At 51.3% G+C, this 286,968-nt stretch overlaps 1 protein-coding gene, 2 long non-coding RNA genes, 2 other non-coding genes and 1 pseudogene across 10 annotated transcripts; 4 read left to right on the plus strand and 2 right to left on the minus strand.

Moving 5' to 3' along the window:
- Positions 1-5,264: 5,264 nt before the first annotated feature.
- LOC138915049 (uncharacterized) lies at positions 5,265-35,058 on the minus strand. Its single transcript, XR_289143.4, has 4 exons — positions 34,925-35,058; positions 33,336-33,445; positions 13,520-13,617; positions 5,265-5,589 (listed from the first exon to the last, which is right to left on the minus strand). It is a non-coding gene; the product is annotated as an uncharacterized lncRNA (long non-coding RNA).
- A 141-nt stretch (positions 35,059-35,199) lies between these two features.
- LOC102149352 (uncharacterized) lies at positions 35,200-45,758 on the plus strand. 3 transcript variants are annotated; one of them, XR_002802262.2, is made up of 4 exons: positions 35,200-35,410; positions 35,794-35,915; positions 36,296-36,606; positions 38,565-41,059. It is a non-coding gene; the product is annotated as an uncharacterized lncRNA (long non-coding RNA). The 3 variants fall into 3 exon arrangements; XR_002802263.2 differs by lacking the exon at positions 38,565-41,059 and adding an exon at positions 44,381-45,758 and having other exon boundaries at positions 35,210-35,410; XR_002802261.2 differs by lacking the exon at positions 38,565-41,059 and adding an exon at positions 36,751-36,979 and having other exon boundaries at positions 35,210-35,410.
- A 553-nt stretch (positions 45,759-46,311) lies between these two features.
- Positions 46,312-234,146, minus strand: LRFN2 (leucine rich repeat and fibronectin type III domain containing 2). Of its 4 annotated transcripts, none has more exons than XM_070244523.1 (4): positions 233,450-234,108; positions 103,884-104,108; positions 84,938-86,362; positions 46,312-49,907 (listed from the first exon to the last, which is right to left on the minus strand). In XM_070244523.1, the coding sequence occupies exons 3-4, from the start codon at positions 86,335-86,337 to the stop codon at positions 48,926-48,928; spliced, it is 2,382 nt and encodes a 793-aa protein (XP_070100624.1). In that variant the 5' UTR covers positions 86,338-86,362; positions 103,884-104,108; positions 233,450-234,108; the 3' UTR covers positions 46,312-48,925. The 4 variants fall into 4 exon arrangements, with proteins under 4 accessions (XP_070100624.1, XP_070100625.1, XP_014590083.2 ...); XM_070244524.1 differs by having other exon boundaries at positions 84,952-86,362; positions 233,450-233,942; XM_014734597.3 differs by lacking the exon at positions 103,884-104,108 and having other exon boundaries at positions 233,450-234,146.
- Positions 49,725-49,869, plus strand: MIR8910 (microRNA mir-8910). Its single transcript, NR_127896.1, has one exon. It is a non-coding gene; the product is annotated as a microRNA mir-8910 (primary transcript).
- Positions 55,284-55,408, plus strand: MIR8913 (microRNA mir-8913). Its single transcript, NR_127899.1, has one exon. It is a non-coding gene; the product is annotated as a microRNA mir-8913 (primary transcript).
- Positions 63,044-63,143, plus strand: LOC111769385 (U6 spliceosomal RNA; annotated as a pseudogene).
- Positions 234,147-286,968: the final 52,822 nt, after the last annotated feature.

Here is a 286,968-nt window from a genome sequence, read left to right on the forward strand (position 1 = left end):
TCAGCTGTGAGCCTGAGACCAGGAGACAGTTGCTGCCACTGCTAGGACCACCAATACTGCCACAGCTTCCCCACACCCAAAAGGCTGGTGACAAAACCACAGAGATGCCAGTCCCTGCAAATCCTCACATTGGCCGAAGCTGCCTCACCCTCCATCACCACTGCTGAGGGAACAGCCTCTGCCTTCCTGCCACCTTCCAGATCGCACAGGGCTGCATCTTGTGGCAAAATTTAAATTGCAGCCAGAATCCCAGCAGCACGGCATTCTGGGAAATGTCATTTTATCCTTCTAGCCCCTATAATACAGAGGGAACATAGAAGGGGGCAGATACAGAGGCCAAGAGCTGACAAGGTCTAGCACCCCCAGAACTCATTTGGACTTCAGCCTGGTTTTAGCCCCACCCAAGACTGTGGTCAGTGCCCAGACTCCTGCCCCCAACCTCAGCCTCTGCTGTGTGGACTCTTGTGACCATCCACCCTCAACCCGAGTGAAGAACTGGCCCCAGCCCATCCATCACCACCCTACACCCAGCGCCTTAAGCTGAAGTCCTCTTACTCCAGCCTAGGTCCCTGGGCCTCACAGGGGCTCCTTTGACATGGCACCAAATCCAAAGGCAGGTTGTCACTGGAGAGCATGGGGCTGGGGGTCAGAAAGCTCAGAAAGCCTGAGCTCTGGCCAAGTACACACCATGTGCCCTCTCTGAGCCTCATTCACAGCATAAATTCATCCCTTAGGTCCTGCCTGGCTGTGAGTCTCTGAGATTTCCAAATATCTTTTTTATACGCAGAGTAGACATGGTTACTCATACACATGCAAGGTCCCCAGGGGCTGGGCACAGCTTTGCTGGGTCAACTCAGTCACTAGACAACTCCATTCAGGAAGGGTGGGAGAAGAGAGGGGCTGGAGGAGGAGGTGTGGCTGAGGCAGAAGTTGGACAGGCCAGGAACTGCCCCCACCTGACAACCCATCCCCCACCTAACAACCCATCCCCCCACTGACAACCCATCCCCCACCTGACAACCCATCCCCCACTGACAACCCATCCCCCACCTGACAACCCATCCCCCCACCTGACAACCCATCCCCCCACCTGACAACCCATCCCCCCGCCTGACAACTCATCCTCCCACCTGACAAACCCTACCCCCACCAAGGCCTTGTGGCTTGGGGGCTTTTGGGCCCAGACTGGGCTGAGAAAAAGAGAGCAGGCTTGGGGAGGGCAGACGAAGCTGAGAGTGGGGGAAGATTTAGCAGGGAAGAGTGGGAGCGAAGACCTGGACTATGAGAGGAAAGTCCGAGCTGGGCAGGACTGGGGGCTCAGGCCCTGGCTTTCCTGCTGTTGCCTCCTTGGTGGTCCCCTCAACTCGGCCCTCCCAGAGCAGTGGATGCTGCAGCCATGCCAATGACCTTGAGGCTGCACATCCAGCTTAATCCGCATCGGTGTCAGAGTGAAGGCCTCGCTGCTGTCACTCGGGGATATTTATAACCTGCCTGCCAGGCCCCAGTCAGGCGCTCTGGAAACTAGGCCACAGGAGCCAGGGAGGAGGCAGGCCCTGCCCCCTGCCCCCGCCTTGGAAGCCTCCCGGGGAGTGGGGCTCGAGTTAGGGGACAGGGGAGAGGGAGCCCCTTGGCCCCAGCCAGAAAACTCACCCCAGCCCCTGGGTGAGCAGGATTTCCAGAAAGGGCTTCCCAGGCCCATAACAAGCTTGTCGCTGGGCTGCATCTTCCACCCACTGGTGAGGAGCAGCCCCTGGGCACACGCCCCAGCTGTGTGCATCTTAGCCACGTCTCTGCTCCCTCTCGGCCATCAAACTGCACCAGAGTGCCCAGGGCCTGGGGGGCACGTCCACACGCCCGGGTTCAAGGCCTTCACCCACACCTTCTCTCCACCCACTGCACGTGGCGGTGTGGTCTGGTCACCTAGGACTCACACACTGCCTGGGGTCTGGTGGGGGCTCCACTGCTCTGTGTTGACCTTGCATGACCTTTCTGTGTCTCTGTCTTCTCATCTGTACAATGGGGTGAACAATGAGGACGCCATGAAAAAGGGCTCAGAATGGTGCCCAGCACATGAGAAGCACTTAGTGTGTGCCAGGTGGTATAGAAAGGTTTACGGGTTAGGAGTAGAGGCCCCAAAGCCAGGCTTCTTGGGTTCAAATCCTGATTCTGCCACTCACTGGCTGAGTGACCTTGGGTCCATTACCTAACCTCTCTGGGCCTCACATTCTTCCTCCCTAAAATGGGAAGTAATAATAGCACTTGCTCATGGGGCTGTTGTGAGGATTAAATAAATTCATATGTAAAGCTCTAAGAATGGTCCCCAGCACATAGTAGGTATTCAATTTGTATTAGCTCTGTTGCTGCTGCTGATTATTATTCTGGTAAGATTTTCTTCCGGCCAGCCCCCCCTCTCTCCTTCCTGCCTCCACTCTGAACTGGCACAGTTGCTCTCCCTGTGCACTCTCTCTTGCCTCTTCTTCCTCACAAATCAAATGCTGTGCTGCTTTCAAGCGTCACCTCCTCCAGGCAGCCTTCCCTGACCGCTTTGATGGACTTGTCACTGCCTCCCTTCTCTAGTCCCCCAGGCCTGACCCCCAACACGATTCCTCTGAGGAAATCTAGTCTCTCAATGCCTAGCCACCTCTCCTACCCCCCAGGTGTGCAGAGCCCAACCTCGTGCCGGCTGAACAGCAGCCAGGCCAAAGTTTCCCCTGGTCAGACCTGTGCTTGCTGAGGTGTCTGCATTCCTGGGTCGGGGACAGTGTGACCTGGCCCCCAACAGACACACACACATACACTGCAAGGCGGAACCTAGTTGTTTCCCCAGAAATAATTCCACGTGCCCACCAAGGACAACCAAATGCATTCTTCCCAAGCCCAGTCATTTTCTGGATTTTTCTGTCCAATAGAGGCCCAGGCCAGCGTGCCTCCCCACTGCCCGAGAGTTGGGGCGCACCCAGGAGGCCAGGTGGGGCTGGGGGCAGGTGTCCTAGGGGTTCTCTCCCAGGAAAGGGCAAGGTGGATGACATCCCGTCGGGGCACCAAGGCCCAATGCCCCAGGGACAAGGGCGCATCGTGGGGGAGGGGAGGCGACGGTCTTGCTGAAGTACCCACCGCAGCTGTCTCTGGAGGCAGAACGGAGCACCGGAGTGTCATTCTTTTCTCTCCCTTGACAGCCTGACAGACAGCGGGTCAGCCTTTCTGCCCCTGGCGCTGTTAACACGCACTGTCCCCAGGCCACACTCAGCCCCAGGCTCCTCAGAGGGCTCTGCTGACAGCGCCTTCCCTCCCCTCCCATTCCCTCCTCTCCCTTCTCCTCCCAGGCCCTGCCCTCCGCCCCCCTCAGGCCTGGCTGGGCTCCCGGAGCTACCTGTCTCCCCAGCACCTGTCACAGTGGAGGGCTGTCCTCCAGCCCCCTCCACTGTCTCCCCCAGGATCACCGCTTCTTCTGGGGTACACCCTGGACACAGGAAACATCATTCATCCCACAGGAGCCACCTTTGGCGGGGTCCCCCTTTTGCCTGTGATCTGGGGCAAGCGGTGGGGAAGGGGGGCGGTTCATGTGGGTAGGGAGGGGGGGCTCCCTTTGCACTCACTGTCCTCTCTGGGTGACGGAGGGTTGTCACCAGCCTAGAACTCAGCCCTTCGAGCCTCCAAGTCCACTCACCCCAAAACAGATGAGGATAGAAAGAGGCCCCCTGGGGTCCCCTCCGTGGAACCCCGAGCCCATCTGCTGGCCCTCAGCCTTGTCTCCAGCTCTGGTCTAAGACGGCCAGGAATGGGTCCTCACACCCAAATTCACGACTGAGAGCCGAAAATTAACCCTGCACCATTTTCCTTGTCAGTTATCCCTGAGGATAACGCTTTGTCTAATGCAGGGAGCCCAGGCCCAGGACGGGGTGAGAGAAGCCTTATAAATCCAGCCGAGAGTGGGTCTGTGCCCTCCAGCCACAAGCGTTAACTCCAGCACTTCCTCACTGAACAGCAGGGGGTCAGTGCAGTGACAGTAGCGGGTGTGTATGCAGCACAGACGGCTAAAGGTGCCCATAGCACCCTCTGCACTACAGCACAGCAGCAGAAGGCTGCTGAATCCCTTCCACGTGGGAGGAACCGGCCCCCTCGGAGCAGCCGGGTGTCTGTTGTCTCTCCCCTGGAAGAAGGTACCGGGAGCCCCTGGCGCCCCACCCCGATCTCCTGCACCAGCTGGGCACCCACCCCCAGCTGCTGTAGTGTTGGCTGTCAATGGCTCACACCTGTACCTTCTCCAGCAGAATGTCCTTAGCCCACAGGAGCCCCCTCCCTGGCAGATGCCCAGGAGGTTAAGCCCTCTGTCACACGCCCCCTCCCCTAGGAATGGCCCCTGGCTAGTGATGCTGGTGCAGGGATGCAAAGCCAACCCCCTTGTCTTAAGGTGGGACAAGCTCCGCAGAGCCAGTCACGCTCCAGAGCTCCCCGTGGGATCAGGCCGAGGCTGGACCTCACCTGCGGTGGCAGCGTGGCCTAGATTCTTCTCCTGCCCTCTCCTGCCCCCTCACTCCCTCACAGCTTTTCCTGAGAGCACTCCTCCAACAAGCCACTCACACAGAGGAGTCCCTAGCTCAGACTCTCTTCTAGGGAACCAGAAGGGGAGGATCGGGCTTCTGACCCCCAATCTGCATGCTCTCCCGGCAGTTCCTGGGGCATCCTGGGCGTGTCTGTCGTGGTGAGAGCCTGCCTTTCTGCCAGGATCTCATCTCCCTCTCCTTCTCCCGGAGGAGAAGTAGGCTCCTAACACCTTTCCTGTGAACGTGAGCCCTGCCACCTCTCACATCCCACTGAGGGCTCCCTCCCCCCACCCCGCCCCCAGGCTGTGGCAGCCAACACCTTGACTCACTTCCCATCCACCATCCTCCATGGGCCTCCAGATCACCACCAGTGCCCTGACTTGTTAAGCAGTGCAGATGGCAATTAACTGCATGATGTGAAACTATCCGGACCCTGATTATTTCAGGGACGAGGGCAGGGACTGTTAATAAATGATGAAGGAGAGCTTTCCAGAGGCTCCTCGCTGGCCCCTGCGCCAGCTTGTGGAAGGAGGCTGGGGAGGGAAGGGACCCTTCCCCACGCAGAGTTCGGAGGTGCGGGGCGGTGAGCCCAGAGGCAAGGCCCGGGAGGTGCCACACATTCACCAGGGGGGGGTCAAGCCACTCTTCCGAGCACGGGAACGCACAACGCTTAGGGCCACCATCCCCTTCCTGCAGACAAGCAGAAAGCAAACAACATGGTCCCCTGGATGTCCTCGGATGAATAATTCATTCTAGAATGCAAGCTCATGAATGAGTTCCAGGAGAATGCCCATCACCATCACCCCCTTCTGCTCTCCCACGGCTGCCTCCCTTCCCCACTCCCTTCCAGGCAGCAGGCAGATCTTCCATTTTTCCCAGATTATTAAGCTTCCTCTATGCTTCGCCCTGAAGTGGCCCCCGTGGGGAGCAGCAGTCAGACGCCAGGAAGGACGGGCAGCTCGCTCGGATAGAGATCTGAGTTGCTCAGGGTCTGCCCTTTGCTTGAACAGTGTGTCTTTTTTCCAGCAACATACCACAACAAAGCCTGGGAGAGAAAGAAAACATTTTTATTCATGGATCCTTTCATGTGCTAGAGCGAATGCAAATGCACACACACACACACACACACACTTGAACCGACAGGAGCTCGTGTACTTTGAAAGCCTAGACACGAACCTTGACGTTTCCAGGGGGAGAGAGATGTGCGTCACAGAAGGCTTTGCACCAGAGCTTCTCTAAACAGTAAGCAACCAAGTGCACGGAACAGAATTTGATTTACAAAAATTTGAGTGATCTATAAATTCTCAGAGGCCCATGCGTTGTACGGGTGTGGATGTGAGTTTGTAAATATGTGGACCTTGTCAGTGACTCTCCTCGTCTAGGTGAGGAGAGGGGTGGGCATTTCTGATGGAAGTCCTCCTCCGGGCTGGCTACACACCTATGAGGCCTGGTCACAGGGCCAGCCCCGAGCCAGGACTGCAAACACCATTCCTTCTCTGCCTCCAGCTGGCTAAGAGGAAAGCAACACTCCATCCCCAGACAGCCACAGACCCAGGGCTCCTTATTCTCAAAGAGGCCCCCCATCTCTCCTTACACCCCGAGCCCCCAGTGGTTCAGGCCCATAGATGTTTTGAGGGGAATATCTAGAAAGGAGCTTATTCATCCCCTCAACCAACTCCCTCATTTGATAGATGAAAACGAGGCAGTGGCCGGTCCCCAGGCCCGTGCCCAGATGACCTCGAGCCTTTGCTGTTATCCAGCCATCCCATAGTGCACAGGGAGGCCAAAACCAGTGAAGAGGCTTCTGGGAAGCCAGCCTTGCTGTCCAGCCTCCTCCGGCCCCTGCCTGCCTCCCTCTCACTTCTTCACCCTGCCTCCTTCCCTGCTCCAGGGGACAGACATGTCTTTTGAGCTTTAGCTGGTCTATGACACTCTCTTGGATGAGACTTGAGCTCACTCCCTTGGTGACACATTATCTTCGTATTAAGACCTTACCCTCCAGAGCCAACTCCTGGGTCAGCTACTTAGCTGGGGCCCCACCGGACTATCCTGCTCCTCCTCAGAGGGACTGGACAGAACAAGGGACTTGAAGACAGAACAAGGAGTAAGACTCAGGGCTCTCCTAATTGCCAGTCCAGAACTCGTCCCAGCAGACAAATGCACACCTCTTAAAATCTAAGCTCCTTTGTTGTAGTGACAATAAGGCTGATCATAATAGCAAACACCTATTGAAAAGAACAGCTGACACATATAGCACCTACTATGTACCAGGCAGTGTTCTGAGTCCTTTGCATATGTTAACTCGTTTGGTTAACCCAAGGCTCTCTAAAGGAGGTACTGTCATTACCCCCCAAGAGACCCAGAGAGGTTAAGTACCTTACTCAAGGTCACACAGCTAGTAAGTGGCACAGTTGGGAATTAGGCCCAGGAAATGTGACCGCAGAGGCCAAGGTCTGACTCCTTGAATCCTCAGGACCAGCCCCTGCTGATATCTCTGACCTAAGCTCCTACCACTCCCCGTCCACACCCAGCCCTGCTCCTGATCTCCAGCTCCCAACACACCATGCTCACTCCCTCAGAGGCCTTTTGTCTTTGCTGTTCCCTCTGCCTGGAATGCTTGGCCTCCGGACCTTCCTGCCTCCTCGGGGAGGCCTTGCCTGTGACCCTCTGGAAAGTCGCTCGCCCTTCATTCTCCATGCATCGATCTGTATTTCCTTCAGCATCTCACTGCCTGAAATGATTGTACTGCACGGTTTACTGTTTCTGCTACTAAAATGTAAACTCCACGGGCACAGCAAGCTTGCGCCTCTGCTTTGTCATGGCGTGCCCTCGCCTGGACCATGTCAGCCTGGCACAGAGTGAGCCCTCGAGGCAGACTCACTGACCAGTGAGCACCGTGTTCACAAACTAATACAGGCATGCACACTGTCCGTGTAACTGCAGTGTGCACGCTCATGCATTCACACCCAGCACAGAGGCCGTGTCTGTGATACAGGACTCTGCAGTGCAACACACACAGAAGTGGTGAGACCAGCTTAACGTAAACGGACTTTCTAACAGCTGATGCTAAGAAACAGAACGCTTCTGAGGACAGATCCTTAATTACCCGGCCTGAAAGAAGGCAGAACAGAAAATAGAATCTCTGTGTAGGAGCCAGAGCAACTCCACCACCTGGTCCAGGCCTTTTGTGTCTGTTGCCTGGAGAAGTGGAAGACTTGATTAAAACATGTGAGAAACCGGCCCCTGCAGGGTCCTCAGAAGGGGAGGGGGCTGGGGTGGCCCAGCGGCTCTAGTTACTGAATTGAGCTTGCTAAATATAGCCAGGCCAGGCATGGGGCACTGAGGAGGCGGGTCTGGGATCAGATAGGGTAGAGGGGCTCCCTAGCCCCTGCCTTCCACCCCCAGCTCAGCACCGATCAGGGGCAAGGGGATGCCATCTTGGGCCTGACAAGGACCTGGAGGAAGACGGGCAGCAGGGACCTACGCTTATGCATGTTCTGAGCCATGGCTTACCGAGCTGGGCATGCTGTTCTGGGCACAGGTGTTTGGGAAATGCAGGATCACGCCCCATGCGTGGCCTGTGGTAGCCGAGTATAGCCAACGCTAGCAGATGTGACCCTTGTTCTGTAGCACACGGGCCTTATCAATTCAATGCTGCTCTGAGCCCTCGTGGCGGCGGGGGGGGTGCGGCGGGGCGGTGTGGGGATGTGTGTGGGTGGAGTGAGTGAGGAGTGGGGATTCACATAGTAGGAGGAGCAGAATACCTAACCCCCGACCAGGTTAAAGACCAAGAAATTAAATACAATGTCTTCCTAGAGGGGAGGCCTGAGCTGTAGCCGGGAGCATCTTCTAGAAGTGCCACTAGTGGAGTGGGGCAGGATGAGGCCTCTCTGGCCTGGCAGATCCTCAAAGCCTGTGCTTCTGCGTGAAAGACCCCCAGAGCTACGAATGGTGGGTAGGGCTGGGCAGAACGCTCCGCAGCAGAGGGCATGCGCAGCCCAGACTGCCATACAGCAAGCCCAGGTGCGCGCCTCTGAGCTCCTCCCTGCTGAGGGGCCACCACGCTCCACGCGCTCGTCCTCCTGGTCAGTCTAGCCTCTGGAGCCCCCGGTGTCCCTACCCCTGGGTGATATTCCCTTGGGCTCTCGGGAAGCCATGAGGCCTTGGCTGGAAGTGGGAAGCTGGGCCGAGGGACGGTCTGGAAGGGGCCCACTCTTGTGGCCTGAGATTCTCCTTATCAGAGTGTCATCCCTAATCATCCTGTCCCCGCCCCACCTGCCCAGGGATCTCTTCTGTGAAATGGGACAACAGCGCCCTCCTCAGAGTGGCTGTGAGGATGAAATGAGAAACGACAGTAAAGCGCTCAGCACAGTGGATCAACCAAAACAACAAAGAAGGTACGAGAACATTCCATCTGTCCTTTCTCTCTTCTCCTGACTCTATTCAGACAACATCAGCTGGCATTTCCTATGGCAAGTAGTATGGCCAAAATTTGTTGTTATTGCCTCCTACCTGCTTGAATCACTCAAGGCTGCCTTCTCCACAGCAGCCTCCAGTGGAACCCCTGCCACACCCCCAGCCACCCCCACACGCTGGCACCAGCTGCCCTCATGGGCCAGGATTCAGCAGACCAATGGCTATTGGAACAGGGGTACCCTCCCCGTATCCCCAGTGGCTCCCCCAGGATGGGGGGCTGGTCAGGAGCCTCTCCGCTTAGGCTCCTAAGGAGACCTAGGGAGCCCCCCTTAGGTGTCCCCCAGGCAGGGAGTGGGCAGTGGCAGAAGCCTCCTGAAGCCCCTCTCGAGCCCCCTCACCCTTCCTGGGCCTCACCCTCGTGTGTCTCCCCTCTCCTCCTGGAAGGAGTCCACCCCCCATCCCACGGAGGACAATGGCCTGAGTGCCATGCAAGAGTGGGGACTGTGAGGCCCAGTGCTGCCGGCGGAGCCACCCCCAGCCCGCTCTGGGATGCCCAGCGGGCCGTGTGCCTCTCCCAGGCCTGTCTCTCCTCAGGGTGTGCGGGCACTTTCCTCACGGGCTGCTTTCTCGGTGCCGTTTCCTACCTCCCCTCCTGTGGCCGTGACTGGTGAAGGGCTGCGGTGGACGGAAGTCCAGACCTGGGTCAGAAGATCTCATTTGTAAGAAGTTCTTCCGTCTCAGCTCTGGGTGACCTGGACAAAATGCCCAAACCTCTCTGGGCTGCAGTTTCCTCTCCATAACGATGACCAAAATAGCAATGCCTTATTCCCCCCGTGTTTCTGTGCGACAGCGCCAGTCTGTGTGATGGCCTAGTTGGGGACAGGGAGATGGCTGTGCGTGTCACTGAGACTGCGTCCGTGGTCTCTTCCTGCCAGGTGTCCTCCAGGTGTCCCCTGATAGTCTTTTTCTCTCACAGGAATCAAAGCCCGTGATTGACAGTCCAGCAGGAACCCAGCAGAAGACTCACCACCCACACCGAGAAAAATGTGGGAAAGCCACTTCTTCCAATCCTGGGGAGCCACCACCGACCCTTCCCAGCTCCTTCCACCTGCACCCTCTGAGCTCTGGTTTCCTGGAAAAGGACCTGCTCATAGGACCTGGGGCCCTCCATCACCCCAGAGTGTCCCATCCCCAACTTGAGCGACAAGGGAGCATGAGAAGGGCAGAGAGCAGCCCCGGCTCCTCCTCTCTCAGGTGGCGTTCTCAGGATTGCTCAGATGCGGGGCTGGGATGTGAGCTGGAATCCTGGCATGAGGAGAAATGGGCCTCCTCCCATCACCCTTGCTCCACTTCTTCCCTTCCCTACCCCACAGCCAGCTGCGCCCCTCCACGCATATCTTCACACGTGGGCAGGTCCCTGCTCCCCAGCCAAGTGTCCCAGTGCGCCCGAGGCCTGCCTTGAAGCTGATCCCAGAACATCTGCTTCACCCTCTGCTGAGGGGCTGGGCCAGCACACAGGCCCCAACAGAGCCTGCATCAGGCTGGGTGAACAGATTCCTTAAGAGAGTTTTTCTGTCTTCTTCCTTAGTGCTTGAAGTTGTGCTTGGGGTGAGGAAGTTAAGACAAGAGTCTGTTTAACTTTCCACTCCAGCAGGTGGACTGGGTTTGGGAGAGCAGAAAGATGAGAAGTAAGGGAGGAAGGCCTGGTCCGTGCTGCCTGGGGGCTTCCCACCTCCCCCTCGAGCACTGACCGTCTCCTATGGCTTCACTGGCCCTAGAGCAGAGTGATAGCCACGTGAAGGGTGGGATCACCTTCCTGGTGACATTACATTTTGTGGCGGGGGTTCTGTTAGCAGGAAGGGAGGGGCTCTCCATACGTCCAGGACTTGGGCAAGGCGGGGGCAGGTGGGGCAGTGTTGTTCCCTGGTGTGGCTGCTTGGTGAGTGTGCTAAGAACAACTGTGTGAAAGGACGCCTCCCAGGTAGCAGATGAATGTGGACAGTGCTGCCCTCATTTGGGGAGGGGCAGGGAATGTGAGTCCCAGGGAATCAGGATCCACGCTGTGACGTGCATCTCTGGAGTGATATTAGGAGCTCTTTGGGGCCATCTAACAGATACTGGGACCATGGCCCTGTGCCCGCCTGCCTTTCTTTCCTCCCCTCGGTGCTGAAAGGACAGCAGGCACTGCGGGAAGTTCTCCAGTCCAAGCTTCACCCAGAGCCCATTTTCCTATTCAGATGGTGACCACTGCCCATCCTGGATGCCAAATCTGCCTGTGCTCAGGGATCCAGGACAAGATGGATCTGGTCGGCTGGGGCTGCCTGGAGGTGGGTGGGCAGAGGGACCCCCTCTTCCAGTCCCTGGATGACTTCTCCAGGGCAAGTGATGAATGGGCAAGTTCAACATGCCCATTGCTACTCAGGATAGCATCAGTATTCCTTGTCAGAAATATTGACCAGAGAATTCTAATATCAGATAGGGGTGACCAGACTGGATGGCCTCCACCAAACTGACTATGCCAGCCCAATGCTCCTAGGACCCAGTCTATGCAATATTATCATGAATAATACATGTGCTGATCACAATGGTACCTATAATTACTATAATGGAGACCATTCACACTTCCATTGCTCGAGTTCTATGTGCTATGTGTTTAATTACCCAGTACTTCTCAGTTTATAAATACACAGCCCCCTGAGCTACATTTTTCTCCATTGCCATTTTACAAATTAAACAACTGAGGCCACAAAACAAAGCCCCACACCCCTCGCTCACGAAGAGATGGGCAGCCCCCCAATTTGGGTGCTGAAGGAGCCTCCTGCTCTCCCGGCCCAGCGCCCTTGGCCCACTCTGTGGCTCCCCCACCAGCCCCCAACTGCAAAGCTGCAGTGTGTTCCTCAGTGCCTCTTCCTCAGAAACAGCAGTCCGTCTTAACTAATTCCTCCTCAGACTCAAGCAAACCTCTTCCCCTCTGAAGGCCTGAGTCGCTCTCTCTGATAAGTGAGAAGACACGCAGGTCGGGGAGTCTCGAAGGGCCATGAATCCCCCCAGCTGTGAGAGCCACCTCGGACAGGGCGGGCCTCTGGCCAATCCACCCTTGCCTGGCAGTATGCTCCTCAGAGACAAAGGGACCAGGTGAGATGTGTGAAGAACACACATGCCTTTGTCGGTCAGAGACAGTTCCTCAGGGAGCCCTGGGAAGACCTCAGGGGCATGGGCCTATGTCCTCCCAGTTCCCATGACAGGGGACAGAGCATGTTGCATTCAGCAAGTCACTAAACGTCAGTTGTTTTGATTGTGACATCTCCCTCACACTGCTGCTGGCTTCTCTGCCTGCCACAGTTCATGGCTCATGTGTTAGGATTCAGGACTTCAGGAATTAAGGAATTTTCTGGGTTTCATATCAGTTCCAATGCAGGCAAACGTGTTTATTGAAGGCTTACTCAGCCCTGTCACTTACAAGGACTGTGACCTTCAACACAGGGGTTTGTTTAATTTCTCTGTGCCTCGGCTTGCTCATCCAGAAAATGGGCGTCCTACCCCACGTCATGGGCTTAGTGGGGATTAATTGGCATAGCACATATGAAGTACTTAGCAGGAGCTGTGTCAGGAAACACCACTTCTCCCTTCCCAATCATAAAGCCCTTTCTGCAGTGCCAAGAACCTTCCTCTTCATGGAGCCTCAGAACAGTCAAGTGCAGGGGCCCCACCTCCTGGACTCCTGTCTTTCCTCACAGGTGCCATGGCTTAGCCCATCCAGTGCCCTTGGAACATTCTGGAAGGCCAGATCTTGGGGCTCCTCCTTTGCTCCCCTCCCCCTGAGCTCCGGCTTTATTCCACTCCCCTTTCCCAGGGAGTCACGGCTGACCCACAGACCATGACAGCTTTTACAAGGTCAAGGGTTCTCTGTCTCCCTCCTCTGCACTTTGTCAAGGGGCTGGGCTCAGCTCCTCATTTGAGGAGGCCAGGGCCTCGGTGTAAAGTTGGGCAGGGTCCAGCCACAGGATATTTATAGGGGGGCTCTGGAGCCAGGCTTCTTGAATTGTCCCAGATGTGACAGCTGCTCTGTCCTCATGAGCTTGTGCAGCCCCACACCCACCAATTCAGATTAAAAAGTGATAGGTACAAACGACAGGTACCAGGAGCCCTGAGGTGCCCAATGGTGGGTTATGGCCCCGGAAGCGGAAAGAAAGAACACCTCAGGCCAGAATACAGGCTTCCCTTCTCAGAGGCCCAGCCCCCGCCTTTGCACATGCACAGCCACATTTTCTGCAACTCCCTGATGGCTGAGACACAAGTGGAGAAAAGCAAGAGGAAAAATCAGGGGATACTCCCCATGCTCTGAATTGGAGGAGTCCCCTGTTTCACTGCTCCAACCAGGCCCTGAGGATTTCTCCTGCATCTTCCTCTGTCTACACCAGGTGCTCACTTCCAGGCTTCAGGCTGTGCTGAGTTCCACTCAGGGGAGACCCAAGGAAACTATATGCTCGATTCACCACCAGTTTGGTGGCACTTGGACTCCTGGTTCCCTCACTCCCCATCCACTTGCTGCTACTTACTGTTCAGAGACTTCCAAGAGCTGCCCCACGCACTGTGTCCAGGTTTTATTGTCAGTGGGGAGGGAGGCTGCCGTGTGTTTACTGCATCTTACCTGGAACTGGAACACAATAAGTTTAAAGCCCTAACAACATACAAAACCTTTGGTCCTTCTGCTCCCTTCAGGAGGAAGGAGACAAGCCCTGACTGATTGTCACATTGTCTTGTTTCCCTGTGAAGACACAATCACACATATTCATGTATTCATTTATGTAACAAATATTTCTTGAGCATTCCTTCTGTGCTAGGCCCTTCTAGACACTGAGAATTCAGCAACGAAAAATCAGACAAAGCCACTGTCAGACAAGGCAGTCAGAACATAAACAAAAATTAAATACATAATATGTAGGCAACAAGTACCATTGTGAAAAAGAAAAGAAGGTAAAAGAATGGGAGTGCTTTTTTATGAAGAGTGGGCAAGCAGAGCCTCTTTGAATACATAATGAGATCTGAGAATAAAGTAGAAGAAAGTGGGCTCTCTACATATCTGAGGCAGAAGCATTCCAGGAAGAAGAAATTGCTGAGGCCCTTTGAGGGCTGATGGAGCAGGACTGGCAGGTCTGGGGCACAGCCCTGAGGCCCGTGTGATCAGGGAGCGCAGGGCAAAGAGGAGTGCAGTGCAATATGAAGTCAGAGCTTGGCAGGGGAGGGGCAGATCGCGTGTGACCTTGTAGGCGGTTGTTAGGACTTTGTAGAATCCGTGGGAATCCACATGGAGTTTGACACAGAGGAGTGACATTATCAGACTAATAATTTAACAGAATCAATCTTTTATTTCCAGAATAAGGTGAGGTAGGGGAATAAGGGCCAAGGAGAAAGCAGAGAAGTCATCTAGAAGGCTATTGAAATAATTGAGGGGAGAGAAAACTGTGTGTTGGTCGAGGGCAATTCAGATGGAGGAAGTCAGAAATGGCTGAGTCTTGAATATGTGCTGAAGGTAGAGTGGACAAGAGTTGTTGACAGAGGCGGTTTGGACAGAGAGAGAAGGTAATGGTCAACTTAGAGTTGCTATGGAGACCATCTGTCAATCACCCTGCTAACCCAGGAATCTCCTACCCACCATCCCTGACATCATGATATTCACCCACTTAATGAATACTACCTGGGAGGGAGGATCCCCTACTCACACAACAGCCTGATCCAGGCCTTTAAAGTTCTTTCTTATACTCATGCAAAACCCATGTTCCTGTGTCTTTCTCTCGCTGCTCCTAACGCAACACAGGGCAGGTCTCCACCATCTCCCACAGACAATCCTCCAGATTCCTGGCAGAGATGTGCCTGGCCTCTCCCTCAGTTCATATCCCCCATCAATGCTGTTTTCAGTCCTTCTGGACATGAACAAATCCCAGGAGGAAGCAGCTATGGGTCTTCTACTGGGTAGAACGACCAACGAGTGATTGTCCTCTGAGCTCCTTCTAGAACACTGTACACAGATTTTGGTAAATGATTCACATTCAGACTACCAATCTAAATTTGGCAAATGTACTCATCCTCATCCTTTTTCCCAGGGAGGGGGAATTAGAGAGTTAGTTTAGATCTTGCTTCCTTACCACCAGGAAAACCAAAGCAATGCGAAGAGAGCTTCCTTAGACACCAGCTCCACATCCCCACCCATCCGCATCCAGGTCCACACCCTGCTTTCTTGCCCATTATAGTAAGTGAACTATCTCTGCTCCTATCTAAAGCCAGTTCTCCACTTTTCTGCTATATCCCACTCCTCACATGTTCAAGAACACTGGTGTCCCTGAAAATTGGAGGGAACAATAGAGTAGAACTAATATTTTTTAAATGGAATTCAAGAACACTTTATAGAAATAAAAGAAAACCTAAATTTATGTAAGGGACAATGATGTGCCTGGGAAAATTGAGATGATCAACTCAGAGACATAGCTTATATAATTATTAGACTTTAAAGACAAAGAAACAATACTCAAGGCCTCCGGGCACAATATCTACAAGAGTTTGAAAATTATATTGGCATCAGGATATTCAAGAGCAACCTGCAAAGCAAGGCAAAAATGGAGCATTATTTACAAGTAACCAAAGGGGAAGAAATAAATTATGAACCAAGGACTTTATATGCAGCCAAGTCATCATTTAATTATCAAGGCTATAGAAAAACAAATCATATATGCAAAGAGTGAGAGAATTCTGTACCCATGAGCCCTTGTTGGGTAACTAACAGAGGATGAATTCTATCCAATCAAGAGGTGACTGGAGAAACTTTGGCAAATGAATGATAGTGAGCATGTAGTATATTTAAGTGTAGACCTAAAATTTAAACAAGGATCAGGAACAAGGGTGGAAAATAATTTGTAAATGTCATACGTTCTGACAAAGTAGAAAGAATGCAAATTAAAATTTGAGCTGAGAAGGAAGTCAGAAAGAAGAAAGCAGAAAAGGGTCATTGTTGCAGAGGGAACAGAAAGGAATCAAATGATATCATTTAGAATTGACAATCCAGGTAGTAAAAGATTAAATAAGAAAAAAGGCAAATAAGGATATCTTAAAAGATATCAGTGCAAAGGTAAATACCAAAGCAAAACTGTACATTTCTATAAATATCAAAGCAATTTTTTTAAAAAAAAGTGAAGGAGGCATATAGAGAAAGAAACAGTAAATATAATATAATACATAGACTAATTATAATATGAAATGACATAAGGAGTTGGCACCCAATATATTAGTCATATCAATAAATGTGGATGAGATTAACTTGCCTATAAAAGAGACAGATTTTCAAAATATCTTATAAAGCAAAACTCCGTTCTCTTCCAAATACAGGGGAAACAATTAAAACAAAGTGATTCAAAAGCTAAAAAATAAAACTGGATGGGAAAAGTTATATAGTAAAATGAAAGACCTCTAAAGCCTGGGTAGCAAGCCTAATATTAGACAATGCAGAGTTTAGGCCAAAAATCATCAAACAAAACAAAAACGTAATTCAAAAGCCACAATCAACAATGAAATACATCAGTTATTAATATCTATGTGCCAGATAAATAGAAACCACCTCTATATAAAATAGAAATTACAGCAATGCCAGGAGAAATAGAAACAATAGTGATAAAAGAATTTTACACACCACTCTCAAAACAAGAATAAACAAAAAGTAAGTATGGATAGAGAAGACCTAACCAACATCAATGATAACTTTCATAAATATATATTAAATGCTGAAGCCTTTAATAAGGAACATACATTCTGATCAAGCTGACATGAGACATTCATTGAAGTTTATCATATATCACAAAGGAAACGTAAGTTCCATAGTAGGACTATTACAAATAGAATTCTCTGATCACAATGTTTGTAGAAATTAAAAGCAAAATTTAAAAATGCCCTTCCAGAGATGGAAGAAGAAGGACTAACTTCACTCTCTCACCTAAAAGAATAAAAACATCTGAATGAAATATAGGAAATATGGTTTTCAAGATACCAGACATCAAGTCATGAAGGACAGTGATCATGAAGAGTTGGGAAACGAATGCGAGGAGTTCTACGGTTTCAGCAGTTTAGTGCCTGCAGAGTTTCCAGAGGCCAGTGCAGGGAGGGGGACCCAGGCAGAGCCCAGGGGACTGAGAGTCTGAGGGGATCAAGGCAGCTGGAGTCCCTAGGGCAGAGCACTGGAGACAAGAAAGCTGCAGAGGGTCCCCTCAGTATTCAGCAGAATGCTAGTCAGCACACTCGTGAGGAAACTCCCTGTCTTAGTCCATTTGGGCTGCTCTAACAAAATGCCACAGGTTGGGTAGCTTATAAACACTAACAATTTGTTTCTCACAGTCCTGAAGCTGGAAGTCTGAGATCCAGGTGTCAGCACGGTCAGGTGAGGGCCCTCTTCTGGGTCATAGACTTCTCATTGTCCCCTCACATAATGGAAGGGGCTAGGAGCTCTGCAGAGCCTCTTTTACAAGGCACTGATCCCATTCGTGAGAGTTCTACCCTCATGACTTAAGCACCTCCCAAAGGTCCCATCTACTACTACCACCACCTTTAGAAGTTATGATTTCAACATATGAATTTGTTAGGAGGAGGGGCACAAACACTCAGACCAGAGCACTATCCAAAGCCGCAGAAAGAACCTCTTGAAAGGATAAAAGGCAACACTGCCAGATACCCTCACAGGGCCAAGAATAGTGTCTGCTCCCACTAGCTGAACTGGAAAAACTTCATAATTCATGTAGAATTGTGTAGAGTATTCAGAAGGATCTTGCCTCAGAAGTGGGGAATAAATAGTCCAAGACTAAATGCCGCTATGTCTCTAGCTGACAAATCTTTAAAGCAAGACCCAAAAGGATTTAACTGTTTCCAAGTAACTTACTGCATCCCAGAACAAAACTCAGGGATATTTATAGGAATACAATAATATCCAACACCCAGTAAGTTAAAATGCATAATATCTGGCATCCAATAAAAAGTTACCTGGTATGCAAAGAAGCAGGAAAGTTTAACCCATAATGAGGAGAAAAATCAAGTAACTAAAACCAACCAGAACTGGACACAAAGGTTAGAATTTGCAGACAAAGACAGTAAAATAGTTATTATAACTGTAATCTATATGTTCAAAAAGTTAGTATAGAGACATAGAAGATGCAAAAAAGACCCCAAGTGAACACCTAGAGAGGAAAACTACAATGTTGACATGAATAAAATTACTCAAAATTAGTGATAAAGAGAAAACCTTACAAGCAACCAGACAAAAAAGTCACCTTACATGAAAAGGAACAAAGACAAGGATGTTAGCAGATTTCTAGTCAGAAACAATGCAAGAGAGAAGACTAAAGCAACATCTTTAAAGTACTGAAAGAAACTGTCAACCAAGAATTCAGTAGGCAGCGAAAGTATCTTTCAAAAACTAATGGAAGTAAGGCGGAGCAAAATGGCGGGGTGAGCTGACCCGGGATTCTCTCCCCTCCAAAATACAACAAAAGATTGGAAGAACTGAATTTCAGAGAATAAACATAATGGAGCTCGTTAGAGACCTACAGTACCAAGAAGGCGGAGATCATAAACCTAGCTTTACACCTTCGGAGGCGCTGGAACGGTAGGAGAGAACATCGCTCCCTCCCCTAGAGTCTGCGATCGCTGCGGCGCGGGTCGGGAAGGAGCGGGGGAGGGGCCGCGCGGGATCATCCAGGACTCCTGCCGCTGATTCAGTGGAGACCCGCTGACGGGGGTGGGGGGGGAGCTTCCGTCGGCGGGGACCCCATAAATCAAGGGCCTTGGGAGACCAGAGAACAGAACTGATCTGAACCCAGACCGGCGCGTGTGAGTAACAGCCCCTCCCCCACAGCAAAGCCGGTGGGCGCAGCCATCTTGCCCCAAGGCGGAGAGCTAACACGCCGCTCTCGACCCCCATCTAGTGGCGACAGGCTGTAACTGCAACTGAATTCTACCACCATGAGAAAAAACCGCTCCTCTACCATGCAGCAATTTATAAAAGCCCCAGACCAGAAGGAAAACAATAAAAACACAGAATTAAGTCCTGAGGACTTGGAATTAGGTAAACTAAGTGATAATGAATTCAGAGCAGCTATAATCAAAAAACTCAATGAGGTAGAGAGAAAGATAGAGAAACAAGCCGAGTTCTGGAGTTACTTCACGAAAGAGATTGAAATCATAAAGAAGAATCAAACAGAATTACTTGAGATGAAAAACACAATGGACCAGATAAAACAGAATACGGATTCCCTGAATGCCCATGTAGACAACATAGAGGAGAAAATTAGCATAATCGAAGATAGACAGGCTGAATGGCGCCAGACGGAGGAAGAAAGAGAACTAAGAATTTAAAAAAATGAGGAAAATCTCCGAGAGATAATGGATTCAATGAGTAAGAACATAAGGATCATAGGAATTCCCGAGAATATGGAAAAGGGAAATGGAGCAGAAAGTATGCTTAACGAAATTATTGAAGAGAACTTCCCAAATCTAGGGATCAACGGAGAAATGTGTGTAGAGGAGGGTTTTAGATCTCCTAGATTTGTCAATGTAAAAAGACCTACTGCAAGGCACGTAGTAGTAAAGTTGGCAAATAGGAATGATAAGGAGAGAATACTCAGGGAAGTAAGAAAACAAAGAGAATAACCTATAAAGGAGCCCCTATCAGACTGTCAGCGGATTTCTCTACAGAAACCCTACAAGCTAGGAGAGAATGGAGTGATATATTCAAAGCTTTAAAGGATAAAAATATTCAGCCAAGAATACTCTATCCAGCAAGAATTTCCTTCAGATATGAGGGAGAAATTAAAACTTTTCCAGACAAACAAAAGTTAAGGGAATTTGTAACTAAAAGCCCTCCATTACAAGAAATCCTCAAGAAGGCTCTCATACTTGAAAAAAGAGAAAATGGAGAAAGAGGACACAATCCACAGACTAGGGAGACCGATGGATAGAACCAGAACAGGATAGCAAATATTCAACTATAGCATTAGGGTAAAGGTAAGGAAACTACCAAAACAAGGACAATCTTAGCACTCTAACTACAAATTAATAAGACGAGTTGGAATAAAAAATGAAAATAATTATTTAGGAGGGGAAGAGCAAAGGGTCTAAATCAGTATTGGTCAAGTAGGTAAGAGACCACCAGAGAATAGACTATATTATACACGAGCTTCTAAATACAAACTTCAAGGTAGACACTAAAATAAAGTACAGAACAGAGTCACAAATCATAGATAAGGAAAAATCTAAGAAACCCAGCATAAGAAATTGCAGTATTAAATGGGTAGTCTAAAGCACACAGGAAAAGAAACACAGGAAAACAAGATAATGAGCGACAGATTGACAGCATTAAGTCCACATGCATCAATAATCACTCTCAATGTGAACGGATTGAACTCTCCAATAAAAAGACACAGAGTGGCAAAATGGATTAAAGAACACGATCCAACAATTTGTTGCCTCCAGGAAACACACCTCAGCCCCAAGGACAAACACAGACTCAGGGTGAAGGGGTGGAGGACAATACTTCAAGCAAATAGCAAGGAAAAAAAGGCAGGTGTTGCAATTCTTATATCAGACCAAGTGGATTTCAAAATAAGACAGATATAGAGAGACACAGAGGGACAATATATAATGATCAAAGGGACACTTCATCAAGAAGAAATAACGCTTATAAATATCTATGCACCCAACACAGGAGCACCAAGATTCATAAAGCAACTATTAACAGACCTAAAGGAAGATGTTACAAACAACACAATAATAGTAGGGGACCTCAACACCCCACTCACATCAATGGACAGATCATCCAGACAGAAAATCAACAAGGAAATAGTGGAGCTAAATGAAAAACTAAAACAATTGGACTTAACAGACATATATAGATCACTTCACCCTGAAAGAGCTGAATACACATTCTTCTCAAGTGCACGTGGAACATTCTCTAGGATAGACCATATGTTGGGAAACAAGGCAAGCCTCTACAAAGTTAAAAAAATTGAAATAATAACAAGCATCTTCTCAGATCATAGTGCTATAAGGCTAGAAATTAATTACAAGAAAAAAGCTGAGAAAGGCACAAAGATGTGGAGACTAAACAACACACTACTGAACAAGCAATGGATCATTGAGGAAATTAAAGAAGAAATAAAAAAATAAATGGAAACAAATGAAAATGATAGCATGCCATACCAACTCATATGGGATACAGCAAAAGCTGTATTAAGAGGAAAATTCATCTCAATACAGGCACATCTTAACAAACAAGAAAAATCCCAAATAAGCAACCTTAAAGCACAGCTAACTGAGCTAGAGAAAAAAGAACAAATGAAGCCCAAAGTCAGCAGAAGGAGAGACATAATAAAAATCAGAGCAGAAATAAATACTATTGAAACAAAAAAAGCAGCAGAAAGGATCAATGAGACAAAGAGCTGGTTTTTTGAGAAGATAAATAAAATTGACAAACCACTAGCCAGACTTACAAAGAAAAAAAGGGAGAAAGCTCAAATAAACAAAATCAGAAATGAGTGAGGAGAAATAACAACAGACTCTGCAGAAATACAACAGATTATAAAAAAATACTACAAAAAACTGTATGCCAACAGAATGGATAACCTAGAGGAAATGCATAAATTCTTGGACTCCTACAATCTCCCAAAGCTCACTCAAGAAGAGGCAGACAATTTGAACAGACCAATCACAAGGAAAGAGATTGAAACAGCAATCAAAAACATCCCAAAGAATAAAACCCCAGGACCAGATGGCTTTCCTGGGGAATTCTACCAAAATTTCAGAGAGGATTTAATACCTATCCTTTTCAAGCTATTCCAAAAGATTAGGGAAGATGGAACACTTCCTAACACATTCTATGAGGCCAACATCACGCTGATACCAAAACCTGACAAGGACACCACGAAAAAAGAGAACTACAGGCCAATATCACTGCTGAACATAGATGCAAAAATTCTAAACAAAATTTTGGCAACCAGAATTCAGCAATTCATCAAAAGAATCATACATCAGGATCAGGTGGGATTCATACCAGGGACACAGGGATGGTTCAACATCCGCAAATCAATCAATGGGATACACCACATCAACAAACTGAGGAATAAAAACCACATGATCATCTCAATAGGTACAGAGAAGGCATTTGACAAGATCGAACAGCCATTTATGATAAAAACTCTGAACAAAATGGGCACAGAAACTACCTCAACATAATAAAGGCCATATACGACAAACCCATAGCCAACATCATACTCAATGGGCAAAACTGAACCCCATCCCTTTGAAAACAGGAACGAGACAAGGATGCCCTCTATCACCACTCTTATTTAAGATAGTACTGGAGGTCCTGGCCAGAGCAATCAGGCAAGAAAAAGGAATAAAAGGAATCCAAATAGGGAGGGAAGAAGTGAAACTCTCGCTGTTTGCAGATGACATGATCTTATATATAGAAAACCCCGAAGAATCCATTGGAAAACTGTTAGAAGTAATCAACAAGTACAGCAAAGTTGCAGGGTATAAAATCAATTTGCATAAATCAGTAGCATTTCTATACTCCAGTAATGAACCAACAGAAAAAGAACTCAAGAATACAATACCATTCACAATCGCAACAAAAAGAATAAAATACCTTGGGGTAAATTTAACTAAGGAAGTGAAGGACCTATATAATGAAAATTACAAGGCCTTTCTGAGAGAATTGGATGACGACATAAGGAGATGGAAAGACATTCCATGTACATGGATTGGAAGAATAAACATAGTTAAAATGTCCGTTCTACCTAAAGCAATCTACAGATTCAACGCCATCCCAATCAGAATCCCAATGACATTCTTTACAGAATTAGAACAAAGAATCCTAAAATTCATATGGGGCAACAAAAGACCCCAAATTTCTAAAGCAATCCTGAGAAAAAAGAATAAAGCAGGAGGCATCACAATCCCTGACTTCAAAACATACTACAAAGCTACAGTAATCAAAACAGCATGGTACTGGTACCAAAACAGGTCCACAGATCAATGGAACAGAATTGAAAGCCCAGAAATAAAACCACACATCTATGGACAGCTTATCTTTGACAAAGGAGCTGAGGGCATACAATGGAGAAAAGAAAGTCTTTACAACAAATGGTGCTGGGAAAACTGGAAAGCCACATGTAAAAGAATGAAAATTGACCACTCTTTTTCACCATTCACCAAAATAAACTCAAAATGGATTAAAGACCTAAAGGTGAGACCTGAAACCATAAGGCTTCTGGAAGAAAACGTAGGCAGTACACTCTTTGACATCAGTATTAAAAGGATCTTTTTGGACACCATGCCTTCTCAGAGAAGGGAAACAATAGAAAGAATAAACAAATGGGACTTCATCAGATTAAAGAGCTTCTTCAAGGCAAATGAAAACAGGATTGAAACAAAACAACAACCCACTAACTGGGAAAAAATATTTGCAAGTCATATATCTGACAAAGGCTTAATATCCATAATATATAAAGAACTCTCGCAACTCAACAACAAAACATCAAACAACCCAATCAAAAAATAGGCAGGAGACATGAACAGACATTTCTCCAAAGAAGATATACTGATGGCCAATAGGCACATGAAAAGATGCTCATCATCGCTGATCATCAGGGAAATGCAAATCAAAACTACACTAAGATATCACCTTACACCCGTTAGAATGACAAAAATATCTAAAACTAATAGCAACAAATGTTGGAGAGGTTGCGGAGAAAAAGGAACCCTCATACACTGCTGGTGGGAGTGGAAACTGGTGCAGCCACTATGGAAAACAGTATGGAGATTCCTCAAAAAATTAACAATAGAACTACCATACGATCCAGCCATCCCACTACTGGGTATTTATCCAAAGAGCTTGAAGTCAGCAATCCCAAAAGTCCTATGCACCTCAATGTTTATTGCAGCACTGTTTACAATAGCCAAGACGTGGAAGCAACCTAAGTGTCCAGCAACAGACGAATGGATAAAGAAGATGTGGTACATATATACAATGCAATACTACTCAGCTGCAAAACAGAACAAAATCATTCCATTTGCAATAACATGGATGGACCTTGAGAGAATTATGTTAAGTGAAATAAGCCAGCGAGAGAAAGATAATCTGTGTATGACTCCACTCATATGAGGAATTTAAAATTATGGACTAAGAACAGTTTAGTGGATACCAGGGGAAAGGTGGGGTGGGGGGTGGGCACAAAGGGTGAAGTGGTGCACCTACAACATGACTGACAAACATTAATGTACAACTGAAATTTCACAAGATTGTAACCTATCAATAACTCAATAAAAAAAAACTAATGGAAGTAAAGAATTCTTTAGACATGCAAAAGCTGAAAGAATTCATGCCATGCAGAATCACACTACAAGATTTGTCAAAAGTCTTCAGATGGGAGAAAATGATGCCAGATGGAAATACAGAACTATACCAAGCAATCTAGAACACTGAAATCGGTAGCTATATGGATAAGTATATAAGATTTTTTTCTTACTATTTAAATCTCTTTAAAAGATAATTACATTTTGAGAAAAACATTGTAGTGTGGAGTTTATAATACATGTAAAAGTGAAATATATGACAGAAATAGCATAAAACTGTGAGGAGATAAATGGAAATACATTATTGTAAGGTTCTTATGCTATATTAAGAAGTAGTATAAAATCATTTAATGGTAGCTTGTGATAAGTTAATGACAAGTTAACTGTACATCCAAAAGCAACCACTAAAATAGCCAAACAAAAAGTTATAGATTATCAGCTAATAAAGGAGAGTAAATGGAGTTAAAAAAATCAATTAATTAAAAAGCAAATAAAGAGGACAATAAAAATCATGAACATATAGGACAAATAGAAAACAGACTGCAAGATGATATACTTAAACCTAACTGTATCAATAGTCACATTACATATAAATGGTCTAAACACCCCAATAAAAAGGCAGAGATTGTTAAGATGGATTAAAAAAAGCAACCCCCTCAACTCCTGCCTACACAAAACTCACTTTAAATATAAGGACACAGATAGGTTAAGGTAAAGGAATCAGGAAAGATATACTGTGCTAAGACTAACCAAAAGAAAGCTGGAGTAGCTAAATTAACATGAAACAAAGACTTCAGAACGAGGACTATTTATTACCAGGGACAAAAAATGTAATTTCATAATGATAAATTTTATAATGATAAATGATAATCAATCGAGAGGCTATAACAACCTCAATGTCTATCTACTTGATAACAGAGTTTCAAAATATATGAAGTAAAAACTGATAGACAAATCCATGATTAGAGTTGAAAGTCTTAATACTCCTCTTTCTATAACTGATGCAACAAATAGACAGAAAATCAGTAAAGATATAGGAGATTTGAACGCCATCGACCAGCTTGAACTAATTGACATTTATAGAATCTGCCGTCTAACAATAGCAGAATATGCACTTTTACCAAGTGCACATGAAACACTTACCAAAATATTCTGGGCCATAAAGCAAGTCTCAATACATTTAAAAGGATTCACATCATGCAAAGTATGTTTTCAAAACACAGTGGAATTGAAGTAGAAATTAGAAACAGAAAAATCATTGAAAATGTCCACATGTCTGGAAAGTAAACAACGTACTTCTAACTAGGCCATTGATCAAAGAAGAAATCAAAAAGAAAATTGGAAAGTATTGTGAACTGAACAAAAATGAAAGCAAAAGATTACCAAAATTTGTGAGATGCTGCTAAAAGCATTATCTAAAGGAAGATTTACAGCACTAGACACTCAAAATATTTAAAAATATTTTCAAATCAATAAACTCCTAGCTAATCAGGAAAAAAAATAGATAAAACAAATTATCAATATCAAAAATAACACAGGGGACATCATTACAGAATCTGTGGACATTAAAAGGATAATAGGGGAACATTTTGAAAAATTTTATGCCATTAAATTTAACTTAGATAAAATGGGCAAATTCACTGAAAGACATAAACTCTCAAAACTTATGCAAATAGAAATAGATAACCTGAATAGTCCTATGTCCATTTAAAAATTTTAACTGATAATTAGAAGCCTTCAAACAAAGAAAACTTTAGACTCAGGCGGCTTCACTGGTGAATTCTATCAAACATTTAGGGAGGAAATAATACTAATTCAACACCAACTTCTCCAGAAAATTAAAGAGGGAATATTCCCCAACTCATTTTATGAGACCAGCATTACTGTTTTTTTTTTTTTTTTTTTTGGCTTATAAAAATCAGAAGTTTATTCCTCACAGTTCTGAAGGCCGGAAGGTCCAAGATCAGCGCTTTGGAAGGTTCAGTGTCCACAGACAGCTATCTTTTTACTGTGTCCTCACATGGTGGAAGTGGAGAGGAGTCTCTCTTGGACTTCTTTTTTTTTTTTTTAAGATTGGCACCTGAGCTAACATCTGTTGCCAATTTTCTTTTTCTTGTTTTTTCTTCTCCCCAAAGCCTCCCAGCACATAGTTGTATATTCTAGTTTTGGGTCCTTCTGGCTCTGCTATTGGGTCACTGCCTCAGCATGGCTTGATGAGTGGCACTAGGTCAGTGCCCAGGATCTGATCTGGTGAAACCCTGGGCTGCCCAAGCGGAGTGCTCAAACTCAACCACTTGGCCATGGGGCCAACCCCCTGGACAACTTCTTTTTTTTTTTTTTTTCCATTGAGTTCATAATAGTTTACGTCAATGTGAGATTTCATTTGTACATTATTTCTTGACTGTCACCACATAAGTGCTCCCCTTCATGCCCTGTGCCCACCCCCCTACCCCCTTCCCCTGGTAACCACTGAACTGTTTTCTTTGTCTATGTACTTCTTTATATTAAACATATGAGTGAAATCGTCTGATGTTTGTATTTCTCAGTCTGGCTTATTTCCCTTAGCATAATTCCCTCCAGGTCTTTCCATGTTGTTGCAAATGGGATGAATTTGTCTTTTTTTCTGGCTGAGTAGTATTCCATCGTGTATATATATATATATATATATATATATACCACATCTTCTTTATCCAATCTTCAGTCAATAGGCACTTGGATTGTTTCCATGTCTTGGCTATTGTGAATAGTGCTGCAATGAAGATAGGGGTGCATATGTTACTTTGGATTGTTGATTTCAAATTGTTTGGGTAGATACCCAGTAGTGGGATAGCTGGGTCATATGGTAGTTCTACTTTTAGTTTTTGAGGAATTTCCATACCGTTTTCCATAGTGGCTGCACCAGTTTGCATTCCCACCAGCAGTGTATGAGGGTTCCCTTCTCTCCACACCCTCTCCAACATTTGTTATTTTTAGTCTTAGTGATTATAGCCATTTTAACAAGTGTAAGGTGGTATCTTAGTGTAGTTTTGATTTGCATTTCCCTGTTGAACATCTTTTTATGTGTTCATTGGCCATCTGTATATCTTCTTTGGAAAAATGTCTGTTCATGTCCTCTGCCCATTTTTTGATTGGGCTGTTTGGTTTTTTTATTGTTCAGTTGTGCGAGTTACTTATATATTATGGAGATTAACCCCTTGTCAGATATATGATTTGCAAATATTTCTTCCCAATTGGTGGGTCGTCTCTTTGTTTCAATTTTAGTTTCCTTTGCCTTGCAGGAGCTCTTTAGTCTGATGAACTCCCACTTGTTTATTTTTTCTTTTGTTTCCCTTGTCTGAGAGGACATGGTATTTGAAAAGATGCTTTTTAATTTGATGTCAAGGAGTGTACTATCGATATTATGTTCCAGGAGTTTTATAGTTTCAGGACATATTTTCAAGTCTTTGATCCATTTTGAGTTTGTTTTTGTGTATGGCATGAGATAATGGTCCACCTTCATTCTTTGGCATGTGGCTGTCCAGTTTCCCCAACACCATTTATTGAGGAGACTATCTTTTCTCCATTGTATGTTCTTGGCACCTTTGTCGAAGACTTGCTGTCCATAGATGTGTGGTTTTATTTCTGGGCTTTCAGTTCTGTTCCATTGATTTGTGTGCCTCTTTTTGTACCAGTACCATGCTGTACTAATCACTATGGCTTTGTAGTAAATTTGGAAGTCAGGGATTGTGATACCTCCAGCTTTTTTCTTTTTTCTCAGGATTGCCTTAGCAATTCTGGGTTTTTCGTTGCCCCATATGAATTTTAGGATCCTTTGTTCTATTTCTGTGAAGAATGTCATTGGGATTTTGATTGGGATTGCATTGAATCTGTAGATTGCTTTGGGTAGTATGGACGTTTTAATATGGGCATTTTAACTATGTTTATTCTTCCAATCCATGAGCCAGGAATCTCTTTCCATCTCTTTATGTCATTACCAATTTCTTTCAGTAAAGTCTTATAGTTTTCATTGTATAAGTCCTTCACCTACTTGGTTAAATTTATTCCTAGGTACTTTATTCTTTTAGTAGAGACCAGCATTACTTTGATAACAAAACCAGGCAAGGACATTACAAGGAGAGAAAACTAAAAGCCAATATCTATCATGAATATAGATGCAAAAATTCTTAATAAAAATTTTAGCAAATCAAACACAACAGAACATTAAAGGAATATGTCCTGACCAAGTGGAATTTATCCCAAGAATTCAAGGTTGGTTTAACATTTAAAATAATCAATCAATGTAATTTGCCATATTAAGAAGCCAAAAAATACAAACCATGTGATCATCTCCATGAATTCAGAAAAATTATTTGAAAAAATCCAACATCCATTCCTCATTAAAAAAAACTCTTAGCAAAATAGGAATGGAAGGAAACTTTCTCAAACTGATAAAGAGCATTTTTGGAAAACCTACAACTATTATCATGCTTAATGGTGAAAGACTAAATACTTTCTCTGGAACAGGAGGAACAAGATAAGGAGGTTTGCTCTTACCATTTCTATTCATATTTATTGAAGATTCTAGTCAGAGCAATAAAGCAAGGAAAATAAATAACAAGCATCCAGATTGTAAACAAAGAAATAAAACTATCTTTATTGGCAGAAGACATAACTGTCTATGTAGAAAATTCTATGAAATCCACAAAAAATTTACTAGAACAAATACGTGAATTTAACAAGTTTTCATGATAAAAGACATTAGACAAAAATTAATTTTATTTCTATATACTAGCAATGAACAATAGGAAATAGAAATTAAATAAATACCATTTACAATATCATCAAAACATGTGAAAGATTTAGGAATAAATTTGACAAAGGATGTTCAAGACCTGTGCACTGAAGCCTATAAATCATTGCTCAGAGAAATTAAAATAGACAAAAATAAACGAAGAGATATACCATATTCATAATTTAGAAGACTCAAATACTGTTAAGATGTGAATTCTCAAATTTACCGTTAGATTCAATACAATACAAACCATAATGTCAGCAAGGTTTTTTGTAAAAATCAACATCAGACCTTAAAATTTATATAGGAATCAAATTACCTAGAATAGCCAAAACCACTGTGAAAAAGAACAAAGTTGGAAGATTAATGCTACCAGATTTCAAGACTTATTATAAAGTTACGGTAATCAAGACAGTGTGGTATTAGCATAAACATGGGTAAAAAAATCAATGCAACAGAACAGAGTCCAGAAACAGGCCCACATATAGATGGACAATCTACTTTTAACAAAGCTACAACGACAATTCAGTGGAGAAAGGATACCCTTTTTAACAAACAGTCCTGGAACAACTGGATATCCATATATAAAACAATAATAATTTTCCATCCATCCCTTGAACGATACACAAAAATTAGCTTAAAATAGATTGGACACCTAAATGTAAAATCTAAAAGTACAAAACTTCTTTAAAAACAGAGGAGGAAGCATTTGCAACCTTCAGTTAGGCAAAGATTTTTCAGATATGATACCAAAATCATGACCCATAAAAGAACAGATTGATAAATTGGACTTCATCAAAATTAAAAACTTCTGCTTTTCTTCCTACTCTTAACGGAATAAAAAGATAAGCTACAGCCTGGGATAAAATGTGTGAATTGTATTTCTAACAAAGGGCTTACATCCATAATACAAAAATACTCTCAAAACCTGCTAAGAATTAACCATACAAATCTATAAGCAAATGGGCAAAAGATTTGAACAGATACTTCACCAAAGACACGTGGATGGCAAACAAGCACATGAAAAGATACTAAATATCAGCAGTCATAGGGAAATACAAGTTAAAATCACAGTGAGATACTCCTATACATTTCTAAAAACCGATGATGTCAAGTGTTGGAGAGGATGTGGATGAACTGAGACTCGTGCTCTTGGGCATGGAGACGCCACAATCACTTGGGAAATAGTTTGGCAGTTTCTTAAAACATATACATCCCACATGATCCAGTCATTCTACTCCTAGGTATTCATCCAAGAGAATGAAAGTATAGGTCCACACTAATGTTCATAGCAGCTTTATTGTCTTAGCTGAAAACTGGAAACAACACAACTGTTCAGCATCAGCTGCCAGATATTGATAAAACACGTTGTTGTACATATATACGATGGAATTCTAATCCACAAAAGGAAAAAATTAACACCAAAACATACAGGAATCTCAAAACAATTATGCTGAATGAAAGAAGCCAGACAATAAAAAATACATAGATGATTGCATGTATATAAAATTCTCTGAAATGCAAACTGACCTTCAGTGAGGAAGCAGGTCACTGCTTGCTTGAGGGGAAGACAGAGTGAGAGAGAGAGATTACAAAGGGACACAAAGAAGCTTGGGTTTAACTGATGTATTCGCTAACTTGATTGTGGTGATGGTGATGGTTTCCCTCGTGTTCATACATGTCAGAATTTATCAAATTGTATACTTTAAACATGTCCAGCTTCTTGTATGTCAGTGATATCTCAATAAAGCTGTTAAGGAAAGACTTTCACATGAAAAAATATTTTTAAAGATGGCTTAGCAATTGGAATTTTAAAACAATCTTTTATTAAACAATTCTTGGGTGATAATAAAAATGTGAGCAGGAATTAGAGAATTGTGGGGAGAAAAAGATACTCAAAGCACTAAATATCTTACCTATAAGAATATTTAAAGTGATGCTCAGAGGAAAATTTATGTCCATAAACACCAAATCTCTAAAAAAGGAAGAGTCAAAATAATTAAATTTTTCACCTCAAAAAAACAATAAAAAAGTACAAGAAAGAAAACAATAAATCTAAGTATATAAATAATTGAGATAGAGAACAGGAAAGTAGTAAATCAAGAAATAAATCACCCTAGGGCTTTTTTGGGAAATTAACAATATAGACAAAACAGTAGCTAATCTAATTCAGAAAAAATAAGAAAACATAAATATATATAATAAGAATTGACAAAGAAGAAATAACCATTGATATGTAGGAAAGTTTTAAAAAATATGCCTACTTTCCATACATACACGCAAATAAATTGGGTGAAAGGAGTATGGGATTGAGTAAAAGTTTACTGATTGTATATTTTATATGGTTTGAAATTTAGAATCATGTTAATATTTTACATATTCAAAGAATAAATTTGAATCAACACAAGGAAAATATATTTACATCACTAAGTATCTTCCAACAAATTACTCATTAATTACAAGAGACATAATAACTTTATAATGGAGAAATCTGGCTTACAACATCTTAGTGAAGTGATTGACGTTAGCATCATTGATAACGATAACAGGACAAACCAACATCATGGCCCCCTGATGTATTTCACCGACAAGGACAAAAATCATTTCAGTAGCGTTTCTGCCAAGAACGCATTAGCTGAATCTAATCCACAGGGACATCAGGCCAACTCAAATTGTGGGCATTCTAAAAAATAACTGTCCTGTTGTCTTTAAAAATGCCAGTATTATGCAACACAAAAGAAGAGGGAGGAACCGGTTCAAGATTAAAAAGACAGGACAACTAAATGCAAAGGGTGATGCTGGATTGAATCCTGGGCTGGAAAACATAATTGTCCAGAGGACACTCTTAAAACAATACAAGAAATTGGAATATAAACTGTTGATTAGATAATAGTATTATATAGATGTTAGCCTTCCTGAATGATAACTATCTCATGCTTATATAAAAGAATTTCCTTATTCCTAGGCAATAATTAATTATGAAGGAGTAAACACAGTGTAAGGCAACTTACTATCAAATGAGAAAGAGACAGAGAATGATACAGCAAATGTGGCAAAATGTTAACCACGAGTAGATGTGAGTAAGCATATGCAGGAATTTATATTCCAGTCTTGCAAATTTTCTATAAGTTGGCAACTAAGACAAAACACATGTTTAAAAAGTTGTATTTGCACCACCCCCATAACAGTCCTTATACCCAATATATATCCTAATTTCTTTATTCCATAGCACTTCTTAAGTTCTAATATCAAATACTTTTATTATTTTTACTATGAATTTCCCTCCATAAAAATATAAGCTCTCAGAGACAGGAATCTTTTCTATTTTGTACAATGAAGTAATCCTGAAATTCTAGAACTGGACCTGGCAGTTAGGATACGTAAAATAAGCTTAATGACTGAATAAATGTTATAATTGGATAAAAAGAGGTTCCAGAGTCAGACGACCCGGGTCCAAATCCTCGCTCTTAGTGTTCCCAGACAAAACATGGGCAAGTTTCCAAACTTCCCTGGAACTTAGCTCTTAAGTACTTACTCCAAAGGGAGAGAGGGAGGGTGACATCAGGAAAAGTGGCAGAGTAAGGAAATCCCAAAGTCTGTTTCTCCACAAAAGCAATGAATGAATTGGAAAAAACTGTGAGAATCAACTTTTTGAGAACTCTGAAATCTAATCGAAATCTTACAGCAAGTGGGAGAACAATTAGTCGAGAAAAAATAGATGAGTCTCGATGAAAGAGTATCATGACATTTGAACTTACCCTGGTACCATCTCCCACTCCCCAGCGTGGCAGTGGCCGGATAACAACTGGCATTCCTAGTATACGCCTGGTGCCAGAGGGAGCAGAACAGACCTTATTCTCAGACAATTGTGGGGTTTTCTTTGAACTATCTGGTGGCTCGTTGAAGAACCGTCTCAAAGAGCTTGCCTTATTACACCTAACTTAGAACATTCCCAAGGTTGAGGCAGCTACCCAGGGAGAATTTTTTGAAAACATTTCAAGGCAAATGTATTGTCTGCTGCTTCCTGAGGCAAGGAATAATAGTTGGGGGAAATAACAGACTAACTTAAAAGTCTGGGAGGAAAGGCTGGGGAAAGATTTTTGGAGGACTAAGGATTTTGAAAAGTTGCCATCTATTTCTGGGACTCTAGAAGGCCATGCACACACCCAGGGCTGGCACATGCTTAGAAAAGACCTGAGAAGGCCCTTAGCTCTTACCTCTGGCAGATCTTCAGGCTCTGCACAAGCAGGAAGTGAAGGCTAAGGCAGAGTTGTAAACCATCTGGCTGAGTGCTGAATTCATGTCCCAATACACACACAAAGGCCATCTGCAAAGACCAGGAGATTTTTATTCTTTTAGTTCCAAGTGTTTAATGAATTGCTGTCATTCTAATCACTAACTGACCATTAATCTAACAGAACACCCTTTAATGACCTCACAGAGGATGCAAAGTTTACGAAACTAGTTCAGAAAAGTTATGAAACAAACAAGGGAAATGCAAATCAAAGCCACAAGAGATACCACTACATACCTACTAGCGTGGCTATAAAATTTTGTAAAAAGTGAAAATAACAACTGTTGATGAGGATGTGGAGAAACTGGGACCCTCATATATTGCTGGTAGGAATGTAAAATGGTGCATGAAATGAAACGGTGGAAAGCATTTGACAGTGCCTCAAAAAGTTAAACACAGAGTGACCATATAACCCAGCAATTCCACTCCTAGGTCTGCATCCAAGAGAACTGAAAACGTATGTTCAAACAAAAACACGTGTACACAAATATTTATGGCAGAATTATTCATAATAACCAAAAGGTGGAAACAATCTAAATGTTCATCAACATGAATGGATAAACAAAAAACGGTATACACGTGCAATGGAATATTATTTAGCCTTAAAAAGAATGAAGCACTGATACATGCTACCACATGAACTAACCCGGAAAACATAGTAAGTAAAAGCAGCCAGACTCAAAAGGTCATATATTGTGTGACTCCATTTACATGAAATGTCCAGAATAGACAAATCCATCAAAACAGAAAGCTGATTAGTGGTTGCCAGAGACAAAGGGGAGAGAAGATTTTGGAGTGACTTCTTTTGGGGGTGATAAACTGTTCTGGAATTAGATACTGGTAATGGTTGCACAACACTGTGAATATACTAAACGCCACTGAATAGTATGCTTTAAAACGGTTAAAATGAACTTTATGTTATGTGAATCCCATATCAAGTTTTAAAAAAAGGAATATAGGATGCTTTTAAGTACAATGATGCATTTTGAACTTTCAGGACCAAGTCTTTCAAAGCAAGTGCCCAATAAAATCTTAAGGCACGGGCCTCCTCCAACCAGCCTCTAAGACATTCTCCTCTTGTCATTGGTCAGAGGCATTCGCGTCTGCTCTGCAACCCTCTCCCCTTGGCTAGATCCTCGATGCCGAGGCTCTGAGTAGGAACCCGGGTTCCCTAGGCCCCCGCAGCAGGGCCAAGAGGAACCAGGGAATAATAGGAAACCTTCCTTTCGGGGCCTGGGTCCCCACAAGCTGGCTGAGCCTGGTCAAGTATTTCTCTCTAGTGAGAAACCTTTGACTGGTGGGAAAACGTCAGCATTTGGCCGTTAAGAGGGTCGGAATTGCAGCGCCGCCCCTAATTCTTAAGAGGTCTCAGACCAAGTGCCTTCTGGATGGCGCTTTCCTCTGAGGTAAAATGTAAGCGAGGACTCCAGGATCACAGGTATCCTGTGAGTCGATGGCCTGGTAAACATACAAGTTAGGGGCACTACTCTCAGAGGCCAGGCCGTGGCTGACCTGCCTTCCGCATGGCCAGGCTCACATCCCATCCACCACCTTCCCCAACAGGCAGTGCTCCACCCATCAAAGGCCACCCAACCTCTCGGACTCCAAGCAGCCCCTCCCCCCACTCCTGCGGGGACAGACTGGTGCAGGGCCCATCAGAAGCTGTGGAACTTTCTGGAAAGCCCAGGGCCCCTCCCCTCCCCACAAAGCCAGGGCGGGCAGAGGGAGGAACTGGCCTCTGATTGGAGGAGGTCTGCCGGGAGGGCGGGGTGATGGGCGGGGCCAACGGAAGGAGGTGAAGCCGTTGGCGAGCGGTTAATTTTCGCTGGTGCTTGGCTCATTTTCTCGTGTTCTCGGAGACGAAGGTTCTTAGGTGGCCTCTTAGTGGACAGAGGGGTTATGGAGAGCCCCCGCCCCAAGATCAGACCTGCCATGAAGATGCAGGAAAACCCCTGGGCCCAGGCTGCGGAGAGCGGGCCGCCCTCTCCCTTATCTCAGGTCGGGGGTGCGGGCCGCACCCGGCCTCCTCCCCGCGGGGGGCGCGCGTCCCGCCGGCCAGGGGCGGTCCTGGGCCGCTCGAGGCCCCCGCTGAGCCCTCCCCGCGTCCGGGCCTCACCCCTCGGCTGCCCTCTCCACGGCCGCCTCCAGCGGAACCGCGCCGCCCGCCGGCCACCCCACGTGCTGCCCTCCCGGGCCGGGCTCAGCGGGACATACGCTGGCCCAGTGGCTCCCCAGGGCGGGGGGCTGGCCAGGGGCCTCCTCCGGGGACCCCGTTCCACTGCCCTTAGAGCCCCCCTAGGCAGGGGGTGGGCGGCGGCAGAAGCCCCCTCGCCCTTCCTGCGCCTCACCTTCGCGTGTCTCCCCTCTTCTCCTGGAAAAAGGATTCCACCCCAGTCCCATGGAGGAGAGTGATCTGAGTGCCGCGCGGGAGCGGGGACCCGAGGCCCAGCGCTGCCGGCGGAGCCGCCCCCGGACACGCCCCTCCCCGGTGGGCCTCCCTGCGGTGAGCGGCGGTTTTCCCCCTCGGGTTCCTCGTCGGTGCCGTTTCCATCTGCCTCTCACTGTGATGGGTGAAGGGCTGGGGCGGACGGAAGCCCAGACCTGAGTCAGAACTCTCCCTTCTGAGTCGCGCGCGGCTCTGCCACCCAACCTCTGGGTGGTCGTGGGACATACACTGACCCTTTGTGAGCATGTTCTGTCACCTGAAAGGTGACACGATAGTAATGCCTGATACAGAATATTTGTGAGGCCGGGGCTGTGATGGAAATGTCCTCTGAAGGCAGACGGGCCTCAAATACTGTGATTTTAACTTGGTCTGCTGCTTCCGCCCACCCCTGCCTTTCTAAGTGTCAGGTTTCTTCCGATTTCCTTTTACTGCCACAGGCGTGGTCCCTGCCCATGACCATCAGTCACGCCGTAACGAAGAGCACGGGGGCAGCCCGTTTGTCCACACCGCCATCTTCTAGGAACCAGGAAGCCATCCTTCAGGAGTCCCCACCCCAGCGTGGCCTCCCCAGACTGCTTCCTTCCCAGCCTTTGGCGAGGCATTAGCCCTCTGGAAAGGATCTGCGGGCAGGACCTGGGACTTCTGTTCTCTGCACCGTCCGCGCCCCTTCTCTCCCTCAAGATGTCCAGTACTCTCCCTGCAGGGAGGAGAGTTGAGCTTCAGGCGCAGGACAGCCCAGGCCTCACAGGTCAGGTTCCCTCAAAGGTTGAGGTTCACGTGGCTCCTCGGTGGGAGGGCTGGGCTGTGAGCTGGGCTCCCACTGTAGGCTCCCGGATCGCAGAGAGCGTGGGTCCCTTCCCTTCATCTCTCTTCTCTTCCCTTTGTGTCCTAGGGCTCAGTTCTGACCCAAAGGCTTTTCCGTTTACCATCAACATGGAAACTTGGCTCTTTGCATGGGTATATTTTCCCTCTTTTGTGGATTATCTTGTTCCTCAAAACTGTGCTTTCATGAAGGAGGCCTGCGGGGCTCCAGGGGCCTGGTCAGTCACCCAGGCCCCAATAAAGCCTCCAGGCCTCAGGTCAAGTGGAAAAGCTTAATAAAGGCTGCATGTCCTTCTTGACTGCTGGCACTTGTGATTGGTGCTCTGATTCAGGAGTAAAAACTTGGATGGCACCTTCTTTTTCCTCTGCCCACCCAAACCAGATGGTAGTGTTTGTGCCACGGGGAAATGGGCAATGAGGGGAGGGTGGGTGACTGTTACAAGAGGTGCCCTTGGCCCTCCCACCTCCCCCTTTGAATACTGCTCATCACTGTCTCAGGTGGGGACCTGACACCAGGTGGTTTATTGACATCTGGCAGAATTTTCCCTCAGCATTTACATTGTAATAGAGCAAGAACTAAAGGAACAAATTTATCCACAGGAATGGCAGGTCATTAGGAAGGATGTGGGAGGCAGGAATGGTGATTCATATTGAGATTCTGGAATTTTATTAGTTACTATTTTTATCACTTTGTTCTTCTAGTTCTTGAATGAGGATAGAGGGAGAATTGTTAAGGAACAAATTGCTGGTGGGAGGGCATCGTTGTCTTCCTTAGAGTGTGAATCAGAAGTACGAATTCCCGTCATTGGCCTGCGGTGTGCACCTGGGCGGTGGTGGGCAACTTTTCTGGTTTTCACAATTAGTAGTGAAAGTTCTGGCAGAACACAAAACATCCGCTTACTGGGGCCTCCGGGGTTGAGGTTGCCAGTGCCTCTGCCCCGTCCTCTTCTAGTTTTCCATGTGTGCCATGGAGCAGAGCTGATTTGGAAAGAGAACAGGCTCCTAAGACTCCCCAGCTGGGGCCCTGGCTCTGGTTTTCTACCCCAGTCGTGGCCACAGCATATCCTGGGAGTTGTCTTCTGTAGCGGCTCTGGGTTCTTCTAAGGAGCAAGAATGGTGGAGTCTGTACTCACCCGGAGCCACAAGCACGGAGCACCAAGCTCATTGGAGCCAGGGCATGAATTCTTCATGTGTCCTCTTCCATGGAGGACTTAGGAATGAAAAGAATGGAATCATTTGTAATGAGAATAATACCACTTGGCAGGGATATTGATGAGCAGAGGAGGGCTTATTTGGAGACCTCTGATCTTTCCCGCCCTGAGACTCTGGGCCTAACAAGCATAATCATTAATGTCCTGTAATTTATAGCAGCATTGTCATTGATCCATGTCATTAATCATCATAAATTGGTGACTTCTTAACTCCTATGGGTTATTTGTAGCTGTCTAGAGCTCTGTAATTTACAAACAATAATCCTTGGAGGTAGATGATACCATGGCCATTTTACAGATGAAGATACCTAAACAGGGAAAAGACTCAAGTCCCCTGAAGGAAGGGTGTGCAGGGCGTTGGGCCTGCTGTCTTACTCCTCCCCTCCCTCTAATCGCCACACTTTAGAAAGCAAAACCAGAAAAGCAAACAGGGACCTGGGAATGATTTAGTGCTCAGTTTGTCAGCACAACGTTCAAGGACCTTAGGAGCAGTCTCTTATTTCTCACCATGAGGCACTGCGAGAGGCACAGTGAGGTCATTATTTGCTCAGTGTATTTCTCCATGTCTTCCACGTTTTAATGTTTCATTCACTGATTTAACCCTCATTGCTCACATATTATGATTTCTCCCAGGAAATTCACTGAAATTCTAATGTCCTTTGCTGTTTCTTAGGTGACTTTGGGGCAACTCCAGTACCCAGCCCTCCTACCAACTAGTTACGTGACCTGCAGCAAGTTATTTAACCTCTCTGTGTCTCGCTTTTCTCAGTGGTAAACGGATGGTCTAACTCTGAGGTCACAGGGATGAGTGAGAATTATGAGGAATGACATATGAAGTATATGAGATGCTTACCACACTGTTTGGTAAATAACACCAGTTCCCTCCTCCCTGGTTGGTCCGTCCTTTGTATTCTGTGAAGAGCTTTCCTATGCATGGTGCCTCACAGCCAAAAGGGGAGTCCTGAGTCCCTCCTTCCCTAGCTGGTTTGAGGCCAATTCAGACTCCATAAAACTGTCTGAAAGGCTTCCACCCTGCTGTTCAAGAGCCCTCCTCCTGAAGAGACTGCATATGGCAGGTGAATGCACCCTGGAACAATGTGGAAGGCCTGGAGAGCTCATCACCTTCAACTAGTTCCCACTCATTTAGTCTGCAGCCATCCCCTCATGGAGACTTGGAAGAGACAAGTGGGTTTGATGGCGGGACTGTGCCCTGAAGCCTCCAATATTCATGGAGAAACCAGCCCTCTCTTCCTTCACTGGACCTTGAAATGCAGGGTAGACACAGCCATGATTTTCCAACATGCCTCTCTTCCTACATGGAGTCAGGGGTCTTCGCCTTCCCATAGGGAAGAACTAAAGCCTCAAAGCTTATAGGACAAACACTCGAATCCTGAAGATGACCTCAGCTCCTGGGTGGGCCCTGCTTACTCCTGGCTTCACGAGGTAGAGGGCCCACAAGGACACTCCAGGTGGAGCCATACCCCTGGTCTCTGCTCCCTTCCCCTCTTCTAGATGTGGATGGTGGGTGGGCTGAACCCACATAGCCGTGTCCTCCCAACTGCTCTTCTGATTCTGCCTTCACCCCTTCCCTGCTGGTCCTTGCCTAGACTCCTGTCACTGCCCTTGTTTTTTGCTTAGCCCACAGTGCACAATGGTCTCTGACCCCTGTCCCAGCAGGCCTGGCACTGGAGGGCTGAGAGAGCCTCGTACCCAGAGAATTCCTGGCACAACTGCCCTTCTCAGCCGCATCTCTCAACTCTCCAGGGTCTTAGACCCTTTTTCACCTCTCCCAGGCTGGACTCTCCTCCTCTTTGTGTGGATATTTTCTTTCCTACCTCTGGCTGCCTCCTCAGCCTCGCTTCTTGCCTTCTTTCCTGATGTGGCAGCCAGCCAGCACTGTAATGGCTGAGTCCTGGGGGTGTGGTGGGAAGGGAACTCCAGTTCTGGGGTCAGAAGATCTAAGGTTTAAGACACACTTCTGCTCCATAAGCTCTATAAGAACTTAGAAAAAACAAATAACTTTCATTCTCAGCTTGGAAAATCTGTAAAATGGGGAAAGCAGTAATGCATAAATTGCAGTTTTTAGGTAAGGAATGGAAGGAATGATCATCTATGTGAAAGAATTTATTTGGAACAGCGAGATGCTGTACAATCTCCCTAAGTCTGCTGCTGACTTTGTATATCTCAAATGTCTGCAGCTAAGGTTCTTCCCTACCATTGTGTAGACAAGGCTGGATGTAGGAAAGGAACCCAAGCTGGAATGAGATATTCTTGCCTGAGCCCCCTCCATCTTGTTTCCTACCCCAAACCAAGGATGGAGGGAGCTCAGGCAAGAGTATCTTGTTTTCTCGTTCCTGGTACAGACCCCCATTTTCCATAAACGTCAGGAGGATAAAAAGCCTTTGTGCTCAAGAGAAAAGTCCCAGCCTCTTCTCCCCTAAGGTCAAGCCTGAATTAACCTCAAGCTATTTGTAGGATTCCTCAGAGGGTGGAATCTCATCAGAACTCTTCAAAGTGTGAAGGTCAAGGAAGAACTGGGCCACTTTCCTTGATCGCTGTTGTGGTCCTCCCCACCTCCTCCCAGACCTCTGGGGTGACCCACAGTCGTCTCCATTTACCTTTCATGTGAAAGCCAAGCTCTTCATGTCATGGGTCACCCTATCCCCAGCAACATGTCCTGTCACACCCCAGCTGTGGGGGTGAAGCCACTGTGAAATGTCAGCTCTGCTCAGGAGCCTGTCCAGCCATGCCCGCTGCAGTCAACCCCCTCTCACCGCCAGATGGGGTGAAATGTTTCTGTGATATTCTCTCTTCATTCGAGCTTGGACTAACGTGGCAATTCAGAAGTTAAGACCAAACTGGGAGCCAATTTTAATCTTCCCAAATCAAGCAGGTGGATGGTGTTTGGACTTGAGGGGACCTGGATATTAAGGAGAGGTAGAGAGGGCTGCTCAATGGGCTGCCCAGGGCCGTCCCACCACCCCTTGGGAAGTTCTCACCTCCCAATTCAAGTGGAGACCCTCTGGCTCACTGTTAGCCCTCTGAACAGAGCCAGCTTCTTGCTGGGTGATTCACCTGGCACCTGGCAGAGTCTTCCTGTGAGTATTTACATCCTAGAAGGGAAAAAGTCTGTTAACCCAAAGAAATAAAGGAAAACCTGTAAGAGGTTTTTGGTGGCAGCATTTCTGTCATTTCAGAGTCCTGGTGGTTAGACTTTGGCCATTATGCCAGACCTGGAACAAGGGTGAAGGGTGAGCAGGGATTGGGGAACCAATGAGTAAGGAAACCCAGAGATGAGGTCTGGAATTTTCCAGGTCCTTCTAGCTGCTACTGGGACTGTGGATCTCAGAACATAAAGGAGCACCAGGGGCTGCAGAGGCTAACGTGTGCTTTCTCCCCCTTTCCTGCCTCCTTCCTTCTCTCGATGTCCTGGAGACCAGGGCTAATTCAGCAAGGGAGCAACACCGCCCCTCCCCCACCCCGAGTTGTTCCCAGCCTGGGCCTTGGCTCTGCACCTAGTTTCCTACTGCTATTTTGGCCACAGCAGTCTCAGAGAGCTGCTTGCTATCTGGGCTCTGGGTTTCTTGTGAAGGCAGGAATGATGACTCTGCAAGGGCCCACCAGGGTACAGGGCCATAACCATCAGGCCTTGGTCTGGTTGGAGTACAGGGAGCCACTCCCCACTTGGGGTGAATTCTGAACTTCATCATGCACGATCTTGCTTGTAATAAGATTAATAACAGTTTTCATGGCTATTGAACAGGGGATCCTAACACCCGTCGAGGGAGCCTAGAGTGGATGATCTCTGATGGCTTTGCCGGCCCTGAGATTCTATGAGACTGAGATACCTAATATTATCACTTAATATGCTACAATTTATCATAATGTTTTCAATGATGCATATCATTAATCATAATGACTATTATCACTCTGCCTTTTCCAATCTGATGTGCCATCTATATAACTACATGGGCCTCCTCAGGTGTACTTACCAAAGTCAATACTTACCATCAACACTTTACTGGAAAAGGCACTGAGGCCAGGAAACAGGCTCTGAATCCAGCTCCTCCTCCTGGACGGCACCTCACCCCCAGGAGCAACACCGCCTGCCTTGGGTTGCTCAGGACCTCCCAGTTCTCTACCACTGCCCCTCCCCCAGGCCTGCTTTGTTCTCTCCATCCCACCTGCCACCCCACCTCAAAAGCTCCTGGGACAGCTAGAGTTGCCTGCTTCCATCCCTGCTAGTCCAGGTGCAGGATTCCAGTTCTGAGTGGACCCTGTTTAACCCAAAGCCAGTCACTTGGCCACTCCAGGTCCCTTTGGAACCTAAAATCTAGTGAATTCTTCCAGCCAGAGGTGCCACCTTGGCCTTGCAGCCCTGGCCAATCCATCCGTTCATCTCCTCCTGGACTATCCATTATCTTGAAATGAGTGAAAACAGACTGATCTTTGTAAAACCAGAGATCTAGAACCAGCTTATGTCCTTGCCCCTCAGGGGGATGTGTAAGGCCCTCAAGGGCATGCACAGTGTCCTTCACTTTTATTTTGATTTCCCTCAGTGCAGGGCACAGTGTGGGGCACACAGTAGGTCAGCAAATGCATGCTGAATGCACGTAGCACTGATTTCTCCACCTCTTTTGCTTTTTCTGCTGGACTTGGTCTTCTAAAATTCGAAGTTCCCATACCAGAATTCAGGCCTTTGACATGAAACCCAAAAAACTCTGTGTTTCTAATCGTCTCTGCAGCTTTGTAGGTAACTTCAGGACAATTAACTTATTGTTTACCCAACTCTGCCACTCACTAGCTGTGTGACCTTGGGCAAGTTATTTAACCTCTCTCTACCTTAGCTTCCCCATTGGGGATGATAATAGTAATACCTACTTCACTGTGTTGTTTTGATGACAAATTGAGATAATCTGTGTAAAGCTTTTAGAACAGTGCACAGCACGTAGGGAACTCTCAATGAATGTCAGCTACTATTATCAATTTAATTCTGCAGTTCAATATCCACTTGGAGAATGCCAACCTTGTGTCAACCTAATGAAGGGACAAGAACTTTCCCATGTTTAGTCTGAGTAGGTAAGGCAACCAGCCCATCTTTGGTAGACAGGCAGAATTGTATCTTTGAGAGATCCCAAGGAATGGGTAGAAAGAGTGTGACAGGGAACCCAGGAGGGGACCATTCCAGATGACTGGGTGTAACTGAGGACTTAAATCCCTTCTTCTTAGCAATAGTCCTTCTCAAATGGTAAACAAGATACTTGCTTGTTCCCAAGACATCCTGCGTTGGTGATGGAGGTGACAGTGTGGGCCTCTGAGGTGTTTCTTCATGAGAGAGTAGGAACAGTGTCAGGAAGCTGACAGAGGTATTCACAGTTTGGGGAATGGAGGACATCTTGGATATAGCATAGGGGAGTCAAGGGAAAGAAAACTCACTCTTGCAAAGTATATAAATGCTAGAGTCGCTGCCAGGTGTGCCAGGGAGTATCACTGAGCACATGTTACAGAGGAGGTAGCAAAAGAAAAGGGGGCGTGCTCATCATCACCAACCAGATGGGCAGCTGGATGGAGGGGCCCAGGGTTGTGGGCTGGTCAGTGGGCTGACTGGATATGGACCACATGGGTTTGGGAATCCCATGGAGATGGGTGAAATTCCAGATTCACCCCCTCATCCATAGGGACCCAAGCGGGTAACTGCAGGATGCATTGACATCTCAGAAAGGGACTAGATAATGAGATCTTCCTTGCCGCAGCTCCAGAGAGACTCCAACACAAGATGGTGGAGGAGAATCCTGGCTCTGATTGGCCAGGAGCACATTCAGCTATTTGGCCAAAGGGACAAGAAGATCAGTTATGCCAAGAAGAACAGAAAAATAACCAGGCAAGAGCCTGCAGTCTGGGCCCGTTTCCCCAGAGTCAGTGAGCAGAAGAAATATGCCAAGCATCCCAAATGAGGACATGGGCCAACATTGCTGCACCAGTCAGAGGAGGCTGAACGGCAGTGATGGGCTCCCAGGGTAGCTTGAGGGGGAGAGGCGGGCTCCCCTCTTTGGTCGGTTGGGAAGCATTTCAGTTTCCCTCTGTGAGAGGCTGCAGGGAGGGGAAACTCACAGCGTTGTTGTGAACATCGGCTGGCTGCCAGGGGGGACACTTAAACGAGATCATGGAAGCTGAGAAAGTAAGATCTTTAGTTTACAGGCTGAAAGCACAAATAGACGTTTTTAAACTGTGAGCAGGGCAATGTTCCTTTTAGATGTTGGGAGAGCAACCTGGATGGATCTGGTTCTGTTGTGCAAAGGCAGGAACCCCAGGTATTTACCTGTGAGAAGCCTTATGGTCGCAACAAATTCTTCCTGCTGGCAACTGCATCACATAGAACGTTGCTGGGTTTGGGAATCTGGGTGTGATGTTTAAAACGGTGTGTTCAGGTTTTGACTGCTCCCTGACAACAGTCTTTTTTTAAAATAAGCGTATCTATTTTACCAGCAGCAGTTTGCAGAAACTCCAACGGCTGCAAGTACAAAGGAAGCCCCATGTGGCTTGCTGAAGCTCTGAGACCTTCCCCGTAGACACTTTGAGAACAGAGGACAGCAGACAGAGGCACTCAGGCTGTACTTATGGAAAATCAATACCCACAGACTCTGGGAGAAAAGTTACTGCTCAGTTTGGAAGGCAGACATCTGAGACAGTGACTTTTCTCTTACCTGGCTGGAAATTACATCCCTTAAAAAAAAGTGTATCTAAGTTCTTTTGGACTTTCAACACTGTAATGATGGCAAAATGAAAAACATCTCCTTCGAAGGGAACCTGAGGGATGTGTCGTTATCAAGAACTTGGGAGAAGGAGGTTGAACTCTTTGCTAGTTAATAATTCAGCTGGGCTCAGAGTGCATCAGCTACCTCTACTCTGCACAAGATGAGAGAGCTGAAGCCTTCTCTCCTGTGAGGAAAGAGGATCTGGGTGGGCAGAGCCTCTCCTCCTGTTTTCCAACAGGAAGCGGGGGAAGATGAGTTCACTCATTGGAGTGAGCTGGTATGAGACTTTATGTCTTAAAAAGGAAGAAGTCACAGGCTTTCAGGGCACAGGGGACCGGACGAGGCTGGAGGTGGAGGTTGTTATACAAGAGACCTCCTAGAAGGCCCCAGGCCTTGAGAAGGGGTGATCACAAGGGCAGGCTGGGCCAGACTGTCTGAAGCCTGGGGGAATCTTCCTGGCCAGGGGAGGAAATGTGTTACAAGCCAAGAAGAGCCAGAAAGGCCAGCGTGAGGTCAGAAGAACCCACTTAAACAAGGGACCCTTGCCGGCAGTCAACATTGAGAATTTTACCAGACCTTGAGGGCAAACCAAGGGCTTCCAGATCAGGCTATAAATTTGAGTACCTCAGTCAGTGTAAAATGTAATCTATAGCAGGTTGAAGAGAGGAAGAAAGGATAGGAAAAGCAGTGTGACGTTATGGAAAGGGCTAAGGCTTTGCAGACAGACTTATTGTGGGACCATGGGCAAGCTACTTAACCCCTCTGAGCCTAGTCCCTTCATCTGTAAAATCGGCATAAGAATATCCACCTTGAGAGGCTGCAGTGAGGAGTCAGTGGGGAATGCACGAGAAGCACCAATACAGTACCTGGGAACTGTAGGTGCTCAATAATTGTCAGTGCTTCCCCTGCCAAAAGCGACGCTTGCATGATCATTGTACGTCTGGAGCTGCACCATCCAATACAGTGGCCAGTACTGGCCACATATGGCTCTTAGCATTCTAAAGATGTGCCAAGATGTGAAAAATGATTGCCATGAGTGTAGAACACACACCAGATTTCCAAAACTTTGTACAAAACAATTTAAATGTCCTATTAATAACTTTATAATGATTGCCTGTTGGAATAATATTTTGGATATATTAGGTTAGATTTAAAATGACAGCAGGGCTCACACTTTATTCCTATTGAACAGTGCTGATCTAAACATCAGATGAAGATAGGGTTGGGAAGCGTGTTCCAGAAGCTCATTTGTTTCTACACTTTGGGTTTGTGCTTTGGTTTGTTGTCCTGGTTCCCCAGTAAAAGACCCTTTTGAAAAAGTGCCATTCAAGGCTCAACCAAAATGGGTGGAAGGTACATGTGCTCCCCTAGTGGCTAAGTGTGGTGGTGGCCACAGTCCAATAAAAGGAGGCGGGCTGGTGGGACATCAGGGTAACTAGGAAGGAACAATTCCTTCTTAGCTTGGAGCTTCATTCTAGATCCTCTACTGATCTTTACTCCAGGAGGACGGCCCCATTCTCTCTTTCAGAAGGCTGCCATCTTTACATGAACTTGGCAGGAAACAGGCTCCTACCAGGCAGTAGCTGACACACGTACACTGGAAAATGCAACTTCAGAGCCCCCTTCAGAAAACCATGGCGTTTCCAGAGAAATGAACAGCAGACATTCACAGACATGAGAATGTTCTTTTTTTCTCTCCCAAGAAGTGTGGTTGGTTGTTTTTAAAACTGTACATTTTACTGTACATCTTTTTTTTTTTTTTTTGCAAAGGAGAAGATTGGCATTTATATTCTGACCACAGGGATGTTGTTTTCCAAAACTCCAAGTCAGAAACATGACAAACACAAGCGCGAGTACATACCATGTCATGACAGAGCTCAGGGCCACTGACAAAAACAGACAGTTGGTTCCTCCCCTTCCGACATCCACCACTTTCCCTCTGGGTGTCTGAACCCAAAGGCGAAAAGAAAGGTGGTATTGGGGCTCACTTCCTCAATGGCTACATTTAGAAAGGCTGAGTGAGAAAGGTGCAGAGAGACACAGAGAGGAGGGAAACGGAGGCGGAAAAGAGGAGGGTGGGAAAGACGCTTCCAAGTCACCCAGTTCTGTGGGCGCCGCCATGGCTGGGGGAGGCATGTGCTCTGGCACTGGGATTAGCCTGGAAAATTAACTTGTGGCCTCAGGAAGAGACTGGCCTGGTCAGTTAATGACCTTGCCAAGACCAGAAAGGGACTGGGCAAGGCCGAGAGTCACAGGAAGTAAAAGAAGAATAAAGACAGGAGGGTGGAGGGAAGGCGAGGACAGGGAGAAGCAAGGGAGGAGGGGCGGAAGGACGAAGGCATGGGATTGGGAGGCTCCTGGGCTGGAGCCAAAAGGCAATCCTGCATAGACAGTTCCCACCCTCTCCTTGTGTGCTCTGGGTGGGGGTGGGGGCCACCAGCACAGCTCCAGGTCTGAGCCCATCAGAACTTTTCGGCCCGAAGTGGACTCACCTGTGTGCTTTGTATGCTGTGTGGTTGGCAAGTGGAAGGAGGGAGAAGAAGGAGAGAGAGAGGTTAGAGATCTATGGCAGAGGCTCGGGAGAGGGAAGAATGAGTTGGGGAGACCGAGGGAGAGGTAGTGCGTTGGCAGTTAGGAGAGACCCGCAACAGACAGAGACCAGGAGAGACAGATGCAGGGGGAAGTCGTTCAGACACTTCTAAAGCAGTTTCTTCCTCCCGCACCCCCTCTGCCCCATCTCGACACTGTCTGGGAGTGTGGGCGTTAATCCCTACGTCAAAAGGAGCCCATGTGCCCCTCCCATAGCCATCTTGTCATGTCCATGGATGGATGCTCTTCATGAATGGCATCCATGGAAGGCATGCCCCATGTCCCACCCTGAGCCACCTTCTTCAGGAACAAACAAGGGACAGACTTTGGACCCAGAAATGCCCTAGCCAGGGTGAAGACAGGGTAACAGATCCCCACCACCACGCTCAGGAGGAGGCGGCCTTCACACCTACCCTGACTTGGTCACTAACTCACCGTGTGACCATGGGCAAGTCCCTTATACTCTGGGGGGAGGGGGAGAGAGGGTTAAGGATGAGATGATGGCAGACAGCTCTTCAAGCTTCAAAACTACGATTCTAATGAGATTCAGCTTTCCCCTCCAAAGCCTCTAGAATTCTCCCTCCGTGTCCAGTAGGAAGGACAGGGACTGCTCTACAGCTTGTGCTCCTGAGCTGAGCTGAAACCATAACATTTAGAGTCATGAAGAGTTCATTAGTCTTTAGGACTGGGAGGAAATCAGACACCTGGTACAATCCCAGGATTTTGCAAATTAGGTGACTGAGGCCCAAAGATAGGAAGGGTCTCGCTCAGCGTGTTCAGCTGGTTACTGGGTGGTGGCTCTGGAATCCAAACCCAGATCTTTGCACTCCAAGTCCAGTGCTCCTTTGGCCACCCTACTCTGCTTTCCTTAAGAGAAGCTCTCTTGACCCACCACATGCTCACGGGGACTTTCTGTGCCAGCTTCCTCAAAAAAGAGGCAAAAATCCCAAAGCAATTCCAAAAGCTAAGATCCCTTATGCCCTTACGCCTCCTAAAGCCCTTCTCCATCGCGCACACACAAGGAGCCCTGGAAGCTACCCTTCTGGTTGAAGCTGATGTGATGGGTGTATACGGGGCGTCATGTTTGAGAAGCAGGGGAGCAGGGTCTGACGTGGGGCTCACTCATCTCTCCCAAGCGTGGGGACGGTTGGGAACAGTGAGGAGTCTGGCCAGGGGACTCCACAGCCTCCCCCAAAACACGTGTGGAGGCAGAATAACTCCCTTCTCTTGTCAACGGACCTCAGTCGCCCACTTCTAGGGCGGCTGGGAACCTGCTTCCATATGTAGAGCAAACCCTCCATTATCTGTGTGAAGGAAGAGGGGGAGTCTGGGAAGTGGAAAAAATAAATTAAGAAATAGAAACAACACAGGAACCATAAGCAATCCACAGCCGCTTGCTTATCTGCGACATTTGTGATGAGAAAGGCCAAGTGCCGCCTCTCCCAACACTCGGGGCTCAGCCCGACGTTTTAGCGATGGAGTCTGCTTTCCCTGAGCACACCCCACTGGGTGGTGGGGGACAGGCCTGGGAAGGTGGCATGGATGGTGGGGGTGGGGGAGGCCGTTGACAGGGAGAGGAAACGGCCCTGGATGTAAACATCGCCATGGAAACTCCACAAGGACTCCCAGTACAGATTCTTCCCCCTTCTTCTGCTCTGCCAGTGGGGAGGGAGGATGCCCACCCCCAGGCCTACACCGTGCTCTCCATTACCCACTCGGAGCTGCCAAATGTCCCCCGTGCCCCCACCAGGTCACTCTCCTCAAAGGGCAAAAGCATGCCGTTGACAGAGAGGCTGCGTTTTGTCCAGATGTTCGAGACCCTCCGAGGGGGGCTGTAGCCACCTGCGGTGACCGCTCCCGCTGCCGCAGCCGCAGCTGCGAAGTCCCCCATGTCAAAGGAGTGGCTGCGTTTGGCCTTGCCCTCCAGGGGCAAGGGGAGCAGGCTCCTGGCCCGGGCTGTGGGTGGCCCCAGCAGTGGCTCTCGGTCCGACTGGTGGCCCCTGGCAGATGTCCCAGACCCTCTCCCCCCTGGAGTCCTGGAGTCCAGCAGCTCCTCCTTTCTCTGACTCTTGAGGTCCAGGGAGGCAAAGGCCCCCATCAGGCGGTCAAGGTTGGGCTTGGGGCGGGAGGCAGGGGGAGGGAGCCTCCAGGGGCCATGTCCTAGCCCCGCGGCCTCCCCGCTGCCCAGGGAGCTGGAGGAAGAGGAGTCGCTGCCTCGGGCCAGGCTGGCACTGAACTGGACCAGCTCGTTGCGCACCACCACCTTGGGCGGTGCCTGCACTGGGGCCCCGCTGGGTGCGCTGCTCAGAGCGGGCAGCTGGGCCCCATTGGTCTGCGAGTGCATGTTGCTGACAGCAGTGGTGGCCACCATCTTGCCGGGGGCCTCCTGGTTGCAGACCTTGTAGCGCACCATCAGGATGACGATGAAGACCAGCAGCGTGGCCACGATGATGCCGCCGATGACCAGGATCATGGTGCCGCCCAGGAGCTGGCTGTGCATCGACTGGCACTGTGGATAGTCGGCCTTGGTGAAGAACTGGGCACAGCCCACGATGTTGGTGGCCGTGAGCGTCGTGGCAGTGTCGTCCCACATGGCCAGCACACACAGGTCGTAGCCAGTCCCTGACACCAGGTTGTTGACCACGAAGGCCTTGTTGGAAGCTGGGATCATCCTGGGGTGGGTGGGGGTAGATGTAGAGAAGGAGGGATGGTGAGGGAGGGACGGGTGATGGGGGACAGGGACAGAAATAGAGAGAGAGTGACAGACAGCAGAGATGGAGAGGTGGAAGGGGAGAGAGACAGACAGACACAGGGACACAGAGAGAATGAGGCAGAGCAGAGAGAGTGACAGGTGAAGAGACAGGAAAAGGGAGAGATGGAGAGGAGGTGGGGGAGAGGGAGGTGACAGGTACAGGGCAGAGGAAACAGTGAAGGAGTCAGAGAGATGTGAGGCCAGGGACCCAGGCAAGAGAAGAGAGACAGGTGGTGTGGAAAGAGAGGTGAGAGAGACAGAGTCAGGGGTAGACGCGTTGTCAGAGAGAGACACAGAGAGAAAGAGACGGCCGCGATTGGGCGCAGGAAGCCACCCAGAAGATGTGGAAATAAATAGTGAATGAGGACGTGGATGAAGAGGATGAGAAAGGGGACGGTTGGAAGCAGAGACAGGGGAAAGCGGTTTGGAGATGGAGGCACAGAGAAGAGAGGGGAGGGACAGGAGAGCAGACAGGTTAAAGCCTGAAGACGCAGGGATTAAAAAGGAGGACTCCCGCACCCTCCTTCTGCCATGTCTGCCCCAAATATTCCCTCAGTCCCTGGGAAGCGGGGGTGACAGTCAGGTCAGCCCTGGCCCCGCTCCAGCACCCCCCAAGCTCGGCGCACCCCTTGTTGTGTCCTCAGAGACTCGTCCACATTGACCCAGCCCCCTGTCTGGGCCTGTGCTGGACTGCCACACACAAGGGCCTGTCCTTCCTGTCCTCAGGAGCCACTGCCATCCTCTGGCTTTCTCGTGCCTGGGGGCGGAGGATGTCTGCTGGGGCACACTTGGGAGTGGCGGGGGTCTAAGCAGAGGAGAACTGGAGGTGGGGGGGGTGATGCTCAGAGGTGGGGGGACAGCACAGTGTTGAAAACTGGAGGGCAATTCTGTTTCCCAGAGGGAAGGGCCGATTCCTCCGTCACGGCCACAGCAGGCCAGGGCACCCAGGGACCTGCGGAAAGAGTTCCTCTGGTCGGGGAGGCCTGCCGGTCCCTACACCTTAGGGGGTCTGGGCCTCTCCTGCCTGGACCTCCAGGAGGCCTAATGCAAACCCTGATCACTAAGGCCCTAGGCTGGTATCATGCCTTCTGGTGTCTCCAGAGACCGTGCCTGAGTCACCCTATAAACTCTCCTGCAGAACATTTGCCTGGGCCCGAAGGGGCTGCACCCGCTCTTCAGCCTTTCCCATCAACCCCAACTCCCAAAGAGCCCTCCATCCTCCTGTCCCCTCCCACACAAGGGCTCCATCAGCGCCCGTCAACCCCTCAAGCCCAGAGCCAGGCAGGTAATTGAGATCTCAAATATGAAATACCGGAGCCTGAAAGCGGGCGTCCAGGAGCTGCACACGGAGGATGGGCGCTGACAGGAGGTATTGATGTCCCGTCAGGGGGCAGCCCCGGAGGCTGCTGCCTCCCTGCACCCCCTCTGCCTGCTCTGCCAATGGGGAAGCCACAACGGAGGAAACTCCAACCCCTGACCAAGCCCAGCCCACAGCCCCAGTGCTTGGGGCCAAAGAGGTGGGTGGAGGTGGGGGCATGGATCCAGCAAGGCCCTGCAGGCCAGCCTCTTGGGTCTCACCTGGGCATCATGGCAGTCCTGTAAGGGGAGGGAGTAGCGCTTTCATATCACACAGCAGGAATGGCTGAGACTCAGAGAGGCTGAGTGATCTGCCTGAAGTCACACAGCTGGGACTGTTAGGATGGGGCAGCCAAGACTTAACACCAGTTCCTAGGTCCACAGTCTGGGTTTGCTTCTTACTACAAACATGGGATGCTTTTCCTCACCTCAATGAGAACGCCGCCTGGCCGGTGGCAGGTCAGCCCCCCGGCCCCAATCCCTGGAGCCAGCTCAGAGCCCACTGAGGCTCACACTCCTCCACCAGCAGGATCTCTGGTCTGTGGCGAAGCCTGGGGAGCTCCACGTGGCCATGCTCCCAGGGCCCACTTGCTGTCCCCCAGGGCTGATGATGTGCGTTGGAGGGGCAGGAGTGGTGCACACACGGAACAGTGACAACACTAGGGCAAACAACAGGTGCCAACTGTGTGCTCTAAGTGCCCTATGTCTGTCAACTCACTTAGTCCTGCAGCAACTCTCTGCTGTAGCCACTGTCAGGACCCTCCCTCTGCAGACGGGGAGACAGAAGTGCAGAGGGTCTAAGTAAGCAGACCCAGCACGCGGAGCCGGGAGTCCCACCCAGGCAGGCTGGCTCCTGTCCACTCAGAACTGCCCCCACCCACCGCGGGGCCGTGAGCAGTGTGAGGGCATCTCCAGTAAGGAGGAGATGAGCCGGCTGTCCACTGAACACCTGTCATGTGACAAGGGTTCCACGTTCAGGATTGCATTTGACCTTCCCAACAAGCCCAGGACACAGAAGATGGACCTTGAGCCCAGAGATTATCTCAGTGATGAGCCATCTTATCCTAGGAAGCAGACCCTACTCTTAGAACCACCACTAATACAGACACTACTCAGGAAGAAGAAAAGTCGCTAAGATGGAGGGCTTACTCTGTACCAGGCACTGTTCTGAGATCTTTAAGGGGATTAATACTCATAACACTTGTGGGGAGGTTGTTACTATTACTGTCATCTCCATTTTGTAGATAAGAACCTGAGGCACAGAGAGGTTAAGCTGCCTGCCCGTGAGTGCCCAGCTAGTAAGTGGCAGAGCTGGGATCTGAACCAGGCAGTCTGGCTCCACGCCTAACTGCTGTGCCACGCTGCCTCTCAGCCACTGCCCTATTTTTCTACCCCTCGGGGTGACTCTGGGGGAACTCTGCCTGGCCTCTCTCCCTCCTCCTTGCTTCCCAGGTCAGAGAAAATCACGATGCGATGAAGCCCCAGTTGGGCTGTGCTGCTAGCGGAGGAGCAGTGGGGCGAGGCTGAGCCTTGGCAGGCTTCGGGCACCAGGGAGGAGGGTCAGGCTCAGAAAAGCTTCATCCTGTAACTGGCCCATCAGAAACAAGGCCGGAGGAAAGGGCCTGATTCTCAGAGCAGGAAAGCAGCACCTGGTTCCTCGGTTGTGGGGTTGTGTGTGTGTGTGTGTGTGTGTGTGTGCGCGCGCATGCGCGCGCGCGTGTGTGTGTGTGTGTGTGTGTGTGTGTGTGTGTGGAAGGGACTTACAGGAGAGCTGGAGCCAGCTGGCTCCAGACAGCCTCAGCAGTCACCTTTGCCTTTGCCAATAACAATAAGAATCAGCGTTTACCCAGAACTAACCTTGTGCAGGGAAGTTTACATGCCTCATCTCATTTAACCTCCTGGCAACTTCCGGAGGAAGTTATCATTCCCATCTAGGGAAGGAGGAAGCTAAGCGTTTTCACTTCCCCTTGCGGTGGGTGGGTGGAGCTGAGACCAGATCTGGATGCGCTGGGATTCAGAGCCCAGGCTCTGAACCATAAGCAAGACTGCTCTCCGCTCCAGGCAGCTGAAAGGACGAACTACACGAGAAAATCCTGTGAAACGGGCACTATTCAAAGTCTAGTGACAGAACTACACTCATCTCCAGCCCGTGTGGCCCTGTCCACCCCCTCATGGTCCCCAGGAACCAACCACTGATCCTCCAGGCTGGATCTTGGGAGCCTGGGTCCCTACTGCCTTCCTACCCACATCTCATTGGCACTCTGGCTGGTAGCTCCCACCTTCTGGACTTCTCCCTGCCTCCCATCTCCACACTCACGCTGTGGCTCAGGCCTCGCCATCTCTGGCCTCCACACAGGCCTCCCTGCCTCTGACTGTGCTCCCTTAAAGTCTGTGCTCAGCACCACCATCTCCAGAGTGTTCCACCTAAAACACAACCCTGGCCAGGCCCCTGGCCCACTGAAACGCTCCTCAGAGATGGGCCAGGACCCACACGGGACAGTCAAGCTCCTGAGCTGGGCTCCCAAGCCAGGCTTCCCATCACATTCTTGTCCTTCCACCCATCTCAGAGGGATAATTAAAGACTTTACTTACAAAGGGACTCGTTCCAAAGGGTGGATAGAGGATGGGGAACCAGAGGGGAACGTGGAATGTGCAATCGCCCGGGCTGCTAGCAGGCAAGCTGTCACCCACTCTGCTCCAGGCCTGAGTATACAGGGGAGGTCACCCGCCCAGGAAGGAGCGGGCATCAAGCAGGCCGGAGCTACTCAGAGTGTGGCCCACAGCTGGGTGCTGGTCCCTGAGCTGCTCCTGGTCCGTTATCAGACAGTACAGAAATTGAGAGGAAGCATTAAGAAAGTCTTACAGCAATCTGGCATTGGTTGTGACATCCAAGTGCATGGTTGTTTTTTCTAACTTATTTCTAGCATTTTCCTACAAAAGTATTGGTCTGCAACAGATTGGCAGAAAACAGTGCTAGACCTTCTCTATGAAAAGCTTGAGAAGCACTGATCGAGGGCAGGGTTCTCAGCCTCGGCACTAGCGATACCTCGGGCTGGATAATTCTTTGTTGGGGGGCTGTCCTCTGCACTGGAGGATGTTTAGCAGCATCCCTGGCCTCTACCCATGGGATCCCAGTAGCATCTCCAGTTGTAACAACCAAAGATGTCTCCAGACATTGCGAGATGTCCTCCGGGGGCAAAATCACCCCCTGCTGAGATGCATTGGTCTAGAAAATTTGATTGAGGGACAGAGACAGCCAGGGGCAACCTTATAGCTTGGGAACCAGCTGAGAAAGTACGCTGACCTCACTCTCTTCTCTCTGCCCAATCTCCTGCTACCTCCGTGGCTGAACCCAACCAAAAGCCAGAGTTCATGGCTGCACACTGGGCAGTCTGCCAGGGCCCACAGCAGGGTGGAGGAGGGGAGAATGGATCTGGAGAGACAAAATACCATACCTGGCACAACCATGGGATCACAGCCCTCTTCGGGAAAGACACATCCTAAAATCCTGATGGATTTCTTTCCATCACATAAACTAGCGACATCTCTGTTAGCAGAAACCACGAATTGCTATTTTAAGTTTCTACAACGTGTTAAATTTAATTAAGCTCCAACGCTCTGAAACAGAATTTAAAACTGCAACCCCAAGACCTTACCCAGGAAAAATAAAACAAGCATAAGCGGCTGCTTCTCAGTTGTTTTTCTTTCTTTTTTTTCCCTTTTAATATTCATTTGGCATTTGTTCATTCACTTTCACACCAGCAAACATATCTACAGCTGACACCAGCAGTTTAAGAAGAAATCACAGGAGCATGCTGGTTGTTCTACTATTTTCTCTCAGATCTGTCTTCCCTTTCACCTGCCCCGCTCTGCACGCTGAGGAACTACATTTCCCAGACTCCCTTGCCTGTTCCCAGGCTCCTTTGCCCTTGGGCTTCCAGGTAGAGTTGGCCGATGGAGGCACTGGAGGAAGGCTAGAGGTTGGGAGGAGGGGAGAAGCCAGGTATTTCTTCCTCATTTTCTGCTTCAAGTGGTGTCTCTTGTCAGCTCCTGAGCCTCCTCTGTGATCCCAGCTCCCTGGGTTCTAGCTCCTGCCGGATGGATTTGGATTTTCAGCTCTGGTCATAGCTTCTCCTCCATGTTCCTCCATCCTTGGAAGCGGGCAGCCTCCCGCTGTAACTAATCTGATGCTTCACAGCCCCTGGTTGACCCCTCTGCAATTCCATCACCCATAGAACCCAACCCCTGTAGTGGACACCCTCTTAGATCTAGAGTATTCTTTTTGTTTTTTCCTAATTGAATCCTGAGTGACACAAGGAGATAACCTTTACTGGACGAGAATATTCTACCTGTTGACATCATCTTTTCCTTGCACTTTGGGAAGAGCCTATCATTACTTCACATCAGCAGAACAATCTTGGCCTTACCTACTGGAACTCCAGCTTTAGGGAGCTCTTGGCCACCTTCTCTCAATCACCCATCGTTCCCCAAATAAGCCACCTTGACCCCTGTGTGTATAGCAGCCCCTCTTCCTAGAACCACCTGGCAACCTTGTCCTTTAAGGCCTGACTCCAATGTCAGTCCTGACGCCACCTGGAACGGCTCCTGCTCTCTCTCCCTCAGCCCTCCCTGCTTTCCTCTGTTTGTGCGGGTGTCTCCCTCAAGGACGCAGGCTGTGTCTTATTCATCTTTGCATCTCCACTGGCCTAGAGTCAGGGCTGAGTAAATATTTACCCCACTTTTCAGCGGTGAATGAAAGAGTGCTTTGTTAAATGTTAAGGCCTATACAAATGTGAGCGATTCTTATTTAAATACGACACTGCCTAATGGTGACTCTCAGACTCCGGCTGGTCCCGAGAACGTGTTTCTGGAGAGGCGTTTTACTACATCCTTGAGGCTCACCACATGGACTCCTGACCACTTTTCATGGGTGCACACGTAGACATGTGTTTGGGGTGTGTGAATGCGGGTGTGCAGGTGAATGTATGTGTGTGAAACAATGTGTGTGGGGCATGTCTGTGTGTCTAAGTATCATTTGAGAGTTGAATGTGGGTATTTGTGAGCATGTGTGTGTGAGAGAGGATAGGGGTTCACATACATATAGTACGTAAAGGTTCTGGTCCCAGGTGACATTAGTCGCTGTTCTGCCACCCAGCTCCCAACCCCCAGAGGCTCCCACATGGCCCTTGACACTTCTGAGGTGACTCCTGTATGACCTCTCTCAGAGACTTGCAGGCCTGGCCTGCTCTTTCCTAATTGCTGCCATTAACGGCATCCGGGGAATCCGGGAAAGGACGGGGAGGGTTTCTAGGAGTCTCCACCGGGCCCTGGGCAAAACCTGTGAGCTGACCACCAAAGGCCACTCTGCCCCTTTCCCAGGCTCTCTCCAGCCCACAGTCCCCCGTCTCCCTTGCAGTTAGGGGTGTCCAAGTGGTAAGTTCTGGCAATGAAATGTGGCCATCACCATCTGTGCCACCTCAGGTCCAGGCCTTGAAAGAGCAGGAGAGCCTGCCCTCACTCTCCGTCCCTTCTGCTGACCGGCCCTGGGTGTGGGGACCCGCCTGGACCTGCAGACAACAACAGGGGCCAAGGGGTGGTGGGAAGCGGGAGCCTGAGCCCCCCCCGAAGAAGGCGCCCTGTAACCCAGAGGCAGCCCTGGGCTCTCAGGAGAGTGAGAAATCAAATTCTAGAATGGTTGGAGCCCTGATGCGTCTGGCACCTTTGCAATGGCAGCCAACGCTCCTGACTGATGGGCCCTGCAGATGGGACGAGGGAGCCCGAGGAGCTCGCGCTGTGAGGTGTGTGGCAGAGGGAGCGGGAGCGAGTGTGTGCAGGGGTGACCCAAGGGTGTGTGCGTATTTGTGTAAGAGGGAGAAATTGGCGCTGGCGTCTACACAAGCAGTATACTTCTTGCTTTTCTGGAGTCATCAGCAGACTTAGCCTCACTCATCTGCAGCCTCCAGCCCCATCGGCCCCCAGCCCTATTTGGGGCCCCGCATCAACGATGCTCCAGGGCTGCCTGCCAAGCCCGACACCCACGTGGGGATGCCCGGCAGGCCTGCCCCGTGCCACCTCCCTGCTCTCTGGCCGCCCAATCTCCAAGGGCAGGAAACGGCCGCATCAGCCCAGGCAGGCCACCCTGGCTCCACCCTCCCCAGCAGCACCACGGGGCCTGTTTGCCAACACTGCAAGGGAGCAGGAGATGCAGCCGGTCCTGTCTCGTATGCGGTTGTGTACTTGCCACGTGCCGGGTGCCAGTCTGCACACTGACTCCAGGAGGTAGGAATGATCACCCCCACATCACAGATGGAGAAACTGAGGCTTAGGCTCATCGGCCACCTGCTCCAGTTCACACAGTTGGAAAGTGGCTGAGCCAGTGTGGTGAGCCAGGTCTGCCAGGCCACTGAGTGTGGCCTTCCCTGTACTGTGCCACCTTACCCTGAATTGAGCAGAATCAGATTTTAGTAGGAAGCAAGGCTCAGAGTCAAGCTAACTGTTTAACAGCAATTAAAACAACAACAACACATGTTACTATAATGACAGCTAACGTTTGTTGAACGCTTCCTATATGTCCAACACTGTTCGGAGTACTCTACAGGTATTAACGATTTAATCCTCAGAGCAACTCTAGGAGGGAGATGCTATTATCCCCATTTTATAGGTTAAGAAATTGAGGCTCAGAGAGGTTAAGTGACTTGCCTAAGATCTCACAGAGAACGTTTGTGCCTAGCCAAGATTCAAACCTGGTACTCTCACATTACCTTAATTAATGCTCATGATAACCCTGGGAATTACCTTTCATAATTGTGCTCCCCATTTTAGAAATAGTGATTAACTGAATTGCCCTGAGGTCACATAGCTAATTAGAGTCAGAAATGGGATTCCAATGAGTGATGAGGGTGTCTTGCTACTTCACAATGCTCATGGGATCACCGAAGGAAGTGAGGGAGCCACCTGCATGTCCGCGGGGAGTTTCTTGGCAGAGGCAGCTGCTAGTGCAAAGGCCCTGAGGCAGGAACAGTGAGGAGGCTGGGGTGGCTGGACAGAGAGAGAGAAAGGGAGAGTGGTAGAAAATGAGGTCACCAAGGTAGTAGCCAGGAGCCAGGTTCTGGAGGGCTTGCAAATACATTTGGTCTTGTGTTCCAACTCTGAGGATTTTCTGGGTGCCAGTGTTGAGAAGGATTCTGATGCTGTGTTCAAACTCTGTGGGACAGAGTGCTATGGCTCTGGGAGAACGTCTATCTCTTATTTGTTGTTTCTGGTCTAGGAATTAGGGAGCAGTGGGAGGGAATCCCCAGGATTACCAGTACACGTTGCAGAATGCCCTCTTCTGGGGCCTGGTGCTGAAGGCTGGCCTTCCCTGATCGCACCACCCTGAGTGGTGGGTCAGAAGCCCCTTATCAGCTTCTGAGGAGGGCCGGGGCTGGGGGGCAGGCTGTCTCTCCTGCCTCTGCCCCTCCTGAGAACGTGGGGCCCCCGGGACCCTCAGGCTCTCTGTCTTCTTGGCAGTGACTTCTCCCTGGCAGCAAGTAAAGGAGCCACAGTCCTCTCAGTGTGGTTGAGATGCTGTGGCAGGGCACCCCACCCACATGCCCACAGCCCTCCAGACAGCAGGCAGGCTTGGGGACCAAAACCCCTGTTGAATCAGTGTCTGGGTGTCCTCTACAGCTTCTCCCCCAAGTCTCTTCTCTGTAAGCAGCCAGAGGAACGCGTTAAAGTGCAGGTCAGATCCAGTCCTTCCTCTGCTCACCCGCAGTGCGACCAGTCTCATGTAGTCAAGGTCTTCATGGGGCCCAGAGACCCCCCATAGTCTGCCCCTCACCTCTCCAATCTCTCCTCCTACTCCCCCGGCTCACTCTGCACAGCCACCTGGCCTCCTGCTATTCCTCAAAGCCGCCAAAGGTGCTCCTGCCTCAGGGCCTTTGCACTGCTGTTGCCCTGGTCTGGAAGCTCCTCCTCCAGATGTCCACATGCTCACTGCCTTACTACCTTCAAGTCTCTGCTCCAATGTTCCCTTCTTGGGGAGACCATCCCCAACCCTGCCCTATTTAACATTGTGGGCTCCCCCATCTCTACTCTGGCCCCCCCAAGCCCCTTATTCGGCTTCATTTTCCCCTGTTGCACTTTACTTGCCTGACAGATGATGTCATTTGCCTATTTGCTATGCTTACTGTCAATCATCTATCTTTCTCTCTTTCCACTAGAATGTCAGCTCCCTGAGATGAGGGGTTTGATCTGTCTTTTTCAGTGATATTTTCCCAACTTCTAAAATAGCACTTGGCACAAAGTAGGCCCTCAAAACATTTGTTGGGTGGTAAATAAAATGAATGTTCTATATTTACACTGCCCCATACAGTAGCTGCACATGGGTATTTAAATGTAACTTCAAATGAAATAAAATTAAAGTGTCAGTTCACTGGGTACAGGTCAAGCATTCGGTAGTCACTTGTGGCCAGCCGCCACCCCACTGGACTGCACAGAGATCCACAGGATGGTGTCTTCCAGAGCGTGCTCAGCAGCCTTGTCCTGCACTCCAGCGGAGGAGGGAAGACAGTCGTTTCCTGTGTGAGCCCTGACACACCAGACAGGTGGGCTGGTCCAGGGAACCCTGTCCAGCTCAGGGACAGCTCCCGCCCAGGGACGACTTGGTGATGGAGGTTTCCGTGGGGGCCTCTGCTCTCGGTCTCCCCAGGCATTCTCTCCGTGACTGGATGGTGTCATCCCTTCTTTTTGGTTCCTCCAGCTTCCCTGGGCTCCTAGGGCCTCTGGGTCCAGTGGGCTCTCTCTGGGGTTCCCCAGGGCCTGGTTCAAGGTCACCTCCCCCTGGGCGTGCTATGACTCTCAGCCGCACGTTCAGCTGCGGTCCAGTACCTTCCCAGGAGCTGTCTCACTTTCCCCACGGTCCTCAGACAGGGCCGGCCCTGGGCCACACTGAGGCTCTGGCCCTCTCTGGTCCTTGTTCCGTAATCTCGTTCCCGCTTTTCTGTTTCTCATCTATCGGTTACCCATGACGCTTCTGATGCGTGTGTCTCTATTAAGATAAACCTCTGCTCCAGCCAATCACAATGCCACACGCCCCTCTCAGGATACCCGCGTGGGAAGGAGTTGCTGCAGAGGCTGCAGGGTGCGGTGGCGATGGGCACAGACTCTGGGGTCATGTGCTAGTTCTGCCACCGACGAGCTGTAATAACTCACCTTGGGCAATTCCTTAAACTTCCTGGGCCTTAGCTTCTTAGAAATAGCCTATTTCTGTAAACTGGGGCATTCATAATCGCTGCCTGATAGGGTTGTTACGAGGTTTAACGAGCCATGATTCATAAGGCCCTAGATCAGCGTCTGGCACGTAGTAAGCTCCACTCGAGGGTTTGTTATATAAAGGAGCGGGTGATGCTGAACCAGAAGAAAGCCATCTCGGATGGTGGGAATCCAGGCCTCGGGATTTGCGGCTGGTAAACCTCCCGCAAGTGAGACACTGGCAGGCTTGGGCAGGGCAACATCACGAATTCAATACTCACAGCAGGACGTGGTTTGGCCCCACGTGACTCTGAAAGTCTTTTTCAGAAGACACGTGGTGAGAGTGTTAGTTAAGCCCTGGCTGAGCCATTGCAGAGATCACTGGAAATTAGGCCAAAGTGAGCTGAGTCACAGCGGGCTGCCTCTGCACTCATCTCCTCCGGAGTAAGGGCTTACCTGGCGACAGGTGAGGACACACCTGGGGAGGCCCTGCCTTTGCTCCCTGACTCGGGAAGTGGGACAGATCTGCCTGGCAAGGGTCTGAGAAAGTTGCCAGCCCCTGTGTTGGCCCGAGAGGACAAAGGCTCCAAGGGAGGGACCTTCCCCCTGCTCCGTGGCGCTCCTGCATGGAGGGGAGAAAGCCAGGAGGGCAGAGTGCGAGCACAGGACCACCAGGGTTCAAAGGCCAGTGCCTTCACTTACTGGCTGTGTGACCTTGGGCAAGCCACTTAACCTCTCTGTAAAGGGAGGCAGATGATAGGGACCCCCTCACAGGATTGCTATGAGGACTAAGTGAGTCAAGGCCTGTAATTTGAACCATGCCTGCTCCACAGTAAGCACTTAGTTCATGCTAGTGATTGTGACTGAGGGAGTGATGAGGCCCCAGTGAGGACAGAGAGACGGCTCCAGCAGGTGTGAGGTTAGACATGGGCTAGTGAGGCAGGTCCACAGCCCAGCTCAGGGGCCGGCAGTCTGTCTCCGTCACTGGGCTCAGCCTGCCCTCGGCCCAGGTGCTGACTCCGCAAGGCACTGGCCGGCTCTTTCTAGTTCTCCCTCTGCCATCTCCATTCCCAGCCCACGGGAACTCCTGCTTAGAGGGGCCCTGAAAGTAACTCGGTTCACCAGTCGCTCTATACCTGGCCCCTCTGGCTGTCAGCACCCCATCACACACTCCCAGGATGTGCCAGGCAGCCCGCCCCAGCTTTGCACAATTCCATGCGGCTCAGCATCTGCTCATGTTGGTCCGTGGTCCGACAGCCAGCTGCTTCCTCCCACCGGCCCAGCTCAACCCCACCGGGCCTCCCAGAACAACGTGTTTCTTTCTCTACATGTGTCGGTGCTTCCCAAAGAGTGAAGCAGCTGTCATCCCACCTCGAGTTTTCACTCCAGAATTAGCATTTCCATGCTTCTGACCATTTCCCTGGGACACAGTTTCCAGCTTCTATCCTGGCTGCCCCCCCCCGATCACATACAAATTCATCTTGGCCCTTCTTTTTGGGGCTCTGAGCACAGAGAGCAGGGCCAGATCCCACATTCCCCCAACCAGACATCACATTTCTCGTAAGGCCCCCCACCCAAGAGTGGGCTGGACTTTTCTGGAAGCTGCATCCCATCAGCGGCTCACACCGAGCAGGCGCCAATGGAAAAGCCCTGTGATGTTCCCAGGGTTGCTACTAAACCACATTGCTCCCATTCTGTTCCCCTAAAGTGGCGTTTCTGCCATTGCCGCCTGAGCCAACCCAGGTGAGCCCCCCAGCCCACAGCAGGCCTCTCTCTGTCCCTGTCTCTGTCGCTGTCTCCGTCTCTCTGTTTGTCTTTATCTCTCCCTCTGCCGCTCTTCATCCCCCTCTCTATGGACACAGGACTTTTCTCTGTATTTGGCTGTCCTTAGCTCTCAGCCTGCAAGGACTAGGTGGGCACGTCTCAGAGAAAAGAGTGTGAGCTTCGGAATCAAAGAACTGTCTTTGAATGCCAGTTCTGCCCCTGACCAACCATGGGACTCTGGGTCATGTTCTCCTCTCTCTGATCCTCAGTTTGCTCACGTGGGAGATGGGACAGCAGTACCAACCTCCTGTGGTGAGTGTGAGAAATTCGTGGAATGGGATAAACATGGCGCCCCTTCGCTCCTCCTTCCCAGGGCCATCTGGGTCCCCGAGGACGATGATGATGAGGATGAGAGATGCCATTTATCTCCTTCAGGAGCTGAGAAACGCTTGCTTAATAACAATTCATCACTTACAGAAAAAACGCAGAAGGTGTCAGACCAATTATACCTTATTGTAAACACAGGAGCGTGCAAAATGAAGATTCCCCGCCAGCTGCGTCCAAAACGCACTAGAACAACTGGAGATGTCAAGTCGACGCCACCCAATGAGGAACCTGACCAGATAATGCTCCCCGGTTGGCGGATTCATGGGGGCAGCACCCAGGGGCAAAGTCACCTGCAGCACCAACCTCCTTAAAAAAGTGCTCTCTTTGATGGCACATGTACTAAAATTGGAATGAAAATGAGCATTGCCCCCTGCACAAGGATGACACACAAATCTGTGATGCATGACCATATTTTTATGAAAGTCTGATACGTGTTACAACATGGATGAACCTTGAGGACATTACGCTAAGTGAAATAAGCCAGACGCAAAAGGACAGATACTGTATGTTTCTGCTTCTCTGAGGTTCCTGGAGGAGTCAAACTCAGACAGAAAGTAGAAGGGTGGGCGCCATGGGCTGGGGGGGCGGGGATGGAGAGTTAGTGTCTCAGGGGTACAGAGTTCCATGTTGTGGAGAAGGATGGTGGTGATGGTTGCACAGTGACGTGACTCAATGCCCCTGAACTGTACCCTTAAAAATGCTTAAAATAGGAAAGTTTATGTTATGTGTATTTTAGCACAATAAAAAAAAAAATGTTATCATAAAGCCAATTCTGCCAAGTGGGCAGGAGGAGGAGAGGCGGTTGGAAATTATCTGTCACTTTTCTGTCACTGCAGCATGGCTGGTGCACACTCAGTGGCAGTCACCACCGGCAGGGGCCTCTTGGTTACTGTCCACGGGCTTGGTCAGCCTGTCAGAACCGGGGTAGTAGGCAGCTTTTGGGGAGGGCTCCTGGGTGGGCAGGGTGGTCCCTGGCTGTCTGCTTGCTCTTCTACAGCTATCCTGATGGTTGCAGAACGGGGCAGTTTCAGAGCAGGACGTGGCACAAGTCAAATGCATGCAGCGAAGGTGCTGAAGATGAAGGGCGGCGGCCCATAGCATCCGCCGTGGTGTCAGCTGGGCCTGGGTTCACGCCCCGCTCTGCCACCAACTATCTGTGTGACTCAAAGCAGACTGTCTAACCCTCTCTGGCTTAGTTAAATAGGAATGCTAGTACCCTAATTTGTAGGAATAGGGTCAGGATTCACTGAGATAAAGTGTTATAAATGCCTGGCGTGAGGCCTGGCAGTAATGAATGAACAGTTAGCGCAGGTTTTGTTTCAATGACAATGGTGAAGTCAACAAGGACCCTTGACAGAAGAAATCAAGATGAAATGAAGTCCCCAGGCATTTCGTGGATGGGTTTGGGAGCCTGCCATTTCCCCCAACTATAATTCCCTCCCTCTGCCAGATCAGAAGCTCCCTGAAGGAGGGAAGTGTTCCAACCCCCAGGCTGAGTGTGTACCACGGAGAAGAAAGGCTACTGACTGTGCAACGTAGGCAAGTCACGTCCCATCTCTCAGCCTCACTCAGTTTTCCTGCCTGCAAAATGGGTCAATAACATTGATCACGCGGTATCTTTGTGAAATTTAAATATGATGCTATTTGTTCAGTGCAGTGATTAGAATGTGTTTGTGCGATAGAAAGCTGCCAGGATGAGGTGTGATTTGGTGTCTGAAGATGGGGTTCAAATCCCGGCCCACCATCCGCTAGCTGAGTCATCTTGAACAAGGAGCTATTACCCCTCTGGACCTCAGCTTCCCCCTCTGTCAAATGGGCATGATGAGACTGCTGGCTGCCCCAGAGGACCGTTGAGAAAAACACAAAGATTCGAATCGAGACAGCATGTTGATGATGCATTCGCAGAGGTGAGGGGGGGTTTTCTAAAGGGGACACTCAGGACCTGAGTGACCAAGAAAACGACGGGCACTTCCTGGGGGGCCACTCCAAGCTGCGCGACGGGGGCTGGGCTCCATGTGGCCCGTCGGGCATCTGGCTGGCTGAGCTGCAGCATCATTCTGAGCACCGCCTCCCCCTGGGATGAGAGATGCCCTTTCCAGTAGGGGAGTCAGGAGATGCCGGCTCAGCACTTCTCCGGCTGCGTTTCTGCTGATCCTGCCCCAGTGCCTTCTGCCTCTAACAAGCAGGCTGGCCACAAAGAGATTAGTTAGGGGCGGGGAGAGAAACCACCTCTGGCGTTAGACGTGGTGGGCTGTGGGGAGGCCACCCTGTCCAGCCAAGTGGGAGGGAGGAGAAAGGAGCAGAGCTGTCCACACCCACCAAATAGCCTCAGGTCCAGGCTGGATGGAAAAGGCGCTAACCCTGGCTCTGTCGCAGACTTGCTGTGTGGCCTTGGGCAAGTCACTTCCCTTCCCTATGCTTCAATGTCCAATTCTGACATTCTAGAATTCTACAAGAATACCATCAGAAGCGGGGTGACAGGAACAAGGGGGAGGCAGGAGAAGGGCAGGCAGGACACAGTCATCAAAGGGCTGTGGGAGTTCAGGCACCCAGGCCCCCACTCTGAGAGCACACACAGTGAGGTGGGCTCTGGGCTCAAATCCAGACTCACAACTTACTGGCTGCAGAATCTCTGCCCCATTACTTAACTGCCTGGACCTTCAGTCTTCTTGTTTATAGAAGCAGTTTGCAAACCTAATTTGCAGAGTCATACAAGGTTTAGAAATAACATACGCAAAGCGCAGATGTACAATATATACTCAGTGGAGGATATACGTATACAGTAAACACCCACTTCCTTTGTCATCTGTCCATCATCTCCCCATCGCCTTTTTTACAGAGAACACTGACACTATCCAACCTGCCCATCTCCCAGCAGGACCTCTCGCAGCCGCCCAAGGTGAGCTATCTGGGGCACCGGCCGCTTGTCTTGGGGCTCGGGGTCTCTGTGCCAAGTGAGAAGACGAACCTCACTATGGGGTTTACTCATTAGCCACGAGCTCTCAGGTGAGGCCGGCCTGGTGGTGCACCGTCCTGGTTTTCAACGGGAGTAACTAAAAGTAGCAGCTTTATTACCTTCCCCTCCCCAGCCCATCCCCAAGCCTGGGGACATCAGCTCCTGTGGGACCATGAGCACAGAATAGAGCCTCTAATGCACTTCAGTGTCCCTGGAGGATGGCCTGGGAGCTGTGATCTTAGCATGGCAGTAAGCATGTGAGGAAATCACAGATTGACTCGTGTGTGTACTTTGCCGGGAGTCTCTCTAGCACTTTAGTGGGGCCCGGGAACTGGCCTGCTCCCCTCCCTCTCCTGGGCCGGCCAGGAGAGGTGACGCTGGGCTGCGGATGAAGCAAGGTGGATGGGTGGCTGCCCCTGCCCCCATCCCATACACGCAGCGGGTGGACGGTGAAGCTGGGCAGGGTAGCTGTGTTCATTGACTGACGGAGGGGTGTGTGTGTGTGTCTATTGGCCGGTGTAGAAGCCTCCTTGGTGTGTGAGCAGAGGGGGCTGTTGGCTTGAGGCTGTGAGCCTATGTGAGCGTTGAATTGAGGTGAGCATTTGAGTCAGTTGGAGCAGTTGAGAAATTGTCTCTGCAGGGGCGTGCAAGGCTCCCCGTGATCCGGCCCCACCACCTCCTGCCCACCTCTGCGACTCTGCCTCTCACTCTCTCTCCTGCAGCCACCCTGGCCCCTTGTGGCTCCTTGGATGTGCTCTGGCCTTGCAGCCTCGCCCCAGCTGTTCCCTCTGCCTGGAATGCCCTTCCTGCAGACCTCTGCTTGGCTCACCTCCTTCAAGTCTCTGCCAGGTCTCGCCTTCTCAGTGCGACCTGCCAGGCCCCCTGTTTGCTATTGCCCACCACCCCCAGCCCCTTTCCCCTGCTCTGCTGTATCTCTGGTGCAGAGCAGGACTGCCTCCCGCACCATATAATTTACCCATTTATCGAGCTTGTTGCCAGTCTCCCCCACGAGGACAAGGATCTCTGCTTGTTTTGTTCACTGATGCATCCCAAGCACCCAGAATGGGAGCATTTATTTTACGGCATATTTGCCTCCGGTTTCTCGTTTGTAACATGGAGACGATAATAGAAGCTCTCCCCTTCATGGAGTTGTTGGGCAGATTAAATGAATGAGCACCGACAAGCGCTGAGACCGGTGTCCGGCACAGAGTTCAATAAACATTAGCTATTATTATTACGCTCTAGCTCCACTCGAGGAGGGACGATCAGACGAGCAATCCACGTGAAGGAACTGGTGGTCAGGCAGGTGATGACGCTCAACGCTTCTCCCTGTGCTCCCAGCCCACCACTGGAAAATTCCCAGGAAGGAAAATTCCCCGACCTTCCCCAGTCTTGGAAACCCATATTTTTGGACCCCCTTTTAGTTAAGAAGTTAGTTATCAGTATCTTTATTACCTTTTTTTTGTAAATCAAGGGAGGAAGCAAGCAAGCCCCCAGCCTGCCCTGCCCGGGGCTGCACAGCTCCCGGGTCCCCCAGGTAGGTAACAGAAGGTGACCAGCAAACCCATCCTCTGATGGGTGTGACTGCAATTCGGACCACGCAGGACCCCAGCTCTGGCCTGGGAGTCAGGCACCCAGATTCTTCTCCCAGCTCTGCCACCCCTAACATGGCCCAGAGCAAGTCCCGCCCCTTGTCTGGGTCTCTGCTCCTCCCTGGCATGGGGAGGGGCTGGGATCAGACCATCGTTAAGGTCTTTCCAGCCTCCTCCATTCATGCAAGGAATTTTCATGGAGCACCTGTTACGTGCCAGCGCTGCCCGAGGCACTGGGGACACAGCAGTGACCACAAGACTCAAGTCCCTGCCTCGCGGAGTTGACATTCTGGGCGGGGAGAGGGCAGACAGTAAATGACAAACATGATCGGTAAATTATTTAGTATGTTAGAAAGTGGAGCGCACTATGGGAAAAAGGAAAAGCAGAGCAGGTGAAAAGAAGGTGAAAGTTTGGGGCAGGGAGGGCAGGCTCAGCTTAAGAAGGTGACCTCTGAGCTGAAGGACAGCTTACATTCTGGGCACCTAAGGATCTCAGTGATTCTGGCACTGCTGTATTCCAGAGAGAGCACTGTGTGGGGTCCCCCTGGGCCCCCATCTCTTCTTTTTCTCCATGTCTGAGCTGACTGATCCCCAGCTTGCCCAGGGGTGACGGGGCCGGAAGACAGATCAGCAAGGTTCCCGGGAGCGGCGCATGATTTACCACTGTCTTTACTCACAGTCTGATATTTCACAGCTCCCGTGGCTCTGATGGAATAAATATGACCTTTTATTCTTCACTTTGCTTAAGACTCAAGGTCAACAGCCCAGCTGTGATCTATGGGCTGCTCCCTCCACTGGACACCCACGAGCCGGAGAGCCATGGCTGTCAGAGATTCACGGCGCCATCCTCCAGCCCTGCACGCCCGCCTGCCCCTCAGCGCTGGGCCTGGGCTTTGCCTGGCGTGGGAGGCAGTGGACACAGTGGCTCTGGGGGATGATGGCTCATTGAGGGCAGAGACAAAGCCACACATCTCTTCCCTCTCTCCTGAGCACAACCCATCACTAGGCTTGAACCCGGGACCCGGGTTTCATTTCAGTCCTGGCAGGAGGCAGCCACAGGGAGGCAGAGCCGCCACGGTTCAAATGGCACGTTATAAATCACAACGCCCCAGGGTCTGGCCATCAGTTTTCTCAGCAGGGAGAAGGGGCAAAGGGCAGACACAGCCCACCCACGTCCGATGGAGCCCTCCAGGCCCTTTGGCAGCCGAGGCCTCCTTCTGCTTGCTGTGGCTGCGTGTCAAACCTCACCAGCGCTGCCTGGAAGTTCCCCCACTTGTCTAACTGAGATCCTCCCCTGTAGCACCCAGCTGTTTCCTCCTTCTGTGTGGTGGGCGGGACGCGTTGGTTTTCTCAGGATGGTTCTGAGCGTTGATGGGCTGACAGTGCTGGGTGTGTTAACAGATTGGGGTCCTGGGAAAGGGGCGGTCTAGAAGGAAAACGGGGTCACTGGCCTTGATTTTGAGCATACCACCTATGACCCCAAGACACCCATCTCACTCCTCCATCCTAACTCATCTCACCTGGGAGGAAGAGGAGCCTCAGCAGCTCTCTGGACCATGGTGGGCCTGGGTTTGAATTCTGGCTCTGCCACTTTCCGGCTGGGAGACCTTGCGCAGCTCACCTACCCTCCCTGATCCCGGAGTCCTGCCGGGCACCGTGGGCCTCATTGTCCCAGCGGCCGCCCAGGGCGGTTATGCGCATGCTCCGCGCACTCGCACTGTAGCTGCGCATTATCAGAGCATCCAGTGTGGACCTGGAGGTTGCCGGCGTGGGTTCGAATCCCGGGCAGGATAGGTGGGCAGGGTCTTAAACTCTTTGTGCCTCAGTTTTCCCATCTGTAAAATCAAGATAAGCACAGCGCCTTCTTCTTCGGGATGCTGAAAGAGCTAAACGAGCTAATAATGAAAGCCACTTAGAACGGTGCCTGGCACGTCATAATTTCTCGGAAAGATTGGCTCTTAACGTCATCACTACTGGAGAAGAAGCCACCTGCACCCACTCGGCAGTTTTGACCTAATTTCCATCAATCGGTTTTGTGATTTATAAGCCACAGACTTCCAGCCAAAGATAGGAGGTGACTTGAAACAGAAAAACACATGTAAAATGAGACAAGGAAATGTTTAAAAATGGCTTATGGCAGATCAAAAATCAGTAAGAAGGTTTGAAGTAGAGGCCCCGGACCCCACGATGGTTTGTTGTGACTTCCAACCATAAAGCCAGTTATAACACCCACGAAGCTGCCACACTGCCCGGGGCCACTTTATCTGGGGAATAGCTTAGGGAGGAGGGGCACGATGGCCTCAGAACAATGCGAGGGGAGCGGCTTCCTCAGGGGCCCCTGTCTGTGGGGACTTGGACCATAGGGTGCCAGAGCGGGCTGAGGCTGCCTTCAGACGAGGGGCACCCCTGTCCAGGAGGGGCTGCCTCAGTTCACTTGGCTCCGGCCAGGCCACATCCAGCATACTGTCCACTGGACCCCCACACATGCCGAGGGACAGCACAACCTGGCATCTGAGACAAGGGACCAAGAGACACCGCAGAGGACACACCCCAGGTTCCCTCCTGCTCCAGAGACAAACATGGCAGCATTTTACCTGCAGGGCCTCCCGTGTCGCTTCACTCTTTGAGCTCCTACTTGATCTTCTGGGTCACCTCCTCCAGGAAGCCTTCCCTGACTGCTCCCCACCCCCCGCCCCCGGGGCCTGCTCTTGCATATGCTCAGACGGTACTTATCACAGCTGCAGTAACTGAATCAGAGATTACTCAAGTACTTAGTCCTTTAGTGTCTGTCTCCCTGGGAAACACGAACTTCAGGAGGCAGGAGTGTCCTGTTCATGGCCATCTTCCCCGCCAGTGGCCCAGACCTGCCACTACAAACATCAAATAAATACCTCTTGAATGACTAAAGGTAAAAGGCAAGAATGGAGGAAGGCAAGGAGGGGGATGTTGAACCTGAATGAAATAGCATTAGGTGAGCCATGAGAATATCTGCCCAAATTAAATGGACGTATTACGGAAGATGAATTTGTTTTCCTCCTGATGAGGATGAAGGCAGAATCTAAGGGGACATGGCAAAGGGTGACACATTTGGAGCTGGAATAGGGAGAATCTTTTTAGCTAAACAACAGTGGTGTGGGCTTTTGAAAAAAAAAGGAGGGGGGAGTTTCCTGTGTCTGGAAGTTGTCCCCATTGGGGCCGGTCAACATCCTGCATGGTAGGATGGGGAGACGGGTGGGAGGGGTGGTGTGCATCATCAGGCTTCACGAAGAAAGGGGAGGACTGGCCTGGATGACCTGGAACTATCCCCTTCTCACTCTGGACCTTTTCCAATGGCTACGAGTAGCAAGAACTAGGCCCATTTTAAAGACAGAAGAACAGAGTCCAAGAGAGTTGTGATGAATAAATAGCTGGACCGGTCCCAAGACCTCGGCTTTCCCTCCTGCTCCCTGAACTCTCTCAAGCCCTCGGCAGTACATCCACACGGGGGTACTGGGCTTTGGGTTCCCTCACGACCCCTTCCTGATCCCCCTCTCATCCTACCGCTGAGACCTCCCCCGTGCCCTCCATCGTGTCTGTATCCTCTGCTGACCAGTCCCAGAGGAAACCACTTCAGCATCTCCCAGGTTTCTGCCCTGATAGATGCAAAGAAATGCATCTCTAATGGTGGACTTTCAGGCCCTCTTATCTTCTGTGAAGGAAGTAGTTTTGGACAGGGTCTTGTTCCTAGGCCCACGGTATACAGGAGGAGGGAGAGTGGGGTTTGGGTCTGAACCTGGGCACTCTTCTTAGCCTGGGGCAGGCTGCCCTCCCAACACCCCCACCCCCCCCCCCCCTACGTTTGCTGCAGGACACAAGCTTCCTTCCAGCTCCCTGCCAGAGGGTCAGGACTGCTGAGCACCCGCCTAGCCAACCCAGCACTTTTCCGAGCCTCCCTGTTCCACTCAGAGCTTCTCTGAGCGACAATCAAAGCGTGGGGGAGGAGAGCAAGCAGCCTTGGGCGGCAGCCCCTGGCGCTGGCTCACACACGGTGGCATTTTGACGGGTGTAAAAATATCTCCCCGGAGCTTGGGGCCGGCTGCCGCTGCCGGAGCAGCTTCCAAGATCCCGTCTCCGCGCCCAGGGCCCGGCGGCTCCCCACCTGTCCACATGTGCCTGGGGGACAGAACACAGGGCTCCAAGGCCCCGACCGCCAGCCACGCCCACAGCCACCACCGCCGCCTCCATCGCCGTGGCCAAGGGCCGGCAAAACTCACTTAAGAGCCACTAAGAAGGCGATTTATTATCAGAAATACTGCAGCACATGCCTAATGAGCTAATTAAACAAGAAGAGAAATAATTACTCCCCATCAGAGTAAAAGGACACGGGCTCGGAGGGCAGGGGACGCTGGCTGAGGGGCTGGGACGCTGCTAGGGGGACGCTCTGCTCTGGAGAGGGAGATCTGAGATGCCTCCCACACAGGCCGCGGCTCAGCGAGGGGCCGGGCCAGGCGGCAGCAGGCCCAGGAGGGAATTCTGCCAGAAACATCCTGACCAAATGCTGCTTTGCTCCTGACCTGAGTACTTCCTGCTCACTCGGTGCCCACACCCTGCTCCCCTCCGGCCCCCAGAGCAAGCCCCAGGGGAAGAGATGGAACGATCCTTTACCGTTTTCTCAGTGTGGATGTTTAGGAGCAGGAGGGTCTCAAGACACAGCCAAGCTGCCTGCAAGCGGCCTGTAACATGCCTGCCCACTGCAGTCTATTCTCCACCCAGCAGCCAGAATCTTCCTTCTTAATCACATCATGCCACTCTCCTGTATTCAACCTCCCAGTGGCTCCATCTCATTCCAGATAAAATCCAAGGCCTGGCCATGGCCTACAAGGACCTACATGACCCAGCCCTGCCCACTCCTCTAACCTCCTTTACTGTCACTCTTCCTCCAGATGCACTGTTTCTCCAAGAAGACAAGCTTGTTCCTACCCCAGGCCTTTGCACATGCTGTTTCCCCCTGCCTGGCTCTTTCCCTCACTCCATTCAGGTCTCTGTTCCAATGTCACTCCTTAGAGGGGCCATCCCTGACCATATATAAAACAGTAGTCCCCTACCCCCAGTCTCTGTCTCCTTACAGGCATGACTTTTCTTCCAGTGTACATTTCAAATGTGTTGTCCCTCTCCCCCATAAGAATGTAAGCTCCTTGAAAACAAGGACTTTGCCTATCTTTTTCTAACCCTGGGGTCTTGGTCAGCATCTACCCCAAAGCAGACACTCAATAAACTTTTGTTGACTGAATAAATGAAATCTAGCTACCAAAAGTCAGTGTGTGGTTTGTGCCTAGACCATCCAGCTCTAAATGCAGAGTTTTCTCCACCACAGGGCATTCTTCCCCTTAGAACCTGACCCTCGCCCCCCAGTGCCAATAGGAGAAAGCCAGAAGTCAGGACAGCCCTGGCCACAAGCTCCCGCTGCACCACCTCCAAGCTCGGGGACCTTGTGAGTCACGTCACCCTCGATGGCTCAGAGTTTCCATCTGTCAAGTGGCAAAATCACACCTCACAGGGTGAATGTGCCAACAAGGAGAATACACAGAACATTTTAGAACAATAACTAGATTGTGGTAAGGACTCAGTAAATAGAGCTATTTTGTGTGGCATTCAAGGCCACCCACAGGCTGCCCTCTTCCATCCTCTCTGAACAAACCTCCTATTATTTCCCTAGAGCAGAGTTTTTCAAAGGGTGGTCCCCAGACCACCGGGAGAATGTATTTGAATTGCAGATTCCCAGACCCCACTCCAGACAGACTGAGTCAGCAGCTCGGGGGCTGGGGTCCTGCCTCGTGTGCTAACAAGGCCACCAGGTGACTGAGGTGTGCTCAAGTTTCAGAACCACCACGCTAGAGCTGGCCTTTCCACCGGGTGAGCCAGGGTGGCAGCTTGGGTTGTTGGTCCCGTGTCTTCACTGCCTGTAACACAGTGACCCCTCGACAGCCTTGCCGTGGCCTGATGGTGAGGGTGCAGGCCCTGCCCCTGGACCTTGGGCTTGGCCATGTAACTTGCTTTGGCCAATGGATGCAGTAGATGTGAAGCCAGCAGAGGCTTGACACCTGCTGCTTCAGTTGGGCCAGCCCTCCTGCATTTCTGCCATCACCACGAGGAGAACACACTCTGGACAGCCACTGCCCCGACCAGGGCTCCAGAACGGGATGTGTACAGAAGGGCTAAACCAGAACTGGAGCCTGGAGTCCAGCTCAGCCCAGCCCAGCCCAGCTGAACTCAACCAACCTGCAGACCCACAGGTGAAAGAATGGCATATTAGTGCCTGTAGGCCACCTAGACTTTGGGCTTGTTTGTCACGCAGCGTTACTGTGGCGGCAGCTGACTGAGAGACCAGCACCCTCCCAGGTCCCTCCTCGACCAGCCCTCACCTTTCCTGCCTCTGCCTCCTTCCTCCTGGGTACCCCCTAAAACAGCACCCTCCCCTCTTCCTTCCAATCCCATCTACTCAGGACACAGCTTACACTCCACCTGCTCCCAGAAGCACCTCCCCTTCCCCCACCGCCCCGAACACACCCCTCCTGACACAGGCACGAGGAATCACCTCCGTTAGCTCAAGAGAAAGCTCAGGCAGGTAAAGTTCACCCAGCAATCCATCCACATTTTAACCTTTTCGGTGGCTAATTCCTAAACTGAAAGGCCCTTTAACTTAGTACCATTGCTAACTAACTACCCAGTTAGAAGGTGAAGTGTTTAGTAGTTCCCCGTGATGTCTAATTTCCAAACCCTTGTCTTCTTTACGATGACCTGGAAGTTAGTTCCCACATCGGGATCAGAACCCTTGCCGCAGCGTCAGCCCCACGGCCACAGAGCCGGTTGCAGCCCATTCTCGGGGCCCATCCCAGCTGGAAACAGCTCGCCTCTGTAAATAGCTAATGAGCTCGTTTGGCCGTATTGTGTGTCTCCGTGGCCCTGCTCTCGCCCTGGGCTGATACATCACAGTCTGTGGTTCCGTGTGATTCTGCCGCTCACCACCCCCCCACCTCTGAGACTCTGAAGATGATGGGCATTAATTTGACTTCACATCCTGAACCCTCCTGTCACCCACAGGGTGCCCACTCCCGTCACGTACACACACTGCAGACCATAGGCCTAATTGACAGGAGCGAAGACATCCCTCTTGACTTCTCTCTGTGTCTTAGTGTCTCCAGAGATGAGAAAGCAGCCCGGATCATCTTCCTTCCCGGGCTGGCCTCAGCTACACGCTGGCAACTGTGTTTGGGATTATGTGGGCAGGTGCCGAGAAACGTTAATGACACCGATGCTTTGGCCACAGCTCTTGGCAGTGGCGCACCTCCCCAGCACCCATCCTCCTCTCCACCTTCCCAGCAGAGCCCTGGTTTGATCCGGGGAGGTAACGTGCCTGAACAACAGGCTACAGTTCTCAGCCTCCAATGCAGGCTGGAGGAAATGCGTGAGATAGAAGCAGAGGTCATTGGGTGGGACCTCTGGGGGGCTCTTTAAAGGGGCTGACGCGTCTGGGAGGTTGGCCCCTGTTTTAGTGTGAGTTCCCTGGAAACAGACCCTGAGACAAGGATTCGAGCACCAGTTTAACTGGGAGGTGGGCCCAGGATGCTGTGGTAAGGAGGTGAGGAAGAAAGTCCCTATAGGGTGTTTCGCAAAGCAAGTTACCACTGTGGGCCACTGGGGCTCGGTCTGCCTGGGAAGCACTGGGAGACGGCCTGGAGCGTGCCCCAGTGGCCCCCTTCCTGCTGCCCCCAAGAGGGAGGAAGCTGGGGTATTAATCCTCCAACTCCCTCTGCCATAGGCTGCGGCTGCTCCTGGGGAGGTCAAACGCCCTGCACTTTAGCCAGCCCTGCCTGTGGGCTGCGCCTGCCAGGCACAGTCCCCAGGCGGAAGTGTCAGCGAGCGCTGAGCCACATGTTAAGGATCGTGCAATTGACCTGCAGAAGGAGCTACAGTCCCGGGAGCCCATGGAGCTGCCACACCAGCTCCCTCTGGAATTCTGTGATACGACAGAAACAAACCCCCGAATTTGTGAAGCCACTGTGGTCCGAGCTCTGCTCCCAGAGGCACTTCGCACTTGATGAAGATGCTCGTTTCACAACCACCTGCTGAGGGGAGCAGACGGCTATGATTACCCCATTCTGCAGATGAGCAGCCTGAGGCTCCGAGAAGAGAGAGGGGAGGTAACGAGAGCCCGTGTCTGAGGCCCCCATTCTGTCCTCCTTGTCTCAATCCCTCAGGCTCAGCCAGGGAGCAAGAAAATGACTCCAGCAATGATGATGCACAAGGTGATGTTTCCCAAGTGTTTCTCATACTGTCTCTCTTTGGAGATAACCCCGCTCGAAGGGATTTTTATTTCAATGTCACAGATAAAGCGAAGTCTCCGAGAGGTGAGACGATCAGCAGGATTGGAACCCAGGTCTCCTGGGTTCTCCTGTCACCAAAAGCTCAGAAGCCAAAGCCCTCACTGTGGGGTTTACAATGGCTCTGCCCACCAGTGCTGCCCGCTCCCCTGACCTCACTGGCAGGCGGCATGATGCTGACTGCACGTCAGAGTCCCTGGGGGGCTGTGCAAACACCGAAGCTTGGGTGCCACCCCAAGCTGACTTGGGATCTCTTGGAGGGAGGCTGCAACTCCCCAAGGGATTCCAGTGTGCAGCCAGGGCTGGGGACACTGGCTGGTGGGAAACCTCCTGCTTGCGGTCAGAAGGCCTGGGCCTCACACCTCCCCCACCCCGGCCCTTCTGGGTTGTTATGAGGCTGAGCAGAGCTGGGTGCTGTGATGCTGTGAACACCCTTGGAAAGTCCGGTCATTCTGATGGCGGCCACCACCAGCACTGACCCCATAGTCTCAGACACTCCTCCTGCCTGACCCCTTTCTTTGATTTCACACCATTCCTGGGGTGAAATAAACCATATCCCCACTCCCATCCCCAAACTAACCAAACATATATAAAACTAAAAGGGGACTGGTTCTCTGGTTCTCCCTTACTAGAGGGAAAAGTTGCATTTCAGAAGCGAGGCAGACCAGATGCACACTCTAATCCCTTTCCCCTTGCCAATTATTTCTATCTTCGAAGATGTCTCCAGCCAGAGTTTTTTGAGACTAAAGAGGGAATGACAAGTGGAGAAATCCTCTGAACAGATGCCCTGAAGGTTTTTGAATCTGAGTGGTGTCATCTTCTTGTGCAGAGCAAGAGGGACAGGATGAGAAGGTACTGATTTCAGATACCCTTGGAAGATGTCCCTGAAAAATGTCTCCCTCTGCACAAGATTGCTGTGGGTTTTGAAATTCCACCATTAGAGATTCATTCCTTTACGTCTTTCAGAATTCCCAATTGAATTTCAAAAATTTCTGAAAGGAGTTACACCTTTTACCTTGATCCCTTAAAACCCTATCAGATCATTTTCCAAGTTTGCAACTCTCTTAGAGTAAGGTTTTGAAGACTAGAGCCACAAGAGGCTGCCTGGAGATCAGGGACAAGAAGGGCCCAAGAAGGGAAAGCAGGCAGGCTCATAATAACAATAAGGCCTTACATGTGTCCAATATTTCATGGTTGACTATGAAAGATGCACTTTCAAATACTTGATCTCATTTAGGCTCCGCCACAATCCTACGAAATATGCAGAAAGAAATCTCTGTTCCATTTTATGGATGAGAAAATGGAGACTGACAGCAGTGCTGTGATTTGCTTGTGGTCCCAGGACTAGTAAACAGTGGAGCTGGGGTGCAAACTGAGGTTCTGGAAGTGCTGGCCGCCTCCCTATCTTCTCTATATTAATGGCAGTGCAGTGTGCTAGCTTTTAAAAAGACTACATTTCCCAGCTTCCCTTGCAGACAGATGTGACCAATGAGATGTAAGTGGAAATTATTGGCTGGGGCCTCTGAGAACCCCTCCCCTTTGCCCTCTTGCCCTTCTGTATTTCATCTTTCCTGCTGTGAAGAAGGGAGATGTGATAGTTAGAGCTCCAGCAGTCATTTTGCACCATGAGGTGACCTTAAGAACAGAAACTGTATGCTGACGATGGCAGAGCAGAAGGCTAGAAGAAGCTAGAAGAAGGTAGCTACACTGCCCAGAAAAGCAGACCTAAACTCTCTTCCACTGGACTTCATTACGAGAGAGACATAGAAACCCCTATGAGTTTAAGTCATGTTAGGTAGAGCTTTCTGTTCATCCTAATTGGTACTCTGGACTTCTGACTCCAGACTCACTTTCTCTGTGATGTCCCTGGTGACTTTGTCACTTCACAATGGCTCACCCGGTGAGGCCTAGAACCCAGAAATGCTCATCTTGCCCACCTTCTCTGCTAGCTGGCCCCAGGTGGCTATTCCTGAGTGGGACCCAAGGTTCTCACTGGCACTCCAGTTCCCCTTTGCCTCAACATTGCTAGACCTCAGAAATGGGGGGAGGAGACTAAAGCTGGAAGAGAAAATCCCAGCAGGCTCGCAGTGGGTACCTGTCCTTCCCAGAAAGAGGCCTCACAGTCGGTGCCCCTCAGCCCAGGTCTGCAGCCGTCACTCCCTCCTGGGCATGATAAGGTGTGCCCCCAGCACAGTACCTGGCACGGACACGGGAGAACACGTCTCCGGCCTTTATCATTTGGAACTTTGGGAAATCTATTCCATTAGTTTGAGACTGAGTTCTACCAGCTCTAAAATGGGTGTGACATTCATCCTGTCCATGCCCCCTTGTGGGTGCCACGTTTCGACAGTGAAACAGTGTGAAAGAACTTTAGGAAAATGTAAAGTCCAAGGCAGGCTGATTTTGATTTGGCTCTGATCGGGGAGAAGCCTGGGGAGCTTTCCCCGCATCCACCCAACTTCCTCCTTCACAGCTCTTCCTTCCCCTGTCTGTGGGGGCTCCGTCCCTTTCTGTAGAAGCAGGGCTGTCTGGGGAAGCAGCTGACTGAGTCAGAGGACCTTCCCCCTGCAGAGGCGGCAGGTCCTGTGCGTGGCCTGCCCCCCGCTTTAGGGAACACCTGTCCCTACCAGCTTCTCCCCATCTCCACAAAATCCCGGGTTCATTAGATTTCCCTCCACCGCGTGGTGGGGATGGCTGTATTTTCATGGGGAGGGAGCAGAGCTCCTCTTAAGGGCTGATTGACAGGGTCCTGATGGGGTGGGAATTGGCAGAATCTGCCCCCTTATCCTGTCCCCAGATGGGAGACAGAGCAACAGTAAAAGATGCCTCCTCCCCAACAGCCCTGCAAAACTCAGTAAGGCGGTCCAGTCTCCTGAGGGTGGGGGTATGCCTGACAATCAGAGAAGAATATGGCATGGAAAGGGGACCTAGAGACAGAGCAGAGGGATGGCTGCTGCCTTCCCCCACCTTCGGGGGCCCTCTCCTCACGTCCCTCACTTGCCCTGCATGGAGATGATGCCACAGAATAAGCAAACTGAAGGCAGGGCGGCCCCTGGCTGATTCCACACTGAGCTCTAGGAGTGCGCTTGCTGCTCCCTATCCCTCCTGGGGATCGCTCCAACATCACGCCTGGTGACAGATGTTCTGGATGACTCTTGGAGACAAGTGTTTGTGAATGTCACTTGGGCTGATAATGACATGCAGGGCACTTAACTTTCCATGTCACACCAGAATGAGGCCAAGCCGGGGTGGGCTACCGCTTTCTCCGGTGGGGAGGGGAGGCCCCCTTCCTTCTGAATCCCCTCTCGCCACCCTTCCTCTTTCCCTGGTTGACCCCCACCCCCCTCACTCTGACACTGTCCCCATTAATGCCAGCCACTTCCTGAAAGCACAGGCCCTGGGCTGAGAGAGAGACGGGAGTCGCCCTCCCCAGTCTCAGGGGAAACAGACCAGGCCCCACTGTGGACCGTCTGTGTCCTGCGTGTCCCTGGGTCGGCCCATGGGGCTCAGCCCTGTGTACTCAGGGAAGGCAGATGCCTTGGGAGGCCAGCAAGGACCACCAGATAATTAGGGAGCTAGTTATCTGACAAAAGAGCAAGACGCGATTTCACAGGCAATTCGACTCCTGAGTTAGCCATGATTTGGGATCACTCAGGCCTCTGCCCCCCATCCCGGCATGCAGGACAGAACCTGATGTTTTCAGACACTGCTCACAGCTCCCCAGAGCTCCTGTGGGCCCTTGGCGGGGGTCAGTGGTGACCTTTCAATGGCTGTGTCCAGCTCTGGTTGGACAATCTCAGTCTCTGCTGAAGTCCCTGTGTGTGACCTCAGGCCCTGGGGCTTAACCCGTACAAGACAGGGCACCCTACCCCGAGGAGGTAAGATGCCACAGCGGCCCCGACTGGTGATAGCAAGTGGGTTTAGCAATGGCAACCTTGTCTTGATCATGGGATTATAAAAGTCTTAAACAGTGTATGAAACTATCAGGGCAGGGATCATTTCGGTCAAATGTTCCCACACCTGCCCGAGGTTGGGCTGCCCATTCGCTGTCCCCGGCACGGATCAGCCAGGTTCTGCAAGAGCCCTTCTGGGACAGGCAGCTGCTTCCTGCTGCTGGGCAGCTCTGATGCTCATCTCCATTCCGTTCAGTTCATCGCATGTTGACTCAGTAGCTCCCGTGGGCTAGGACTTACGAGGAGATGGGAGCACAGAGATGAGTACGCGTGAACAGCACATGCTAGCGAGGGAGAAAGACACAAAACCGAACCATCTCACAGCCAGATGGAGAGCAAGGAGGGAAGTGTGTCAAGCTGTGCTGTTGGAACTTTTTCTTGTAAAGGGCTGGTGCCTACTTTCATGTGTGAGTCTGTGTGTATTTTTTTTTCCTCTCGTCTACTCATAAGTTCTTTGAATAAGTTAAGGGAGCTATGACTTCTTTTCTAAGTTCTCAGCTCCAAAGTCCCCTTTGTCCATTTCACATGAGCTTCCAGAATCCCATTCTCACCAGCTGATCTCTGGATGCATGGCAGTTGGCAAAAATGACTCTTAAGACTGTGCCATCTTGTATTGAACATATTACAGCTCAGCTCTGACCAGCTTGAAGCACTCAATGATTAGACTCATAACCTCCCATGATCTGAGCACTTTACTTCTGTTAACACAACCAAAAACTAAGGGAGTCTTTCAGCAGCTCCATCACTTTGTGGCCATGATGTCCTTGAGATCAACTAAAACTCTCTGCCTATGCCCCACAAAATTCCAGGCAAGTCAGATTTTCATCACTTTGCACTCATGCCATTGAATCCTTGAACCGAAAGGAGTGTATATTTTCTGTGTCGTTGCCCAGGTCAATAAGAAAACATATCGAGCAGTACAGAAATGGGGGCAGAAGCTGAGGCACGAGGCAGAGGCTGTCTTGCACGTTCACGTCCATTCATTAATCAGTCTGGTTATTTGACCAGCGACAAGCCCACCTCACCAGTTCACATTTCTCCATTTTGTCCCAAACACAGTGTGAGATTTTGTCAAATGTCCTATACCATTGTGACAGACTGTTGATGGTGGTGCGTCACAGCCGATGGGAACTCCCAGGCTGTTTCGAAGCGTACTATCCCCCCAGAGATCCTGGTCCACTTGCCCGTGGAGACGCTTGGGGCCCGGGCCTAGTAGAGAATGGCTGTCATGGAGGACTGTCGCGGAGGACACTCGCCCTCCTGAAGGATGAGCAGGCAGCTTCGAAGGTTGAGAGCTGCTGGCCCACTGTCTCCTGAAGAAGCTCAGTAATTTGGCAGGACCTTGTGAAGCTATATCGGGTCCTGGCGATCAGCATTCTTTTCCAAGGGCTTACAGCCATCTGTTGAGAAATCCTGTCTAGAATTTGGCAGTGACTGCAGCCCAGCCTAGCATCCTGTGCTTTCCCGAGTCTATTCTTCGAAAAGCAGAATATCGGCCCTTTTCCGCACTCAGGCACGTCTCCGTCTGTCCACCCTGTCTCATGACCACTCCTCGGGCTTGGGACTCTCATCTAGTGTTCCTTCAGTCCTGGACGTGACCCTCGGGGACTGGGGACCAGAACTCAGGCACCGCAGTGTGCCATGTCTCTGCTGGCCTTCGGTTCCCTCTCGTAGTGTTGGTCTCATCCTCCCCAGGTTGCCTGGGTTCAAATTCTGTCTCTGCTACGGCCCCCTGTGTAGCACGCTGGGCAAGTTTCTCACAGGGAAAGTGGAATAGCCACAGTTCTCTGCTCCTGGGGTTTGGGGAGCTAAGTGAGTTAGTACTCACTTAGGCACTCACAAAGAGCATAGAGCCCTTAGAACAGCGCCCGGCGCAAGCAAGCTCTTATGGCAGATTTGTGGGTACTGTTATTGCTGCTCTCGTCCCCCTTGCTGGGGAGGGCGGAGGCAAATTGGAAACTGTGCGCCTTTGCCTGCCAGCTCTTGTTCCGTCTCTTTGCAACCTCTTTCCCAACCAGAGACTTTTGTCATTTTTTCTTCTTGATACGGACAAGGATTAAAAAGCCCTTTTTGGCTGCCTTTACTCTGTCTGTACTCTCTTTAATATTCATCTTTGGATATAGGCCTTTCTTCCCTTCTTTGGTGCACCTCCTTGTTAAAGTCTGAGCACGTCAGAGAGCCACTGAGCAGCCGCTGGTGTCTTTTCTCTCCAATGGGGACAATTCATTTTCTAAAAGCCTGCAGTTGCTTTCTCTGACTCTCCCCTTGCTCTCAGGACCCTGGGCAGCACGGCTGCGGTGGCTGAGTCTGGGCGCTGAAGCCGGAAGGCCTGGATTCAAATCAGCCCTGCGTGACTGTGGCAGTCGGTGAATTCTCTCGGCCTTTTTTATTTTTCGGCGTGTCCAGGAGAATTAAAGGTACTGCCTGTAAGGCTACGTGTCACACTCACAGTAAGCTGGCAACAACGTTGGCTAGCGACTGCTGTTACTGTTAGCTGCCTGCAGACTCCCCCGACCCTTTTCTCTAAGATTTTGGAAACCTGTCTTCCTACAGACTGAATGTGTACCCAACCTTCGTCTTCCGTCTCCTCCCCAGGATGGCGGACAAGACAATGTTCCTACTCTGACCGTTACTGTTACTACAGCTCTTACTAACAATAATAATAACTTGTACTCCTTGGTCACTATGTGAACGCACTGTTGGGGGCTTTCCATGCTGTGCCTCTTCCGGTCCTCATGACACCTCAAGAGGAGGTCAGCATTGTTACCTGCCTTCATTTTATCCAACGTTTCATGCTTTCATTTGATTTGTATTTATAAACCGAGTGTCTCCAGGTTGTCAATCACCAGTTGAAGAAGTTTCAGTGCCCATCCTGAGTGACTTCAGGAGCGCAGCCCCAATCACTCTTGCATCCCTCCCAGGGTTTCTGAGACCCCAGGGCGGGCGTCATTTTGACAACCTCAGTGCGCCGCCGGCCGCCTTGATGCCAACGTCTCCCCCCGCCTCACATGCTGCCTTTTCCTTCCCGCAGTGCCTGTGCCAGCCTCACAGCCCGGAGCTTTTCGCCTTCACACTTTTATCAAAGTCAAGACCATATAATAAATTCGCAAGCGAAGAAATATACTTATTTTCAAAAGGTCAACCTCACAAGCCATCAAAGAAATGCAAATTAAAGCAGGTTCCATTTTTCACCTATAAAATCGGCAAAGGTAAAAGTGATTAGATATTCAATAATTGGCAAAAGTGTGGTCAAAAGGGCACTGTCACCCTCCATGGGCGAGAGGGTAAATAAATATTTATATGCAAGGTATGAAGATTATAATTTACTCCTTACGCCAGTAATTCAACCCCTAGGACAATATGCTAAGGAAATCATTGAAGTTGCACAAATATATTTACATCCAAAAATATCCACAGCTGCCTTATATTAATATTGAAAGATGGGAAACAACGTAAATGTCCAACAATAGAAAATTGGTTAAATAAATTATGGTACAGCCAAAAATGAAAGATGTTTTACTATCACGGGAACTAAGCAAGCTATAACATTGAGTGGAAAGAAATAAGAAACAAAAGCATACACTAGATTGATCATGAATATTGTTTTGAATTGAAATAAAACCAAGAGGCCACATGTGTCTGGTTCACTTTGGGATTACTGGTAATTTTTATTTCCCTCTTTATCATTTCTCTATTTTCCAAATTTTCTATTACTTTTATAATTAGAAAAATGGGTATACGTATTAAATTTAAGTTTATATATCTATATCTATATCTCTCTATATAAGTATATATGCACATATTTAAGCTCAGTCCAAATGCTGCTTTCTCTACATCCTGAAAAATGAAGCCACTCTCCAGATAAGCCAAGTGTATGATGGGTAGGGAAGCTCCCTGGCTCCTCCGGCTGCGGGAGCATCACCCTCAGGCTCATGGACTCCGCTGGTGAATGAACGCCTTCCTCTCATGTTCTTCTCCCCGCCCCTTCCCATCCAGAGACTCATCTACTCCGGCCGGAGCTGGAAGAAACCTCAGCGATGGATCTCGGTTCTTGACCTCTCCTGCACCACGGGCCCTTTGGCTGTCTGGTAAAGCCTGTGCAATCTCTTCTCAGAATAATCATTTTAAATGCATAAAATAAAACACAGGGTTTCAAAAGAAACCACGCATTCCTTGAGTGGTAAGGTTCTAGGCCGCGTCCCTTCGTGTTTACCACAAAGTGAGGCTGGCTGAGAAGGGAAGGCATCTGCCGTCAGACGTCCCAGCCCTCTGGCCTCTATCTACCACTTGGAGCACCTCCCTCCCTCAGAGGAACATATGCAATTCCACTGCTGCCATTCAGTCCTAACCTCCCTTTCTACCAGCCCTGGGAAACGGCCCCTTGGTCCAGGAGCAAATTTACCAGGTCAACATCATCAGCAGCATTTCCAGATGAGGAGACAGGCCCAGAGAGGTCAGGACAGGTGGGCAGGATGACGCCACCTCTAATATCCAGGGGGCTCACATGACCTGCTCTGGCTCATCGGCTCATCCAGGACTTCTGTGGGGCCCACTGGGGAAGGGACAAAGGGACACTCTCCCTGCTCTAGGGCTGCTCAGAAGAAAGAGGCTGTCTTGTAAAACCAAACCACAAGAAAATGGAAGTGAGGGAAGGTAAGAAACTGAGAATACAGGATGTTTGTGGGGCCTTTGATCCACCTGAGCCTGAAGCAGTTTCCTGACTTTTCAAGTACATGAGCCAACACATTACCTGTCCCTTTTTCTTTCTTCTTTTGTAAGCCAGTTTGAATTGGCTGCAACCGAGTGTCCAGACTAAGACAGAAATGAATTACCCCCATTTTACAGATGAGGAGAATGAGGCAGGCCAGGAGAATTAAACAACTAACAAGTGGCAGAGCCATGGTCTGAATTCTACTCTTGCTGACCTCAAAGCCTTACCCACAACTGCACAGGAGGCCAGGTGGAGGCCAGATTCACTGCTCCTTGGAGGATCAGATCTTGCAGCCCAGAGGTGGGCCAAGAACAAGAGTTCTTGCATGTCCTCCAGCTGGGGCTCAAAACAGAAAGTTCGCAGGCTCATAGCTACATGCCCGCTTACCACAGCCGTGCCCCTGGGGGGCATGGTCCTCGAACCCACACGTCTTCCGGCTGCCCATGTGGGTTCCTCTCTTCTGAAACTTGTAATTGATGTTCTTCCTGTCTCCTCCTACCTGCACAAATGGCTCAGTTTGCCCCAGGCTCCCCCCAGGCACCTCTGGGGCATGGGGTGGGAACAGCTCCAAGCCCTCCCCATCACCTCCGCCTTCCCCTGCCAGCCAACTCCTGCCTTTGCCGCAGCCCCGGCTCACCTGTAAATCAGTACCTCATCGTCGGAGCAGTTGTACTGCAGCTGGTACATCTTCACCCGTGGCGCTGACTTGCTGACCGACCACTTGACCAGGGCGGAGGTGGTGGTCACATCGGACACCAACACAGCCCGTTCTGGGGGGCTTTTGGGAGGCTCCCCGCCCCCACTGCCTCCACCTCCCCGGCCGGTCTTGCTGGAGCCAGTGATGTCCGAGAGGCGGGACTTGGGGGGTGCGGTACGGCTGGTGCTGTTGCTGAGGTGCGGCAGCTGGACAATGGACAGCTCCACCATAGCTGTGGCCTCCCCAGCGGCGTTGGCGGCGATGCAGGTGAAGGCACCGCTGTCCTGAGATGTGGTGATGAGGATGTCCAGCGTGCCGTTGTCATACACGGCAGTCCTGGAGGAGTTCCCCACCAGGCGGTCATCGGGGGCCACCCAGTGGATGAGGGGGCTGGGGTCCCCGATGGCCTTGCACTTGAGTGTGGCCGCCTGGCCCTCCAGAACCAGCAGCTTGTGCGTGTGCTGGGTGATGAGAGGTGGCTCACACACAAACTCCTCCTCACGTACATGCCAGAAGTAGCGGCCCTTGAGGCCTCCCGGGGAGCCACAGGTCTCCAGGTCATCGTCCCGCTCCAGCCTCCGCAGCCAGAGAAGCTCACAGTTGCAGTGCAGTGGGTTCCCCCCAAAACTAAAGGACAAGGGTGGGGCAAAGGGTGTGGCAGTCAGAGCAGAGGCCTGGGAGCGGGCAAAGATGGGGTCTGGGGGCAGCTTCTGCAGCCGGTTGGAGGTGAGGTCCAGGCGGGCCAGTTTCTGCAGGTCGGCAAAGGTGCCCTCGGCGATGTGGTCCAGCAGGTTGTGGTCCAGGCTCAGCTGGTGGAGGTTGACCATGCGCTGCACGGAGCCCCAGGGCAGGCCCTGGAGGTTGTTGTAGGAGAGGTCCAGGTCCTCCAGTGTCAGTAGAAAGTCCTCGAAGGCCTCGTCGGCGATGCCGCCCAGCTGGTTGTTATTCACGATGAGGTGCTGCAGGTTGACCAGGCCCCGCAGGGTGTCCTCCCCGAGGCTGGGCAGCCGGTTGCTGTCGAGGTGCAGGGAGCGGAGGCTCTCGAGGTCCAGGAAGGAGAAGGGCTGGATGTGGCTGATGGTGTTCCTGGACAGCGTCAGGTCCACCAGCCCCGTCATGTTGGCGAAGTCCTGGCGGCCGATGTGGATGATGAAGTTGCCCCCCAGACGCAGCTCCACCGTCCTCCGGTCAATGTCAGGGGGCACGAAGAGCAGCCCCTTGGAGGGGCACAGGGTCCCCAGTGACTCAGACAGGTTCTGGCAGACACAGTACTTGGGGCAGGCGTCGACCACAGCAAACGCCATGCCAAACGCCAGCAGGCCACCAAGCAGGGTCTCCATGGTCTGGTCACTCAGGCCGTGGTGCCTGGAAGGGAGGGACACAAGGTCAGGGTCAGGAGGTGACTTCCTAATGCCCTCACCCAGAGCTTCCTCCCTCACACTGCCCCCCGCTTTGGGGAGCAGCAGAGTTGCATGTGCTGGTGCAGTGCGTAATCTATTCCACCAACCCCGCTAACACAGTTTTACTTTTCTTTTTTCTTTAGCTCTTATCACCTTCTAACAGACTATTTAATTTACTTATTGAGTGTGTTATGGAATATTTCCTGTCTCCCCCACTAGACTGTCAGCTCCAGAAGGATAGGTCCTTTTGTCTGTTTTGTTCATTGCTCCGTCCCACGCGTCTAGCACAGTGGCTGGAACATAGTAGGTGCCCGATAAGTGTTTGTTGGGTGGATGAATGGATAGATGGGTGGATGGATAACACCATACCGGTGGTTCATCCAATCATCATTGGATTTGCAAAGTGAGTATTTTGAAGTAGTTTTGGCTTCTTAATTGGTTGAGGCTGCAGGAAATGAAATTGGACCCACATTCCTTAAGAACAAGGATGTGGACATGGAGAGAGCTGGCCCTGAGAGACACCAAGGTGAGTGGGGAATTCTTCACCGTGGAGAATCCACACAGTGGGATGGATCTTTGGGAGTTCAGAGGAGTGAAGGAGGGGAAGTAAAGAAGGGCAGGAAGCAAAGGCAGGAACTTCTGAGAGTGTGCGGGGTCCTCTCCCTGGACCTTCAGACACACCGTCTCACCTCACGAACACCCTTCACAAGGAAGGGCTCACCTGTGTGTGCAGAGGGGGGAGTTGTCCACAACTCACAGCCTCCTTCAGATCTCTACTCAAAAGTGCCCTTTTCACCGGGCCCCACCTGTCTATGCAGAGCCCCCTTCCCTGCTTTGCATTTTCTCCTTGAAATTTATCACTATCCAACTTACTAGATATTTTACTACTTGTCTTGTTTGTTGTTTATCTTCTGTACTGGCAACGAAGCCCCAAGAGGTTGGGACTTGTTTTTACTCTCCACTATATACTCAAGGCCTAAAGCACCACCTGGCACACAGTAGGTGCATTTGCATGAATGAATATCTAGGGAAGAAAGGAACAGGTTGTTGGCTCAGGGCTTTGTGCTTTCCAGTCCTGCTGTTTCTCACTACTCCATGTTGTACTAACAGTGGCTCTCTTTGTGCAGGGCTGCAAACATCAGTTGAGCTGGACCTTTGGAAAATCATGCACCCTGGTTGTGTAGCATCACGCAGACCAGCAGTTCTCGAATTGCCTTTTAGGAGTGCTAATTAGGGTTCTGCAAGAAAGACTTCTAAGGCCAAGGAGTTGAGGAAGCGCTGCCTGCTCTTGCTTACTCTTGCGAAAGCTCTACACGCATTCGCAAGTTCAGAAGCTTGAGAGATTCTGCTGCAGTGAAGAAACTGGATTAATGTTTAATTTGGTCTTGCTCCCTTCTTTTTTTAACTTTTGAGCAACAGCTATTAATATCTTGAGGAAGGACAGCTCCATAATTCCCAGTTTGAGGAGAACAGATGCAGACAAAACAACTAGCTGATAAAAAAAAGATATAAAGTGAATTTAAAAATCTATTCCAATCAGATATTACTTTAGTGTGAAGATTTCTATTTCCTTATTGAGTCTCTTTAAGGGTAAATCTCCTGCCCAAAACCCTTCGGGCCAGAGACTTCCTCTATATTTCATCAGGAGAGAGTATTGTTCTTGAGGAGCACTGTCCAACTGAAACGTGATACTAGCCATGAACGGAATTTTAAATTTTTTAACGACCATATTTTTAAAAAGTAAAAGAAACAGGTGAAATCAATTTTGGTGATATATTTCATTTAACCCACTATATGTAAAATATTATTTCAACATGTAATCAATGCAATTATTGAGATGTTTAACACTCCTTTATTTGTACTGAGTGTTCAAAATCGGTGTATACTGAACACTTAGAGCACATTTCAAGTGCTCACTAGCCAATGTGGCTATTGGCTACCGTATTGGACAGCACTGTCAGGGCAGGTGTCGCCTAACTGTAGCCCAAGGGACAAATCCAGACAGCTACTTGTTTTTGTAAATAAAGTTTTATTAGAACATGGCCATGCTCATTTGTTTACATGGTGTCTATGGCTTTTTTCATGCCACAACGACAGAGGCGAGAAGTTGCAGCAGATATAATGTGGCCAGCAAAGCCTAAAATATTTACTGTCCTGCCCTTTGCACAAAAAGTTTGCTGACCTCTGTTCTAGAGGATTTTTTTCCTTTTCTTCTTCTTCATTATGATCACCCTCATTAAAAGTGTGTGTCAATGTGCCTAATTCCACACAGTCTGTTCTGGGCCCCCAAGAGCAACTACCCACCGGCTAGTCCCTGCTCTCCCGACCTCCTCCCTGAGGGGTACCAGCCCACCTTGGCCCAGATCCCACCAGGCACGTCCACACCTGTGGTGTCCACATGTAGAAGCTTTCCACCTGCGAACTTCTCCATGATCTAATGTGTTCTGGCCTTCTAGGTCCATGCTTAGCTGGGGCCTGATAAAACAAACAGGAATCTGCTCCATATGCATTGACCTTCTTCTTATTTTTTAAAGCTTTAAAAAATTCTTTTCATTTATTTATGTGTTTTTTGGTGAGGGAGATTGGCCCTGAGCTAACATCTGTGCAAATCTTCCTCTATTTTTTGTATGTGGGACGCCGCTGCACTATGGCTTGATGAGCGGTGTGTAGGTCTGTGCCCAGGATCCAAACTGGCCAACCCTGGGCCACCAAAGTGGAGCACACTTAACTTAACCACTACACCACTGGGCCAGCCCCACTTCTTATTTTTTAGCACGAGAAAAGTCTCTGCAAGAGCTGATCCTGCCCACTACCCCACTTTCTCTCTTACCACTCTCTCTTCCTTTGCTTCTCATGTCCCAGCTACACTCAGTCTCTCTCAATTATAAATGCCTTGTTTGATCTTCTTCCACGACCTCCTACCTGCTCTGGTCTCTTCCCAGCTTCTCCGCTACCTTCACTCCTGCCTGGCCAAGCTCCTATTCTACCTCCAGGTCTTAGCTTAAACACCACCTACTCCAGGGAGCCTCTTCAAAACCTAGACCAAACTAGGCCTTCCTGCTATTTGCCCCTTAGCACCCTGCACTTGCCCTCATATTGCTCATCACACTTTAATTATAATTCCTTAGTTACTTACCTGTCTGCCTTCCTAGAAGATGAACTCCAAAAGGCAGGGAGCTTTCCTGTCTTGTCCACCTATCACTGTATCCCCAGCACCCAGCACCACATCTGACTCATAGGAAGTACCTGCCCCCAAAATATCAACTGAATGAATGAATGAAATACAGTGCTGAGCAAAGTGAGTTTCTGGCATTGTTACTGAGGTTCTGAGTTCTATATCACCGCTTTCTGGGGTTCATTTAGCTAATTAGCTGAGAAATCTTCTTTATGGAGTGGCCTGGTCACAGCAGAAGATTCAGAGGCATCTTCTGCCAATCATCAGCTGTGCTTTCCGGTGCGACTCCTCATGGTCCTAGAGTCAGGGAGGCCGTATTTCTCTGGCTCCTGCATCTGCTCAAGTAGAGGTGAGTGGTACCCCCTACACCCACTGAGGACACCGGGACAGCCACTCCCAAGGATGTCCCTTGCTAGCTAAGCTGGAGGTGGCTGCGTGCGTGCATGCATGTGTGTGTGTGTGTGTGTGTAGAGGGGGTAGTGTTCTGAAAGCCTGTGGCCCCATGAGAAAGGTGTCTTCTTTATGACCTCTTGTCAGTAAATGCTGCAGTGTTCAAGGGCTAAGCACCACTTCCCAGCATTTCCCATCACGGCACACATAGGAAATGATAACATTTGTCAGGCGCATCTGAGTCCAGGGCCAAGGCTGTTGGTGCCCTGTGTCCTGGGGGGCTGCCTGGGACGGGCTGCATCAGCGCAAGATGGATGGATGGTGTCCTCTGGGCCTGTCCATCCTCGGCTCTGTCACCTGCCCCCTGGAGGTGGCGGCAAGCAGGGAGTAGTCTGTGAGATGCACACCCTGAACAGAGCCCATTGTCTCAAACAGTTTTGTCCTTGTAAATTATGCTAAACAAACCACATTTAAAAAAAAGTTTCTTGAGGATTAACAAACGTCTAATGAATTCAAATCTGTGACATAATAGAGCTGGGTAAATATATTTTAAGTAATCAGCATGGAAGATTACTGACAGAGAAGTGACTATTGAATCTTAATTAAAATTGTATTCTAAGAACAGTCACTTAATATATTACTCTCCCAGCTAAACAAAAAGCAGCTTAAGCCCCAAATTGGGCGGCAGGCGAGGAGACTGGGTGGATGCACACACCTAATTAGTGCACACCTGGGGTGGGGGCTCTCTCTTTTGAGCAGGGATTTGAACAAATGGTGGAAGGGGCAACCGAGGTCCCTCTCAGCACCCCGGAACAGTGTAGGTGGTAGAGGCGAGCCAGGAGAGATAGAGATTAGGAGGGGAGGACTGGTATCAGGAACAAAGAAACAGATGAAAGCGGGCAGGAGGGGCCCCGGGATTATTTGCGGGCAAAGCTGAGAGAGGAGCGTGGTGATCAGAAGCGAGGCTGTGAAATGGATGCTGGTATCAAATGTCAGAATCAGCCTTCATAGGAGGAATCCATCTGCCGAGGAGCAAGAGCTTGTCTGCTCAGAATGTCTATGAGCCAGGCCTCGGGAAGGGGGTGGGGTTTGCCAGGAGATGCAGAAACAGAGGAGCCAGGAGAGGAAGAGAAATGCTCTCCTCTGGACCTGCCCTGCAGAGACTCAGCACATCTCTGGGAGTTTCCCCCGGGGTAGGAACTGCGTCTCCTCCCACCCTCAGTTTGGTTTCTCCACGCCACCTTCACAACAACTCTTCAAGGTCAGTGCTGCCGCTAGCCCACATGGTGCTTTTGTGCAAGTTGGAAGAGGTGCCCCCACTCTGGGCATTTGTAGGGCCCCTTAGTTGAACAACCTTATGCAGTGAGCAACCTGCCCTACCATCCCTCGTGGCCCTGAGTATTACTACCCTCATTTTAACTACTGGAAAGTTCAAAGACATTTGGTCCTGCCCTAACTCGCCCAGCTCCCCTGAGAAGAACCCCGATTTGAATGGAGGATTGTCTGGCTCCCGACGGTCCTTGGAGTAGACAAGGCCCCTCCGGAGGCTTCCGCGTGCCTGGTGTACACAGATAAACCAGCTGACTCCACTACGGGATGGCTCAGTAACCTGGGATGGCCCAGCTGTTGTACTAAATTTGGGCACTCATGTTTCCTGTTCGGGGATGGGCCTGGAAGGAACGGTAGTGTTCTGATTGGCTCAGAAAGACCCACCTGTCAGGCCCCATGGTGGTGAGTCACACACGTACATGCACACACACTTAAATATACTGGCAACAAATATAGAGTTGTGGAACTATGCTCACGGTGTGTAATCAGAATCTCCAGATGGAATTTATATTTAAAACAAAAGGAATAAAGAAAGATGAGGACAGAGAGTGGAAAACTAAGGGACGTGGAGGCAGAAAAGCAAAGTTCCTCTTCTTCCCTTGACGAGGAGACCACAGACTTTCCTCCCCCGCCCCCTCACCCAGCCCCTGGGCCCTGTCTGCCTGTCAGAACCACCTCGAGCTGTTCCAGACAGAAGAGGCAGCATTTAGCAGATGGCTGGCGCGATATATGTGATATCTCTCCACCCTGATTTCCATTTAAAAGATACCTTAGCAACCAGCCGAGGAGCCACCCGCCCCTGGAGCCTGTAAACCAAGGGAGATGCCTGTCTCGGCTTCAGGTAGAAAGAAACGGCCCCTCCAGGGTGCTCCGGGGTGGGACAGGGTGAATTAAGAGTGGGAGGGGTTCGGGTCTACCAGGAGACGCACCCGCCTGAGCCTTCTTTCTAGACCTCCCCTCCTGGAGCACTTGCTGTTCCCATAAATCACACCACTCAAGGCCAGCCCTGGAGGGGCCAGCTCTGGAGCAAAGGGACGGGAGAGGAGACTAACTCCCAGACCCCGGCTGATGGGCTGCTTCTCCTGTCTGGGGGTTGTCAGGTGTTGGCCCTGCCCCAAGCCCCGTGTGCAGCTCCAGTGTGAGGCTTCCAGCTCTGCCCTGCCCCGTCTCCAGCACCTCCACCTCCCAGACCCTCTGGAAGCAACAGTCTGGGGCTGCTTCTAAGTGTAAGAAAAACGAGTTAGCATCAGAGAGCTGATTTTCCAAACGCCCTCTCTGATGCTACCCTGTACAGTCATGCGTCGCTTAACGACAGGGATACGTTCTGAGAAATGTGTCCTTAGACAATTTTGTCATTATGTGAACATCACAGAGTGCACTTACACAAACCTAGATGGTATGGGCTACTACACACCTAGGCTCTATGGTTCTAATCTCATGGACAACTGTCCATATGTGGTCTGTCGTTGACAGAAATGTCAGTATGCGGCGCATGACTATATAGGGATCCCCTGAGAAAGGGGGGAGGGGGCAAGCGGAATGAGCATGTGTTGGAGAGAATCACCCTTGATCTCAACAAGCTCCCTTCCAGTTTGACCTCAGGGAGCTGCCGTTTTGCTATTGAAGCCATAGCTTCTATTTTGAAGAGAGAGAGAGAGACAGAGACAGCCAAATCCCCAAGGGAGACCCCTTCCCTGAGAAGGTCCTAGCTTCTTGTCTGCAGAAAGACACCCACACAGAAGGGCAAAAACATTCCCCGTGCTGTCCCCAAACAATGCCGTGGAGACAGGGGCCACATCCCAAATCCCCAAACTTCTTCACAAACTAGCCAAAAAGAGCAGTCTTAGACAGCACAGGCAACAGAAAAGGGAAGATAATGTCTAAAACATCCAAAGGGCAGAATGAGACCATTTAGGCTCTGTTTCAACTTCTATTGTGCAAGATAAGCTGTGGTTGTCGTCAGTAAGTTATTAAGCTCAGAACCGCTTCCTCTCTGTTCTCCATGACAGCATTATGTCCCCACGTGAATGCATCCATGATAGCTTTTATTGTGCTGCAACGTAATTATGTGTTTCCTTGTCTTCTACCCCAACCACCTGGGAACCCCTTCTTGGAAGAGACTGTATTTTGCTCAACTCTGAATCCCCAGAGGAAGCCTGGTACCTGGCACAGAGTCGGCACCCAGGACATGTTTGCTGGGAGAATGAGTGAATGAATGAATGAGTGAATGAATGAGTGAGTGCTCTAGCATGAGCAGTCATACCCCTTGGCACCTTTGACAGCCTGCACGTGCTGACTTGCTATAGGAGCGTGCTTGCCCCTGTCTGGGGCAGACCAGGCACGCTGGAGAAGTAATGCCCCAGAGAGCAGCTCCCAACCAATGCTAGAGAGGGGCATGGAAGACAAATACCTCAACTTCTTCCTCACTGCCGGGGCGGAACATCTCTGAGGCACATTCCACACAGTCTCCTAGAGGTCCCCAGCAGCACTGAGCTCTGGTGACCCTTCGCTGTCACCTGCCCCTAACATACCCTGTATTGGCTGCCTTCCCTTCCTCATCTCACCTCCCACTCCTCTTCCCATGCATCCTGCCATCACCGGCCAAATAAACCACTTACACGCAAATGCTTGTTTCAGGTCCTTTCAGGTCTGTTTCTGGAGAATGCAGCCCAAGGCACACTTCTTAATTATAACCCTTATTACATAAGGTACCAAATGAGCTCCGGCCACTGTGAAAATGTCAGATACACGGAAATAAAAAATGATATAACAACCGTGCACATTCTCGTCAATGACTAAAACTAGCAACTCCATGAAGGAAGGGGACCTCAGTTCCCACGCAAATGATTGGCGTTAATAGTTGAAGGGAAAATATCCTCTACCCAGTGTGTTCACCCCCAGGGCTGTGGAGCACTAGCCCTCTTTTATCTGGAGACGCGTGTAAGCCAGCATGTGAATGAGCGTGCGTGAATGAGGGAGGCCCATGTGGGGATGGGTGTGGAGTGTGAATGTGGAGGTTGGGAGTGAATGAAGAGGTGTGTGTGTGAGGAAGCGGGCGTGTCTGCCAGAACAGCCTGGAGGCGCCTCGGTGTGAGTGAGGGGGTGTCGCCTGAATGGAGGTGATGAGAGGACGGGTGCGTGTGTGTGAATGGAGGGCTGTGTGGGCGGGTGAAGGAGGCCTGGTTTTCCGAATGTGGGCCTGGATGTGAATGAGGCTGCCTGTGAGTCGAGGCTGTGTGAGGCAGAGGGAGAAGCTTGTTTGTTCAGCTTTGATGGCAACAAATGCTGTTTAGCTGCCGTGTTGTCAACTACAAATGCATTAATCTCCATGGTTGCCTGTGATCTGTCCCTGCTGAGGGGACACAGACAGCCCACGGGGCTGGCAGCTCTCAGCGTCAGTTCAGGCCTCGGCCTTCCTCCCTGTTACCACCTGCCAGCCTTCACTCCTGCTCTCACGTGTGAGTGTGTGATTTTTTTCACACAGAGATTTTTGCTTTGATTCAGTCATGACTTTCAAGATTCTTTCTCAAAAATCCCCCTGTCCCCGTTTCAAGCATCTTTTAGATTCCATCACCTGAAGCCTCAAGCAAGGACCCAGCTCTGGGGACCTGGGTGGACCACTCTCTTAGCTGAGAGGGAGAATGTGGGTACAGAGGGATGTATTTCCAGTCACCAGAGCCTTTCTGGTCCTTTTTCCCTTGCCCAAGGACTCCCCCAGCAGAATCAAATCCAAAGACCGAGTCCTCGCTGCCTTAACCCTTTCATCCTCCTCTGTTGGGAGTCTCAGAGCAGCCCCAGTTCTCTGACTTACGAGCACCCCCGCTCCAAGCGCCCCTGGCCTTTTCCTGGTCCCCACACTCAGGGGAGCAACCTCAGTGTGTGGTCCTCTCTAGGACTGGGCTAATGAAGGGAGCAGTGGGGTGGATAATTCAAACCGGCAGATAATCCAAAACTCATTTCCATTTGGCCGGGGAACGTTCACTCTATGATTTACTCTCCTCATTATGTTTGGCTCAAGCTAAAATTAAAATTGGCTTTTCTTCTTCAAGCCACCCAGGCTACAGGGTAGGCAATGGCTGGATAGCATTAAAGGTCACTCCAGCTGCAGGACATAATTATGGGTCACCATCTAACTAGGATGTCAGACTTGAAGGTCACTAGAGGTAGGGGTTGGATCTCGCTCAGCAGACTGGGGCTCCCTGAGACAGGGCCATGTCTCCCCTCAGACCGGGGCTCCCTGAGGACGGGGCTGAGTCTAGTCTCTATATCCCCAGCATCTGCCCACAGTTCTGCCTCTGGGATCCCAGGCTGATATTAGCAGTGGCCTCCTGCTCCCCTCACAGCCCCTTTTCCTTACCCCACTCTTGGGGGCCCAGGTGGGGACCAGGCCTCCGGGAAGCAGCCCTTCCCCGTGAGTGAGTCCCCAGCTGGGCCTCCCAGGGGCAGCCCGCACCCCCCCCAACCCCCCCTCCTGTGGCTCTGAGCAAGAGGAGCGCTCATCGCACAGACGTGCGTCATCACCCTGCCCTGTTGTTATGCATTTGGAATGACGGCAAACACGGCATATTTAATCTTGTTCTCCTAATAACCCCTCTGATTACTAAAACAAAAAGAATTTGGACAATCAAATTGGCTTCTTGATGGGAGTTTCTGTGCTTGTTTCCTCTCGCAGGTTCATGGGCGGGGAGGGGCTGCTGCAACGGGAGCACAGCCACAGACGAGCCCGCACTGCCCTCCAGGTCTGGTCTTTCCTTGGCCTTGGAACAGAGTCCTCACCTGTCAGACAACCTAGTCTTACAAGGCGACACACGAACGCAAAAGGACTTCTCCATCGGGGCTACTTTTGCTGTCATACAGCCCCCACGGATTCTCTCAGCACACAGAGGACATGGGAAAAGGCCAGACTAGGGATGTGCCTACTGTGGGGTCTCACGAGAGGCCGGCCCATCTCTCATGTCCCTGCCCAGCAGCTGCTAAAGGGCGAGATGGGAAGTGGGGCAGGACGGCCCGTCCATTTAGGGGCAGGAGGTGCTGGGCCGGTATGCCATCTCTGTCCCCACACACGTAAGACGCCGCCCCATAGACCAGGCTGAGCTTCAGCCCTGCGGCTTCCCCGACTTTCTACAAAGCTAATGGAAAGAATCCCCCTGCCTGCTCTTCGTTATGTTGCTCTCCTGTATCCCCCCAGTTCTGGGGAGAAGGGGCAGAGACACATTATCAGTCAGGGTGCTGGGACGAAACAGATGACAGAATCGAAGGGGTACCTGGAGGTAGTTTAATGAAGGGACAGAGACGTCCACCAGGTCAGGGGAACCTAGGCAGGTGATGCAGCTCCCAGGGGCTGGCAACAGAGGGGAGATTTGATTCTTTCACCCCTGGGCCTGAGGGGCAAAGACAGAGGGCAGTTTCAGGACACAGGCAGGTGACAGCCACGGAGAGGAGCTACCTGATGGATCTGTGGTCCTTGGTGGATGGATGGATATGACCCAGAGACAAACTATGGCCTGGAAGGGAGCCGGCCAGGGGGATAGGCACCCCTCTCTCACCCGTCCCTCCCACCTCCTGCTGGGGCCTCCCAGTACCCAAACCCAGGAAGCCAGAGGGCAAGGGAGCCTGCAGGGAGCTGTCCATGCAGCGGGCTCCCGGGCATGGGGCAGGGCAGATGCAGTGGAGAGTTTACTTGGAGGAGCGAGTGGAAAATAATCTGCACACCAGTAGAGCGCCCTTCTCTCTTGTCAACTTTCCAAATCAATTGTTGGGTAATAAAGCCACTTGGAAGTGTAAGAAAAAGAAGGAAGAAGAGGAGGGGGAGAAGGAAAAAGGCGGAAGAGAAGAAAGAGAGAGAGTAATCCACTAGAAACAATAAACCCTGGAGACTCAAGGGCAGTAAATATGAATTCAATTTGGTTTTGCCATTTACAGAACCCAGACTTCTTAAGCACTGACAGGCTGATCAGATAAAAGCTGCTATTGCCACCAGGATGGCACATTTAAATTTTTATTGCAAACACCAGGCTCCATTACCCTGGGATTTGCTTTCTGCATTCCTAATATTGTCTTTCTTCATGTCGGAATGTGCGCATCCTGACTCCCACCCACAGCCTGATACAGCAAGAAAAGGATGGTCTAGGGGTTCTGTGACCTGGGTCCCCATCCTAGCCCTGCCCTGGACCGCAGCAAACCATTTCTCCTCTTTGTGCCTCAGTTTCCCCACCTGGGCAACTAGGGATGTGGGTGGGTAGGGTGGGGTGGGGGGATGGTTTCATCTGTTCAAGTCCATTTCTAGCCTCAGTTTGATGAGATTTGGGAGGGGAACAAATGAAGACTCAGACCACTCAGCACCCTAGTCCACCCCACCCCAGTACTCAAGTGCGGGAAATGGAAGACCTTGACTGTCTCCCTTTCTGTCCTCAAGTTTGGAAACCTCATAGGGCTTCTCTATTTTCTTTTTTCCAGTTTGCAGACTTATTTCTCCCTTCCCTTTATCTCCTTCTTTTTCCCCCGTTCTCCTTTCTCTGCATAACCTTCCATCCTTCCCCATTTCCCCTGCCTCAGCCTGTCTTTTTCATCCTCTCCTTCTTTTCCCCTTTGGCATCCTCCCTGGAGACTGTCTGGAGTCCAGATCTGGAACACTGTAGACAATCCCTTCCTCCTAGGACCCTCCACCCCATTCCCCTGGCACAGGGACGTGCTTGACTCAGCAGCAGGAACTCAATCATTCAGTCAGGCTTCTGCTGAGCACCTGCTCCCCATGGACATGCAGGACATGGGGGTGAGAGTGGACAGAGCCAGAGGGGACAACTCCCCTCTTCTCAGGAGGAACTTACAAACACCTCCCCGGATAACTGAAATCCAGGAGATGAGGGGAGTGTCTGCAGAGTGTCAAGCACTTTACACATGGGACCTCATTTAAATCACCTGATAATGCAATACGACTTGCCCATTTTACAGGTGGAGAAATTGAGGCTCAGGAAGCTTATGTAACTTGCTCAATGACTTAAGACAAAAGACAGAGCTGGAATCCCAGCTCAGAGATGCCCTACCCCACCATGGATGGCACTATTCTCAAGCTGGAGAGAAAAGAAAGTGGTAAAATGATATGGGAATTCTTCAGAAGACATCCCTCCTAACTAGGGCAATGGAACACTTCTTGAAGGAGGTGGCGCTAATTGTGGCCTTGAATGATAGGTGGTAGGATTTCAGCAGCCAGGGCTGATTGTCTTAAGGAGAATATTCTAGAAGAACAAAGATTCAAAGTGTTGTGGTATACAGGGAAGGAGCTAACAAAGCTGGGTAATTACAGAAACCTTTTAAAGGAAGACTCTTCCAAGACTCTTCCTGTTTGAGAAGCACCGTCTTAAGAAGCTTGATTGGAGGCATGGTGGCTAGTGGTAAGGACATGGACTCTGGTGTCCAGCCACCTTGTGGGCGAAGGGTTCACCTGCACTTGAATCCTGGTGCTACCACTTACTAGCTACATGGTCTTGGGCAAGTTGCTTGACCTCCCAGTACCTGGGCGTCCTCATCTGTAAGGCTGGATAACCTCATAGGGTTGTTGTGAAGATTAAATGGGTCACTCCACATAAAACACTTAAGCAGGGCTGGGTACATCATGAATCTCAAAACAGGGTTGCTCATTATAATTCTTATTCTCGGAAGACATAGAGAATCTGAATAGACCAATCACAAGTAAAGAGATTGAAACAGTTATCAAAAACCTTCCCCCAAAGAAAAGTCTAGGACCAGATGGCTTCTCAGGAGAATTCTACCAAACATTCAAAGAAGATTTATTACCTATTCTTCTCAAACTATTCCAAAAAATTGAGGAAGACGGAAATTTTCCTAACACATTCTACGAGGCCAACATCACTCTGATACCAAAGCCAGATAAGGACAACATAAAGAAGGAAAATTACAGGCCAATATCACTGATGAACATAGATGCAAAAATCCTGAACAAAATATTGGCAAACCGAATATAGCAATACATTAAAAAGATCATACACCATGATCAAGTGGGATTTATACCAGGGACACAAGGATGGTTCAACATCTGCAAATCAATCAACATAAATGATATACCACATTAACAAAATGAGGGGAAAAAAACCCACATGATAATCTCAATAGACACAGAGAAAGCATTTGACAAGATCCAACATCCATTCATGAAAAAAACTCTCAATAAAATGGGTGTAAAAGGAAAGTACCTCAAAATAATAAAGGCCATATATGACAAGCCCACAGCTGACATCATACTCAATAGGGAAAAACTGAAAGCCATCCCTCTGAGAACAGGAACAAGACAAGGGTGCCCATGCTCACCACTCTTATTCAACATAGTTGAAAGGTTTTGGCCAGAGAAATTAGGCAAGAAAAAAGAATAAAAGGAATCCAAATAGGGAGAGAAGAAGTGAAACTCTTGCTGTTTGCAGATGACGTAATTTTATATACAGAAAACCCTAAAGAATCCATCGGAAAACTATTAGAAATAATCAACAACTATGGCAAAGTTGCAGGGTAGAGAGTCAACTTACAAAAATCAGTAGCATTTCTATACTCTAATAACAAACTAAGAACAAGAACTCAAGAATACAATCCCATTTACAATCCCAACAAAAAGAATAAGATATCTAGGAATAAATTCAACCAAGGATGTAAAAGACCTATACAAGGAAAACTATAAGACTTTACTGAAAGAAATCGATAATGACATAAAGAAATGGAAAGAGATTCCATGCACATGGATTGAAAGAATAAACATAGTTAAAATGTCCATACTACCCAAAGCAAGCTACAGATTCAATGCAATCCCAGCAGAATCCCAATGACATTCTTCACAGAAATAGAATAAAGAATGTTAAAATTCATATGGGGCAACAAAAGACCCCGAATAGCCAAAGCAATCCTGGGAAACAAGAACAAAGTTGGTGGCATCACAATCCCTGACTTCAAAACATATTACAAAGCTACAGTAATCAAAACAACATGGTTCTCAGACAAGAACAGACACATAGGTCAATGGAACAGAACTGAAAGCCCAGAAATAAAACCACACATCTACAGAAAGCTAATCTTTGACAAAGGTGCCAAGAACATAGGATGGAGAAAGGAAAGCCTCTTCAATAAATGGTGCTGAGAAAACTGGACAGCCACATGCAAAAGAATGAAAATAGACCATTATCTTTTCCCATGCACAAAAGTAGACTCAAAATGAACCAAAGACTTGAAGGTAAGGTCTGAAACCATAAAACTTCTGGAAAAGAATATAGGCAGTACACTCTGACATCAGACTTAAAAGGATCTTTTCCAACACCACGTCTACTCAGACAAGGGAAACAAAAGAAAAAATAAACAAGTGGGACTTTATCAGACTAAAGAGCTTCTGGAAGGCAAAGGAAACCAAGATCTAAATGAAAAAACAACCCACCAACTTGGAGAAAATATTTTTAAATCATATATCCGATAAGGGGTTGATCTCCATAATATATAAAGAACTCACACAAATTAACTACAAAAAAAAACAAACAACCTGATAAAAAACAACCCAATCAGAAGAAATGAACAGACATTTTTCCAAAGAAGATATACAGACGGCCAATAGGCACATGAAAAGATGTTCAACATCACTAATCATCAGGGAGATGCAAATCAAAACCACACTAAGATATCATATTATGCCCATTAGAATGGCTATAATCACCAAGACAAAAAACAACAAATGTTGGAGAGGTTGTGGAGAAAAGGGAACCCTCATCCACTGCTGGTGGGAATGCAAACTGATGCAGCCACTGTGGAAAACAGTCTGGAGATTTCTCAAAAAATTAAAAATAGAAATACCATACAACCCAGCTATCCCACTACTGGGTATCTATCCAAAGAACTTGAAATCAACAATTCAAAGAGACTTATGCACCCCTATGTTCTTTGCAGCATTATTCACAATAGCCAAGGAGTGGAAGGAACCCAAGTGCCCACTGATTGGTGACTGGATAAAGAAGATGTGGTGTATATATACAATGGAATACTACTCAGCCATAAAAAAGATGAAATTGTCCATTTGCAACCACATGGATGGACCTTGAGGGCATCATGTTAAGTGAAATAAGCCAGACAAAGACAAACACCATATGATTTCACTCATGTGTGGAATATAAACAAACTTGCGGACAAAGAGAACAAATTAGTGGTTACTGGGGGAAGGCGGGTGGAGGGTGGGCACAAGGGGTGAAGGAGCATACTTATATGGTGTATGACAACTAACAATATACAACTGAAATCTCACTATGTTATAAGCTATTATGACCACAATAAAAAGAAAACCTAAAAAAATAATAGTTCTTATTCTGTGATTGTCTTTAAGTCACAACTGGCTGTTCTCAAAGAGAAGCTTTGTAAAGAATGGACTATAGATTGTCACTCAAATAAAAATCTAAAATTCAAAACTTATTCCTAGAACTCAGCACCTCTGGGACCTCGGCCACTAATTTAGGAATTCTGTTGTTGCAGGTGACATGGGTAGGAATTAATGCAAGAAAAGCTGGGATTGTGGAGCAATCAGCAAACCCTCCTCCAACCTGGCTGCTCCCCATTCCAGGGTTAGGCCTGGGGTAGTTTGGGGGTAAGCTGCGTCCAGCCCAGGGGAGAGGTGGCCAGTGGCGGTGAGAGAATTTTTTTTCAGTGCAGGAAGGAGCCTTTGAAGGCAAAAGTGCCTTGAGTCTGTGAGAGTCATAATGAAGCCCAGCTCAGGGTACTTTCTGCAAAGACACTATGGGGACCACAGAGGAGAAAGGGTCTCCCACTCGTCCTCTCTGATCACTTCAGGCTGCTTAGTAACTCCCTCCCCAGTCTGTTCCTTACCAGCAATGGCCCTGCCAGCGCAGCTGCTATGTGCTCCGTTCCTTAGGCTTCTGTCGCATAGATTATGTGTGTATTTATTGCGCTAAATCATTAGCAGCCATAAATATTTATTGAGCGTCTGCTATGCTGGGCTCCATACAGACTCTCAATGAATGGCTCCTTTCTGTCCTCTGGGAGACTGCAATCTACTGAAGGCAAGACAGAGAGCGCAGTACAGAGGGAAGGGGGAGAGGCATGCAGGGCAGGGGACAGATGACAGAGCAAAATCTGCCCTGCCTCCCCCCAGAACTGGGACTCACAGAGAAGCAGGGCCGCGTCTCCCCTCAGACCGGGGCTCCCCGAGGGCGGGGCCGCGTCCCCCTCAAAGTCAGGCTCCCTGGTAGCAAAGTCATATATTTCTTCATCATGATAGTAGTTCTTGATGAACACTATATTTATGCTTCCTTTGTGCAATGGTTAAATACTTCACTGACCTCATTAACCTCAGACTAATCACGACCCGACTGTGTGCCTCAGTTTCCTCTATGTAAATGTGGGAATTAATTAGCTCTAAAGTTGCTGTGCTGTTACAATGTTAACCACAGACTCATGAGTGAACACTCACTTCAGTCTCTTCTTTCCTCAAATCTGGTTACCATTTAGCATCACTGTAGGCACGGCTGTCCCTATCTGGTAATATCTTTTTCCCCCTAACTAACTCAAGACCTGGGACTAGAGAATCTTTAAAAAGTTTGTCCCCAAACCTATATTTTTCTATGGACTTCTCAGAAGGCAAAATACTTGAATTTGGCTTAAATAATTCTCACTCTTCATTATTTCAAATGTGGATATCATTGAAGCCGGGCACCTGAGGGTTACTGTAAATATTCAATAAGAACATGATTACCCTTTAAAATTGTTCCCAACACAGACACAGATGAAAAGAAGTTAATCTTATTAATTTGCTGTTTTCTTCTTTAACCCAAGAATTGACTCAAGGGTCACGAGGATTTAAGAACTTCTTAGGCAGAAGGAAAAGAATGCCTTTACGTAGGTTATGACCACCAGATAACCAGCCCCCAGCTGCTGCTGACGCCCAGAAGTCTGGTTGCCCAAGAGCTTATCTGGAGAGAAAAAAACACAGTCTTCCCCTTTGTTTCTCCAAAACTCTACCTCCCACGCCCCTTAGCTCTATAAAGACCCCCTGCTTTCTTCTTTTGGTAAGGTAGGTTTGAGAGAACCTACCCTCCCACCTTCTTGTTTTAGCCAATTCAAATAAACCTTTCTCCATCTCCAAGCCCTGGTGCCTCGTGATTGGCTTATTGTGCATGGACACAAGACCTTGAGATTAAGAGATTCAGTATCAATTACATTGACATCATCATCATCATCATCATCTAATTCTAACACTTGCTGAGCATTAACTACACTCTAATCATTTTATGCTTTAACCCTTTCATCCTCCCATCCACCCTATGCAGGATGTGAGTTAATTGCCTCTATTTTACAGGTAAAGCAAATGAGGCTCAGAGGTGTTTAGGTGACTTGCCCAGAGTCCCCATCCTAGTAAGTGACCACTCATCCATCCACGCTCTCAGAGAGCTTTGTAGATACCGTGAGAGTCTTGGGACCCCGGGGCTCACCTATGTTCTCCCGGAAAGCCAATCAAAAAAACATATGGAAGGCTCTAGCCAAACAGTAGTTAGAGTCACTTTATTATCAAGTGCTTAACGGAGAGAGAAAGGGAACTCACCTCAGAGTTTCAGGGTGGGGAATCCCCACCCTGGCATGTCAAAGGTCAGAGTGCTCCCAGTGTTAGAGCACTGGCAGGTGAGAGATCAGGAGTCTGGGTGCTCCTGGGCAGTGTCCTTTACACTCGTCCCCATGGGGAGGGAATGAGAATGCCTGCTGACGTCCACTTCACTTGGCCTCAGGACTCAGGGTCTTGCTGGTTGCAGAAGGGGCTCACGGCTTCTCGCTGTGAATGGGAGAAGCGGGATTGGTGCTTGTTTGAGGCAGTGAGGTTTGTGTTTCTCCTGCAACCCTCAGGGTTTAATGCCCAGCGAGTAAGTACTTCTCTCCAGACTTCACCTCGACCAGCCACAGGTAGGGTGAAAAAATAATTTTCAGATAATCAGGAGATCGGAGGGAGCTTGAAGCCAAAAGAGAACCCCCCTGCCACAGTGTGACCACAGCCATCCACGTCACTCCTACTACCCTCAGTTGCCTCAAATGTACAAGGGGAGGGTGTTTGGGGGCAGTGAGATCTCCGAACCCTCTTCCAGCCCTATCCTTGCAGGGTCCTTATCTGACTGCAATACTCAAGAAGATCAAAGAAATCAGTGGTTAAAATATTAATGGCTGATTAGGCTAAATGAGAATTCTGCATTGCCTTAAACAAGGGACCGAGTCCCTAATGACATTGTAGGCACTATGCCCTGGCTTGTGGGGGTGGTATCTGGAGAGATGGCAAGGCTGGGGAGAGTCTAATCATTTCTCCTAATTCACATCATATAAGCGCCTCCTGTTCTCTGACGTAAAGCAGATCCAGGGAAGATGAAAGCCGCTAGCTTAAGTTCCCATATGGAGCCCAGGGGATTGGATGGAGGCTTCTAGACCAGGGAAGGAGGACTGAGTCTATTTTGCTAAAGGAAGGAAACAAGGGCAACTTCCTGCCATAGTTGGGAGGGGTAATGGGGAAGTCGGGCTGGAGAGCTGGGAGGCAATCAAATCAACCAGCTCTTCCTTTTGTGCCCCAGTGCTGTGCTCTTCCTCCAGGGGTAACTCTGCAGAGCCTGCTCGTTGTCCCCTTACTCCATTCTCCCCTTCTTCCCCAGGAAGAATGCCCAAGTGTTACGAGGCCACAAGGCCATGCAGAACAAAGACTACATTTCCTAGCCTCCCTTGTACCTGGGCGTGGTCATATGACTAAGTTCTAGCCAATGAGCTGTAAGTAAATCTGTAGCATGTGATACTCTAGAGGTGTCCTCAAAGAAAGGGCATATCCCTCTTTGCTCCTCCCTCTTTCCTGGTGACCGGAATACAGATAGATGGAAAGAGCTTAGCAGCTATCCTGGTCCATGAGTTATTGCCCATGGGTTGAGGACGGAAAACAGAAGGGACCTGGGTGCATGGTGATCACGGCACCACCACATAGCCCTGGCCTCCCTGCAGTTTTTTGTTTTTCAATTATAACTTTTTATTTTGAAATAGTTTAAGACCCATGAGAAGTGGACAAAATAGTAAGAGTTCCCTTTACTGTTCACCCCCCTGCCCCAGATAACATCTTACACACCCATAGTACCTTGTCAAAACAGGAAATCAACATGATACAATGCTGTTCACACAAACACAGACCTCACTCCCTGTACTTTTTACATGAGAGAGAAATAAAATTCTATCTCACTTAGGCCACTTTTATTTGTTTTGTTTTTTATTACTCACAAAGAAATCTATTTCTAACTGGTATAATTTCCAAAAAAGTATAAGGTGGCATCCCAGCTCCACCCCTGAGAAATGTATATGGCAGAAAGAAGGAGGTGGCTCAGATGCAGGGGACACTCAGACAGCCTTCAGGGCAGTGCGGAAAAGTCCTTAGAACAGCGAGAGGCCTTGGACCATCAAGTCATCTTTTCCCATGGTAGTGCTGGTCGAGAGACTGTCCTCTCCAACTGTCTTGCTCCATCACCAACCTCGGCAGGCATCCTTGCCCCCATCCCTAACTCTGTGCTCACCTTCTCTTGCTGGAACCACCTCCACATCCACCTCTTACCTATCCAGAGCTCTGTGCCCCCCTGCTAACTCATGGAGACCTGAGATGCTCATTACTGTCGCTGGCTCCTCACCCATCAAAGTCGCATGTTGGGAGAGAGGAACGAAGGCGGTTGACATTTGTTGGTATTTTCAACTCGGGTGAAAACAAACAAATTGCGCTAAAGTTAAATGTCAAAGGCCCCCCGAGCATATTGCAAGGGAGGGAAGAAGGAGAAACTCCTCTCAGGGACAGCTTTCTCTGTGTCCCTGAGTGGGTGTGTGCGGGAGATGCAACTATGCCAGAAGCCTGCAAGGAAGGCCAAGTGGGTGTTGTTTGTCAATGTCCCGCTTCATCCCACTGTGTGCAGACTGGTTGTACACAGGCTGTCCCCACGTGAGGACACTCATTCATCATCCATCCATTCATCCAGAGAACATTCCCTGAGCACTCCCCACATACCGGACTCTGCAATAGCTGCTGGGGGACAACCAATGATGAAACAAATATGGCTGATCGCCCCCCACCCCGGGAATGAGTCTCCTTTAGAGAGAACAGAGGCATATAAACAAATAATGTAAGAAGAAAATGATCATCATCATTAGAGGTAAGAGTTCTTTGGGTTCTCAGATGAAGGAGGGGGAAGCAGGACCAGGGACGAATTTCAGAGGCTTTGCTATGAGGTCTGGAGGATGGACAGCGTTTAGACGTGCACAGATGTGGGTTGTACATGCCATTTATCTCAAAGATAGCCCCAAGGCATCTCCACTCACATTACTATTGGCTTTACTATCATTGCTCCCCCAAAACTGGAGGGAAGTGCAGCTGAGGGAGCTAGATATATGTGACATCACTGAGCACAGGAAGGTATTCTGGGGTCCATGAACTTATTGAAATTGTGTTTCAAATTTTGTGTGATCATGCATTTTTCTGGGAAGAATGTCTACAACTTTCATCAGATTCTCTGAGTGGAGGTGATTTTCCTCAAAGTTGAACCCCTATTCTAGAAGCCAGAGAGAAACAAAGCCTTGTTGGATCTTGGACCATTACTTGTCAGACTGGATCCACTCTGTGAAATGAGGCTGGAGATTTCTAGATGTGTTCTTCCTGCACAAGCTCTAATTCCCGAGACCCGCATTACGTGCCTGATCTGGGGAGACTAAACCAGCCCCAGCTCGAGAGTCGGCGGCAGGAGGTACAGAACTTGAGGGAGGGTCAAGACGAGCTCTTTCCCCGAGAGGCAGCACCTTCTGCTTGTGTCTGGCTCTGCGGTGATTGAATTATCAGCACTTTCACTTAATGAGCATCTCTCTGGACTGGCCACGAGGCCTGTGTCAGGGAGAGCAGACATTTCATTACCAGAATTCACTGGTGCTGTGTTGATCCTGGTTTTCTGACAATTATGAGAAGGAGACAGAGCACCAAGCAGCATCCTTGCATGAACCTCACATTATTCAAAACGCACAAGGCCTCTTCCACTCCCTGGTTGCACATGGAGCTCTGAGTGACCGGGGAGACAAGAGGCCTGCTGTAGGAGATCCTAAAGTACAGGAGGAAGGCCCTGTTGGTACGTTCCCTTGGGCCTGGGCCACTCTGGCTGCAGAGAGCTGATGAGGAGACATGTCACTGCCCCCTTCCAGATTAGGCATGAGCAAGAACTCCACTGGCGGCTGGGGGGAAATCTTCCAGGAACCATCACTCCTTCATCTTGTCACATCCAAGGGTACCTCTCCCAGCTAAAACAATACTATGGACGCCCCAGGTCGCTACTGGCATCACTATTCTTCCCTCCTACACAAGGAGAAACAGAGGCACAGGGAAGAGGCCAGGGGCATTAGTAGAGGACTCTGGGAGGACTTCTCAAGTGTCCCATCTTACCTCCCCAGTGAAAGTCTTCAGGAACCAAGGGCGAGGCACAGGCTAAAACTGCTGTGTAATGTGACAATGCATGTCAGAGTTTCTCTGTGCCAGCCCACTTAACATCCATGGTATCAGCTGGCCTCAGGCCAGAGTCATGGCTGGTCAATATCATACGTCCAAGGCCAATCGCATCCTGGGTCAACCATGCCATTGGTTTGCTCCCGCGATACTGTTGACATCCTAAGCCAACAATGATCCAGAATGAACCCCATCCGCTGTCAAAACCACAATAGCCAGTGGTGTCACCAGTCAGATTATAATGTCACTGTCTGCGTTGGTGAGTTCTGAGATCAAGTGAATTCTTACCCCAGGGCATCCTGATGTCGGGGAGAGAGATGTGCATTTTGATCTGTGGTGTATGAGTGTGGCCCTCCCTAAGTTCTCCACGTGGGAAGCTGGAAGAACCGAAGGACTGGACCTACCTGATTGTTCCTGATTGGACCATGTAAGGTCCAGGAAACCTCACAGATGGGTGACAGGGCTCGGAGAGGAGCCACACAGACCACGAACAGGAGAGAAATTACTGATTGGTGACATTAGAGAGGTCCCCTGAAGCCAACTGCGTGAGCATTATAGAATTATCCTTCTCCCCCAACATCTCCTTATCACAAGAAGAGGAAAATGCAGAGAGAGAGGGTGGGGGAGAGAGGAAGAGAGAAGAAGGGAAGGAAGGAGAAATGGAAGAAGGGAGGGGAGAAGGAAGGAAGGAGAATAGGAATGAATACGGAATAAGGGGAACTTTAGAAGCAGACGTTCCAGCATTTCACACCAGCCCGCAGGGCAAGAGACATGGTGGAGCCTTGAGCCTACGTAAAATAGGATTGACCCTTGCCAGGTGTAGGAGATGAAGCAGCAGGTGATTTTTCCCCCGTGGGGAATGTTCTAGGGCCCTGCATCACTGTGCTCCCCACTGCAGGTGGAAGGTGTGGTGCCCTGTAAGGAACTGTCACCCTGGAAATATTATTCATTGTGTCAATAGGGTGGAAGGAAAAGTCCAGAGGGGAAAAGGAGAGTTAGAGAGTGAGGATGTGGCGACACTATTAAGGGGAAAAGGGAACTGACTGGCTGGCATCGATATTCTAATCTATATCTGGCTAAGCGGATGCATGAATGGCCTCTCAGCTCTCTCTGACTTTAAAGATCGGAGAGTGAAGCACCACCATAGAAGCCTGATGCCACCACACCAACGCCACCACCCTTGGCGATGGCATTCCCGCCACACCACGCCAAACAGTGGAAGCTCCTCCCTTCCCCCGCCTGGACGCAGAAACACACAACTCTCTTCCAGTTGGCTTTCATGTCCAGATGCTTCTTTCCTCTGGGTTCAAAACCTTTTTTTTTCCCAAAGGCATTTCCCCAAGGGAAGCAAGGTCAGGACCGGGTGTTTGGCAGGAGTGTTTGGAGTTTTATTCACAGATTCCTCACAGGGTCTCTGATCAGCTGGGGGCATATTTCGCACCCGGGAACAGAAAGTCTCTCATACACCATTCTCTGCAGCAAACTAATTCTGAGGTTCTCCCAGAGATGCCAGAGCTCCCAGCAAATGGGCCTGTGACTGTCCAGCCTTGTCCACCGTCCATCAGGTTGAAAACTCCCAGCCTCTCCTGCCTGGGGTTAGCCTCCAGCTCCCTGGCACTTTTTGTGCTGGGCTGTGTCTCTGCTCCATCTCATCCTGATAGGAGTGACCTCAGGTTCCCTGAAGTGGGTCCCCTGCCCAGCTGGGATGCCCCAGACCAAGAGGACAGACTGCCAGATCCAGTGGACAGGTAAAAAGCCAGAACTTCCTTATTTTAAAACTCCCTCCATGTGTAATACACTCCACCATATTCATCATTAAGGAAACGCAAATGAAAACATTTCAATATCCTTTCTCATTGAGAGGTTGGTAAAGACTTAATACCCAGTGCTGGTGGGGCTGTGGGCAAACAAGCACAACGAAACACTGTTGGGGTAGGGGTCAGGGGGATGCAAATTAAGACAGACTTGTTGGAATAAAATCTGGCTTTATCCATAGAAATTTAAATGGCATCCACTATTCCACATTTAGGGATTTATTCTACACAGATACTTGCACATTTACACAAAGAAGTTGGCACAAGGATTTCATTACAGTGATGTTTATAATAGCCAATGACTGTACATAGCTTAAATGTTCACCTATAGCACACTCCTATGTGAAATACTGACTTGCAAAAACCAAATGTATCATGAGATCCTATTTGTACTCTGGAAAAGTACACACGCATACGTTATCTATCTATCTATCTATCATCATTCTCTATCTTTGTATAAGCTAGAAATTTTTTTAAGGAAATACTTGAAATAATTGAATACCTCTTGCTTCTCCCCCCTCCTCTGTGTTCCCACTGTCCCTGACTTTGAGACCTTTCCCCCCCAGCCTCCAGCATGAGCTCTCTGTGACCCCTTCCTATTCCTCCCTGTGTGCTGGGCTTGGCCTCACTATGACATTAGTTCTCATCACTCTACCAAACACGCCGTGGTCTCCTGGCCTCACTTGCCTCCCAGACCATCACCCACTTGCTCCACCTCAGCTGCCACCATGGCAGAACACCTCCATGCAGACAAGCGTGGACTGGAACAAGACCCCAGGGCATGAGATCCAGCTTCTAGAGCAGCTCCCCAAAGGGACGAGTGACACAACCTGGAAGTGCAGGGGAGTTAACTCTCTACAGAGCGAACTTTGGCAATGGAAAACAGGGGACAGGAGGAGGACTTCATCTCTCCTGCCCCCAAGGCAAGCATTCTCCATGCAACCTGTCCAGAGAGGCTTTGCGTGACTGAGCAGGTGCATCAGACAAATGGTCAGCTCTGCCTCCTCCTGGCTGTTGTGAAGCAGTAGCCGTCACAGTGACCAGTGACACATCACCATGCAGTGCTCCCTGTCCTCTGCCTTTCTCCCCTTTGCCCTCACTCTCACCGCCCTGGGACTGTACCTCCCAAATAGGCATCAGTATTTAATCCCTGCCCCCAGTTCCGATTTCTAGGAACCCCAGGATGAGACAACCACTCTGGCAATTACTTGTTTCTAGGCCTCTTTGTGTCGTCCAAATTTAGGGTACCAGCCTTTGTTGGACTGGAGCTCAGCTTAATCTGAGAGAAGAACTGAGGACCAGAAGCAGAGACTTCTGGGATACTGCGGTAGGAAGAATTCCAAAACAACCTCTGAGGGTCCCAGCCCTGGGGACTTGGGAATACAAGGGGATATCACTCCTGTGATTATGTCACATGATATGGCAGAAGGGTTTTTCAGATTTTATTAAGGAAGGTCCCTAATCAATTGACTTTTCGTTAATCAAAAGGGAGATTATTCTGCATGGGCCTGACTTAATCAAGTGAGCCTTGAAAGGGACTCAACCCTTCCTAAAATCGGAGAGAGATTTCTCGCGCCAGCCTTGAAGGAGCAAACCGCCATGTTGTGGAGAGGGCCACAGGGCGGGGAACAGTGGGCAGCCTCCAGGAACTAAGGGAGGCCCCCAGTTGACAACCAATAAGAGAGTGGCGGCCTCTGTCCTACAACCATAAGGCACTGAATTCTGCCAACAATCTGAGAGCTTGGGAGTGGATATTTCCCTAGCTGAGCCTCCAGATGGGAATGCCTTGACTTCAGCCATGTGAGTCCCTGAGCAGAGGATCTACAGAAACAGTGAGGCAATACAGCTGTGTTGGTTAAGCCCCGACGTCTGTGGTCACGTGTTATGCAGCAATAGAAACCTAATACAGATATCCAGAAGTATGAATTCACTCAGACTAGGGGGGAGGCAGCTAACAGCTAACAGCTCAGAAAGCCAGAGGAGAAAGACGCTGAACTATGGGGAAGTGGATCTAGGAAAGAGAGACTGAGAGAAACCAGATCCAGGTACGCCAACGAGATTCGTTTTCTAAGGCAGAAATAGCCAGACTCTAGCCATTCCGGATCCTTAAAACTGCTGCTGTCTTTGTATCTTCTGCTCTCCCATGTGGAGTAAAATAACAATGATGCTGATGATGATGCTGATGATGATGATGGTAATGATGACCATGATACAATAGTAACCCCTAGTTTGCAGAGCGCTTTATAGTTAATACAACTGGTATATTTGTTGGCATGTTTGATTCTCCAAGAACTCCAAGAGAAAACATTTTTATCTCTATTTTATAAATGAAGAAAATGAAAACAGATCATTGAAGCCTCTCCATAGGGACGCAGTTATTAAATGGCTGTCCAGGACCCAGACCTCAGGCTCTTGACTCCCTCCAAGGAGGGGCAGAAGAGAGAAGGATGAAAAAGGAGTAGCTGTGCTCCTTGGCTCAAGGTCACGAGAACAAACCTCAAAAGCAGTAATTTTGGCACCTGGGGAAAATGGCATTCCAGAATCCTCACCCCATGCGTGCTTTTCTCTAAGCAGTAACAGGTCAATCATACTCTTCAGCTTTTTACTCAGCGAAGGATAGGTGGCCATCATCCCCCACTCCAGCCACCCCACACTCTCCCCACTACCCCTCCTCCCACCACCCTCTCCTCTTTCCCTCCTCCTCCTCTTCCCCTACAGAAACACACCTGTTCTCATTCCCAGTCCCTCCCCACTAAGAGCATCATTGCCACATGGGGGTACAGACGGGTGAGGATAGCTGTCCATTCCTGTCTCCAAGCCGAAAGAAAGTGTGCATTGCAAGAGGGGTTCCCTCAGCTCTAATCCAAAGGAGGGATCCTAGCTATGCGGATCTGGGGCCTTGAAATGTAGGTGAGCTGCCTACTCTGGAAGAAGGCCCAGCATCTTACAAGAAGATTCTAGGTATGGAATAGGCCTTTTCTCCCCAAAATGACTAACTTGTCAGTCACATAAGTAAATATTTGTCGTTCCTGGGGCGAAGTAAGTGGAGCTTGCCTTATTGTCTGCCTCGGGTTATATCAGAAATGAGAAAACTCTTTAAAAAAGCTTAAGGTGCCATGATTGCCATGGGGTCTTGGGCAAAATACCTGTGGTAGATATGACTGGTGTTCAGTGATACCCAGCTCTCCCTCCAGACAACACTTCTGAGCTCCTTGCAGGTTTTTGAGCTCTGTGACTATGTCTGGCCAATGAAATGTGGGCAGAAGCAACATGTGTCATTGTCAGACACGATCATCTAGTCTCTCTCTTGCCCGGCCATGAAGACCAAAGAGGGTGCACGTTCTAGATGGTGAAGCTACGGGATGATGGAGCCATCACCAGCCTGGATCTTTGAGGACCACACGGAGGATATTGCCCTGAAGAGTCACTCAGGCCCCAGAGGATTTTGTGTGGGTGAGAAGTAAACCTTTGTTGAGTAGTGTTACTGAGATTGAGGGCTGCTTGTTACGAAAGCATAACTAGCTTATTCTAATGAACACATCACTTGTCTTTACTAAGCCTGTCTTCTCTTCTATAACATGTGGAGAAAATCTGTCCAGCCTTCATCCTAGGGTGGCCATGAGGAACAGATGAAACCACAGACAACTGCTTTATAAACATGAATATATAAATCATGTCAGGGTGGATGAGAGAATGGGCAGTTCGCCAGCATGGAGGTTTGGTTGCCACTTGGTGCTGCTCCTACATGCAAGCTGGGACAGCCCATGTGCATGACAGGTGGGGGAGCTGGGCAGCGGACATTCTTGTGAAAAGAGATACTAGCGAGGAGCAGGAAAAGCCCAAAGCGCTCAGAAAACAGTAACACATGTTCCCTTTTGTGCTCAGCCCAGAGCTGTCCACTGGAATCCGCATATTGGGTTCTAAGTCCTGGCTCCATTGGCAGGTGATGGTCCAGAGCAACACCAAGAACTCTCAGCTTTCTCTATTCCCCCAGCAGTCAGATGGAGCAGAACCACTGAGCACCCTGCTTCTTTATGCTAACAGACGCCATCCCTCCCCCAGGGCTCCACTGGGCACATGGCACTGGCCAGAGACTCTATTTCCCAGCCCCTTGTAGGGTGCAGTGTGACAATGTGACCCTGTGTTCTCCAAAGGAAAGGGTGCAGAACTGATGAGTGCAACTTCTACCTCCCTTGCTTTAAAGAAAGCCCTTAGTCTCCTCTTTCCAGTTCCCATGTGTTGGAAAGCAAATGTGTCAGCCACGCAGCTCCAACCATGCAGATGAGCACAATGCCCAAGGGGAGAGTTGAGCCACAAGATAGAAGGAACCTGGGTCTGAATGACTTTGTCAATCACAGCTGCCCCACCAACGTGAACCAGCTTGCTTGTTATGTGAGAGTGAAATACACTTCCATCTTATTTAAGCCACTCACTTTTGGGATCCTTTGTTACAGAAACTTCACCTTTATCCTAACTAATACACTGGATAAAAAGATGCTGCAGCAAATGGTTTAGTTTATTTCACACATACTTTCCAAGAACCCACAGGACCAATGGCAATGAAAACAATTTTTCTTGTTTGTGAGCCTGGCTAAAGATCTCTACCTTCCTTAAGAAGGAAAGCCAGGTCCTAGCAGGAAGATTGGGGGCCCTAAAGGATCTAGTGATCTGTGGGTCCCACCGTCTAACTCTCCTCACTTTCCCCAATCATCCAATGAAATTGCCTCTCCACCTTGGCTAACACGTTTTCAACAAAGTGGACAAAGTCTATGATGGAGTTGTCACAGGAGAAAGACCTGGACCAGAGGAGCTGCCACTGAAGGGATGGCAGGTTCCCCTGGTCTCCCTGCCCAGGGGGGACGAAATAGAGTAAGAGGCTCAGGGAGGTCATATATGATGTATAACTCCTTTGTAAATGGCAGTTAAATTGTAAACGCTGTCTTTTTATGTCATAGAGATATTTGAGGTACAGACACAAACATGTGGCCTGTACAGTGGACTTCTCTTCATGCAAATCTCACCCCTTCCTGCTTCCTAATGGCCTCATCTCATCTCTGCAGGTCCTATCTTATGAGTCTTTCAGGGCCCAGAACAAATGCCACCTCTTCCCTCGAAAAACCTGCATGTCCCCTACAACCAGATCAATTTGCTCCCTTCTCCAAACTCCTAGAGCACTTTTATCTGTGCTTCTTTGGGGACACTTGTCACTTCGTGTCCTGTAGGTGGTTGGTGAAAATGAATAACGAAGGCTCGTGGTGTGGCTGGAGAGAGGGCCTTTTAATGAGAACATCTGACATTTGTCTCCGGTATTCTGCTAGGGGACTCATACACATCATTTCCCTCAATCCTTATGTCAACCCTACGAGTCAGAGACTATCATTATCTCCACTTTAACGATGAGGAAACTGCAGCACAAAGAGGTTAATGAACTTGCTCCCGGGCACCCAGGTAACAGCTGGTGGAAAGAGATTCTAACCTAGGAAGCTGCACTAGGGAGCTGAGTTACAACCACTGCACAACGCTGCTCTCATTCATGAGAGGGACAAGCGGGTGCCCAGGAAGCTGGGCACAAGGGAAGTGTCCATACCAGAGAAGGGGGCCGCGGACAGGAGCAGGCGCCAGTTCAGAAGCCCCTGTGTGGGTGCATGTGTGGAGTTTCATCTCGGGGGCTGCCTTGCTGAGGTTCCTAGGAACAACAGCAGGCCTGAGCTTTGAGTTACTCAGCTGAGGCAGCGAAACAATTCTGTCAATTAAGTCAAACATCTGGCCAATGTAGCGAAAAATCAGTCACCAGGGGTCTGGCCACAGACCCAGGGCTCCTTCCAGGCAGTGGAGTCCTCCCCAGGCCCCAGATGATGGAAGAGCTGCATCCCTGGTGCCCAGACCCTAATTTGCATGCTCCCCTCTGATTGGTTAGTGAGACTCACACCTAATACAACCCTAAGGACCTCCCTGAGCACAGGAGGGGCAAATCCTGCGGGCTCTAAAAGTGCTTTAGAATGGAGGGAGAGCTGAATTCTGCCCAGCTCCAAAATGCACATTCCCAAGCCGGGTGGTAAGTTTTGTGCTGCCTGCTGTAGAAATGCAAATTGCCATAATAAATGCCGATTATCCCAATTACCTCTAATTGTCTGGCTTGTGCAGCAAGAGCAGTACCATAGGAAAGGCCGATAAGGGAGAGGGTGTATTTAGCAGAATACCCTATGGAGGGAGTTGGGTTACAGATGAAATAGGCGAGCAGACCCTGGAAGCCCCCTCTGTGTCCCTGGGACTGATCACCACAGAAAGACGAGGGGGCTTCACAGTCTCCCAACTGCTTGGGGACAGCGCTGACGCAGTGACATCTTTATGTGATGGTCATTAAATGCTATTTTAAACATTGGCCGTGTGCTGGAGAGATAAGGGCAGAGAATGTATGCTTGTTCTCTGTGCCTCCCTCCTTCTGGCCAGCTGGGTCTGTGGAACAGCTGCGGGAGAGGCGAGGCTATTGGATGGAACAGTGACATTATTTTCCATCATTGTAACGTAACATTTGATTCATCCTTGTATTTAATCAACCAGCCAGGCATTCAGGAAACAAACACGATATACCCAGCATCTGGAAACACAGAATTTTAGAGCCAAAGAGTGATGTTAGAAATTACATGTACTGCATGTCCAACAATTGTACAGGTGATTTCCACCCTTCCTGCTGCAAATAATTTATGGAGCTTCTGCCACTAATTCTATCAAGGCCAGGTACTGTTGTAGGCCCTGGGGAACCGGCAGTGAATAAACAAGACCGAAAGAAAAAAAAAAAGAAATCCCTGTCTTTACACAGCCTGCATTCCAGTTTGGGGAAACAGAGAATAAATGAGATAAACAGATAAACAGCATAATGGAAGGCGGTAAGTGCTGAGGAGAAAATAAAGCAGGAGGGGAATGGCGATTACTGATGACCAGGTTTAGGGCTGAAGGTCAATGTAATTTGGGTGACGTGAAAGAAGACAACATAAAATCTTAAACTGTAATAGCAATGATGGACTGTCCTCACCTCTGAAAAACCAAACTCTTAGTCAATACCTGAGGAGACTAGAGAGAATGTGTTGTAAGACAGAAAAACATAGTTATCAGCTATCTACAAGTACGTTAGCTAAGGTCTCGTCTGTCGTTATGTAGACTCGGTTTTTATTAGCTTAGGTAAGATCACAAGACTTGCTGAGACCTCTTAATCCTGTCCCAGTATTGATTAAGGCTGAGCGAAGGCAAAACGTGCCATTTGCACACACCCTCGTGAAATGAATACTTTTCCTTTTACTGATAGAGCAAAAATTACTGTAAAGAACCAAGGGCACCTCGGCTAAAACCCAGAAATGACTTCATTTGCCGACGAACAGAGACAGAAGGCCTAGGCAATGGATCTTCACCCTGGCTCGGGTCCATGGACAGGCGGGGAGGCGGCTTGGAGGATGGAGGAGAGCGGGGAGGGGGGCTGGCAGGAGCGTGTGGATTACAGAGGAAGGCATGCAAGTTCCTCTGCACTCTCTTGCAGGATTCCAGGTACAACCTCTGGTTTTAGCTGGGGATGTCTCCTCCAGAGACACATGGACCCCATTCCAGGATACATTGCAGGTGCCCTCAGGACCTGATTTACAGCCTCCCTGCCCGAAGCTCTCTCTGTCTGCTAGAAGCCCTGCCACCACCTCCTCTTTTCTCTCTTCCATTCCAAGCGTTTTCACTGACGTCAGGCATCTCTAGATCTGTATCTCTCATTTAGTGCTTGTAAAGCAATACGGACTCGTCAATGGGGCCACAATGATCACTACTACAGTAAAGATACCTCACAAATGACAGTACTTTACAGTTTACCAACTTTTTGGTGACCATTATCTCATTGGATTCTCACAAGAATCCTACATCTCTGTTTATGGGTGAGGGAGGGTACCAAGCCTCAGAGGAGGCGCCCAAGGTAACAAAGAGTGGAAGCGAGGCTGGGGGGCCACAATGCACATGTCCATCATTACTGCATCACAACCAGTTACCTCCAGTGTCCACTGGGCCCTTCTTTTGTAGTAAGAGAACTGTGACTGGGCATATGGCTTCCAGAAAAAAGACAACATTTCCCACCCTCTCTTGCAACTAGGTGTGGCCTTGTGACTAAGTTCTGGCCAATGGCTATAAGTGGCAGGGATGTGGGCAACTTCTAGGAAGTGTCCTTAAAGGAAGAGTTGGGCCCTTCCCTCTTCTCCTTCTGACTGGCTAGAATGTAGATCTGATGGCTGCAATTGCACTGGCCATCTTGGACCAAGAGGTGAGTTTGAGAATGGAGGCTATACCTGGCAGGGCAACAGGTAGAAGGAGCCCGGACTGTCCAGCTGGGCTTTTATGTAAGATGAAAATAAACTCCTATTGTCCAATTTCGATTTCTTGTCACTCAAAGTCATACTTTGTTCTAACTAATGTAATAGTATTTTATCTACAAACAGAGCTGGCCTTAGAATACAGACAAATGCCTTTCTACCTCTGCAGCCAGAATCCTAATTCGGAGGCTCTCCTCTCCCCTCTATCACTGCAATAGCTCCAGACTAATCTCCCCTGCCTCTAGCCTCGCTACCTTATATGGGTTCTCCACAATGGGGACAGAGGGCCCTCTCAAGCATGCTAATCTGGCTACTTCCTTCCTGGCTCACGACCCTCAATGGCTTCCCATTTGCTGCAAGAATGGTGTTCAAACCTCTTCCTGTGGGTGCTAGTGCCCCATGCCCACACCCCTGCCTGACTCTCCAGAGGCATCCCCACCCTTCCCCACCCAGTGTTTTAAGCCAGGCAATTTACTCCATTCTGTGCTCCCTGCACACATCACGCCATTTCTTGCTCAGGTGTATTTGCTCATGCCATCATCTTCGCCTGGAACAATGACCTGTCCTAGTGGTCTGGCCAACTCAATGGCCTTCAGTGTTAACTCAGGCTTCAGTCCTGCGGGTGCCTTCTCTGATCTACATTTTAGCCCCACTCCAGACCATCTAAATTCCAAGCTCAGGTCTCTATCACTATGCTTACCACATGGCATTATAATTATCTCCTATGTGTCTGTTCCCCCTACTTGACTGTGAAACCCTCCAGAGCAAGGACTGGTGTTGATTTCCTCATTCTCTCACCAGGATCTGGTAAAGATCCAGCCTAACCAGACATTCAGACTTTTGATGAATGACTAGATTAACGAATTGTAGCATATCCCCTCAGTGCTCACCAATCCCATGCATACTGATGGCTTCCTACTCAGGCATCTGTGACTCTGCCTGAAGGTCTCTCTGGCCACAGGAGCTCACTAAGCTAGGCTGGACAGGCCAGAAATGCTGAGAAATTACCTCCCCCTTCAACCAAGCTTGGATGAGAGCTGGTGGATAAATACCCAGGCTTTTTCACCCCTTGGGTGGGACAGCTCTGAGGTGTGATCTATACAATTCCCTTTGGTAGGTGGAATAATGGTCCCTCAAAGATGTCCACATGCTGACCCCCTGTGAATATGTTAGGCTACTTGGCAAAGGGGGATTCAGATTGCAGATGTAATTAAGGTTACTAATCAGCTGACCTTAAAATAGTGATTATCCTGGATTATCCTGGTGGGCACAATGTAATCAATAAGGTCCTTAGATGTGGAAGAGGGAGGCAGAAGAGGAGGTCAGAGTGATGCAGTGTGAACAGAACTGGACCTGCTGTGGCTGACTTTGAAGGATAGGGCCACAAGCCACTGAATGAGGACAGCCTCTAGAAGCTAGAAAGGACAAAGGAATGGATTCTGCCCCTTAGATTCCAGCAAGGAAGGCAGCCAGGATACCTTGACTTTAGCCAGAGAGACCTATTTTGGACTTGTGACCTCAGAACTGTTAGACAATAAATTTGTTGTTATAAGCCACTAAGTTGATGGCAATTTGTTACAGCCACAATAGGGAACTAATACACCCCTGGAGGTCCCCACTGGGAGCGAGTCCCAGTTGTTCAAATCAGTAACTGCCCATTAATGCCCCATATTGGCTTCCTGTCCTTCCTGTTCTCACTTCCCTACTTCTCTACCAATGCTTCCTGAGATCACCCCCAAATAAACTACTTACCCTCAGATTCTTGCCTCAGTTGCTTCTGGGGGAATCCAACATAAACATTAACCAGTTAGAGGGGCTAGAGAGATGCTTGAGCAAAAAGACCTGGGCTCTCCTGACCCATCTAGGATTTGACCCAGGTCTGATACCTACAGCTTCAGGATTTTTGGGGTGATTAAGTTCCAAAAATTATCAAATTTATGAGAATTTAGAGACTCAAGGGATATACCCCAGTTCCCAGGGGTGAAGGGAAGCCCAGTGGTTGCTCAAAGGGAGGGGAGGGCTGGATGGGATGGAACAGAGGGGAGGGAGCGCAGGTGGAACAGCAGTGGGCTCAGACTGGCCACCCAGAGAAGGATGGCTGTGACTTCCAACCCGCCTCCTGTTTGCCTCAGAAAGGTGCACCTAAGGAACAGGAGGCTGTAACCCGGAGAGAAAGGTTAGGGAAGGATGCGGGGGTGGGGGTGCCGGTGGTGAAGGACAATGCTCTTAGGGCCCTACGGTCTACCAGGGGCTCTTACTCTGAACCTGGAAGGAACAAGAAGGTGGAGCTGCAAGAGGAGAAGTCAGCCTTCAGGGTCTTAGCGATGGACTGTCCCCCTCTTTAGCCACCATGCACTTTTTTGGATGTGAGGTCATGGGATGTTCTCTGCAGAGGACCCAAGAGATAGAATAAATGGGATGACCCTGACAGGCCCATTTAGATATGAAGTTTGGAGATTTTCCGATCTTAAGACAAGAGGACCAGACCACACCAGGGAGCAGGGCCAATGAGAGGGAAAAGCTGGAGAAGCCATAAATGGGTTCAGCAGAGGTCTTCCCAGTGTCATCAGCAGTCAGGCACCTTCTGCAGTGAAGGGCTTCTCGAGGGGAGGCCCCAGATGGGGAGACAGAGCTCTGCCCCCGGAGCACCCAGTCTGAGGGAGGAGTCTCAGTGGTTTCTTTAAGGAGCCCCTGATGTAATGGCGGGGGTGCAGGACACCCACCTGAAAGACACCCATTGGCCTCATATCCAACAAAACCCTTGTATGAGCGGGTGTCTCCACCATCAGGTGATGTGGACTGACAGGAGAGGACCCCACTCAAGATTCTACCAGCACTGCCCCTTCTGGAGGGCAAAGCCACAAGGTCTTGGGCTGGACAAAACATGAGATTTACAGGTATAGGTATTCTGATTCACTTCTGCTTCTCTGCTCCCACTCATAACACCCCAGTAAGCCGCTGTTCTTTCCACTTTAATTTCCTCATGCGCAAAATGAAGACAACGTGTTTCACGTATCTCAATATTTGGAAATTTGAATGAGATGAGATGATGATGATGGGGGTGGGGAGGTATGTGTGTGTGGTCCAAAAATGAGGCCCTCTCCCCTTCCCATCTGCCCCCTACCTAGGTCCCTGATGTTCTTTCTTTGATGTCACTTTGTGAACCAAGGGGACAAACTTCCTCCAGGTCCCATCCAGGGGCAGGGCCAGCTGCCTGTGTCCCCAGAGGCTGGACTCAGCCTGCAGACCTTGCAGCAGGCTCTGAGCTAGAACCAAGGCCTGGGACTGCACTCCCCTGCAGCCTTGCCACGCTCACATCTCAGCTGCCCCAGCCTGGAGACACAGTGTCTGGGGGACATGGTAAGTGACTCCTGGCAAATTCCAGAGTGATGCTACAAGGATTTAGAAGTTTAGTTATCTCCAGGCTGGGTGATAAGAAGAGAAAACAAGGACGGCCCAGAGAGGTCTGGCATGGATCCAGGACATCTCTGGGGCAGGAAGCAGGAGCTGGCTCCTCTCTCTGGAAGCACATAGGGAAAAGTGTGTGCTCTCTACACAATGGTGAGGAGAGAGCTCTGACTGCAGGAGCTTCCGATGGGAGAAAAATCACCCCAGCCTCATGGATTTCCCAGTCTGATGGGGGAGATACCCGCTCTGTCTTCAGAGGACCTCTGATTCCACTGATTCCAGGAAGATCTATCAGGCAAAGGACACCTGAACCTTAGGACACCCCAGTCTGATAGGGTGGACAGACCTGACTAGTGGTGTCTCCCACTATGATGGAAGAGACCTAGTCCCTGTCACAGGCAGCTGCCAATCTAATGAGGGTGACAGCTGTGCTTCAGGAATCTCCAATTCTGATGCAGGACACCGAGCCTCCAACCTCAGATTCCCAAACCCTGGCCTCAGGGAACTCCTAGTGGGAGCATTAGAATGCACTTATAGGATATATCTGTCACAAGCCAGCGTAACACGTCACAATGTGGAAAAGGATACAGTGGCCTCATCAGGGAATGATTCCCCTGAATTGGACTTGGGGTGGGGGCTGCCTTGCCAACTCTTCCGACCCATCTACCCCCAAACCCTGCTCATGACTCTCCTTAGTGGACCACAGGCCCTATTGACCTAGAACGGGAGGTTTACTGTCTATCCAAATGCTCTTGTCATTAATTCTGTAAATGTTTACTGAACACCCGCTCTCTGCCAGGCAGTGGGGGTTCAGAGATGAAACTCTTTGAATCTGGCCTCTGCCATCCAGAAATTCTCAGCCCAGAGTCAGAAACAGATGAGTGAACAGGTCCTTGTCCCACTGCCCTTCCCCCACCCCAAACGCTGGGAGATCCCACAGTGCCCTGTTCCCATGCCCACCTGGCCGGCTGTGGGGCTTGCCTGGGCCATCTTTGCAGCCTGAGCCCAGCACAGGCTTCAGCCCCAAAGCTGGTGCTCCAAAATTATTTGCTGCATTTACAGCTCAGTGAGGCAGGTATCAGTCCCCTATTTTCTACACTTTTCTGTGTGCCTGAAATATTCATAATCTAAGAAAAGAAACACCATGAGCAAGGCATGCAGTGAGACCACACAGAAAGGAAAGCAAAGCTGCACGGCCAGGATTCAGAGAGAGGAGGGGTCAGGTCGGGGGAGGGGCGTGGGATGGGCTGGGACTGGATGGAGGCGATGGTCAAGCTGTTTTGGGATGGTGAGTTTGTGCATACTGATCCATCACTAAAGAAAACTCACCAAGTATCCAAATAAAAGTGGGTCACACAAGACCAGTGAGGCACAAGATTAGACCAGGTCTGGGCACTTGAAGTCCAAAGAGGAAAAAAGCACACAGTGAAAACCTTACTAATGCAGGGGTGGACAAAGCGTGGAGGAGCAAAGCGAGGGCTCAGCTGTGCCTGCTGAGGGGGGGCACGGCACAGGACAGCTGCACTCCCACGCTCCCAGTGTGCCTCGTCTTCTTACTCCCACCCGCTCAGGCGCATCTCTTCTCCCCTCTGGCATCATCTATAAAGTGGAGAGGATGTCAGCCCTGTCTCCCTTCCTGGCCAGTTTGGAAGTGCACTGAGGTGACATGTATAGAGGACATTGAGGAGGGACAGGAGTTCACCTGAGAGAAGCATTATAGTGGGCGGAATGGGGGCCCCCCAAAGATAAGTCCACCTCCTAACTCCCAGAACCTACAAATGGGGCCTTATTTGCAAAAAGGGTCTTGGAAGATGTAATCCAGTTAAGGTGATGAGAGCATCTTGAATTACCCAGGTGGGCCTGGAATCCAGTGACAAGTGTCCTCATAGGAGACAGAAGAGAAGATACAAAGACACAGTGGACAACGCCATGTGAAGACGGAGGCAGAGACTGGAGTTACACAGCCACAAGCCAAGGAGCCACCAGAAGCCAGAGAGGCAGGAAGGGTTCCCCCAGAGCTGTAGGGGGAAGCGCCACACCAGAGCCTTGATTTCACCTTCCGGCCTCCAGAACCGTGAGAGAACAAATTTCTGCTGTTTTAAACTGCCTGTTTGTGGTAATTTGTGACAGCAGCCACAGGAAATGAATACAACCATCACCTTTAGTGCTCATGCTGTTTATTCTTCATATGTCCGCCCCCTCTCCAAGCCGTTCCCTGTTCTGCTCTGACCCCTGGGGGCTGGCTCCCACTGACTGCATTTCTCAAACGCCCCTGCCCTCCGGCTTTCCTGGGTTTGGTCCCTAGGAGGCACCCCAAGGAGACAGGAAGACAGCAGAGAGTGAGCTCAGGGTATTTCTTCCACTGCCCTACCCTCACACCTGCTCCATGGTGGCCGCTTTCTGTGGCCAGGGCCTTTGTGGGGCAGCCCCTCTCACTGGCCTGGCCGCAGCCCTCACTGGTACCCCTGCTCCCTCCCCTTGCTCTGCCGGCCCAGGGAGGGTAACTGTTTCCTGCCTTGTAGTGCCTGGGAGTGCGCAGCCCCTGTCGGATCCCCTCCCCTGTCCACCCTCTGTAAATAGTCCACTCATCTCTTTAGTTAAGGCTGGGAGTTGGTCACCTACTTGCAGCTGGGTCCCTGCCAGCCACAGTGTCACCCGCCTGGGGCAGAGGGTCAGACTTATAACCCCACAGCCAGCCCCTTCCTTCTGAATTCTCACTGGAAGAATGTTCTTTCTAGACAATCAAATTGGGTGGTCATGGGCCCCTTGGTACCTGAAGCACGTGTGGGGGCCTCAGTTTCTTCATCTGTCACGCATTCCCCCCATCTTCCCTGCAGAAGCCCACTTAGGACTTCCCTGCCCCACCCAGCTTGGTCCCCAGGCATGTAGGCCTAGGAAAGGGGCAATCATGGGGCCAGGGGTGCATCTAAGAGAACACAGTGCCCCTCCTTCCTCACCTCCCCAAGCAATAGAAACCAACGGCAAAATGATCCCAAGTGTTTTCCATTTAATGAACAATTTAAGAGGCTGTTTCCCGCCTTCGCTCAGAGGAGTTCCCTGACGGAGGGAGAGAGAGAAATTCAGAAGGCAGAGCAGCGAGCAGCTCCCAGCTTGTGGTGACCACACCCCCAAGCCCATCCCAACTCCCGCAGTCTCAGCGCCTGCGGCCTCCTCTTGCCTCAGCTCCTGCATCATCTGCTGTTGCTCTCTCTGTTCAGCTCCCACATGGGCAACCACCAAGGCTGTGGGCCACCCCAGGGATGGGGTGGAGCACCAGGGGAGGGGTGGAGCACCAGGGGAGGGGTGGAGCACCAGGGGAGGGGTGAAGCACCAGGGGAGGGGTGGAGCACCAGGGGAGGGGTGGAGCACCAAAGGAGGGGTGGAGCACCAGGGGAGGGGTGGAACAGCAGAGGAGGGGTGGAGCACCAGGGATGGGGTGGAGCACCAGGGGATGGAGTGGAGCACCAGGGGAGGGGTGGAGCACCAGGGGAGGGGTGGAGCACCAGGGGAGGGGTGGAGCACCAGGGGAGGGGTGGAGCATCAGAGGAGGGGTGGAACGTGAGAGACGGGATAGGACTGGGTGGGGATGCATCTCAAATATCTCCTGGAGAAATGTGAGAGCCGCCTGAGCCAGCCCCTCACCCCACAGATGAGGCGAGGACCAGGAGTGGCAGAGTCACACTGGAGTGACCCCAAGCCTGGGGACAGAGGGCTGAGAAGGATGTTGGCAATCAGAGCGTGTCCAGTAGCTCTGGGCCTGACAGATGAGGGGTGTGGGAGCTGATGGCTAAGAAGGAGAGAGGGCTGAGGGGCTGGGGCCCAGCTTTTCAATCCAAGACTGCAGGCACATGTATGGGGCTGGGCTGCAAGGATCTCAGGGGAACCACACAAAAGCATGGACTTCTTCTCAGTGGCTCTAGAACTGGAGCCAGGGCAGGAGGGCACAGGGAAGCAAGTTTGGTGCTCAACATCCAAATGACTTTGCCAAAAGTCCAAACTGTTGAAAGATGGATGTGGCCTCCTGGCAAAGTAATGAGCAACCCATCATCGGATGTGTTCAAGCGAAGGCTGGACTGCCATGACTCAGGGATGCTGTCATGGGGAGCTCTGTAAAGGAGGCGTTACTCTGACTGCTCAAATCTCTCCCTGATACACGCGAGCTGCCCTATGAGAGGGGGTGTGCTGTGGAGTCAAGAGCTGAGACTTTGGAGGCAGCTGGCCTGGGTTCAAATCCCTGCTCCCTTATTGACAGTGTGGCCAGGGCCACTTGCTGATGCCCCCTGCTGTGAAATGGGGATGAAAATAACAGTACCCCCTTCAGGGGGCTGCTGTTCCATTTTGCATCACATTGAGTGATGCCTTCTGCTGGTGGCACACAGCCCAGAATATACTTGTCGGGAGGAAGATGAACAGGGGACCCCATTCCTGCAGGGCCTGTCCGCGAGAGGGTGCCCAAGTGCCCAGAGGCAGTGAGACCCACTTATTCACACTTCTATAGTGAACTTACATCCCCAAGTACCCACAGGGTGGTGGGCACGCTGACAGGGACCCAATAATCCCATATGTGGGGTCTTGAAGATAAGCTCCCTGTTTGGGCGCACAGAGGATACAGGAAATCAGGCTGTGGTTATAGAAACTTGGGCTTCCCTACCTCTCTCCTGTCCCCTCCCCGTCTGCCCCCAATCTTCCCCTCCCCGCCTCCAGCCCCTTCCCTTTCTCTGTTTCCTTTCCCCCCAGGGCTGGATGGGTGTCTCCCAGTCAAAACAACTGGCTGATTCCCCCAATTCAGGGACACAGCAGGCAGGTGTTTGTGAAAACCAGGAATCTGGGGATTTACTCCTCCAACGTGAGAATGACCCCGGGGCTGCCTGAACTTTCCACTTGTCTGCCAGCTGAGTTGGCACCTGGAGACCCCAACCTGCTCACCACAGCGGTGACTCAACACAAGTGGGAGGACTTGAGGGCACAGCGGCCCAGGATTCCCAGGGGTCCTGCCAAATGACCCTTGGAAATGTCTGCTCAGTGCCCCTCTGTCTCCATACAGCTTCCGGTTTACCTGCTGTGAATCCTCAGCCTCCTTCCTCTGAAGGCCCAGCAGCACACATGCACATCCCTCCTCCCGATGATGCTGACACTGTACAAATCACTTAAGAATCTGCATCCTATGGTTCCAGGGAGATCCTATGGGAGCCCTGGATGTGTCATGACTCTGAGCATCATTTGACACAATAATGTGTTTTTTTCCTCCTCAGCCTCTCCCTGCCTGTGGCTGCTACCGCACCCTCAGGTACCTTGGCAGGCAAACAGGCAAGAATAGTGTCACTCCCCAAACCTCATTTTCGCTGGCTCTCAACTTTCCGTGACTGTGATTCTCCTTGGGCTGGAATCTCTCATCTCTTCCCACCCTGCCATTTGCACCCTCCGTTCGCTCTGGTCTGCACTCCCAGCAGGTCCCTAAGCACCTGTTTCTCAGGCTGTGATGGAAACAGGTCTCATTGGGTGAGACACTGGGACAGAGGTCCTCCTTGCGCCACTAGAAGACCACACACGCCCCTGGCCATCCCGGCCCCTCTGAGTCTGGCTCCCTTGCTCCCAAGGTCAGCTCACATCTCATCTGCCCCGTTCCAGGCCTCCGGGTCCCTCGTCTACCTTCTTTCTCCTCCAGAAAGAGGAGCCTTGGGCCCCAGCCCAGCTCCAGGTCTCCACTCCGTGCCCAGGGGTGGCCAGGAGCGATGGTTATAAACTGACAAGCAGCCTCCAGCTGCTACCCCTTGGCAAGAAGACCTATTAAGCATCTCGGGTAACATCGTGCCTCCTCTCAGCTCAAAGTCAAGTCTCCAGGAAGCTTCCGGAAAGGAGATCGTGTGTATCAGACCAGAAAGCACCTCTGCTTCAAAGTCAGAAAATCCTGGGGGGAAACTCCAGCCTAGCCATCTGTTAGCTGTGTCGGGAAAATGCTATAACCTGCCTGGGCCTCCATCTCCTCCCCTGAGCCATGGGAGATGACAATGGCCAACACCTGCAGAGTGCCAGATGCGGTCCCAAGGGCACGTAGATGCTAATACATCTAATCCTCACTACAACCCAGAAAGTGGGCATTACTATTATTACCCCCATTTTGCTGATGAGGAAACTGAGGCAACAAGTGGTTACATCACCTGCCCTGAGATACACAACTAGAAAGTGACCAGCCAGACCCACCGTGCCCTCATCGCCTCTCACACACGCCCTTCTAGAACGCCGTGGGGATGCAAACGCCCAGATATGCCCTGGCACACAGCAGGCGCTCAATAAATGCAAGGTGGTCTTAGCGTTGTTGGCAATTTAGATGTGGGGTCTTCAGTCAGGACGACAGGATGGAATCGGCGTGGTGAGGGAAACTCTTAAACCAGAGAAGAGAGAGCTGGGTACTTTCGGGTAAATCATGACTCTTCTGTGGCAGTGTCCTTTGTTAGGCTGCCCTAAGAAAGGGCCACGAACTGGTGGCTTAAAACAGAGGACATTTATTCTCGCACAGTTCTGGAGGCTGGAGTCTGAAATCCACGTGTGGGCAGCGCCAGGCTCCCTCCAAAGGCTCCGGGGAAGAATCTTCCCACGCTCTTCAGCTTCCAGCGCCTCCTCCTAATCCGTGGCATTCCTGAGCATGCGGCTCCATCGCTCCAGTCTCCGCCTCCGTCTTCACACAGCTGTCCCTCTCTGTGCCTCTCCATGTCTCCTCCTTTTTGTCTCTTAGGAGGACACCCATCTTGGGATTAGGCCCACCTTAAAATCCAGGATGATTTCATCTCAAGATCCTTATTCTAAATGAGGTCACGTTCTGCAGGTCCGGGTGGCCCTCTGTGGAGGGCCACTATTGGACCCATTCATTGCACACTCTTTTGGCCCCAGCTGCTGCTGCTTCAAAAGAGAGGATGATGCCAGAAGACCCAGTGCTCTTCGGGGTCTTCAAGGGGGGTGAGTATGGCACCACGTCAACCACCCGGAAGCAGGACGGCCGGTAGTGGAGACAGCGCCAGCTGCCCTCACGCTCGTGATTGCTGGAGACTGGAGCTTCGTGAGTGAACAGTCATGCGCACCCCACACGTGGAGGAGGAGCCCTCAGGGGCTGGCATGGCCCCCAGGGTGTGTGGGAGGCCGGTCTCTGGGCTGGGCCACGTTTGACTGACTCAAGCACACCAGAGACAGCAGCAGGACCCAGAGAGCATCTCGGGGAACAGAGACCAGCATGCGAGCCCAGCAGGGTCCCCGTGGGGGAAGTGGAGAAGGCAGGATCTGGGGATTCCACTCAGCACCACAGACAAGCACGAGCTGGCTCCCACTGGAGCCGGCTCCTGCAGGAAGCTGAGCCCTGCACACGGGCTGGGGGTGGGGATGGGCCAGGCGGGGTCCCGGGCCTCAGAGGCTGGCGAGGCGTGTGCACGGGCAGGGCACACAGAGGGTTTTATCAGCACTGGCAATCGAGCGGTTCTCTTTGGTCTGGTGGGAAGATTTGTTGGGAGGTACAGAGAATGGAGACAGTGAGGCTGATCCCTCAAGATTCAGTCTCCTCCTTGCTGCTTTTTAAAAAGCGGCTTCACGCCTCTGACCCTGTGGACTCCTCATTCTTGCGGGCTTTTCCACCCTGTTGCACATTCCAGAGCACCATCCTCGTGCATCCCACGTCGACGGCGCCCCCTGGAGTGTGCCGCCTACGAGATGGGTCTATTGCTTCCAGGTTACAGAAGGGGAAACCGAGGCTCCAAGAGGGTTGATGATTTGCCCAAAAACACACAGCTAATCACAGGTGGGGCTGGAAGAGCACCAGGGATTTAGAATTCCAGCCAAGCAGGCTGCCCCAGGGTGACGTCATGACGTTCCTCGGCCCTAGACATGTTTGCCATTGTGGGCTCCTGCCTCCATAAAAAGATATTAAAAATTATATTTTATGGTTGCATTGGTATAAAGATGACTGTAATCCAGACTGAATTAAAAATTAAAATGTTTTCTTCAACTGCCAAATCCAGAATGGGTCCACTGGGCCTGATGTGGCTTTGAGGGCCCCTTACTGCCTGGCCCCAGCCCGGCCCGCTGCTGCTCCGCCCAGGCTGCCCCTCTGGCCCTCAGTCACAGGGCCCTCCTGCCCCACACACACTGCGGGCCGTGCCCAGGGCTGGATCACCAAACACGCAGGCCTTTGTCCTCCTCCTGTCACTGCAGAACCCTGCAAGGCGGCCCGCCTCCGTCTGCCTGTACATTTCTCCAGACTCACCTCCTCCAAGCAGCTTTCCTTGATGACGGAGGCCGACTAGGAGCCCCCACTAGGAATCCCCTTTGTGTGGAGGCATTTTGACCTTGAACCTTGAGTCTCCCAGCCTCGCTGTAAATTTTAAGGGTGGGGCCTATGCTTTCCTGAGGGTACCACCTCCCACCCACACCTGCAAATCCCTTTGCAGAGCTGGGCACACAGGGAGCCCCGTAAGCACTGAGTCAGTGAGGGGCACCCCAGGGCCAGACACACTGAAGTACTTGCTGTTTCTCACTCCCTGCTTGGGAATCTTGCTACCTCCCTGACTCTCTGCCTGGCAAGCTCGTACACATCTCTCAAAGCCTCAGCTCAAATCTCCTGCTTCAAGATACCCTCCTTTACCTTTCAAGACAGAATCCATTTCTTCCTTTCCCTGTTTCCCCCAATTCCTGGTGCACACCCTACTAGGGGACAGATCACCCCACCCCCTGGTCATGCTTTCCTTGGCTGTTTTCTCACCACACTGCGTATCCTGACAGCAGGGCCCAGCCCAGGCATCAGGAGTCACCGGTGGCTCCGTGGATGTGTTCCACCCTGGTCCCGGCCCACACTCAGTGGGAACTGGACTCAGGAGCCGCATCCCGTTTCCAGCTTGTCTGGGCTGGACCCTGAGGAACGTCCCAGGTCTGGCTGCCAAAACCGCCAGATAGCTGGTTCCCCAGAGTATCTTCGGTCTTCTTCATTTATGGAAATCACCTTCAAATCACCTTCAAACCCTGATTCCCAGAGAGTGGATTTCCTGGGTCAGGGGTTCTCAACCCTGGCTGCACGTTAGACCTGAGGGGAGCTCTTAGAAATTCCAGTGCCCGGGCTGTCTGCAGATCCCTCACGTCGCAAATGCCGGGAATGGGACCCAGCATCGGGATTTTGGGCATTTTCAAAAAGACTCTCCAGGTGACTCTAGTTCTCGGTGGGGTGGTAAAGCCTTCATCCAGGTGGTGGGTTTCGCATCAAAGGTGTCTCCCTATGGTTCTCCTGCTATCTTTGTTTGGGCTCATTTCCTGAGGCAAGAGCTCTTCCGGCTGGGAAGATGCTCACGGCTCTCGGAGCTGACGAGGATGCCACGGGACAGCGTGATCCAGCTGCCTGCCTTCCACAAGGTTATCCCCAGTGTCTGCGGTCCCATGAGAAAAATAAAGCCCAGAAAGGTTAGGTCTCTCACAAGTGCACACAGTGAGTGGATGGCACCGCTGAGTAATAAGTCAGGTTCTTTCGACAAACGATTTGGTGGTGGGCTGGGGCAGAAGGCTGGAACCAGGGGGCAAACGAGCCTTGGGGGTGGTGTGGAGCGCGCATTTTCCCAGGACCACATGGGCCTCCCCACCCGGGGCTGCACAGGTGTTCATGCTCTGTGCCCATCCCTCGGTACCAACTCGCGGGCCTCATCTGAGTGGCCAGCTTTGCGCACATCCCGTCTTTCTGTCATCTCCTCCCAGTAAACGGACCCCGAGGATCAGCCCACACGCTCCACTCCCTGTCCCTTCCAGAACATTTTGCTCCAAGAGCTCCACGCAAAGCTCTTTAGCGGCCGGCCGAGGCCATGAGTCACCCGCACCCTGCTTTGGGGACCTGACACTCCTCTCCAAGCCAGAGAAGGAGAGATGTTTAATTTATCAGACAATGCCACAAGATGCTGTTTACACGCACGCGGCACATAACACAGATGCAGCAAGCCGTGAATAGCGTACACCCATCGGCAGCTCCTCCTCCTCCGTGTGATAATTAAAGAGACAGTTTGGGTCACACGTGCTAAGTGGCAGCGTCAGGGTGGGAAGCCACGGAGATGAGCTGGTGCTAAGGGATGAAATGTCCCGTCCGCTGCCGTGCCAGGCTCCAGGCGAGGGCCCACCCTGCCGGCCTCCTGTTCCTCGGGATGGAATGAGCAGGCCGTTCCCAGCACAGAGCCCTGCACACCCTCCCTTCTGTCTCTGACCGCGATGTGAGTTAGGGGTTGAGTCTATACTCTGTGCTATTGCCTTATTTGGTCCTCAGAATAACTCTAGGAGGTAAGTGCTATTATTGGCCCATTTTACAAACAAAAAGTACTCATCATTATCACCACCGTCATGGTTAATATTTATGCATAATTACTCTGTGCCAAGCTCTAAGTCCTTTACACACATCAATTCATTTAATCCTTGCAACAGCCCCATGAATAGGTATAATTGTTATCCTTATTTCACAGAAGGGAGAAACTGAGGAACAGAGAGGTTGAGTGATTTGCCCATGATCACACAGCTAGAAAGCAGAAGGAAGGAGATAATCCTTTCCTTTGCTGAGGGAGAACAACTGGACATCCAGGGGCAAATCGTGTAGACACAGCCCCCTCCCTCACAGAGCAGGTAAAGCCATCTGCCGAGCATCCCTCAGCTGCACAGCAGCAGGGCAGGCCTTGAACCAGGAGCTCTGGTTCTCTGAATTCAGTATACTTTCCCCACGTGTGGACATGTGGTAAGTGTGTGTATGTGTGTATGTGTGCCCACGTGTAGCGTGCTGGAGGCCGATTCTGCAATTTATTTTATGTGGATACATTTAATTGGGAACCAGCCAGTGACTTGGCGATCCAGCTGAGCGCATAGTAGGTCTCAACCAATACACTAATGGAGTTCGGCTGAATCCATCCAGCACCGTTCCCTTCCCAGGGTTTCTCTGGACTGGAAGTGTAGAAAATTTACCCTCCAAGGAGTCAATATAGACAAAGAGTTGAGGGGCAGGCTCTTGATTTTTGTCTGGCTCAAGACCAAGTTCCTGCAGGTACCAGCTGGGAAACCCCGGACAACGTGCTTAACCTCTCTGAGCCTCACTATTCTCATTGTCAAGGGAGATGAGAATAGTCCTCACCTCCCAGGATTACGTGAGTATAAAGCACTTAGAACAAGGCCCGGAGCGCTCAGGAAGTTACAGCTCTCATCCCCATCATCATCATCGTCAGTTGACAGGAGGCGCGTCTCTCGTCCTTGCGCCGAGGAAGCACACTTAGGAAGACCTGCTTTCCTCCAGCGGTGGACTAAGCGACTTTCTAAGATCTCCTCTGCCTCTCACTTTCTAGAATTTCTAGAAGTCTCTGTCTTGTCTCCTTCCTGCTATGAGCATCTGGTGCTGCCACTCAGGATTCCGAGACGCACTCGGGGTTGGGGGTGCTTTGGGCAGGGGGCCCTGAGTCTGTGTTGCTAAAACCACGTGGAGCAAAGACCTCAATTTATAGGTATGGCAGCCAAGACCCAGAGCAGGAACCCCACTGGGCTGGTGGCAGGACCGGCCTGGGGGCAGGGGTGGGGCAGCTAGCTTCCCCTCCTCAGCACAGAGCCCACCCAGAACTGGGGCTCCAGGGAGGCTGAAGAACGTGCCAGGGGCACACTCTGATGACGGGTGGAGCCTGAATTCTAACGCGAGTCCATCTGGCTCCACTCTCCCCCTCTCCCACCTCGCCAGGCCCTGCCAGCCCTAAGAATCTGTGCTGCTGTGAAATAAGTTGGGGAAAATAGTTTTGGCTTAAAACCTGTGGAATTTTTTAAGACCTGCTTCTAGGAAATTTCAAGGACTCTTGAGAATTGAAGTTTGGGTGGAGACACCTTTCTACTCCCCTTTCTGAGGCCCATATAGGTGAAGCCTCATGGCTACTAGAAGGGACAAAATAAACACGGATTTAGCGCTTGCTGTGTACCAGGCTTTGTTCTAAGAGCTTTGCATATATTAACACATTTACTTTTTTTTTTTTTAATGTTCCTTCGTAGTATTATCCCTGTTTTTCAGGTGAGGACAGGAGGCCAGAAAGGCGATGTCACACAGGTAGCTACTGGCAAGGTGGGGATTCCGTCCCACCTGCCTGGTGAGGAGTTTAGGCTCTTTCTCACCATCAAGGCTGCCCCATAAGACAGGGACCATATCTTAGGGTTGAGTGGTCTTAGACTCGAAGCCTGACCCTTGACCAGCTCACTGTGTGGCCTTGAGTGAGTCCACGACTTCTCTGGGCCTCACACGCCTCCCCTGGAAATGAGGATAAGATGGTCTCCCCTGCAGAGTTGCGACTGGGAATTATCAATAGTGTAGATCGCCCAGTCACACGGGGCCGGTAGGACACAGGCACTCACTAAGTATAGCTATTATTTGTGATTTAAAAGACTATCATACTAGGCACTTACGTAAAACCTAATTACTCTGAAATTCATAGTAGTGAAGATGGAGCCTAAAATAATATCACCTATATATCTAGAGGGAAGATTTAAAAAAAGGTTCTGGGCAAAACATCCACAGAGAGCCTTTCTAGAGCACTGACGTGTTGTTTGCAACCGCTGTGCTAATCTAAGTGAATCACCGGTTGCCGACAGGCCCTGAGGAGTGTTGGCTAGGTTTGGGAAGGGAGGTCTTCCGAGGGCTGGGGTGGGAGGCAGGAAACCACTGATTGGGAAGCCATCTCTGGTGCAGGCTCTCATCGATGCAGACAGGTCCTCCCCTGAGGGTCGAAATCCGTTTGCTTTAGATTTGCTTATTTTTCTTGCTCAGAATCTTAGAGATGACAGGGATGGAAAGCTCCTTGGAGAAACTGAGGCCCAGGGAACCTGAGTGTGCACCCAGGCCCGGGGTAGCCTGGAAAGACAGACCCAAGGAGGGGGGCTCTCCTGCTCTCCCGTCCAGATCCCGGTGAGTGTGCTGGGGGCTTCCTGGGCGAGGTTAGGGTGGCAGCGCCCGAGTCTGAGAGGTCCCTGTGTGCAGGGCAGGAGATGGGGTGGCTGGGAACCCAGTCCCACAGCCCCAAGGTTGACGACTTCGGAAACAGGCAGCATAGGCCAGAGCAAGCAATGACACTGCCCTGAGTGTTACTTACACCAACTCATTTCCTCCTTCCAGCATCCCAGTGAGGGAGATTTATTGCTGTCCCTGTTTCACAGTGGGGAAACTGAGGCACAGAGTAGTTAACCAGCTTGCCCAAGTAGCTAGAGGGCACATTGGAGTTGTGAAGCCAGGCAGTGTGACTCTGGGCTGTGAGCTTTTTTTATTCCCTGTGTCTCTTGGATGCTTGTCAACAGCCATGTAGATGGAGGGGGTACGTTTAGGCAGGAGTGGAGGATGGGACATGGAAAATCTTCTCGGCCTCTGAAATTCCCCCCTCCTGGTGGGCCTGTCTGAAGAGGGTTTCTGGTTTCTGTGCTGGTCATTTGGCGGGACCTGCATAGAAGCAGACCCGTGAAGAGCCCCTGGGAGGTCCCCGGTTCTCAAAACAGGTTCTGGAAGGCAGAGTGTAGGACTGGCATCCGGAGAGGCTGCCAAGGCCTGGGGGTCCTGAGGCCACATGGAGGAGCCTCCAAGACCTTCCTCGGGGGTTGAACCACATCCTTTCCTTGGGGGGTCCTGCCTCTGACGCCCAGCCTTCTCCCACACTCCCCAAGAAACCCACTTCTCCTCCTGGCAAAGGGTGCAAAGACAGCAAATAAAATCTCCAAACTTGTTGTCTTTTTTCTTTTTCAAAGATGGTGCAGGTCTGCGGTTGCCATGGCGACACCTGCCAGCTTCTCTGAAGTCAGCTCTCAGCTCCCTCCAGCGGCCTTGGCAGCCTCCATGCCCCCACTACCGCGGGGCCCTGCATCCTCCTCCTGCCCACCCCTGCCTTGCCCTGCCCATCTCAGCACACCCTCCCCTCGCCCCGGCTCTCTAAGTCCCCAGGCCTAGTCTCCCCTTCTCCTGGCCAGGCCAGCTCGGATGCCACGGGTGGAGGACGACTTCAGAGGAACCGGATGCACGGGCGGGTAAGTGCAGTAATGAGCTCCCCGGGCAGCACGGCCTGCCAGGGACACGGGACATGGCTGAGCTGCTGAAGGGGCAGTGCCCACTCCACCGCTGGCTCGCTATCGCTGCTACAGCCTCTGTCCCCTCTGTTCCCCTGCCTTTCGTCTGTCCTTTGGAGCTCTCACTTCTTCCACCAAAGCCCAGAAGGCTCCAGGGTGGTTGAGAGGAAAGAATCTGTGAAAACTCATTAGCCTGACCCAGGGCAAGTCATTTCACCTCTCAGAGCCTGGCGTTCCTCCTCCGCACAATGGGCAACTAAGACTCACCTCCAGGGTTGCTGTGGGGCATAGAGGAGAAAATGTGTGTCAGGACCAGACACACAGTAGATGCTGGCTGGATGCCCCTTCCCTTCTCTCTGCTTCCCATCCTTTCATCCCCGTCTCCTCCACCTTCTCTCTCCATGAACCCCCTGTGCCTTCTCTCCTCTCCAATGCCCTCCCTGCTCTGCCTCCTCTCCGCTCCTTCCTCCCCGGGCTTTCCTGCCGAGGCACCTGGCAGAGCCCGCAGCACCCTCATGGCCTCCACCCTGGACTTCACCCATTCGTCCCGGGGTCACAGGGCTTCTTGGGGAAGGTGGAGGTGGGAGATGCTCAGTCTCCAGAAGGGGCAGCCTTGACCTCTGGTGGGAAACCAGTGAGAGCACAAGAACAATCTCATTGGCAATGGACACCATTTATTGAGCACCTACTGTATGCTAGACGCTAGTTGAGGAGTTTTCAGCGAATCAGCTCATTTAATCACCACATCGCCCCATGTAGCACTTACTATTGCCATCCTCGTTTTATATATAGAGAAACCAAGAAGTGGCAGGAAATGAGGAGCAGCAATTCCATGATGTGGGACACAGGAGGGGAGAGGAAAGGGGAGACCTGGCAGCTCAGAGGCCCCAGCGGGGTCTTCCTTCCCTTCCTTTGTTCAGGTCTCAGTAGCCTTGAGACAAGTTCTGCTGCTGTATCCCAAACACCCCCGAGGAGCATCTGAATCCCTGAAAGCATCCTTGGTCCAAGTTCAAGGTCACCCAAGGAGTCTCCTCCCGAGCCTGCCAGCGCACTGGCTCAGAGAGGACGGCCGTCTCCCTCCACTCTCCCGGCCAGGAGTGGGGCCATCTCCGCGCGCACAGTGGGCAGAATTCTCAATCTCCTTCGGCAAAACCTTTACCAAAGGGTTAGTGAGAGGCCTCCTGCCCACCCGTGCTGGATCCAGAGGGCTCTGGGCTGGCTAACCCCCTCCTCTCAGCAGCAAGGCTGTACCAACTGCCCCCCGCGCTGCCAAGGAAACCATGTCATCTAGGCGCAAGGATTTATTTACTAGCAGGCAGATGGTGGGCCCTGACAGGGACGGAGTGTGGTGACAGGTCAGGGCATGGGGCTGGCTGAGAGCTCTCATTTCCAGAGGCCTCTGTGCAGTCACTGCTCGTCAGTTTTTCTTTGCTCCCTGGCTGCTGGCCCCTCTCTAATTCTCACTGGTTCGACTGCAGGCCCAAACTGAGGAGGGAGGGGCCCCCTCCCTGGATCCTGCCCCCACCGTCCAAGTCCCAAAGCAGTCTCCGCCAGCGGCTCCCTCGATGGCTGGGCCAGTGCTGCTCACTTTAGTGTGCACATGAGCCACCTGGGGGACTCTGGGAAAGAGCAGGCCCTCATTCAGAAGGTTGGGATGCAGCCTGAGATGCGGCGTTTCCAGCTGTCTGGACATTCCTTGGGAGTCGTGAGGGCCCAGATGAGCCAGGACCGCCTCCTAAGAGCATACCTTGAGAGTCCAGGGTCTAGGGCCCTCCCTAGGCCTTCTGTTGGGATCTCTCCTTCAGCAACCAGACACAGACAATCGCTCTCAGCTGCTGCTTACCAGTCGTACAGGCCTGCCCGTGAGCACGTTCCAACTAAGACCAGGAGCTTCAAGCCACATCTGGTTGCTCCCCTGGAGGAATGCAGTCCTTGTCGACCCCTCCAGCCCTCACACCTCGACGCATGCCCAGGGGAGAGTTCCACACTTACTCCTCAGCCTGATCACACAGAAGCTGACAGAGTTCAGGAGAAACGAGAGAGCTCAGGGAAGACACATTAGAGCCCAAACATAGCCTTAGCTACTGTAAAAGCCCCTGGATGAGGATCTGAGGGTCCCAGTGAATCACAAGCAGAAGAAGCTAAGAATAAGTAAAACCTCACATTTGCTCTCTGCATCGCCTTCCAATCTTGTGCAGGGGAAAGGTCATCAACCAAATTCCTCTTGGGTTTACCCTTCTTTCCACAAAAGGGGTATTTCTCAGCCAGGTCATGTCTAGGAAAGGTTTCAACCAGCAGGCCAGAGGGTTGGTGTGCACCCAGACATAGGAGGATGGGCCACATGACAGCTCAAGGTCACTCCCAAGTCGGAGGGATCTATGACTTCCCTACTAGCTCCTGGGCATCAGGGGGAGAAAAATCCCCTCCTCAATTGCAGTTTGTGGTTTTTGCTTTGATTAAATCTCGAGATTAATTTTTCCCAGTGACAGAGTGGCCGGCCTGGAAGCCATAATCCCTTCAGTAGTTCAACATGTTTATGAGGGTGAGAGGATGCTTAATGCCGCAGTTAAAATGCTAAGCTGAGTAATCAGTTCATTAGGAATTGACTCAATATGTTTGCTGTCTGCAGCTGGGCCCTACTCCCCTGGACGGAGATAAATCAGCAGACAATGCAGCAAGTGACAAGATAAACTCCTCCGACATCCACAGCGATGCTCAGAAATGCTCTGACCCAGAGGAGAAGCCTCTGGCCCAGCAGCCCACGAGGTCTTGGACCAGCCCAGGCTGCTCACCAGAGCTGGGGAGAACTCTCGATGTGGAGGACGCCCAGGGGCTCGACGTCAAGCCTCCGAAAGAACGCAGGGTGGATCAGGCCAGCTGCAGCCCAAGGACACTAGGGTGTCAAGGGCAGATGAACTGGAGTGTGTTGATTTAAGCTCCTTCAGAAGGAGACCCTGAGTCAAGGATTGGAGGGCATATAGTTTATTTGGGAGGTGGTCCCTGAAAACACTGGGAGGGGCATAGGGGAAGCGAGATGGGGAAGAGAAGGCAGCCAATAACTGGTGTGATAGCAAGGAAATTACAGGGGTGGGCAACTGGGGCTCAGTGCCACTGGGGCCTCTGCGTGACTGTAGGACCCTCCTCAGAGTTCTCCCTGCTGAGGGGCGAGGGTGCTGGGATGGGAGAGTCCATCAGCCAGCGTCTGAGGGCTGCTCCAGCAGTGAAATTCCCCAGCACTTCCGGCCTATGTCCTTGCCTGGGCAGAGGGTGCTCCAGCGGCCAGAGACGGCCCTCAAGCCAAAGATGCAGGTGGAGGCGGTGTCCGGGGGAGATAGTATCTGCTCCATGGAGGCTGAGCACAGCCCAGCAGGACTACAACCCCCACAAGGAAAATCTTAGGAGAGACTTGGGATCCATGGACCGAGGAGCTTTGCTTTCTGACCCTGCCAGAGCTGGAGGCATCTCTAAAGAGAGTAGGACCCCTGAGCCCCACAGCAGAAGGACCCCCTGGGGAATTCAGCAGGTAGTGAAGCCTTGCGGTGGCTCATTCAGGTGTGCAGAGGGCCTCTGGGGTGGCAGGGGGGCACAGAGCATCAGCGGCACCGTTCCTGGGTTAGAAATAGGCAGGGGTTTGGAAGACTTGCCGGGCACTTCTCTGGGTGGAGGATGGCCAACAGAGGCGCCCCGTGGTTAGGATGGGCGTCTCATTTGAAATTCTAATAAATCTTCTGGAAGAGGGAGTACACAGGGAGAGCTGGAAATCTGCAAATGGCACTAAGTTTTTTGGGGGAAGTGAAATGTCAAGCCAATGAGGATACACTACAGAATCCCACGAGCGTGTGTATGAGTGGGCAGAAAAGTGACAGATGAGATTCGGTGTGGGCAAGTGTAAGATAATGTATTTAAAGACAAATATCTCCGACTCTACAGGCCTTCCTTCTGCGATGATGCACACCACAGCGGTCTTATTTTAGGAAGAGTGAGGAGGGGAAGAGGAATTGACATTTAGGGGTGGCTACTAGGTGCCAGGTGTTTCATCGGCTTTATTGACTCTCCTGCATGCGGAATGAAGCAATTTGGTCCAGGGGGGATAGTAAGCTGCCCAAGGTCACATATCTGGGAAGGGCTGGAGCTGGGGTTCTGATTCAGTTGTGCTTGTCCTGGTCTGCTCGCTGAGGACATGAGCCCAATACACGAAGTGGCCTGAGGACCATCGGGGACCAGCCACCTTAGGAAGACCCTGGAAACACAGGTGCCACATGCTCCTGGTTTCCCTTCCTCCCTGGCCTGTCCTGCTCAGTCTCTTTTGCTGGTTCTCTCAGCAAAATGTTGAAGCACTCCAGGCCCTTCTTGGCCCTTTCTTTTCTTTATTCTCTTTCCCTTGGGGAAATACAGTCCCGAGTCCATGTCCCCAGCACTGGCTTCACCTTGACCTCCAGACTCGCAATTCAACACTCAGGACATCTCCACTGGGACATCTAACAGACATCCCAGACCTAACAGGGCCACAAAGAAGACCACGCTGCTCCCCCTGGAGCCTGCTACTCCTGTAGCCTTCCTCATCTCAGGACACGGCAACCCGTGGAGTCTGTCCTTCCGTCTCTGCACAATGCATGGGTTGCGACAAAGTCAACAGAAGGCAAGGAGGTAGGCAGATGGCTGTGAGAGGTGTGGGACCTCTTACTTTAGGAAGGATGAAGGTGAGAAGGGATGGGGAAGCCCAAGGAGCCATGACATAGACGGGGAGACGTCAGTGGGTTTCATCAGTGGATCCAAGGGTGGGGGACTAGGGAAGAACTAGGATTAGGGATCGCCCTCAGAAGTGTGGAAAGATACACGACAGCAGTGAACCAAAGGAAGCCCCCAGGCCCACCATCCATTGCCATGCTCGGAGCTGCCCACCCTCAGCCGCCCTGGCCCCATAGCAGCAGCGCTGCTGTGAGCCCCAGTCCCAGCCTTGGATGGCCCAGGGTGGGCAGTGGGACCCCAGACCCATCTGGTTACTGCACAAGGTAAGGGCTCTGCAGGCAGGCCCCAGGCCCCCTAGCCACAGCAGGGTCTCCCGTTTCCCCCACAGTCAGGCTCGAGAAGGAAAGGGAATGGCTCCTCCTGTTGTTGGGAGGATAAAGCCAAAGGAAAAAAGCCGTAAAGTCACTGGATTGGAAAATGAGAAAGCAGAATAAATAGGCTGTTGGGAGGGAAATAGGTCTTCCCCACTCTCTGAACAGGAATAAACAGGAAGAGCGCCTGTCAGGGAGGACCACTTACGCCAGGAAAGAGGAGGCTTGGCCCGTTAGGAGACTGCAAGGAGAGGGGGCCAGGCAGCCCGAGTCTTCTCTCCAGCCCAGACCTGCCTTCTCCTGGACCACCAGGCAGTGGGGCCACTGTGCCGGCCCTCTGCCTGTCCCCTCCCCATCCATGACCTGTCTTCCATTCCCTCGGCCCTGCTCCTTCCTGACACCAGCACCGCTCTGCCATCCTCCCCTCCACTGAAACAAACCCACCTGTCTTCTAAGCCTTACCTCCCATGAGAAGGCTTCCTGCATCTCTCTCTTCTCATACCCGACTGAGTCACAGCCTTACAACAGACCAACTGTCCCTTTGTCCCCACACAACCCAGACATGCGCCTGCCACTCTATCCCTTCACTGAGCCATTTGCCCAGCTTCCCGTGGCCCACAGAGTGTAATCTATCTATGTGTCAACGTCTCCTCCTCCAGGAAGCCCTCCCTGATCCCTACAACCTTTGGGTGGGATTAATGCTTCCTGCCTGTACCCATTGCAGATTCGGGGTAATTCCAGTGATGGCACAAGCCCCCTGGTCTGGTCTGAAGGTGAACCACTCCTGGTATGAAGGAGTCTCGCCTCCTCTGCCTCCTTGACAGAGGTCCACTTCTGTGTCCCCCAAGGCTTCAGGGTGATGGGTTAGGGGACAACCAGGATTAGGGACACCCTAGGAAGTGTGAAATGTTAGGACCAAGCCCAGGAGGGGACCGGACCCAGCTACGGAAAGCCCCTGCTGGTGGAGAGTTGCATTGATTATGTTCAATTTTATTTCGTTCTCACGGTGTTGGAGTAAAGACTTCACACAGATGGAGCACACGGCCTGATGGGAGCTCCATTCTTCCTGCAGACATGTACCAAGTATATGCCCCCTCTGTACACATGCACATATACTCACAGTACACACGGGGACAGACGGACAGACACCCCCACGCAGCCTGTCTGCCCCTCACTGCCATCCCTGTGTCCCTGCCCGTCCACCTTATTGTACTTGAAAACCATGAGCATTCCCACCAAAACAAGACCGTAGCACGTCAAAACAACGGAGCACCCTTCCGCCAAGCTCCACCCACATACTCCCCACACTTCAGGGCCAGAGGAAGACTGAATAAGTCTGTCTGATCCTTAACTGCACAGATGAGGAAACTGAGGCCCAGAGTGGAGTGGGGCCTGTCTGAGGCGGCACAGCAAAGGAATGACAGTCGGGGACACAAAGCAGACGTGCTGAGGCCACCCCAGCTTAGCCTGTGGAGGGAGGCTGGGCCCAGAGAAGGAGGCTGGGCACCCAGGGGGCAGGTGAGGAGGGCCGGGGAAGGCGGGATGGTGGGGAGACAGGAGAGGGCTGCCTGGCAGGGATGAGGAGGCAAGGGGGAGGGAAGCAGGTCACACTTGGAGCTCCTAGGAAACGTGCTTTCCCCTTCTCCTGGCCTCCTGTTGAGGTAAACACCTTCCCTCAGGGCCTGTCTCCTGCCACTGCCTAGGCCTGATCCAGTGGAAAGTAGCAAGGAAAAGGTGGGATGCAGAGACCAGAGAGAGCCTACTCATCGCTCCTGCCTCCTCCCTCATGTCTGTCTGTCCATCTGTCTCCACTCACTTCCCCTCTCTGACTCCCCCCTCCTGCCTGCTCCATAGTCTGCCTGGGGGCTCCAGCTCCAGTCTCCCCACTTGGACCACCTCACCCCCTCCCGCTGCTCCTGCACGCGTCCTCCAAGTCTGCCTCCCGTCTCTCCTGTCCCCTCTGCCCATGTCCCATCTGCCCCTGTGTCCCGTCTGCTCCTCCTTCTGCCAGGAGTTCCTGGGTGAGCTGTGAATCCGCCCACTGGGCTTTGTGCGGCCACCTTGGTCGGGGACGCGTGGGCAGCCCAGTGGGGACCACAGCTGCCCTGAGCCTGGACCAAGCCAGGCCCAGGAAGCAGACATCTTGTCGGGAGTCCACGAGGGCTGGGAGGAAACGGGACCAATTAATGCACATTTGCTTCTCCAGATTGGAGGACAAGTGGGGAGATGGAAGAATTAACCTTTTCAAAAGTGTAATTTCATAAAAGCATCTCTCTTGGAACAGACTCTCTCGTTATTACTGTTATTTATGGCCGTGTCCATGCCTCAGGCCACCACCGGTGTGGAGAGATGGAGGAGGGGCAGGGGGCACGGCTGCCCCATGGAGAGAGGACGGGCTCACCGACCGCCACCCTGGTCTCAGGGTTGAATCACGGACACCCCCAGAGCTCCCACGGCCCCCGCCACGGGTCACCTGCAACTCTTTTGCCGACATGCCTCTCCCTGGGACTGAATCTCAGGTCACTCTCAAGACTGTCACACGGAAAATTGTTGCTACTGGGGCCCTCCTCAGCCCTGCCAACCTCTCTCCACACTGCCGATTCCCTGCCCTCCCTCTAGAGCTCACCATGGCTGGTGCTGGCCACAGCAGCCACCCCTCAGGTCTAGGCCTGCCAGGATGGGGACACCCAAGGACCTCGCTGTCAGAGACTTGATCCTGGGCTTAGAGAGGGGGTATTGGGCTCCCTCTGCAGCCACCTCCCTGGGGTGGGGCGGCTCCTGGCATGCCCGGCCCTCCATTGCCCGCCTGTCCCGGCATCCTGCCTGTCTTCCCAGCTTCCCTGGTCCCCCGACTCAGCCTTGAGTACCACCTCAAGTCCTTGACTCTATGGTCTTCAGTCTATGGCTCTCACCTGCAAAATGGGGGAGCGTGCATGGCCTGCAGGAGGGAGAGCAAGGAGACTCCTGTGGCCGAAGGGTGGTGAGAGGAGAGAGGGGTAGCAATGGGGTCAGGGTGGGATCACGGAGGGCCTTGTGGGCCACTGAAGGTCTTTGGCTTTTGTCTGAGTGAACTGGGGAGCCACTGCAGGGTCTGGAGCAGAGGAGGGGTCTGATCTGCCCTGTGTTTTAACATTGCTGCTCACCTGTTCTCTGGGGCCTCATCTGCTCAAGCAGCTCCGTTCTCTCCCCACAGTATCGCCTCTCCTTCCCTGGGAGCCCCTGGACCCCTCTCTTCACTTATTTAACAATATCCACTTGGCACCCATTTCAGAGCGTGCCTGTAGGGCACAGAAGGAGAAAGATGTGACTCAGCCCTTGTCAAGGCCACTGCCTCATGGAAGAGACAAAATTTCCTCCCCAGCAGCACTTGGATGGAATACCAGATAGGCTTCTGGTCTCCCAGGCTCCGCTCTGCCACTCTCTTGCTGTGTGACTTTGGGTAAGCAGCTTACCCTTTCTGAGTCTGTGTTTTCCTCTCTGGAATATCAAGGGTTTGGACCCTGTGGTCTAAGGCCCCTCGAGCCAGGCCTCTAATGCTTTCAGACCAGCGGAGGAGGAAGATTAGGGCAGGATTTCCCCATGGGAAGGGAGCCCTCTCCCAAGTCCCAAAGGTGGGTGAAGCTGGGAGATGAGGTTCCCTCCCCCTTGCCTGCTCCTTCCTCCTCAGCCGCCTCCACCCCCCCACCCCCCCACCCCCCGCCCCGCAGCACCCCCCTAATCCATCCCCCTGCCCAGCTCACCTCCCAGCCCCGTCTCTGAGCAGGAAGCACAGCAAACCTGCCAGGTCCAATCAGATCAGCGCGGGCAACAATTTAACAAAAGATGGATCTGGCGTATGTGCGCGGTTTTTAAATAGACCTTCCTTGGAGCGGGTTGTTTCACTCAGAATGAAAACAATTGATTATCTTTAGAGCCACTTACTGAGGCTTATTGGCCTTGATACAACCGGCCTGGGGTTTCCAGGCTCCCGGCGCTGCTCACCCACCCTCGGGCCTGCACAGCCAGGTTCTCGGGGAGTGGTAGCAGCACAGCATTATGGCACGGCAGCGTGGCAGCCAGGACCCGGCTGCTGCTGGGGGCCGAGGGCAGTGGGAACAGGACCCCTGGGAAGGAGGGACTGGATGGGCCCGGACAGTGGGGGACAGCCTCTCTGCAGACCCAGAACCAGACAGAGCGCTGAAGCTTTCAGACCAGGAACACCCTTGGGGATGGAGAAGCAGGAGAGAGGAGGGGCCACAGTGGCGCCCCTCCCAACTCAGTGCCTGGCTGACCCCAGCCCCGGCATCTGGACAGACACAGACGGGAGCCCAAATTCCCTCCCTTGGGGCAGCTTCCAGTCTCGGGCTAGTGTGGAAGGTGGACAGGACAAGGAAACACACATATTCGAAGATGCCAGACACTAATAAGTGCTTCAAGGAAAGCTAAAGCTTGAAGGGAACGAGGAATGAGGCACGGGAGCTCTTTAGACAAGGATGGGCCCTCCAAGGAGGGGACATGGGAGGGAGCTGAGCAGCGCAGATATCGAGAGAAGCCTTCAGGGCAGAGGAGCCATCCCGGAGTCCTCTGCACTGGGGTCCAAACTAAGTAGAAGGGTCAGGGATGGGAGGTATGTCCCGGCATAGATGCCTCCTGCCCGTCAGCCCATCCCAGCCTTCTGCCTCAGTTTCCCTGGCAGGTACTCTGCTGTCCTTGGCATCCTGACTGCTACCCTAACTCCTTTGGCTGAGGCAGTGACACTGTTTAATGCTTACCAGCCCCTTCCCAGGGGCACAGGCACTATTTCCTATGTCCCAGGCTGAGTGGGGTTCCACTGTGCATGGACAGAAGGCTCAAAATCCCAAATGGACGCCCAGCTGGCTTTGAGTACTGCCCTCTGCCTCCATGTCCCCCGTTATTGGGTTGGACATGCTCCCCCACACAGTCCTGGCAGCACCTTGCTTACCCTGGGTGAGCCCAGCGGGACCTATCGAAAGCCCCAGTGCTCTCCAGGGCCTCTGAAGTCCTCCATCTCTGTCTCCTGCCCGCCTCCTGACCCTCCATCTCTGGGAGTTGCCCTCTGTCCCACTGCCTTGCAGCTGGCTGCTGTCTCTTGGCCACACTGACTTCTTACTTGGACAGTCCACTTAGCCAGGCACCAGCCTCACTCCTGGGCGCTGACTTCCAGCCTGTGGGTCAATCCCGCCTCCCCTTTGTCCAGCCGAGGTCCTAGGAGCCCAGTCATGGCCACGTCCCAGGTTGCAGTTAATCTCTGGACCCTGATCTGGCCCCCAAGGGCAGACCCTCGAGCTGGGTGAGTCCCTCAGCCATCCTGGCAAGGCTGGCACCTACTATGACAGGACAGTGCTGTCCCGTAGTTCTGGAAAATGCCAGGCAGCATGAAACAGACCTCCCTGGGGACGGGCTGGAGAGGAGCTTCGTGCTAATGCCATGATCAGTCCTGTGTTACAACCCTGACTGTCAGGAACCTCAGGGAAAACAACACAGAATGGGACCCAGGTCCAGAGGAGACAGGAAACCCGGGTGCCACTCCTGCCTCTGTTCCTAACAACCAGCGTGACCTGGATAAGTGGGACTCCTGTGCCTCACGCGTACAGTAAGGGGCATTGGATGGACTTGGTGATTTTCTCACTGTGTGCCATGGAAGATTCCGCAGAGTTCTCTCAAAGGCCCTCAGCGGGGAGGTGAGGGTGAGGCGCTCAGTTTCCCCGACCCCGTTGCCAGCGGGAGTTATGCTTTCCCCTCCGCTCTTTGTTCAAGCTGCCTCAAAATGCTTCCTGTAAACGAGAGCTGAGAGTCTTACAAATCGCTTTAAAACCACTTCACTAGATGACTTTGAAATTCCAAGAATTAGAGCTTAGTCACCAATTGATGGCCTCAGCGCTTGGCTCACTGTCTCTCTCCCTCACTATTCCTGCCATCCACCTCGACATCGTCAGTATCCCTGTAGATGACCTGTTCCACGGTCTGGCCTCTCAGTTCACTGGCCCTCCGTAGCACCGAAGGTCTTTGCCCGCCCTTCTTCCCAACCTTCCCCCACACGGTCACACCCTGGACTCATCATCACCCTAACTGCCTCACTTCCGAATTCTTGGCTTCTAGGATCCCCCGTCCGGCTTCCATCCCCTATAGCACTCTAGTACTCCTATGCTAACAATTCTCCCACCTAGTGAGACGCCCCCAGTCCATTCATCTTGTTCACTGTTGATGGAACACTGTGCTTATTTTCCTTCATTACTCAGCCCAGATTTCATGGACCAGACCCCAAGCCATCCTCTTTCTAGCACGCTTGATGTTCTTGGCTCCCTCTCTCTCCTTCATACTCATCTGGAAAAAAACACCAACCCTGGCTAAACCCAGCCATCCACTTAACTCGGCACCTGCACCCATCGGTTAACTGCTGTCTAGGACCCTTTAAGGAATATCACCATATTGACTGGTTTGTATTTGTGACTGGGCACACCTTTCAACTCTGCCAGGTAACGTTTCTGTACTTTCCTAGGAAATCCACTTTCCAACTCTCCAAGAAAATTATTTCAAAAACTTCCCTCATGCCTAAAATTGCCATTTTCTCTGCTTGCCGCCCTCACCAGATGGCGGCTTTGCTGCATACTTCGTAGAGAGATCGATGAAATGAGAGCCGTCTGCTCTTCCGAGCCCTAGTTCACCAGCCTACCTGCATCTGTGCTTACGTTCTCCGCCTTCCTTTCTGCTAAAATGGAGAAAACAAGGGCCTTGTCGATTTCTAGGGCCAGGCTGTCCGCCTGTGAACAGGGTCCTATCTGGGCTCACCTTCTCCACGACATTCTCCTGCCACGATTCCCTCTGTCTCCTGCATCGCCCCTCTCTCTCTCTTTGGATCATTCCCACTGACAAACATGTCTGCCTAGTTTATTCTTCAAAGCAAAAACCTTTCCCTTGATCCCTCACTGCCTTCCAGCCTCTTTATTTCCTTGTCCTGCACCCCCCGCCCCCACCAGCCAAAGAATTACTAGTTAGCACTATCTCTGCTGCCCCACCCCACCGCTTCTCCTCCCCACCTCGCTGTATGAAAGGCCTTGGTCAGGGTCACCAATGACTTCCCAACATCTCAAAGCCAAATGCCAATTCTGTTTTCTCCTCACCCGATCTCTCCACGGCATTTGACACAGGTGACCCTGTCCCCTTCCTGAAATGCTCTTCTGGTCTCACCCTCCCTTGGTTGCCCCCAAACCTCACACGTTGCTCCTTCCCAGCCTCCTCCTCCTGCTCCCGAGCCTCGAGTTGTCATACTGGCCCTGGCTCTGTCCCTCAGCCCTCTTCTCTCCTGTGTCTACAGTCTCCTCCCGGATGATCATACCCAGTCGTACAACTTCCAACACCTTCTATGTGATGAAGACCTTGAAATTTCACCTCCAGCCCAGACCTTTCTGCTGAACTCCGCCAAAATTACACATCCTGCAACCAACTTGCCATCTCCACTTGGATGTCTATTTGGCATCTCGAACCAAAACAGAATAACAAATTCCCTCTCCCCACTCCAAATCTGCCCCCCTTGGAGGCTTTCCCATTTCTGAAATGCCCCACCATACACCCATCCAGCTGCCCATAATCCCTCTTTCCCTCACACCAAATATCCCATCCATCACTGAGTCTCATCGGCTCTACCTCTAAAACGTACCCCAGATCCGAGCCCTTTTCACCCGTCCACTCCTACTGCCTGGCCCGTGTCGCCATCATTTCTCACCTAGACCACTGCATTTGTCCCCTAATTTGGCTCCTTCCTGTAATCCTGGCCCACCTCCAACCTGCCCTCCACAGCGCAGCTGCAGGGACCTATCTAACCGGAATCAGGTCAGGTCAGTCCATTGTTGTAAAACGTTTCGGGGGTTCTGGCAGCACCAGGGATAAAAGCCACGGTCCTGCCTGCAGCCCCTGCCTACCCTCCAGCCGCATCCTCCGCCCTGCCCCAGCCCTGCCCTCGGGCAGGAGGCTCCAGACACCCTGGCTGCAGCTCTCTCCAGTCTCGGCATCTTCGCACTTATCATTCCTTCTGCTCGGACCCTTCTTCCCAGTCTTCACATGCCCACCCCTCATCATTCCCATCTCATTTCATGTCTCACCTCCTCTGAGTGGCCTCCTCTGACCACCCTGGTCAAAGGGCCCCATCCCCAAGCCCACCATCCTGCCACCCACCCTGACACTAACCTATTTTATCTTCTTCATAGGTACTTAAAAGCATCCTACTGACAGCTTTGTGTGTGATTCTCTGCTTCCTCCCTCTAGAAGAGAAGATGCTTGAGGGCAGGGGTTCCATCTTTGGGGGTCCTGACTCTAATCCAAAAAGCACCTGGCACACAGTAGGGACTTATTAAGTAGATCTGACTAATCATCCCAGATCTCCACTTCCTTGCTGGTTGGCCTTGAAAAACTGGTTAATCACTCTGTGCCTTCTCCATCTACGCTGTAAGGGTTGTCATACCTGACGTGCCTCCAGGGGCTAGTGTGGGGTTATTGGATGTGAGGGAGCTTTGCAATCTGTAAAGCACCGCGCAAAGAAGTCAGCCCCCTACATGGCTCTGCAGAAAGGAGCCTGCAACCGAGAGAAGGGGAGTCTATAGCACCCCAGAGTGAGACCCTTCTGGCCCCACTCCCACCTGCCCGTCTTGCTCAGAAGTCTGTTCCCCTTTGCTTTTCACCTCTGCCTCTGCTCCCCGGCCCAGCCTTCGAGCCCCCTCAGCAGTTCCTCGGGGTGTCCCTAACCTTGACCGTCACCAGCAGACCACCCTCCAGCTCTCACCCCTGACCCCAGCATCCCTCTCTTCCAGATCTCCAGGCCGGCTGGGCCCAACCTGTTGCCTTTGCCAATCCCTGCTGCTCCCAGAGACTCTCCTGGTCCCTTCTACTCCACCCTCAGGCTCTGTTCTCCAAGCTTCCCCTCACCCCGCCCCCACCCAGTCCCCCGCCTGTACACCTGTCTAGCGGCTTTGTTTACCAGTGGGAGTTGTCTAAGCGCTCTATTCTCTCTTCTCTGGGAGTCACCCATTACCACATTAGCATCTAATAAGCCCCTTGTGCTATAGAGAACGCACAGTGACATCACGTCTGTGGGAGACAGAAAAGGATGCACTTACAATAAGACAAGGAGGGGAGAGAAGAGGGAGTGGAGAGCCTGGCGATGCCTCAGTTTCCACGTCTGCATGGAGGATGCCGGGCAGCACAGGTGCCCTAGATTTTCCATAACGCTCCCCCCACCCCCCCACCCCGCCTTGCTGTCTTCCCAGGATTGATGCATGGCCTTTGTAGAGAGGGTCTGGAACTCCCCAGGAAGCGAGGATGATCAAAAAAACAACGTCGGGACAACAACAGCGGGCACACAGGGGATTCTTGGAAGGCTAGAGAAATGTCACCTCCCCAGTCTCAGGCTACAGCAGCCATTTATCATCCTTACTGTTGGGGAGCAGTCCCAAGACAGAGCTGACCTTGAGGAAGGAGAGAACCATTTATGGGGGTGCCCGCTGGGGTGCTGAGGGATCAGGGGCATGGGAGGGTGGGGGGACCCTGGGGGAGCAGGGCGAGGGGGACAGAGTCCAGGCTGTCTGGAGGCGACATTGACCAGATGACAGTGTGCCTATAGACCTATGTCCATGCTAAAGGCACCATCATGTCAAGGAAGCCTGGAGTAGGGGAAAAAATGGCATTGAAAGTGTAAATGGGAGACAGAAGACAGTTGGCAGGGTCTGTCACAGCTAGAGAAGTAAGTAATGAGTGTCTGTGCCAGAAGGTCCAGTCTCTGGCCCTCAGGTCCTTCCTAATTGAATCTAAGCTGCATTTGTGGCTGAACGGTCCACAATGAAGACCCGAATCTAGGCACACCATGGCCATGGGCACAGAGGCCAAGCCTGCAGGAGAGGGTCCTGCTGTATTTATGAAGATATTTCTGCTTCTACTCGCTGACCCTCTTGCTCTCTGCATGTGCATCTTTTCCCACACTGAACAAACAAGCTTGTACACTTGCTCCCAAATGCAGCTCCATCCACTGCCCAGTATTCTGGGGCACCAAGATACCCAAAGTCACTCGCTCTCGCACAGGCTCTCTCTCACACACTGTGCACAGGCTCACACTTAGGCCGGCTCTGCGGCCACTACATGGACACACAGCCGCACACAAGCACTGCATCAGACGCCTAATGTACATCAGCAGATGAGGCCAACCAAGACCTCTGCCCTCAGAGAGGTGACACTCTGGAGTGCCTCCACAGAGAGGCACAGACATGTCCCCTCTGACCCCTGCACACAGACTATTCACACACACGCAGGAGCTCAAGAGACTGAACAAACACTTATTGAGTACCTGCCTCATCCCAGGAAGGATGCTTGGTGCTGGAGATATCTGAGGGAGCAAGACCCACACGGCTCCCGCCCCTGTGATCCCCCCAGAAAGGCACACAGGCCCCACAACTTCACACACACATGTGGATGCACGCTCACACGCATGCTCTTGGTGACTTTAAATACAAATCCAAAGGCAAGGCATTTTTATGACGCCCCAGGAAGCAGCTCACTCCGAATGAGGAGTGGGGCCCTTCCAGGTTCAAAGTCAGATCTGCAAATTGTCCGTTCCTCTCCCGGGCTGTGCGCTCCTCTCCTTTCAACACCACATCTTCTCCACTCCTCTCTGTCACGTCCCTGGAATAATTAAAGTTCCAGGGGTGGCCTGCAGCCTTGAGCTCCCCCCACGCTGCAGCTCGAGACGTCTCCCAGCCTCCCGCCTTCAGGACGGGAGCCACGCACGAGACGGACGGCCGCGGGTTTTTTGCTGAGACATTACATTACAACAGAGCCTGTTCCTTCCAGACATTTTTTTTTTTTATTTCTGCTTTTGCTTTTAAAGAATCAGAAATAACTTGGCTGTAAAAATGTGCTTTGGGCGGAAAGCTGACTCCCAGGGTCAGAGCCCAGGAGAAGATTTCTGCTACACAGTCTCAGGGAAAATAGCAGGCGCTCAGCAATTTTTATTTTCAAAGGATAGAGAGAAAATACAACTGGAGCGGATTTAGGGCTTCGCGGGGCTCCTCTTCGCTGCGGGGTGTGTGGTTTCTCGGTTCCCCTGCTGGAGAGCGTGGCCACAGGAAAGAACGGGCGGAGAGGAAGTCGGATTGCTGGGTCTGCGGCCCGTCCGCACTGCGATGGGCAACCACTGACCCCATAGTGTGGTCCAGGGTGGTGGATGTTGAGACATGGACCCAGGCTTAGATACCAGTGCTGCCTCTCCTAGCTGTGGGAGCAAGATTTTAAATCTCTCTGCACCTCAGTTTCCACATCTGTAAAATGGGAAAAACAATATCACCTACCTCACAGGACAGTTGTGAGGATTAAACAAGGCTATATATTACATATTAGGCCACTGTACATGTTCACTCAGAGGAGGCCCTGGGAAGCCCGCAGATGTTGGCTCTTGTCAGTCTCTGATCCTTGTCCCAGGTGTGGCATGCAGCCCCTTGCCTGTGGGATAGACAGAGGTGGAGTCCTCCTGGCCCTCGGGTCCCTCCACGGAGGACCAGGGGCCACCACTGTGCTATTTGGCCCTCCGCTCCGGATTCTCCCTCCAGCCTTCCTCACCCAGCTCTGTCCTCCAGGAGGCTGGTCTCCGTGGACTGCATCCCCCAGGCTCCCACATCCTCTCATTTCCCGTTGCGTTTGGCCAATGGGACACACACCAGCAGGAGGTCAGAGGGCAGGAGGAGAGTGACGCTGGCTACTTCTGTTCGCGTCCCCACTGGCCTCTGCACCTCACTTCTGCTTCCTCTCCTCATCACTTTAGGCCTGGGGTAGGGAGCGCATGGCTTCCCAGCACTGCTAGTCTTTGGATGCCTCCACACCCTTGTCGGTTCTGTCGACTCTGCCCATGCCTTTGTGGGTAGCCCCTCCCTTAAATACACTGGAAGGGAGTGAAGGCTGCAATGTACAAAGAAATAATCATGGCTGTACACAAAGGTGTTCATACAAGGATGTTCATCACAGTGCTGTATATAATGACAAAAGTGGAAGGAACCTGGAGATCCACCCTTCAGCCACCAGGAGAGTGATGCGAACTGTGCACTGGGCTACAGCTATCAAAAAGAAGGACGAGCACAGGAGTGTTCACCAACACTGGGGAATATTCACTACACACCTCTAAGGAAAACAGCGACTATGGACAGCCTGCTGCCATCACAAATAATAACTAAAGGTTTAGAAAGAGAATGTATGGGAAGGACATACACCAAAATGTCAACTGTGCTATCCTTGAGTATGTGAATTATGGGTGGTGGCTGGGTTTTTTTTCCTTTGCATATTTCTATGTTTTTTTGCATTTTCTGCTTGGAGCAAAAATTACTCTATTGATTACAAAAGAAGTTATTGATAACACAGGTGCAATTATTAAAAATTATATTTTTAAAGAAAATTTAATCTCACAGGAAAATAAACACCATAAACTAAGTGAAAAAAGCAAAGTCAGTCTCTCTCTTTCTCTCTTATTTTTTTTTATTATTTTTTTGTCTTTTTAAGATTGGCGTCTGAGCTAACAACTGTTGCCAATCTTCTTTTTCATTTTTTTTCTGCTTTATCTCCCCAAATCCCCCCCGTACATAGTTGTATGTCTCGTTGCAGGTCCTTCTAGTTGTGGCATGGGGACGCCGCCTCAACGTGGCCTGACGAGCGATGCCATGTCTGCGCCCAGGATCCTAACCAGCAAACCCCTGGGCTGCCGCAGCAGAGCGCGCCGACTTAACCACTCAGCCACGGGGCCAGCCCCATCTCTATTTTTTAAATATAGAGATTATATTATAATTATAAATATTATAAAAACATAATCTAAATATTTTTACTATTATATGTAATATTTTCATTAAAAAGATTAGGAGGAGGGACAAAATGTTAACAGAGATTATCTAGGGAGATGGAATTATGGGTAATTTTTTGCGTTTACCTGCATTTTCTAAATTTTCTACAATAAACATTGGTTTTTAAATAATGGGATTAAAATTTTATATTGGGAGAATCTAAGACAAAATGTTGCAGGGTGTGGCCTCAGCCCTGTACCAACGGGTCCCTCTCTGCCCCCAGTACTCTGGCTTGGATTCCCCTCAGACAGGATCATGGAAAGATGAGGCCAGGCATCCTTGTGGGTGTGCCACGTTGAGGGCAGAGGCCCGAAGGACTCAGGGAGCTGGGTCCAAGGGGAGTGGAGTGGGAGAAACAAGGGAGCAAAGAGACACCCACCTGGGTAGTCTGAACTTTCTGCCGCGTTTGAGCGTGCTTTATTGTCAGTTCCCTGACCCAGCACATCCTGAGTTACACACCCGGCCCCGGGCTGAGCCCAGTGGACATCCGGAGAGGGCATGACCTGCTCCAGAGACAGAACATATCACGGGCAAAGGGAAGCAGCCTTACAGTGCAAAGTGACGATATAGTAAAAATAATAACTCTTCATCTGCATAGCACCTTCCAGGGCTCAGAGCACCCCCATATATGTGACTTCATTTAATTCCCACAGTGATCCTATCTGTGAGCATCATCATACCCATTTTCCTGTGGGACCAAAACCCAGAGAGTTTCAGCAAGTCACATGGGACCAGCCTACAATGGGAGAAGCCACAGAGCATTCAGATGGTGCCAGCACAGCCAGCACAGGGAGCTGTGGGGGGAGGGCGACCCGAGGGCTCAGGGAGGACTTGAAGGAGGGAGAAAATTTCAGAGGCAGAATGGACGTCCTCTGGGCAAGAACAACTGTCAGGACAAGTCAGAAAAGAAAGGGCCACAGCTACAAGCCCTCAGGAAATCCTTGCCCATCTCTGGGGAAGGAGGCAGGCAGCCCAGCCTTCCACACTGGAGGCTCATGGCCTGGCACTGGCTCCTCCACTCCTGTCCTTCCAGGAGGGATGGGGGGTGAGGGAACTGGGAGGTAAGGCACAAAAGGGGACATTCACTCTCACCTGAGGAGTGTTCTTTGAGCACAACTACATGACTCAGGGTGCTGAACAGTGACTAGAACCTGATAGGCCCTCAGGAAGTATCTGTGGAATGAGGTAAGGACAACAGCACTCGCTGTGCTAGGTACCGGGACGGTGGGAGGAGCTGCAGACGTGGTGCCTGCTCCCGAGGAGCTGAGAGTCCAGTGACAGAAATAGTCACAGGCACAGTAAATGGGCAGGTTTACAAACCGAGGACATGTTCTCAAGGCGGGTCCACGTTCTATCAGAGAAAATGACAAAGAAGCCAACAGTGGGGGAGGGGGCACACAAGCAGTGAGAGAATGTTCCAGAGAGAGAGAACAGCTTGATTCAAGACTGTGGAGGGACGGAGCACAGTGAGCTCCAGGAACTGAGAGGCCCAGGGGCTATGTGGCTGGAGCCCAGAGAACAAGGAGGGGGATGAGGGTGGGCGATGAGGCAGGAGGGTGGACGTGGGCAGCCACACGTCTCGAGGGCCATGTCACAGATTTGGGAAATGATCTCAAAAGCAACAGAAAACCAACAGAGCGTTTTCAGTGAGGTGAGGATGCGGATGTGTGAGGTCATTAGAGTTGTGGCGTGGCAGATGGATTGAGCAGGATGAGAGCGAGACCTGTCGGGAGGCCAGGGTGGAGGAGCAGGAGAGAGTGGCGTGGGTCCACTAGCTAACTGGGGGGGAAACTGACCTGCTGCAGAGACGGATTGACTGTAGAGCAGGAGTGGAGCGAGCCACCCACAGTGACCCTTAACCTCTTGCTTGTGCAGCTGGAAGGGCAGTGGTGCCATTGGCCAGGACGGAACACCGGAAGAAGACCCCCGTGGTAGGAGAAGGCCACAGTTCTACTGTGGACAGGGGCAGTTTGAGGTGCCTTTGAGACATTCAAGAGGAGATGCTGAGCAGGCAGCTGAGTATACGGTGTGGAGCTCGAAAGAGAGGTCTTGGGAGGAGATTCGCATTCGTAAATAATCCACATGTGGATAGATGAAGGCCAAGGACGGATGAGATCGCCTAGGGAGGGGGCAGAGGACCTGACCTGTGGAGCCCCAAGACCAGTGAGTCTGTAAAGGTGCCGCCAAAGATTCAGGAGGAAAACCTGCACAGGGCATGCCACTGGAGGCAAGGGAGGAAGGTGACCTAAGAAGCATGGCGTGGGCAGTAGAGTCAATGCCTCTGAGAAGTCAGATGGGAAGAGGACTTTAAAATGCCCAGTGGATCTGGAGACAGGGAGGCCCCAGGGACCCTAGAAAGAGCCATTATTATGTTGGAAAGTAGACTGAAAGCCAATACAGAATGGGCCGAGGAATGAAGGGATGGAGGCAGGAAAGGGAGCCAACTCTAAGAAGTTGGTGCAGGGGTGGAGAAAGACTGAGTAGTCGCTGGAGGGAAGGTGGGATTAGGGAGGGAAGAAGCAGTTCAGGACAAGGGAGAAAGTGTTCATGTCTCAGGTAAGCGCCTTCCCCAGAAAAGACCAGATGCACACGGCCGGAGAGACCTGTGAAGAACTGTACTCCAAATGCAGCTGTGGCATCCGACCCACATGAAAGGCAAAACTTCAAAGGTTAGAAGCTGGGATTTTGAGATAGGTCCTGGATTTGGTCACTTGCCTGTGTGACCTTGGGCAAGTTACTTAACTTCTCTGGACTTTAGTTTCTTCATCTATAAACTGGAATATTATAGGGCTACGTATCATAAATGGTAAATGAGACACAAGACACAGCAAGAGCATAGCACGGTGTCTGCCACATACGAAGCACTCAGTAAAGTGATTCTCCAACCAATTCTCAGGGCTCAATAAAGTACCGTCATACTACAGAAGTGGGCTTGTGAGGAAATCAGAGACGGGCCACTATAAGAGTGGCAATAGGAATTAGGTAAGAGGAACATTCTGGAGCCATGGGTAACTGAGTCTCCTTCCCACAGAAATCCCCTTGAGCTAAGGACAGCGAAGACAGGAAGGAAGAGGCCAGAAGTGTTTGTGGACGGCAGCCTTGAAGGGCTGAACCTGGAGCCCAGCAGATAGCACCTGCCAAGAAGGAGGGACTCATGACAAGCCTCACTCCTCTGCCCTCTGCGATTTTCAAAGCTCTTTTATATACAGAATCACATTCGATATTAGTATCCGTCTCACGTGTGCGTGAGTTAACAATGGCCAAAGGCACACTGGCGATGTTTCAGTGGCGGCATTGGGTCTGAATCTGGGGTCTCAAACCCAACCCAAGACCAAAGCTGCTGATGCTGCTAACTGCCCTTCCTACCTTGGCGGAGAGCCCCCGCTCACTGCAAAGCGATCTCACCCTAAACTGTTTCCAGGGTACATGAGGCTCACTGCAAAGCAACCTCATCCCAAACTGTTTCCAGGGTACGTGATTTGACAGTGGCCCGGGGCAGAGGAGGGGTGCAGAAAATGCGCCAGGATCTTTGGAGGGGCCAGTCCCAGATCCCGCTGGTGGCTGCAGCGAAGCGGCCCTCAGGCTCCCTGTGTGAGGGACGGGCGTGCACGTCTCTCCTCCTTCTTCAGGCTGAGTCTAGGATTGTTTATAACCTGTCGCCAGGGCCTCTCAGGGCTCAGCAGGGCTGGGGCGGGCCAGCCGGTGAGATCCCTGCCATGAGAAAATCGCCTCCCAGCGAGTCTAATCACCACTTTCCACAAGGAATTTCACTGGGCGTGCTCGTTTGCTCTTTAATCATCCTCTAAATATGCATTTTCACGTAATACCCTAATGGCACCCAGAGAATCATTAGGATCTGTTGGGACCGTAATCCATGGCTTCGCAAGTCTGCAAGTATGTAATTTCGCTCCATGACGCAGGTTTCTAAAAGTCCACAAATAACCATTTGCATGATAAAGTCGCAACTCCGAAGTCAATTACCGCTACGGCTGGAGAGAATTTATTTCCTTTTTGAAAATTAAAACGTGAAATCAGGAAGTTGCCACACAAAAGTGCCCCCTCGCCTGGGTGGGAAGAGGGAAGAGAATCTAGCACCCTTGGGGGCCCTGACGGACAGGGGCCGGTTTGGGGATCACTGGGCAGTCTGGGCTGGTGACCGCTGGGGTGGCGCTCCCTGGGGCTGGCTATGGACTTCACCTCACACAGAGATGACCTATTTTCCCCTCATGTCTTAACTGCACGCTTGCTAACAGGGATTGGGGGTCCTGGCCATGACTCTCAGGATAGCCCTCCTTGACTTGGCTGTCTCTGCCAGCTGGTCAGCTGAAGAAGCCCTAAGACACACAGATATGTGAGGGGGTCTGGGCCCAGCTGACCCAGACATTAAAGCATGTGGCCAAGCAGCCACTGGAGCAAATGGCACCACGTCGTCTCCTGTTTCAATATCCAGAATCCTGCAGGCCTGAGCTCTGGGATGCCCCAGTGAGAGGCCCAGACCTTCCTAGGGGCCCCAGCACTGCTTGCAGCTGTAGCCATTTCCACAACACCAGGGCTGGGGGAACCTTGGAGAGCATCTTATTCCAGCACCCTCCCTGAGCAGGTAGGATGAAGGCAAAACGTGTGATTCAAGGCCACACAAGTAATCAGCAGCAGAATGGTGTGCATCCTCTCTCTGAGGAGAGATGTTTCCACGGGACCTGGCAGTCCACCACCGTTTGATCCAGCCAATTGCCAACTAGAATAAGAAGTGTTCAGGTAGATTTTTGTGCTCTTTTCATGCAGAGATGTGCGTAGGACCTTGAACTGAAGGCAGAGTTCTGACTGGAACGAATCTGCTCACTCTCTGAAGCATGAATGGAACTGTTTATAAAAACAGATACCCCCAGAAGCAGTATGAACAGTGGCCAAACCTGCATTCTATATATTCTAAATTGTGAAGCTAGGACTAGCGTGGAGACAGAACTATTCTCCAAGCTTAACTAGTATTTCATTGTTGGTGTTTGGGATCATGAGTAAGATGTGTCCAATCTCTGGGAAGGTTCCAGCATGCTGGCCCAGCCCCAAGCATGTTCCTTTATGCCTTGCAAATCAGACAGTTTGCCCCAACTGCTGAGCTGTGCTGCCCCAGCCCTATGGAAGATGTGCCTCTTCTAAGATGTCACTGTCCCCAACACTGGGGTCAGCCATGCCCCCCTTCGAGAAGGAGCCCAGGATGGGGCCATGAGAATTCCTGGATCCAGCCCCCACGCTCCCAGCAATCAGCCTGGAGAGTTTGGGCAACTCACTTCCACGCTCCGCGCCTCAGCTTTCTCAGATGCCCAACAGGACTAACAGTGCCTAATTTACCCAGTGGGGATGCAATCTGAAAGGAAAGGAGCACAGAATTTTTACACTTCAAAGGGGGATGTTGTTTTCAAGTCATAAAGCTCTAAACAGATCAAGTACCACTATTCATTAGAAAGCCTGGCCTTGATGAGCCAGGTGATGGTGTCTCAACAGTAATGACCGTGTTGGCTCCCTGTGGGGGGGATGCTGTGACCCCTGGATCTGGAGTCAGGAGCTGGGGTTCGATGCTTCCATGGCTCCACTCAGCAACTCTGCTAGACAGAAAGAACCTGGACGCCCCTCACACATGGTACACTCTTAATAAACGCTCCCTGACGCAGCCTGCTCTTCCCCGAGCCAGACTGATATCGGCTTGGTTTACTTTATGATCTAAAGAGGGATTTCTCTCCCCCTCCCCCCGTCTTCTGTATCCTAACAAAACACAGATGGCACTCTGATTACTACCGTTTATTGAGTGCTTGCTCTGTGTCAGACACACGCTAAGCCCTGAACACACAGCTTCTCATTTAATCTTCACAAAGGCTGGCTGAGACAGGCTCCATCTTCAGGAAATGAGGCTCAGAGAAGGCAAGCGACACAGCTGGCTAGGTGGGGTGGGCCTGGAAGCCCCTGCTCCTGGCCTCAATGCCAAACGGCCTCTCTTCAGGCTGGGCAGTTTCTCGAGACCCCCTGAACCTTAGTTTTCTCACCTGAAAATTGGGCAGAATGATGCTTCTCACTTACTTGTCTTGAAGAGGAAATGAGGACACAAGGAGAAAGCATAAGCCCCTCTCCCGGCACATTGCAAGTGCCAAGAAAAGCTAGTGACATCTTGTTTTGTTTTGACTTGTCTTTTCGGTCATACTCTAGTGGATTCTGAATGATCGACTCATAAAATGCTCAGGCGCTGAAAGATTTCAGATTCTGTCTGAATCTGATTAAACCTCAAGCCACACCTCCGAGCCAGGCGTTCTGCCTCTGATGCCAGATGACAGGAAGTTGAATAAGGGCTAACAAACGTTGGGTGCCTTTTAGGAGCCAAGCACCAGGCGGCTGTCATAACAGTCCTCAAGGCGGGAGCCTCTCTCCCATTGGAAAGGGGAGGACACTGAGTCACAGAGCGGGCCGCCAGCCTGCAGCGCAGCACGGGGGTGAGAGCAGAGGCTTGGGAGTCAGCTCGAGTTGGTGCCCAAACCTGGCTCTGTCCCCTCCCGAGGTGTCACCTTGGGCTGGTTACCTGCCCTCTGAGCCCCCACTTCCTTCTGGACTTGGATCTGATAATCCATGCACAGTGCTGGCACCTGGTCCCACTCCGTAAATTTTCTTTTTTTTTAAAAAAGATTGGCACCTGAGCTAACATCTGTTGCCAATCTTCTTCTTCTTCTCCCAAAAGCCCCCCAGTACATAGTTGTATACTGTAGTTGTGGGTCCCTCTGTGGGATGCCGCCTCAGCATGGCCTGATGAGCAGAGCCATGTCCACGCCCAGGATCCGAACCGGCGAAACGCCAGGCCACCGAAGCGAACGCTGGAACTCAACCGCTTGGCCGTGGGGCCGGCCCCCTACTCTGTAAATTTTAACAGCTCATGTTTTTCCTGCCCAAGGACATGCCACGGGGAAAGGGCAGAGCCAGGCTTTGGCCTCCTGCCTGGGCCCGCTGCCCTGCTCCACTTGGGGGCCCCCTCCCTGCTCCCCCGAACCAAGCTTCCAGCATCGTGGGCTTCAGAGCCCACTTAGCTCCAAATCCCCACTCCACCACGAACTAATGGGTCGCCTTGAGCAAGCTGCGCCACTCCCCTGTGCCTCGGTTTCCTCCCTGGAACACGGGGTTGATAAGGGCACCCGTCTTACACGGTTGGTTTGAGAAGGAAATGACTTAATGCACGCAAGGCTCTTACAGCCGCGCTCAGCGTGAGATGAGCGCTCCATCAACCCTCAGAGACGCTGTTATAACTAAGAGTAACAGTGATGGCGGAAGCACCGTGTTCCAGACCCCGAAGCCTGGACCCTCCCCACTCACGACACCGTCTCAGCGCTGGTAGACCGTGCAGTAGCTCCCAGCCCCGGTCCTGCTAGAGACCACAGCACGGCCATGCCACATCCCCTCTCGGGGCCTCAGTTCCCACATCCTTTCAATGATGGGGAGGACAAGATGATCTCCAGGGCTCCCTCCATCCCAGCACTTAGAAATCCCTTCCTTCTAAGGACCGTGACAACCAGTGGGGCATAGTCTCCCTCCACCTGCGGGGTCTGAGCTAGAGGCGTGTAGGGAAGGGGGTTATTCACTCATTCACTCACCCACTCACTCATTCAGTCAACAAACATTTTGGAGCACGTAGCACAGGCAGAGCAGGCTCTGTCCTCCTGAATGACCCAGCCAAGGATGACACACCCACAAAGCTTCCTTCCCGAGCTCTGGCAGAGGCTCCCACTTGCTTTCCAGGAATCCTCTGGCTCTCTCAATGCACGTGAGTTTCTGGGTGTTCTCCCAGGTGGGACTGCTCATTGAAAAGAGCACAGGTGTGTGTCCAGCAAGCCTGAGTTGACTGTCACCTTCCACACTCAGTGGCTCTGGGACACTGTGCCATGTTTCCCAGAGTGCAGGTCGTGACCCATTTGTGGGTTATGAGCTCAGTGTCGTGGGCCGTGTCTGGCATTCAAACACGAAGAAAGAGCAGAGGTAGAATAAAATGGCATAGAAAATAAAGTGTATTGCACAGAGTAAGGGGTGAGCGTTCACATGCGTGTGCACACGTGAACACTGGGTTGTGACATGAATTGCATGCACTGCTGTGGGATGTAGTCAAAGAGGTTTGAAAGCCACGTACCCAGAGCATTTAAGTTGACTTCTCAGGCCCCGGTCTCCTCATCTACCATGAAGGGATTTTGTGAGGATAAAATGAGAATAGCGTCAAGTCAGGCAGGGCTGGAGATGCCCAACGGATGCCTCCCCTGGTCATCTGGAGCCCCTCTTTCCTGATGGTGAGCCTCAGTCTTCAGAAAGCTGAGTCACACCCCCAAACCCTCTACCCTGAGTTGGTCAACAAACCAGTCGGTGAGTAAGAACATGCGTATTAATCCCATGAACATTTATTGAGCACCTACATCACGCCCAGCCTTGGGCTTGGTGCTGGGGCCACAGTGATGGATCAGCGTCGGGCCACTGCTTCAGGGAGTTTATATTCTAGCACGAGAAGCCAACAACAAACCAACAGACACACGCCCAGCATGCCAGGCTGGGCAACGTGCTGGAGGAAATGAAAGCAGGGTCAAGGGCAGACAGAGATGCTCTTTTAGATGGGGTGGCCACTTTGACGGTCTATTCACGCCCAGCCTGGTGGCAGGCAGAGTGTAGGGAGTAGGTATGTGATGACGACAGGGCGCTCAGCTCCAAGGAGCATCGGGAAGACGAGATTTACACGGCAGAAACAGAGGAAACTGTACAAACACCTAGGTCAGTGGTGGACGGGGTGGCGCCAACTACAGACCAGAGAGGGCAAGCCAGGGAGTGGCCAGGATTCTCTTTGTTCGAGAAGGAAGGGCAGAGCTAATATAGGTAAATAGGAGGCCAGGTGGCATTCTAGGGAAGAAGGGAGACAGGGGGGAGAAGGCCAGAGGGGGCCTGGTGTGGGAGGGCACAGAGAGCAGAGTCATCATGCCCACTAGTGGGGACAATGAGGGGAGACCTTGAGGAAAACGTGAAGGTCAGATGGAGTTTCCTGTGCCAATAACAACAACACTTATGGGGCACCTCCTACATGCCAGGGACTGTCCTAAGAATTTTTCGTGTGTTAACTCATTTTAATCCACATAACCCTTGGTGTAGATACTACAACATTTCATCAAATCTAAGACTCTTTAGATTAAAAGATGGACTATTAGTGTTTGTATCCTCAAGAAAGAAATGTAGCTAATTAGACTTTGACGTGTCACGGATTGTAGGAGGCGTTCCCATTTCGGAGATATTGAAATAAAGATCTTAGAATTGATGTAATGTGGCATTGTTATCCACAGGACGTGGGGGCAGCAGGAGGATTAACAACTTGCCCCAAGACACATGGCTAGTAATGGCAGGGGGATTTGAATTCGGGCCATCTGATTCCGGAGTGCATGGTCCGTCCCAGGTTATCCTACCTTCTATTTTTTTTTTCTGAGGAAGATTAGCCCTGAGCTAACTACTGCCAATCTTCCTCTTTTCCTGAGGAAGACTGGCCCTGAGCTAACATCCATGCCCATCTTCCTCTACTTTTTTTATATGTGGGATGCCTACCACAGCATGGCTTTTGCCAAGCAGTGCCACGTCTGCACGCAGGATCCGAACCGGTGAACGCTGGGCCGCCAAGAAGCAGAACACGAGTACTTAACCGCTGCGCCACCGTGCTGGCCCCTATCCTACCTTCTGTGAGATACCAGGGCGTGGGAGGCGCCATAGGCTTTTGAGAGGAAGCATGAGGAGTATTTCAGGAAGCACATGGGACAAATTGGAGAGGGAGAAGCCACCGCAAGAGTGACTGTGAAAAGTGGGTGTGGGGTGGTGATGAGGCGGCCAGTTCCCGGCAGAGGGGAAGGGGGACGCGGGAGAATAAAGGATGTACCAGGATCTGAGGTTTTAACACAATAATCCTTTCCAGCCAGAGGCAGGGTTTTCTCTAAAGAAGACAAGGCAGGGGTGAAAAGGTTTCAAGTAATTATAACTGTCACTGACGAGAAGGAAGGACAGGCGGAGACAGAGAGAAAGGAGGAGGAGTGCGGGGGGAGAAGGAGGGGACACGCAGAGCTGGGCAAAGCGGGAGGGGTGATGGGCATTTAAGAGTCATTTTGGAACTCCTAAGTCAGCAGATCTCCTGAGGGAAGAGGATTCTGGCCGTAGCCAGACTTTTGGACCCTTAGGACCCAGATCCTGAAGGCAGCGCTCTCCCTCTCCGATCCCTCCCTGTGTCCTGGGCACATTAACCAGAATCTCCAAACCCCCTCGGGAGCCCTGACAGTGCACGCACTTTCCTTACGGGGAGAGTAGAACAGATCCTGAGCTGTCTGCCAAACCCCAGACCTCCAGGCTCCCTCCCCATGTGCCCAGTGGATTCCCCGTGGGTATCAATGCCACAGCCCATCAATCCCAAGAGGTTTATCTCAACGTCTCTGAAACTGGAACCCGTCTTACAATCAACACCACGTCAAGGCTGCATGAGCAGCAACATTCCTTTCTTAGGGATACAAAAACCAACAGTGCATCTTCTAACCAAAGGAGTCTTAGATTCCGTGAAATATTACAGTATCTCTTTCAAGATCGTGGACACACCCTGGTGGCAGAGACCATATGTCTGCGTCCCTAGGCCAGGCCCCACCCTCCTGGTTCTGGGCCCAGTTCAGCCCTGTTGGATTCTTTCCCCCTGGCAGATGTGGAGTCAGCGGCACTGAAGAGAACACAGCAGACTCCAGACCCCTCCTGAGACCTCACCGTAGCCCCGCAGCTTCCTGGACCCACTCTCTGAGCTATGCTGGGACAAGAAAGATCCACTGGGAGAACGGAACGCCAAGGCCCTGCCCTTTATGCAGAGCCCTTGGGAAGAGAAAATCCTAACACTTTCTGAGCAGGAGGAAACCACCTCCAGCGGGCATCCCCACCTGGCGGGACAGCAGTCAGCCTGGGAGACGAGAGAGAGAAGGAGAAGCCCCTGGGTGGGACGGGATCGGGGCCCACAAGGTACCGTCCCCTGTCTGCCCGCTCAGCCAGGAGGAGAGCTGGCTTCTCTGTTTGTAAAAATCAAGACTGATGCTTGCACAGGCATTGTCAGCATGCCCTCAGTGGCAGGGACTTGTGAACTGCTGGGTGCAGGGGCGGGTCCAGAGCAGCAGCCTGGAGAAGCCGGCGTGCCGCAGGGGAGGTCTGCAGGGTCTCCTGTGTACAAGACCGAGCATTCGATGAGAAATGTGCACTTAGAGGGTTCAGGCAGGACAGCTGAGGAGGCACTCACCACAGCCTGTGTTTAATAAATGTTTGTGAGCACCTACTATGTGCTAGGTGGAGAACAGTATGGACAGTGATCCCTGCCCTCGTACAGCCAATGTGCTGGAGGCAGAGACAGACCACAAATGATAAACAAAACAAATAAGGTAAAGCTATAGTCTGTGCAGAGGCACTAAGCGCTGGGGAGAGAAATAAAGCGGGGGCGGGGAAGAGGGAGCTCTGGGGCAGGGGCTGCAATTTTAAGAGTGGTCAGGAAGGCCTTGTGAGGATGGTGACAAGATCAAGGAAAACCTCCCCAAAGTGACGTCTGGGCTGAGTCTTGACACATGAACAAGAGGTCACCAAGCAGAGAGGGTTACAGGAAAGGCCCTCCAAAAGCGGGAGCAGTATGTGCAAAGGTCCTGAGGTCTGAAAGCTCAGGGCCACCAAGGAGCTAACAGGAGGATATGAGAGGCTATAGGAGAGGTGGGCAGTGGCCAGGTCATGGGGGGCCATCTGAGCATCGTCCAACAAGCTTGGGGAACCTTGAAGAATCTGAAGCCGAGAAGTGACACAGTCCTGTTTTCTGCTTTTAATAGGATCCAATGAGAATTGGGTAGGAAAAAGCTTTGGAAAAATGCCAAATGGCATTCCCAAAGAATGTTCCACGGGGCACTCACACAAGTCCTAAGGACTCAATGTGAAAGAAAGGGTTCCATGATCCAAACAGCTTTGGCAAAAAAATACACACACACACAGGCATTTATACACAAACATACATATTATGTTATATATCATATTCCTTTTTTGAAAACTCACAATGCTGATTTGCATAGTAAAGGATCTGAGAAGGTCTGCAGTAAACTTGCACCTTGTCGATTCCAGCATTTTCAAACTAACGTGACTGCGCAACTCTTTCTCATTTCTCTCTCTTCACACCCTCGTTATATCTACGAGCTTCCTGGAGAAGTGGCAGATTGGGGGAAATGCTGCCAGATAGTTCCCATTTCCCAAAGTGGGTCTCTTCCTCCTTCTGCAGCCCCCGCCCCTCTCCTGTCTCTGGCTAGAGGTCCCATTTCTAGAACTCCTCAGCAGCAGCCCGTCTCTGGCCAGCCATCTGGGCAGCCCCCGGCTGCTGGGCCTGCCGCAGGTGACCATAGCAGTCACCGTCACTCTCCACGGGGACTGCATAATCCAACGCAGTAGATAATCTGAAGCCATTTATTTTTGGCGTGTGCGAGTTTATTTTTACTTTACTTTACCTTCCTCATTTGGCTCACTCAGACTCATGCCGAAACAGGCTTGCTTTTCCAGAACACACCCCGAGTGAAGGGTGGGGTGGGGTGGGGCGCGCCCGGGAGATGCTCGGGGAAGCCGGCTGGGAAATTTCGTACACACCGTGGCTGGCGGCTCCTTCCTCACCTGCAGGCTGGAAAGGCCTCCAGATGGGAAACGGTGTGCTGATCTGGCCTCTGCGAACAGCAGCTCTGGAAAAAAAATGAGCTGGATGTGTAGGTCAAGGAGATTTGGTGCAAAAATCGTGAGCTTGAGGGTCACACTCATTGAGGTTTGAAGCGGCATGCAGCAGGTCGATGCTGCCCGGCTGTGTGACCTCGCCCCGCCCAGGACAATGCACGACTTCCAGCTGCCAGCACCTGTATCTTTCTACCTGAAGCTTCTCTCGCACCAAAGCCACTTTGCATGTCCCCCTGGCAGGCCCCAAGTGCCAGGGAATTAACGCTCTCCGTCCCAACACAAGAGGTCCTCGCTGGTGCCTGCCGGTGTAGGGTATCATACCCCAGCCCCCCACCCCTCAGGTGCTGCAACTCTGAGGCTTGTGTCTACACTGGACCCCGGACTTCACAGGGACCAAAACATCCACAAAGAAACAGGGACGAGGACACTGGGTGACAGAAAGGATGCAGATTCCAGCCGCCGGGAAGCTCAGCACACAGGCCACTGTGGGAGGGCGGGAAGGGGCCACCTGAATGATTTTGTAGGGATCCCCAGCCCACGCCACCTGTTTTCCTAGTTTGGAAATTACCCACCGAAGGGCTTCTCCTCCCAGCGTCTGCCCAGCATCTCTTTGACACCTGCCAGGCCAGGCCTCCTGACCTCACGCACCCAGTCGTCCCTCACACACCCTCCAGGCTGGTCCTGGGCGGTTCCCACTCAAGCCTCTAGGTCCCCAGAAGGTTATGGGGTGGCCAGGGGAGGAATGGTCACCCCCAAGCGGCCGGGGTTGAGTGGGTCCCCAGCCTGAGCCTCGCTTGCTGTCCTCCCTCCACCCCTCTGGGGCTCCTCCTCTGAGAAATGGGCCCTGGGACTCGGAACGGCTCCTTCCCACCTGTGATGAGTTCTTCACTCCTCCCACAACTCTGCTTCTGTGCGGCGCTGTGGCAGGCCCTCCTCTGGTGCCTGGGACAAACTGGCGAATAAGCCAGAAAAATGCTCCTGCCTGTGCAGTGCTTACATTCCAGCTCTAGAGACTGGCTCTCGTTGGAAAGCACAGCCCTGCCCGTGACACAAGGACAGGTCACCCAGGTGTTCTGATGAGAGACCTGGCCCCACTCTGCTCATCCCCAGCTGGAATGATTCCCACTCCCTCCACAGGCTCCAATCCCAGCCTAAAGCCATTCAGTTGAACAACACACGGTCTCCCCAAGACCTCGGCATCAAGTAGCAGGTGCGTGATCAGGCAGTGAGAGCCACATTAGCCCTACTTTGTGATGTCGAAGGACCCAGGGGTACAAGACATGGACGCTCAGGATGGGGAGGTGACCCCTCCTAAAAGGCACGCCTTCCCACTGCCCCAGTCTCGGATTCTTAAGACAACCTCAGGCTGCTCCGTCCGAGTGTCGCTCTGGGCAGGGCGCCTGGCACAGCTTTCTGAGACAGACCCTGCACAAGCAGAGGAGGTCTTGAAGCTGCTCCCAGCTGCAGAGCCAGTGCTCCACATGGCTTATCCACGTCCCTGCTCATCTCAGGCACCTTCATCCCAACCAGAATCCCGCACCCGAGATGCCTCCCCACCACGTGCGTGTGCACCTGCAGGAGGCAGGCTCATTTCAGCATCAGTCTATGCAAAGCCTCATTAGGGGGTCAATTAGCAGCCTCCCCTCGCACTCCCACCCACCAGCAGCACACATGTGACAGCACGGTGTGCGTGTGGCAGAGCTGGGGAAAAGGGTTTATGGGATTAGCCACCCTTTGGGATTATCTCTGCTCCATTAGTGTGGACAATTGGGCAATGACAACAGAAATTGAATCACTCAGTCTGGGTCCACAGGAGCTGAGAGGGGATCAGAACCACCTTCCTCCTGCTTCCTGCTCTTGTTCCTCTGAGTCCTTGTCTCCTAGCTGACCCCTATCCAAGTAGAAGTTGGTGGTGATGTACAAAGAGCCCTGCTTGGGCATCATGCAATCTGGCTTCTAGTCCCAGTTCTGTCCCTAATTTGCTGTGTGACCTTGGGTGAATGCCTCACCCTCTCTGGGCCTCAGTTTCTTCATCTGTGAAATGACAGGATTGGACTAAGTGACAAAAGAAACAATTTTGCACACACTGAGTGTGCGTTATGAAGTCAGCCTTGTGCTAAGCACTTTCATGTAGCATCTTATTTGATCCCACACTGATTTCATTTTGTTCCCTGCTCTCTCTCCAGTGCCTGGCACATGGTGACCAATAAATGTTCACTGAATTCTTCCAATACCCTTATGAAGCAAGCGCTATTATAATCCCTCTTTCCAGAGGGGGAACTGAGGCAGAGCAAATTAAGTAAATTGCCAAGCTCACCCAGACTCAGATCCAGGTGAGGCAGTCTGATTTTAGAGCTGCACGCTCACCTCCTACGCTGCTGCCCTCCCTAAGCATGGACGGCCACCAGGGGCAGGGGCTTGGTCCAACACTCTCCTCGAGGCAGCTGACATCATTTGCTATTGTCCATCCACTGACAGCCCACACGACCCCTTGTTGAGCCTGTACAGACAAGACAATTCAGGATACACTCATCCATCCATTTACACCCTCCTTCAACTGATACTTAGGCTGAGTGCCTACTGTATGCCAGGCTCTGACGACCTGCAGAGGAACAGGACACCATTTCTGCCCTGGAAGGTCTACTATCTCACAACACAGTGCGCTGAGCGCTGAGTGCCTCCCAAGAGAAGTGCTGCCCGGCCTGAGGCCAGGGGCCGAGCAGGAATCGGCGGGTGAAGGGGGCAGGGTGCTCTGGGCAGAGGGGATGAACCAGAAGGTGCGGGGGCTGCAGGGGGCTCAGCACCTTCAGCATGGCTGCCCTGGCAGTCCACAGAGCAGTGGAGAGATGGAGACCCCACACCACGGGGAACCCGGATGGGGGCTAATCAGGGGACTGTGGCCACTTCTGCAGGCAGGAAAGGGGGCTCCCTCCGGGCCAGACACTGAACTCGGCGTTCGACACATATTGTCAGTTTTGTTCACTGCTGTCTTTTCAGTCCTTAGAATGGTGTCTGACCCAGAGCAGATGCTCAATCAACATGCACCGAGTGAATGAATGAATTATTCTAATTCTAGGAAGAACCTTGGAAAAATAAGGGGACTAAGGTTCAGAGAGGTGAAGTGACTTGTCTATACTGATAAGCAGGGGGACCAGGATTCAAACTCTGGTACAGGTCCAAATCTGCCCCTCAAGCCCACATGCGTGTTCTTTGCTATAGACTTCGAAGCACCCGCCATAAAGGCGCAGGTACATTGCCCCATCCCTCAACTTCAGACCTGGCCGCTTGACGCATCTCGGCCAACGGCATGAGGTGAAGTGACGCTGTGCCAGTTCCCAGCCGAGGCTTCGAAAGGCCTTACAGGGTTCCTCTGGCCTTCTTCTCACGCTTCTGCTGTTCCTACAACTGGATTCGACTGGACTAGCCCACTGGTCCCGGGAATTGGAGGAGAGACGTGGGAGCAGAGCTACCGGCCCAGCCTCTCCAGGGAAGCCCAGCTTAACACTGCTGCTTCCAGCCCCTGGGTTAGAGTGTGGCTTGTTACTCAGCAATAGCTGACAAATATGACGGCTCTGTTTTCATTGCAAGGTAGGAGAAGTGGAACATAAAAGGTGCCTTAATAACACGCAGGAGGAACAAGTGAGTCTCAGGCAGGTGAGAAAGGCTTCCCAGAGGAGGAGACATTTGAACTAGGGCCAGAGGATGAGTAAGATCCATCATTCGTTCAACAAATACTAACTGGGCATGTACATGTGCCAAGCACTATTCTATGCAGTGTAATTTTTCATAGGAGAAGGGGCAGGGAAGGGCATTCCAGGCAGAGGGAACAGCATACACAAACGTATTGAGGTCCTTGGAAGAGGCTGGCATATATGGAGTATTAAAGATGTGTGGGACAGAGTGGGGAGAGGAGGCTGCAAAGGGAGCTGGGCCAGGTGGAGGAGTCTAGGCCTGATGCCCAGGTGATAGATACCTCTTAAAGGGTTTAGTGTTTTTTTTGTGCTGAGACGATTCACCCTGCGTTAACATCCATGCCAGTCTTCTCCCACTTTGTATGTGGGACGCCACCACAGCACGACTGATGAGTGACGTAGGACTGCACCCGGGATCCAAACCCACGAAGCCGGGCTGCTGAAGCGGAGCATGATGAACTCAAACATTGTGCCACGGGGCCAGCCCCTCTTAAGGTATTCTAAGTAGGATGGCAGTGAGACTTGGCCTCTGCTTTAAGCAGAACCCTCTGGCAGCCATGAGAAGGACTGGTCAGCAGGAGGCAGGAAGGCCAGCCGGGAAGAGCTGCTGCTGCATTCCGACTGAGAGAGGGGATGCGGGGTGGAGAGGAGCACGGAGGAAGGATGGGCAGCTTCTGGACATGGACTAAAGAGGAGGGGTGGGGTGGAGGAGTCGAGGGTGATGCCCTGGTCTCCAGCTTGGGCAACTGGGTGGGAGGTTGTGGGGAAATCGGAGGAGGGTGAGTTCTGGGGATGAAGTGGGGGAGACGACCCAGGATTACGCTCCCGTTGCAGGAGGGGTCCCCTTCCTTGCAGCTTGGGTCCCACCCCACTACACAGCCATCTGTGTGACCCTCCCCGAGGCTCCTTGGCCTTTCCCCTCCCCCGACCCCCACCAGGAAGTTCCCTCTAACGGCCACTGGTGGCCATGCACTCTGAGGATGACAAGCAGCTGGCTTTGCGCTGAGACAGCAGTGCCAGCAAGGAGCCAGGCCTCTGGAAGCTGGGGGTGGTAGCACCAAGGGGAGGGAGGCACGGGCAGCTGCCATACCTGAGCCCACCCCCTCTACCCATCTCGGCCTGCCTGGCCAGGTCTCTGTGGCAGGTGTCTGGCAGTGCATGTGGTGGGGGAGAGGATGCCAGTTTTGTGCCCCCACTCACTCCGCACATCCTCGGAGGGCAACGCTCAGCCGCCAGAGGAGCTGGGGTCGGTGGGGGCGGGGGACATCCTCTCCAGTTCTGGCCAAAGCAAGTTCCAAGTTAGAAAACCAGCCTGCCACAAGCACAGAACCAAACAGAGACCAGGAGGGAGAAGCAATTAGAGAGGCAGCGAGGAGCGGAGGGAGGCAGGTACAGACACACACTGAGGCCTTCAAAGATGCCGAGCCGCCTTCGCCCAGAGAGAGACAGAACTCAAGTCAGAGAGGCCCTTGGAGCCAGAGGGAAAGGAGAGAGAAGGGGAGGAGGCAGCGAAATCGCGAGTGCGTGTGCAGAGTCCAGGGGAGCAGAGCGGAGGAGGGAAAAGAATCCTGATGAGAAGGCCGGGAGCCTCGCTTCCAATCGCCAGCGCTGAGATCCCGGGGCATCTGAGGGAACGGGGTGGGAGAGGTTTAGAAGGGCCAGGACGGAGGACACGACTGAGATGCCCTTCCCAGAGGGCGCAGGGCCCCCAACCAGGGATCTCCCAGCCCGAGACACCTGCAAGTGAGCGAGCCGAGGCTGGGGAGGCCAGAGAGAGGGGGCTTCTTGGAGAATTTGAAATAAAATGGGTACGGCATTCTAATACTAACAGCCTGTTATTAAAATCAAGTGCTATTTTGCAAAATGCATTTGCCAGGGAATCGCTAATTACAGGCAAGGCGCATTTCTGCGTGTTGGTGCCGATTAATCCTGAACAGTTTAAGCAGTCGGATTCTATACATATAATTATCACTCGAGATTCACAAAACAGCAACAAGATGCTCCGGGGCTCTGCCCTTGAGGGACGTCGAGGATGGGGGCTGTCATGGCAGGGAGGCCCGGGGCGGGGTGTCTGGACAGTGGGTTTGGGCTGTGCCGAACCAGGAGGGCAGCTTCACCTTGACCCGCCACCTCCTATTAGTCTCACATCCCGGGATGGAGCAGAATAAAGGCCCTGATGAAGACAGGAGGGGCCTCCTGCGGTGGGGGAAGCTGGAGCACAGCTCAGAGTGCTGCTAGCAAAGCTCCTTCCCAAACACGGCCCCACGAGAGACTGAACTGCTGTGGGGTTAGAGACAAAGGGTGTCCTCCATTCTCCTGAGGCTTTTCATCTAGGAAATGGGCTGGCTGGGCAGTGTCTCAGGGAGGAAGGCCACACCCCCAAGACTGGAAGGAAGGGACGGAGTCTTTCTGGGGTCCTATGGTGCTGCTCAGCCAGTGGAGATGCAGGAAAATCACACAGCTTCCACAGAGGGGTCCTCAAAGCAGACCCAGACGTGGGTGGCACTGCCCGCTGCAAGGCATGCTGGGAGATCCTTCTGTGGAGGAGGCGTCAGGGGGCTGGGGCAAGCCCACTGGTGTGGAGAGAAACATGGAAAAACTGAATGGCTGCCGAGTGCCAACTGCCCAGTCTGGGAGGAGGAACACTCCCACATGCAAGTCCGGCGGGGCATGGAGGGCACCCAGGAAGGGGGAGCATGCGGGCATTGGGCGACAGCCAGGGGGATCTGGTGCTCAGGGAGGGAGCCGATGGAGCCAGAAGGAAGGCTGAGAGTCCAGCCAGAAGAGAAGCCAAGGGCCCCAGGCCTCTGCCTGAGACACCGGGCTTGCCCAGATTTTCACGAGAACAGAAGTGATGTGTGAGGAGTGGGGAGGTGACAGGGAGGTCCCTGGCTGCATGGTCCCTAAGAAGACAACCACCCCCCGCACCTCCCCTCCTCGCCGCCGAAGCACAGGTGACCCGCTCACTGCTCTTGGGGTGGCACCGAAGCAAGCGGGTGCGGGGGGGATTATGTGAAGGTCACTGTTCTCAACTGGCATCAGACTTCCCGGGCCCTGCCTTCACTACTTCAGAGCTCCTGGGGGTGCGGCCCAGGAACCCTACGAATATCGCGGGCTGGGAACCGCAGCTTAGAAGGGCCGCAGCATCCACATGGGCCCCCGCAGCGTTAAAGGACGAGGACAGAATCGGGGATGACAGCCTGAGAGGCTGTCCCGGAGGCCTGCCTCATGTCTGCCTCGCTGCTTGTGTGATCGGCTACAGCTGGGCTGAGAAACAGGTGAGGGGGCCCTACCAGATGGGTGCCTAGTGATCCGGAAGGGGGTGTGTGCAAGGGGAGAGAGGGCTGACAAAGCTGCCCTCAGAGAAACCAAGCGTGTCAGAGTCCTCGAGGACATAGACCTTACACACCTTTTACCCCTGTGTCACGGTGGCCCTGATTGCTTCAGAGACTCAAGAAGCCTTTTGAAGCTCAGGGTAAACAAACGTGATAATGCCTGTGAAAGTGCCTGCACACAGTAGGTGTTCAATAAATGCTCAGTATCTGGAGAACATGAACCCCTCCTCATCCTCTCTCTGAATGCCCACTGCGAACTCTGACCTCCAGTTCTGCCCCTGCAGACGGCCACTTGCTGGCCTCACCCACTGACCTCACCACGAGCGGGTTTGACAAGCGCTCAGACCATGCCTAACCCCAGCAGCTCCAAGTGGGGCTGGATGATCATACTGATCATTGAACCTGCCCCCTCCTTTTTTTAACACTTTAAGATGCTGAAGCATCTTCAGGTGCTTTATGGCCAACAGCCCTCTGAAGTCAGCATAGCACGACTCTCTTACCAGAGCCGGGCACTGGCAGAGGCTTGTGAACAACTGCATCCTGACAGCAGCAGCCCATCCTTGTCCTGAACCTTCCACTCCTAAGCCCTGCTCCAGGGACTCAGGGGCCCACAGTCCCAGAAGCTCCAGCTTCCGGTCCGGTCCTTTCTTTCCTGCAGGAAGAACCATAATAGCATCACAGATAAAGTACCACACGTGGGGTAAGGAGAACTGGGTTCTAGTCCTGGGACTGTGCCCACCTTGCTGTGTGACCTTCAGCAAGTCACTTCCCCTCTCTGGCCTTCAGTTCATCATCTATAAAACACAGGGCTGGTGTAGATGGACTCCAAGGTTTCCTCCAGTTTGGGCTGCCTGGATTGATTCGGTGACAAAGCAATGGCCCCAGCTAGACTCCACTACCCTCCTCTGGGGCCGGGGAACTGAAGATGGCAGCATTCCATAGGCTGCGCCATCCCCATCCCGCCTGGGGCTGCGCTCCCCTTTCTGCTTTCAGAATCACCCAGAGCACAGGGGCAGCCCTGCTGCCGGCTGGCTCCACAAGGCAAATTACAGCCTCTCCAGGGTGCCTGTGACAAACGACGACTAAATGGTTTGCTTTCCGTATGCAAATGAAGCCACCAATTTACATTCATTTGCACCTGATGGGTGTCTGAAATGGATGGATTTGATTTGTGCCTGATCTGTAAGTATCTAATTTATTAATCAATAAAACGTCACGTACAGGCACGAGGATCCCCAGTTCCAGCCAGGCTCCATATATATGTAAATAATGCAATCTCTCAATCTACTTGTTATGTAAATGTTAATATCAAACTGACAGAAATACGCCTCGGCAGAACTTTATGAGCAGAGGGAACTGAGATTTACACAGCCTTCACGCCCACCCTTTGCCCCTGGCTCCTATGGGGCCTCCTTCCTCTTCCCACACCTTCCTCTTATTCTTGCTTTATGCCATTGACCCATCTCACCTCCTCCAGGAAGCCCACCTGCTCCTCCAGCCCTCCCACACTGCCAGATTCCCGCCCAGAGGCCCTCACAGTTGTCTCCTGCCCAGTCGTACCTTTCTCCAGCCCTAGAACTTTGCCCCCAAGACCACACCTGACATAGTCTCCCTGGACTTCTCCCCTCTCCATCTCTGTGTGGAAATTTACCTCCTCCAAGGACCAGCCAAATGTCACCATCTTTAACCGACATGGACACCAGGCATGCAGGCATGGAACCCGTGCTGGGAAGAGGGAGGCATCAAAGGTCCCAGTCCTCAAGATGCCCCTGGTTTCATAACAGCCATGTTTCCATCCCCTGCGTGCTGGGTGCTGTTCTGAGCACTGCTTGTGGAACAACCGGCATGGAGGGTGCTGCTGCTGTCCCACAGCACAGCGGACGAAAGCGGGGCTTCTTCAGAGAGGTGGCCTCTCAGACAGGTGCAAACTAGCAGAACCAGGGTTCGAATCCAGGCAGTGGGGTCCAGAGCCAGTCTCCACACCACCATGTGGCCTTTTCCCAGTGAGCGGAAAAGGCCGTTCCAAGCCACAGGAGCTGAATTAAATCCCTTTTATTGTATTCCTCCAAGGGGCCACAAAACGAACCTTCGCAAAGACAGAAAATGACAGCCTTCTCCAGCCTTCCTTCCAGGAAGGCATCTCGGGGGGATGTCATGCCCACTCTTCTTAAGCACGTCAGTTCTTCACACTGGCTGAGAGTCTCTCCTGCTCCTGAGACCCCCAGAGTTCCCCCATCACAGCATTTACTTTTCTCCCTGTCTGACCTCTCCTGGCCACTGGGAGGGCGAGGCCAGCTCTTCCCATGGCATCAGCGGACCCCAGAGCACCCAGGACTCTGAAGACACACTTGCCAAGAGATCAGATGTGCTGGAAGATCCCCCCACTCAAACTCCCCGTGCACACCCACCGCCTCCTCAGCCCCGAGCTTCCAGAACCACTCCTAGCCCACACTTTGTAGAGGAAATCTATAAAATTTGATAGATAGGGACAAGAAGGAGGCTGACATCTATGGATGTTTATTCTCCACTAGGGCCTTGGCGATCGAGACCCGGGGAAGTGAAGCAGCGCTCACAGCATCAGGAGACGGTACAGCCGAGTTCGAATCCAGCTCTGCCCAGCACCAGGTCCAAGCTTAGCAGGATCCGTCAACACCTAAGCTGGCTGGCCCAAAAGAGCCAAGAAGAGCACCCCCAAATATCTTCCCTCTCCAGCAACCTCACCGCCTTATCTCCCACCATTAAAGATTCGGGTTCCTCTCCCACAGGAATCACCTTTGAGAGCCCACATAGCCCCAAAGCAGTGATGGGGTTCAGGGCAGGCCGCCCCAAGATGCACCACTCTGGTATGTGGACTATTTCGAGCTGAAGACAATAAAGGCTCAGACTCAGCAGAACATTCGACCTTTCCCCCCAAACTGCCTAAAAGAAATTTAAAATAAAGGCCTGTCCCCAGGACAGGCCATCACCATACATAACTTTGGGTTCCGTAGACTGGGAGGATCCTTGCTAAGCCCACTCTTACCAAAGTTCTATTTACCAAACATTTGCTTTGCCATTTCCACGTGGGCTGCCTTCCTCCCCTTTGAAGACCCAAACCACTACCCCAAACGTCCTCCTTGTCTGTAGGTGAAGATATTTAAACAGGCAGCCTCGGCCAGTTGGCAGAGCTGCTCAGGTTGCCTGAGCCTCTCCCATGTATACATGTTATAAAGCTTTGTTTGATTTTCTCCTGTTATTCTGTCTCATGTGAATGTAATTCGCTGTCCTGCCAGAAGGACCCAGAGCAGGCAGAGGAAATGTCTTCCTCGCCTACAGCGGTATCCAAAGGCAAGACCCCAGCCCCAGTGGCCGGCAGCGCTGTCAGATCCCTTTTCTCTCAAGGCCACTGTGAGTGATGTGCTCCTGGCAACGAGGGGCCACTGGCCGGTGGAGCGGGCAGGGTTCTGATGAAGCCCATTGTATCTCCAGTAAGTGAAGAAACCAAACCTTCATTCGATGTTCTGTATTCTAAGTTTCCACCGAGCGCATAAACTTGGGTTTGTCAGCAGAGGCTCAGGGAGACAGGGCTGTCACAGCGATGGTGGCTCAGGCAAGACCCGTGAAGGCAAGGTCTGCAGCGCTTCCAGAAATTCCTTTGGAGATGGGTATTTCACTCGCCCCGAAGAGTGAAATGGACGTTGACCTCCTGGCCCTGGAGAGCAGTTGCCCGGAAGCTGCCTGGAGGACGGGCCCGGAGTTGCACTCAGGTCAAGGCTCCTCTCCCTGTCTCTCCAACAGTACAACATTCCAGGGCAGCCAGAGGCAGGAAGAGGAAAGAAGCAGGAAAAGGGACGAGAAAGGGACTCACATCCACTGATGTTTATTCTAAACGAGAGGCTTGCAGACTGTATTTTATTCAATTGGCCCCGTCATCTATGAGGGAACATACTGTCATACCCAGGGAGATAAAGAGGCTCAGAGAGATTAAGAGATTTGCCTAAAGCCACCTAGCTGGCAAGTGGTGGAGCCAGAATCTGAACTCAGGTCTGTCTAACCACAAAGCCCAGACTCTTTCCCCAAGCCTCCAGTCATGGAAGGAAAAGGTCTGGAGCCACTGTAGATGAGACGGCAATCGGAAACAAGGGGAGGAAGCTAGACTCCAGACCATTCAGAGAGAACCGATACACACCCGGCTAAAGATACAGCGAGTATGTAAGTGATTAAGGAAAAAGCTACCATATTGTACTTGAGGAGAGTCTGAAAATCATGACATAAATTATTCCACTCATTAATGATCGCTTAATGACACTGTTGTTCAAATGATTAAAACACTTTATGGCATTTGAGACCACATGGTTATAGTCTAGATTTGGGGCCAAGTTCAGTTTGCATTTGGGTCATGTAAGGGAGATGGAGGCACCTCCTGCCACTGACGTCATAATAATCATAACTATGATCGCTACAACACGTGCTTACTAACTTCAGGTGCTTCAAACACACAAACTCATAGCTCTTATGAAGTGACCCATCTCATTCCCATTTAAAGAGGAGAAAACAGAGTCTCTGAGAGGTTAAGAAGACTGCCCAAGGTCACACAGCTGGTTAGAGCCAGAGCTGGGATTCAAATCCAGTGTTTCCTGGTGCCAGAGCTCAGATAATCCCTATAGCATATCCTAGTTGTTTTTTTTTTTTTAGAGGGATCTTAAAGGAAACCTTGAATTTCCTATTGCCAACCCTTGAACCCTCATGTGGTGAAGGTCAGAGGTCTCAGCTCCAGCCCCATCTCTACCCAGAGGCGCTGAGCTGGGGCTGCAGAGCTGTGCTGGGGAGGCCAGCTGACGGCAGGAATGCCTGGCCGCACAGGCCCTCCAGACGCCTGTACGGGCACACGGGCCTGGCAAAGTAACCCAGCGGGAAGGCAGAACTTTCCCAGGTCACAAAGACAGGCCTGTCCTCTAACCCAAGGAGGAAGCCGCCGAGCTGGCCCTGAAGCCCCTAAGCCCAGATCCTGGGAGCCTGGGCTTCGTCTGCCGCACTTGCTCTGGGAAGCCCTCCGTAGGGGAAAGAGACACCTTGTGAGGACTCTGGGCTCAGGCTAGTACTTCTCCTTCTGCCCTCCACGGGGAGGGGCTCCGCTGGGCTGTCTGATCCTCACCCCAGGCCCCCATGGATTCTCCAGGAAACTTTCTAGATTGGGCACCCCAACCGGTCACACCCCTACCCCATTCCTGCCCCCCAGGACACATTCTGGGCTCAGTTCATTTGCCAGTCTGGGGAAGGCACAGCATGGACAGCCCCTGTTCCTCCCGCAGGCAGGGATCTCCCCACCAACATGCACATAACTGATTTGTGTTCATTCTCTCTATCCCCCTCTTCTTTTCTCCAGGCCTCAGGAAGGAAAACAAAAGATCCTTGAGGTCACTGCCCTTTTTGTCTTTTTTATTAACAAAGCCTAAACTTGGTGAGGAAATTATTTGAGGTGTTCTGAAGGGAAGCAGGAAGAACAAGCAGCTCTGAAGGCAATGGGAAGGGGTGAGAGGTCAACTAGCACTTCAAAGGACCCCAGGACCTTTGCATAACCCTGAGCTGAGTGGGAATGGAAAGTCCCAATCATGAAAGAAACTGAAATTCCCACCACATCAGTAGGAGGTGTGAGGTGGGGGCTCAGGGCCAGGTTTATGGTGGTGTAAATAAAATAAAGAAAGTTGATATTTATTAGCCGCCTAAATTTGTAGACCCAGCTGCCTACTGTGCTATCTACATTGTTTCCTGCAGTCGGTCAGTGTGGCCTTAAGGGAAATGTAACTCATCTTTATATTTGCTTAAACCGCATGGAATATAGAAAGGAAATAAATCTGCTGTCAAGCCATCAAGTAGTGTATTTTAAACCCAGAATAAAGGGCCTGAGGATTGCCTATGGATTTAGATTATACATAGTTCTCTGTCACCACTCCCTATGTTCACATCACGGTAATATTTCAAGAACGGTGGCGGAGAGTTTGAGCTGTCTGGGTTCAAAGCCCAGCTCTGTCACTTATCAGCTGAGTGACTTTGGGCAAGCTAGTAAACCTTTCTGTGCCTCAATTTCCCCAGCTGTAAAGTGGGAGTAATCATTACATGCACCCCACAGGGTAGATGTGCTGATTTAATCAGATCACATAAGTTCCCTCTTGGCCCAGTGCTGGGCTCACAGTAAGGTCCAACAAACGGTAGCTATGACTGTTATTCTGATTTAAAAGAGTCTCGTGGTTGGTTTTTTTGAACTTCCTAATTTCAGACCGCAGAGACCCAGACAGAAGCAGTTTCACGTGCTTGCACAGCTTCCCCTCCTTCCCTGGTGAGAAGCTACGTGTGGCCCCTGTGGGGGAGGGGGTGAGCATGCTGCAGCACAGGGAAACAGCGGATGCAGAAGGAACTGAAGCAGGGGCAGGCCCTCTGCTTGGGATGTCAGCTCCTGCTCCGCCCAGACCCGGGGCCACCCAACATCAGCATCCAAGGCTGCCCGGGGAAGCCTCCCCCACCTCCTCTGTGGCTTAAACAGACAGACTTGAGGTCCAGCAGGGATGGATGGGAAGTTCCACATTTGGGTTGGAAGGATCAATTGCACAGGCACAGGACATGGGGACCACGGCTCAGGAGCAGTTCCGGAAATGAAGGAGGGCGCAGGTTAGGGTGGGGGCAGCGAGGTTTGGGACCGGGCAGAGTAACTAACAGTAGCTCATTACGAGAGAGAAGACGTGGAGGCAGGGAGTAGGGTGGAGGGGCCAAGGAGGGTGGTGGTGATGGGACAGTCACATGATGATGCGTGGCCTCTCTGAAGCATGTGACCCTATTGACCGCTCTCTCCGTGGACCCCCTCCTGGCTTTTACCCTTTCCTCTGACCACCCCACCCAAGCTGCCTTTGAGGATCACCCCCTCCGTTTGCCCCTGAACCCTGGTGTTGCCCAGGACCCCACCTCTGCAGGCTGCTCTCCCTGCTGTCTGTACTCCCCCAGGTGACCTGCCCCTGCTTCTGCAGCAGGCCAGACTGACAGCCCTCCCTCTCCGCTCCCAGCCTGGCGGGGCCTGAGCTCCCAGCGCACACTTCTGAGCACCAGGTCATCTTCCCTGAGCGCCCACTGCCGTCCTGAGTTCAACTTACTCCAAACCCAGGTGTCTCCTGCTTCAGCCCTGCTCCCTCTCTGGGTTTCTGGCCCCGGTTACTGTCATCACTGTCTGCCTGGTTGCTCCAAACCACAATCCCTTTTTGGGGGGCCATAGGGAGGGGGAACATTTAAAAACAATTATTTGTTGAAATATAAGATGCATACAGAAAAGTTCACAGACTATAAGGTCCACGAATCTGCACAAAGTAAACTCACACATGGACCCACACTCAGACCAAGAAACAGAACAAAACCAGCCCCCAGAAGCCCCTCACGCCCCCTTCCAGCCCCTCGGCCACGTGGGTAACTCCACTGGGACTTTGATAACACGGATGCGTCATCTGTTTTTGTAATTTACAGAAATGCGATCCTGCGGTCTATATTCTTTTAGTCTGGCTTTTTCACATGTTCAGGGGATTAAGTGCGTGAGCTCTCACACAGAGTGCGAGGTAATTTTAGACTGCACGCTTTACTGTGTGGGGCTGCTCGAGTCATCTCAAGGAGGTGATGCTGGGGAGCATTTGGGTGCTGTCCAGTTGGGGCAATTGTGAACACTGGGTGCTGCCGTGAACACCGAGAACACGTGTTTCAGGGCACACGTGTGCATTTCTGCTGCGTGTACATCCAGGGGAGAGTTGCCCGGATCACGGAGTACTCAGAGAGCCCGCTGTCGTCAATTCCGCCCAACAGGGTTCTGAGTCTGTCCGCACACATCCTCCAGCAGTGCACAATTCCAGTTACCCTTGGAGCTGTTTTTGACTCCTCCCTCCGATCGAAGGAGCATTTACAGCTGTCTTATCTGTGCACCAGTTTTTTTGTTTACAAAGCTGCTTTCCATGGGCTCTGAGTCCTGCTGGTTCCAGTTACACGATAGGTTTTTTAATCCTCACCCTCCTGTCCAGCCCCACTGCCACTGCCCCAGCTCTGCCCTCCTCACCTCCTGCCTGGGCTATCACCTAGTCCAGTCCTGCCTTTGCAGCCTGTCCTGGCCACCCTCCCCGCTTTGTCCTCTACGTCTCAGCAGGGTGCCCTAAGACACACCCATCAGAGCTGCTTTCTGCTCAAACAGCCACAGTCCCTGGCACCTAAAGCAGAGTCACGATGGCAGAGTCTGTGAGCACCTTGCGGGCAGATGCCTGTGTCCACACAGCACGAGCACGCTCCTGGCACATATTCCTGCTTGAGCCATGTGTGATGATCCAGTCCTCATTCTGGCCTCACATACCTTTCTGGTCTCACCCCCTGGGGCTCCCCGAGTGTACCCACAGCAGGGGATAGCAGCACACGGTGCCTCATCAAGACACCAAGTAATACTGTGGGCTCACTATGTGCCAGGCTTCTGGCAGGTGCCCTCTCCTCTACCTGAAACTCTTTCCCCCTCTGGGGACAGTTTTAGACAGGCACTGGTCTAGTCCTACTTGGGGTCATCAGATCTCAGAGATGGCTGGCATGCATCTCCAGCTCATGGCAGCCCCCCATGCTCACTCAAGAATGGACTAAGACTACCTTGTATTCACTCCCAAGTGGCTGCGGGGGATGGATGGGGCCACTACCCAGGCAAGGCACATTCATCCTGATATGACTGATTCATGGTTCGTGCCTGGCTGCTGCAGGACAGAAGCTGACACACCCTCTCAAAACATCCCAGTGGCCACAGGTACATAAAGATCCCAGCTGCCACCAAAGGGCCAGTTTTGGCTTTTCAAAGGGCCAGAGAGGATCCTCGTTCTGCTCAGATGGTCTCCCAGGCTGTTACACAGCCTCTTGTAAACCTGAGGGCCGGAAAAGCTGGCCCTGCTCGGGGCAAATGCTGCTGAGCCTCTGCAGCCGTCTCAACATCTCATGCTCGGATCCTGACATGACAGGCAGGTAACGTCCCTGCTGGTCACAGTCACCTTTATGACATCCAGGCCCCCAATGTTATTTTTTTACATTTGTTCACAGTTCATAGTCTACAAGACAGCATCACAGGCTTTATCTCTCTCTCTCTCTCTCTTTTTTTAATTGGCCCTGAGCTAACTCTGTTGCCGATCTTCCTCTTTTTGCTTGAGGAAGATTGTCACTGAACTAACATCTGTACCAATCTTCCTTTATTTTATTTGGGGTGCTGCCAAAGCATGGCTTGATGAGCAGTGCTAGGTCCTGGCCCAGGATCCAAACCTGCAAACCCTGGGCCACCGAAGTGGAGTGTGGGAACTCAACCACTACGCCACTGGGCCAGCCCCCAGGCTTTCTCTCTTAATGCAATAGCCTGATGGGGTTCAGGGCAGGCTGCCCCAAGATGCACCACCCTGGTATGCGGACTATTTGGAGCTGAAGACAATAAAGGCTCAGAAGACGGAGGAAGAGCATCGGATCCCCCACCCCAAACTGCCTAAAAGACTTTATTTAACATAGAAGGCCTGTTCCAGGAAGGAGCTCATACCAGATGATAGCTATAGTAGGATGTAAAATAGGCGTGATAAAAGGACACCAACAAACCCATTTTTTTAGCCTAGCAAAACCTGTTTAACAAACATTTGCATTCCATCTCTACGTAAATTGTCTTTCTCCCCTTTGAAGCCCCAAATCACTATCCCAAACATCCTTCTTATCTGTAGCTTAAGATACTTAAAACAGGCAGTCTCAGCCAGATGGCCGAGTTACACAGTTTCTTCTGGGTTTCTCCCATGTATACAAGCTATTAAATTTTGTTTGATTTTCTCTTGCTAATCTGCCTCTTTGATTATTTGACCAGCCAGAAGAACCTTAAGGAAAAGCCAGGGGGAATTCTCCCACTTCCCCAACAAGCCCTATGAGATATGTACCATTATTCTCATCTCATAGATAAAGAAACAGGCGCAGAGAGGTTAAGTCACCTGCCCAAAGGCACACAGCTAGGAAGAGGCACAGTTAGAGAGTAAATCAAAGGTGTCTGATGCAAAATCCATAGCACACCCACACTGTCCCTGCCCTGGCCACGGGAACCCTGTACCTCCTCCAAGGGGCCGCATCGGTTATTCCCCACAAAGCCATTCTGGATTTCCCAGTCAGAATTAATTAATCTCTCCTCTGTGCACTTTATCTGAACTTTTATTGTAGTAATTATAGCAGCCTGACTTTTATTATAATCGTTATTTACATGTCTGCCTCTCCCACTGGGCCAGGAGCTCATTAAGGGCAGAACCCTGTCAATTTTGTACCGGAGCCCCCAGCAGGGGGTTACTGAGCACAACACAAGAATAATGACAGCAAGACCATAGCGAAGGCCTCCAGCCTTCAGGCTTAATCAAATCCTTGGCTTAATTCACCTGGCGTGCAGGTCAAGTACCAAGAGGTGACAGGCTGCCTATGGTTGTAAAAATGCAACAGAACGTTTCAAGGTCTTCAGTGGCAGAGTCTTAAACTCCCTGATGAGGATGAGGGTGTTTCTCAGGGCTTCTCGGGATGTCTTAGTGACCGACCATTTACTTGGTTCGCCCACTGGGTCTCTGTCTTGTTTTGTTCTCTCGCTGTCTTTCTCTCTCCCTCCCAATCTTTCTTGGCACCCGCTTCTCCTTCTCTCTCCTTTCCTCCATCTCCTTGTCCTTTCTTTCTCTTTCCCTTAAGTGGACAAAATACCAAACCAAAATACATTTTCTATCACTTGTTGTACAAACTGAATTTTTTAAATCTGTTCCCTGCTCTAAAAAGTGTATGAGTGGGATGTTTCCTACTTTACTGCTCTCTTGATCAAAACACACACACACACACAGATCAGCTGTCCTTTTCCTTAAAGGACCCTCAACTGATCTTTTCTGTCAGTCACTGACCATTGATAGCAAAAGAAAGTTCCAGCCACCAAAGCAAGGGGCTCAGGTCAGCCAGCTGCACCAAATGCCTCCAGAGCAGAGGGCAGAACATCTTTTCTTTGGACAAAATATAAAGGGCAGACGCAGCCCCTAGATGTGGGGAGCTGGTATCCTGATTGAGGAGACTTGGCAAATGCGGACTGCACCCGCGGAAAACTGGGGTGCTAAATCATAAGAAGAATGTTGCAGAGGAAAGGGGGGATTGGAAGCTGAGGTGGACCTGAGCACAGCCTGGACTGAGGAAGGAGAGAGAAGGAGAGAGAGGCAAGGCAGCTGCAGGAACCCACAGCATAACTGTACTAATTAATGTTACTATGCTAAATGATGATGGCCAAACTCACCAGGCACTCAGAATTCGTCAGACACTGTTTTAAGGTCTTTACATGGAATTGCTCATTTAGTTCTCATATCATACATATTCTTACAACTATCATCCCATTTTCCAGATGAGAAAACTGAGGCACAGAGGGCCTAAGCAGTTTGCCACAGTAACACAGCTGGTAGGCATGGGCCAGGCATCTGAACTGCAGAGCCTGTGCTCTGAACTACTTTCAAAACCTTCGAGGGGGTTGGGAGCCCTGAGGCCCAGTGTTAGCTCTATCACCTGCTCCCTGTGAACCCTGGGTAAGTCACTGAGAGATGCGCTGGCTCTGAAGCCAACTGTGTAACTTCCTTATGCCTCCGTTTCCCCTCCTGGAAACTGGGCTTCATAATAATAGATACTTCATAAAAGTTATATACGAATTCACCGAGAAAATGTATGTAGAGCTTCAGACAGTGCCTGGCACAGACTAAGAGCCTAATATGCATTGGCAATTGCTATACTGTTGTCTGGACTCAGTCCGCCCTTCTTCTGTGTGGTCACTCTGCTTGGGACCCCGGGCACAGGCTGTGGGCCACCTTGCTGGGTCAGTCTAAGGAGGAGCTGGAGGAGGAAGGGGTAGTGGAGCTCTCAGACAAGACCAAGGCAGATGCCACTTACTGAGCACCTACCAAGTGCCAGGCGCCCTGTGCACGTCGTCTTCTGAGCTCCCTGGGCGAGAGGTACCACTGTCCCATTTCACAGATGAGGTGCCTGAGGCTCAGGGTGATGAAGCGCCTTGCCCAAGGCCCATAATGGAGAACGGCAGAGCTGGAATTTGGACTGAGGTCTGTCTGACTCCGAAGGCCAGGCTCCTGTTCCCCAATCTGGTTTACCTCCCTTGGGCAGCCACAGTTCAGGCCTCGAGTTTCAGAGTCACCCTAGAAAGCAAGATGGGACGAGGAAAGAGAGGCCTTGGTGCTGCAGCCTTGCTGTGTGCTCACAAACAAACCTCTGAATGTCTCTGAGTCTCTGCCACCCCCCTGCCCATCAAATGAGATGATGAAAGCAAATGCCCTTTGGGAGGCACTCGGAGCCTTTACAACGAGGAGGCGGCGTGATTAGTGTCATTATCATGATCATGGCTGCTATGATTGTTCCCCTGAGTAAGTGGGCGGGCAGCTGGGTCCTGAATGCTTATGGAGAGCTTAGGGCAGCCTGAAAGCCAGGCTGTGACCTGGACCCCAAGATCCCAAGAGGAGGGAGGAGCAAGACCTGCATCATCCCTGCCATGGCCCTGGTGTCCCTGGGGATGGACAGGAACTGCCTGGGGTCAGGAGACATCCCCACTGCGGCCCATTAGCCCTGGGTTTTGATGTGACTCCATTAACCATCCAAACCTGTTCTCCTGCAGCTGGTCATCCACTTAGCAGGTGGCAGGACTGTGAGCAAGGCGCCGTCCCCAGGCTCTCCCGCAGACCCACTCTGAGAATTGTCCAGAAGTGTTAGCCCTGCACCCGCATTGGTGGCTGTGCAGGGGGCAGGAGGGAGACAGGAAGGGGCGAAGGCCAGCACATCGCTGATTATGCAGCAAGTCTTATTGTGCCCGTCGCATCACTGTACTCGGCGTTTCCAGTGAGTGTCGAGAACCCACGTCTGTCGAAGCTTCGTCTGATGCTCACAATGCAGAGGGAAAGTAATTCGATTAGGGAAAGGGAACAAGAAAGACAAGGAGAGGGAGAATGACCTGGTTTTGCAGCTGGCTCAGCGATGTAGAAGCAGATGGGATGTTAGGAAGATACTGGGCAGGCCCAGGATGGAGGAATAAGGTGAAGAGAGGGAAAGAAAGGAGTTTGAGGCCAGATGCCAGCTGCGTGTGACCAGTCACGGGAGGCAGCTCTTCAAGCAGAGGCAAAGCAGGCCAGAGACCTAGAAAGGCTCACTGAGGGAAGGGAAGGGCCTGGAGAAGAGTCTAGAAGGGAGTGGGTCCTGGGAGAGCTCCCAGCCCAGCCCTCAGGGAGCCCCGGTCTGAGGGGAGACGTGGTCTGAGGGGGGAGAAATAATCTCCACTTTTGTGGAGCTTCTAGTCTGACAGAGTCAAAATCACTGCCTTCCCCAGAGAGATCCCCAGGACGTGTGTTACATAGATGTTAACTATTCCCGCAGGTCAGCATGTGACCTACTGCGTGTTCAGAACTAAACAGAATGAGGACTAATGAGTGGATGGGCTTTTCCTCAGCTCCACTGAGTTCTGCAGACGAAAGAACCAGAGTGATGAGACTGCAGGGCCCGGGTCTGCGGTGGACACACCGGGAGGGCCAGGGAAGTTGGAGAGGAGCCTGTCCTTGCCTGGGGACCACTGGGAGTAGGTAAGCGCTGGGGAAACTCAAGCCCTGTCCCCCAGAGCCAGGCCTGGAGGGCTCTGTCCAGGCTGCAGCTTCCTTGGAGGAGCCAGAAGCCCTGCCCCTCGAGGGCGGGATCCCAGGAGAAGCCCTGGCAGAGGGAGCGCAGCTAGGGACTCAGCTTGGGTGAAGCCTGAAGGTGAGGCCTGAGTCTCATGGTCCCCAGGCAAAGGGAACCCCCTGGAGGATAATCCTCCAAGTAATGACTACTCTCGGTATCAAGGCCCCATTTTTGAGTACTTACCATCTACCAGGCACTGTTTTCACAGTTTTACATGTAGGAACTTTCTTAAACCTCACACTTGGAGGTAGGTACTATTATTCCTGTTTCCCAGATGAGGAAACTGAGGCACGGAGAGCTTAAGTAACTGCCAAAGATTATGATGCTAGTACATAGCAGAGCTGGGATTTGTACCCAGGGATCTGACAGAGCGGTTATCCATTCTCTGCTTACTTGCCTCCAAGGACTGGGAGCTCACTACCTCACTAGACTGCTATTGCCAGAGCACCTTCTAGCATAATCGGAAGCACACAGCAGAGGCTCACCCCCAGGGGCAACAACCTGAACACCAATGCCGGGCACATAGTCCTCGGGAATGTTTGTGGAATGAATGTCCTTCCAGGAGAAACATCCCCTGGGCACACATCCCATCACTCCTGGGGCCACCAACAGGGCGTGGCCACAGGTCTGGGCATGCCCCCACCATGTCACAACCAAATGCAGCTTGACGGAGTCCCTAGGATGGAAACCTGAACAAAGAAATTCCCAGTTCCCAAGGAACCAGTGCTGTGGTAACTGAGGGGGCTGCTATCAGAGCTGAAAGCAGGTCCAACTCAAGTGCCCCCTCCTCCAGGAAGCATCCCTGACCACTCCAGCCCCCTTCGACTCCCACTATCTACACTTCTCCCCTGGTCCTGAGCCACACCTGATGGGTTTGGTTCCTGTCTGTGGGGGTGGCTCACCTCCCCACTTGACCACAAGCTCCACTGAGGGGCAGAGAGCAGGCCTGATGCTGCCGCCCAGCCCCCAGAATCTTGGCATAGAATGAGGAGCAAAGGGGGACCCCCTCCGTGTTAAAGGCGGATGGACATCAGAGGTCATGGCAGAGGGGCTGGGGAACGCAACCCATCCCAACTCCTTCAACACTCCAGCTGCAAATATGAGACCCTAGGACCCCCTGAGATGGATGGGGATGCAGGCCCATGAAGGCCCCTTCTTGTGCTCCATCATCTTCCCTGTGGCTCCAGCTTCACCTTGCTCAGGCTTGAATTATGGAGGGAGGAAACCCCCCAGGACTCCCACCACCACCACCACCACTCTCTACTTTGTGCCTTGGGGTGCTAAGGGGAGAAGCTGCCTCTTCCAGTTCTTTCTTTGCTATTATGAGAAAGGGTTACAGGAGAAACCGCTACGTGAGCCCTGGGCAGTCAGTGATGCCGGGAGGGGCAGGAGGTGAGGGGCTGCCATGGAACAGGGGAGGGGAGGAAAAGGGGTGAGGGCTGGGTGGGCGATGGGAGGCCCCAGGCCCTCTGCCCGGCTCTCCCCTTCTGCTTGGCCCCCAGCCACCCACACCCTTTCCTCTGACAGCTCATTCCAGAGAAAGCCACCCCCACCTCAGCTCAGGATTCCTGCACACGGATGCGAATTATCATAAACACAATGGGTCCAATTAGATGGAGAGATTGGCTGGCTTAAGGAGAGAAACCTCACATCCACAGCCCGCTTGTCCTCCTTTCCAGCAACAGGCAAATTGGCCACTATATTCTCCCCACTGCTCACAACCTCCGTCCTGACACCCCAGTCACCACAAACCCCAATGCCCCTCCTCCCCCCAAATTACAGCTCTCTATGGGCACCGCCCAAGACACATCCCGTCCCTCCCCCAGCCACACCTATCTCTGACCCAGGGCATCTCCTCTGACAACCCCACCCTCACTGCATCCCCCGATTCTGTGACACCCATTCTGTGTCAGGTCCAGGACCGGGGCCAGCGGGAGGAGAGCGAGGTGAGTCCTGCAGGCATAGCATCAGAGCACGTCTTTTTTGTTCATTGTACATTTTTGCATTTTTTCTAGAAATATGGCATTAAAAGATTGCTTATCTGGGGGCTGGCCCGGTGGTGCAGTGGTTAAGTTCATGGGCTCTGCTTCGGCAGCCCAGGGTTCACAGGCCTGGATCCTGGGCATGGACCTAGCACCGCTTGTCAAGCCACACTGTGGCAGCCTCCCACATAGAACAGAGGAAGATTGGCACAGATGTTAGCTCAGGGACACTCTTCCTCACAAACAAAAAACTATTGTTTACCTTGACTACCTGTAGCAGCTCCTTAAATTCTGCACCTGGGGCATGCACCTCACCCTCTTCCTGCCCTGTGCACACACCTGTGGTCAGAAGTCTGAGGCTGTCTCCAGGCTCCTCCATCTCTAAGGACACAGGGCAGGTGACAGCCTGAACTCCATTCCACCCTCTACCCCTTGCCAGCCCCAAATGCACCACCCCTCCTGTCGGTGAGACATGTCCCCTCTCCCTACACCTGTCCCTGGGGCCAGACCTCAGAGGGTAAAGGCTGACAAAGAGCTGGTAGCCACAGATATCACCAGCCTTCCTAAACAGAGCTCTGAGCTTGCCTTCCCTTTTGGGGGTCACTGACCCCTATCCTGTCAACATTTCTCCAACTTTAATCATCTTGATGTCTCTTCCCTGACAGCTACTGACAAGGGTTCAGCATAAGCCAGTACTAACTGTTCGGAGAACAGGGGAATAAAGACGGGGCATCCTCAGTGCGGGAGAACAGGCCACTCTCAGCAGCCTGGGGAAGTGGCCAGTGTCAATTCATCTATCTATTCCGTAAACACGTCTCGAGAGCCCCAGGTGCAGTTCTGGGGGCTGTGGATACAACAGAGAACAAAACAGAGCCCCTGACCTGAGGGGCTTCCATTCTGGTTTCACTGGGGTGGGCAGAATCCCAGACACACTCACCCACATTCACCTTCACTAGCACAGGATTCACAGGCCCCATGGCGCTGGGGAGCCCAGGAGAATTGGTTGGAGTGTCACTGTGTCTTGGGCAAAGAACAAATGGAGCTCTAGAACTCTATACAGGGCAGGGAGATTTTCGGTGGATGAGCGAGGCTGGAGTCTTCACATGATTGTGACCCTGGCTCTGCTCACTGTGGGATCCTGGGCAGGTCATTCATGCGGCAATTCCTGACTCAGTTTCCCTGACTGGGAAAGGATAATCCTCACTCCTCCTCTCCCTTCTCCATCACCTCTCCAGGATGCTGTGAGGCACCAGGAGAGGACAGATGGAGTAATGCTTGAAATCTGGCAGACTACCCTCAGTGCAAAAAGATCACTCAGCCCAGAGGCATGGTCACAGTCCTGGTGTGCCCACAGACCGCGACGTACAGCACGTGAGAGAATAGATGCTGGGTTTGACTTGGGTCTCAATATCAGCCCTACCACTGCCTAGCTGTGTGAGTCTGAGAAAGCCTCTTAAATACGCAGTTTCCTCATCGGGTGTGTGGGGAAAATACTACCCACACCTGATAGCGTTACTACAAATGAAACATTCAGAAGAGTCCCCGGTGCTCAGTGAGTGCTACGTAAAATGTTGATGATTCTGAGCTTGGTGGGTGACCTCGGGTGAGTCCGTCCCTCCTCTGGGTTTTGGGTGTTCCATCTGTAAAATGAGTAGGTTGGACCTAAGCTCCTTCTGGATCCCAAGTTTTTGTAAAGCATTGAGGGCTCTTCTTTGGGCTCCCAGCACCAGACCCTCAGGGTCTGCTTAGTTCCTCCCCATCAGCACCGAAGCCTGGAGCATCTTCCTCCTGCAGGTGCCTTGGCAGGGAGGAGGAGACAGCCAGAGAGGTTCGGGACTGTGTGGTTTTCCTGGTGGATCTGCTGTGACTGGCAGTGTGGGGAAGGAGGATGTCGCCCCGAGGGGCGGCCAGCTGCCTCTGCGGCGGTATTGTTGAAAGCAGAAAACATAACGGTATTTTCATTATGAAAGGGAAATGCAGAGCGAGGCTGCGCCTTCTGCAGAGCGTTACGCTGCTTTCCCTCCTGACAGAGGGCAGCTCAGCTGAGTCGGGGAGAGAGCATGCTGTCCCGGGGACGCACATCCACCTCCACCCGCAGAGGCCCGAGGAGCACAGCAGGGGCCTGCGGAGCCTGGGGTGCAGATCTCTCCATGATGGAAGAGGACAGTCTGCAAATTAAAGTGCTTCCCCAGCTCCCTCTGGGGACCAGAAGGGGCCTGTCTGAGGCTGCAGGAGGCCACTGGGATCAGGAGGGAATCCGATTCCTCCCCAGGAAAGAAGAACAGGTGTCTATGACCTCTAGGCCTGTGCTGTGTCATGGAAACCTACTTCCTCCCCTCATTCTGCAGCAGCAGACTTGTGTGCACCCGGAGCCAGCACAGACATAGGGGGAGCCCTAACTCTGCCACCAGCATCACTGGTATAACCATCAGATCCTGGCCCTTTCACTAGCCAACCAGCAACAGGCTCCAGGCTCCCTTCAGCACCCAGACTGAACCCACCCAAGTAATGCTGCTGCACAGACTGGCACCCCAAATATTCTCCCCCGACAACCTGTGCCGTGTGACACCTCCCTGAGCATCCATGCAGGTGTGTCTGGCACACCTGTCCATTCATTCATTCATTCACCTCATGTGCCCCAAGAAGACCTATCTGGGCCGGGCCCTGTGCCCGAGGAGCACAAAGCTGAGCTGGCAGAACGTGTCTCCTGGGGAGCAGCTGGATGCTCTCTGGGGTCTTTGTTCACCATACATCCCACCGCAGTTCCACTGAGGTGTCAAGAAGAGACAGGGCCCCTGGGGGGGTATTCCTGAGATCCAGGATGGCATGTGGTGGGGGTGGGGCAATGATAGAGGCAGACACTGGGGTGCTGATTCCATGGGGGAGCCCCTGGAGCCTCCTCTGCCCACCCAGAGAGTGAAAACGACAGAGAGAAGGCTCAGGGTGTGCGGCAGAGCCCGGGGAGACACAGAGCTCAGTGCCAAGGTCCCCAACACACTGACCACAGTGTAGGTGACAGGTCCCAGCTGCCATGAGTGGGGATGTCTTCACTTGTAGAGGATGCTGGGAAACATGGTTCTGCTGAAACACGGCCCTTGGCTAGGGTAGCCACAGCCCCCACACCCGTCTTACAGCACCCCCCACACACAGAGAAACATGCCCAACAGTCGGCTTCCAGCCCACAGAGTGACTCTCATCATGTTACTCAAACATGTGCACCCATCAGCCACTGCGGCAGCATGCAGAGTGCCAGACAGGCGCCCAGAGGCCCACCCCAGCCCGTACATGGAACACAGAGCGGCACATGCAGCTGGGGGGTGCACGTGCACAGGCCAGCGCCACCTGCAGTTGCACACTCCCCCTGCCCCCAGGATATCCCTCCCCCCCCCCCCCAACCAGCCACACCACTGCAGGGACTCCACCCACAAAGACTTGCACTCATATGGACACAAGTCCGGAAACCTGGTCATTCAAACACATGCATGTACATGCGTGTGTGCACACACACACATGCTCACTTCCAGCCTGGCTGCCACTTCTGCCTGGATGCTTGTTGCAGGTGCATGCGTTTCGATTCCAACATGAGGAGAGAGAGGACCTGCCAGGAGGAAGCCCCACACTTCGCGGTGAGCTTCCTGGGCCCCTGGGTGATTGCCTTTCCTTGAGCTGCAGGCTGTGAGTTTTCCAATTAGGAACCCTGAGCCCTGAGAGGCGCCGTGGCAGCAGGGGGTCATTAAGGATGCAGCCCAGGCAGTGCTGGCTACAAGGAGGAATGAGCTGGGGGTTGTGGGTGGATGGGCGGGCGGGAGGCACTGCAGTGAAATACAGCAGCCATGGCGAGACTTTCAGAGGGCTGCCCGGCCCTGTCCCCAACTCTGACCACACCTTGCCTCTTCCAGCAGGTGAAGCTGGCCCTGATAATCTCGCCCTCTTAGCTCCAGCCAGAATGTGGATCCCTCAGGCACCTACCTTGAGCCCACCCCCAGCGAGATGGCACCCCTACTTGCCCCCTCTGCCTAGGAGGAGTCCCCTGGGTCTCTAAAGATGCAACAAGAGCTGTTACTCCCCAAAGCCATGTATCCACGTTTTCCCCAAGGGGATCTAACGCCAAAGCACCCTACAGAGGCAGGGCTGCAAAGCGAACGGGTGCCAGGGAACAGGATGCTAATTCCCCGTTCCCCAACCAACCAGGGTTTAGCATCCTGCCACTTAGATGCCTCCTCTGCAAAATGGGCCGCAAACCATTCCCAAAGTAAGTGACTGGGTCTGAGGACTTGTAGAGCCCGTCAACTCCCAGCGCCGTGATATTCTGAATGAATCCTGAACGGCAGATCTTGAGCCATGATCAGGCTCATTGAAAAGACCACACATCTGTTCCCTCTCCAATGCATGGACATCTCCCCGGCTTATTTGACGGGTCCCTGCCCGTCAGCACAGTGTCCAGAGGGACAGTTGTCCCTCTCATTCTGGTTTCTCTGCTTATACCAGCCCCGTCAATCCTTTCTGGACGAAGCCGGGCAGCTGCATGTTATATAGATACACCTACGTGTGTGTTCCTCTCTCATTGCCCACAGAGACCATTAGCTAGGTTTTTGGCAGCTGAGTCATATTCTTGGCTTCCATTCAGCTCTGGTCCATGCACACCCAGGTGCCTCACACATCTGTATCCTCCCCACTCTCATTTCTAACTCCCACCGTCCTAGCTCCGCTATCCTCTCCCCCCTCCTCCCTCTGCTCACCTTGGGAAACAATCTGTGGGAAAACAAGCCTGTAATTTTTCACCGTGTTTATAAATCTCTTAAGCTCTACACGGTGCTGTTTTTCAGCTCGAGGCCTAGCCGGAATGTTGCCATTTTCGCAGAGAAAAATCAAAGGGAAGGTATGATAATTACGGGTCGCGTCCCAAGCGGGAAGCAGCTGCAGGGGCTCCCCTTGCTCAGGCATCTTTTGTCTCAGCAAAGATGGGCATTCTAGAGGCCTGCTAGTTTTGCCTCTTCTTGTTCTTTCCCCGCTTCTGGCCCTCGGGAAATGCCGGGCTCCCATTGAGTGTCTGCTGTCCTCGTCCTTAGTGTAGGGAAGGCCTGAAGCCAGGTTCTAAACGCTCAGCTCGTAAGCCGCAGAGAGACCCTCGCCCTGTCCTCATTCACATCCTGGGGAAGCACCCTGCTGGCCCCCAGCTTCCTTCTGGGGACTGGCATGGACAACCCCCACCCACCACCACCACCACTACCAACCCCACCCTGAGATGCTAGGCCACCCAGGGACTCTCACAGGAGGGCGCAATTAGCCAGAGCCACCAAAGCTCAGAAGTGCCTATCCAATGTGGCCAGCTGGGAGAAAGAAAAGAGAAAGGGGGACAGAGGAGAGAAAGAGAGCTTGAGCCTGTGCAAGTACACCAGCCCGCCCCCGCCCTCTTCGGAGCTCAGACCCTCCTTCCTGCAAGCACAGCGACCCACCTGGCCCTGGAAGTCTGCAGAGTGTCTCATCCGCCCCCACTACCGCCAGACCTGAAAGGCCCACCTGAGGCTGCCTCGTTTAGACCTGCTCATTTTATTGAGCACAAACCTTCAGCGTCGACTTGAAGCTGTAATAAAACCCCAGGCCCGGTGTTCCTGCAGCCGAGCGTTTCCTCGTGCCTTTGAGTACACTGTACAATGCTGCGTTTCCCTGCAGGGCCACACGCCCTTGTCCCCAAAGGCCTGCGAGCCCAGACCGCACCCCCACACACACACCCCAGATGCAGAGCGTCTGAGCAGGAGAGAGCTGTGAAGTCTTTGCTCCAAGGCCCTCCTGTGACAGATGCGGAAGAAAAGTGGAGGGTCAGCAGCCACCACCTGCCGCCTTGCTTCCTCTTCACAAACCAACCCTGCCAGTTTAAAGCATGGCTCAGCTCCCCACTTCCAGCAGAACTGCGGAGAACCTGCATTTTCGTGGTGTGGAATAAGCAGTGCTGGCCAGAGAGAGCGGGTCCCAGCTCAGTGCTGGGCCCATGAGTGACCTCAAGCAAGTTGTCTTTCCTCTCTGGACCCCAAATCTGCATCTTTACAATGAGAAGATAGAGCAAACGGGCCACAGGACCTTTGCATCTGTGACGAGTTAGGCTAAGTCAATTGAACAAGTACTCCCAAGAGGGGCAGTATGGGATAGGGGTTAGAAGCATCCTAAATTCAAATCCTGCTCCCCCATCAACTAAGAGATTTATGAGCTCCTCATTAAGAATGAGTGAGTGGTCTTGCGGGAGCCACAGCAGTCCAGTGTCCTGTTCTGCCCAGTGACCCCAACAAGCAGATGACCCGGGGAGAGTCTCCTCATCTCTGAGAGTTCCTGCATCATAAATCAGGGGCACTAACGCCTCCATCTCGTGGAATTGTTGGGAGGTCAAATGAGCTGATTCACGCAGCGTGCTTAGCACAGAGCCTGGCATGTAGTAAGTGCTTAATAAATGGTATTATTATTCTCCTTTTGGAAACTGACCAGATAGCAAGGAGCCTTGTCCTCTAATTCTAGAAAACGGTGCCGTGGTAGAGGCCCTGGGGGATTGGGAGCACCGATGAAGGTGGGGTCCCTGGGCAGGGCAGGGCACCGGGTACTGTGGCCCCTGCCAGAGGGCTCACTCATTCCTCATGCAGAGCCAGCAACTGCGGGCTCACTGGGCTGCAACAACAATGTGTGGTTGGCAAATAAGGGGGAACACAGCTACCTTCATTGAAAACACACGGATTGAATGATTTGTATTCCCCGTCCCCTGTCCCCACGTCCCAGCACCGGGGCAACCCCAGAGCATGCTAAGTGGGTTACTGTCTGCAATAGGGGTGGAGGTGGGGACAGGAAGGGGAAGGAGAGAAAGAGACACAGGGGGTGGCCCGGGGTGGGAGGCGATTGTCAGCAAGGTGGTGGGGAGAGGAGGGAGGGGGAGGGTAGTGAGGAAGAGAGGAAGAAGGAGCGGGAAGAGAGAAGGTGAGAGGTGAGACAGGAGAAGGAAAGGATGGACGGGGAAGGGCAGAGGGAGGGGTGGCAGGGAGGCCCCTTGGGTTTCTTGAGCTGCCTTGGGAATAGGGCACGGCTCCGAAGGCTGCACGCACCCTGTGGCCTACAGGTGGAAAGGATTTTAAAATGTAAGTGCCAGGAAGGCAGGGACTATTTTTTACTGTTTCTTTTTCTTTTTTTACTGTCTTTCAGAGTTGTATCTTCGGGTCCTGGACTCATGCCCTCCCAGGAGAGCACTCAATAACTCTTTGTTGAATGAACATATCTCAGGGCAGGCAAGCAACTCACGGGTTGTAGATGAGCGGCTTCTGTGGGTTCTCCCCCATGCTCAGGATGGGGTAGGGGCTCCAGAGAGTCCTGAGGGCTGCTTTTGAGGATCGCAGCTTGGCTGGGGAGAGAGGGCTAGAGCGACCAGGGAGGTAAAGAGAGGTCAGCAGGAGGCCCACGGTGGGTGGGGCTGGCTGGTTTCGCCGGCAGGCAGCACAGGAGAGACCCAAGACAGGGCCTCGAATGCAGCTGAGGACGCGGCTGGGATGTGTCTACTTGGTGTTCAAGGGATGGTGCGTTCCAAAGGGTTTGTGCCAAACCCTGCTCATCCTAACTCCTCCTTCCTTGGGAAGCAGGTGGAGTGATTATCCCCATGACCATCTGATACTGACCCTGGGGCTCCCCGCAGCCTCTATAAACCCTCACCTGCTAGACTCCGATTCATTAGGGACAGAGGTGAGGAGCCGGGCCCAAGTCTGTAAACCATCTCCTGGCCAACCCTGGTGGAGAGTCCCAGGGAGGCCCTGCCGGCTTGGCCAACTTTCAGGATGCAGACCAGACAATAAGGTGGCATTGACTGGCTTTGGAGTGTGGATTCAAACCCAGGTCTGCAGCTTCCAAGCTGTGCGACTCAAGCCACTCAGTGAGTAGTCAGAGCTGATGTTTACGGAGCGTTTACTCTATTCCAGGCACTGTTCCAAGTTGTCTTCATACAAGTTCGCTACCCTGTGTGGCAGTTACTACCATTATCCCATTTTTCAGATGTGGAAACTGAGGCACAGAGAGATGAAGTGATAGGCATAGAGTCAAAGAGTGAGTAAGTGGGAGGGTCAGGATGTGAACTCAAGCAGTCGGCCCCCACAGCCCCGGCTCTTCACTTCTACAAGACCTGTTGAACGGCTCGGAGCCTCGGTTTCCTCATTTGTCAAATGAGGCTCCCAACAGTATCTCCTTCCTAGAGTTACTGAGAGGACTTGAAACAGCATATATAAAGTACTTGGCAAAGTAGGTATTCAATAAACTGCCGCTATTTTCCTGATTTAAGAGCACATTTCTGTTGTAAAAACGGCAATAAAGCAAATCTTGATTCATGTCAGCAAATGGCCCCAGGCCTTGGTGACTCTCCTGCCCATAGTGCCCCCTCCATCACATTATGTCGCTTATTATGTCTTAGTGCCCCTGTGCTGGGCAACCTTTGTTTCCCCTCCAGATCCACTGTCCAGCCTTCTCCACCCTGATCACGGCCCGGGGGGCTGATCCATGTGTCCCACACCAATGGCCACCATGCTCTCTGCCTTCTGCGTGGGCCGGGCCCATAGGGAAGACCAGCAGGAGAGGGAGGGAGAAGGGAGAGTGCGTTCCGGCTATTTATCCCCTCCCCCAGCTCCCTCCCTATGACTTGGCTGTGACCTTCAAGCAAAGGTGACAGCTCCTGTAGGCAGCCTTCTTGATGCTGCTCACACCCTCTCGGGGTTTCAGGAACAACGACCCCTCCCTTTCCCCCTTCATGCTTAGGGTGGTAACAGCCCCCCCTGCTACTAGCCCCAGGTGTTGCATCATCCCTGATGCTTCCCAATGCCACGCCCGCACATATGTAAATAGCTCCTTTTTCAATAACCCATTTGAGTGTGTCATCTGTTCCCTGATGGGACCCTGACCAATATATGGCTTCAACTGGATGAAGCCAGAAAGCATCATTTTCACTGAAGTCTGGGAGACTTTGGGCCAAATCTTGTTCTAATACTTACAGGTCATGTGACTCTGGTAAGAACTTCAGTTTTCTCATCTATTTTTACATGGGACTAAAATTAAGGGTAAAACTAGTGCCTGCCTTATAAGTTATGTTGACCTAATGCCCATAGCAAGACAATAAATGATAGCCATCAGCATTATTGGCATTACATTTATATTAGGAGCATGAATGGCTACCTTCCCAAATGACTTTGATTTCGGTTTGGGGAGCTATGTGCTTTCGGGAAGTTGATTACCCCCTGGCTGTAGTTGGCGCATTTAATTCCAGAGGATTTGGTGATTGGTTACGAGAGGAGCATGTGGCCTAAGCAGGTCCAATCAGAGTGTGACTCAGAACTCCTCCCAGGACTGTTGGGAGAATGTGTTCTCTGTCCTTGTGGATGGCCTGATCTGCAGACCCGCAGCCTACACCTGCTGCAGGCATCTTGCTACCATGAGGAAGACCAGCCTGAGGATAAAGCTAACTCACAGAGATGAGGGAAATGGAGCCAAACTCCGGCAAATCCATGCCTGACGTCCACACCACTTTCTTGCTACACGAGCCAATAACATTCATTTTTAGAAGTTAGACCAAACTGCATTTTTGTCTACTTGTAATCAATCGCATCCAGTGGATAGAGACATTGGTACCAGAGAGAGATGTTGAAATAATTGACTCTGCAAGCTCAGGCAGGGCGTATACACCAAGACAAAGAGGGGGGGGCTGGCAAACAACAAAGATGTTGCTCTCCAGGGCCACCTTGGACAGCGCCCTGTACAACCCTGAGACATCACTAACCATCACAGCCTTTATAGATTTGTATCTTGACAAGACAGCTTTCTGGCAAATGGCAGTAAAGTGACTCGAGAAAGGGGAGACCATGTGCCCAATAAGGCGATGTCAGGTAAGAAAAATTTAATATGTTGGAATACATTGACTACTTCTTGTGGCCTTCAATAAAGAGTAAGGTCCCACAGTACAAGACAACGTTTAGTTCAAGACAGCCCATCGAGAGCAGAGAAAAAAGAAAATATGGCTTTGCTATGAGGGGCTATCACTGCCACCTGTGGATTGTAATCCAAATTTCCTGACATTATGGTAATCTGAAGCCCGCCAGAGATGGAAAAGTGATGCAGTTGTGTGTGAGCAAAGGGAGGTGGTGGGGACCATAGTGGAACATAAGATTGGCATCAGCGGGATGTCTGAATCCCTGCACCACACACAGACATCTCTGGAAATAAACTTCTCTCCTGGCAATGAGGACAGTCCCTCTGTTGTAAAGATGCAGCTGAGATGCAGCCAGTGAGAAAAGGGGAGGTCGGGGGTGCCTCCCCATCCCAAAGTAGAGGCCCCCAGGAGGTACAATATGGAGGCAGAAGCTATGAAATTCAGGGCTAGGGATTGAGCAGAGCAAGGATGTCTGTTGCTAGGAGACAATTCTCAGACTTAAGACTGACTCAGCAATATCACTTGGTTGTGGCTATTGGCACATGGTATTGACTGGGAAGTAAACAGACTGGAAATCTAAGGTCTTTAGAGAGAGGTATATTGTCAAGTCTGGCTGACCATGACCTGCGATGGCTCAAACCCTAAGGCAATGCCCAAGTTCCCAGGCTCGTGCCATATGATGCAACTGCTCAGGTGGTACAGCAGAGAGGACCGCAGTCATGTCCAACTCACAGGGGTCCAAAGAGGACAATGGACAATGGAAAGCATCCCGCCCCAGAATGCTAACCAAGGAAGACACACACTGCCAGAAGAAGACGCTATGACTGCAAGGTGGCTTTCCAATTTTACTGTTTTCCAAATGGGAGGGGTACAGTTTTGTTTGCTTGATTTACTTTTGAAATTCTCATATTCTCTCTCTACTAGCGCATATTGGGTGCGTAGATAGCTTACCATTTAACCAATCAGGGTCTGAAACATCAGGAATTGTATCTGGACAGGATGAAGAAGACTCGCTGTATCAAGAGATCCTGGCCTGGGAGCTATAAGCAGCGGGTGGGTGAAACCTCGCAGTGCCTCTCTCTGGGTGTAGGGTGAGTGTACTGTACGTAGGTGGAGTATTTTTTGAGTGTACATTTAATACAGGAGTGTATGTTGCAGCCAAAGAGGTGAACTGTGGTGGACATTAGCAGCTGCCTTCCAACAATCCATCATAAAAGCTTCCAACGTCCATTTAGGACCTCCTGTGGGTCTGGGGAAGCTGATTCAATCTCCAACTCTAGAGTGGAACATCTTCGTGACACAAGGTGAGTCAGTGATGGTCCATGACCAGAGCCACAAGCACTAGCTCTCGAGGAACTTGTGATCCAAGCCAGCCCATTTGGAGCGACTCTCAGAGACAAAGCACTCAGTGCTCAAGCTGTTCCTGAAGTGCCTGTTACTGTCTGACTTTTCAAATACATGAACGAATAAAGGCCCTTCATTGTTTTACCTCGTGTGAGTTGGGTTTTCCATTACTTACATTTAAAAGATACGCTGTGCATATGTCTCTTGAGCTCAATTCCCTTCTTTGGATTCCATCACAGCACCTAAGCCCCAGCAGGAGCACAGATAGGGATTGATAAGCATGTGTTGAATGAATAAAAAAATACAAACCACCATTAAACATGTGGATACAAGTGGCTACGGGGACTGATTCCAGGACAGAGCTCTAAAGACCATGATGCGAAGATTGCACACGAGCAGCGAGCCTGGCACTGGAGGGTGTCTGAAGAATTAACAGAGCATTCTCAATAAGAGCAGTAGAATGTTTTATAAAAGTAATTACTCCGATTGGCTCTGACTTGCAGACATGACAGGGTCAAATAGTGAGAAAAATCTGAAGGGGAAGGAAGGAGTCTATCGAGTCCCATTCACTCATTTTACTAATAAGGAAACTGAGGCCCAAAGAAGAGACAAGACCCAGCCAAGTCACACGGATACGACAATCCATTTACACAGCTGAAGGGCACACCAATGCCCACAGGTTCCCTCACTGGGGCCACGTCTCTTTGTTCCATCCTCAAGAGCAGCGATTCTCGAAGTGTGGTTTCCAGCCTGCAGCTCAGCACCACCCGGGAGCCCGTAAGAAATGCAAGTTCTCTTGCGTCCCACCCCAGACTTACTGAATCAGAAGCTCTGAAGCGGGCCCAGCAGTCCTGGGGTTACTAAGCCCTTCAGGTGATCCTAATGTATGCTCGAGCCTGGGAACCAGTCGACTAGAACAGTACTTCTCAAATCTTAATGCATATCCACACTACCTGGGGATCCTGTCAAAACGCCAATTCAAATTTAGTAGTTCTGGGGTAACACCCAAGAATTTTCATTTCTAACTAGTTCCCAGGTGATACTCGTGCTGCTGGTCCAGGGATCACACTTAGAATAGAAAAGCTCTCTATATTAAAACAGCGTCTTCTGTCTGCTCCCCACCACCTGTCGAAACCAGAACTTCATAGAGAGGCAGCTGAGCAGACACACTGGGACGTGAAAAAGCAAAACCCCAGAGAAGAACCACACCACGAAAAAGGAGATCCATGGACGGCTGAAAAGAGTAGATAATTCAAATACAAAGCATGGGTCACTACAGCCCCCAAACCTATTTTCTTCCTTCTCACTTTAAAAAATTTTTTTCATTATAAAAGCAATATCATTAAAAGATTTTTAGAAAAGGAAAGGAAGAAAAACACTCCGATGCTAATCACCCAGCTCAGCAAGTATTTTTTTAATTTGCATAATCTTTCCCATCTCTGTCCATAAGTATGCTTAAAAAATAAATAAATAAATCCAGCTCCTATCACGTACTATGGGGTCTTCCTGACTAGAATAATTTGGTGCGGGGGGGGGGGGAGTACTCTTATCCTATTCTCATTTGTCTTAATCAGTAAAAACCCCATATTTAATCACTCCATTAATATGAGCAGCTATTCAACAAGTTGGAGCGACACCGTCCTGATTGCAGTGGAGAATACCCTCCTGGTTCTCAGAGCAGGTGTGCCATCTCAGCTCTGTCCTTCCTTCCAGCAACCATGTGCTTCCCTTCTCATTGGCTCTCTTCTGCCCTGGACGGGGAGGAGGGCGTGTTGCTCCTCTCCGCCATTTCTAGTTCCTAATCCACCCACATCCCTAGGAGAGGGAGGCCCCTGGGCAGCTTGGCCCATCTCTGCCATCTGACTCTGTAAAGAGATCTGGCTAAGGTAAACATCAACCAATGCAGACTAAATTATTAAACAAAGCAATTAGGAGTTCAACACAACCTTTTTTTTTTTTAATCAGCAAAATCTACGCAGAGGACAATAAAACGATATATGAGTACGTAGTTGAGGGGCTTAAAGCAGCAATGGAAACCGAGTCACATCAAAGGAGTCAAGGAGGCATCACATACATCTCAGAGAGCTGAGGAAACACCAAGTGCAGGACTTCTGGACACCCCGTTTGGAACCAAGAGAGTACGTTCCTAACTGTGTCCTGGATGGGAAGGCCTGAGAGGGCAAGGTCATTCTGGTTCACATTGGAAGCTCAGCGCCCAGCACACAGTAAATGTTCACGAAAGTGAATAAATGAGGGAGCAACGGAAAGTGGTCAGGAGAGAACTACACTTCTTAATGAATCAGCCCCGTGTGTCATCAAATTATGCAGATGACACACTTAAGCACACACGATCTCCACAAGTAGTCTTGTGGTGGATAATGTGCATTTTATTTGAACTACGTAGATGGGAAACTGAGGCAATGCTTTCTGTTACTCAGCAGGGACCAGGGTCAGGCTAGGACCCCGGCCTCTTGCTTCTCACTTCTGGGTTCTTCTCAGCGGATCACATTCTGAGCCACAGAGGTCCATCTGCCCTGGATACCATGGATCAGGAGCCCAAGAGGCCTTTGTCTCTCCTGTGGCTTCAAGGAGGCCTCTCCTCTCTCAGCTGACCTTTCAAGGTCTTCAGAGAAGAAATTACCCTTCACTCCCTCTCCCCCACCACTTACCTAGATCCCTCCACTAACTAGTCCCTTCATTCCCACCACTTGGAAACCAGGGCTTCCTTCCTGGGGACAAGCTCCTGCCCTTATCCTTGTCCCCTCCTAAGAGGGAGAAGAATGGCCTACAGGACAAACGAAAGCAAAAGGGAGAGATTGTCAAAGAACAGGCTGCCTGAAGGCTGCCCGGAGGTCTGGGTAGGAGCATGTAAGTGGATCAAGGATTCAGTTTATGAGATCACCTCAGTTCTGGAAGCTTCTGTCCCCTGGACTAACCTCACACCCTCCTGAGGGTCTTCTCTCCCTGGGCCTTCCAAAACGCTCTCTTCCCTCCCTTGGTTCCACCCAGGAGTAAGCTAGAATTCAAGATGGACGGATGAATGAGATAGAGGGATGGGAGGGTGGGTGGATAGATGAGGCAGTGGGGGGTGTGAATGGATGGAGAGATACATAGGTAGATAGGTGGAGAGACAAAGTAACAGGAGGCAGCTTGGATGGACAAACCGACAGGAAGCAGAAAGGTCTCCAGGAAATAGGTAGTTATTTTTACTCTTCTCCTCGCCTGTTTCTCATGAGCAACCATTAATTCCAGGTAAAGTGGAAATGACAGCTGCTCAGCCATCCAGACCACGGGTTTGTAATCTGATTGTCAAATCAGAGTCGCAGTTTCATAGAACTACTGACTGTTTTAGCCAAAATAGGGCCCCCTTTTACAGCTGAGCAAATGGAGGCCCGAAGAAGGGAGATGATTGGCGCAAAGCCTCAGACACTGTTTGCTTCTTATGCTTTTGTACTTTACGCCCCCCTCCCTTCACGCCCCCCTTCCTTCTTCTCTCTGAAAAATCACCCTTGTCCTGAGTTTCACCTACATATCTTCCATCTATCTTTTATCTCTGCCCCCAGCCAGTTTCTTGGTTAAAAGTCACCCACGGTAAATCGACCTACGAGCACAGTGGTTTCCACAGCAAAAGCAGGTGGTGAGGTGGCCATTCTGTTTCTAACAAAGCCATTTTCAATGATGTATAATTAATTACAGCTTCTGAAAAAAGCCTTTTCCTTGATGCTGGTGGAAAGTTCCTCCCAACATCTAACAGAACTCCATCCCTCTCTGTACAGGGGATTAAACAATTTCCCCCATTCGCTTTTCCCTGGGAATGTAAGGCATTGTCTTTGCCAGCTTTGGAAAGGCCAGCACAATGAAAGCCCTCCACTGGGGGCCCCCTCCTGCCTCCACATTGGGGGAGGGGGCAGGAGGAGGGGCTGGACTGGAGAGGAGGAGATGATCTCACCCACTGGTAAGGAGAGGAGACCCAGCTCCCTCTCTCCCCTCCACATGTGAAACTGAGCCGGCAGCATGCAGGAAACCTTTCTCAGAGTATTGATCACAGCGGGATGGTGGCAGCCACTGATGGGCTGTCGGGTCCCCATCCGGGAGGTAAGTGCCAGATGCAGTGGCCACTCAGAGTCCCCTCTTCAAAGGCCACTGCTCCAGGGTGCAGGAGGAGGGGTCTGTAGCTTCCAGCATTGTAAGAGAAATCCTTTATTCTGAGCCCCACACCCTTGCCCTCACCCATTTTCCCAATCTGTTTCTCTCCCATCTTCCAAAGGGCTTCAGAGACCTCCCCTCCTGCAGAAAGCCTTCTTGCACTGAATAGATGAGAGTCAGTGATGATTCTGGTCCAGCCCTCTCTACGCTGCCCGGGAATCCCCACTGCCGAGCCGCCACCCCACCTGCAGACATCCCTGACGTGCGTCTTGTCCGTGTAGTTTCTCATCTAGTGTTGATTGCTTGACTGAGCTACATCTTTCTTATTTGCCTGCATCTACATCACCTCAGCCAAGGAGCTCCCTAAGAGCAAGAGACATAATACAAGTCAGGATAACCTGAACAATCATAATACACGGAGAATGTTCTCTGTTCCAGGCTCTGCGCCAAGCATGTTCTGGGCACCATGACTCGCTCTGTCAGTAGACCTGCTCTCCTCACCTCCACCCACCTGAGCCACCTGGAAAGGGTCCCACCAGCTGGTGGGTCTAGAATTGGCCGAGGGGCTTGGGGTCTGGAGAGCCTGGGAGGAGCCTCAGGCAGCAGAGGGCCCCCCAGGCTCCCTTCCCCCTGTTGGGCCTGGCTGCATGGCCCACTTTCCTGTCTAGAACTCCCGTAGCCCTCAGGGACCCACCCCTGTCTGAACTCGGGCCTTGTTGGGGCCCTGACATCCGGCAGGCCCCTGTCATCCTAGGGCAAGAACCCCTGCCCAAAAGGATAAGGAGATCTGCAGCTGTGCTGCAGGTGCAGAGGATGAGGATAAGGCCATGGGAGCCCCGGGCTCTTCTGAGAAGGAGGGGAGGTGGAGAGACAACCAGTGGGAGACTTTTCTCGCAGGATGCTCTCGCCCACACGATGACTCTGCAGGACACCCCATTATGGTCATTCAGAGGAGAGCACGCTTCTGGTCCTCAGGATGGTAAGTGATTCCAGATGAAGTGCAGGTGGTGGGCACAAGGTCACACTGCTGGTTAGTGGTGGAGAGGGAACTGGAACTCAGCTGCTCTCTCTCTCTCATGCATGCACACATACACACACACACTCACACTCACACTCCCTTACTCATGCCCTGGGCCCCCTTCTGAATGGGTGATTTCTTGGGCTCATGTCCCCTGTCTGAATGATCCCAAGTTTGGCCCACCCCCAGAATTCCTGAGGCCATGGCCACCAATGCTTGGAGCTCTAAGACACAAATCCAGCTCAAGGCATTCTACAATTGTGCCTAATTCATGTCACTTCAGACTGAGAGCTCCTGAAGACAAGAGATGTAATAATAATAAGGATCGTAATCAACATTCAACTGCCAGGTGCCTCCCGGGGGCCCCTCCTCCATCAGAATGCCTCATAGCCCTTCTGCCATCAGACTACAATCTCTTCTGTGCAGGCCCCCAGCCTAGCACCCCTGCAGGATTCGGCACGGGGTGGCTGTGAGCTCACGACAGAGGGTCCTGCATCATTCATCGGACCCTCCTTCACTCAGGGGTGAGGCCCCATGGGTCCAGCACGTGTCTGACCTTTTGAGGGCTCCAAGGAGGCAGAGGACACAAGCCTGCCCTCACAAAGCACTGCCATCTGGCCAGCAGAAATGATGTCCTGGCTTTCTCCCAGAAATGACACAGACAGGGCAGGAAGGAGAGGGGTGGGGTTCAGAGAAGGGGCAAGGATGGTGCAGACAGCAGTGGGGCCAAGGCTGCCACTACTAGCTTTCACCCCAGACAGCCACAAGGAGACAAGGTCCACAGGCAAGGGTCAGGGAGGCTCCGTGGAGGCCTTGGGGTCGGGGACAGGTCTTGGCCTTGACGACCCAGTAGGACATCTACAAATAAAGATGAGAGAGAGGTGTGCCCAGGGAAAGAAACTGGGGCAGCAGAGGTGCCACAGCTGGGACCCAAACCATCACATCCGAGATGCTCCTGCACACCCATGATTGAGTGGACAGATACTGGCTCTGCTGTGTGACCTCGGGCAAGTTACTTGGCCTTTCTGTGCTTCATCTGTAAAATGGGAATGAGGGCAGCACCTACTTCATAAGATCCTTGTGAGGTTTAAGTGAGTTAATATTTACAAAGTGTTCAGAACAGTGCTTGGTGCACAGGAAGTGCTGTATGAGTGATGGTTATTATTGGTGTTGATGATGACGTATTTCATTGCATGGAAGCCTTTTCTCACTGAATCCCTAGTGGTTTTGCTGTTACCTGGTTCCTACATTTTGGGCAAGGATTCGCTTGCCCATTTGCCTGAAAGAAGTCCCAAGATGCCAGTGGTAGCGGCGGAGAGCCCCGCTGGGGAGCCGTGTGCCTCCTGACTCCCTGCGCGAAGGGGCAGAGGAGGGGAGAGGAGGTACATTCTGGCTGATGGGTGATTTCAGGCGCCCCCGGCCTGAGTAAGCTGAGGGCCCCAGGGAAGCTGTCCTGAAGGCCCAGAGGGATCCTCCAACACCACACGCCTTCAGCCCAGCTCCTCCCTGGATGCAGGCAGGAACAGGAGGAATTTCCCAGCCCGCGCCCTTGACGCTCCCAAGTGGACAGTGCACTGACTCTCTCCTGGCCAGTGGACAAACTGCCAGGACTTCCTCCCCATGGTCTGTTGAAGGACTGGGCCACTGCACTCTGCTAAGGATCTGCCCCTCCACTCTCCAGTCCCACCACGGCCAGGTCTGCAAGGATAGATCTGCAGGGGGATGGGAAGCTGGTGTGGCCACTTGGCTCACATGAGGTTTGGACTGTCAGTGAGCTGCGCGTGGGAGGAAGTGGGTCACAGGAAGGCAGGGAGGGACAGACTGGGAGGAGATGCCTTCCGTCTGATGGGGAGGAGGGTTCCTGACTTTGTGGAGTTTGGGGTCTTGTGGGGGAAGGCAAGGGCTATAGTGATGTTAGAATCATTAACTTATGATTATTATTGTCTCCTACTCTGCTCTTGCAAGCTCTTTACTTGCATTCTGTCATTTCATCCCCACAAAACCCAGGACGACGTGGGTAATGTTGTTAGCACCTCCATTCTGCTGATGAGGAAAGGGAGGCTCTGAGAAGTTATGTAACCAGCCCAAGGTCCACAGCAATCAGAGGCAGCTCAGGGGCTGAAGGCCGGCCTCAGCCATGACCCTGCACTGTGCTGGAAACAGAGATGCAAGCAGCACACGCCCTCAGGTGCACCAGCATCAGGGTGAAGGATGGCAGGAAGCCGGCTGGGAAGGCAACCCCGCAGGAGAGACTTTTAAAGACAACAGGATTAATGGGGGGCGTGGAAAGAAGAGTATGTTGGGTGCAGATCCAAGCAGGAAAGCGCACAGGATGGTGAGAGATGAAGCTGCTGATTATGGTGGGTGGGGTGAGGGAGCACTGTCTCCTGCGTTTGTCAAGTGCAGAATGGGTGATGCACTGGGCAGGGGGCGGTCAGCACAGAGCAAGGTGTGAGGGTGCCTGATGACGCTGTCAATCAGGGCTGCTAAGTAAAGCCATTACGGAGCCTCGAGCACGCAGTCTACTGCCGGATGCCACTGTTTGACACGTCACTCTAATTGAGTTTATGACTCCTGCTGCTGTAAATTGTGCGTGGAGCAGAGTAGGGGCAGTGGATGCGTCACCCCCACACTCTGGGAATCCTGGGTCTGGCTGGGACCGTCCCAGGCCTAAGCATGGACAGCCTGTTCCAGCCTGGCCCAGGGCTGGGATGGGGGTGGACGAGGGGAGAGGGAAGAAGGCCTGAGGGGGCTACAGGCCTCCCCAGTAATACTCTGCCCTTTGACCCTGAGAAGTCGTCCTGCCTCTGAGGGAGGGAGGGATCAGAGGGCTGAGAAGGGCTAGGCAGGCTCCCCCTGGGCTTGTCCAGCCCTTACACCCAGTCCACCCTGCCCAGGACCCTCCCCAAACTGAACTGCATTGACTCTGTCCCTCCCACCCTGCAGACCCCCACCTCCCATCCTGCACGGCTCCCCTAGTCTTGGTCACAAATCCTCATTTCTCCTTCTCTGCCATTCTGCCAAATCCCACTCACGTGGGAGCAGCTGATGCACAGGGGCCTCCCTCCCTCTTCCGCTTCCCAGGCCCAGTCGGGACTTGGCCAACCCCAGGCCAAGGGCAGTTTTAATCATCTGTCCACACCCACCTCCCCCAAGACCGCCAGCTCCTGGAGAGCAGGATTGCCTCTCCTCCATCTCTGCAGTGTCTTGGTTAGCCCTGGGCCCAGCACTCAGAAGAAGCACAGGAAACATTTGTTGAGAAAACTATTCATTTCTGTGGCCTTAATGTATGGCAGTGTGGGAAATACAGAGAGTGCTAAGTAAGTGTTTGTGGACCGAATAAAATGCAGTCCAGGAGGCCCTCTCGGACCGAGTCTGGGTCAAGGCTCCAGCCAGCAGCACCAGCCTCCACCACCACCTCCTTTCAGAGCTCCGTACTCCAGGCTCTGCAGGATCTTCGCACGACCAGGCCAGGACTCTGCGCGGCGTGAGACACCATTCCTGGGCAGGGGAGCCCTTGGGAGGCCAGGGACCCTCACATATTCAGAAATACCTGGGCAGCACCAGGGAAGGACAAGGGCAGGGGTGGCAGGCGGAGGGCAGGGCGTGCCTGACTCCCGCAGGCAAAGGTCTGCCGTTGCTGGCATGCTGCTAAGTGAAATGTTGCCTGTCTGGGTGGGCCAGCCTGAAGATGCTCCGGGAGACAGGCTGCTCCTCCCAACACACACTGGAACAGACAAACTCCTTCCGCCCATCACCCAGATCTGCACGATCTCTCCAGATCAGGGTTTATCAAGTTGCAGTTCATGCCCCATTGGTGGGTGATGCAACCAACAGTTAGTTATGATCAGTACATTTAACAGAATAGAACAGACCAGGACAGGACAAGGTAGGACCAGATAGAACAGAATAGAATAGACTGGAACAGACTAGACTAGACTAGGAGAGGGCATTGTACTTAGTAAGGCCATTGTTTCATAATATTTTGTTTTCATTATACATGTGTTGGGTATTTATATGTGTCAAAGGTACGTACCAGATTGTGATGTAAAATATATTTCCTCCTGTGAGTTCCAGTTAAAAAAGTTTGAAAGCCACTAACACAGATGATCTAGACGGCCCCAAATGCACCAGACTCTGACTTGCGCCTCCCCCCTCCCCCTCTGTAATTTGATTCAGTAACTGTGTGGAGTGTCCGTCTGTGCAAAGGGATGTTTTGAGCAGACTGTCGCATCACTGCAAAGCTGTCTTCCACCCGTGTCACAAGCAGAGCAGATTCAGCAGGCAGGCACATTCAATGGGACCTCAGGGACACACAGCCACCAGGCCATGAGGTGGTGCCGGGAGCTCAGGCCCCAGGGAAGGAAGAGCTGGGACAGGAGCCCCAAGCCCTGTTGACGCTCTGCAGTAGGCCGGGGGGCTGCTCCCCTGAAGGCAGCAAGTTCCCCAGAAAGTAAAGGATGGTGTTTGCATGGGCTGCAGGAGAGCTGGCCTGGACCCAGGCCTTCCCTCACAGAGCTGCAAGGTCAGCACTGGAAGGGACTCCAGAGAGCTTCTGCAGTGACCCTCATTTTGTAGATGGGGAAACTGAAGCCCCCCGCAGCTGAAGGCCCATGACAGGCTTGGGACCGACCTGGGACAAGAACCCATGTCTCATAAAACAGTCCTAGAGGGGCTGGCACCCTGGGCAGCCGGCAGGCCCTATGGACGGTGTTGTCTCCCCTGCTGGGGGCTGGCTGCTGTGACCCCCCCCAGCCCTGGGGCTTCTGGGGAGCACCTGGATTCACTGGTTATTCTCTTCTTGGATGCCCACGGGAAGGCCCCTTAGATCGAGAGTTTGAGAGGAAGCTGCTCCCAATGGACGGGCTGAAATGAGGGTCGGGAGGTACAGCCGTTTCAGACACTAGACAAACAGGAGCTCCAGCCTTTCCCACACTCAGCCCTGGTGGGAGATCAGGATGGGGAGGGAATTCCAACGAGGACAAGCTCCGGAGGGGCTCTGGGAGGCCCACCTGGACTGCTTACTTTCCCTGGGCTCCTGGTGAACCCTTCTCCCCAGTTTGGCATCCCCACCCTGCCCTCCAACCTCAGGCATCAGGGAATGCTGGCATCTCCCCCTCCACCTGCCGACTGGGAGTCAAGGAGCCCCTAAGCAGGAAATGTCATCTTGTTCACCTGCAGAGCCCCAGGACCTAGCCCAGGATCTGGGTTATGGCAGATAAGCAGTTCAAGAAGTATCCAAAGAAGGAATGAGTAAATGAATGAATGAATGAATGGAGTTGAGAACTGAGAGCACAGAATCTGCTCTCTGGAAGAGGACAGGCCAGCTAGGGCATGAGGACAGTGACATTGAGAAAGAACATTTAAAAATGAACGTGTGATGAGCAACAGATGAAGGGTACAGATGACAAATGAGGTAGGAGTTGTGGGCAAGGCTGGGCTGGAGCAATCAGAGAAGGCTTCCTGGAGGTGGAGGCAGGGTTTGAGCAGGAAGGAGGAGCCACAACTACACAGTATACTGCTGGAACTGAGGAAGTACAGGACATCCGAGGGGCACAGAGGAGAGACATCTATCTAATATGCAGATCTGAGGGGTGCCAGGAGGACTCCTGGGGTTGGATGAGTAGGACCAACTTGGAACTGGCCAGGTGACTGGAGGCAAGGGGGGACAAAGGAAGGAGGAAAGAAGAGATAAGATTTCCAATTTCACATCCCCAGGAGGAAATGGGGTCCACCTGGAGAGCGGGCCCTTCTGCTAGGACCCTGTGGTTCCAGCTAGGGGCGGAGCTTGCTGGAGTCTCCCTCTGCAGCCCCTGAGGCTTGACGGACTTTAGCCACTGGAGAGGCAGCAGCGGGAATGGGGCCTCCTGGTCCTGCCGACACACACACACACACACACACTCACACACACGTGTTAACTGGCTAGAGAAAGCTCTGAAAAGAAACTCGGTCTATTTCCGTCACCACCTGGAGGTGAAGACTTTACTAGAAACTGACTATGAAGCCGCTATTGTATGTGCAAAGGCACGGGCACGCACACAACTCACGCGCGCATATACACACTCTCTCTCCAAGAGGAGATTTTTTTTACTATCCCCAAGAGGCCCAATTTTGAGCTTGTCCACGGCTGCACCCCTCAAGGGGCCGTAGGTGAGCCTTTTGGAGGGGCTGGCCATGGTGGGTGGGAGGGTCAGTAGGTATGCGTCTGTGTGTGCAGGAGCGTGTGTCATAGGTGTGTCCCTAAGGCCTAAATCCAGGTTTTGACCAAGTGCTGACAGCCCACCAGCCAGCTTCTAGCCCGCCCATGCCTTCCTGAGGATTGACTCCAAGCTGGCAGATGGCTCGAGGGGGCCCATGTGCAGAGACCCCTCCCTGATCACCGACATGGTGTCACAGATGACCCAGGGGTCGATGGTGCCTCTCTCTCCCGCGTTCAAAATATCTGCCCCTCTGCATCCAGCCAGTCGAGCTACGTCTGCGCCGTCTGTTTCCCTCTCTCCCCAGCCCAGACACACAAGGACAGCAGCAGGGACAGCTGCTGGGCCTGTGAGCTCCCTCTGCCTCCTCCTCTGGGCAGCCCTCCAGGGTCCTCACGCTTGCTGAGTCCTCACTTTCTCATCAAAGGGAGAAAAGGTGCAAGGAGCAGCAGCTGCCGGCGGCTCCCTGTCAATCCACAGTCATTTATCGTGGCGTAAAGACCATTAGGGAGCAGTGGGTTTGGGGGCTCCATCTGGATGAGCAGCACCTGTTGCTATTTTTAAAACATATTTCTTTGTGACTAAGCTGGGATTCAGCCAAGGCAAAGGTAGATACGGAAGCAGCTGAGTCCTCCGCCGCTCTGCCTGCCCCCTCGGTGCCAAGGGCCTGCCACAGGCCCCGGGGGCCATGTCACAAACAGTCTCATCGCCTGGACTGCTGAGAAACAAGAACAGAAATCAGGGCGGAAGTGATAGGATGGATGTGGATGAGCGTCACTCTCCCCACAATACAGCCAGCCCTGTCCCCCAAGCTTCCCTGCCTTCACTCGTTCCCTCACCCTGTCACCCCACAGACACCCCTCTGTGTGCTGGATGGAGACACAGCCGATGAATTTCCTTAAGTGACCACACTTCTGAACCTTGGTCCAGGACTGGGCTAAGGGCCTCACAACATTATCTCCTGATACGACCTCACTGAATCCATCTAACAACCCTGTGAGGAAACCATTCTTTTTATCCTCATTTGACACATGAATACATTGAGACTCAGGGAAGTTGAATAACTTTCCAAAAGTCACACAGTCAGTAAAAGAAGGCCCTGGGATTCAAACTCAGGTTCATCTGAGTCTGAGGTCCAGCCGCTTAGCCATTAACCGTCTGTGGGCCAGCTCCAGTAGGGTATGGTGTCCAGCGGAGGACGCGGGAACCAAAAACTGTAACATACACTCTCCATCGTGATCATGACCCAGCGCCAACAAGAATAGTCATCTGACCAGCACTTACTGAGGATCTACCACATGGCAGAGGCTGCTCGGGGGTCTAGGGGTACAGGTGACCAAAACAAAGTTCCTGTCCCCATGGAGCTTAGTAACCTAGTGATCCATCCAGCTGTCCAAGAAGAAACCTACCGTTCATCTCTGACATTGCTTCCCGCTCCTAGCCTCCGATCTGATCAAGTTATTATCTAACCACCACCAAGTCTTACTGATGTCACCACCTAAGTAGTTCCAGCATCTGCCCACTTCTCTCCACCCCCCCCCACCATCACCCAACCCACCATTATCTCTCCCTTGGACTATTCCAATGGCCTCCTAACTGGTCTACATCCACCCACTCTTGCCATCCTCCAAGCACTTGTCCACCATGCAATTAAAGTGAGTTTTTCAAAATGTAAGGCTGGTTCCCCTTCCTTTAAATTATAATCCATCGATGCCTTTCCATTGCTCCTAGTGAAAATACTCAACTGCCTCTGATGCCCTACCTGTCTCCAAGATTTCCCCTACACCATGACCACAATAACCATCTCCACCAGCATTGCGATCATAACCTCCATCCCCACAATCACCCCAACCTTCTCCACCACCAGCCCCACCACCTCTGCAGCCCTCACCATCACAGAAGCATGAGTCTTCATAAAGCATCCCCTCCACACAAGTGGCTGAGCTGGGTGCTGGGTGCCATGATGGAGGCAGGCAGCCCTGCCATCAAGGCTCCGACCATTTCAGACATGGACTCAGAAACACAAAATCATGGTACCTGTCAAATAAAAGCCGGAAGACTGATCTGGAGTTTCTAGTCTCCCCACATCTCTAAGAAAAGTTCTCAACCCACAGCCGAAGGGAGCAGTGCTCTTGCTGCCGTAAGGCAGGCTGCATAACAGCCAGGACCATCTGGAAGAGGATGTGGACCCCAAGACAAATCACTGTAGGACCCCCTAACACTTATATTCTAGCCAAACCTTGGGGTGATGACCTTTGAGAGTGGTCTTAAAGAGAAACATGAAGAGTGTGCTTAAAGTAGAGAGAGGCCCTTTTCCTTAGAGTCCTTAGGATATTATGTCTGTAGCTCTTCCGTCTCCCAACTTTAAAAATGAGCAAACAGAAGAGGGTCAAAGAGGAGACCCTCTTGATTAAGGTCATACAGCAAGTCCCTAGGACAGCCAGGCTCCAAGGTCAGCCTCTGACTCCATCCCTTAGCCCACCTGGCTCCCTGGAGAAAGACGAGTAGAGAAGGGAGCCGCCCAAGAAGGGAATAGCCTCCTGTGACCACAGTTCTCGCACCAGGGTCCCAACGAGGAGAGGACAGGACACTCTTTCTCTGGGTTTCCATTTATCCTCCACAGCTCAGAGAAGAAATAAAATGGTGGACACAGCCTGCACCTAGCCAATGGGACGCAATTATAGGGGGTGGGGGAGAAGCTTCTGATTGATGCTGCCTTCGCTCAAAGGAGAAAAAAGAAATCCCCCTCAATGGCAGGCTCTAAAGGATCTGAGGAGAGCAATCTGAGCACTCTATTGCTTAAAACCAACTATTCCAAAGCTGTCTTGGTTTTTGGCTTCCTTTCTGGAACCCCATTTTCCTGCTCCCCTCTTCTGAATCTCAGCTCCGTAGGAGATATGGGACCTCAGGCAATGCCAGCTAAAGAGGGCAATAGAGATGGAACCCAGGGAGCGAAAGAATAACGGTAGTTAGAACTTACTGAACATTCACTGTGAACGTACTTCCATCTGATCACTTCCTCTTTCCTGTTTTGAGGACTTAGCGTGCATGGATCCATTTGACCCCACAATAGCCCCACACCAAGGAATGCCAACAGGGGAAAGGTACAGACGTGACCTAGCTAAGGTGGAGGTGCTGGGGAGGTGGCACTGCCAGGCATCCCACAGAGACTTTACCCCCCAGGTGAACTCCTGAGATTCTTCTGGAAAATCCCTAGCAACTGCCAATGTGTTCTTTGATGCCCGGAGACAGCCTGCTCAGGAAGAGAAATGCCCGGACCAACCGCTTTGCCAGCTGCCAGCTGATCAGTTTACCCCCAAAAATGGAAAAACAGGATTCACTGTTCCCAGACGGTCTGCAGCTTTTCCCTCTCTTCTCTTTCTCTTACAAATCCGGTTTTTGCCTTTGTTAGTTGACAGCAGTCTATTGACTGTCCCCTCAGATGAGAGCTGTTGTGTGCAGATAACTGAGTCAAGGCTAGACAGCAGCCTGGGCCTCGCTGGGAACCGACCCAGGCTGTCCTCCCACAGTGCGGTTAGGGCACACGTGGGCTGTGGTGTCTGCCCTGTGTACTGGGAAACTGTGAGCTGTGAGCTGGCGGGCAGGCCTGGGGGCTCTAACACGGCGTGAGATGGCGGGAAATGGAGGCTACAGCTTCTCTGTCCTGAGGAGACTCGCATGCATCTCAGCTCTTAGCTGCAGCAGCTGACATGCCCCATGTGGGTGAGGGGCAAAAAAAGTTGTTGATGTGGGGAGCTGCCAGGTCTCCCCACGAGATGAAAATGAAGAGGTTGTGTGTGCTTTATTTCCTGTCCCACCTCCAATCCGTCTCTACTGCTAAGAAACATGGCGTTAAGTAAAGCCCATTGTGGCCTCTGAATTGGACGGCCATGACCATCGCCGTGGCACTGTACTAACTACATGTCTCTGAGTTTTCACTCCATTTTACAGACAAGGAAACTAAGGCACAGAGAGGTCAAATGACTGGTTCAAGATCACACAGCCAGTAAGTAGCAGAGCCAGGCTGCAGTACCCATCTCTAAGGCTGCAGCACTGCCTCTAAGGGGTAGTAGACAGTGTGGGCCAGTGGGAAGGACATGGGTCATTTTATCCAGAACCTTGCCATCCAAAGACAGCTCTGGGACCCACTCCACATGTGGGACAATTGAACAATTACATGGAAATAGCTTGGTGGCCAGGGAGCTGGGAGTCAGGAAGTGTGACCCCCACCTACAAACCAGGAGCAGGGAAGATCGAGAAAGTCCTCAAGCTGCTGCTGAGAGAGAAGGCCCTGAGGATGGGGGTCCCTGGGGGAGAGTCGGTACGTCTACCTTGCACGCAGGCCGGGAAGGCACAAAGATGAGGAAGGGGGCCTGGGAGGGGTTTCCAGGTTGAAACAAACCCGGGGACCAGAGGGCGCTGCAAAAGAGAATTTTTGCTACAACTTGGGAGTCTGGCTCAGAACCCAGACAGAAAAGCCCTTCCGTGGTCAGGACGAGATGGGGTTGACATCGGCCTAGAGTGACACAGGTTGCAACTGCAGTTAGAGGCAGGGCGGCAAGCCGAGATCCTGCACTGACCAGATATCCCTGTTCAGACATGCCAAGGAGGATTAAGTAATTAAACAGGGGACCAGCAGGCCGCTGTCCCCGTACGAGGCTGGCCCTGAACTGCTCTCACAGTGGCAGAAGGGCTTCTGCACTCTGATCTCCACGCCTTCAGTGTCCCTCGCAGTAATCCATCCTCCACACATCCATCCAGGCCGATTTCCTTCAAGGCAAATCGGACCATGTCATCCCCAGCTTAGAAGCCTTCCAGGCTCCCCACCGACTTCCCCCCTAAGGCTAAGCTCCTTAGCCCAGCATGCTGGGCCCTTCCTGCCTTGGCCCTGCCTTCCAGGGCCACCATTCGACTCCCCTGGCCCCCGCCTCTCCCTCTTCAAGACCTCCTCCAGCCAGGCCTGCCCAGCTGCATGAAGACGTTGGTGCTCTGAATGTCTCCCCTCCCCCATCTTCATGGTTCTCAGCCCTGGAATGAGACTCCCAGGAAAGCTTTAAAACCCCATTGCCAGGCCACCCCCAGAACAATTACATGACACGCTCCTGGGACCGGCGCCCAGGCATCGCTGGTTTTGAATGCCCCCCAGGTGACTCCAATGTGCAGTCAGAGAGGCACCATCCTCTCTAAGCAACCCCGACCTACTCCCTGAAGATTCAGCCCAGGTGTCTCATCTAATCATCAAATATTTATTGAGTCGGGCACTATTCTAAGGACTGGATATAAAAATAATAACGATAGCTAATATTTATTGAGCACTTGCCGTATGCCAGGCACTGTTCAAAGTGCTTTGCATATATTAACTCATTAAACCGGAACCACACCTCTGGGGGGTAGGTCCTATTATCTCCCCCATCTTACTCATGGGGAAACTGGGACACCGGGAGGGGAAGCGACTTCCCCAGGGTCACACAGCTGGTGAGCCCTGCAGAGGGACTTGCCTGCGGGTAGTCTGAGGTCTAGACTGTGCTTGTATCCCCTGCACCACGCCTGCCCTCACGTGGCTCACAGGCTGCAAGAGAAGCAAGAAGAAAATGAGCAAATACAGAGGAGAGGAGGGATGTGGAAGAAAACAGAAGCTGCCCTGAGTGAGAGCAGCAAGGGGGCCGACTCCAGACTGGGTGGTCGGGCCACCCCCAGGAGCAACACTCAAGCTGACACTGGAAGGATGAGAAGGACCCAGCCAAGCAGAGTGCGGGGACATGGTCTTTCCAGGCAGAGGGCCCAGTGACCACGGAGGCCCGGAGGTAGGAAAGAGCATGACGCGCTCTAGGAACTGTGGAAGTCTGGTGGGGGGCACAGACCAGGTCAAGAGGCTAGCGGGGCCGGCACCTTGCAGGCCACCTAACAAGTTAGGGTTTTACCCTGAGAGCAACGTAGAGCCTTCTGCAAGGCATGCACAGTGTCCGTCTGAGGGAGGGCTGGAGGAGCCCAGGGAGGCGGCCCCTCAGAGGCTGCTGCAGCCGCGATGAAGTGGCACCTGGCCTGGAGCTGCAGAGACCCGCCTCCTCCTGGAAGCTCTCCAGGTTCCTCACCTCCACTCGCAGTTCCATCACAATGTATTATAATTGCCTGTTTACCTCTCGGCCTCCCCTGCCAGCCTGGGAGCACCTTGAGGGCAGGGACCAAGTCTAAGTGGCCTCTGTAACCCAGCAGCTGACCGATACTAGTGCTCAGTAAACACCTGCTATCGGGAGGCGCGGCAGGCCGGCAGCATCCTGAAGAAGTTCAAAGAAGGGAGGGAACTAGGAGAGGGCCCTCTGCCTGCTCTCTCCTCCACAGATCTGGGGATTTCACAGACCTTGACCGGGAGAAGGGGGTGTTGCACCTCCCTGCCCCCAGCAGAGCCCCTCACCCCACCCTCATGCTGAGCACCCTCCTCCTATGGGAAAGCAGTGTCAGAGCTATAGGATCTGCGGCAGCCAAGCCCCCACCTTCCCCCACCCCCGAGCAAACCCCACTAGGCAGGGCAAGAGGACGGAGGTGCCACAGCCCAAGCCCACCTGAAATAGCAGAACCCGAGGTTCCAGGCGGTGCCAGATGCTTCAAGCAGCCCAGGTCGGTAGCTGGCCGTTTGGGCGCCGACTGCTGCTCCGGGTTTCTGACAGTGAGGGTGGGGCCAGGTCTGGCACTGGAGCTTCTGTGGTCCTCCTTCTACTGTCCCATCGCCACCACCAGGTGGGCCCCAAAGCCACGTAATGCCCCCCTTCTATCCAAACCAGAGGAAGGCAGAGGCAACGGGGCAAGAGGCCCAGAGGGGTCACCCAGGTCCCAGGGCCAGCAGGTGGCAAAGCTGGGCCAGACATCCAGGCTTCCAGACTGCCCGCCCAGGGATTTCTCCTCGGCACTTCTCCACCGACTTTCCCCACCCCTGCCGGCCCTCACTGCTCCTTTAGGAATGTCCCTCTCTGGCAGCCCTGAAGTTGCACAAAGCACAGAGCTCACAGAACAGAGGAGCCCAGCTGTCTCCTGGGAAGAGGCGGCCAGCCAGGTCCCACAGGGGTGGCAGATGCTCGTCCTGACAGTCACAGGCCATGCAGCTTTCACGTTCTGCTAACAGCATGATGGTTAAGGGTGTGGGTCCAAATCCTCACCCTGCCACTTACCAGCTGGGTGGCCCTGGTGAGTGACTTACACTCTCTCTGCCTCAGTTTCCTCACTATGAAATAGAAATGACAGTGCCAACGACAGTCCCACGTCCCTGGGCTGTTGTGGGGATTAAATGAGTTAACAAGTGTAAAGTGCTCAGAACCATTCCTAGCAGGTAAGTGCGTGATCAGCACAAATGTTCATGAGAGCTTCCTAGGTCAGGGTCAAGGGGCCTGGGGCGCTGTGTGAGCCTGGGCTATTCACTGAACCAATCCATGCCTCAGTTTCCCCACCTGTAAATGGAATGTCATTCATCCCTATGAGTAGCTTGAGAGCAACGAGGAACTATGAAAAGAGTTTGGAAGGTAGAAAAGTGCCTTACAAGTGGGAGGCTTGATGAGCAGGTGACCCCGAGGCAGATGAAGGGCCCTGTAAATCACCCCCCAGCCAGCAAGCTGCCTGGGTTTTATGGGCCCTGGGGCCCAGGCTACTTTCCTGAACATCATTCAGAATTTATGGACTCTTGTCACTGTCCTTCCCAACTCTTTTATTTAGTTGCCTTAGAAGCAGGCCTGGCATTAATAGAGCTTTTGCTGCCCTTCCAGGAAAACGCATCCCAGTCTGCATTCAGTCCACAGCCAGCCAGAGGAGGGGAGCCGTGCGGTTGGCAGGTGTGTCCACTCTGCAGCCAGGTGCCTCCTCCACCTGCTGGGGGGCCGGTGGGGTGGGGGATCAGATAACGACAACTTGGGGCCCAAGCACGGAAACCCGCCCTCTGTACATGCGACCCCGTGATGCCTGGGACCCCGTGATGCCTGAGACCCCGCAGCCTCTAGGAATTTGCACAGGACTGGGCGGGGCTGGGGCCTCCTCCCGGTTATTGAACAAGGAAACTGCAATGAGAAGCTCCAGCTGAGAACCCTGAGGAAACCTCCTCCCACTTTATTGCTTACAAGCTACGTGATGTCAGCTAAGGAACCTGGCCTCTCTGAGCTTCCATTTTCGGACCTGTAAACAGAGAGAAATGTATGCGCCCTGCCTACTCCACGCCCCTGGGATGAAAGAAGAGACCATGTACACGAGGAGAGAACTGGGAGAAGATACACGGGGCGCTGTAACAGAGGGGCCAAGGGTGTGGGGCACTGGCACCAATAGCCCGGGCTCAAATCCCAGCTCAGCCACTTCCACTGCCTGGCTGGGTGACCCTGAGTAAGTTGCTTTACCTCTCTGCGTCTCAGTTTGCTCTTTGGTCAAATTTAGATAAGAATGTGTAATTCACAAGGTTTTGTGAGGATGAGCTAGGACCGTGTGTCTAAGGCCTGTCTGGGCTCAGCAAACATGGACAGCAGGGAGGCACCGTTCCCGAGGGCGTCTGGAGTGGTGGTTAAGGGCATGGCCGCGGGAATCAGACACCACTGGGTTCAAATCCTGGCTCCATCATGCAGTTTCTGGGTGACCTGGGTAGGGTGCCCAACTCATCCCAGTTGGCCTGGGACTTTCATAGTTTTTAAAACTGGAAGTCCTGCCTCCCAGGAATACCCCAGTCCCAGGCAACCGGCACAGTCAGTCACTTTAGAACCGGGGCAAACCCCACTGCCCTTCTGAACGTCAGCTCCCACATCGGCACAAAGGGAGGTACTGTGTACTTTGCAAAGGAAAGAGGGGAACAAAATGCAGGAACGCATGTGAATCGCAGCCCCAGCAAACCCCTGACACAGGCACCCCCATGCCAGACACTTCCAGTACTTGGCAGACACTCCCTCATTTCATACGACAACCCGGGGTCAGGTCCTGGCATTAGCCCCATGTCACAGGGGAGGAAACTGAGGCTCAGAGAGACGTGACCAGCCCAGGGTTGCACAGCTCTTGAGTGGAATCACTGAGATTTGAACCCCGGGTGTCTGGTCCTGGTCCTCAGTCACTGTGCCAGACTTCCTCTCCCATAGCAAGTGCCCAAAAAATAGTAGCTATTGGGGCCAGCCCGGTGGCATAGTGATTAAGTTTGCATGCCCCCCTTCAGTGGCCTGGGCCTCACAGGCCCAGATCCTGGGAGTGGACCTAGCACCAGTTGTCAAGCCATGCTGTGGTGGCATCCCACATAAAATGGAGGAAGACTGGCACAGATGTTAGCCCAGTGACAGTCTTCCTCAAGCAAAAAGAGGAAGATTGGCAATGGATGTTAGCTCAGGGCCAATCTTCCTCAACAACAAAAGAAGGAAGAAGAAGAAGAAATTGTAGCTATTAGCAAGAAAGACAATGCATACCTGACCCCTCTGAGTGGTGTTCCCAGTGTGTGTCCAGCACACGTGTGAGTTGATTCAGAGCCCACACGAGGGAGAGTAAGAGGTCCCTTTCCCTTACACTTTACACTTCCCTTGTTAGAGGCCCCTGAGCAAGGACGGATGGCCCAGGAGCCCGGCTAGGGAGCAGGGGGGGTCCCAAAGCCCCACTTCAGGGCAGAGCCCAGAAAAACAGGCTTCACTCTCCTGGGGATGGCTTCTTGGGGTCTTGCGGCTCACTTCCAGGGAGTCAGGCCTCGAGCAGCGTCCTCAGGCTTCACTCTCCTGGGGATGGCTTCTTGGGGTCCTGCGGCTCACTTCCAGGGAGTCAGGCCTCGAGCAGCGTCCTCAGGCTTCACTCTCCTGGGGATGGCTTCTTGGGATCCTGCGGCTCACTTCCAGGGAGTCAGGCTTCGAGCAGCGTCCTCAGGCTCAGGCCCCATTGCTCACCTCCTCCCTGCCCAGATGCAGATGGCGCGGGGAGTCCCTGCTTCTCCCAGAACCTCTGCCTCCTCCTCCCAGTGAGCGAGAGCGGGGAGACAGTGAGACGAGCTTCTGAGCCACAGCAAGATGTGTAAGTCACCCGGACTCAAGCCGTGACACTGTCTCCTCAGGATGAGGGGAGGAGGCGGGAATGAGAGGAGCCTAGAGGGGAAGGACCCGTTACTATGGTCCAGACCGAACCTGGCTCCCCCTCCGAACTTCTGCTCAGACAGGAGTCTTGGGCCCACGGGGCTCAGCAGGGACTCTCCAGTGAGGGAGGGGCCGGACCCAGCAGAACACGCAGGGCCCCAGGCACCGCCAGCTCCTCCTCTGGTGCCCGCTGGCCTGCTGTGCCCGGGGAAGCCAGGTCCGGCTTGGAGATGGGCCTCACCCCCCAGGCAGCTTTGCCAGCGATTGGAGCCTAAACCCAAAGGGCAGGGGTGACTGAACCCCACAGGGGTGAGAGTCGTGTGAGACCCGCTCAGGGGTCAGGACAGCAGTCTCCTTCCCTGGACACAGGAAAAGAGGGCAGCCAGCCAGCGAGCCACCCAGCCAGGGCTCCCACCACACCTACTCTGCGCGTGCTCTTCTGCCCTCGCCTCAGGGCCAAAACTGCAGGTGTCAGCTCCCAGGAATGTGTCCCCCCACTCTGGGGGCATTTCCAGCTGCTGTGAGGTCCCCCAAGTCTTTTCCTTGGGTGCAGTGAAACTATCACAGAAATCGAAGCTGCGCAAGGACAAGAACGGCTCTGGTAACACCGCGAAGCCATCTCACCCTGTCTCCACCCTCTTACCCCGGCTCCAACTCCAAGATCCCAACACGTGACAGCTTGAGTCATGGACAAGAGTCTGGGCTCAGGAGCCAGGGCTGCTTGGGTTTGAATCTAAGCTCTGCCCTCTCACCAGCTGTGTGACCTTAGGCAAGCCACTTAACTTCTCTGGGCTTTTGTTTCCTCATCTGTAAAATGATATACTAACAGTGCCTTCGCCACGGAATTAATGTGGGGATAAAATGGGTACATAAAGCTTACATTCAAATTGTGCTGGGCCCACCGGGAGCATCCAATCCCCAGGAGCCATTATTCTGACGGTGTAATTCAACCCAAGCACAACCTGCTCACCCCGTTAGCCTCTCTGAGCCCGTTTCCTCACCTTTAAATGGCGACCACTCTGCTTGCCCTACTTCCTCACTGTCACCATGTCCAGAGCAGACAAACATGGCTGCGAGTCGAGCTTTAAAACTATCAAGCGCTGTACACGGGGCGGGATGAACAGCGTGCCTCTGCTAATAAGTATAAGGTAATAGAGACGTAACACTGCCGGGTAACGCCGCAATCTAAGATAATACTCTACATTAAAGACTGACTTGAGAGAGAGACAAGACAGATGGCAAAGGAGGAGGAGAGGCAGAGAAAGGCCGGGCGAGACAGGCACGGCGGGCGAGGGCTGAACTTCAGGGGCAGGGAATCAATGCTGTACTGTAATTTAAAAACCAATATACAGTAAATACCAGCCCGGCGCCGCAGAGCAGCGGCACACCAGGGGGCCTGGCCCCAGATAACTCACACCCCAGGCGGGCCAGCCACAGTGCCCTGGGCCTCCCCTGTAACTCAGGATCCTGGCTCGCTCTCCACGCCCAGGGTTTATGCTGGAGCTGCTGGTACCTGCAGCGTCTCCCATTTATGTGCCATATTTATATGGCCCGAGATTTATGGATCGGGCTGATGACATAGCCCTGGAAACGAGCTTGGGGCCTGAATTTCTCCCCCAAGTGAGGGGCATTCGGCTGGGGCTTGGGTTCTAGGAAGCCTGGCTTTGTGCCGAGAGTGGCTGGGAGGCTGGGGCCCCAATCTTCTTCCATCATGGGTCTCCTTCTGTGGCTTTGCTCCATTCTGGCCTTCAGCACCTCCCTGACTCCTGTCCCCTCCCCGTGGTCACACATCCACTCTCCCCCGAGTCATGACTCCATGTCCCACCCTAGACACTGACCCTATAATCCATTGCTACACCCCGAGTCCCTCAGAGTTCCTGGACCCTCACCCCACGAGCACTCCCTCTGGTCTGGAGGTCTTCACTCCCTCTCTGTGTCCCGGCTCAAGGCCCATTTTCCTGTCCCGATGCTTCCCCAGCTGGTTCAAACCAAAAGACCCAGGAAGCCCCTCTCCCTCCCAGCAGGATCAGCCCTGGGGAATGGGGGTGGGGGGTGGGGCAGGGGCAGGGTCCAGGGAGAAGTCTCCCTCTGGCCTTCTCTCCACATGCAGACCAGACTGAATCAGATGCCTCCTCCTTGACAGTGGTCCCCAATCCAGGTTCCGCGTCTCCCTCAGGACCCCCAGCACAGTCCCACCCCCACCCCACCCCCATCCCAGGACATTCATGATGGTTTCAAAGGATCCAAATGAGCATGTCCTGTGGTGCTGCCACTAACTCCATCCCCTGAGGTACTGTGTTGTATAGATGCGGGCTGCTTTCCCTGTCCATGCTGTGTAGACCCCGCCTAGGCACGCAGGCCTGGAAAGGGAGGCGACCGTCCCCCACACTGCGGCTTACTTCCCCAGTTATCTGAGCCCAACACAAATAAGGCCCCGGTGGGAGGCCCAGGGCTGAGCCCTCCAGCCATTTTCACCCAAACCCTCCTCCCTAAAATGCCCCTAACCCCTCTGCTGAGCACAGTGTGGGCGTAACGTATAATGAAAAACCCAACTGGACCAGGAACCACCTGGAAACCTCTATGCCTCAGTTTCCCCTCATGTCAAATGCATATAATCACAAGGTGTCCTGCCTGCCTGGTGGGCTTGTCGGGAGGGTCAAATGAGTCATGTGGAGAGTATTTGAAATCCCCAAGTCGCTGTACTATCAAGGGGTGGTTGTTTGCAAGGAGTCTGAGCTAAGCCGGTCCATGGTGGCTCCTCTCCATGCTCAGGAGGATGCTGTGACTGTGTCTACTATGAGTCATAGCAGCTCACACTTACATCGCTTCCCCCCGTGCAGGGCCCTGCTCCAAGCACTTACGGATAGGAATCATTTAATTCTCCTAACAACCCTATGGGGTAGGTACTGTTACTATCCCCATGGGGCAGAGGAGGAAACAGAAGCACATAGAGAGTAACCTGCTCAAGTTCACACAACCAAGGAAACAGAACCCAGCGTAAGCCCCGGGAATGGGGGGTCGAGGTGCACATGTGCTCCCTACGTAAAGAGGATGCTGAGTCCACGTACCTAAGCACTGGGGATGATGTGCCTTGTTTATCTGCTCCATCCTCCGCTTAGACTCACACTTCCCAAGGACAAAGACCGGGCCTTCCCCCGTTGGACGAAGGCTTCTCGAGCTTAAGAAACCTGCCCTGCCCACCTGCCACCTCTCTGTGCGCTGCCCCTGCCAGCACCCGTGCTCAGATTCTGGCCCATCAAAGGCCTGGAATCCTCCCCCAGTCCGCCCTCTTTTGTCACGTGCTTAGAAGCCGTGACTGGATGGAGGGTCCAGGATTTGTGTCTATTCCAGGTTCTCCCCTCAGTTACCCTTCTCTCCAGCTCAGCCTGTGACACAAGTAACCAGGCCAGGAGAAGATTAAATGGTTCCTTTAGGGCCAGCGGCCCCTACATGGGGACCACGACCCCCAAATCTCTTCATCCTGTCAGTTTGTATTTGGGAGAGACGGTAAGATGTCAGCTTAGTAGGGAGGTGGGCAGGGACCTGGGAAAGCAGCTTGAGAGTGCACTTCTCACGTGGCTTCATCACCACCACCACCATCATCATCATCATCACCGCCACAGTCCACTTTACATCAGCAGTCAATCATGTGTGACTCTCAGCTGAGTCCTGAGCAAACGCGCACACGCCCACATACGCAGGGGATGCAGGTGAGGGAGGGCACTAGAAACAAGCAGACCTGGGAGCCCCCACCCCCACCAAGTGCGGGCGTCCACAGGCAGGGCTGGAAGAAGTTCGGAAGGGTAAATCAAATGATGGATGCGATGGAGGGTGGTGCGCGCACACAGACTGGAGCGATGGTCCATCTCGGCAGCATCCGGCCTGCTGGGTGGCACACAGTAGGTGTTCAGTAAGTGCCAGCTGAATTAAACTGAATGGGCCAGGACTGCCGACCAGCTGGTCATGAGGGGGATGGATGAAGGGGCATGGACTTGATCACCAAATCCTAGACTGTCGGACTCTCCTGACCTTGAGCTGGAAGAGGCTGGAGGGGCACCGTCGAATGAGTAAAAGGAAGCCTCACCCCCAAGGCAGGCAGCAAAACACAGAACTTACAGCCTCAAGGGGTGGGTGGGCCGAGCCCATGAAAATGGTCTGAGCGAGCTGGGGCACGTTCAAGAGGAGCACACCCTGACCCCTAACACGCGTTGTGAGAAACGGCCATGAGAGGCTTCCTGGACCCTCAAGGACAGACGGTCCAACCCTCTCCTGCACTGCACCTCGGTGGAAGCGAGGCAGAATTGGGGTGTCCCAGCTTGGGGGTTGATGTAAATCAGAGCTCCTGAGAGCAGCCGAAAGCCAGGAAGAAAGGATCACCCAACAGCAGGGGGGTGCACACGTGTCCAGGCAGTGAAGGACGGAGGGCTCCAGTGCCGGCTCCCTCTCCCAGTGGGGGACCCTCTGGGGACCCAGTTCCCCATATTTCATATGGGGACAAAATACACCCTTCCTCTCCCCCAGGGTTCTTCCTGCAGCAAGGGTACAATGGATGTAAAACAGCTGCGAAAACTCCGCTGTGATGGTGACCTCTGGGGGCCAGGAGTCTGGGATCTCACCTGGATCGGCTACCCACAAGCCCTTGCTCCATCTGAGCCTGGTTCCTCACGCAGACAGCGAGGAGGGCAGGACCGTGCCCTGCCAAGCTCAGAGGGCGATGGGAACCACAGGCAGCACACCCAGAAACGCACTTGGTAAAGCAAGGGTCGGACAGCAGACACCCATGTCTTTGATGGAGAAGCTGAGGCAGTGGACAAGTGTGTGTGTGTGTGTGTTTAACTGTGAATGTGTGTGAGTACATGGGAGTGTGTCTGTGTGAGAGAGTATGTGTATGTGTGTGCATGTCTGAATGGGTGAGCGTATGTGCAAGTGTATATATGTATATGCATTGTGTGCAGGTGTGTATGTATGTACATGTGTTTAAGTGTGGATGTGTGTGAGAGGAGGGGTGTGTATGTGTGCATGCCTGTGTGCTTGTATGTTGGAGTGTGCATATGTGTGTGGGTGTACGTGAGAGTGTGAGCATGTGGACATGTGTGTATGTGTGCACGTGTGTGAGCGTATGTGCACATGCATGCATTGGAGTGGCGGAAGAAGGAGATAGCCCCATTCACACTGCAGCCCTGGGATCCTGGTCATTCAACACTGAGCTCAGTCCTGGGGTTTGGGGAGATTCCCAGCAGGCGGAGGGTGTGGAGCAGAGGGAAGCATGAGGTCAGCGCCGTGTGGAGGGAGAACAGGGTGAGAAGGAAGCTGCAGGGCCCCGGACAAGTCACTGCCAGGGCCTGGATGGCTCAGCACATGCATCTTTACTCTGGGGCTGGTTCACGGACTTACAAATCAAAGGACCGAACACCTGACCTGGAAGGGACCTGAGGGGCACGGAGGCCCTGTCCTAGAGGCGAGGACAGCAAGGGGGGGGGGGGTGGCGGCTGGCCCAGGTCACTCAGCAAGTTCCCAGCAGAGCTGAAAGGACTCATCCCCGCGAGTCCTCCATGCTCAGCCTACAGTGCTTTGTGCTATACGAGCGCCTCTAACCTTTAACCTCCATGACCCCAGGTACCCGTCCATGCTCCCGCCCTTCTGCTCCAGGAGGACTGACCTGGGTATCAGAGTGGCTTCACTATGGGGAGACATTGACTCAAGGGATCAACCTTGCCCACCCAGGAATCTTTAAGACCTTTCTCGAACGACAGGGCCTCATCTATGGCCCTTGTTGGGCATTTTCAGGGGCTTCCAGGAGCTCAGAAAGTCAAGCATGCCTTCATCCTCATTGCCATCATCCTGGGGACCCCCACTTCTCTCTCTCATCAGGCACAGAGACCCAAGCCGGAGCCTGAGCCTGGCTCACTCCCCAAGCTTCTCCAAGTCCTGCAAGCCGAGTGACCATATGTCACACATTGTGGAGACCAGAGAGAGTCGGGTAACAGCAAGACCCAGCTTACAACTACTCTGAAGCAGGAGCCTCCACAGGCTCCCAATAGTAGTTGGGAAAAAAACTCTGCCCCCAGCTTATGGGACTAAAGCTGCCTTAATAGCAGAATAGACAAGGAGGGGTGGCTGGGAAGGGGAGCGCTAGCTTTGGGGAAAGGAATAGGAAGCGAGTCTTAGGGAAGGGGAGAGGAGAGGACCAAAGAGATTGTGCATCCCCATGAAGTTTATCAGAGGCCGGAGTTAAGGCGAGAAGGAAGATCGCTCCGTGTTGGCCTTGACCAAAGTGGGATAGAGGAAGGGATGTCCTGTGTCCCCCGGGAGGGACATACAGAGGGAACAGGGGTTGAGAGAGACCAAGGGCTCTGCTTCTTGTGCTGTGTCTGGGCACACTAACTGTGGTTTGGCTCCTGCCAGTGGGTGAATTAATGTAGGACGTGCCAATAATAAAGGCAATGAACTTGGAAGAGCCCAGTTTGGGGATTTTGCAGGCTTTCATGTTTCAGGGCTGCCCTGGAAGACAGGACCGCCGCAAGGAGCCCCAGGCTCTACTGCAGACGATCTCAAGCAGGTTGATAAATGACAAGAGCCCAGGTTTGTTACTTAATCCAGTTTGACACAGTTTAACACCTAAGTCTTGTCTCTGCAGTTCCAGACCGTCCCTCAGGTTGGTCTGGTCTCCATTCACCTTGGCCCTTGGGGATATTCACGAAAGGAGGCCCAGATCTGTCCCAATCAAAGACGCCCTGGCCTTCTGCTGCTTGGAAGCAAGGCCACAGACAGCCTTGTGTCTCCCCTGCAGACCCCCACACCTTCTACACATCCTGCAGCTACAATGCAAGGAAATCGCCCAGGAAAAAACAAAGACCAACAGACCGTGATCAGTGTAAACAGTATCATTGCTTAAACTTGCTTGGTGCATCTGGACTCAATAGCTTAACAAGCCCGTGATCCAGCACCTAGCTGTGTCTGGTCTTCAACTTCTCACCTCTTTTCCTTTGGCCCTCTGTTCACAGACGAGCCTCTCGTTCTAAGGTAGTGCATCCACCCTGCCCCCACTTCCCATCTTCATAAAATGGAGATGCCTGTTCAGGAGGTCTGGGATGGGATGGGATTTTGCACGGCCAGCCTGCTTTCAGGCAATGCTTATGCTGCTGGTCCATGGACCACACTAGGGGCGGCAATGTGTCAGAGTGGATCTGACTCCTCGCCTGGATTCTCCCTGCCTGTGAAACCATCTTTTTTTCTAACCCTAGTCTCTTGGCCCTAGGGCATGCATTCTCAATGGGGGGCGACAGTGCCCCCAAGGGGACAAAAATTTGTTCTTGGGAGGGGTGAAAAAAGTCTTACCTTTTGTATATAAAGCGTGGATATACATGCAGTACATAAACAGATATACAATATATCTGTGCTATTAAAATTTCATGGGGGGTACAATTAGGAAAAAGGTATCTACGGCTCCTTGGAGAGGTAAATAATGAAAAAAGTGTCGAGAAACACAGGCCAAAGGAAAATACCCTCTGCCCACTCTGGTGCCAAATCTTCTACGATGGCCACCTGATTACAAAAGCAAATGATGTGCATGTCAACAGGTCCCCTCCTACAGCCCATCACCAATCTCACCTGATTATCTGGACCACATGCCCCTCTTCTGCAGGTTCTGTGCCTTCCCTCCTCCCAGCAGGCACAGTGCCCACCTGGCTGGCCCATCATCTTATTGGTTCACCCCAGCCCCACATGAAACTAACACGTAAAAGCCCGCCTGTAACGCCGTCATACCTGGGCATTATGACATTTGATGTTTTAGTTACTTGGTCTAAACCAGGAGGGTCACAAATATAACCCCGAGTGCTAAGGGCTGGTTCAACGTCTGAAGTGCGTCCACACATGCCAGCCGGCCCTGATGTCATTAGCATCCTGATTCATCAGGAAGGAGACCAGGGCTGCGAGGAGTAAAGGGGTGTGCAGCCCACCCAAGTCACACATGGCCAACTTGGGTCCCTGACTCTCAGTCCAGTGCTCGCCCACTGTCATCTTCCGTCCTGTCCACAAGGACAGAGCTGACTGTTTCATGGGAGCTTTTAAACAGGTGGGCATGACCGGGCCATGCAGGCAGGGATGCTCACGGAGAAGGCGGGATCCACGTGGCTCTGGGATGGAGGCTCTGAAGCCACCTCCCCAGGCAGGCCAGGAGGCCAGCACAGTGCCAGCCCATGGTGCCTACTGTTCCTCAGCTGGGGGGAGAGGAGTGCAGAGGAGTTCAGAGTGTAGGCTTTGAATTCAGATGGACATGTGAGTTGAGTGACAACTTTGCCCCTTACTAGCTACTTGGCAGGGACCCAAGTTCTCTGAACCTCAGTTTACTCATCTGTGAACTGGAGGTGATAACAGTGGCAACTTCACAGTACTGTGAGAATCCAGTGTGATAATCACATGAAGCTCTTAGCACTGTACCTGGCACTAAGAAGCAATAAAGAAATTATTCGTTTGAAGAAGCTGGTCCTGATAGCTTAAGAAATTTCTCAGAACATCCATTCTACTTGTTCAGTACCCCACTCCTGAAACTCCCCAAATTCCCAGTGACCTCTGAGCATTTAAGAGAAAACAGAATCTGCCTTCTATGGACTTCTATGGGCTTTTGCTCTTCCTGAAATCCTCACCTCCTCCAAGAAGCCCTCCTGATTGCCCTCACCCTGAACAGGCTGGATATGGCTCCTCTCCCTGGTCCCTATCTCCAGACCTGACTTCCTGCTCCCTGAAAATACCTTTTCTTAGGCTTGCCCATTATGGTGAGACCTCCCTCTCCACCCTCTTCCAGTTGGTTTATTAGTCAGATCCTACTAAATACAGTCTGGGTCTGAGCACCCTTCCCTGACTGGTGTGCCCCCCAACTCCACAGAAGGGACCCAGGCCAATCACAGGCCTGCACAGACCCCAGCAAGAGCTGTGCCCATTCACTTGGCCTGGGCCTGAACCATCCTGTGCCCCTCCTGGGGCAGTGAGAGGCAGAGTCAGTGACAAGAAGGCAGCGGCTGGGGACCTGGGGGATGTTTCATACTTGAGCCTCAGAGAAGAAAGGGTGACAGATGACACCTGGAAAACCCAGGGCCTGCCCTTCCTGAGCAAATGGGCATGGCCATAAAAATCCAAAGCACACCAGAGAGAGGGAGGGAGGCAGGGGCCACAGCCCCAGAGGGGAAATGCGCTTTTCGAAGTTTTCTGGAGGGCTTCCTGGAGTCTTTTAATGATCAGCTTATGTGTGATGTCAAACCCTCCTGGTGGCTTGGTGGGCGGGGGAGGCTGGGGCACCATCCTCCATGTCTCTGAGAGCATCTTCCCCCCTCCAACCAAACACTACTGCAGATCTGAAAAGGGAGCACCAGGACAAACATAGGGTCAGCACACATCTGCGAGGCACAGGTTAGTCCTTCCTTTCTCCAGATGAGAACACACAGGCTCCAGTGGTTAACCCACAAAGGTGTGGCAGAGGCAGAATTTGAACCCAGGCCCTCCAGTTAGGTTCCATTCCACTCTACGACAACTCTTTCCATTCAAATAAGTTGGACCCTAAAACTCCAACTGTGCCCAAAGAAAACCCGCAAAACACCGAAATTGTTGTGGTTCTGTCCCGTGTCCAGCTCCACTTGGCTATCTCTGGCTGCTTTTGCTCTGTATCTCTGCTTTCGGTCTAGCAGCTTCCCTGGTCAGAATGGGACACCAATAACTGCGCAGGATGGGACTTTCTGAAGGAGAAAAGACCCTGCTCCACCCCACAGACCAGAGAGACCTGACAACTGGACCTTGGAGGCCAGAACCCCTGGATCCTTTGTTTTACTCCAGAGCCTGCAGCCAAGACAAGATTCCCACTGTAGCCAAACCAGGGCTTGGCGGCTGCCTGCTTCTCCCAGTGGCCCCACCTACCTTGTCTGCATTTCCCCCATCCATCCTCTCTCTACTCCTCAGTCTTGCCTCCTGGAAGCTCCCGGTTCACCCTCTCTCAGGCCACACTCCCCGGCTTCTCAGATTTCCAGGCCTGCGAAAGGAGCTGGCAGCTCAGAGAAGCAGGGAGCCTGAGCCCCAGCGGCCGGCATGCCCCCGTCCAGCCCGACAGGAGATGGAGCTGGGAGCCGACTCCCAGAGAAGCACCGCCAGAGGCTGAAACCTAAATGCCAAGTCTGTTCTTTGTGTTCCCCCAGGGGAGGGCAGGAAGATAAGTAATTACATTCCTGGGCAGGAATTAGACCAGAAACTCTAAATTGAGGGCTGGGTAGGGGGCCTGAGCAGAAACACGTGAGGAGCCCTAGGAGAGAGATGGAACTCCACACTCCCAGCCAGAGTCAGAAGGGAAGGACGACATTCCAGCGTCAGCAGAAGAGCCCGGGCAGCTGGCGAGGTCTGCGGAGGCTGACGGCTCCTAGTGCAAGCCCCACAAGCTTCTGAGTCCTCCCTTACGCCCCTGGCCCCCTTCAGCCTCCAAGGTACTGCACAAACAAGTCCCACAGCCGGCTGGGCTCCACCGCGGTGGCAGTATAAAGCTGCTTGCAGAGGGCAGTGACCAGCCCAGGGCACAACCCCAAGACCTGGGTGCTTCACTCCCCCGTCTCGGCCTCCCCACCATGAGTTCCAAACCAGCCCTCACTCACAAACAACAGCCCACCTAGAACCTCCCGCCCTGGTCCCTGGGAACTTCACAGCTCAGAGACTGGCAGTTTCCTCCCCAGCTCTGCTCCTCCCCAGCCTTGGGTGCCAATTTCCTGAAGCCGCCCCCTCCCCCAACCCCACAAGGCCAATCAGCCGATTGCAGCCACAGCGGCCCCCTCCCTCACACACACACACACACACACACACACACACACACACTCTCCACTGAGGCGCGGCAGAGGGTCAGCATCTACAGCCCTGCCTGTAACTCCAGCTCAGAGAGCCAGCTCTGAGACGCTCCCTCTCCCCGCAGGTGTCTGTCTGTCCATCTGTCTGTGGACATCTCAGTATGCATTTAGTGTGGCCTGGCTCAGTTCCTCTCTGGTCTCTGCTCAGGCTCCCTCTTCTTTCTCTCTAAGGCTCCAGTTTTCAGGGGCTCTGTCTCCCTTGAACTCACTGCCAATGTCCTTTGTACTGGAGTGACGGGTAGATGGGCAGGACACCTCCCCTGTCATCATCGCCTACAGTCTGTGCAGAGCAAGGCATTGCCGGCCTCTGAGCTGTCCACCGCCGTCCCTCCTCCCAGCCCAGGCCAACCTCAGAACCCAGGCAGGGCTGGGTGGGAGACAGACCTACGAAGCAGGCATGGCTAGTGCCAGTTTCCATCTTGCTTCATCATGCCATTCTGATGCCCGAGCTGCACACACATAATCCCCATCTCCCTCCCTTCTGCCTGAGACAGGATGGGGGCCCTGAGCCTGCCCTATCGGCCTCGCCAAACTGCCACGCAGCCTTCCTTCCCTCCATCAGCGCTCAGTCAACCCCTGCGCACCGACTCTACCCCACCCCACCCAGCCCACAGAGCGCAGGGAGTCCTGGCGTCCTACCCAGCCCCCAGCAATAGCTCTGCCCAGGCCTCGCAAGTGGGGAGATGCAACAGAGTGGTCTGACGGCAAAGTTCTCCTGCTGTTTCAACGTTTTCATCTACCTGCGGCTACCGCCTCAGCCTCCTGCTCTCCGGCCTCTCAATGGACCCGCTCTCCTCGCTCCTCGCCAGAGTTTCACCCCCACTATGGGAAAGAAAAGAAAGAAAAGAAAACCTCCCGCGATAAGGATGGGAGAAAAGAGAGGAGGATGTCCACAGGAGCGCCCGGGTGAGGGGAGTCCTCAAGTGAAAAAGAAAAGGATGCAAAGTTCCCGGTTCTCTCAGGCGCGTTAGCCAGGCGCCGAGCTCCCGCAGACACCCCGGATCGCGGAGACGAGGCGGCGACCACTCACCTGGGCGAGGCTGCATCTACCCCTGGCTGGGAGGCACCGAGGCCAGCTCCGCGGGGCGCCCGGGCTCCCCGGCTCGGCCGCGCATCCTTCCCCGCCCGAGACAGGCTCGAGCTTAGCCCTCCGGCTCCGGCTCCGACGAACGCAGGCAGATGGTGGCCTCGGACGTCCACGCGGGGAGAGCCCTGAGCGGCTTATTCAGTTATATCCATGGCATTTAGCAAGAAGGAGGGAGGAAAAAGCACAACTTGCTCTCTTCTCTTCCAGATTTAAAAAGCAAAAAGCAAAAAAAGATAATCCCTCCCTAGGAAGATGCCGGTAGGATTTTCCAGATCGAAGAACCCCGGGCATTCCCGGGCGTCTTGGAATGTCGGGTGTCTTCAAGTTCAGATGAGACAAACGGGTTGTGTGTGTGTGTGAGTGTGTGTGTGTCTCAGCGCGAGCCAGGCACTCACACCCACACGCGCACACACAAACACACTCCCCCGCACTCCCCGCATGCACACTGCCCCCCGCGCGCGCGCACACACGCGCGCCCCCGGCCACACACACACACGCACAGCGATCACACGCGCAGATCCGGGAGGGAGCCGGGCGGGCTGCGGAGGCAGCGCGCGGCCAGCGGTGGGGAAAGCTCAGTGGCCGGAGGCGCCCGGGAGGCCGGGGCCGTGCGCACCGTCCCCGGCGAGCCCTCCGGCGCGGCAGCCCCCAGTGGCGGCCGGCGGAGCTGCAGGAGCCGGGAGCCAGCCTCCGCGCCCGCCGCCCGGCCCGCAGCCCGGCGCGCCCCGTTCCGCGCGGACCCACACCTCCGCCGAAACCGGAGGGATCGCGGTCCCCGTAGGGGTCGCGCGGAGATGGCGAGGGCAGCGGGCTGGCCAGCGGGGCCCGCCCGGAGGGGCGGGAGTGGGCTGGGGGAGGGCGGCGGGCGGGCCGCGAGCCCCGGCAGCCGGGAGAACGGGCTCGGCGACCCGGCGGCGCGGGCAGCCCCTGCGCAAAGCGAGCCGGGCGGCCCGGGCTGCGCCGCAGCAGCCGGCGCCGGTGCTGCCGCCTCACGTGCGGAGCGCGCCGTGCAGCCCTCAGCCCGCCGCCTGCCAGAGGAAAACCCCTCCGCGCCGCCCCGGGCGAGGGTGGGGGCTGGGAGGATCGCGCCCACCCAGCCTTGGACCCAGCTCTGATTCCCTAGCGAGGGACCTATGAAAAATGAGCGCCCGGTACATGCTCACACACAAACACACACCCCTCCGACTTTCGTATCACAGGAATCCATGGAGTGTGCAGTGGCGCCAATTGTTTGCACAGCTCCTTTACTACTCTTCCTTTGGTTGATCCTCCCGCAGCCCTCATTTGACATGTAAGGAAACTGAGGCCCAGAAAAGTAAAGCGACTTGCGCAAGGCACGTAGCAGGTAGCTGAGTCCCTACTCCGAGCAGACTGAGGGCTTAGCAAGGATAACCCCTCTTTCTTTGGTTATCCTCTCTGGCCACTGGGATCAGCGACCAGTTCCTGGGAAGTTTGCACTGGGCTCTGCCTTACTGGCCTTCCCAAGAGGTGTGTGTACCTTTTCCACTGAAGGAACTGAAATTTTGAGATTCCTGCTGGTACTCCAGCTGGTAAATCCAGGGGCAGAGAGAATGTCTCAATCCATCTCTTCTCTCCTAGTGGCTAACGCCTCCCGTGCACCTGTTCCAGATACCCACAGGGAGGCACATGTGGCATGTGGATGTGTCTCTGCAGCCCAGGATTGGCTCAGCCGGATAGATCTGTAAGGCAAGACCCTGCCTCCTCTCTGTCTATGCATAGAGGTAGATGCATATCTGCAGAAGCCCCAGCACCTGGGCCCCACGCGCAGGGCCCCCTTCCCATGTGCACCCAGGGAAACTGCCAGATCAGCATACTGCAGACCCTGAAAGACAGGCCCCTCCCTGGAGGGATTCTGGAAAGCCTGGGGGGAGAAGGGCATGGCCGGGATGAGACTCAAGGTATATGAGAGGGGGCTGGCACAGGAAAACAGGCAGAAACAGCGAGTGGGGATAGAGGGAGGAGAAAGGAGAAGGGGAGGAAGGAAGAAGGAGGGGGTGAGTAGAAGGAAGTGAGGGGTAGAAGAGGAGACTGTGAAGGGACAAGCAGGGGGAGGGGAAGAAGGAGGGGAGATCAGCGTGGAGCGTGTTTTCTTCCTTGCCTACCTGTGGCTTTGCACACAGCAGGTGGGGGCTCCCAGGAAGGGGGGGTGGGGTAGGAGTGGAAGGAGGAACTCTAGCCTAGGCTCAAGCCTCTGAATTCCCTCAAGGGTCGGGGGCTGCAGGATAGGTTATCGCCTTATCCCACAGTCACCCTTAAGAGGACCAGAATCTAGTGGCAGGGATAGGACCAGGCTGGCACCAGAGCAGAGAGGGAGCTGCTCTCAGAAACCAATAAAGCATCAGGAGGGCGTGGAGAAGGGGCCAGGTACCCAGAGCTGCTGGAGGGAGGGCCCAATGCCTGCTCCCGAGCGAACCCAAATCCCATCAGGAAGTTTTCCCAGCTCCGAGAAGGGAGTGGATATCCCGTGCAGAGCCAGGACCTGGATCATTTCTTGTACTTTGGGTAATTCCGAGGACAACTGGTTTGTTTTTTGAGTTATATTTGCCTCACCTGAGCACTGAGCACTGGGCTAGGAGTCAGGTGGCCACGGCTTTGTACTAATGAGCAATGTGACAAGTCCCTTTCCCCTCAAAGGGGTTGGATGGTGTACTTTCTAAGGGCCTGTCCAGCTCTAGGGACCCCTGAGAACCTCGACAGATGGAGCAGAGTGGGGACTCTGACACATCTTGGGAGGCAAAGAGAAAACCACTCTACAGTCACTCTTCTTGGTGGAGAATCCCCAGAAGACAGTCCACGCTTCCGGAATGGAAAGGTGAGTGAAGGATTTCTCGGCTGCTTGAGAAAGCCCAGAGGGGCTGGGCAGGGGCACAGTTGTGCTCACCACCTGGCTGCTTTTACTGGCTGCTGACCACAGAGGTGAGCCAGGGCTTCCCAGAGGGGTGAGCCCATCATTCTGTATGAGAGAGGGAGAGAGAGAGGGAGGGGAGAAAGAAGCACGAGGGAGGAGAGAAAGCTCCTACAGGAGTCGTTCTAATGACGGACATTTGGATTCTTGTACAGCTCACGTTTTCACATTTCTGAACAGCCCTGTGATGAACAGCTTTGTCCCTAAGTCTTTGCCCACATTCTTGTTTCTTTGCTTGGGTGAGATTCCCCGAGGGAGAGTTGTTGGGCCAAAGGGTATGAACATTTTTAAGGCTCTTTGGACACACTTCTTTGTTTCTGTTTTAGAGTCAAGGCACTGAAGTGCAGGGCAGACAAATGATTTCCCAGAGAGCTCCCAGCAGGTGCTTAAAGCTGTCTGCACACACCCGGTCATGTCTCTATGTGGCAGACAGTGACTGTGCCTTGAGCTTCATGCTGCCTATCAGGGCCGCGCTCCATCCTTGAATGAGACTCCAATACCCCGGTGTGAAGCAAGTTCAAGCTCCCCTGTCCCCAGTCAGGACCCATCTTCCCCTGCTCTCCTGGGCACTGTGACCAGCTTCACTCTGTTCTCTGCATCCCTTGGCTTTCTGGCTGGACTGTAGGCCCCAATCCCCTCAGCACACTTCTGGGCACATGGCCTTCTCCCAATACCCACTTGCTCAGTGGGATCATGGTGCCTGATAAGAAGAGTTCTCCGGAGGGGCTGGAGGTGGGGAGATCTTCAGCCTGAGGAAGAGAAGGCTGAGTTGGCCTGGGCCTTCAAAACCGATAGAAGGACCCCGTGCAAAGGCCCATGGGAAGCCTGTCTTCTCTGTATCCACTGAGGACAGAGGAGAGAAGGAACTGGTGTAAAAAGCAGTGAGAGAGTCAGGTTGGATGCGAGGACAGAGCCAGGTGCCGGGGGCGATGGAATCACAGGATGGGGACTGTTGATCCTGGTCCGTAACAGAGGTGCAATCTGTAATCCTGGGAATGCACTAGATGATTCTCAGAGTCTCCCTTGGCACACTGTGGCCTGAAGAGGGACTTTGCGGGCCAGGAGAATAAGAGAAAGCCTGGGGCACAGTCTCATATGGCCTTGGGATCTCCCTCCACTGGGTCTATCACACCGGCTGGATGCCACTCCTAAATTCCTAGCGCCCCATCCCCTGTGCCTCCCCCAGGACCAGCAGCCGGCTGACCCCAGTTATCCTGCAGGCCTTGTAGAACTTGGACAAATGCATCCTTGGGAGCTGAGGCCCAGCCCCGAGCGCACTTTTTGGAGACGCAGGTCCAGTGTCTTTTCTTTCTGCAGTGCCCTCTACCCCTCCTCCCTTTCCAAATGCTGGAGTAGGAAACAGCCAAAATAAATTCCTATTAGCATGCATATGTATTCCCAAATTCCTTAACGGAATGACTAACACCACCTACAGCCATTAGCTCCAGTTTGTTTTCTAAATCCAGTTTACTTTCCACCATGAGGCCCTCTGTTTACTTCTCCCCCTCCCCCAAGCCCATGGGCTGCCTTCACAGCCCTCTCGCCCCAACACCAGGTCTGGGGCCGGGTTCCTGATGCATCAAAGGGTCAGATGATCCTGGGAGATCACATTCAGTCAATGGAGGTGTCTTTCTGAGTATCTTCTACGCACCACCTAGCACTCTGCTAAATACTGTAGGGGAGAAGAGAGGGAAGGGGGAGGAAAGGCTCTTCCTGCAGAGAAAGGACACAAACCGCCGCTAGCACAGCGCCTTGCCATCTATAAAGAGCATTCCCAAATGCGCCCTGACTCCTTCATCACCGCAATCGCATGGAATAGATCACTGCCCCCATTTTACAGACAAAGACCCGAAGTCCTATACAGGTAACATGATGGCTCTGAGAGTTTGGAGCTCCTGATGGATGGCACTGGATTTCACACCAAATCTTCTGACTCCACGTCCCAGGCTCTTTCATGTGCACAAGGCAGCCTCTCTAATACCAGCCTGGATGCCACTAAGTGGCAAATTACCTGGTGCAGCCTGCAGTGCAATAGACGTCTGGCAAAGAGAAGGCCGAGGCAACCAGGGCCAGCTGGGTGGGAGTCTTGCAGCCCAAGAGAACCACCCTGGCAAGTGCTCAGAGTTAGGAGACCCTGGAGTTGGGGTGCGGGGCGTGGTAGAAAGAGCACCAGAGGGGAACATAGAGGATCTGGACTCTGGTTCTCTAGTGTGACCTGGAACAACTATTACTCTCTCTGGGCCTCAACTTCTCCATCTCTAAAATGGGAGAGTCAGGGCCAAATGGTCTCTAGGATCCAATGAAGAGCAACAAAGAAAATGGCCATCCAGAGGGGGACTTGAGACACACATGCCATTGACTTCTCTGGCTTTCTGTGTCCTGCCAGGGAATCCTCCAATATTGAGGGTGTTATTGAAGCAGGAAACACTGTGGGCTGTGGCAGGTGCCCGGGGGGCTCTGGGAAGGATCACAGCTCTTAGTGCCGCCCAGGCACTCGCCACAGCCCTCCCAGTGCTTTGCCAGACCGCCTGCCCCTCCCAATCTCCTCTCTTGCCATCAGACACAAAAGTAAGAGCGCTAGGCAACACTGATGGCACACTGTGTGCCAGCCACTCTTTTCTGCCCTGGACAACGGTTATTTTATTTAATTCTCACAAAACCCCCATCGGGCAGGTACTCTCATCACCCTCATTTTACAGTTACGGAAACCAAGGCTCAGAGAGCCCGAGCAGCTTGCGAGGTCAGAGAGATGGCAGAGAGCAGAGCCACAGTTCTCCCCCTCTAACTCCAGAGCCATGCTGGACGAGACCGGTTATGAAGGAAACTTGCCTAAAGAGAATCAACATCAGGAAAATCACCGTCCCAATGTCTGAAAGGGACACCACAGATCCCCTCCTTTCACACCAGATCTTATTCCCTTCCTTCACCTCTCCCTGCCTTCTTCTATGTATTGTTTGGAACATATAGTCATAAGTGTGTGGTTTGTTTTATAATCCAGTCAACTGTGGAAGCACAGCTATCGTCATTTATGTCCCTGCCTTAGCATCCTTCCCCCAAGAGATTTATCACCGCAGGAATTGACTGACTACAAAATTCTTTCCATTCCTTAATCAAGCCCTTGGCTTTTCTTTCAAAGGGACTTGGAGAACAGAGCCGAAACCAAGCCATTCCTGGTCCTGAGCAGGACCATAATTCAACTTCATCTAATAAAACTGCCTGTGTAGGTTCCATGTGCAAAGTACAGAGAAGGATGAGGGGAAGGATCAGCTGTGGCCCCATCCTATAATCTGGTAGAGCTGACCAGCTATGTAGTCAAATGACTGTAATATAAGAGAATAAGGTAAAAAAATAAAAAGTTTGGGAAAATTCTGTATTTCCCCAATAGAGAGATCACTTCCAGGAAATCAGACAAGATTTCAAGGAGGCGTTGACATTTGAATGACACTTGAAGGATGGGTAGCATCTGGTACAGCAAGAGATGAGAGAAATGGTCAGTCCAAGCGGGGGTAACAGTACAGGTGCAGGCGAGGAGGCAGGACAGTAAAGTGAGTGTGGGGCATGTGACCAAAGCAAGGGCAGAAGGTGGCGCGGTGGTTAGAAACGTGGGCTCTGGATACAGACTCTCGGTCTCAATTCAACTCCCTCACCTGTAAGAGAAGTTCCTTTGGGCGAGTTGTTGAGCCCCTCTGTGCTTCCATTTCTTCATCAATAAAGTGGAATTAATAATAGTGACAATGTCGTGGACTGGACGAGAGGGTTAAACGACATAAGTGGCTTTAGAATATTAGACAGAATGGCACACAATTTTCAAGAAATGTTGGTTGCAGTTATAGTGTTGTTATTATTCTAGAGCATGGCAGGAAATAAGAGAGAATACCAGGCACTACCTTGAACTTGAAGGTGATGGGTCTGGGTCCCTTTATGCAGATAACTGGGCAACACTGAAGTGTTGTGAGCAGACCTATGCAGCGGTTTGGTGGTTAAACTGCTGGGAGCAGAACCTGAGTAAAAGAGAAGCGTCTACAAATTTACTGAAATAGTCCAGGTAAAGGGGAAAGGGGTCAAATTGAAGGCTATAGTAGTGACAACAGAAAAGGCTGGATGTGAGAGAAGCAGAATGGACCAGACCCCAGAGGCGACTAGATGTGGGGTTAGAGGAGGAGGAAGAGTGTGGTCATAGTCAACTTGATGTTATGAAGGCTACCCGACTGGAAGAATGGGTGGTGTCCTTGAGAGACTCTAGGAAGATGGAAGAAGTGGGAAGGGAGGTGGGGAATAATGAGTTCCACGTTAAATGTCTGGATGCCTGGGGACACTCTGGTCCAGGACATAATTCAATAAATGGGTCTGGAAGAAATAGTCAGGGATAGAATGGAAGTGGAAGATCATGAGAGTGGAGGAAATCCCCAGGGGAGAAAGTGGAAAAAAAAGAGAGAGAGAAAGGTGAGAGTAAGGAATCTACACTTATTCAGCTTTATTCCACACGTAGTCCTGCTCTAGCCATTTTGCACGTATCTCCCTGCAAAGCAGAAATCAGTTAGCCCCATTTTATGGATAAGGAGACTGAGGCTCAACAAGATTAAGGAGTCTGTGCAAGATCACCCTGTTAGTTAGAGAAGCTGGCAAGGAAAGGGGACAGAGAAGCAGCCCTTGGAGGGGCAGAAGAACAGGCTCCTAGCATGTGACTCAAGGAAGGGGAGGGACCTTGGAGCTTTGCTCTGTCAAGGCTCACATGGAAAATGATATTTGTATGGCATACGGAGGGTAAATAAAGAGGCTGCTCTCCACCAGGGGCGATTTGCCCTGCAGACTCCCGACTCTCCGCGGCTGCTCCCAGTACTGAAGCAATCACTATCTCAGCACAGCAGTACGCAGGGGTGATAGTGAAAATATCGAACAACTGGTACATCCAGGCACCAACCAATAGGAGCAGAAGTCCCCTGGCACACAAAACATCATTCTGTCTCACTGTTACATAATACGGAGGTCCATCTTGGGGTCTGAAACCAGGGGCTGGGGCAGTCAGGTGGTGGAAGGGGACACATGGGGGGCTCTGGCAGTAGTTCAGAAATATTTCTATGTTTTAATCACCCATAAGGCTGGATGGTGCATCCTGGGACTGCCTGTGACCATCCTCCAGCACACCTGTGTGCCATGACACACCAGCTGGGACCGCTGGCTAGAATTTGGTTAAATAGTGTATTTGACCTGGCAGAGGAGTAGGTCTGGGAGGATGGTGACTGATAAGGCAGAGCTCTCAGGTTCGGCGATTTGGGGGTCATCGGTGGCCTTTAAGAGAGCAATTTCTGCAGTGTTATGGGTGTGGAAACCAGATTGCTAGTGGTTGGGACTGAGTGGGAGGTGAGGAAGTAGAGGCGGTGAGCGTATAATACTTTTTCGAGAAGTTTAGCTGTGAAAGGAGGGTGGAAGGTGGGATGGAAGCTCAGGAGAAATCAGAGTAGAGGAAAGATTTTCTTGGGGGTGGGAAATACTTGGGTGTAAGCCAGAGCAGAGCATCCAGCGCAGAGAAAGCAAGAAGGGATCTTCTAGGAGGAGGGGAGAGACAGGAAGGATTCAGGCGTGAACCCTAGAAAGAGGAAGGCGTTCTTCTTCCTCTGAGACCAGAGAAAACGAACAAAGGAAAAGGAGACGACAGATACTTTAGGTGGAGGGAAGTGACATGTGGTCTGGATCTTGTAAATGAGTGGTATAGAGAGAGCAAGTGGGATTTGAGAGGAGAGGGGCTTGGAGCAGCACAGCGCTTTGGGGATGAGCTTGGGAGTCCGCTGGAGGATGACTGTGGAGATTTCAGGCCGAAGTGAGGCCCATTGTTCTCATTATGCTGCAGCAGAAACTCAGGGAGGTCACAGGACTTTGTCCTGCAATTTGTCAACCTGGCAACATGAGAAAACCAACACATACGTGCTGTAGGATTTGAGGTAGTCAGTAGGGAGTGGGGACCTATTGAGCGTGCAGTGAACTTTGACTCTCTGTGAAAGATGGATCATGGGGTCCTGGTAGCAGGCAAGGATAGGCAGGGATGATTGGATGAGGAGTGGGGTGGGCTCGCACTGAAGGGGAACTGGGGTCCAGCAGGCAGAAATGGAAGGATAAGAATTTGTGGCCAGAGCAAAACGAGAATAGGGAGCCCCAGGTTTTTGAGGATTGTGCTGAATGTTGCCTGTTGGCAAGAGACCCATACCTGCTCTGTCATCCTCTCCCCCGTACCACGGGTGTTTGGACACCTGAGAGTCTCATTTCCATGACTCCCTTGCCAGCTGGATTCTGCATAGGGTCTCCTGATGGGAGGCACTCACGTGAGATTAGAAGGCAGAAGCTATTTTCTGCTTCTGGGAGCAGCACTGGCAGGGGCGTGGGCTCCTGGGTTTCTGCCCAGTTTCAGCAGTGGGTCCACCTGTGTCAGGGAGTGCAGCATCCTGGGATCTGGATTCCGACTCTTGCTTCTTTTTACTCTTTCAGCTCTATGAGCAGAAATGGCTTCTTGAAAGTTTCCAGTCTCTGGGTAATAGCACCTTCTCTTTTTTGCTTCTTAACAGCCAACCAACACCTTTGATACACATGCCCTGTATTAAATTTTCCTCTGTCTGAAATACCTAGGGTGACTCTTGTTTTCCAGATGTGACAGTTTTACCTGATGGAAAGCCCAGGAAGTGCCTGGGCTTGTGAATGGCTGAAGTGAGGAAGAGAGGAAGGGCTGGAGATGGGGAGTACTGAGCAAATAACTGAGAGAGCAGGGAGGTGAAAGTCCAGCATAAGAATCCATAGTTGAGGCTAGAGAAGAACTCCACATCCTCCTCCAGGGTCGGGATTCTGTTGGGATCCTGGGCTATGCCCCCCTTCTGTCCCAGCTCTCACTCAGCCAGAGCGCTCGCCTCCCCCAGCTCCCCCTCTGTACCCCCAGGGGTTCCACCAATGGATCAAATGTGGTAGGTTTGTTATCCACTCTTCTTATTACTCCCTCCTGAACTATGTCCCCGTCCTAGTTTTCTCACCTCCCCCAATCCCCAGGAATGTATTTTTTTCCCCTCTTTTTGGAAGTCTTATTCCTTCTTATAAGAGTTTCTTAATCTGGAGCCCCTGGGTGATTCTAAGGGGGCTTATGACCCACCTGAAATCGTACAACTTCACATGTATGTGCATATGTGAGGTTTTTTTCATGAGAGAGAAGCCATCATATTTATCACACTTGTTCCCTTCACCTTGGGTGTGGTTCTAGGGAAAAGAAAAGAACAATCACTGATGAGTCATAGGAAATTAATTTGCTCACGCTTAAGTCTCTCCAGCTTTTTCTGTGACCTCGAAAAAGTCACTTTCACCTCTGGACCTCAGTTTCTTCATCTGTCAAATGGAAACAATAACTCCTAGGGTTATTGTAAGGAAATGGTATAAAAGCCAGCACAGTGGTTGGCACGGTTGACTTTTAATAGATGGCAGCTATTGGCATTGAGCTTCTTCAGGTTCCTCTAGAAACAGACCTGTAGATGAGGGTTTGAGTGCAAGTATTTTATTTGGGAGGTGGCCTGGAAAATGTCAGTAGGGGAGTGGGAAGTGAAAAAAGGAAGGGAAAGAATCCAATAAAGAGTATGTTATGAAGTAAGTGTTTTCAGCTGGTGTTCACTCCACTGAGATCTCTGGGATACAGTGGGAAGTCTGAATTGTCCCCTCCAGGGGTGGAGTATGCATCCACCTGCTTGCCAGCTATCTTTGGCTGAGGGCTTCGAGGGACATTAACTCTCCAGCATAACTGGCTCCCTTGGCCAGGAAAAACGCTCAGGCATAAAGTCTTATGTGTTCACAGTAGCAACTGAGTTGTATAAGGTGAACACTTAAGAGGTAACAGCAGGGTAATGACAGCAACTGCACAGTGACTAATATGAAGCCTTCTCCTATCCCCACAAGCAGCACTGACAGATCCCCCACTCCCTGCCCCATTAGCCCTTAGCTTGTCCTCTTGTCCTTGCTCTGTGCTGGACTAGCATTACGGTATCATGTGCACTCACATCTGTCTCTCCAAGAGGACTGGAAGCTTTCTGAAGGCAGGGGTGGTTTGTCACCCAAGTTCTCTGATACCGAGGTTTGACATAATGGCTGATACAAAATGAAAATATCTGGTACATGTTTATAAAGAATTAACTGCCCCCGGAGTGGCAGCTTGGAGGTTTCTGATGACCCCACTCTGCCGGAGGGGTGGCACAATTAGGCATTCTGCACACACGGTGGGAGATTTATGTCCCCTCCTGTTTCTGTGGCAGGTGCCTTTATCACACTGTGTATGGTTCCTGAATCATTTGCCAAGGGATTCATGTCTCAATATTATAATCTCCAAAGCGATGATACTAGAAATTCAATTTTAAAAAGGAACTGTTTAGGGTGTCAGCACGTAATGATAATTATCTGGGAGGATTTTTTCCCCCGTTTCATCTCGAACTGTACTAGTAAGCTCTTTTTCACCTCGATACAAAGAATGGGAAATATATGGACTATTTATGTGTGTGTCCCCCCACCCCCTCCCTCATCCTCATCTCCCATCCCCATATTGCCAACACATGGGGAGCGGTACTCGGTTCCCCGGAGCACACGCCTGAATAAGCCTGATTGCTTTCCTATACTTCTTTATAAAACTTTAAATATTCATCGTGCCATCAAATTAAATGCGATTCTTTGGCTGTCATTCTTTTCAACACACTGAGTTCTTTTCTCCTGTACCTGTCCTACCACCATTAGAAGCCTCTGGAGACTCCGCATTTATCTAACATTATCCCCTATAAGCTAGGCTCCCAATCAAGTGAGAGGGATGCTAATGAAAACAGAAGGGTGGGGTTTGTTGCTGAGGCCAGGAAATCAGTTGGGGGTTGGGGGGCAGTAGAGAAAGACCAGCCCTTTCTCTTCCTAGCTCAGAGAAGGAGGTTGCAGGATGAAAGGCCAGAGAAGGAGACACAATGGAATGGGTCAAAGGTGAAATGGAACCCACTCAACAAGTCTATGTCAGCCTTTCTTCTTCCCTCCTAAGTTTAAGGGCAGAGTTCAGGCTTTCAGTATTCCCGGGGCAGAAACAGGGAGTTAGGTTAGATAGCATTTTGAAGGCCCTTCTAGCCCCTCAAGTCATTAAATTTCTTTGTCCAGCAGTGATAGAAGCTTAACAAGAAAGGCCCGAAGGGACGTTCCAGGAGAAATTGAGGGGGGAAACGTGAATATGCAAATCTGGCTGAATATTATGTATAGCATTGTGTTAAATTTCAATGCAGTACATTATATTTTAATCTACTTCCTCTGCCTGTGCGGTCCCTTAACAGGGGAATCGATCAGCGAGCAGAGGACTAACATGCCGGGGACCGGGTCACCCTCTCCGCGCTGTAGCCATTTATAACCAGCCTGAAGTTGGATAACGCGCCGCGGGACAGAGCCCTGCGCTGCGGCTGCGGCTGCGGCTGCGGCGGGATGGGCGTGCTGCCGGGTGCAGGGGGCGGGGCGGGGGGCACCGCAGGCGGGCACTGCGGCAGTCCGCACCGCGGGGCGGCCCACTGTCGCTGGATTCACCGCAGTGCCGGAGCGGGAGTCGCCCCGCCGCAGGCTGGCGTGCTTCCGGAGCACGCGGTGCTGGACAGCGCACTGCGCGCTCCGGAAAGCGTGTGTCGTCTCTGGGGAATATCATCACCTGGACCACGGAGATTGTGCCGGCAACGGAGAAAGCCTGGGGGACGTCTCCCAGCAGGAGTCACAGCGTGCACTTGGGTAAGGCCCATCTCCTCACTGGGCCTCAACTTTTTTCATTTGTAAAGTGAGGATTTGTTCCAGATACTGTCAAGGGACCCTCAATGCCCAGGTCTTGTGAATCAATTGCTTGCAAATGCAGTAGATGCCCTTGGAACAGTGGTTGTCAGACCTGGCTGGCCATCAGTATCACCTGTGGAGGGAAATCAAATGTGTATTCTCAACTTCACAGGCCCAACTTTGGAGTTCTGATTCAGTAGGCCTGGGATGGCACTAGGAGACTATGTATTTTTAACGTGCAACCTGGTTGACTCTTCAGCACTAGTGAGAGGAGTTTGAGAAATATTGCGTTGAAACACCTCTCTGATTTTTTTGACCTCTCCACTATGACTTCTCTGCCCTCATGTTCCCCATCCTCACATCTGTGCAACACACACACACACACACACACACCCCAGCATCCCTGTGCACAAATGACTTATTTATTCCCCAAGCTTTTTTTTCCTGCTTTTTCTCCCCAAATCCCCCCCAGTACATAGTTGTATATTTTAGTTGTGGGTCCTTCTAGTTATGGCATGCGGGACGCCACGTCAATGTGGCCTGATGGACAGTGCCATGTCCTCGGCAGGGATCCGAACCAACGAAACTCAGGGCCGCCCAAGCTGAGCGCGCGAACTTAACCACTCGACTATGGGGACGGCCCCTCCCCAAGCTTTTTAAGCACTCATTATGTTCTAGGGAGACCTTAGTTTTCTCAAAGATAAGCAATCTATAAGACTAGGCAGTTGCTGTCAAAGATGCCCTAGTCTCACAGAGAAGACAGAGAGAGAGAGAGAGAGGGCGCTAATTGCGATACAGAGTGATAAGAGCCTCAATAAGTGTGTAGCTAAGTGCAGTGGAAGCACACATGTGTAGGCTTGCCCACCTTGGGTAGGGTGTCACTCTCATGGGCCTGCTGCATGACTTTTTCAGGCAGTTTCCTTGGTGTCATGGTCAGCTCTCAGTCTGTGTGGTACGTAGCAAGCCATCAAGTAGGGCGATAATTGTTCATTTATCATGGAATCTCAGGGGACATTCGACTTACTGAAAGAAATTCCTCCACCTAGTCTTTTGTACCACAATCTTTATCTTCTTGTCTTTGTTTTCCTCTTTTCCCAAGATTCTCCCTCTCTCCCTACTTATCCATATGTCTCCACTTTGGTGGCCTCCCCTCCAACAAAGAGTCTCTTTTTTCCGTAATTCCATTCCTTGTCCCCGGCTGCCTGATGCCATCTGTGCTGAGGGTAGTTTGTAGTTGCTGCTAGTGAGGGAGGTCTTGAAGAGATGGAGTTGGATTGTTCATCACAATACATTATGGTGAGGGTGCAATGATGTTTGACTCCAGCTCAGCGACACTTGGGCTAACTTGGTGCTGAGGTGGTAGGATCGGCAAAGCAGACCTTGGGTGATAATCAAAGTCCCTAGCAGTAACTGCAACCAAATTGGTTCAGCATTGGTCACAGCTCCCTCTTGCCCAGAGGTCTACAGACAAGACTCCTTCACTCCTTGACAAATACTGAGTCTTTCCATTTTCCACTCCCACTGTTTGTCCTGCTTTCTCTACTTTGCCAACCCACCACTTGTGTACCATCACTACTCTTCTCTCTTCTCTTGGGCCTGATGCTTTGGACATCCATTCTCAGTATTGTGAACTCTACAGACATATCCATTTCTGAATACCCAAAGCCTTCCCTTTCATCCAAGAGGTCACTCTGATGGAGACCCTCTTTTTGGTCCTTCTGTGCTAGCCACCAGTTTCTCAGGGTCCGTACAAGTCCATGCGTGTGATTAGAATGCATGGGAATTCCTTATCCCTGACATATTCCATCAGTTCCCTCAGCCCCAGCCCAACCTAGCCCCACTTTTTAACCTACTTGCCTACTACATTTAATTATCCTGAAATAAGTATTAGTGTTCCTTCTTTGCAGGTGTGGAAATTGAAGCTCACAGAGGGTGAAAACTTTGCCACTAGTTAACTAGTGGGCCTGAGACTTTAACACAGGCTATCAGCCTTCTTAATCCAGGAAAGATTCTCAGAACATGTGAGCTTTTAGCTTTAGAGGAAAGGGAAGGTCAGACACTCAAAGTAAAAAGAAAAACTCTTTTCCTACTAGTCCTTCCAAAATGGATGGTTCTTCTCAGTCTTGGTTTGGCCAAAGGAAGTCAGGAAATTTTAAGGATATTAAATATTTATGGTAGATGCTGTCAGTGCCCTGCTCATATTCCCTTCACACTCAGGTTCAGTGCCTGCTGAGGATCTCTTATTGCAAGCACCTGCATCTCCCCGCCTGAGGGCTTTCTCTGGCAGTGAGAACATGCTGTCCCCCCACCCCAGAGGAGGCTATAAATGCCAGGGAGTCAACACCCTGAGGGAAGCTCCCCATCAATGACAAATGGGACTTTGGTGATTAATTACCTTGTTACTCCTCCTGAGGGATGACTCTGGAACACGTGTCCTGCACCATCTCCCAAATGTTCCCAGTGGAATCGAACCTGTGTTGTCCGTAGTGATAAACCACTCATTTACAGACCTTGTGTTTACTTCTTTCCCTGTATCACTTCCTCCTTCTGCTACTGGTGACTCCTGGGCTCACCTCCCAAATAAACTACTTGCAGTTGAATCCTAGACTCAGTATATGCTTCTGCGGAAAGCCAAGCTAAGACAACCTGTTTGGAATCTTAAAGGTCATCTGGCTGAACTGTCTCGTGAGGAAGTTAAATCCCTGGGAAGGAGGTGACCTGCACAGTATCAAACCTTGTAGAGCTGGGCTGGAGCCACAGATGTCTCCAACTCTTAGTCCAGCTCCCATTCCATCCTAGGATCCTCTCCTGCAACCCCTGGCAGCCGCATATCACTGGGAATGCGCCACCAGGAATTGGTGGAACTGGTTGAGGAGTGGATTAAGGAGAGTAGAGAAAGAGCGAATGAGTGCAGAAAAACCTGCAGTCCATAAATCTCATTACGATTCACCCCTGTACTTTTTCTGTCAAAAATTTCACACTACTTTGCCTATCTGGCCAGCCATGGGCGGCAGGGATCTGCAGCCCTGACCCAGGTTAATTACATGATTCTCTTGAGACTTCGGGACCGGAAAGGTTAAAATAAGCTTTACATTCGTGTCCTGGCAGGCTGCTGTATGCCCTTTTCAAGCAGCTGCTGGGGATGCTGAGCACTGGCCTTGGTTCTGGAACCTCGGCTGACTCGGCTAGTGGGCTGGATGGGGCTGAGCTAGACTAGGCTGCTGGAGGTTAGAGGCTCAGAACATCATCGGAGCCAGACAGGAGTTTGGGAATTGCTCATTTCATCTCCCTTGTGGTTCAGGTGGGGGATGTGAGACCCAGAGCTCGGAGGGGAGTGCTCCATCGGCATGATTATACCTACTATTTAAGAAGATCAAATATAACTTGGCTTTGATTACCTGTGTCAATGGAAGGGAAGAGGAAGCTCATAGAATTCCAAACAGCGTGTAATACAAAATAATTTCCATTTTGAGTGTAGATCGAATTCAAAGCCATTTTGAGGGGAAGAAAGGGGTTGCAGGTGTACCTTTGTGATCATATTGAGCCCTGCTGAATGAAGCGAGAGAGAAAAAGATGGAGAAGGTGGGGGAAAGTCAGGAGGTAGCCAGCCTAGGATTAAGGATGCCTCGTGGACATTCTTTATGGGGGCAAACTACAAACCACTCCACTTAGTACAAACATATCTCCTTCACCAGTCTTCACAACATTTCCCTACAGACACACACACACACACACGCACACTGCATCTAGCTCCCAAAAGCATCATATCCACACCTCTTCCCAGAATTTCCAGCATCCTCATCTCCTTGTCAATCTTCCACGTGCATTCTTAAATCCTTCATCTATGGTCCATCCAACCATTTTCCACTATACCCCTGCTGCTGAGCCCTGGGGAGAAAAGATGCATAATGACCTAGGACCAGGGTTTGGATCTCCCACCTCCGTCTAGCCCCTTACCCTCTCTTGGGACTCGGGCTTGGGTAATCCCCTTTTCTCCCTCTCTGTGATGGCTCTACTAACCTTCCTCACCTTTTCTGAAGACCTTTAAACGTCCCCAGTTTCCTCTCAGTAGATGATGGGGCTTCTCTGTTAACAATGAAGAATCAGGCGATCAGGCAGGGATTCCCTCAACCCCATTAAAAAATCTGTCTGCTCTCACAATTATCCATTCCTTCTTTCCTTCTCTCACAAAGGAGGAAGTGTTCCTTCTTCTGCCCAAGGAAAACCCTTCTATCCATGATGTAGGGCCTTTCTCCTTGTATCTCTGTGAGGAACTTGTCCCGTCAACAATGTACCCTCTCCTCATCAACTGCTCCCTCCCACTGACTCTCACCTCTTAGCACAGAAGCAGGGTCAAGTTTCTGACGTTTTATAAGGTCTCCTAGCTAATCATCTTCTCCTTCACCTTCCTTTAAAAGCTACATTTTCTAAAAGAATAATCTACACTCTCTATTCAGATGTCTTCTCACCCCATTCACCCCTCAACCCACTGCACTGTGCGTTCCAGCCTAATCACTGAAACCACCTTTGTTTAGGACACCAATAACCTCAGAACTGCCATGTCTAGTGGAGCCCTCCCCCGCAATCCTTTTCTTGCTTAGTTTCTCCTTACCACTGCACATTTTTTAATACTTTAAAAATCATTCTTCTTTCTTGATATTTGCAACAACAGTGGTTTTTCTACTACCTTTTGGATCACACCTTCTCAGTCTCTTAAAATCTTCTTAGAAATGTTGGCGTTCCCCAGTATTCTGCCCTTGACTCTCTTCTCTTCTTGCTCTATGCGTTCTCCCAGGGTGAATCTACCCACGGTCCTGGGGTTCACTGCTGATCAGCTGCTCCCAGATGCATGGCCCAGTGCAGCCCTTTCCTCTGAACCAAACAGGAATATCCAAAGGCCTTGTGAACACCCCCATCAGATGCCTGTTAGCACCTCAAACTCTTCCTATCCTCCACAGAAATCATCACCCTTTCCCCCAAAGGTGGCTTTCTTCTCTTATTTTCTATAGCAAAGAACTTGGGTCACCCTTGACTCCATCCCCCACCTTCCTCATGCCTTCCTATTCCGTAGGTTATAGATCCGTAGTTACTGACTATCTAGTCTCATGGACATCCAACACACCCTTGTTTATTTGCTGGTTAAGCTTTTTCACTGGATTTTTAGATGCTGGTGTGTGTATATTTTTCTGTCTTACTTCATTCTTAGTAAAATACAATTCTAGGTAGGGAGAGGGCAAGTTATCATCAGTCATTTACACTCTAGTGTGAATGCGTTTCCTGATAAGGGAATATGAGAAGGAACACAGGGAGAAAGCCTGATGCCTAGATGGTAGCCAAATGGAGAACCAAGAGGCACTCCCAGGTGCAGAGCCAGTAAGCTGGAACACTTGAGCCAAACTCTGCCAACTTTCCAATTTTCTCCCACCCTTGACATGCAGAGTTCGCTAGCTTCAAATTACAAGAAGCTTGTTATTGCTTCCCATCCATCTCAGGGCTGACCCATCCGTGTCTGGCTCGTATTGACTTTTGCACTTGGGGAGATTTGAAGATTTAGGATAGAGTTGTCTGGTTTATAAACATAAGCTATATTTTTCCTCTCTCTCTCTCGTGCATGCACATGCTCGCTTTCTTTCTTGCTTTTACTTAGCTAGAATGTAATTAAATTTGAATCGCAGCCAAAGCCGATTTGTGATACAAGCATTTGGTTAGTGATATTGAGCCAACCAGGTAAAAAAAAAAAAACTCAGCAAAACTTCAAAAAAGCCAATAATCACATTGTGATTGAAATTCAGCCCCTCTCTTCTCATCCCCTCTCCTATTAACTCGGACAAGAGCTGGAAGCCCTCTTGGGACCCTCAGCTCATTGCATTTCACGGACGGGCCTAGGTGTCTAAGTGCACATAGCTGGGAGGGGAGGGCCACGGCACTCCACCAACCACAGTTGAGGAGCTCTAGTTTGACTGAAAGATCCCAGGAGACTAAAAAGGGACTAGAGTTAGCAAATTTAGGGGGTTAGGGGATTGGGATAGAGACAACCATGGAAGGAAGATGAAGGAGCAGGGAATTTGTGTGTGTGTTTGCACAAGTGTGCTGAGCAAGCAGAAGCCCACTGGCCACATCTCATTGCCTCTTAATACCAGAGAGAAAGGATCTAGGATATTTACTGCTTTGAGTTCTCCGAGCCTCTGCTGCCCTTCCTTAATGTGGCCAGCTCTTCGTAACTCTCCTCTGTGGGCATGTCAGGTAGTTCTTCACTACCTACCCGTGGGCTGCATGTAGCCTTGGAAGACAGGAATGATGCTAGTGCCTCCCTAAGATCCCCGACATCCAGAGTTGAGCATATAGATATAGATTTTCTATATATATTTGTTGGATGGATGGATGGATGGATGAGTGGATGGACAGGTGGACAGATGGATGAATAAACAATAGGCAGTGAATGAGGAAACTGAAGCCCAGAGTAATGAAATAACCTACCCAAGTTCACACAGTTAGTTTGGGGAAGAATTGAGACTAAAATATAGGCCTTCTGGCTCCCAGCCCAGTGCTCCATGTGGCCTCCACAGAACTGAAAGAAAGCCTTGAAAGGCAGAGACATAGGGATGGACCAGAGAATGACTGGCTTCTTGCTTAAAGCCAGCTCAATGCCCTTGCATGAAGCCCCTTGGAACTTAAGAACAAAGAGCATCAACCTGAGATTCCAAAGATCTGGGTTCTAGTCTGGGCTCTGATTTTAGAGGTACAAGTCACATCTCTTCTTTCAGCCTCGCTTTCCTTGTTTGTAGACTAGGTTATATTTGACTCTATGGCATTCAACTGCCTCTGAGCCCTGGCATTTTGAAACTCCACCGTTCTAGATGCCCATGGATACCCAAGTCACATTAATTCATTTAGTCAATAAATAATATTATCAATAATAAAAATAATCGTTGTGATTGTTGTATTTTCCAGCTGGAGAGGAGACATTTGGACGGGAGGCTCTTCCTCCCTGTTGCTATTTGGGGAATTCAGAGCTAAATATAGCCCAGTGCCAGGCATTCCAAACACCATCAGCTCAAATTAGGAAACACGTTTGCACCTCCTATCAACAGTCCTGTGGCAGACAGGCTGACGACGCTGGCAGAGATGCAAGAAGGCTGTTTCCTCCCATGACAAAATCCCTGTCTGCCTCATGGAGAAAACAGTCCAGACATTCTGTGGAAGATGCTGATGGTGGGTAAGGGGAGGCATAGGGATGTATGTAAGGATCAACCCTAGCACTCCAAGGACTGGCTCGAATCACTACTATTTATTGAGTACCTACTATGTGCCAGGCTGCATGCTAAGTAATTTATGTATGTTACTTCCAGTCCTCATAGCAACCTTGAAAAATAATCTCTCAAGGCCACATAGCTTGTCAGTAACGAGGAGCAATGTGCATCCATGGCTGTCTCAACCCAAGGTTTTTGTATCATACACTGCATTGTACAGCCTCTCTGCAGTTCCTTCCTGCTCTCCTTCCTGGATTGCTAGTGTATGCTTACCATGTTTCAGACCCTGTGTTAAATATGCAACGGTAAATAAGACTCAGTGCCTGCTCCCAAAGACCCCCTATGTTAACTGATAACATTAACTGATAACCAAAATACAGTGAGACACAAACAATGATAAATACAGCGGGATGTGGGAACATAGACTGAGGGTGGCATGGAAAACTCCAGAAAGGGAGCAAAGTTTGAGTCAAACCATCAAAGGTGACTGGCATTTGACAGGCCATCTAGGCATGAGGTGGCCATCAGCAGAAGAAGCAGTGTGAGCAAAGTCAGGGAGCGTGGAGCGAGTTCGCTGGGTTTGGGGGCAGCCATTGGTGCAGGTGCAGGGCCAGGTCTAGTCCCGTCTACAGCACACCGTCTCCACGCGCAACCATTTGTGCACCAAGGGAGAAGAGCCAGTTCAAGGGACCCAAAATTAAGAACTTCTCTCTTTCCTGCTTCACAAAATGAAAGAATCATCAAGTCTTATTCCTGTGAGACGTCAAATCCCAGATTTAGGGTTAAATAAACATGGAAGAATCTGGGTGGTGGCCTGGGGCCTCAATAACCTGAGAAAACCCCGCCCCCTCCCTTGGCCTCCAAGCCACTCTCTGCAACCCTGGCATCTGAGCGGGACAGTGTCTCCAGGGAGGTGAAGCTTTTCCAACTGAAACTGACTGTTGCCTTTTGCTCTTCGTTCCTTCCCGCTGGGAGGTGGCACTTGGGAGATGGACTCAATGTCTTGCAGCATCAAATCCTTCCTCCTCTCTCCTCCTCTGCCGCCATCTTCCTCTGCCCTCCTCCTCAGCCTTTCCTTGCTCCTCTGCCCCATCATTTCTTCCTTTTTCTGCCTGACCCCTCCCCACCCTCCCCTGCCTCCCCTCCCACTTCCCTCCTCTTTCTTCCCCAGCACTTCTCTCTCCAGCCCTAGCTTCATGATGTCAGAAAATAAAACAAGCCACTTTCTGTGCTTTGTTTCTAGACCCAAGCCAATAAAATGCTCTTTTCACTTGAGGAGAAGGGAAAGCAATAACTCAGGCATTAGCAGGGAGCACGACACACTTATTTCTAGTCTTCGTGGAACTCTGTAGGGACCAGCTTCTCCTGCATGACAAGGCCTGCTCCCAGAGCAGCCAGCGTGGGGTGTAAGACTCAGGAGAGAGTCTGAGAGGGGTGGGAGCTGCAGGCTGTGACAGGGCTGTGACCTGACACCATGTCCTCTGCCTGTCACACCTGCCCCTCCCTTTGGGATGTGGGGGAGTTCCATCACTTGGCCAGGACCTCGGGTTGGTCTCCCAAATCCCTGCACAAAGAGGCTTCAGATGGCCCAAGCCTAGCTCAGGGGCAGCTCTCATGGCCAGGCCAAACCAGCCCTGCCTTCCACCGCACCCTGTAACAAGCTGACAGGAGCCCAGGATTCCCCCTCTGAGGGTGGACCTAGTGCCCGGCCTCAGGGCCTCGCCAGTCTGATGGAGCGGGTGTAGCTCATACTCTCAAAGAGCTTCCCCTCTCATGGGATCCATACAACCTCTACCCTACAGAAGTTCCCAGGCTAACAGCTGACTCACCCCAATACTCAAGCATGGTGCAATAGAAAGAGAGAGAGAAAGCACATGGTCTTTGGAGCTAGGGGGTCCTGCTGATTGTAAATAAATCCCAGCTCTAAACTTGGCTGACATGTCATCTGTAAACTGGGATTTCTTTTCCTAGCAACTCACGTCCAGAGAAGGACCGTGGAAAGCCTTAACTGTCACTCCCTCTAACCTGCCAGTTGGCAAGACTATGGATGTTTGCCTATGACTCTTGGTCTCTGCCTCAGTGGCCATTTCTGCCAGTCACTCTTTCCTCCCTGCCCTCTGCCGCGACTCTCATCTCCATCTCTGCCTCTCAGGCTCTCTAGAATAACAGTGATGACATTCTTTTATAGAGGGCCAGCGTCAGGCCAGGCGTTGTACTAGTTGCTTAACGAAATCTCAATCTCCACCTCCTGGTTTCAGATCCCTTTTCCTTCCTGGGAATCCCTGTGTTGATCGCCAAAGACAAATTCCCCTCCCTGCCCTTCTACTGCTTGTGTCAGATTGACTGCACGTTCTGGACTGGGATGTCAGTTGAATGAACACCTATAACCAAATGTTGCAATCTGTAAACCCGCCCAGAACAATCAGCCAACACAGCCGCTCTGGGCATCTTAGCTTAACATCCCAGCTCCTACAGCCCAAAGTCCCCTTTAGTGAGTTCATTTGTTGTGCCCTATATTATTAGACTACAAATCCATTTTCCAGATGGTGTTGCTGGCATAGAGAAAGCCTGGGATGCTGGCTCAAGGTCACCCATCGTGTAAAGGACACGGGGCCCCAGCCAGCCAGTCTACAACGTGAAGCTGGTCCTGTGAGCTGTGTGTCTCGGTAGGTGTGCACGGCCCTCTCTTGCACGCCAGTGCCAGGTCAGCCAAACCTTGCAGCACTGACCCAGGCTGCTGCAGTGGTCAGAGAGAAGCCAGAGAGGTGGGCCCGACATGGAGCTGAACTGATTGTCGCATTCCTGGCAGGAACCCTCAGGAGCTATGAGGCTGGCTGCCGAGCAGTTAGGACCTGATCTTTGAGGATGGCCGGAATGGAAGGCCCCCTTCTCTGAATAACTGCCCAGAATGCAGTGACGCAGGCTGGGGCAGAACTGTGCCTTCTCAGCTTCCTGCACTGCAGGGCCAGCAGGGAAGGCAGTGCCCGTCACGATCCCTTCCGCAGTCTCCAGAACGGTCTTGGGGAGGAGAGGGAAGGGGAAGAAGGAGCTCTCACTAGAGACTTCTGGCTCCTTAAGACAGGCTCTTGACCCCCCTGGGTAAGAGAACTTCAGCTCTACCACTCCTGCTTCTTCTGGGATCCCCCAGGCTGGGGGCATGTCTTCCTTGTCCCAGAGATGGGGGTCAGGAATGTCCTAGCCCCCTGGAGGGCCCAGGAGAGCTGTAGGGTGACCAGCTATCCCTGTTTGCCTGGGACCGAGGCTGAGGAGGCAGCTTCCTGGGCTGCGGGACCTTTATGCTCTAACTGGCCATGTGCTAGGCAACCCAGGAAGAGCTGCTTGCCCTAGAGAGCTCCTTGTCCCACCTGTTACGGGCCCCTGGCTCCTGGTGCCTGGCTCCCATCTTCCTTCTTGTTCTTTAAACATCTCTCTGGATTCAAAGTTCCTGTTTAGCATTTGTCCCAGCATAAAGGGCAAAGGGAACATATTAGAGAAATTGGTGAATAGAAGTATCCCCATGGCCACAGTCTGCACACGCTGAAACCAAGCAATGCTGGCTTGAAGAGCAGCCACAAGGGAGACGTGTGGGGAAAGGAGAGGGAGTTGCCTACTTTCTAGGGAAGCGGGGCCTGAGAGCTGTGGTGTTGACCTGACAGTTTTACCAAGGTGGCCCACTGCTCCTCCCAGAGCAGCTCAAAGAGGACCGGCTGTGAAGAGGGATGGCACGGGATTGGGAGCTTTCAATGAGCTGGAGCGAGGGAAGGTGAGCCGTCTCCCCCGTGTGCATCGCAGTCAGCAGATGTGCATCCTTTCCCTCCACTCTCTCTCCTTCACAGCCTCCTGGAATGATCTCTCCCTCCCTCTGTTGGTTCTCATGTTTTCTTGTCATTCTCAGCTAATCTCAGAGCGCACCTCTTCCAGGAAGTCTGCCAAGAGGAGGAGTGTCAATGAGTTTCCATTAGTCTTCATTCCGGTTTCAGGCGAGGCGCATGGACATCTTTGATTAAGGGATCCCATTCCAGGTCCAAAGTTGGGAAGGATATGTGTCTTCTAACCTGGACCTTTTCATGGAGGACAGGGCTTCTGAGACGGGGCCCAGACACAGCTGGATGGATGTGTCAGATCTTCAAATGTGGTTGATGGTCCCTTTTATCACCTGGGTATGGCTGTCGCATGCGTATTGTGATTTTCACTATCATGTGCTTTTAAAGCCTTTGCAATGTAAGTTAAACTATAGTATTTGTAATAGAATAAGATCCCTGCCCTCCTCCTATGATGACGTGCGTGTGTGTGTGTGTGTGTGTGTGTGTGTAAAGTACCCACCGCATATTTATTTATTTGGGCATTTACAAACCAGGTGAGGAATAGAAGAAAGTTCTCAGACCAATCTTCCAGGAAAGAAAAAAAGTAGCTCTCAAGTTCTATATGTTTGGGGAGAGAAACAGAATAACTGGCTAATGTTCATAAGAACTAATGATTAGCAAATTAAGACTCAAGGTATTTCTTCCCCAAAGAGTAATCATTTGTTTGTCTTAAAGGAACAAATGGGTTGATTACAATTATTAGCACGTGAAAGTGTTGACTGAGTCTGACAAGCAGCTGTGAAATGCAAACAGACGTGTGGAGACATAATCACATCCTCATTGTCACTAATGACTTTGATGAAGGGAGAACATCATACTAAAAGCTGGAAAGATTAGCCTTGAGGTTGTAAGTTTATATGAAAGTTCTTTAATTAATGCATGCCATCATTTGCAGCATTTTGCTGCAAATCTGTTGCTTAAAAACTAAGCCAACTGATATATATCATTATAGGAAAAAATTTTATTTCTCGCAAATTTTGGAGTGTATACAAATATGTTTTCCAACATTTTCCCCAACATTTTTAAATGAAAAACTTCAAACATACTGAAAAAACAAAAGAATTTTTCAATGAACACCCACATACATATCCCACATATGCTACAATCGACATTTTTAGAATGTGTGCTTTATCATATATCTATCATCTATCCTCCCATCTATCCATCCATTAATAAATCTTATTTTTGATGCATTTCAAAGCATATTACAGATGTCAGTGCAATTCACCTTTAAATACTTCAGTATACATATTATTAACTAGAGTTTAACATCTCTTCAGTTTTTTTAGGTGACATTTCCATAGAGTGAATGCATCAATCTTAAATAGACCATTTGATGAGTTTTGGCAAATGCACATGTCTTTCTAACCCAAACCTGCAGGACATTGCCATCACTCCAGAAAGTCCAGTCATCTCTGCACCACCATCCGCAAGGTCAGCACTGTTCTGATTTTTTCACCATGGAATGGTTGACAATTCCAGGATTTTATATGACCGGAAGCACAGCATTCAGAACAAACTCTCTCGCATAAGGCTTCGTTCACTTAGCGTGTTGCTGAGCTTCGTCCTGCTGTGTGACTCAGTAAATCATTCCTTTTGATGGCTGAGTAGTAGTTCGTTGAATGAATATACTGCGATTTGATTACTCATTCTCCTGCTGATGGCCACCGAGGCCGTTTTCAGTTTTTTGGCAATTATGAATAAAACTGATATGCACAGTTTATACAACACTTCTTGTGGACATATGCTCTCATTTCATTTGGGTAAATATTCAGGAATGAAATTACTGGGTCATAGGTTAGATGTGTGTTTAGTTTATAAAAAACTGTCAGAAATTTCCCAAATGATTGCACCATTTTATGCTTCTGTTAGCAATAGACGAGAATTCCGGTTCCAGTCCCACATCCTCACCAAGGTTGGGGCTGTCCGTCTTTTTAATTTCAGCCTTCGAATGGGTGTGCTGTCGTATATCATTGTAGTTTTAATTTACATTTCCCTGATGACTAATGATGTTGAGCATCTTTTTTCATACGATCATTGGCCATTCATTTATCTTCCTTTGTGCCGTGTCTGTTCAAATCTTTTGCCCATTTTTATTGGGTTGTTTGTCTTTTTATTATTGAGTTCCAGGAGTGACGGATATATTCTGTACACTAGTCCCTTGTCAGATACACGTTTTGCAAATATTTCCCTCAATCTGTGGCTTGCCAATTTGTTTTCTCAATAGTGTCTTTTGACGGGCAGAAGTTTTGAATTTTTATGAAGTCTGATTTAACAATATTTTCTTTTATGGTTATTGTCTTCCTTTAATCCTGTCTAGGAAACTCTTGCTACCCCCAAGTCACAAAGATATTCTCCCACAGTTTCTTCTAGAAGCTTTAAAGCTTACGATCCATATTGAATTAATTTTTGTGTATGTTTAAGGCAAGGGCTGAGATTCGTTTTTCCATGCTAATAGCCATATTTGCCAAAAGGCTTTCCTTTTCTCCATTACATTGATTTGGTGCCTTTGGTGAAAATCCAATGTTTGTAGATCAGTGCGTCTATTTCCAGACTCTCTATCCTGCCCCGTAGATCTCTTTGCTGATCCTTAGTCAGTCCATACTGTTCAGATTAGTGTAGCTTCTTTAGCAAGTCTTGGAGACAAGTAGTATAAGCTCTCCACCTTTGTTCTTTTTTAAGGATTGCTTTGGATATTCTATATCCTTTGCATGTCCATATCAAATTTAAAATTAGCACGTCAGTTTCTTTTTAAAAAATCTGTTGGGCTTTTGGTTGGGATGGCAGTGAATCTGAGGGGAGAATCTAATTTGGGAAGCCTTGACATCATACTGGTTTTGAGTCTTCCAACTCATGAACATACGATATCACTCCAGTTATTTAGATCTTCTTTACTTTCTCTCAACGTGTTTGATATTTTTCGGTCTTGCCTTTATTTCCTTAAATTTACTTTTCAGTATTTTATGATTTGTTGCTATTATAAGCAGAATTTTAAGAACTGTTTGTTCCTGGTATGCAGAAATCCAATTGCTTTTAGTATTTGGCCTTATATTCTGTGATCTTCCTAAATCCACTTACGAGTTCTAGTAGCTGTTTTGTAGCACAAGCCTGAATTCCTGAACATTTTCCATGTAAACAATCAGGTCATCTACAAATACGGTTTGACTTCTTCTTTTCCAATCTCTATGCCTTCCTTGCACCATTGCACTGGCCATCATGTCCGGTCCGCTGTTGAATTAAAGTGGTAAGAGTAGACGTCCTCACCTTGTTCTCCATCTTCAGATTCTTGGGAAATAACTCTCCCCGGATCTCTTTCATTTGTGCAAGAGCTTTCTCTTCTATAAGGGAGATGCTTATGGGTTGGGGCAGTAGCCTCTGGACTATCTTTTGTTCTGGACTATGTTTTCAAGAATGTTTGTACAGCAAACAGCCTAGGAAGACAGAGATAGTGTCTCTGGAGAAGAGGAACAATTTGTTTGCTGTCTGGGATAGTCCCTCCAGGGCAAAGGCTAGGCGGGTTTGCATGCAGCCCCTTGTAAAAGATTGGTGTTCGCTAAGCTTGGGGTTCCTCATCTGTGACACAAAACCACTTCAGGTGAGGCACCCATTTAGGCCCAATAGGACTTGGGGGGCACTGATGAGAACATGAAGCTCGTGCTACCTGCTGTGCTATGAGTAATTAAGTCCTTTGTCTCCGACCCAGGAGTTTTGGGTCTCATGTCAGCATCTGTTATGGACTGAACTGTGTCCCCCAAAAGCCATATATTGAAGAGCTAACCCCCAATGTGACTGTATTTAGAGAAAGAGCACATAAGGAAATAATTAAGATTAAATAAGATCATAAGGATGGGATCCTGATGCAATAGGATTAGTGTCCTTATAAGAAGAGACACCGGAGAACTCCCTCTCTCTCTCTCTGCCATGCTCAAAGGAAAGGCCATCTGAGGACAAAGTGCTGTCTATAAGCCAGGAAGAGAGCCCTCACCAGGAACAAAACCCCGCTGGAACCTTAATCTTGGACTTTACAGCCTCCAAAACTGTGAGAAAATAAATTTCTGTTGTTTAAGCCCCACAGTCTGTGATATTTTGTTATGGCAGCCCAAGCCGACTAATGCAGCATCCATAAAACCGTGCTGGGCCAACTTGTTATCTTGCAAGTACAGTAAAATTCAGAGTTTTCACAGTTTTTTACAAGAGGGAAAGCATTAAAGCTTTAACCATTAAGTATGGTGTTTGCTATAAGATTTTTGTAGGTGCTTTTAATCAAATTGAGGAAGTTTCCTTCTATTTTTAATTTGCTAGGAGTTTTTAATATAATTGGGTGCTGCATTTTATCAAATGCTTTCCCTGCATCAGCTGATGGAATCATTTTTTCTCCTTTATCCTATTAATATAGTGAATTACATTGATTGATTTTTGAATGTTAAACCAATCTGGCATTACTGGAACAAACCTTACTCAGTCATGATGTCATTTAAATATGTATGTATTGCTGGACTCATTTTCCTAATATTTTGTTAAAGAATCTTATTCTTTCTTTTGTTAAGGAATCCATGTTTATGAGGGATATTGGTCTATGGCTCCTATTTTCTTATACTGTCTTTGTACTGGTGTTCATATTAGGGCAATGTTGACTTCATGAAATAAGTTAGAAAATTTTTTCATCTCCTTTACTTTATGGAAGAATTTATGTTAATCAGCTCAGGCTGCCATAACAAAATACGTTAGACTGGGTAGCTCAAATAACAGAAATTTATTTTCTCATACTTCTGGAGGCTGGAAGTCCAAGATTAAGGTGCCAGCATGGCCAGGTACTGATGAGGTCTCTCTTCCTGGCTTGAAGATGGCTGCCTTCACCCTGTGTCCTCACACGGCGGAGAGAGAGAGAGCAAGCTCTATGGTGTCTCTTCTTCTTAAGGATGCTAATCCCATCATGAGGATCTCACCCTCATGACCTCCTCTAAACCTGATTATCTCGCAAAGGAGCCATCTCCAGATACCGTCATATGGGAGGTCCGGGCTTCAATGTATGAATTTGAGGGGAACACGATTCAGTCCATAGCAGAATTTGAGTAGAACTGGTGTTATTTTATTCTTAAATGTTTGATAGAATTCACAGTGAAACCACCTTAGCCTGGAATTTTCTATGTGGAAATGCTTTAATTATTTCTTTAATAGATATAGCACTAGCAATACTTTTCTATTTCTTCTTGAATCAGTTGTGGTAATTTGATTCTTTCAAGGAATTTTTCCCTAAGTTGTCAAGCTTTTTGGAATAAAGTTATTCATACTTCCTTAATACCATTTTAACGTCCTTAGGATCTATAGTGATGTCCTCACTTCATTGCTGATGTTACTAATTTACGACTTTTCTCTTTTTTTCTTAATGGACCTAACTGGAGGTTTTGCTGTAGCTTTTGATGGGCAATTTTTTCTATTCTTTGTGTGTTTTCGACTTCATTGATGTCTGTACTTATCTTTATTCTTTCCTTCCTTCTATTTACTTTGAATTTTCTTTAATCTTTATTTTTTAACTTCTTAAGGTGGAATCTTAAATAATTGACTTTAGACATTTCTTCTTTTCTAATATAAACATTTAAAGCTATAATTTCTCCTCCAAGCACTGCTTTAGCTACCTCCCACAGGTTTTGATGCAGTGTATGTTTCATTATTATTCATTTAGAAGCATTTTCAAATTCCTCTTATGATTTCTTCTTTAATTCATGGATCTTCGAAAAAATATTTAATTGCCAAATATTTGTATTTTTGTGGATATTTTATTGTTATTGTTTTCTAATTTGGTTTATAGTAGTCAGAAAGCATATTCTATATTTCCTACCCTTTTAAATTGATTGAGACGTGTTTCGTGGCCCAGCACATGGACTATGTGGCAGGACACACCAAGTGCCCTTGAAAAGAACGTGTATCCTACAGTTGTCAGGTGTAGTAGTCTATAAATATCAATTAGGTCAAGATGGTTGGTCTTATTGTCTAAATCTTGACTCTAATTTTTTCTTCTGGTTTTCTTGACTTGACGAGGAAAGTGAAAACAAAAACAAAACTTTGAGCTGCTTTGGGCATTAAATAAGTACATAAAAATATGTAGAGTAATAAGTATATGTAAAACTTAAAAATAGAAGTTACCTTTCTCTCGTGTGGTCCCTGTCCCCTACGCCAGCCTCTCGCTGAGGTCTGATAATCAGCCCGGATGAACTTAATGAAGGGACAGAGCTCCAAGAAGGGAGGCACACTCTTCCTGGTCCTTCCTCCGTCACCCCAGTCATCAGAACCTGCCCCTGCTAGGCTTTGACAAGTGACCCTGTCTTGTCTCTTGGCTGCCTTAGGAAATGCTTTCGTAGAGCGTCAGAGGATTGCTATGAACCTGGAGCCAGACAGCCCCAGCGCTGTGGGTTACAGGTGCTACGTTCATTTCCACAGCCTATTTCCACGACAGACACCACTTAGTGGTCACAGCACTTCATTCCTCTAGAATTTGTGGGTGAGACTGCTGGAGGTCCCCAGTGGCCATTCTCTTCTCCTTCTTTTAGTAATCCATTATTAAAATGGATCTCCCACATTTTTGCTGGACACGTGGCCATTCAGACAATGACTACATCACTTGCCAACCTCTTTTGCAGGAAGGCGTGGCCATGTAACTAAGCTCTGCCCAATGGGAAGTGAAGAAAAGTGATATGTACAACATTCTTGTTATGGCCTCACAGTCAAGGGACATGCTCCCTCCTGCCCCCTCCACCAGCTGGAATGCAGATTGGGTATTGGTGAGCCATCATCTTGGAGCATCAAGATTGAATCCTTGGCAACCTCAGGAGAAAGGGACACGAGGCAGTCCCACCTGCCCCAGATGACCTACTGTAAGATTTTTAAGTGAGGAGAAAATCTCACTTCAATCTCATTTAGGCCACTGTATTCTGGGGTTACAGCAATCTAACCAGATTCTGACTAATACTGAAGTCTTTCTGGTTCAGAGGTCCAGGCAACCTCTCTGCCAATGGATTGGTGTTTCACTTGAAACCTGTTTGCCATCCTGATTGAGGCTTTAGATCCAAGCTGGGTAGACTGTCAACTATGCGAGGCCAGGAACAATCATGCCTTGTTCACCACCAAATGCCTGGCATCTAGCTCAGTGCTTGGCTCTCAGCAGGGGCATAATAAATACATGCTGAATGAAAGCATGAATGAATAAAACTTGTCCTTCACAAGAGGTCACATTAACCATGCCACCTCCCCTGGGATAAAAATACCTGTCCATGCATCACCTTATGCCCACCATTGTGAGAAAGCACAAGGAGAAATTTCTTGAAGTTTCATGACCAAAACAATCTGCATTTCTCCTAAGCAAAATCTCCTGAGATTTAAAAAAATCTTAGCCCACTGTTAAAGTTAAAAATGTATTGTTCTTTGGCTGCCAGGAAACTGAAACTTGACCTTGAACTCCATCACTGCAAATGCATAGCACCTGTATTAGATGCTGTCCCGTGCCAAGCAGATCCCTCCTTCAGGGCCCAGGCATCCAGCTCACAGATGAATCCTCTCCTGGACTTGCCTTTGCCTAGGGTTGCCAGGTAAAATACAGGATACTCAGCTAAACTGGAATTTCAGATAAACAACAAATCCTCTTTCTATTACAAGTATGTCCCTTGCAATATTTAGGACATACTTATACTGCAAAAGGATTCATTGGTCATCTGAAATTGGGACTTAACTGGGCATCTTGTTTATTTGTTCGCTTGATCTGGCAACCTTACGCTTGGCTGAAGAGAGCTGCCTTACCCAAGGTCACACCCCTTCCTCCAGGAATCCCATCCAAAGATGGATCCGTGTGGGCTGGAATGGCCTGGGCTTATTGTCCCGATTCCATTTCTAGACCTTATTGTAGTGACTGAGTCACGGCTCAGCTTCGCCTTCTGCCCAGTCCTGCTAGTTTTCCTTCCTTCCATAGGTGTGGACCCTAACAGCACCCCCAATAAACTTCTTGATGCCAATATCCTCAGACTCTACTTCCTGGGGAGCCAGGCCTGAGAAGGCACCTTTCAGCCACAACCGTCCTCTGTGGTTTTACCTCCTTCACCCCATTTTCCCTTTACCTGTGCTTCCTAATTTATTTTATCCTCTTGTACTCTATGTGTTTTGCATGGTCCTCCAGATTCTCTTATGGAACAAGGTGATATATGTAACCACATATACATACTTTTTTTTTTTAACCTAGTGTTTTGTGTAAAAGATGACCAGAAAGAGCACTGGAGAAGGAACCCCAGGTCTTGTCCTGATTCCGCAAGTACAACCAACGGCAGGAATAAGTCACATGACATCTCTAAAGCATCTATCTGAAGAGTAAGACTTGCCCGTCCAGATCTTCCACACGAAGGGCTGGCTGTCGAAGGGGTCTGCACACATAGATCTCTTTATGACTCTAACTTGTGCTGGGATTTAGGCAGGACCTGGTCCCCAAACTCTCTCACTCCTCACTGACAGTCCCCAGGAGGGAGATCAACCCCTCCATTCCCGTGGGACAGAGGCTTCCATTCAGCTGGCCACAGGCATCCCCTCACTGGTGGGATGCTGCCTTCTGTGCATCTCTGCTACACTACTCTTTCTACACTAAAGACTATGCTTCCTTACTGAGATCCAGGTAAGACTTAAGGGATCACTGAGATGAGTAAGGAAGAGAGCCTCAGCACCCCCAGGAGAGCAGGAAAAGTCCTGAGCTTCTGTTTAAACCATGGAGCCAAGCACCCACCTAGAAAACAAAGGGCGCTTAAGGATGGTAGAAATGAGCCAAAGGTGTCCCAGAGGACCCGGCTACCATAAGCATTGTGCAGAGCGGGGAGTCCAGGGCAGGGCCCCGCACCAGTGGGGAAGCCAGCAGGCTGCTGTCTGGTCTGCTCTGACCCTCTCCAGCACAAGTTACAGGAAAGACTGGTGTGGTAGACTGCCCAGGCTCCGACCCCGAGGTCCTTAACCTTGGCCACACATGGAACCACCTGGGGACCAATATGTCACTTCAGGTGGCGCAGGTGCAGTGTTTGAATGCTCCCCAGGAGAGTCCCATGTGCAGCCTTGGGTTTGAGTCCAGGCACCTCCACTGACGAGCTCTACTGCCTGGGCCAAGTTGCCACAAGTCTTGCTTTCCTGGATGGGAAAGCAGGAAAATGCCCACCTATTATGCCCCAGAAAGACGTTGAAACCTTAACCCCTAGTACCTATGATTGTGACTTTATTTAGAAATAAGGACTTTGCAGATGAATCAGTTTAAGATGGGTCATTAGGGTGGGCCCTAACACAGCATGACCGGTGTCCTTACAACAAGGGGGACTTGGACACAGAGAGCTATACATGGGGAGAGCGCCGTGTGAAGACTGTGATTTTGCTGCCACAAGCTAAGAAACTGCCGGAGACTAGGAGAAAGGCCTGGACCATATCCTTCTCTAGCACTTTCCGAGGGAGCAACGGCCCTGCCGACATCTTGACCTTGGACTTCCAGCCCCCAGAACTGTGAGGCAACACGTTTTAGTAGCTTAAGCCACCCAGTTTGGGGTAATTTGTTGCCGCAGCCCTAGCCAACTACTACACCACACTAAAGTGGTTTTTCTAAGACTTAAGACTAAAACGTATAAAGCCTCTGACACAATATGTGCACTCGATCCGTTATTATGATAATATTATTGTACTTTTCTGAGTCTTTATTTCTTTATAATAAATAAAGAAACATAACAGTGTGGCTGTGTGACATTAGACAAGTTTTGTAATCTCTCAAGTTTTCTTACCTGCATGGGGGCAGCAGCAAGAGCACCTGTTTCCTAGGATTTTTGCGAGAATGAAATAAGCTCAAACAGAGCACGCTTAGGACAGTGCCTGTCATGTAGTAAGTTCTCAATAAGTAGGATGATGATGATGATATAAAATGAGAGGGTGGGGCCAGCCCCCAAGGCTGAGTGGTTAAAATTCTACATGCTCTGCATCCGCAGCCCTGGGTTCGCAGGTTCGGATCCCAGGTGCAGACATACTCCACTCATCAGCCATGCTGCAGAGGCATCCCACATACAAAGTAGAGGAAGAGTGGCACAGTTGTTAGCTTAGGGCCAATCTTCCTCAGGAAAAAAAAAATGAGAGGGAAGGACCAGATGATCCTTGACATTTCTAGCAAGTGAACCGGATACAACAACTGCCTTTAAGACGGTCAAAGTAAAGAAATCTTCCATTTTCTGCAGGTTGGCTACAGAGTGAAACTAGGGAGAAAATGCAGATTGTTCAGGAAATCCAGGGAGAAAAGTCTGTGTCCACGGAGCCCTTAGAAGCCTCCAACACTGGGTCCTGGGATTCGTGTCTGAACCAGCAACTGTTGGAGTTGACCCTTGACGGGTGCTAACTCTGTGCACAGTGCACAGGATGACCCGGCCCCACTGTCTCTTAGTGGGAGGGGTGCCCAGGGCACCAACTGATGGCCTTGAGAACCACCTCAAGGTGCCACCTTGAGGTGGGGCCTTCAAGTTCCTGCGTGAGCCAAGGAGGGCAGGAGTCTGGGGAGGCACCACTCTACCCACTGCGCTGAACACCCTAAGGGGGCACTGGGGGCGGTGAAGGTGACAGTGACAATGTCTGGGTCTTGCTGAGATTGGAGGACCAGCCCAGCTCATGCTAAGCTTAGGAGACCAGGAGGATAAATCTGCCCTTTGTTATTGATGCCTCCGCTTGGTCCTCCCAGAGAAATCTGATTATCTGGGCTGTGCTGGCAGATGTCAAAATGAAATGTTTGCTTCCAGGTCCCCTCCTGGGGGGGTGGCTGGGGCTGGCTTCTGCCTTCCTGTCAACAAACCATCAGTAATCCCCCTCTCTTACACTCGATATCTGATGTCACTTTTTCTGGTTTATGTGGCTCGGTGACCTTCCCTTATTTTGTTCCTAATAAAGATGGCTCTGACGGGGCCGGGGCCCAGTAAGCCCTTTCATTCAGAGGGCGTTAAATCAGAGGGAGGCTTCGGGACAGCAGGCAGCTGTGGGGTCAGCTCTGCGGGACTCTGTCCACCTGCTGCTCTGGCCACCTGCAGCGTATCCCTGTGGCTGTGATGTGCTATCTTCTCTCCTGAATGGGAGCTTCTTACCCTCTCTTGACAAGCGCGTCTTCGAGAAGAATCCAGTTCAGCTGCTCCCAAGGGGCACCCTGGATGCCAGGGTTATGGCTCCTATAGGTGCCCTTGCTGCACCTATGCACAAACACACACACACACACGCTCCACCCAGGCTTCGCCAACTCTGTCTCCCTAAGCCCAAAGCCTCCTACCATAACGGCTAAGCCACAGAAGTTCTCAACCCTCGTTATGTGTTAGCATCACCCAGGGAGCTTTAAAAAATGCAGATGCCTGGAGAAAAACTTACCGAGCACTTTGCAAAAGAGGCGCCCTAAGTGGCCGATAAAGATGCCCAGGTGCTCGGCTTCACTAGCCATCAGGGAAATGCAGAATCGACCGCAGTGTGAGTCCACCGCATACCCCACAGGCCAGCTGAAATGAGACGGACAGACTGCACCAAGTCCCGGCTGGGGTGTGGAGCAAGCAGAACTCTCCGACACTGCTGGTGGGAGGGTCAAGGGCACAATCACAGCAGAAAACTACTTGGCCGTAGCTAACCTGAATACACACATACCCCCGACCAGCGCTCTCCTAGGTGTGAACCCACAGAAGCACATGCGCATATCCACCAAAAACAGGTACAAGAACATTCATAGCAGCATTCTTCATACTAAGCCAAACCAGAAACGATTCATATGCTCACCTGTCAGAGAACCGATAAATAAAGGGTGGTATATTTCTACTGCGAGATCCAGAGTGCAATGGGAACGAACTACACAAGCAACGATATGGGGGGCTCTCACAGACAGAATGTTCATAAATGAAGCCAGACACTCAAAAAGTACATCCATTTTTATTCCATCTGTATGAAGATCACAAATAAGCAAAACTAAGCCAAGATGTAGAAGTCAGGATATTGGTTAACTTCAGAGGGTGACTGGGAGGGACATGAGGGGATTCTGGGGGGCTGGCAATGCTCTGTTTCTTGATTTGGGTGCGAGTTACTTGAGCGTATTCAGTTTGTGAACATTCACCAAGTGTGTGCTCTTAGGATGTGCACGTTTTTCTAGAAGAATGGTACATTTCAAGAAATACACTTGTTTTTAAAAATGGCAATACCCAGACTCAGTCTTCAGAGATTCCGATGCAGTTAGTCGGGGTTTCAGCCCTGGCGTGGGTATTGTTGAGCTCTACAGGGCCAGGGCTGAGAATCCTGGATTTAGAGAGTGGGGGGTTGAGGTCAGAGGCAGCAAGCATGGAAGATTAGTTCTCCCACTGACTTGCTTGTGGAAGTTATTGAGTCTCTCTGGATCTGGTTTTTTTCCTAGGGGCCTCAGTTTCCCCCAGGGTAACATGAAAGAGTTGGACAAAAGAACCAACATTCCTCCTGGCCCTGACATTCAGGAGAGGCCATTACAGACCTCTGAGATCCTGTTATGGCTACCAAGACCCGCTTCCTGTGCCTGTGTCCCCTCCCCCAACCCCGTGTCCGGAAGTAATGAATGTCAAGGCAGAAGCTTGTTGGCGGCTGGAACCAGAGTAGATCCCCTGACCCCTGGAGGATTCTGTGCCACAAGGAGGTCAAACAGGGCCTCCCTTCAGCTCGACTAAGAGAAGGGAGCTTCACTGATGTTATTAGCCTGATCTCCCCACCAGTCCTTTTCGGACCCCCCCACATGAGAAATGGGGCGAGGAGAGGTCAGGAACTGTACCCAGCTACAGAGTCGTCAACCTCACAGGTTTAACTGGAATATTCTAGCTCGATTAAGCAAGCAGAAAGGGAGCCAAGGAAAGCCAGGATGCAGATGTTGCCAAGCTATTCTGCCTTGAGAAAATGTCATCCCCCTAGCAGGGAGTGGGGAAGGGGGCCAAGCTTGAAAGTTTCCTGCCCCCTCTGAGTTCACTGAGAATTCTGTTCCAATATTAGTCATCTGAATGTTTAAGAATGTGACAGCTTGGCTCCCAGATGGGGAAGTGGGGGCAAATGGATGTGGGGGATGCTGGCAACAGGCCATGGGACAGATGCCTGAGGAGGTGAGTTCTTCCTCATCTACCTTCTCCCAGGAAGTGTGGGCAGTGGCCCGAGACTGGCCCCCAGGCTGGGAAGGGCCAGAGAACTGGAGGTGGGGTCATTCCTTCCTGTGACCATGCGATGCACAATTTTCCAAAAGTCCTCGTGCAGCCCACAAGCAAATTTATCCAGTTTGTTGAAGTTGAGGAAAATAAGATTGCACAATTTCAGCTTCTGCCACAAATGAAAAAGCGCTACTCTGAAAAACAGGCGGATCTGGGTTTTGCCACGGCCACTGGAGCAAAAATACTTCTCAGCTGTGAGGAGGAAATTTCATCTGCCTTCATATGCCACTCATAGGGGTTATCATCCTGGACCGAAAATGTTTAAGAGTTTAAAAACGAAAGACATTATGAAGACCTGGGAGAGACAAACATGTACTCCCAGAAAGTCAGCAAATATTTGGCTCATATTTGCTGAGTATTCAATATGTGTGAGAGGAAAAGAGACCAAGAGGGACAAGGTACAGAGACAGCGACACACAGTGATAAAGACTGAGAGAAAGATGGAAAGACAGACAAATAGATACAAACATGCTGAGTAAGAGGTGGAGGCAGAGAAAGACAGGCACCTAGAAGCAGAGACAGAGACAGTATTCTGTGCCTACAGAGCAACTTATAACCACAGAGAGAAGGATGAAAGATCCATTAACGCCACAGATAAACAGACGACGCTCATTTTGGTCACCTCTTCTCCTCCAGCACCGACGATCCCCTGGCTGCATCCCCTGCAGCATCCAATGGTCCAGAGCTTTTCCCTTCCTCCCCCCTTGCTCCAGACCCCTGTCCCAGCCGAGACACTACAACCAGTACTTCTCCACGCCCCTGTGTAGTTTGCGTGTAAATCCCTGTGGCTGAGATGGAGCCTTCTTACCGTTAGAGCTGAGGCTCTCGATTCTAAGCCTGCCTGTGGAGGGGGGTCAGAACAGCAGGGCCAACTGGTTGGTTGGTTCCCTGAGGGGCGGAGGGCAGAACCATGATCCTCCCTGGGCCCCTGAATCGGACAATCCTGCTGGATTTGGGAGACAGGGACACTGGTGGAGCTATAGGTCCTAATGGTATCGATGGACATGGAAGCCAAGGTGTGAGAGAGGATATGAGACTATTCTGGTTGGTTGGAGATGGAGACAGAGTGGGGCACAGCCACTTCAGGACTGGTAGTAACAGAAAAGAACTCCTTCTACTGTATCACAGCTCGGCCTGTGCAGGCACGGCTCTGCACCCTGGGGGAGGGATATCCTGCCTAAAAATCTCTTCCTGGTGTTGGATTTGACCTTTGCATCCAGTAGGGTGCTTTCATTGTCAGTCACAGAAGATCTAATTAAAACAACGTTTATTATCTGCATAAGAAAAATCTAGAGCTAGACTATTGCAGAGTTGGTTACAGGCTAGTCACTGAGTTCAGCTCAGATTCAAGGAGAGAGAACATAGACCCCACATGTTGACAGGAGGAGTGTGAAGGAATTTGAGAAGCAAAAAAATAACTGTGAAAATCCATGAGTATTGTATAAGACAACTGAATTTGGGGGTGATTTCTTACACAGCATTATTGTGGCAATGACTGACTGGTGCAGCCTGTTGGGAGTCAGTCACTGTTGTTAGGTTGGCCTAATCTGGAAGAAACAGAACTCCAGAAAGGACATGCAGGGTGGCGTCCCTGCTCCAGTGGTTGCCAGCCTTCCTCTCCTTCCGTCTTCTTTCCCTCTTCAATCACTCACGAGACTGAAGGAGCCCACAGAAGCCCCTCTGCCCCCCAGCCCCCAGCCCCCTTCAGGCTGCCACAGTCCCTCTGCGGCATCCACTGCTTTCAGACTCCTTCTTATTGCCAAGGCTGCACAGTTCCCGGTGGGGCCTCTTTATTTGTCACGTGCAAAGCCTCCTCTGCTGGCCTTCCTTTCCTCAAAATTCCTGTTAACCCTGTCTTTGTATAACATGGGTTCCACAGCAGCTTTCTCAAGCCAGGGGCCGGCCACGTTGGCAATCCCACAGGCCAGCCAGTGTGCTGAGGCAATGAGCCTGTATCTCCCGCCTTTCCTCCAGGTGGCTTCGACACTTGTAATCTTTACCCACCAGCCTCTGATGGCTCTGCCACTGCCCACTTTCCCCCGACTCCATCCTCTGTGCTCGTGGAGGGGTCTGGCTTCTGGTTTTTATTCATCACCCAGGATGGAGCTCTGGTAAGCCCTAGATTCCAGGAATCCCTTGCATAAAATCAACACACGCACCTCAAGTGCTCAACATGTGCCAGACCCTGTGCCAGGTGCAAGGGCTGTGCAGAGTCCCAGGCCTGCCCTAGAGGGCTGTGCGGGTGAATTGGCAGGTGTAGATGCGAAGGAAAGATGTGCCTCAGCATGTAGCTACAGGGGCCTTCACATTCCAAAAGGTGTTTCTTGAGCACCTACTGTGTGCAGAGCAATGTTCTGGGCACTGGAGATACAGCGCTGGCCCGAACAGATGGAGTCCCTGCCTGTGAGAGCTTCAGCCGGAGGTGTCACAGGATTCTGCCCAGAGCACAGTGGGATCCAATAAGGAGAGTCACATTTCCCTGAGGGAACGGGGGTGCGTGGAGCAGATGGCAGTGCTGTCTGCACCTGTTCCACCTCATGCCCATGGGGCCCCACCACAGGCCCCCGTGACTCGGCTCAGGGCTGCCACCAACTGCCAGGGAGCAAATGGGCCCGGTGGTGGTCAGCGATGCGTGGGAACTACGTGGTGAATAGCCTGACCTCCTCATTCTCAGGTCGGACAACCGTGAGGTGTATTCTATATGGTGGCTAAGAGGTACCCAGTGGGTTGGAGACCCGCTTCTCCACAGTGGTAGCTGCCCATTAACACACCCAATAGTGGCTCCCTCTGCCTATACTTCCCCACACCCCTGCTGGCACTCCCCGGGCTCACCTCCCAAATAAACCACCTGCATTCAAATCTATGTCCCAGGGTCTGCTTTGGAGGGAGCCCTGAATAAACATCACGACAGGGAGTAATAGTGGTGGTGCTTCGTTGAGAGCTCACAATGTGCAGGGCCATTGTGAATTGCTCGGCTTTCACTGTGCCTTCAATTCTCAAGAGCCTCTATGAGGCGTCACAATTCAACAGGGAGGAACAGAGACACTGGAGGGGAAAGAGAAATGAGGGAGGGTCTTTGACCGAAGCCCAGGATCCCAGGCCCAGCTCCAGACCAGTCAGCTCAGGATATCAGGGGAGCTGTGTTACTCCTAGAGCCTCAGTTTCCCCTCCTTTCATGACGAGGATAATAGCCGCTGCCGCCCTCCTCATGTGACCTGTAAACTACTGTAGAGAGAGGAGTGTGAGGCTCCAACAACACAGAGGGGAGGAAAAGCCCTCAGAGAGAGGGAAGCTCAGAGTGAAAGGACGGATGAAGCAGGCGCTGAGTTCTAGGCAGGTTCTCGCAGCCCTGATGATCTGGATTCCATCTAGGGGAGATGAGATCCCTGTTCCTGCCTCTTCCCAATCCTGAAGGAACTTTGGGTTCATAGCCTGGAAGTTCTTCCAATCCAGCAATCCTCATTCTCCTCTCCAATGCCCTAGTCCTGTGTGTGTGTTTGTTTGCTTGTTTGTTTCTTTAAAATCTCCCCCTCAGATCGTGGCTCCCCGAGGACGGGGCCATGTCTCCCCTCAGATCGTGGCTCCCTGAGGGCGGGGCCGTGTCTCCCCTCCCCACCAGTCCCGATAGTGGTCCTGAGCTTGGGCAGCTGTAGCAGAAACCCTTGGGTTAAGGATTCCCATTTGAGATCCATAGACCTTTGAGCAGCTCTGGGCACCGGGGAGCGGGGAGGTTGAGATCCTGGCCTGCACTGACAGGGAGCAGAGAGCCCAAGTGTTAGCAGAGGATGTCCTAATTCTGTTTGTGTAACTTTCCACTTGTCTTATTTATAGGTGTCCACAGAGTTTACTGGCGGTAGTTCTGCCACATTTAGGGATCTCTGTGCTCGGGGAGAAGGAAAAGGAGCGGGGGCGAGAAGGAGGAAAGAGGAGGGAACCTCAGGGCAGAGGCTGAGCAAAATGTGTCCAGGACCTCAGAGTTCCCAGACTCCCACAAGGAGCTATATGGGCCAGTCTGGGCTATTTCGCATGGTGTTTTGTAAAGCTTTTGGTACAGGATATATTCCTGGAGGATGATACTCACTTCTGCCTGGAGGCCTGGCCTGGCCCAAATCAGATGAGGGTAAGACATGTTTTTGGCTGCAGGCCCTCCATCTTGCAGGGGCCGACAGGCCGGACCTCCTCCATGCCCCGCTTCTCCGTGTCCCCTAGTCAGGACCCTGTTCTGTTCGTCTGCGCCACCTTACGCTAATGCTGAGCCCTCCACTGCCCACCACCTGGCGAGGACAATTCCTTAACTGGATCAGTCTGGGTGGGAAACCCTCACTGAGCACTTACTCTACACCAGGCCCTGTCCAAGAGGTTCACATACATAACTCGGTTCCCCTCATAACCACCTTATGAGGAGCCGCCAGTGTTCTAACCCCATTGTACAGGTGAGGAAAGTGAGGAACAGGGAAATCCAGTGACTTGCCCAAGGTCACATGGCTATCAGTGGCAGTGGTGGCTTGAAGCCAGGCCATCTGCTTCCAGCGGTGAGCAGCTCCCACAACAAGGGGATTCAGAGCCCCTCTCACACCTGCCAGCCCCTCGGCCCGCCCCTCCCCCAACTGTGTTCTCCCTTTTCCTGCTTCCAGGCAGTCAGCCACGACCTGACCTGCCCTTGTCTGGGAGGTTTGCCTGTGGGTGTCTGTGTTCTCTGCTAACCTGCAGGCTTCCTGAGGGCAAGCACCTCCCAGCTCCTGGAAAGGCACCTGTCACACAGGAGCCACTCTGCACTTGCTTGTGGAATGAATGAAGAAATGACTGGGGGCAGGTTGTGACCCAAGTGACGGGCTTCCCTGTTTAAACAGGTCTCGGCAGTTACCAAGTGAGGCTCCAGGCCCAGATCATCAGATTGGGCATGCATGAGTGTGTGTGTGCACATGCAGGCGTGTGCACGTGTGTCTGTGTGGGCACACACAGCATGTGTGCCAGTGCATGTATGTGCATACACATGCAGGCATGCTCGAGCATCTGTGTGTGTGTGTCCGCGTGCAGGCTCCTGTCCTGGCCGCGCTGGAAGCTGTCAGCCTGTTGGGCTGCCTGGGCTGTGAGCGGCCCGAGTCCCCCGCAGCCTAATCATGCCTGACAGATTGATTAGGGAGAAACTTGCAGTGTCTCTATTGCAACAGACAGGGCGAGTGTGTCTCCACTTAACCTTCGCCTTCACACGGGAAGGAAGGGGGTGCAGGCCGGGGCAGGGGAGGTGGCAGCCAGGCATGGCAGGGGAGTGGAGGTCTGCACAGAGCCATAGGGAAGGGGAGCAAGCACAGTGGCGTGGAGGGAGGGTGCCGAGCGAGAGGCGCAGGGCCGTGGGAAGAGGTTGGAGGACAAGTGTGGCAGATGTCCAGCTGGTGTAGCAAAGCCTGGGCTCGTCTCCATGATGTGATCCAAGGGGCCCAAGGTGTCCTCCTTGGGGCTAAGCATCGCCCTGTCTCCCTGGGGGATGGGAAGGGAGGCCATTAGATGACCTGAAGTCCTGCAGCCCCCCTGGAGTCCCTAAAGCCTGGCTCTGCTGGTGCTCAGGACGTGAAGGAAAGAGGTCAGCGTCTTCAGAGCAGGAGCCAGAGCCAGGCCATCAGCAGGGGAGGTGCCGAAGGCCACTCTGCCTGCCTTCAGTTGGGGGCAAAGAGGAGGAGTGCCAGGTTGATGAGGCTGCAGAGGACTGGGGAAGGAAAGCGGGAGTCCACCCTCTCCATTCTACAGAGGAGGAAATGGTCTAGGGCAGAAAGGACCCTCCCAGGTCAGCTCCTCACCCACCGTCAGAGCGTCTACCGCCTGCTGGGCTGAGCCAGGTGGGAGCAGCAAGGAGACAGGGATGAGAGCGGGCTCTGTGTAGGCACTATTGAGGGCCCTCCTGGATCTGTCCCCTCTGTCCTGGAGGCCTCACAGGAGGGGACTGGAAATACCTATAACAACACGCAGAGCAGACCCTGGAGAAGGAACCACCTGATTCCACCTGGGGCTGGGGCCTTCCCCACAACCCCACCGGGTCACAGGATGCAAAGGAGACCGCTGTGTTTTCACGCAGTCCACCGTGCCTGGGCGAAGAGGCCCCGGTGCTTCCAGCAACCTGAGCATTAATGCTCTCAATCATTATACTTTTTAAATCAGGAAAGTCTAGCGCAGATCTTATTTGCCACCAAACCACTCTTTATATTATCTTTTGCTAGAACTTGTAAATGTTACTGGTTAACTCAGGTTAAAAAAATCTGTATTTGTAGTAGCATCATCTCAAATATTTTATTTTGGAATGCTTAGGGAGGAAAAATAAACCCAGACAGATCCAACAGAATGATAACAGTGATTATTATTGGGGAATTCGATCTGGCTAATTTTTGTTTATATTTTTCTACCTCCCTTCAATTTTATAATTAGAACAATAGGCATTGCTCTCCTAAAAGTACCATGCCTGGTTTTGAATACACAGAGGCTCTCGATTTGGTAAACAAAACACACATTGAAAAACACTGAAAAAACAAAATAAAGTAAAAAGGTACTAGTGGCTGGTTTTGAAGCTGTGTGTGATTTGTTTTTCTTTTCTACATTTTTCCTCCCAAATAAGCTACATTACTAAAACCGAGGGAGCAGGGTGGGTGTCGGCGTGGTGCAGAGGGGAGAAGAGGATTTTAAACAAATAAGACACTCACCCCTGCCATTCTCGCTCCCACACTCAGAGGGAGAGAGGAAGACAATGTTGCTTCATCCGATGCTCTGAGACTGGGTTGGCGGCCCTTGGAATGACACACAGAGAAATCAGTGCGACAGTCACAAGTTCTGTTAATGGCTTTCCCAAATCTATTCTCCCTTGGTGTCTCTGGCAGAGCTCTGGTTTTGTTCCCTTGTTTACCCTTGTCCCAGAGGCCAGGTGTGCAGCCCAGGTGTCCCACGGCCTTGATTAGTCCCCAGGGTTTCTCAGTGGGGAGTTGTTGGCATTTGCCTTACAGAATGTGTAGTATTTCTGCCCCCCAGGGACTGTGTGCTCAGGAGGCCCCCAGATGTTAGGATGTCTCAAAACTCTTTCCCACACGTCCCAAGCCTCCCCCTCCCCCGTGAAGCTGTTATCCCTTGTTTGAGGATCACTGGAAGCCACTGCAATGACTTCACTCCCCTTTCCCATGATTAAGAAAAGGCAGGTGGTATGGGTCAAATTGTGTTCTTCCAAAAGTATGTTGGAAGTCCTAACCTCCAGCCTCTGTGAATGTGACCTTATCTGGAAATAGGATCTTTGCAGATGATGAAGTTAAGATGAGGTCGTTAGGGTGGGCCCTAGTCCAACATGATGGATGTCTTTATAAAAAGGGAGAAATTTGGGCACAGACACAGAGCCCACGGAGGGAAGACAATGTGAAGAGACATAGGAAGCACGCTCTGTGAAGACTGGAGGGATGCTGCCAGAAGCCAAGGCAGGGCTGGGGCTACCAGAAGCTGGAAGGACAAGGACGGATCCTTCCCCTAGAGGTTTCAGAGGGAGCGTGGCTGTGCTGACACCTTGACTTTGGACTTCTAGCCTCCAGAACTGTGAGAAAATGAATTTTTAAGCTACCAGTTTGTGGGACTTTGTTATAGCAGCCCCAAGAAACTAATACAGCTTGTAACACCATTTTGGACAATAGCATTCAAACGAAAGTTGGCTGGGGGAAGTGTTTCCCACTAATACAAAGATGCCTGAAGGAAACAATGGTTTTTCTAATGATGATATTTTTGCGTCTGCAAGTGATGGGCGGAACTCCTGCAGCCATCTTGTGAACAGGACAGAGTAGGCTGATATAATCACTCTACAGAAAAAAAAGATGGAAAGAACGTGGGTCACTGATGGTTATTGGTGAGCCTCTGAAACAATCAGCTTTGCAACTTCTCCGCAACCTTGAGACTTGTTGTTACATAAGATAGATTCACTAATGGGGAATCATTTTGAGCTGGGTTTTCTGTTTCTTACATTGAAGTGCATCCTTAATAGCACAACACATGGTATCAATCGATCAGCAGTCTCTCAGTCTAAGGCCCATAGTGGATGCCATTGAAGAAGCTGGTAGCTATTGATGGCTCAGCTTACAAGTAGCCAAATCTTAGTTTATCAATATTAGGTCTAGGAGCATGTGTCCCTAGAGAGAAATCTGAGGAAGTAACCAGCTGCTGTTGTCTTAGTCAGTCTTAATTTTTCAGATGTATTCACAGAAATGTAGAGAATCACAGCCTGCCTGGGGAGGGAGGGAGCTTAATGTTCATCTCACGCAGGGATTCTCAAAGCACGATCCGGACCCCTGAGGAACCATGAGGTCAGCATTATTTTTATAATAATACTAAGGTGTTATTTGCCTTTTTTGTTCTTATTCTCTCATGAATGTGCAGTGGTGTTTTTCAGAGTCTGAATATCATGTGACATTACAACAGATTGAATGCAGAAACAGACAAGAGAATCCAGCTGTCTTCAAATAAGACAGCCATTAAAGAGATTTCCAGAAAGGTGAAAGAAGTCCACTCTTCTTGCAAATTTACTCCGTAAACTACAGTTATTTTTTCATAAAAATATTTATGTTACTTCGTAATGGGTTTGCGATCGCTATTTTAAAATAGTAAATATTTTTAAAATTTCTCAGTAGATAAAAATAGATGTAACTCACCTAAATGGAAACTCTTTGGAGTCCTCCGCAATAGTTAAAGGGGTCCTGTGACCAAAGTGTTTCAGAACTGCTTATCTAGTGACCCCACGGCTGACCCAGGCTGAGGAGAGGGGGCTCTCCCACAGCTGGGACTGCACGCAGGGGGATGGAAACTGGATCCGCTGATGATAATAAAGCAGATATTTACAGGGGCCTGCGCCAGGCTCATTTATGCCTGAGACCTTGCATAATTCTCACGTCAACACTTTATCCTTTACAACTTCCCCATAGGATAAGCAAGAAGAGGGGGCCGGCCTGGTGGCGCAGCGGTTAAGTGCGCACGTTCCACTTCGGTGGCCCAGGGTTCGCCAGTTCTGATCCCGGGTGCGGACATGGCACCGCTTGGCACGCCATGCTGTGGGAGGCGTCCCGCATATAAAGTAGAGGAAGATGGGCACGGATGTGAGCTCAGAGCCAGTCTTCCTCAGCAAAAAGAGGAGGATTGGCAGAGATGTTGGCTCAGGGCTAATTTTCCTCAAAAAAGCAAAAAAAAAAAAAGCAAGAGGATACTACAGTGCCCATTTTTCAGATGAGGAAGTCATGAGTCAAGCAAGGTAGCACCCTGCCCAAAGTCTCGCAGCTAGAAAGTGCTGAGCCAGGATTCAAATCTGCCACCACAGCCAATATTTCTGAATCTGGCATCTTTAGCCTCTACGCTCTCATAGAGCCAGGAACTCCAGTCCAACACTCAGCAGTGTTTGAACTTCAGTCCATGCTCGGAGCTCTCTGGGCAACAGACTTATCTGTAAAACGGGCATGAAAATATCCAGGTTGTGAGGAACAACGGAGAGAATGAATGTGAGAGGAATTTGTAAACAGTAAAGTTGATGCGATTGTGACTATTGCCTTCCACCTGTGGCCTCCTTTGTGAGAACCATTTTTGAGACTATTAGCTGGTTGTGAAAATTAAATACATGGACCCACTCTCAAGCTTGAACACACGTATGTATATGAATATAATATCCACTGGCAAGGTCGCCTGCGGCATATAAATTTTTATATTGATACTCAGAGATTGCTGCAATCTGTAAGTTTTTAGGCTCTTCTCTCTTTTTCTCTGTCTCTGTCGCACGCCCGCACACACACACGATCTCAGCAGCTTTTGCAAAGGGAGAGGCTGTCTGAACAGGGTTAATAAAAGAACCAATCCGTGCAGCTAGAATAACTCTCAGTCCGGGTGCTGGTCCGGGGCCACCCTCTTCTCTGAACCACAAACAGTCAACAGCACTTGAGATGTGACAAGCGTCCACAGGCCTCTTCGGAGTCTTTCCCTCTCAGCACAAAATTAAATAAGCACCATTTCAAGGCACTGTTTCGTGAGGCAAGTAATAGAGTCTGAAACGTTTATTAGATATTTACTGTAGCAAAAGCACTGAACCGAGATGTGCTTTACAAACACCAAACAGTAACCAGGGGGGAAGGGGAGCCCCTGGAGACCGAGAGGCTGGGGCCGACTGGAGGCGCAGGCAGTGCTGCAGGCCACGGCCCCGCCGGCTGAGCCTTAGTGGTGTCGGTGCCCGCCCTGGCCCCTGCATTCGCCGTCTGGGGTAGAACCTGGCCAGGGTCAGAAAGCCTCCTAAAGTGTGTGTGTAGGCCCAGCGCTGGGAGGGAAAAATGCCAGAAAATGGAGGCAGAGACAGAGGGAGAGAGACCCACAGAGGGAACAGACAAAGGCATCTCTCGCCCCCTCATCCCTCCATGATGCTCTTGCCCCACAGCCCCTTGTGTGTGCACAGCTTCGCCCCTGAAGCCCCTGCACTCTTCGTGCCCATCTCCCCACCCCACCCTGCCCTCCACCCTCTTAAACCATCCTGCTCCCCCCTTCTCTTCCCCAGCCATTGGCCTGGGTTCTCAGGACCTCAGAGCTCTATTCCGGCCTCACTCATGTAGCTCTCTAGTCCTGGATGCTTGGACACGCCTACATCTCTGCTCTTACCAACTCTGTGTGGCAGAAACAGCTTCTGCTTCACAGTCAGAAGTGCCCTCCGGGCCCACCTCTGTCACCGCTGGTGGACCTTCAGGCAAGTGGCTTATCTTACCCGAGCCTCAGTTTCCTCATTTGTAATTCAAGGCTAACAAGGATGCTTCACAGGGTGTTTTGGTGATGGAACATGAAGACCCTTTGTAAGCTGATACGGCATTTACATGCTATAATTTAGCTACATTGTGCTGGATTTAATTTAATTTCGCTATCCCCCTCAAAGCCCTTTTGGAAATGGAGAGGTTTGCACACACAGGCACATCTAGGGAGAAAGCCTGATTGTCTCCCGGGAGCCTTTGCTTTTACACACACTCAACTGAGGCTCCAAACACGGAAGTTGGGAGAAGACAGGTGAGGGAAAGAGGGGTGCACCTCACAGGGTGGAGGGAGGAGGGCGGGGTGGAAGAGAGGGGAAGAGAAGGACAGAGGGTTCTTCTGCTCCTGTCCCCAAATTTTCTCACCTGAATGTCCACTACTGGGCTGGAAGATACTCATTATTGGGTGGATTGTATGGGGAGATTCCCGGGAAGTGCCTTACACCCTTCCCTCCCTTTCCTGTTCCTGCTTCCGCGTGCCACTTCTCTGGCATCATATAACCCAGACCACAGGAAAAAAGGAGCAAGAATAAGTGTCTGCATCTCCAGCTGTGTGGATCCCAATTCTTCCAGCTCCTTTCCCCAAGCTCACCTTTGGGGGAAGAGAGCTTTGTGATTCACAAAGATGGACTAAAAGTATCCCCCTCTGGCCAGCCCCTTGCCACTCCATGAGACAAATGTTCACGCTTTTGCTGCCTGAGTCATACACGCCAGCAAATGGTATAAACATTGATCCACATATTTCATGTTTATAGCCTCTGTTCTAGCAGAGTCCTTAAGCAGCTTCGTAAGTCCATTTCTCTGTCAACTGGTGGAGTGGTCAGGGGAAGGGTCAGCATCGTGAGGCCACCCTGGGGCTACGCTCTGGGGGTGGGGGATGCTATGGGGACCCTGGGCCGTTAGCCAATTTCAGCTGCATCTCAACAGCTTGATACAAGACAGCAAAGCGTAGGGAGTGGGGCTGGTGGTAACTGTCGATGCGGGATCTAGGTTCCAAGGAGAAAGGACGAAATCTTTTGCTTTGTTCTGTACAATACTCAGCTTTGAGAAGGAGAGAGCTATCAAGAAAATCAGAGGATGTTTGGTAAGGACCTAGAGCAGAAGGAGTTAAAACAGAAAATGGGTAAGGGAGAAGGAGGAAGGTAAGACTGTGAAATGTAAGCATGAAAAGGAAAGACGGTAAGAGTGCAGAAAGTCCAGTTTGTCCTCTGTCTCCTCTTTCCTCAGCTCAGGGAGAAAGGGAAAGTCCCCACTGAGAGCCACCCACATTAGTGAACATCTCCTACAAAGGACCTTGGAGAACTGGTGTGGGGTTCCAGCAGGCAAGTCAGGTCCTGGAGGGCCCTTGAAAAATGAGTCTCCTCCTTTGGAAAGGTCATCCTGTCACATGAGCAGAGAGGGAGGGAGGGGACAGCCAGAGGAACAGGATCCGCCTCAACGATCAGCTGCAGGACCCAGCTCATCCAGACCTCTCCCGCCCCACCCCAGTGAGTCCACCCTCCCTGACCCAGTGGGAGCAAGACTGCGTCCACACAGGCAAAGCCGTGAGCATTTCCACACCTGAGTGTGAGTTGTGGAGATGGAAGGTGAGCAAGATGGGTGACTCCCCCTAGGGGAGCGTTTCTCAACTTCGGCACTGTAGACATTCTGGGCAGGATGATTCTTCGTGGTGGGGCTGATCCCGCATCGCAGGATGTTCAGGATCATCACTTGCCCCTTCCCACTAAATGCCAGTAGAACCTCCCAGTGTGATAACCAAAAATGTCTCCAGATCTTGCGAAAACTTCCCCCAGGTGGGAACCGCTGCTCTAGGGGCCATTTGCTTCCTGGGATGAGTTTAAAAATGGATGCTCTACTCTCAAGGCTCTCCAGAGGACCCGCCTCACAAGCTGGCCTCACTGTGTATGCCCCACCCTGTTCCCATGGCCAACGGTGCCTTTCCAGAAGCAGCAGGGGGACAGTTTGTATAAACGTCGAGGATGGATGCTTTTCTCCTTCCACCTCTGAAGTCCACTCCCCAGACACCCCTGCAAAGTCTGGTCTAGAGTAGAGATAAAAAGCTCTAGCACTGGTCAGTGAGAGGCAGAATCAAAGAAGAGGATTCTGAATTAGCAAAACCCTGGTCATGGGGACCCTCAACCCCTGGGGACCTGGGTGCTTCCATCTGTTCCCTTGTGCAGGTAGAAGCAGACACAGCTGGGGCGCTGCATCTACACCTGTGCCCTTGCTCAGGCCCCTGGGGCCCTCTGTGCCTCTGTCTTCCCTCTATGCATGGAAGGGGCTGAGCTGGAGGACATCCAGGGTTTCTGCCCAACTCTGAGAACCAAGTTCTGAGGTTCTCTGACTCTAAGATTATAATTAGAAAAAGCCTGATCTTGTGGCGCATCAAGGAGATGCAGAGCATGCTCTGAATTCCCCCACGGTTACCTCTTAATTACCTGAATGGATATAGGCAAGCATTGCTAATTCTAAAGGAAAGGATAAATCCAAACTTAATCTGGCTGGCCATAGAACGCAACACGAATCTCTCTCTCTCTCTGACAAACACACACACACACACATGCAATTTATTGATAATTGAGAGATGATCAGATACTCGTTTTGATTATTTTTTCGCGATGAACAACAGCCTAACATGACCGGAACACCTGGTTAAGCTTTGAGAGTCTCCCCGCCCTAAATGCCCGCACCAAGCCTGAGGAAGAGAACACCTCTGCCTCTGGTCTGAATCTCCCGTGGCTTTTCCATTTTCTCGCTGGTCCTATTTCTCCCTTTCTCCCCGTCTCAGTACCACTGTCTCCCTGTCTCTCCATTTGCATATGTCTCTGCATCTCTGATTCTCTGTCTCCGTTCACCTCTCTCTGTATCTCTCGCTGTATCTCTCTCCCTCTCTCCCTCTCTCTTCCACCAATCACAACAAATTGACATGGAGCCGAGGCCCTGTCAGGAACATTATCTGCCTGTTCAGACCAAAGGAGTTTTCTTTGTGCATCTCACCGTGATTCATCTTCAGAAGGGATCGATGCCTGGGCATCCATCTCTGCATCTGCAGAAAAACTCTCTAAAGCGGCTGCTTCCCCACCTGCCTGGACCTCTGGCTCTCACCCAGCAGCAATGCCTCTGTGGTTTGCTTGCTTCTGCCCTGCCAGGAAAAAAACACCCAGGGGTGGGAGAGGATGCTGACACCATCGAGGCCAAGCTAAAAGCAACTCCTTAGAAGAAAGGGTGCCAGGACAATAGGCCTTGCCATGAGAACCCCAGCCAGCGCCAAGCCCCCTCCACCCGCTCGGAGGATGCAACTCCCATCTTGTGTGCTCAACATCGTGACTATTTATGGAGGTTTAAAGTGTGCTTCAAACGGCTCATTCTTCTCAACAAGCTGTAAGGTCAGCCAGGGAAGGTGCTCACCAAAACCAGGCTGCTCAGGGAGAAGCTGGCGGGGATGGCGGTGCTGGGAGACAGACTTCATCCTCCCCGCTGAACTCACCTTTCAAGCTGACCTTGAAGAGTGGAGACTGGCTCGGATTTCCTGTGCTGTGTACAGCTCGCGGAGCTGTGCGCTCTCTGGGAGGGGCAACCACCAGCAGGTCTGGACAAAGACTGATGGAGGGGTTCGCTGGGCTCGCCGCCGCTTCCCCTCCCTGGAGCTTCTCTGCAAGGGTCCCCACCTCTCCTATTGGGGAGACTCAGGAGCAGAGTTGGGCCTCAGAGCAACATCTGAACTGAGCAGCAATAGCCTGTCAAAGACATCAGACCCTGCTGTGGCCAGACCCTCTTCAGTGTCTCTGCCACCCCCTCGTCCCCCAGGTGGAGGGGCAGGGGGCTCTCTCTGCTCCACCAGGCAGACTGGGACCAGCTCAACAAGCACCACTCCCGGGTCTGGGTCAGCAAAGATCCCTGGTCAAGCCACTGGGATGGGACTGGAGCTCTCTGGAGGCTCCTGTGGCTGAGGTCAAGAGCAGGGCTCTGAGGTTCCTTCCGGGCCAAGCCAAAGGTCATGGGCAGCTCCTAAGCATTTCTGACAGTGATGATGGCAGCCGTCTGGGGCCCCCAGTCTGAGGCAGGGTCACAGCTGGGACTTCGGGAAGGGGTTTCTCAGTAGGGTGGCGTATTGACACCTGGGTCAGATTGATTGTATTGCTGCCATGTCTTTTGTAGGAGAATACATCATTGAATGTGTCAAAGATTAGAATGAGAGTGGGCTAGGGGTCAGGAGAGAGGCCCGGAGAGGTCTGGAACGTGAGCCGACCAGTGAATAACTAACAACACACGGCAGCCTGGGGGAGGCCAGCTTTGTTCCTGCGTTAGGGATGGAGGGGTTGGTAATAGAGAAGGGGGAGCCCCCGCGACTCAGAACAGCGGGCACACCAGGCTGAGAGTGTTGGCCTGGGCTTGAATCCTGGCTCCAGAACCAACAAGCTGCGCAACGCTGGGCAGCCTACTTAACCTCCCTGTGCCTCAGTTTCCTCAACTGTAAAATGGGTCTAATAATAGCAACCTACCTCCTAGGTTTGCCGTGAGGATTTAATGAACAGTGCCTGGCATATAGTGAATGGTATATAAGTGTGACTTGTTATGATTTTTATAGCTATTACCAGACTCAGAGGACTTGAATTTGATTTCTACCTGATTCCAAGTCCAGCCCTTGAGTCAGGTACTTAATTTCTTCAGGCTTTGGTTTCTTGTGTCAACTTGTTCCTAGCTCACAGGGTTGTTGTGGGGATTCAACGTAATAATGTACATGGACACATTTACTGAAACTGCAAAGGATTGTGCAAATGTGAGCTTCTCTCAGGGATCACCAAGGGAGGGGGCAGCACTAAGAGATGAGGAAGAAAGGGAAGAGAGCTGAAAGGACCCATGTCTAGATTGTCAGGGAGGTATTAGGCCCACCTCGGGAGGCAATCCAGGAAGGCTTCATGCAAGAGGAGGGTTGTGTGAATTTGTCTCGCAGCATTCTGAGAAGAGGGGACTCCCTCTGGGAAAACTGTTTGTCAAGGGGTTCTGCAAACAGTGACACCAACGACCACAGGCTCTGCAATGAGGAGCAGCAACTACAAACCAGGGTGCTGTCCTCCTGGGTCGGCAAGAGATAGATACTATTGTCCCCATTTCCAGATGAGGAAACTGAGGCACAGGGAAGGGAAGTAACTTGCCCAGGATGACACAGCCCATTCAAACCCTGTCCACATGGGTCCACAGCAGCCCATGCTCTTAACCCACTACACTATACCACAAAGGCCACAGTATACCTCCCCTGGAGTCTGGCTTCTCTGCAAGGGTCCCCAGCTGTCCCATCTGGGAGTACTCAGAGTATCATCTGAACAGGGTGGTTATAATGCATCAGGACATCAGACCCTGCTGTGACCAGACCCTCTTCCACCCCCACCCCCTGGTCCCAAGCTCTGCCCCCAGCTCCCTTCTACCATTTCAAGACCAGCTCTTTGCTGGCTTCTTCAGCAGCAGATGTTGACTTCTTGGGGCACTCCCTGCTGCTCATGGCTGCCCAGCGGCTGTTGCCTCTTCTCCACCTGACAGAACACCTATTTCGGATAAACTGTGCCAAGCCCCAGGGGATGAAACCTTTCAGTCTAACTCGATGGCGACTAGCCCATTCCCGTTGGCAGTGA

This window comes from Equus caballus, chromosome 20 (genome assembly GCF_041296265.1).
Source record: "Equus caballus isolate H_3958 breed thoroughbred chromosome 20, TB-T2T, whole genome shotgun sequence".
Classification (NCBI taxonomy): Eukaryota; Metazoa; Chordata; class Mammalia; order Perissodactyla; family Equidae; genus Equus; species Equus caballus.

What these genes read in the sequence shown, in the direction of transcription:
- LRFN2 (XM_014734597.3), bottom strand. Translation starts at nt 86,337, where the DNA reads ATGGAGACCCTGCTTGGTGGCCTGCTGGCGTTTGGCATGGCGTTTGCT. An exon ending in GATGAGGTACTGATTTACAG is followed by an intron (nt 49,908 to 84,937) that starts GTGAGCCGGGGC and finishes CACCCACCCCAG; the next exon opens with GATGATCCCAGCTTCCAACA.